Below are 264,871 nucleotides of genomic sequence, written 5' to 3'. Positions count from 1 at the left end.
TTCTTCTTTTTTTTTGGGGGGGGGGTCCAGTAGTGGAGCCTGAACTCTGGGCCTGGGCGCTGTCCCTCAGCTCTTCAGCTCAAGGCTAACTCTCTACCACTTGAGCCACAACACCACTTCTGCTTTTTTTTTTTCCTGCTTATGTGGTGCTGAGGAATTGAACTCAGAGCCTCAAGCATGCAAGGCAAGCTCTCTACCACTGAGCCACTTTCCCAGCCCTGTAACATTGCTTCTTAATGGGCTTAGAGAGCAAGAGAAGATGTAATAGCCTTTCAGAAACCATGGATATATCTTCTGGCCATGAGTACCCTTTACATTGCCTGACTAATGAAAGAAGTTATATAACACTTGGGGCTGTTGGAGTCCCTAATGAGTCAAATTAGTTTTCCTGAAAGGACCCCAGTGGCCCTCTCAATTGTATGCTGCCCAGCAGGGAGGCCTGGATCCAGGCCTTGTCTATTGGCACATGTAACTAGCTATATAGTTGTACAATAAGACTTCCTTCTCCATTCATGTGCCGACAGGCTTTACCTGCAGCCTTACAAGCATAGATAGGTCTGAGAATGTTGTTGTCATGGCACTGGGTGAAGCTTGTCAATCCTTTTGAGGTTGTAGGACCATGGAGTGTTTTAAATGGATGAAATGAGATGGGGGTAGTTTTGTGATTTCTTCATCTCAAAACACATTTTAAGCAGGGTGTTGGTGGCTCATAACTGTAATCCTAGTAACTCAGGATCTGAGAATCATGGCTGGAAACTAGCTGGGACAGGGAAGTCCATAAGACTTTTATGTCCAATTAATCACTAAAAGAGCCAGAAGTGGCTCAAGTGGTGGAGCACTAGCCTTGAACAAAAAAGCTCAGAAACTGTACCCAGGCCCTGAGTTCAAGCCCCCACCACCCCACACATTATATTTCAAAATAAATCTTAAAAGAGTAGTTACAGAGCACGGCTCTGGTGGTTCACGCTTGTAATCCTAGTCACTTAAGAAGGTGAGATCTGAGGATCACAGTTCAAAGCCAGCCCAGGCAGGAAAGTCTTTTTTTTTTTTTTTTGGTCTGGTCCTGGGGACTGAACTCTGGGCCTGGGCGCTGTCCCTCAGCTCTTCAGCTCAAGGCTAGCGCTCTACCACTTGAGCCATAGCTCCACTTCTGGCTTTTTTTTCTGCTTATGTGGTGCTGAGGAATTGAACCCAGGGCCTCATGCATGCAAGGCAAGCGCTCTACCACTGAGCCACCTTCCCAGCCCCCTGTGAGACTCTTATCTCCAACAAAGCACCAGAAAACTGGAAGTGGCCTGTGGCTCAAGTGGTAGAGTGCTCGCCTTGAACTGAAGAGCTCAGGGACAGTGCCCAGGCCCAGAGTTCAAGCCCCATGACTGACAAAAAAAAAAAAAAAAGAGTAAAGAGGGAGTAGGAACATGGCTTAGTGGTAGAGTGCTTGCCTAGCATGCGCTAAGCCCTAGTTTTGATTCCTCAGTACCACATAAATAGAAAAAGCCAGAAGTGGTGCTATGGTTCAAGTAATAGAGTGCTAGCCTTAAGCAAAAGAAGTTCAGGGACAGGGCTCAGGCCCTGAGTTCAAGCTCCAGGACAGGCCAAAAAAAAATTAGTTAAAGAAGCTTCCTGATTTAATTTCTAGGGATTCATATCTGTTTGGGGCTTTATTTTTCAATTAACTAAGCATGCTAAGCTTGTGTGCATTTGTTTTTGGGTTTTGTGAGGTTTTTAGGAATTGAAGGTAGATTTTGTGGTGGGGAACTGCTTTTCTCCCTTAGTAATTAAGGTCATCTGGTGGTAGTGTGTGGGAAACTACTGAACAATGCAGATCATCTATCCAGGTGTTTCCTTGGAATTTGGCCACTGGAGACATCCCTCTGTGGTGGAAATGAAGGCTAGCGTGGAGGTTAGTTGGTCTCCAATTTGCTGACTTCACAGCTTCTTCTATGCTAGTGGTTGGATTCTAAATGAGCTCTTGACTCTCTATTGAACTGGTATACCACTTAAAATAGTCATCACTGTTCACAGGTAACTGCTGTGCAGTGAAATGTACTGATCTGAACTGAGATGAGCATGCCATACAACATGGGCTGGGAGCCAGTGGCTCATGCCTATAATCCTTAGCTGCTCAGGAGGCTGAGATCTGAGGATCACAGTTTGAAGCCAGCCAGGGTAGAAAAGTCCATGAGACTCTCACTTCCAATAACTACTTAGAAAAAGCTGAACGTTGGGGCTGGGAATATGGCTTAGTGGTAGAGTGCTTGCCTAGCATGCATGAAGCTCTGGGTTTGATTCCTCAGTACCATATAAACAGAAAAAACAGAAGTGGTGCTCTGGCTCAAGTGGTAGAGTGCAGAACTCAAAAGATTTAGGATGAGATAAATGTTAAATATTCTACTCATAATTTTTAATACTGATTATATGAATACATACTTAAGATATTGGGTTAAATAAAATGTTACTGAAATAATGTCCTTGTTTATATGTACATCTATATGTATGTGAATATATACACAGGTATATATCTATATATTCATGTGTATATGTATATATACCTATGTATATACAGAGATATAGTTGCTGTTTTAGCACCAGGCCTTGTGATCTCACTCAGTTTTCTTGTTCAAGGCAGGCACTCTACCATGTAAGCAACACCTTCAGTTCTGCTTTTTGTTGGTTAATTTGAGAAGAAATCTTGTAGACCTTTCTGCCTGGAGTGGTTTTCTCAGCCATCTGGCTGAGGCATGGGCCACTGGTACTTGCCTCTCTATTTTTTTAAATGATGGCTTTTGAAAAATGTAAGTGACTTGTAGCTCCCATTAGGTTTTTTTTTGCACAGTGCTGCCCCAGAAAATAGTAGAAGAGTTAGGCTGAAAAAAATACATAACAGTGCCTACACTATCCAAACTAGGTAAGCAATCCTCACATTTCAGGAGGCTTTCTCTAGTTTCACAACATTTGAAATTAAGTTTGTTCTAAGTTGGCCCAGAAATGAAACCAACATATCCATTTTTGTCTAGTACATTCAATGCCAATTATACATGAGAGCCAAAGCCTGGAGATCAATTAAGTGGCAATTCAGAGATTCATAAATATATTGTTAATTAATTGCTAAGAATAGTAGTTATTTTGATAAGTAGTACTCAACTTAAATGGTCCTAGAAAAATTGTTTTGACTTATTCCTGAGAGATATGCCCAAGGCTTTGGTCTCCTTTGAGATAGAACTTTCCACTGAGTTCATCAGAGTTAGCAGTAGCTGGGGAAGAGGTTAGCGGATAACAGTCCCAGGGTCAGTGTGAGTAGGCCATAGAGTTCTTCTTCTTCTTCTTCTTCTTTTTTTTTTTGCCAGTCCTGGAGCTTGAACTCTGAGCCTGGGCACTGTCCTTGAGCCTCTCTGTGCTCAAGGCAAGCGTTCTACCACGTGAGCCACAGTGCCACTTCTGGCTTTTTCTGTTTATGTGGGATGAGGAATGGAACCCAGGGCTTCATGCATGCTAGGCAAGCACTCTACCACTGAGCCACTTTCCCAGCCTGGCCATAGAGTTTTTGACAGGTTCTTCACGTAGTACAGACTGTACAAACAGCCTGAGGCCCTTTCATCCTGGTTTGAAGTAAGGAGGGGACTTTTATTCAAGGAAAGTTGGTCACATGCTGTGATAATACTCTCCATATAAGTCAGCATCTGCCACAAATGCATCCTGAAAGATTGAGTGAGACCATGTCAATCACTGTGGAGTCAATAGACTTTGGCTGGCAATGAGGAGGCTTAGAAAAGTAAGGTCCAGAAACATGTCATAGAACTGGCTTTCTAATGCAAACACTCACCTCAGTAATGAGTCTCAGCCATGTTGTGGGGGCATCTGAAGGTCTGCCAGATATGGTTCTATGTCTTTGAGTAGTTTGATTAAGCAAAGCACTAGGAAGAGTACTTCCTGGAACTCTGGAGTATTTGCTATCTGCTGGGTTTTTTGTTGTTGTTGTTTGGGTTTTTTTTTTTTGCCAGCCCCTGGACTTGAACTTAGAACCTGGGCACTGTCCCTGAGCTGCTTTTCTCAAGACTAGCACTCTACCCCTTGAGCCACAGCAGCACTTGCAGCTTTTTCTGTGTATATGGTACTAAGGAATCTAACCCAGGGCTTCATACATGCTAGGCAAGCATTCTACCACTAAGCCACATTCCCAACCCTCTGCTATGATTTTGATGTTGAATATCCCCCCAAAGACCCATAGATTAAAGGCTTGGTCCCCAGAGTAGTACCACAACAAGATGGTGGAAACTTTAGCATGGGGTGGGGGGGCAGGGTGAGGGCCTTAGGTCATCGAGAGTGTGCCCTTGAAAGGGTTTGTAGGCCTACCACCAATAATTCACACCTATAATTCTAGCTACTCAGGAGACTGAGATATGAGGATCATAATTCTAAGCCAACTGGAATAGACAAATTCAGGACAGTCTTATCTCCAAGTAACTGGCAATAACTAAAACAGAAGTAGAGGTGTGGTTCAAGTGGTAGAGCACCAGCCTTGAGCAGAAAAAGCCAGGTAAAAATGGAAGCCCTGAATTCAAGCAGTGGTATTGGTACATATGTGTATGTGTGTGTGTACATGCACGCACACACACACACACACACACACACACACACACACACACACAGGAATTAGGGGACCCTGCCCATCATCTTTTTCCTCTCTGCTTCAGTTGGCTAGATGACTATTCACTCTGACTATACTTCTGCCAGTCTCCTTTACAAGTCTCACCTGAGGCCACACCAGCGTAGCATGCCTGATCTTGGACCTGGAACCTCCAAATCCATAAGCTTAATAAATCTCTTCTCCATAAAGGTTAGCTGTCCCAGATATTTCATTGTAGTAATAATTACCTTTGACCAAAATGGTAAGGCCTCTTTCCCAGTCACTGTCTGACTTATGCACATGGCTGATGGCTCTCGCCTCAGGTTCTTGGCTTTCCCTCAAATACTTTTGCCTTAAAACTGTTATACCAGATCTCCTTTATTTGTATTAAGAAGAAGAAGAAGAAAGGGCTGGGATGGTGTCTCAGTTACGAGTGCTTGCTTTGCATGCATGAGGCCCTGGGTTCGATTCTTCAGCATCATATAAGCAGAAAAAGCCAGAAGTGGCACTGTGGCTCAGGTGGTAGAGTGCTAACCTTGAGCTGAAGAGCTGAAGGACAGCACCCAGGCCCAGAGATCAGGCCCCACAACCAACCAAAAAAAAAAAAAAAAAAAGAGAAGAAAAAATTAACCCCACAGACATGACAGTTATCTTTAAGAAGTCCTCCTTGCAAAAATGATCATTGGTTGACATCTACAAATTTGGATTGGGGGAAAATTTCTCACTAGCCTGCAAGATAAAATAAAAATGGCTTGCTACACCTAAACTCTGTACTAAAAGTCTACTTTCCTCTGAGGACTCTAGAATTCTATGAGAGGTAGAGGGTGACGATGGTGTGACCAGTCTCCAGTAAAACCTCTGGTTGTTCTATAATGAGCTCTGGCAGACAACATTGCCCATGTGTTGCTGTGACTCCTTGCTGAGGAATTAAGTGTGCCCTGTAACTGAATTGAGAAAGCATAATTAAAATCTTACACTTGGTTTCCTCTGGACTGGGTCCCATGTGCCTTTTACATGTGCAACTTTCCTTTGTATCCTTCTGCTGTAATAAGTAATAGCATGAGTATGACCACATGCTGATGCTTGACTCCTCCCAGTGAATAACTAACCCAGAAAGTGGTCTTGGATATCTTCCAAGATAATGTTTAGGTAATAGAACCTACTGGAAAAAGAGTTAAATGTAGGAAGTTTGGTTTGATTAGCCTTCTCAAAAAGTACACAATTTGTTATTTCAGCATTTTGGAAATGGAGGCAGGGGGATCTCGAGTTTAAGGCTAGCCTGGATTACATAGTGAGACACATGAAAGGAAAGAAAGAAAGAAAAAAAGGAAGGGGAGGGGAGTTGTGGGGCTTTGGGCCTGGGTGCTGGCCCTGGGCTTTTTTTTTTTTTTTTTGTCGGTTGTGGGGCTTGAACTCTGGGCCTGGGCACTGTCCCTAAGCTCTTCAGTTCAAGGCAGCACTCTACCACTTGAGCCACAGCATCACTTCTGGGTTTTCTAGTGATTTATTGGAGCTAAAGAGTCTCACAGACTTTTCCTGCCCAGGCTGGCTTTGAACCGTGATCCTCAGATCTCAGCCTCCTGAGTAGCTAGGATTACAGCGTGAGCCAAGGGCACCTGGCTACCCTTAGCTTTTGTGCTCAAAGCTAACACTCTACTTTTTTTTTTTTTTTTTTGGTCAGTCATAGGGCTTGAACTCTGGGCTTGGGCGCTGTCCCTGAGCTCTTCAGTTCAAGGCTAGCACTTGAGCCACAGCACCACTTCCAGCATTTTCTGTGTATGTGGTACTGAGGAATTGAACTCAGGGCTTCATGCATGCTAGGCAAGCATTCTACCACTAGGCCACATTCCCAGACCTAACTCTACTATTCTGAGCCACAAAATAGTTTGGATATAAAAGTTTCATGGCCTTTCCTGCCTGGGCTGGCTTTGAACCATGATCCTCAGATCTCAGCCTCTTGAGTAGCTAGGTAGGATTACAGGTGTTACCCACTGGCACATAGCCCACGTTGCAGGAAATGCCCATCTCAGGTCAGATCACTGAGCATTACAAAATGTGCTTAGGACCTTTACAATAACAAAACAGGAACAATAATATTGGGATGAAAATGTGCTTAGGAAACCCAAAGCACTAAAGCTGACATCAATGTTATATTGAAAATTGGCAGAGGATCTAGACTTGTCAAAAGAGAAAGTTTATGTAAGGGTATACCCTAAAGAGATCAGTAGAGGAAGACCAAGGGTAATCTGAAGTGAAAGGGAGACATTTCTCTAAAAGATTCTTAGGCTAGGTTCTAGGAAAAGGAATGAAGATATAAGAGCTGGTCTTGTCTGGCACATTGGCTGACTATGCTAAAACCAAGAAGTTTATTGAAAAACAAAGAAAAGTCAAAAGTCTAGTATCAGCCAGCATAAGTATGAACTTCTTTCTCAAAGAATGTTTTTCTTGATAAAACTGGAGTTAACTTAGGGGCAAAAAGTTCACAAAAGAAGAGTGAAAAAAGAATGATGTGATTGAAAAGTATTTTCATTCTTCTACCCTAGAAAATGCAAGCTGTTTGTATATGAATGGGGTAGATTAGGTTTAGTATTGATTGATTGATTGATTGATTGATTGATTGTGTGTGTGTGTGTGTGTATGTGTCTCAAGTATTTTAGAAATAGTAAACAAAGACTTTCTGAGTCTTGTTAGTTTTATTGTCTCACAGGGTTTTGGGGTTTTTTTTGTTGTTGTTTGTTTTTGTTTTCTTTTTCTGGGTCATGGGGCTTGAACTCTGGGCCTGAACACTGTCCCTCAGCTCTTCAGCTTAAGGCAAGTGCTCTACTACTTGAGCCACAATTCCACTTCCAGTTTTCTGGTAGTTTATGGAGATAAGTGTCTCCAGACTTTCCTGCCTGGGTTGGCTTTGAACTGAGGAGCTAGGAATACAGGCATGTGCCACTAGCACCCGGCTTTTTTTATTTTACTTTATTTATTTGTTGGTTGTAGGCCTGAACTCTCGGCCTGGGCGCTATCCCTCAGCAATTCAACTTAAGGCTAGCGCTCTAGCACTTGAGCAACAGTGCCACTTCTGACTTTTTTGGCTTATGTGGTGCTGGGGAATTGAACCCAAGGCCTCATGCATTCAAGGCAAGCACTCTACCACTGAGCCACCTTCTCAGCCCCAGCCCTTGCTTTTTTTAAAAAAAGTCATCCTATAAGGTATTTATCAGCATGCCTGTGCTTTATTATTATTATTTTATTTGTCTATTATTTTGCGTCACTACCAGGACTTGAACTCAGGGCCTTATATTCTTACTTACTTTTCTTGTTCACAGCTGTTGCTTGATCTATACCTCTATCTATACTGCTTGATCTATACCTCTAGCCCAACTTTCTGCCAGTTAATACCTCCAGCCCAACTTTCTGCCAGTGAACTGGAGATGGAGTCTTGTAGATTTTTTTTTTTTTTTGTCCACTGTGGGGCTTGAACTCTGGGCCTGGGCACTGTTCCTGAGCTCTTCAGCTCAAGACTCTACCACTTGAGCTACAGCACCACTTCTGGTCAATTGGAGATAAGAGTATCATAGACTTTCCTGCCCAGGCTGGCTTTGAACTGCAATCCTCAGATCTCAGCCTCTTAAGTAGCTAGGATTACAAGCATGAGCTACCAATGCCCAGCTTTGAGTTCTACTTCTAATGCTAGTTACTAGCTATATGATTTTGGACAAGTTAATAACCTTGTTAGTCTCTAACTGTCTCATCCTAAAAGGCAAATAATTCCTTCATAGGGTTGCTAAAAATACAGCCAGGATTAATCCATGTAAATAATGTATATAGTCTGTGCCATGTAGTACATAATTGAAAAATGATAGTAATTATTATTATTGCTATAGGATATATGGTAAATTATCAATAGGCTATTGTAAAAAAAAAAACTTGAAGTCTATAATAGTATGCCGTGATTGAGGTAAACATAGAATAGTCTTGTAAAGTTTCCCTATGCAACTCACAAAAGAAAATTACCCAAAGGCAGCTCTAAGGGCCAGAAACATCAATGTAACCTTTTAAAGTTATTATATCTTAAGAATGTTATCAATCAAAAAAAGTCATTATTGCTGGGTGCTGGTGACTCGTATCTATAATGCTCTTCAGAAGGCTGATATCTGAGGATCACAGTTTGAAGCTAGCTGGAGCTTTCCTGTGAGACTCTTAACTCCAACTAAGCACCTTAAAAACCCAAAGGGGAGTTGTGGCTCACATGGTAGAACTCTAGCCTTGAACAAAAAATGCTCAAGGAGTTTCTGGGCCCTGAGTGCAAGCCTCAGGACTGGGAACACACACACACACACACACACACACACACACACACACACACACACACAAACACACACACACACACACACACACAATGTCATTATTTAACTGTAGTCCTAGGATAAAACTGTCTTATCTAGTGAAATAAAACTAAAACTTTGAGTTTTCTGAACTAGTTAAGGAAAATTGGAAGACCTATGGAAGCACTTAGGTCTAAGCTAATAGCTATCATCAGCCCCTAAAAGAAAACATACTTCTATCAAAAAAATATTCTCAGAACAAAGTCCTTCCCCAAAAGTCTACTAATACAGGGAAATATTTTCCCTCAAAGCAGATAAAAATATCCTTAAAGACAAGTAATACTCTCTCTGATCCAGACCCTGGGATAAGAAAAGTCGCAGAGCTGGATGCCAGTGGCTCATGCCTAAAATCCTAGCTACTCGGGAAGCTGAGTTCCCAACAATAGCTGTTTAAAGCCAGTCTGGAAAGAAAAGCCCATAAGACTATATCTCAAACAATAACAAGTAAAATGCCAGACTGGCGATGTCACTCAAGTGGAAGAGCCCCAGCTTCAAGCAAGAAAGCTGAGCAAGAACAGGAAGCCCTAAGTTCAAGCCCTAGTGCTGACATGAAAGAAAAGAAAGAAAGAAAGAAAGAAAGAAAGAAAGAAGAAAGGAAGAAAGAAGAAAGGAAGGAAGGAAAGAAAAAGAAAGAGACAGAAGAAAGAAAAGAGGACAGAAGAAAGAAAGAAAGAAAAGTGAGTGAGGAAGGGAGGGAAAGAATATCATAAAGGCAAATCTTCGTGATGCCCATTGTTCCAGCAAAAGAAAATGGTATCATGAACCTTGATCTATTGTTTCTACTTACAACACTATTTTTAACTTCAAGGGGGGTACATAGGAGATTGAGGCACTAATTTTTTATTTTTGTCGGTTGTCGGGCTTGAACTCTGGGCCTGGGCACTGTCCCTCAGCTCTTCAGCTCAAGGCAAGTGCTCTAACACTTGAGCCACAGTGCCACTTCCAGTTTTCCGATGGTTAATTGAAGATAAGAGTCTCAGGGACTTTCCTGCCTGGGCTGGCTTTGAACTGTGATCCTCAGATCTCAGCTCCTGATTCGTGAGTATTACAGACTTGAGCCACTAGTGCCTGGCTGAGGCACTGATTTTGAATGTTACCAGTCCTTAGGGGCATGGTAGTGACAGCACATTCACTATGTATTTGATTTGTCTGTTTCCCCTTTTGTTGATTTCATATTTGTGAAGCAACCTTCTAATTCTAATGAGAATCTGCCTACAAGGAAAGAATGAGTTAAGCAGAAGAACATTTGTAGCCTATCACTAAATGGTGTCAGTATGGCTTAGCTTCTCATGTTCTTTATTATAGGAGACAGAATGTTCTGATTATGCTCAGGGTGGATGGAGTATTGGCTTTTTATTTCTCCTACTATATTAATACATTTGCCTTCTGGTGACTAATTTGGTCTCTTGTGCTTTTTAGCCAACTTTTCCCAGTCTCTCAGGGCCTGATTACTGCTAGGCACTGAGAAAATAAAACTTCTAGACTGTAGAAGCATTGGTCTTCTCATGGACAATTTCACAAATGCTTTATTCTATTTTCAGGGGCATGCCTATCTACTTATGAGACATAAAGAATGACAATGATTTTATTAGTAAGGTCCAAGAAGAGCTACTGTAATAAAAAGATTCCAAGGCTGGGAAGGTGGTTCAGTGGTAGAGCGCTTGCCTTGCATGCATGAGGCCCTGGGTTTGATTCCTCAGCACCACATAAGCAAAAAGAAGAAAGCCAGAAGTGGCCCTGTGGCTCAAGTGGTAGAGCTCTAGCCTTGAGCTGAAGAGCTGAGGGACAGCGCCCAGGCTCAGAGTTCAGGCTCCCATGACGGTCCAAAAAAAAAAAAGCCGAAAGTGGTGCTGTGGCTCAAGTAGTAGAGCACTAGCCTTGAGCTGAAGAGCTGAGGGATAGTGCCCAGGCCCAGAGTTCAAGCCCCATGGCCAAAAAAATAAATAAATAAATAAGTTCCAAAAAACAGTGTCTTAAAGAATACAAGAGTTTCTTTCTCTGTTATAAATCTAAGAAAGATGGATGGCTCACAGCTGTATTCCTAGATACTAGGAAGCTGAGATCTGAGAATTATGGTTCAAAACCAGCCTGAGAAGAAAAGTCTATGAGACTCATCTCTCCAATTAACCAGCAAAAAGCCGCAAGTGGATGTGTAGCTCCAGTGGTAGAATGCCAACTCTGAGCAAAAAAGCTAATCAGGAGTGCTCTAACTTTCAACCCAGTACCTGCACAAAATAAATAAGTCTAAGAAAGGAAGCCCAGGGTTTACCTAGGGGCTTGGATCCATGAGAGTCAGGCCACAGGTTTGATTTAGAGCTCCAGGTCTCTTCCATCTCCTTAATTCATCCTCTCTTGTCTTCACCTACTTAATTGAAACTGGCTGACTGTTTTTTAGTCTGTGGGAATGGGAAGGATAATGTCTAGAGCAAGGCACTGTAGCTGCAAAAGTCACACACATTACCTGTATTCATAAGTTGCTGATCCAGACTTAATCATAATACACAGTGAGCTGTAAGGGAGACTAGAATATACTTATCAGATTTCCTGTGACCAAGAATAGATAAAGCACTTTGATCTCTGAATAACTAGTCCGGGCGTGTGAATGATCCCTGTGAAATATGTTGTAATATTGTTGTATAAAGGTAATAGTAAACCTGCCTGTCCTTCCTCTCTGAAGTAAACTGTATACTGAAATCTGTGTTAGTCATTTTCTTGCTTTAAAACTTGTATTTTAAATATAGGTATACATGTTTATAAGAAGAAATACTTTTTAGCTGGGACTGGAGGCTCACACCTACCTATTTGGGAGGCTGAGATTGAGAGGAGGTTTTCTTCCAGCCTGGAAAGAGAAGTCTGAGATTCGGTCTCCATGGACAAGCCGTACATGACAGTATACACCCATGCCTGTCATTCCAGCCTAAAATAGGTGAATTGCAAACCAGGCCTGTTCCTAGGCAAGACATGGGACTTTATTTTTAAATACCTGTTGCAAACAAGGGCCAGAAGCATGGCTCAGCAGTAGAACAAAAGAGAGACCCTGAGTTCAAATTCTCATTTCACCACAAGAGAGAGAGGTGAAGCATGGCTCAAGTGACAGAATGCCTTCTTAACAAGCCCCAGGCCCCAAGCTTAAACCCTGGTGTCATAAGAACAAACAACAGAAAGAAAGAATGGAATAACCCCCCCCCCCCACCTGTGAATGCCAGACCAATATATTTATTCTTTGTGAATATTTGACATTGCTTTTGAAAGTCATCCAAAAAACTGGGTATAGTGGCACATACCTGTAATCCTAGTGTTCGGGAGGCAAGGCTAGAGGATTGTGAGTTCATGGTCACTGGGATACAGAACAGAACTCTTATTTCCAGAGACAGAGAGACAGAGACAGAGACAGAGAAGAGACAGACAGACAGAGACAGTGACAGAATGTCATGTTATGGGAAATTTACAGCTGCTAAATTGACCTCAGTCCATGTGTCTAGCAAGAGATGAATTCAGGCAAGATGTAAACATAAGTAAAAGGTAATAGAAAAACTTATTCGAAAAGAAACATGCTGAGGATGAGACCACAGGGCATAGATATGCCATGGAAAGACAGCCCTTCAGCCTGTCTTCCCCTTCTGTGTCATCTTCCTTGTCACAAAGTGTGGCCTTGGGTTAAATAGGGAGAATTGGAGTCCTTGAGGACAACTTTCTGATCGACAGGTCTCTTTTTTGTTTTGTTGCACCTACTGCTCCATCCACATTCTTTCATCCTTCTTATTTCTTCATTCTTTTTTCTTGTTGTTGTTGGTTGTGGGGCTTGAACTCTGGTCCTGGGCACTATCCCTGAGCTCTTCAGCTCAAGGCTTGCACTCTACCATTTGAGCCACAGTGCCACTTCCAGTTTTCTGAGTGGTTTATTGGAGATAGGAGTCTTATGGACTTTCTTGCCTGGGCTGGCTTTGAACTGCAATCCTCAGATTTCAGCCTCCTGAGTAGCTAGGATTGTAGGCAGGAGCCACCTGTGTCAGGCTGTGTCCTCATTCTTTTGTATCACCTTGCCCTCATTTCATTGTCAGGCATATTTTGGCTGATAAGCTTATCCTACCATCTACAAGCTGTTTCAGCTAAAGTTCCTAATTCCTGCACTGTTTACTTTTCTGCTAACTCATACTACTACAATGGTCTATTCTGCTTGTTTATTTAGCTACTTGGAACAATTATATTGTGACTTCTCCTCATGAACATATATGAATATGTTCCTCTAAGATAAAACTTTTAGAGTGGAATTACAGAATTTGTGCAACTTTACTGTGTAGTATTAAATGGTTGTCATAAATATATAAATATAAATATAAATATATATATATATATATATATATATATATATATATAGTCAGTCCTGGGGCTTGAACTCAGGGTCTGGGCTCTGTCCCTGAGCTGCTTTTGCTCAAGGCTAGTACTCTACCACTTGAGCCACAGCGCCACTTCCGGCCTTTTCTGTGTATGTGGTACTGAGGAATTAAACCTGGGGCGTCATGCATGCTAGTCAAGCACTCTACCACTAAGCCACATTCCCAGCCCTGTCCAATATTTTATTGGTGCAATTTACACTCCTTCCAGTCGTGCAACCAAGTTTCCATTGCTTCATCTCTTCATTGTGTCAAGGACAAATGATAACAATTTGAACAATTTGATCTACTCACCTCCCCCCAGGACTTACATCTACACTTACATTGGCATATAAAGAGCAAGCAGCATCATCCCCATAGTCAGGTTGGCACATGTGTGCATCTGCATATGCAGATGTGCTCACCTGTACGTATCTGTTCCTGGACATACTTTTCATGCATCAACCTCAAGATATGCTTACTTTCCCTTTTATACATCCAGATATACACAAACATGTCCTACGTGGAGATGTGCAAGGTCTTACCTGGAGAGACAAATGTTGATACACACAACATACCACCCCCAAGCACTGGGGTGAAAATACACTTGCATACCTGTGATAGACATACATGTATTACACATGGCTGTGGTGCTGGGGGAGGAATGTAGGGGTGCACAGAGTACCTGAAGCAGGTAGAATGTAAGAATCCATGGAAATATCAAGGAGGAAAGTCCTTCTTCTACCTTACAGAGAAGAACCCCTACTACAGGCCTTTGGAAAAGGAGGTCTTTGAACAGCAGGAATGTCCTTTCTCAAACCCCTCTCTAAGGTGAATCAGCTGTGGCCGATGACCCTACAGAAAAATGCAATTGGAGCTAGGCTAAAGGAAGGCATGGGGGCAAAGGACAGACCAGGTCATTTGTAAAAGCCTTCTGTCTGTGTCTGCAGGGCATAGAAGCAGGCAAAACCTCCACTGGGGCTTCTATCCATCAATGTAATTCAATTGGCTCTGTGTTTGTGTGTGTGTGTGTGTGTGTGTGTGTGTGTGTGTGTGTGTGTGTTTGCGCGTGCCAGTAATGGGGCTTGAACTCAGGTCCTGGGCTCTGTCCCTGAGCCTCTTTGTGCTCAAGGCTAGCACTATACCACTTGAACCACAGCACCACTTTTGGCTTTTTCTGAGTAGTTTATTGGAAATAAGAGTCTCATGGGATCTTCAGATCTCAGTCTTCTGAATGGCTAGGATTACAGTGTTTTTTTTTGTGTGTGTGTGTGCGTGTGTGTGTGTGTGTGTGTGTGTGTGTGTGTGTGTGTGTGTGTGTGTGTATGTGTGTGTGTTTTTGGTCAGTCGTGGGGCCTGAACTCTGGGCTTGGGCACTGTCCCTCAGGCTCTCCAGCTCAAGGCTAGCACTCTACCACTTGAGCCCCAGCGCCACTTCTGCCTTTTTCTACTTATGTGGTGCTGAGGAATCGAACCCAGGGGCTCATGCATTTAAGGCTAGCACTCTACCACTGAGCTATCTTCCCAGCCCCAGATTTGTTTTTTAATTCTAGAAGTAGACAATACTTCATTATGTAAACCAGACTGTTTTTTTTTTATTGTGAGAATATCATACAGAGGATTTACAATTACATGAGCAAGATAGCAAGTACATTTCTTTTTTTTTGGTCCGATTGTGGGGCCTGAACTCTGGGCCTGAGCACTGTCCCTCAGCTCTTCAGCTCAAGGCTAGCGCTCTACCACTTGAGCCACAGCGCCACTTCTGGCTTTTTTCTTTTTGCTTATGTGTGCTGGGGAATCGAACCCAGGGCCTCAGGCATGCAAGGCAAGCGCTCTACCACTGAGCCAACTTCCCAGCCCGCAAGTACATTTCTTATCAAGCATTTTTGCCTCCTCATTGTTTCCCCTTCCCATCCCTTCCCATATTCCTCCCCTCCCCCACCAATTCTCTCCCCCCACCCCCCACCAAAGTTGTTAAGTTCGTTTTTCGACATAACAACTTGTACATCTCATTGTTGCAATGGGTCCACCTATATCCCTAGTTAAACAATTTATTTTTTTCCCTTCCCCTCCACAAATTATACCAACATCAAAAACAGTGAAAGTATGGGTTATACTGTGGGGGAGGGACATACAAAGCAACATAGAAATCATCTTATAAATATGATAGAAACAATTGCATGAAAAGAAAAAAAACAAAAAAAAATTGAATACTTATCTTGAGATTCATTCCCCTAACATCAACTTATCTGACCTTTTCTGCTTGACTCAGACATATACTAGTTATTGCAAATAAGGGAAACCATGGGACCTATGTTTCTTTGGGCCTGGCTTACTTCACTTAATATAATTTTTGCAAGTCCTTTCATTTCCTAACAAATGGGGCAATGTCATTCTTTCTGATGGAGGCATAGAACTCCATTGTGTATATATACCACATTTTCTTGATCCATTCATCTATTGAGGGGCATCTGGGTTGGTTCCATATCTTAGCTATGGTAAATAATGCTGCAATAAACATAGTCGTGCTGGTAGCTTTAGTGTGGTCTTGTTTGTTATCATTTGGGTAAATGCCCAAAAGTGGGATTGCTGGGTCATAGGGGAGCTCTATGTGGAGTCTTTTGAGGAAACTCCATACTGCTTTCCAAAGTGGTTGAACAAGTTTACACTCCCACCAACAATGCAGTGAGGTTCCCTTCTGTCCGCATCCCCTCCAGCATCTATTGTTATTAGAGTTCTTGATTATAGCCATTCTAACTGGGGTGAGGTGGTATCTCAATGTTGTTTTGATTTGCATTTCTTTTATGGCTAGGGAGGTTGTCTATTGGCCATCCTTTTTTCCTCTTCAGAGAAGTTTCTCTTTAAGTCTTTAGCCCACTTATTTATTAGGTAGTTGTTTCTTTGAAGATTTGTTTTTGGGGGATTTAATTTTTTAAGTTCCAGGCGTATTTTAGATATGAGACCCTTGTCGGTTGTATGGCTAGTGAAGATCTTCTCCCAATCTGTGGGCTTTCCATTGATCTTGCTAGCTATGTCCTTTGCCATGCAGAAGCTCTGCAGTTTCATGCAATCCCATTTGTCCAACCTTTCTTTGATTTGTTGTGTTTCTGGGTCTCTATTAAGAAAATTTTGGCCTGTGCCAAGGAGACTTAGGGTTTCTCCTATTCCATCCTGTAATGTAAAACAGACTGTTGTGATGAGCCCAGCAGAAAGTTGATTTTGCATACAGAAAAGGGCTTGAAAAATAAGTAGAAAAGAGGACCAGTCATTTCAGTTACTTCACTTGTCAGACTAGGACAGCTATTGGTAACTTGCTAGAACTGTGCCTGCTGCTCAAAGATGAAGCTAACACCTTTATAGGCAGTGAGGAGACACAAAGATAATCCATTATCCTAAAGCTGAGCCTATCACCAACTTTTCAGTAATGGGGAGAGTACATGCTTTTACATTCCTTAAACAAATAAAACTTTTTAAACCATTTGTGCTATGGCCTGAATGTGTTCTCCAAAGTTCAAGTGCTGAAAATTTTTTGCTTTTTCTTACAGTGCTAGAGATTAAACTTAGGACCTCATATGTGACAGGAGAGTTCTGTGCCTCTGACTTATACTTCTTTTTTGTGTGTTTTTTTTTGGGGGGGGGGTCCGGGCGTGGGGCCTGAACTCTGGGCCTGGGCGCTGTCCCTCAGCTCTTCAGCTCAAGGCTAGTGCTCTACCACTTGAGCCACAGAGCCACTTCTGTCTTTTTTCCTTTTGTTTATGTGGTGCTGAGGAATTGAACCCAGGGCCTCATGCATGCAAGGCAAGCACTCTACCATTGAGCCACCTTCCCAGCCCCTCTGACTTATACTTCTAATTCTGCTTGGAAACTTATTTCCAATGCAAGAGTGTTAGGAGAGCTGAGTACCAGTGGCTCACACCTATAATCTTAGCTATTCAGGAGGCTCAGTTGTGAGGATCATAGTATGAAGCAAACCTAGAGAGGAAAGGGCATAAGACTTTTATCTCCAAGTAAGCAGCAAAGAGCTGGCCATGTTTAAGTCATGAGGATAGCCTTTCTTTCTTTCTTTCTTTCTTTCTTTCTTTCTTTCTTTCTTTCTTTCTTTCTTTCTTTCTTTCTTTCTTTCTTCCTTTCTCTTTCTTTCTTTCTTTCTTTCTTTCTTTCTTTCTTTCTTTCTTTCTTTCTTTCTTTCTTTCTTTCTTTCTTTCTTTCTTTCTTTCTTTCTTTCTTTCTTTCTTTCTTGTTGTGGGGCTTGAACTCAGGTCCTAGGTGCTGTCCCTGTGCCTCTTTGTTTCAAGGCTAGCACTCTATCACTTTGAGCCACAGGGCCACATTTAGTTTTCTGGTAGTTAATTGGATATAAAAATCATACAAACTTTCTTGTCCAGACTAGCTTTGAACCGTGATCCTCAGATCTCAGTCTCCTCAGTAGCTAGGATCACAGGCATGAGCCACAGCACCTAGTGGTTTAACATTTGTAAACCATAGGTATCATATAAAAAGCCCAGAGTAAATGTTGTAATTATCATACTGTATTAGAAAGTAGATAGCATATTACTACAGAGTATACTATGCATATGGGAGGACATTTTTCATGAAGAAGAAAATGTTTTTTTGCCCAGTTTTGAGGATGGAAGTCTTCTTACTTCAGATGAGTTGAAGAGGCAGTAGCATTTTTAAGATGTTGACGTATCTCATCATATCCTGGCAAGTGTGGAAGTTTAAGTTTCTACTTGGCTTTGAGGGGTTGAAACCACAGCTTGAGGAGAGTTGAGTGGTGACCTGTCTTCCCCCCCTAACATGTTTTCTAGTTAGCTAGGGTGACCCTTCATTCTCACAAAGAAGCCTTTTATAAGGAACATTTTTGGTCCATATCTCAACATTTTTTGGGTGTGTGGCTTCTCCAAACAGTTTGGGATATATTAAGACTACATATAAACCTAGGGAACTTAATATATTTCTTTTTGGATCCTAAAGTAGTTAGCTGTGCGGCTTCTTTCCATCTTCTAGTTTTGTTTTTACTTATGATGGAGCTATTTATAACTCCATCTTTATGATAGCACAAAATTAATAAACATTCCGTAGAAACTATACTCCAAATTTTGAATCTGGATCTTTTCTTGGCCTCCTGATATATGATCTAAACCTCTTTCAAGATGCAGAGAGCTACTGTTCTGTAGGTGAGGAATATGAAATGCTTTTGACTCAACTTACAACTAATAGATTTGCTGGTATATGACCTCATTGCAATTGTACAGTATCTGTATAATGTCCAGAGCTTTTTGTTGTATTTAACAGAAGGAATAGAGGAAATATATCTGTTTCATCTTTCTAGAAGAAGTCAAGGGCTATCCTGTGCTTTAAGGCATAATTTCAAACAAAAATGCATGGCAAAGATGTAAGGTAAAACTGTAGCCCCATTCATCAGGAAAACAATTAAATGAAGAAAGTGAGCCATAGACAGTAACTGCCTTTGTGAGTTTATATATAATTACCTTCAAATAGGAAGAACTAATAGAAAAATTCATAATGCTTATAAAGAAAATTCTTTAAGTTGTGAACCAATATAGAGTTTATGGGAAGAGACAATAGTTTATATATTTCAAAGATTCAGAAAAATTAGGATTTGTCTACTGTTATGTTTGACATTACATGCCTCCCCCCACACCCCCTCCCAATTCAGGGAACTGGGCAGGAGCCACAGGCACAGCTTTTCCTGGTCACTTTCAACAAAAAAAGAACCAAATTTCAATACTATTCCCTTTTCAAAGCCATAAGAAAAAACAAAACAAAAAATAGAGACAATGACAAAAATCAACTAAGGAAAAAAAAAGCTAGGTCCCATAGTTCATACTTATTACTATTTGGGAGTAAATCTGAGGATTACCTTTCAAACTCTGGCTAGGCAAGAAAGTCTATGAATGAGACTCTTATCTCCAATTAACCAACAACACCAGAATGGAGCTGTGGCTTGAGTGATAGAGCAACAGTCTTGGGCAAAATATCTAAGACAGTGTCTTGGCCCTGAGTTTAAGCCCTCCTACCAGCACACAAATACATGTGTGCCTGTACTCACATGCTTGTGCGTGCGTGTGCACACACACACACACACACACTCAGGTTTAGCTCTGCTTTTCCTGAACTCCTTCCAACTTTTAAGAGGATGCTGTTCACAGGAGGTAGCCTCTGTATAAAAATAATACAAATGACAAAAGCAGTCTGAATATAAAATCTCAAGAGGACTGGGAGCTAGAGTGATTAATTGATATCTTGTAAACAGCTCTACTATGGAGGTTTGACATAGTTGGAAGGAAGACTATTTGAACAGTTAAATATAGAAACCTATTGGGCTGTGTTTACTTCTTGCGGTAGGTCTATCCAGTTAAAACCTGAAGAAAACGAGAAAAGAAAAACATGAAATGCTCCAGAAGCTAATTGAAAATCCTACTAGGAGCCAGGCCCTGGGTAGCTAACACTTGTAATCCTAGTTACTCAGGAGGCTATAATGTATGGATTGAGGTTCAAAGCCAGCCAACAAATGAAGGAAAATTTTCCTACTAGTTACAGATGGGTCCTGGCATCCTACCAGCTTCTGGAAATTCTTAGCATGCCTAGAACCAGGAGACAGTCTGCTTGAAGATTATCTAATACCTTTGCTTTCCCTATTGTGGCTTCTGATTCCATGAGAAACTAGAAGGAGTTAAAAGCAAAACAAAAGTCAAAGTCAAAGTCAGCCTTGATTCTGCTGCTTAGATTAAAAGGTTGGGTGACTACAACCCTTGGCAAATGAACACAAAGTACATTTGGAGTGGTGCGTGGGGTATAGACTCTGAGATTGGGTGGTGAGGGGAGCTTGAATTCAAGGCCTTAGGCTCTTTCCTTTAGCTTTTTTTGTTCAAAGCTGGTGTTCTACCAGTTGAGTCATGTCTCCACATCTGGCTTTTTGATTAATTGGAGGAAAGAGTCTCATGAACTTTCCTGCTAGTGCTGTCTTTGAATGGAAATCTTCAGACCTCAGCCTCTTGGGTAGCTAGGGTAAAAGGCATAAGCCACCCTCCCTCTGGGCTGACATTGAGGATCCTAATGCCCAAATACTTTACTCTCTTTTTTTCTTAGACTACTTCTCTTTGCAGGCTTGAAGCCTAACTTTGCTGTATTCAGGGATCCCAATCCTTTGATGGAGCTAGGAAGCCCTGAAACTTCCTTCAAGAAGTTCAAGTATATATTCTGGGCACACAAATTAGACTGAATAAGTGCGATTTCTCATAGATAGACATTCTTACAGTGTCCTGGATTTTAATTTACTTTGTTTTTCAGTTGCAAAATGGTTGCAGGCTGTAGAATTTGCAAACGTTAAAGAAGTATGTCTTTGAAATACAAAACACAAGTTCCTAGAAATTCTACTCTTCAATGAGAGTAATATTAACTATTTTTCCCCTACCGTTTTTTTTACAAATTTATTGAGAAACCGTTGGGTTAAAACAACAGTGAACCCAGTTACTACATATATGGTAGATTTCTGAAATTATTTTCCAACAAACGGGCTCTGCAAACAACCCAAACAGTAGGAGATCCACTTAGCACTTTAGTTGGAAATGTACATTTGGAAAGACGCGGAATTCTGCTCGCGCCTAAAAACTGCAGCAAGCTACTGCAGTAAGCTACTGCCAACGTTTGTCCTTGACTGCAAGGGAAGAGACACACATAGTTGCAATCCTCGAAGGGGCGGTGTCGGGGTGCTGGTGTGTGGACGACACCGCAGCCACCACCTTCCACACGCCCTCTGCCTTGAGTAAATGAGGAGACTCCCGCCCTCCGGTAGTAAACAGAGAGGCAGCTTGGAGGCGGGGCCTAGAGGGGCCCGGAGGATCTCGGAGTGTTGATTGGTCTATTTCTCTGTCTGTAAGGGTATTGACAGTCTCCGCTAGCAGGGCCGCAACTCTCGATTCGACGCCCCTCCCCTCGTGGGCGGGCGCCCGCCCGGAGCTGCGAGGGCGCGTGCGCGAGTGTTTCCCCCGCCACGGCAGTGGCCGCCCGCCCGCGCACAGTCGCAGTCTGCGGGCCAGCTGGGAGGCGGCGGAGGTAACCGAAGGGGGAGGTGGGGCAGCATGGCAGCCTCCTTGCGGCTCCGCGGGGCCGCCTCCGGCCTCCAGTACTGGGCCTGCCGGCGGCAGCAGCCGGCAGGCGCCAGGCTTGCAGCGGGTAAGGTCCTCGCGCCTCTTCCCGGCGTCCCTCCTCGGGCCGGCCCGCTCCTCGCGACCCGACGGCCCGGAGAGGGCTTTCCTCGGGAGGTCCCGCGGTGGGGTGGAGGGTTAGAACCCCACATTTCGACTGGTCTCAGAGGCCCCCACCCTGCCTCTGCAGTCGCGGGTCGTGGGGCTCAGTGTCCCGTCTCTCATCTGTACCCCATGCCAGATTTGCGAGTTCAACGTCCTTCTCCGTGGGGGAGCGCTCGGCTGGAGGAGCAGTGTTTGCGGCTTGCTTCTTTGGAGCGAGGGCCCCGAGGACATGGGGAGACCCAGCTCCCAGGGTGGACCCCGGCTTTCCCGGGGCTGCACCCTTGAGTGGGCATATGCCTTCGGACTCAGGGGCGGACTGGGGTCGAATCCCTCCGTCCGTGTGATAGGCACAGCCTCACACTCCTGCAAAGGCTTGTTACCCTTGACCCGCGAGGCGGGTTTACCCCCCCATTCCGTAACTGTGCTGCCCGAAAGTTGTCCCTTCTGTCAAATTATTAACCACGGCATTTTAAAAAAAAGGAAGACTGAATCTATTCCTCCTCCCTTCTTCTCTGACTCCCTCCAAACCATTAAGTTACCAGCTAACCAGGGATGTAGGGAAGAGGGCAGCTTGTAGAGGTAAGTGAAGATCCACAGAGAACCAATTCCAGGGTGTTCATTTTTCACGTGACACCCTTGAGGCCTCTTGAATAAGTGAACTAGGAGATAGCTGTCCAGGAAGGAGGTTTTGATTTTTCTTCAAATTCTACATTTTTTCTGACGTTTGGAAGTGATAAACTGCCTAGCAAGTCCAAGGCCTTGAGTTCAAACTCCAGTACTAGAGCGGGGGAGGGCAGACAGTGGGGCAAGAAAAAAAGAAAAGTTGATTGACTTGTTGGGACAGTGCCATTGTGTGTGGATAAAAGCTAGTTGTTTTTTTTTTTAACAAGGCACAGTTTGGCACAGTCATATTAAGGATTAGCCAAAAATTATTGGTATTTGGCTGGGGGGGGTGAAGCTCAAGAGTTTGCCTAACATGCTCCATTCTCTGAATTCATCCTCAGCAGTGAAGAGCAAAGACCCTCATAGTATTAACTTTTTCCTGATCTTTGCTTTTAAAAAGTATCCTGTTGAAAAGCCAAGAGCTTGTGACTCACAACCTGTAATCTTAGCTCAGGCTCAGGCTGAGATCTGAGCATTGTCGTTCAAAGCCAGCCTGGGCAGGAAAGACCCTGAGTTTCTTATCTCCAAGTAATCAGCAAAAAGCCAGAAGTGGAGCAGTGACCCAAGTAGTAGAATGCTAGACTTGAGCAGACAGAGGTCAGGAACAGCACCCAGGCCCTGAGTTCAAGCTCCAGGACTGGCACAAAAAAAAATGAAACAACAAATATATCCTATTGAGAAATTAAGTAATGAACAGATGGTTCCTAGTCTTTCCCCTCAGGAAAACATATTCATTCTTTTCATGCTCCAGAAAGACAGGCTCTATGTGGTGAAAAGATAAGTTTGGCAGGCAATCATAGTGACAAGGTTTGTTTATTTGATCTGCAAAAAATATTTCTTCCTTTGGAGATATAATAGCATTAGTCACTTTTCCATGTTACTGAAAGAACTATAGTTTCACATGAATGCACAGTTCTTTCAGATAGATTAGCTGAGGAAGATGTATTTGCTGTTTAGTGGTTTTGAAATGTGTTTTAATGATATGTAATGAATCCTCAATGTGCTTTTTATAAGTTATGAAAGTCTGTAGAATTTATGATGGAAGAAGTTGAGGCCTAAAACTCTAATATTTGTTTTTGATAGCTGGAAGGACCTAACTCAAAATGCTAGTTAGACCACTTTAGCATATGACCTTTTGCTTAAGGTTCTTTGGCCTAAAGGTATGTGAAAAGAGTTTTGAAAAATGTTAAATGGTTTTGTGATGATGTGTTTGTATTTGAACCCTGTGGAATTTTTCCCCCTCAGATTTTGGATTTTGAAGTCAGGGCTTTGCATTCTTGAGGCCTGCTGACAATCTGTTACTTAACATCTTTGCTAGTTATTTTCGGGATAGTCTCTTGGACTTTACTGCCCAGGCTGGCTTCAAACTACAATCCTCTGGATCTCAGCTTCCTGAATTGCTAGGATTATGTTTGTGAGCCACTGGCACCTGGCCTTGTAGAATTGTTTTAAACATTTCTATTAGTGTTGTTTTACCACTAAGTGTTAACTCTTTTGAATTTCAACTTAAAAAAAAAAATAGTTGTACAAAAGAGTTTCTGCTCAACAAGTCAGATTATAAGGAGAATTTATCTTGATCATGTCGCCCCTTTCAGCTTTCTCCTCCATCTTTCCCAAACCTATCCATATGCTCAGGTTACATAGTTCAACTTGAATTTCAACTCTTTAAAAAGACTAGAAAAATCGTCATGTAAATTTGGAGTCTAGGGACATTAAAAAATAGTTCAAGGGCTAGGAAGGTGGCTCAGTGGTAGAGCGCTTGCCTTGCATACATGAGGCTCTGGGTTCGATTCCTCAGCACCACATAAGCAGAAAAAAAAGGCCGGAAGTGGTGCTGTGGCTCAAGTGGTAGAGCACTCTCCTTGAGCTGAAGAGCTGAGGGACAGCGCCCAGGCCCAGAGTTCAGGCCCCACGACCGGACCTAAAAAAAAAAGAAACAAAAACCAAAAAATAGTTCAAATAGTAATATTAGCATTTTGAGTTCTGTGGGAGTCTTTGCCCCCTTAGTATGCTTAAGATGTCTATATAATGTGGACAGTAATATTATAAGGTTCCAATATAATTTATTATTTAAAAAAAGATGGGACCTGCCAGGCGCCCGTGGCTCATACCTATAATCCTAGCTACTCAGGAGGCTGAGATCTGAGGATTACAATTCAAAGCCAGCTTCGGCAGAAATGTCCCTGTGAGACTTTTACTTCCATTTAACCACTTAAAAACTGGAAGGAAAGGGGTGCTGTGGAGCACTAGCCTTGATCAAAAGAGCTCAGTGACAGACCCTGAGTTTAAGCCACAAGATGGACAGAGAGAGAGAGAGAGAGAGAAAGAGAGAGAGAGAGAGAGAGAGAGAGAGAGAGAGAGAGAGAAAGAGAGAGAGACCTGCTAGGCCCTGATGGTGGATCCCTAGCCCAGGAAGCCAGCCAAACAAGCATGGCCCCCTAGTTCAAACCCTGGTGTAGGCAATAAAACAAAACTAAACAAAAAAAACATAAACCTAAAGTAACTGGTCAGTAGTGCCACCTTAATTTTAATATATTTAATGCTTTGCAAAGGAAATAGAAAAAAAAGAGAACTATTAAACTATATACATAGTACTGTTACATTGGCCATTTAATAGAAGTAAATTTTGTATTTATTTATTTTTTTGTCAGTCATGAAGTCAGAATTCTAGGCCTGGGTGCTGTTCCTCAGCACTTCAGCTCAAGGCTAATGCTCTACCACTTGAGCCACAGCACCACTTCTGGCTTTTTCTGCTTATGTGGTGCTGAGGAATCAAATCAGGGCCTCATGCATGCAAGTCAAACACTCTACCACTGAGCAAACTTCCCAGCCCTGTATTTAATTTTAAAATGTAATTTAGTTTTAAAACTTTTGTTGTTTTTGTATATGTGTGTGTAACAGAACTGTGGCTTGAACTTAGGGCCTGAGTGTTGTCTCTTAGTTATTTCTTGAGATAAGAGTCTAATGGACTTTTCCTGCTTATGCTAGCTTTGAACTATGATTTTCAGATCTCAGCCTCCTGAGTAGCGAGGATTACAATCATGAGCCAAAGGTGCTGGGCTTAGACTATTTCTGTATAGAGGAAAAAAAAAAACCCTACATACAGCAACCCTCTAACCTTCTAGTAATTCATCAGCACTTACATGGAAAAATAATTATCAGGACAATTTAAAGTGACTGATCTGGGCGCCAGGCCTGTAATCCTAGTTATTCAGGAGACTGAGATCTGAGGGTCACGGTTCAAAGCCAGCCCCAGCAGGAAAGTCTGTGAGCCTCTTATCTCCAATAAACCACTCAGAAAACCTGAAGTGGCGCTGTTGCTCAAGAGGTAGAGCACTAACCTTGAGCTGAAGAGCTGAGGGACAGCGCCAGAGTTCAAGCCCCATACAACAAAAAGTGACTGACCACCTGACTATAGGTAGGATGAGAACATTAACTGATATTGTATATAGCAATGGGTATAATATTTTTTAATTGATTCTTTGTGTGTATGTGATCTCTCCCTTCAAAGCAGCATAATTCTAGCATAAATCAAATACATAATGACTTCTTCCCAAAATTTCATTAGCTTCCAGGGTAACACATGAAGCTCTGAAAAGCTGCATGTGGTCCTAGAACTAAAGTTTATTCTTTTTTTTTTGTTGGTTGTGGGGCTTGAACTCTGGGCCTGGGCACTGTCCCTCAGCTCTTCAGCTCAAGGCTAGTGCTCTACCACTTGAGCTACAGTGCCACTTCCGGTTTTCTGGTGGTTTTTTGGAGATGAGAGTTTCACAGACTTTCCTGCCCAGGCTGGCTTTGAACCTAGATCTTCAGATCTCAGCCTTCTGAGTAGCTAGGATTATAGGCGTGAGCCATCGGTGCCTGGCTAAAGTTTATCTTTAACTTGTGAAGTGATGTAGAAGGATACTTGTTTACTAAATTAGGAAATTTATTACTAAAATAGTTTGACTCAGCTTGAAAGGTCTTCCTAGAATAAGTCACCACCTTTACTAACTTTTAGCGTGAAAGTAGTGCTCATTATATAATATTTCATAAAGTAGGATCCAACATTGTAGGCACTATAGTTATCTCTTATTTAATATCCAGTTTCCCTCTTTTGCATTTCTGCTATTACATTCTAAAAATGCTAAATGAAAAGAAACTTTGGAAGAGATACCATGTTCATATAACTAAAAAATATTTGTTAGAATTATTCTGCTTTATTATTAGTTATTATTAATCCATCATTGCACCTAATTTTTTTATTGCAGGTATGTATGTAGTTATAGAAAAAAACTATATATATACATGTGTAGACCATATGTATAGAGTTTGGGGCCATCCACAATTTCAGACATTCACTAAGAATCTGGATTGTGGCCCCTCTTGCATAAGGGTAAATTACTGTAGGGTATAATCTTACACATAATGGAAAAAATGTGTTCAAAGACAGAGGGGTTTGTAAAACTTTTGAGTGTTTATTTATTTGTTTGTTAGTCTTGAGGCTTGTGAACTCAAGGGCTGGGCACAGTCCCTGAGCTTCTTTTGCTCAAGGCTAGTACTCTACCACTTGAACCACAGCACCACTTCCAGCTTTTTCTGTGGCACTGAGGAAATGAACTCAGGGAATCATGTGTTCTGGGCAGCCAGCACTTTACTACTGAGTTGCATTCTGACCCCAACAGTGTTTATTTTTGTGTAATGAGATTAACATTTTTCCATACAATTTTGTACTCTTCGATGCTTTCCAATTTTGTGTAATGAACATGTATTATTTTGATTAGGAAAAAAATTTGGGCATATAAAATAATCTGTTATGTATTTTGAAACCAAGATGTGGATAACTTGGCTCATGTTGAGTTTGAGAAAACATACCTGTAAACTTGCACCTATAGATATAGAAACTAATGCCAAAGTTTCAAGTTACTTTCTTTACCAATCAACCAGTATTGTCTTTGTATTATGTTGACTGATTCTTCTGCTCCCACCCTGCAGCCCTCCCATTTTGTCTGTGTTCCGACTGCTTTTTCTAAGCATTAATGTTAGAACTTACTTAAAGGAACAAGCATTTTTAGTGTTAAATTTTTCAGGGAAATGATTCCATGACTCTCCTTTGGATTTTTGCCATCTATGTGCAAATTCTTTTATTTTCTAGGCTCTCCTGCTGTTTTTATCTTCACTAAAAACTTGTGCCCTAAATGCTTCCATATCATTAATCTCTTTGGCTCTTTCTTTTAACCTACTAGGCAAAAGGACCATCTGGTGCATAGTATTTGTCACATGGTACTACTTCTTGTTAATAAAAGTAGTGTTACTGACTTACCATGTGCTAGGCATTATTAAATGTTTTGCATGCATGCATTATCTTAAGTAATCTTTACAGTAACCTTCTGAAGTCAGTCCTCTAGTTGATAAAGCTTAGTATCCAGAGAAGTAACTTGTTACTTTAAGGACAAACATCTAAGAAATAACCTCATCTAGAGCTCTTAAAATCAGGGACAATTTTAAACTTAATCATCCTCAGTAAATTACCTCTAGTTCTTTTGACATCAGTTCAGCTAGTTATACTATTACTTTTTCTCTAACTTTGCCACAAAAGATTAGGGAATATTGAAAACTTTATCATAATATTCATGTACTCATTTTTTTTGGGGGGTCTGGTCGTGGGGCCTGAACTCTGGGCCTGGGTGCTGTCCCTCAGCTCTTCAGCTCAAGACTAGCACTCTACCACTTGAGCCACAGCTCCACTTCCGGCTTCTTTTTCTTTTTGCTTATGTGGTGCTGAGGAATCGAACCCAGGGCCTCATGCATGCAAGGCAAGCACTCTACCACTGAGCCACCTTCCCAGCCTCAAGGTGTATGTCACTGCCTAGTTTGGAGTGATTTTTTTTTCTTTTTTTCATGTACTCATTTTTTAACTTCCTCAACTTCTACAACCTTCTAGAATCTTATTATAATTTCTATTTTCCCAAGATTTCATAAGAACTAATCTTCTGGTTGGTATAGCTCCCTCTGTGAACTTGCTGACTAACCATGCTGTTTATTCTTATCATTACACCGGTCTTTTGGTCACTCTTCTTTCATTTCCATAAAGTCCCTTCCAAGGGATTGTCTGTATCCAGAATCAAACTTATTTATAGTCAGGAGTTTCACTGATGCTTTAGATTCTAATATTTTTGTCAACCTGCTGCTCAAATTCTGAGTAATCTCTGATGTCTCTTCTCTGAACCTTTCCCCTGGCTACCCCTTAAATCACAGTTTACTGATTAGATACAATACTTTCATAGTCTTGTTCATTTCCCATTACATTTTCAGACTTCCCACATCTTCCAGTTTTTTTTTTTACTTAGTGATGGCAGCTCCTAACTTAGACAGTTGGCAGATATAGCATTACCCTGCATTGCTTAGACAGTTTGGAACCTGACCCTGAATGTAGGAGGAGAAGATATTGGAGTTTCAACTTTCAGTGTGTCATGGTTGTTGTAATACAGTTCACTTTTACTGGATCGACTTTATTGTTTTTTTTTTTTTTTTCCTAGTCCTGGGGCTTGAACTCAGGGCATGGGCTCTGTCCCTGAGCTTCTTTTGCTTAAGACTTGCACTCTACTACTTGAGCCACTTCTGCCTATTTCTGTTTATGTGGTACTGAGGAATCAAATCCAGGGCTTCACCCATGTTAGGCAAGCATTCTACCACTAAGCCACATTCCCAACCCCTGGATCCACTTTATATAACCATTTTTATTCTAATTGCTTCATAAATGGCTTATTTCATATGGTTACTTTTTCATCTGTATAACTTATTAAACACTCACTGTGCGCCAATTCATTTATTTCATTTTTTAATGAAAGTAGTTATAAAAATAACATGCCTGAGGTAAAAGTTCAAAGGGCTATAGAATAAGTAAGAATCTCCTCTTCAAATTTAGATCCATTACTTTTATCTTCCTGGATGTAAGTACTGTTTCTTATGTATCCATATAGCAAGTCAGAAGAATAAGTACAATATAATCTTTTTTTCACTCGATAATTTATCCTGGAGATCTTTCCTATGATTTTAGGTAACTATTACATTTAAACAATATTTGCATATTTCATTCTCCTGATTTAGTATGACTTATCAAGTAACCTATTATGCATATTTGATTATAACTTTAATGCCCTAGTATCATGTATTTCGTTATTTGGAGTTTTTCTGCTATGATAAACAGTGCTATAATAAACTCTATCATTGTGTTCTTCAGAGTTTGAGACCAGCAAAGTATAGCCTATAGTTGGGTACCTGTTTTTATAACTGAAACTACATTGGAACATGGCCACACACATTTGTTCATATATAGTCTAGGGCAGGATTAGTGGGATAGTTGTGACAGAGGCCTTTTTGCTTGAAAAGCTGGATTGCTTTCTTCCGTTCTTTCATTCTTTTGTTCTTGTCCTGGGGCTTCAACTCAGGGCCTGGGCACTGTCCTTGAGCTTCTTTTGCTCAATGCTAGCACTGTACCCCTTAAGCCACAGGGCCACTTCTGGCCTTTCTGTATATGTGATACTGAGGAATTGAACCCAGGGCTTCATGCATGCTAGCTAGGCAAGCAGTCTACCACTAAGCCACATTCCCAGCCCTAGTATAATTTTCTTTATTTGTTTATTGGGATTTATTGAGGTTGTTGGAAGAATACATGGGGTTTATAGTTTTCATGTTTAGAAAAAATTTGACCATAAGTTTTTTTATGTAATTATTTTTTCTGTCTTTATTACTCTCATTTCAGGACTCTAGTTACATAGTATTTGGCTAGCAGGAGCTGTCTCATAGCTTATCATGCTCTTTTCATTTCTAAATTTTCTTTGTTTTGAATAATTTCTTTGCCACTAAGATTATTGTTCTTTTCTTCAGTGTCTTTTTTTTTTTTTTTGGTTGGTCATGGGGCTTTAGCTCTTCAACTCAAACCAAGTACTCTACCACTTGAGCCACAGCTCCACTTCTGGTTTTCTGGTAGTGTATTGGAGATAAGAATCTCACAGACTTTCCTGCCCAGGCTGTTTTTGAACTGTGATCCTTAGAGCTCAGCCTCCTGAGTAGCTAGAATTATAGGCATGAGCCACTGTGCCTGGCCTTCAGTGTCTTTTATATTGTTAATCTTACAAGATATTTTTATTTTGCATGTAGAATTTATCTCAAGAAATTCATTTGGGCTAAAAATATCTTTAGTATCTCTTCTTTTGGAATGTTATGGACAACAGTTTTTAATACTTTTTACTTCTAAATCTAATTTCTGTGTAATTTCAGGGTTGGTTTCATTTTTTTTCTCTGACTTCTATATATACTCATTCCATTGGACTTCAGAGAGGTTCAACTTTTGGGCTTTATTCTCTTTTTTTCTCATTTGATTTTATGAGTGGCTATAAATTCAACTGTTACTTAAAAACAAATGGTTTCCTCTGATCATACAAAAGAGTATTTATCAAAAGAACTTTAGGAAATAAAACAAGTTTCTTTTTTTCTGTTTTTCTCTTCTTTTTATTCTTTTTGTCTGTTTTGATATCTTTGGGAGTGTAAGGGGGAAGCATAGAAATTTAGGGACTAAGGGTGAACAAATATAGCAATGGTACTTTCTGGACACTATGTTGAAAATGAACTGTACAACTCGTAGGGAGAAAAAAACAGAGAGAGTAAGAAGTAACAACAACAACAGATGATTTCTCCTCTTGACCTTGAAGACTTAGTCTTAATATTTCTTTTTTTTCTTTTTTTGTATAGGTGGTAGGGCTTGAACTGGTCCTGAGCGCTGTCCCTCAGCTCTTCAGCTCAAGGCTAGCTCTCTATCACTTGAGTCATAGTGTCACTTCCAGTTTTCCGGTGGTTCATTGGAGATAAGAATCTCATGAACTTTCCTGCCTGGGCTGGCTTTGAACTGTGATCCTCAGATCTCAGCCTCCTGAGTAGCTAGGGTTACAGGTGTGAGCCACCGGTGCTTGGCTTGTTCTTAATATTTCTAACAGTTTGTTGGACATTTTTCAGTTCATTATCAGTTTACCCTATTTAAAACTGAACCACGTCTCCTATTAATATTACTCTTGGTGCCACTTTTTATCTTTTCCTTATTTTAGCCCATAATCCAATCTATTTTTCATTCTTTCATGCTTTTAATTTTTCATACTTGTTTCTTCTATTTCTATCCTTTAACTTAACTTTGTTAAGGACTGTTTTGTCCATCCAAAGTTGATATATTGAAATCCTAACCTCCCATGTGATACAATTAGTAGATGAGACCTCTGAGAATTAGGTTATAGGGTAGAGCCCTCATGAGTAGAATCAATGTCCCTGTAAGAAGAGACATAAGAACATGTCTTCTCTCTTGAGGATGCAGTGAGAAAAGGGCTAACTGTATACTAGAAAGACTTGGAATCTGCTGACATATTGAATACCTTCATTTTGGATTTCTAGGCCTCCAGAATTAATGAGAAATAAATTATTGTTTAATTCATCTAGTCTATGGTATGTTTGTTTTAACAGCCTGGATTATGACCCGTAGTATGACTATCACTTTTATATTGATCTTCCTGCAGGCATCAGGCTCTTTCATCTATTTTAATCTATACACTATTGTGTTTCTAAAGCATATGTCTAATTTTGTTATTTCTTTGCCCAACCCTGCAGTATTTACCTTTTGCACGTAAAATACCATCAATTTGCTTAGTATGTTTTCTAGCCTTCCATATTGTGCTCATGTTATTTAGTCTAGTCTTAGCTGCTGTTTTGTCTGTTGTTTCTTTGGGTGTGTTGTTTGAAGAATGGAGGGACTGTGTGGTTACAAGTGAAAAATACAATCACATTAGTTGGATTTGAATATTGGTGCTATAATTTTAGAAAGTTTTCGTCAGTTTACTTAAAATTACAAATGTGTCAGGGTTTCCAACTGAAAGATGGACTTGATGACATATAACAATATTCCCTTTAAACTGTTTATTAGTGGGTGTTGTAATAAATACTATCACTGTTTCTTTTCTAGTTGCTTGAATATACTCATGTTTCATTTTCTCTGTAGAGTTCCTTTATTTATTTATTTATTGCCATTTGAAACTTTTTTTTTTGTCAGTCATAGGGCTTGAACTCTGGGCCTGGGTGCTGTTCCTGAGCTCTTTAGCTCAAGGCTAGCACTGTACCACTTGAGCCACAGCACCACTTCCAGTTTTCTGAGTGGTTTATTGGAGATAAGAGTCTCACAGCCTTTCCTGCCTGGGTTAGTTTGAACTACAATCCTCAGATCTCACCTTTCTGAATAGCTAGGATTACAGGTGTGAGCTGTCGGTTAGTATTTTTGTGTACTTTATGTCCTCTTAGATTTTAGAGGTTAAAGTGTGTGTCATTCATGCCTCTGGCATGGTTACATATAAATGATTGTTGCTTAATTCTTGCTAAGTATGTGAATGAATTATAGTTCTCCCTTGTCATACTTGTTACATGTCGAACCTAGAATAGTGCTTGTTAAATTAACTGCCTTTAAAATATAGTCTTCCTGGTTTCTTATGGATTTAGATTGTTAAATTATATCATTCCAGGGCTGGGAATGTGGCTTAGCGATAGAGTGCTTGCCTAGCATACATGAAGCCTTAGGTTTGATTCCTCAATACTACATAAACAGAAGTTGTGCTGTGGGTTCAAGTGGTAGAGTGCTAGCCTTGAGCAAAAGAAACTCAGGGACAGTGCCCAGGCCCTGTCTGGCAAAAAAAAAAAAATAAATAATATATATATATATATATATGTATATATATATATATATATATCTTTATTTTTCCAGTGTTAACGTAGTGGTCTGGCATAATCATGCTACATTTTCTTTCAGACTATTCTTGTTAATTTTCTAAAAAGCCTTAGAGTTTTCTAACCAGATGTACATCTCATTCTGTTTAATTTCAAAATAAAATTTCAATTAGGTGTTGTTTCTGACATGGAACCCCCGTGGGCCAGAAAGTTAAACCAAGTGTGTGTTAAACTTAACATGATATTATAATGTTGCACAAGAATGGCACTCATATTTAATGGTAGTGGAAGAGCCAGCCATGAAATTAAAAGGAATTAATAATGCTTCTAACCCAGTAAGACGCTCTTAAGCATTAGAGGTTTAAATAGCTTGATTTTATGAAATCTTATATTAAGATTAAGCTCCAGGAAGAATAGGGGTCAGTCATTTGAGAGGATCTGAAACTTAAAACAAGGGTGACTGATTTGTTATTACACTACACAATTTTTAAAAATTTTGTTTGTTAGTTTTACAGGGGGAGGTGATTTTCATTGTTTCATCTCTGGACATATTTACACTATATTTCAATCAATCTCTAACCCCTATATCCTAACCCTCAAAATAGCCTTTTCAGCATTATATAGTTTTAAAACTGGAATCCTAGAAAGAGAAAGGAAGAATATGCACCAAATGCAAGGGCAAGTAGAAGTATTTCTCTTTTTTTCAAGAGATTGTGAGCTTTTCAATGGCAGGTATCATATCTTGCTGTCTTTCTCTGAACTCTTATCAGTATTTCATGCATATTTGTATTTCATGAATATTTGTTGAGTGGTATTTGTTGAAGTTCTAAAATCTGAGAGATTGTATTTTATGTTACTTTCATGCTGTTGTAAAGCTTTCTTATTCACAAATCATTACTTGGTTGTGTTTTCTCAAGGTGATTTCATAAAGCCTTTTATGTAAGAAAAAAAGGATAAGTAAAATAAACTATATACAGTTTCAACTTTCTTCTTTCATTTCTACTTCTTTCCTTGCTAACTTCTCTTTTCTGAAGGTAAAAGATCAAGTTTTGAGACTATTGCCTTTGCCATTTAAAGCTTACCAGATCATTCTTTTTCCCACCCACAGGACTAACTGTGGTTGAAATACATTTTCCTGGGTTTAACATTTTATTTATTTATTTGGTGCTGGGGGTTGAACCCAGGGCCTTTCACATTCTAGGCACATTTTGAGCCACTAAACTATACCCCCAGACCAGGATTTCTTTTCATGCCATTGGAAGGGATGGTTTCTGTAATTCTGGGAGTAGGAAGGTAGAAAATTTTCACATTCTCGGGCCCTATTCAGGATAAAGGTCATTCATTCTTTTTGTATATATTATTAAAACAGATAACATAGGCAGGAAGACTCTAAATACTTAACATAATAGGTAACTCATAAGCATTTTATAAATGATAATTATTAAGTTTATTGTTAAAATTGAGAAAGGAACACTGTAGAGGTAGCAAGTAGGAGAGATTATTTAAAATTTTGTGAATATTTCCTGGAGAAATAATTTGAATTTAATATACTTGCACATTTTTATGTTTAAATGCAGTTGGCTATTAGTATAAAACTAGCCTTCAATATTTTAATAGGAAATATTAAATAATAGGTCCGTTAATATTAAAAGACTATTTACAATAAAAAATGTTATCTACACCTATTGAAAGTAATATATTGAAATCAGTGTGTTCTAGGTCAATGGCTTCCAAGACTCCAGTTGGATTCATTGGACTGGGCAACATGGGAAATCCAATGGCAAAAAATCTCATGAAACATGGCTATCCACTCATCGTTTATGATGTATTCCCTGAGGCATGCAAAGAATTTCAAGAGGCAGGTGAACAGGTATGGACTTTTCTTTAGATTTATTTTAGATTTTGATATTTAAAAATATGGGAGCTTCTTGGAAGTATACTTAGTGGAGTTGTGAACTTAATTCATTGTAAACTTAAAAAAAATTTGTGTTGCCATTAATTCAATATTGAGATGTACAACAAAGGAGTGCTTCCATTAGTTACCAGGAAGGGGTCTGCTTTTTAACAGGTTATCTGGAGTATTTCCCAAGTTTGAGCTGGGAACCTTACTTTGCTCCATTTGTTTGTTTGTTGTTTGTGCTGTTAAAGAGTTGGTTTGGTAGAAGTAGCCACCCATGTTAAGACACTGTTGTCTTGGAACAAGAGTAGGTTTAGAGATAGAAAGCTTAGCTTGATTCCCAGATCATGGTGTCTTAATTAAGGGAAGTTATTTTACGTCAGCTACGTTCTCATCTGTAATACATGAATGATGACAACTTATGTTATTAGATGGTGAAACTCAAATGAGAGAATATATGTGAATGACTTTGTAAATATTGTATAACAGCACTGTGTAAATACATATTAGTTATTAGTCATAAACCAAGAGACAATCTACAAACATAATGAGAAGTTTGAATTAGTGTGTTGCTTTTAGGTGATTATTTATGCTATAAGGATTTTGGGATTAGAATCATGTCTTATGGTAGCATCTGCTATTGTATTTGGATATGTTAAACTTTATGGTAACTCAAATGACAAGCTCAGTATTAGTATCTGAATTTTGAGTTTTGTTTTTCTTAGATATGAAGGAAAATTTTTTACAAGTTGTAGAATGACAATTAAGGGTGAAATATCCTAGAACTAGGAGAATACTAAAAACTTCCTGAGAAATACATAGTAATGTGAGAGAAAATAGAATTAAATATCCAACTTCTGGATAATGGACTTGAAAGTAAATACAATGAGAAACGCAATGCCTAGGTGAAAAGCAGATTTAGGTAACTTAGGGGTCTTTGGAAGGCCTCAGGATCCTGTATCTTCTTTCCTGCCATAGCTTGGATGCCATCTGTAAATGGCAGAAATGTTGTGTGATAATGTGAATATAATCTTGAAATGTGTGAGGGTATTTTGAAACTTTTATGACAATATAGTTTGTGGAAACTTAGACTTTATTCTCAGTGGTGCAGACCTAGAGTTGACCTGAAACAACTTAGGGACTTAGTTTTGCTGGAAAAAATAAATCACTTATTTTGCTAGAGAATTTGGGAAAGGTGATTTTTCTTTTTGTCATCCTCAGATACAGTAGAGCATTTTAAGTTTATAGGATGAGTCAATTGTTTATCCAAAAGCAGGTAACTGCTTTTGGATGCACATCTATTTTATGTCACTGTAAACTGGTACATATATACACACATATATGCAAGAGTAACAGTGTTAGTCTCTTTTTTTTTTGGGTCTGGTTGTGAGGCCTGTACTCTGGGCCTGGGTGCTGTCCCTCAGCTCTTCAGCTCAAGGCTAGCGCTCTACCACTTGAGCCACAACGCCACTTCCGGCTTTCTTTTTTTCCTGCTTATGTGGTGCTGAGGAATCGAACCCGGGGCCTCATGCATGCAAGGCAAGCGTTCTACCACTGAGCCACCTTCCCAGCCCGAAAAGTGTAATCTTGCTCAAGATGCATTGTACTTAAAAACTGATGTATGAACAATAACTCCTTTGTACAACTACTTAAAGATAATGAAATATAAGTAAAAATAGAATTTAACTAAAAAGTGAAATTGAATCATGTCTACTTGGACTTTAAGAGGAGCTTATGGCCTTTTAAATTGTTGTTAATGCTTTTACTCTTCTCTCCATGTCAGTAGCACTTTCATCTTACTTCTGGAATAGCTGAAATGACTGTTTTGCAAATCTTTTCTGATTTTCCTCAGATCTCTAGAACTTTCTGATCCTCTGCCTGTAGAACCTCATATACTCTCAACTTACCTTCCTCTTTTACCTTTGTTCGCCAACAAAATTCTTCTTCTGTATAAATTTTAGTAGGTCGAAGGGAGGCTACTTTATGAGAAAGTATAGTCATAGCCATGAGATACATACATTATGATGACTATATGATTTTATATGGACTTGGGAAGAAACTAGAACCCATAATACACTGCTGGTATGGTGTAGAATGTCACTTTTGAAGAGATTTGGAGTTTCTCAAGTAATTAAGTATAGAGATATGTCTAGCAATTGAACTCCTAGATATATACCCAAGAGAAGTAAAACATGTATCCACACAGCAAGTTCTGTATACCAGTATTATTCATAATAGCCAAAAGGTGGAAACAACTCAATTGTATGTTAGTGGATAAACAAAATGTATGCATACATTAGAATATTATTTATAATGAAAAAAATGAAGTGCTGATATTTGCTGCACCATAGATGAACTCTTAGAAAACAGGCTCAATGGAAGAAAATATGTTCTGGAGTTCCATTTCTGTAATAAGGAAATTTGCAGAGATGGAAGGCATATTAGCTGCTTCATGTGGAGGAGGAGGAGATGGAGGAAGGTATAGAGAAGTAATAGTTCATGGATATCTTTTGAAAAGGGTAAAAATTGGCCCTGGTGATAGTTGCACATACTTGTGACTGTCGTTAAAGCCATCAAATAATATATCTTAAGTGGACAAGTTGTATAATATACAAATTATAGCTTAGTGAAGCCGTTAGAAGTGGGAAACTGGACATGACCCCAGCAAAAAAGATCTTTCTTTGCTCTTACCAAGCTCCAAGACATATCACCATTTTCGACATAGGGTGTTTAAAGATGGGAGTAAGATAAAAATCTTGAGATGATATCCTTCCTAAGTCTAACATGAAATGTCCTTCCAAGAGACATGAAGGGAGAAGACACAGTCACAGAAAGGCCATTGAAAATGGAGGCGGACTATTTAAAGTTATTCTCCTGCAAATCAAGGAATGCCAGAAGCCACCAGTAGCTAAAAGAAGAAAGAAGAATTTTTTTAGAGCTTTTGGAAGAAGCATTGCCCTGCTAATAATGTGATTTCAGACTTTTGCTCTCCAGAACTGCACATGAGTATGTATTTTTAATTTTTCAGTGGCACTGGAGATTCCTGCTTGCGAGGCAGAAACTCTACAGACATTTGAGTCATGCCTGAAGCTCCTTTTTGCATTGGTCATTTTTGAGATAGGTTCGCTTTTTATACCCAAACAGGCCTGGATTGTGATCCTCCTACTGGTGCTTTACATGTTGCTGTGGATGACACGTGCATGTCATTGCACGCAGCCATTATGCTGTAGTTGAGATTACAAGCTGGAGTCACTACAGCTGGCTAAGTTTCTGTTGTTTTCAGCACTGTGTTTGTGGCAATTTGTTGCTACAACTGTGTGAAACACAGCAAGTACTGGGACTCTATAAAAGGTCTGGATTTGGAATCTGCCTTCACTATTTAGTATCTCTGCGATTTGGGGCAAGATTATTTTTTATTTTATTTCCTTTAATGTCTCCAAACCTTGGTTTCCTTTTGTGTGAAATTAGGATTAAAAAAAAAAATCCAACCATACCTTTTTCTTTTTTTTTGGTCATGGGGCCTGAACTCTGGGACTGGGCGCTGTCCCTCAGCTCTTCAGCTCAAGGCTAGTGCTCTACCACTTGTGCCACAGCACCACTTCCGGCTTTTTTCTTTTTGCTTATGTGGTGCTGAAGAATCAAACCCAGGGCCTCATGCATGCAGGGCAAGGACTCTACCACTGAGCCACCTTCCCAGCTCAACCATACCTTTTTCGTAGGGATGTTAAGAGGATTAAATGAGTTAATATATAGAGAATTTAGAGTAGTGTTTGGTACATAGCAAATACTGTATGTCAATGTTAGGTAGAAATTTATGTTTTTTTTGCACTGTTGTATTCAGCTATTACTTCTTTTTTGTTGTTTGTTTTGTTTTGTTTTTTGTTGGTCATGGGGCCTGAACTTTGGGCCTGGGCACTGACCCTCAACTTTTCATCTCAAGGCTAGTGCTCTACCACTTGAGCCACAGTGCCATTTTCGGCGTATGTGGTCCTGAAGAATTGAACCCAGGGCCTCATGCATGCAAGACAAGCCCTCTACCACCGAGCCACCTTCCCAGCCCAGCTGTTACTTCTTATGTATTACATTCTATTTAACAATTTTTTTTTCCTCCTGAAAGTTACCTTTTGTTGTAATGATTGCTGTAGCTAAGATTCCTGTAAACTACCTTAGCAAAATAGGGGACAGGACCTTCATTAAATCACTAATTCAACAGATATTTCTTGAGTACTTCCTGTGTGCCAGGCACTGGACAGTAGCCCATAACAAGAGTCATAGTTCTCATTATCTTGCCCATGTAATTGTAACCCCTCTGTATAGTATTTTCACAATAAAAAAAATAAAAATTATAGAACAAAGAGTCATAGTTCTTTGGGGACCAGTAGTGGGCATTAGATTATCAAAACACACAAATGTGTGATTCCAAATTTAATAAGGAAGAAAAGGTAAAAGATCATACTAGTTTTGGTCTTGGGGCTTGAACTCTGGGCCTGGGTGCTGTCCCTGAGCTATTCAGCTCAAGGTGAACACTCTGCCCCAGTGCCACTTCCGGTTTTCTGGTGGTTAATTGGAAATAAGAGTCTCACAGATTTTCTTGCCCGGGTTGGCTTTGAACTGTGATCCTCAGATCTCAACATCCTGAGTAGTTAGGATTACAGCCGTGAGCCACCCATGTCTGGCTTTTTTAAAAAAAAAATACAATATTTTAGTTGCAAGGCAGATTAGAGAGTTCTTTAGACATTTAGGTAGACAACTAGAGGATATACAGGGTTTACTCAGGTTAAGAATGAGGTCAAAGGGGAATTTCTTCAATTCCATTTGATGAAGGTTTTTGAGTTAGGTTGGCAGTTGAAGCTTGAGTGCCTGCCATAGGTCCCTAGCTTCCTTACTGCTGTAGTTAGACAAGTTGTTGGATATGACAAGGTGTTGGATGTGTCCCAGGTGGCAAGAACTAATATTACAAGGAAAGTTCTATTAAAACAGTCGTTTGGTGCTGGGAATGTAGCTTAGTGATAGAGTGCTTGCTTAGCATATATGAGTCCCTGGGTTCGGTTCCTCAGTACCACATAAATAGAAAAAGCTGGAAGTGGCACCGTGGTTCAAGTGGTAGAGTGCTAGCCTTGATTAAAAGGGACAGTACCCAGGCCCTGAGTTCAAGCCTCAGGACTGGCAAAAAAGAAATAAAATAGTCATTTGGCTGTAATAATATGGTCAGACAGTTTTCAAGGAAGAAAGCTAAATAATTCTCTAGTCATTTTGTTTCTGATGAGAACTATAGAAATACTGTATACTCTTTGCTCACCGTCTAGGAGAAATGATGTAGTCTGAAATGGAAGTTATGAAGACAAGGAACTTAGAGTTCTGGAACATAGACTAAATTAATAGTTTTTCCTTCTTCCTTGTGATCAGATTAGCCAATAGTGCAGACTTACTTTCCCTTCTTGTGTTGAGAAGCAACATCCAGTGGGAAATATTCTGTATGTGGTTCACACTAACGCAGGAAACCTAGAAGACAGAATCCTGTTTTCCTACCTTCTATGGCCTTCACATTGATTGTGTTAGTAGTGGTAATAAGAAGTGGATAGAAGAATGAGATGCCCATGAATAAAGATTAAGGTTGAAGGTGCTAAAAAGCAATGGGCCTAAGGGTAAGTATCTGGTCAGAATAAAAAATCTTTTCTTTTTTGGTGGTACTAGAGTTTGAACCCAGGGCCTTGTTTTTGGTAAGCAGGTACTCTACCTTTTGAGCCATGCCTCTACTCTGAAAACTCTGGTTGATAAATAATTTATATTGGCAGGTTAGGAAATGTTTGGATAGTAACAGTGTCATTTGAACAACTATGAATTCCTGGGAGTATGACTTTAAAATTACTACTAATCTGGATGAGTTAAATTCTGATATACTAAAATGTCAGTGTTACTGTTTTATGGCTACATTTAATCTTAAAAAGTCTTGATTGAAAGCAAAAATGAATTTCATTCTATTGCTATAAAGCAAAGACAAGGCTGGAAATGAGATAGAAAAAAAATGTCTAGCTGGGTGCTGGTGGCTCACGCCTATAATCCTAGCTGCTCAGGAGGCAGAGATCTGATCTCAGTTCAAAGCCAGCCCGGGCAGGAAAGTCTGTGAGACTCTTACTTCCAATAAACCACCAGAAATCCAGAAGTGGTGCTGTGGTTCATGTGGTAGAGCGCTAGCCTTGAGTTGAAGAGCTGAGGGACAGTGCCCAGGCCCAGAGTTCAAGCTCAATGACTGACCAAAAAAAAAAAAAATGTCTGTGCAAATCTTGAAACTTCTTGCCATTGCAAGAATGTTCTGAAGGGATTACAGTTTAAAAAGTTAGGAGTATCCATGAGTTGACATACATTTAGTGACAGGTATCTATCTCCCCTCGTTTGCCCTCCCATGTTACTATTTAAAGTTAATGGGATGAGGTTGAAGCCAAGGAAAACAAGTAGTTTTTTTTTTTTTTTTCCTCTCAAAGATTACAGAAAGATAGCATAGTTGACCTCTGAAGTTTCTGTGCTTTCAGGAGAAGATTTGCAGGGAACAAAAAGTTCCCAAATAGATATATCTAGCTCAAAGAATAATCAGCTGGCTCTCTAAGACCTTAAAGTAGTACATTTGACACTTTTATTTTGCTTTACATGACTATATTTAAACATTTTATTTTTGCCTTTAAATGCTTACTTATTCTGACAGAGCATTTATAATTCATCTAATTTGTTATTTCTGGCCATAAAAATTTTGACTTTATTAATATTCTTTTATTATATCCTTTCTATTGGATTCTTAGATTTGACCAACAGCTCATCATCTGAACTTTTAGTGTTTTTTTCCCTAAGAATGTAACTGATGATAATTATCAGGCCTTCATATATACTAGAAGTCAGGAATTGGTAAATTATGAACGTAGGGGTTTAAGAACACAAAATTTTTTTTTCAAATTTTTTATTGTGATTAAGCAGTTACATAATTCCCCAAATTTCACAGTATTGTGGGATAGTGATGCTTAGTTAAAGTCACAAACACATTCTAACTTTCATTGAGCAAATTGTCTATCATGGTCTTTAACATTTATGAGTTCTATGAGCTTTGCAATACAGTTATTTCTTCCATATTGGGTGATCTGTACATTTCTTTTGTTTTGCATAGCGTCAGCTGTTCCCTCTTGCCTACTCATTCCCTCCCTCCCATAGCTGCCATTGAGTTGCTTAGTTCATTTTGGTCGATGTCCAGGGCAGCTGATGGGTCCCACTGATGTATGTTTTTCCCTCTAGTTCTGTGTCGTTCTCCTGGTTTCCCTCTGGTGTACACATATATACTGTACATGTGATCAGCAGCATGGGGTTATTTAGTAGTGATTCAACCAGATGAGTGGAAGTCCTTTGTTTCTTAAGTCTTGTTAATTTTGTTGTATCACCTGACATTTTGGATTTAACATCCACTTATCAGGGAGACCATGTACCATTTGTCTCTTTGCTCTTGGCTTATCTCGCTCAACATGATTTCTTCTAGCTCTATCCATTTCCCTGCAAATGCCATTATTTTGCCCTTTCTAATGGCTGCATAATATTCCATTGTGTATACATACCACAATTTTTGGATCCATTCATCTATGGTGGGACATATGGGTTGTTTCCATATCCTGGCTATTGTGAACAGTGCTGCAATAAACATGGAGGTGCATGTGTCCTTGTATCCTGGTTCTTGTTGCTCAGGATAGATGCCTAGAAGTGGTATGACTGGGTCATAACGGAGGTCAATATTTAGCTTTCTGAGGACCCTCCAGACTACTTTCCAAAGTGGTTGTATAAGTGTACATTCTCACCAGCAGTGTAATAGGGTTCCTCTTTCTCTGCATGCCCTCCAGTATTTGTCGTTGACTGACTTGAGGATGTGGGCCATTCTGACTGAGGTAAGGTGGTATCTCAGGGTTGTCTTTATTTGCATTTCCTTCACCACCAGGCATGGCGAACATTTCCTCATGTGTTTCTTAGCCGTTTTTATCTCTTCTAACAAATTGGTTTGTTAGGTTTGGGAGGGATTAGTTTCTTGAGTGCACTCTATATACTGTATATTAACCCATTGTCTGATATATTACTGGTAAATATTTTTTCCCAGTTAGTTGGTTGTCTTTCTAGCTTGGTTGCTAGAAAGTTTAGCTGCGCAGAAACTTTTTATTTTAAGGTAGTCCCATTTGTCAAGTCTCTCTCTAATTTGTTGTGACCCTGGCACTCTGTTCAGGAAGTTCCTTCCTGTGCCTATTAGTTCAAGTGTCTCTCCTACTCTGTCCTGCAGTAGTTTCAGAGATTCAGGTTTGATGTTAAGGTCTTTAATTCATTTTGAGTTGATGTTGGTGCATGGTGATAGGCTGGGGTCCACTTTTAGTTTTCTGCATGTGGCTGCCCAGTTTTCCCAGCACCAGTAGTTGAAGAGGCTGTGTTTCTTCCACTGTATGTCTTTGGCTCCTTTGTCAAATATCAGCTGACTGTAGGCGTGTAGTTTTATTCTGGATCTTCTATTCTATTCCATTGGTCTTCAGGTCTGTTTTTGTGCCAGTACCATGCTGTCTTTGTTATTATGGTTCTGTAGTAGAGTTTGAAGTCCGGCATCGAGATCCCTCCCATGTTGTCTTTTTTGCCTAGAATTATTTTGGCTATTCTAGGTCTTCTGTTGTTCCATATGAATTTTTGGACTGTTTTCTGTATTTCAGAAATGTATATCATTGGGATTTTAATAGGAATTGCATTGAATTTGTATATTAATTTTGCTATTTTCACTATATTAAGTCTACCTATCCAAGAGCATGGAAGGTCTTTCCATTTCCTAGTGTCTTCTGTAATTTCTTTCTTTAAGTTTCTATAGTGTTCGTTAAATAGTTCTTTTACATCTTTGGTTAGATTAATTCCTAAATATTTTATTTTTGGGGGGGTTATTGTGAATGGAGTTGCTTCCTTTATTTCCCTTTCTGCTTGTACATTGTCAGTGTACAGAAAGGTGACTGATTTTTTTTTTTTTTTTTTTTTTGGGTCCGGTCGTGGGGCCTGAACTCTGGGCCTGGGCGCTGTCCCTCAGCTTTTCAGCTCAAGGCTAGCACTCTGCCACTTGAGCCACAGTGCCACTTCCGGCTTTTTTCTTTTTGCTTATGTGGTGCTGAGGAAACGAACCCAGGGCCTCATGCATTCAAGGCAAGCACTTTACCACTGAGCCACCTTCCCAGCCCAAGGTGACTGATTTTTGTGGGTTGATTTTGTATCCCGCTACTTTGCCGAAGTGATTTATAATTTCTAAGAGTTTGGAGATGGAGTTTTTGGGATCATGAAGGTATAGTTTAACTTATTCTTTCCCTATGTGGATCCCTTTAATGTCTTTTTCTTGCCTTATTGCCCTGGCTAAGGGTTCCAGGACTATATTGAAGAGGAGTGGAGACAGTGGGCATCTTTGCCTTATTCCTGATTTTAGGAGGATTGGTTGTAGTTTTTCCCCATTAAGTATGATATTGGCTATTGGTCTGTCGTATATGGCTTTTTATTGTTTTAAGGAATGTTCCTTCTATTCCTATTTTCTCCAGAGCTTTTAACATGAATGAATGTTGTATTTTATCAAAAGCCTTTTCTGCATCTGTGGAGATAATCATGTGATTCTTGACCTTGGCTCTGTTGATGTGTTGGATTACATTTATTGATTTACGTATATTAAACCATCCCTGCATCTCTGGGATGAAGCCTACCTGGTCGTAGTGTATGATTTTTTTTTAAATGTGTTTCTGGATTCTGTTAGCTACAATTTTTTTTAAGGATCTTTGTATCTGTGCTCATGAAGGAGATTGGTCTGTAGTTCTCTTTTTTGGCTAGGTCTTTGCCTGGTTTGGGTATGAGTGTGATATTGGCATTGTAGAATGAGTTTGGGATAGCTCCCTCCTCTGCTTCTCTGAAGAGCTTGAGGAGTACGAGTATTAGTTCCTCTTTAAAGGTCTTACAGAATTCTGTTGTGAATCCATCTGGTCCTGGGCTTTTCCTTGTTGGAATACTTGTGATTGCTTCTTGTATCTCGTTGTAAGATATTGGCTTATTTAATTGTTTTACTTCTTCTTTGCTCAGTTTGGGCAACTGTATTTCTCTAAAAATGCATCCATTTCTTCTAGGTTTTCTTTCTTTAGAGAGTATAAATTTTGAAAATAGTCCTTTATAGTTGTTTGGATATCTTGGGTACTTGTTGTGATTTTTTTTCTGTGGCATCCCTGATCTTGATAATTTGGGTTTCCTCTCTTCTTTTGCCAGTCCTGAGGCTTGAACTCAGGGCCTGGGCACTGTCCCTGAGCTGCTTTTGCTCAAAGCTAGCACTCTAACACTTGAGCCACAGCACTACTTCCATATTTTTCTAGTATATGGTACTGAGGAATTGAAACCAGGGCATCATGCATGCTAGGCAAGCACTTTACCACTAAGCCACATTCCCAGCCCAAGAACACAAGCTTTCAAATCAGATACTTGGGCCCAAATCCCAGCTCTGCCATATGCTAGCTGTTTGTCTTTAAGCAAATTACTTGATCTTTCTCTGCTTATTCCTCTCCTTTGCTCTGGCTTAGTTCTATAGAACCTGGCACATAGAAAGTACTATTTCTGCTGAGCACTGGTGGCCACACCTGAAATCCTAGCTACTCAGGAGGATGAGATCTAAGAATCATGGTTCCAAGCTAACCTTGGCAGGAAAGACTGTGAGACTCTTTTATCTCCAATAAACTACCCCTGAAAAGCCAGAAATAGATCTGTGGCTCAAGGGATAGAACAATAGCCTTGAGCAAAAGAAGCTCAAGAACAGCACCAGGTCTGAGATAAAGCCCCAAGACCAGCAAAAAAAGAACTATGTGCCCCACCACAGATGAATGGATCCAAAATTGTGGTATCTATACACAATGGAATATTATGCAGCCATTAGAAATGACAAAATAATGGCATTTGCAGGGAAATGGATGGAGCTAAAAGAAATTATGTTGAGCGAGGTAAGCCAAGAGCAAAGAGACAAACGGTACATGGTCTTCCTGATAAGTGGATGTTAAATCCAAAATGTTAGGTGATACGACAGAATTAACAAGACTTAAGAAACAAAGAACTTCCACTCATCCTGTTGAACCACTGCTAAATAACCCCATGCTGCTGATCACATGTATGGTATATATGTGTACACTGTTATATGTTATAGACTGTGATAGACAGTTTGCTCCAGGAAAGTTAGAATGAGCTTGTGACTTTAAATGAGCATCATTATTCCACAATACTGTGAAATTTGGGAAATTTTGTAATCACTTAATCACAAAAAAAAAAAAAAAAACACCAGAAAAAAAAAAGAACTATGTCTGCTGCTGCCACTATTATTACCATGGTGGTGATGGTTGTATCTGTACTATATTTCTCCACGCTTATTTTTCCCCAACACCACGCATAGAAGTACACTTTTGTCATGGCTGAGTTACCAAATCTATGTCCAAAGTGCTTGGGAAGAGAATTGTAGATCTTATTTTATTTATTTGTTTGTTCTTTTTTTAATCAGTCCTAGGGCTTGAACTCAAAGCCTAAGCACTGTCCCTGAGCTTCTTTTTGCTCAAGGCTAGCACTCTACTACCTGAACCACAGTGCCACTTCCAGCTTTTTCTGTTTACATGGTTCTGAGGAATTGAACCCAGGGCTTTGTGCATGCTAGGCAAACACTGTACTACTAAGCTACATTCTCAACCCTGTAGATGTTACTTTAGATGAAAGAACAGTGATCAAAGTTAAAAAACTAGGAGCTAAAGTGGTATGACAACAACCTTGCTTTAAGGATCTATTCTGTTTTTTTCCTCTCCATTCCATTTTTACTTTGTAGAAGAGACTTGTTTTTTTTGTAATGTAAGCCTTAGCATTAAGGCTTGTGGTTCATTTTCATTGCTTAAGATTTTCCTTGGAGATGCTCTGATCCATACCAAAAGTCTCGTACATATGCATAATTTCTGTGTTTGTTTTCTGGCTAATTTCTAGGCTCAATTAGATCCTCTTTTCTTATATTTTCTCCTTAAATGTTTGGAAACCATTTTGTTGTTCTTGGGTTGGCAGATTGTGAGATGTTTGGTTAAGTAAATCTTTTGTGACCAAATCTGCCATCTACTTAGCTCTTATTAAATGAGAACTTTAAAAGCTTCTTGCTGAGAGGACTTTATCATTACTGACCAAATGTTTCAAGATGTAGGCACAAACCATTTTTGTCAATTTTCAAATGTGTAATTTTGAAGGTGTGCATCTCCACTTTGAAAGTTTAAATAATGTAAGAGTGATAAAGTTTAACAAGGTTTTGTTCATGCCATTTCTTTGCAAGTTTCTGTTTCCAGTTTGCTTACTTTGAAACAGTGCTGAACATAGGTGATTTTTGTCTAGAAGAGACAGTAATTTTTCTCTAATATAAGTAACTTAGAAAAGTTGTCTCCTGATGAAGATGTAAAAACAAAGTATGGCACCTTCAGATTATGCTTGGCTCTTTTTGTTTATTCCTCCAGCAAAGCAGATTTTATCTACTGTATTCTTTACTGTACTTTATTCTTTCTATTACACATTTGTTGGCGATGCATGCTAGCATATGGATGAATTAAAAGTCCAGAGGAATTGACTCTTCTATGGGAACTGGTCTCCTATAATCAAAGTTGAGATAATAGAGAAGTAGAATCATTTTAATTTGTAGTAGTTCAAAATAAGATGAATGGCATCAGTAGATTTTTTTCTGGACAAATCCCATCAGTCAGGCTGGGGATTGTTGAGAGCTGCAAAGGTACTGAAGACCTGAATTTTGCAAGTCCTGTGAATTTGTCCATTTGTACTGTCTCATTGCAGGCTCTTCAGTTCCCATTAGCCCCTTTTCACAAGACTAGTCTCCTAAGATTTAAGGTTACTAAATATGAAAAATATTTGTAAGCTTCTTTTCTATTTTGATGATAAAGATAACCTATGTAACTTATACTTTTATACTTACACTATTTTTTGGGAAGCTGCAGCTAGAGAGATTTAGTGATTTGCACCAAATCGCACTTGACTTCTTGGCTGAGCTGTAACTAAGGCTGGATCTCTGTCTTCTCTAAATTAGTATTCCTTTCTTTGATTCATGCAGTCTTTCCTATTCACTCAATTAGCAAATGTAATAGAAAGGAATCTAATTAGTTTGGCTGCTAAAGGGTTTTGTGGATAGTGTCAGATTGGCAAGGAGGTTCCCCCCCCCCCTCAGCTTTTGAGTTGTGGCCAAATTTTGTCAGTTATTTCAGAGTTTTGAAGGCATCACATCAATTTGAATTTCTAACTGTCTAAGAAACATGCCTCTGTAGTGCAAATTAGAGACTTACTGTAGTGTACCAAATAGTCATTAGATATAGAGACATTGTGGTAAGGGTAGTGGTGCCATTCCGACTGTTACTATCAGTGTGTATTTTTTCCAGGCCTGTGAGCTTTTGACACTACTTTGCTTTATAATTGAGGAGTTAGCAGTACTCTGGCAAACCAAGCATCCTCAGAAGCAGATGCTAGGGATGCAGGGGGCTGATGACTACACCATGTACTTGGCAGTTGGATGACTTGGCACTGCCATTTCATAGGCATGAAAAGCTTGGAGTTGTGAGGTATGTAGCTGAGGTGAGGTGTGGTCTGCAAGCTAATTGTTGGTCCCTGTTAGGGGCCCTTTCCAGGAGTTATTTAAATGGAATTGACTTTCTTTCAATGAAAGAAACCCCCATTTCCTAAAAGGAAGCTTGAAATTGACTTTTAAACTTTAGAGATTACTGATATCCCTGGAAGATATAGAGATGGAGCTGCAGTAGAAAGAAAGGCCACTGAAAGGTACGCCATCATTTTGAATTTTATTTACTTTGTTAAAGTGGGAAATCAGCTCTTGAGATAGTTCAGGAATAGAGAATTAGTGTCTCTTCCCTACCTCCCTTTCCTCTCTGCCTTTGTCTCTCTCCTCTCTCTGTCCTTCTCTTCCTTTTCCCTCACTCCTATTCTCCTCTCCCTCCTCATGTTTCTTTTCTTCCATATATATGTATATATATATGTATGTATGTATGTAAAGATACTGTACAGAGGGTCTTCCTTTTTTTTTTTGGTTGGTTGTGGTTCTTGAACTCTGGGCCTGGGTGCTGTCCCTCAGCTCTTCAGCTTAAGGCTAACGCTCTACCACTTGAGACACAGCACTACTTGCAGTTTTCTTGTGGTTAATTGGAGATAATAGTTTCATGGACTTTCTTGTCTGGGCTGGCTTTGAAGCACGATCCTCAAATCTTAGCCTCCTGAGTAGCTAGGATTACAGGTGTGAAGCACCAGCACCTGGCTTTCCTTTTATTTATTTACTTATTTTTATTTTTTATTCTAGGTCTCATATGCAGCCCAGGCTGACAGCTGCCATATAGCCTAGGCTGGTGTCAAACTCCTCAGTGTTGTGATTACAGGCATGTACAAGTCTTGAGCTATGTGTCTCTTAAGTAAACTTGAGCTGTTGCCAGGAAATAGTAGACTTTTTGAATATTCGTGTTTATTTGTATAGAAAAAAATTCATGTAATATTTATTTGTAATTTGTTGGAAATATTTTGAATTTTTTAAATTATTTGTGGCAGATCTGTTTATATGTCATTATATATCAATATACATGTTCAGTGTACTTCAGTGTGGTTTCTAAAATGCTGTATTTTTAGACTGAAATTTGTTTTAGAAGCTAAGATGGTCTATAATGTTATTTCCTACTTTATTAATTCACAAAATGTTAAAATATTGGATTATGTGGATTTTTTTTTTCTTTTGGTCGGTCGTGGGGCCTGGGCACTGACACTCAGCTTGTCAGCTCAAGGCTAGCACTCTACCACTTGAGCCACAGTGCCACTTCTGGCCTTTTCTGCATATGTGGTGTTGAGGAGTCAAACCCAGGGCCTCATGCATGCAAGGCAAGCATTCTACCACTGAGCCACCTTCCCAGCCCCAATTATGTGGAATTTTAAAGAATGATTTGCAAAAATGCTTTACTCAGAATTTAATTCAGAAACTGATAATCTTTTATGGAAAATTGAAATGTAATTTTTTTGCTTATATTTAGATTATAAGTGTATTTGACTTTCCATTCTTCAAAACATGTATCAAACACATTAAAAAACGTGGACACTTCAACTACATGAAAACAAGGGATATTGCCATACCTAAAATGCTTATCTATCAAGTTTTTTAGTAGAAAATGTATCAGTTTCATGTACATCATGTATGTTGACATAAGTCAGTTTTTGGTTACATAAATTATTCTGGAGAGAGGTCTTCAATTATCTGCTTGATGGTTCTTTGTCCCTTATTTATTTATTTTGTCAGCTGTGGGGCTTGAGCTCAGGGCCTCTTAATGTTCAGGGCTAGAGCTCTACTGCTTGAGCCACAATGCCACTTGTGGTTTTTGAGTGGTTAATTGGAGATAAGAGTCTCACATGGACTTTACTGTCCCAGCTGGCTTTTTTTTTTTTTTTTTTTTGGTCAGTCGTGGAGTCTGAACTCTGGGCCTGGACGCTGTCCCTTAGCTCTTCAGCCCAAGGCTAGCTCTCTACCATTTGAACCACAGCGCCACTTCCAGATTTTTCTGCTTATGTAGTACTGAGGAATTGAACCCAGGGCCTCATGCATGTGAGGCAAGCACTCTATCACTGAGCCCCCCCCAACCCCCAAGCTGGCTTTGAACTGCAGTCCTCAGATCTCAGCCTCCTGAGTAGCTAGGATTACAGACATGAGCCACCAGCCCCTGACTGCCTTAACCCCGCTTTTTTTTGTTTTTCTTTCCTTCTCTCTTTTTTTTTTTTCAGGTAAGGGGTAGGTTTATTCATCATTCTGGCTAGCACCAGGCTACGTTGGCCCTCCACGCAGCTGGGAAAGGCCTGGAAAAGACCTAGGAAAGAGGTGGGAAAGAGCTGAGAAAGAGCTAGAAAAGAGCTAAAAAAGAGAAGAGAGAGGTGGGAAAGAGAGGTGGGAAAGAGAGAGACCTAGGAAAGAGAGCTAAGAGAGCTGGGAAAGAGCTGAGAAAGAAAGAGCTGAGAAAGAAAGTCTGGGCCTGGGCTAGGCCTTATCTAGGGTATGGACGGAGAAAGGTGTGGCCACATCAAATTCAGATGTGACCTCAGCGGATGCAGATGTGACCTCTTCCAGGGGTGCCAGTTGCCTAGGTAACGCAGGTACTGGGTGGAGACTTTGCTGCGAGGAGGGTGGAGTCTGCTGGTCATCCAGGAGCGGACCTTACATTCCAGCCTTTTAATAATCATGAAATAGGGCACAAATTCTCTCTGGCTACTTCCTGCTGACAAGGGGCATCGACATTAGGGGTGAAAGGTTGGAATTTGGTTCCTCCCAGGGAAGGTGGCGAGCAGCAGCTGTCCCTTGGTGGTGTGAGTCCTTAGATGAAGTCTGGAGAAGTCTCCTGAGGCATTGAGGGGCTGGAAAAAAATACTGGAGAGCAAATAAATGGCAAGAGGAAGAACTTGGGGCTGAAAAATGTTGGTAGAAATGTCCCTATCTGGTGACAAGGTAGAGGAGAATTCAGGTAACAAAGGCAAGAATGTAAATTCCTGTTCAGTTAATAAGTAGACAGGTATAGACATTGGATGGGCAGGCTTCTTCTACTGACCTCCCAGCTCTGGTTAATTTTGAAAGGGCAGGCACAAAGTAGCTGATGTGACATCATCTCCTCTTACTCCTCTCCATGTTCCCTTGTTCCTCAGACTGGCTGAGTCTAGGTGTTCATTGCTGGGATGGCTTGTCCCCGTTGGTATTTAAGGGGGTTTGAACTCAAGGCCTGGGCACAGTCCCTGAGCTCTTCTGCTCAAGGCTAGTGCTCTACCACTTTGAGTTACAGTACCACTTCCATTGTTTGGCTGGTTAGAGATAAGAGTCTTGAGCCATGCTTCCAGCCTGGCTCTTTGCAGGTTAGTTGGGAGATGGAGTCTTAGGGATTTTTCAGCCTGGGCTGGCTTTGAACTGCAATCTTTGCCACAAAAGCCCTTTATTATTTCCAATTAAAGCAACAAGGAGATCAAATAGAATAGAGCTTACCTGGTCCTTACCAAGAATTGACCAACAAATATTCTGCAATGACAAAACTTGTTAGATGTGATGAGAATTTTAGCACAGATAGGCCCAGTATTTTAGAACCACGTCTGGACAGAGACTGAGCAACAGAGAACCATAGAGAGTAGTTTCACTCACCAGAGTAGAGAAGTGGTGTGGACGTGGATGTGAAGGCCAGCAATGGTATGCATGTGCTATGTCCGCAGCAGACAGACCGGTTCGCAAAAGGCCATCAGAACTGTGGGTATTCCTCAGAGCAAAAAGGGAAAAGCAAACAAAAAAAGAAAAAAGAGGAAAAAAACCAGAGAGGAATCCCACCTATCCTGACTTTAAGCCCTTTATCCGAGTCACGGCACCATTGATGTTAGGTTTTTAAAAAGGTAGCCGAGTAAGAACCATACCATGCACGTGGTATTCAGGTAAGGAGTAGGTTTATTCATTGTTCTGGCTGGCACCAGGCCACGTTGGCCCTCCCTGCGGCTGGGAAAGGCCTGGGAAAGACCTGGGAAAGAGCTGAGAAAGAGCTAGAAAAGAGAAGAGAGAGCTGGGAAAGAGAGGGGTGGGAAAGTGAGAGCTGGGAAAGAGAGCTAAGAGAGCTGGGAAAGAGCTGAGAAGGAAAGAGCTGAGCTCTGCTCTGCTCTTCTCTTCTCTTCCTTCCATTCTTTCCTCTTTTTCTTTTTTTTTGGGGTGGTCCAGTCTTGGGGTCTGAACTCTGGGCCTGGGCGCTGTCCCTCAGCTCTTCAGCTCAAGGCTAGCGCTCTACTACTTGAGCCACAGCACCACTTCCGGCTTTTTTCTTATGTGGTGCTGAGGAATCGAATCCAGGGCCTCATGCATGCGAGGCAAGCACTCTACCACAGAGCCAACTTCCCAGCCCCTCTCTCTTTCTTTTTAATGAAGGAAAGGCATTAGAGAGACTTGTAAGTAGGATGGATTCCTTGAAGGAGAATTTGGATCTGAATGAACTCTTGGTCTTTTCTGATCTTTTTGGTTGCTAATAGTATGCAACCAAAGCATCAAGTTGTAATATAATAAATCTAGAGCTGAGAGAAGGAGGAGAGGGTCAGAGATTGTGTGTGTGTACCCATGTGTACACCAACACAACTTTATAGTATGCTTATGGTCATTTTAAAGCGGGTACATTGATGCTTGTATATGTGTTTCTCTTGTATATATAGTTTTATGTAGTTTACACATGAGTTCTAGTAACTCATACTTGCCAGTCTTCCTGGTGGTCAACTCAATCACGGCAGTATTTGTGTCCTGATCTTGATCTTTTCTTTTTCAAAACACATGATTTTTTTTTTTTTTTTGGTTGGTCATAGGTCTTGAACTCTGGGCCTCTGTGCTGTCCCTCAGCTCTTCAGCTCAAGGCTAGTGCTCTACCACTTGAGCCACAATGCCACTTCCGGTTTTCTGGTGGTTAATTGGAGATAAGAGTCTCCATAGGCCTTTTAACCCATGCTGGCTTTGAACCATGATCCTCAGATCTCAGCCTCCTGAGTAGCTAGGATTGCAAGTGTGAGACACCTGCGCCTGGCTTCAAAACACTACTATTTTTTGTTCAGAAATTTCTTTTGGGGGGACTGGGAAGGTGGCTCAGTGGTAGAGCGCTTGCCTTGCATGCCTGAGGCCCTGGGTTCAATTCCTCAGCACCACATAAGCAAAATGAAAAAAGCCGGAAGTGGCACTGTGGCTCAAGTGGTAGAGTGCTAGCCTTGAGTTGAAGAGCTGAGGGACAGCGCCCAGGCCCAGAGTTCAGACCCCATGACTGGACCCCAAAAACAAACAAACAAACAAAAAAACCCAAAAAAAAAACAAAAAAAAATTTCTTTTGGGATCTGGTGCCAGTGGTTTACACCTCTGATCTTAGTTACTTGGGAGGCTGAGTGTGAGGATTGCAGTTTGAAGCCAACTGGTTCATGAGACACTTATCTCCAGTTAGCTAGAAAAAAGCAGGAAGTAGAGCTGCGGTTCAAGTGGTAGAATAAAAAAGCCAAGGGCTAGCATTCTGGCCTTACGTTCAAGCCCCAATACAAAACAAAACAAAAAAAAGAAGAAAGTATTATTATTTTTTTAGCTCTGAAAATAGAGACTGGCAGATGGTGCGGATTAGTTTGAGAATTTGCTGAGTTTTATAATTGGATGGTTGTACTACATTATTATTGTTGTTGTTATTATTATCAGAGTATGTACAGTAGGCCTTTGGTATCTTCAGGTCTATGATTGTAAGGCGACTGCCCTTGAGGGAAAACCATGAATGGAGTTTAGTATGGTAATGTGGATACTTGTTAACTTTTCCTACAGCACTGCTCAACTTCCATTAATGGCATCTTTCAACACTTTATCACTTAAGTATAGCCACTTTTTTTGTATATATTTTTTATTGTAAAGATATTGTACAGAGGGGTTACAGTTACACGAGTAAATTAATGAGTACATTTCCTATCAAGCATTGTTACTTCCTCCTTTGTTTTTCCTCTACCATCCCTTCCTTCCCCACTGTTTGACTCCTCTCTTCCCCCCTACTCAAGTTGTAAAGTTCGTTTTCAACATAGTGTCTTGTACATCTCATTGTTACAATGGATCATCCTGTATCCTTATTTAAGCATTTTGTTATTTCCCTTCCCCTCCCCAAATTAGAAAAATGTATATATAAGATGCAGGGAACTGGAATAAAATATAGTGAAAACAGGTTATACCATGGGGGAAGAGCATACAAAAGAAACAAAAGAAAATCACATACATTAAAAACAACAGCAAGAAAGATAAAACTACTTTTGCCTTGCTTTATGGGCATCTTTGGTGCAGTTCAGAACAGAGAAAAACTCAGCAAATTACCTAGTGATTTAAGCACTACTGACTGCATAATGCATGTATAGAAATATAAAATTTCTGTTTTTGAAAAATCTTTATTGAACTGGGTGTTGGTGGCTCATGCCTGTAATCCTAGCCACGCAGGAAGCTGAGATCTGAGGATCATGTTTCAAAGCCAGCCCGGGCAGGAAAGTCTGTGAAACTCTTACCTACAATTAAGCACCAGAAAACTGGAAGTGGTGCTATCGCTCAAGTGGTAGAGGGTTAGCCTTGAGCTGAACAGCTCAAGGACACAATGTAGGCCCAGAGTTCAAGCCCCACGACCAACAAAAACAAAAAAAGAAAAGAAAAATCTTTCTTGTTTAAAATCTATTATGTTTTGACAGCACTTGGTTACATCTGCAAATAAGGCTGGACTATTTGGTTTTTGTGTCTATCCTATCAACTCCCTTCATACTTTAAAATTAACAGATTTGATTCCACATACACTGTTTTAATAAGTACAAAAAGTGGACATTTTATTTTAGTCAGTAAGCTGCTTCTTCTTTTTTTTTTTTTTTTTTTTTTTGGTTATTGTTGTTATTGTTGGTCATGGGGCTTGAACTCTGGGCCTGGGCACTGTCCCTTGGCTCTTCAACTCAACTCTTACCACTTGAGCCACAATGCCACTTCTGCTTTTTTGCTAGTTAATTGGAGATAAGAGTCTCATGGACTGGGGCTGGGAAGGTGGCTCAGTGGTAGAGTGCTCGCCTTGCATGCTTAAGGCCCTGGGTTAGATTCCTCAGCACCATATAAGCAGAAAAAAAAAAAAAGGCTGGAAGTGGCACTGTGGCTCAAGTGGTAGAGTGCTAGCCTTGAGCTGAAGAGCTGAGGGACAGCACCCAGGCCCAGAGTTCAGGCCCCATGACCGGACTAGTCTCATGGACTTTCCTGCCCAGGCCTTCTTTGAACTCTGATCCTCTTGTCTCAGCCTCTTGAGTAGCTAGGATTACAGGAGTGAGCCACTGGCGCTTGGTGCTATTTTCATTTTATCAATAGAAAACAAGAATTGGTTTTCATGTACATTGTTATAGATATGCTTACAAAGTACATCCAACTTATGCAGCAGAAACTGCTTACATTTTAATTTAAATAATCTGCCTTTGCACTTTTTTTTTTAAAGGTAGTATCTTCCCCAGGAGATGTAGCTGAAAAAGCTGACAGAATTATTACAATGCTGCCTACCAGTATTAATACAGTAGAAGTTTATTCTGGAACACATGGAATTCTCAAGTATGTATTTCTCAACTATGGATATTTTCTTGTCAGGAGTTTTACTTCTGTTAGAACTAATGAGAAATTACAATTACGTTTGTTAAGCCTTTCTATACTGTTTTGTTATTTCATAAAGTGAACAGTGTGGTTTTCTTTCTCATTATTAGGGTTTGTTTTTTTCACTGAAGTGAAGGATATGACTTTTGGGAATAGCTTTTCTTGTTTCTTTCCTTTAACTCTTTCATTAAAGTTAGCCTTTCCTTGGTAACATTTTTAAGAGACTTTTAAAGCTTATATTTTAAACTGTACAACTATTAAAAGCATAATTTTCATAGAAAAAGGGTTCTATGAAAAATAAAACCAAACATTGGAAGGAACACTACTGACATTTTATAGTATAATAAAAGGTTATTGTATATCCTTCTGGTTAGTACATCTGTAATAACTAAAGGGAAGTTGGACTTAAAATTAGCAGTAGCTCTTTAAATAAAATAAAATGTAGGTCAGAGTTTCCTAGCCAGTGCCTATCTTTCCTGGCTCTGTGAACCTTTTGGTTAATTGTTGCTTATTGCCAAAATCCTTGTGGTTATATTAGAAAGACAATGTTTGAATTCTCTTTTGTGGTTTTACTAGTTACTATTTCTAACTTGTTTTGTTGAATTTCAGCAAAGAGTGCCAAACCTTTAGGACCTTTAGACTCATACAATGTGAAAAGAAGGAGTTTAGTTTTATGAAACTGTAACACATGGCATTTGAGGTTTTTGGAAACTGAGTTGCTCTGGAAAACTAACAAAGTTAGAAGTGAAAGACACTTGGATATTAGGCAGAAAACTGATAAGATAAATGTTTAGATTTCAGAGATAGTTGAAAGACATTAATTTTATATGGAGCTTGCCAGGCCCACAGTGTGTGTGGTCCTGAGGTATCTTAGCTGACTCATTACCCAGCCTGTTCCAGTTATGGCCCTGCTTTACCTCTCAAGGAATAGTTATGAAAAGCTTATATGGAGACACACCCCTACATTTATTAATGTCTTTACTTTGGAGGATAGTGGACAGTAGATCAAGTTTGTGCAGTCCTTTGCAAGACTTTTCCTTTTTATTCCATGTAATTTGCTTCTTAGGGATGATTATTTTCTTCTGGGTCAGGATCATTTCCTCATACCTAATGCATATATATATATATGTAACTTTTAAGATAATCTCCCATTTCTTTAAAAATTTTAAGATCTTAAATATAGCAAAATAATAGAAGACTGATAAACTTAATTCTTATTTTTTAAGTTACATAAAATAAAATCTACATACTGAGGTGATCTCTAGTAGAGACCTACTGTGTTTCTTTTGTGGAATATGCTAGATCACTGTATTTTTTTGTTTCCTTTTATGTTCTAAATTTCAGTAGGTCAGATTTACAAGGTTGCAGTTTAACATGGACCCATCTAATGTCCAATGCTTCTTGATAAGAGTCACGCCTCCCATGATTTCTTTTATTCTGTTTATAATCACTGCATTTGAGCTAGAATAGTTAATATGTCTTAAACTTAGCTAATTTTGTGTTATATATTTTTCTATAGAAATATTTTACTTTTGGTAGTTCTTACCAATGACTTTTTTCTATATTTTCCTTTAATGTTTATATTTATTGAGTTCTAATTTTCCAGTCATGACTGTGTCCTCTAGGTTAGTATATCTGAAGTAAGAACTTAGGGAAATTTGATTTGAAGGTTAGCCATTGTTCTTTCAATAAGTTGTAACTTAGGTCAACATCACCCAGCTATTAAAAGCTTCCTTGTAGACAGCAAGGGAACTATGTAGGTATGTATTCTGCACTTATAAACAAGTATACTTTTGTATAAGAATCTCATTTAAATATTTGTGTAAAATACCACACATGAAAAGATTATATGCCTCTCTATCAATGTATGTTTTAATTCATTATGAAAAACAAAAAACCTGAAATTTCTCCATTCATTTCTGTTTTTCCTTTCTTACCTTCTTAATATTTTATTTTTTATAAAGTTTTACTTATTAAATGAAAGCATATGTTATCCTAAAGCAATCATTAGATTTTAACTTTCAGTTTTTATGCTTATTCTGCGTAGTGGGAATGATATGGATATATGCAATTTGCAGTGCAGCTTGTTAATGACAAATCATTTTTTTTGGGGGGGGGTCCGGTCGTGGGGTCTGAACTCTGGGCCTGGGCACTGCCCCTCAGTTCTTCAGCTCAAGGCTAGTGCTCTACCACTTGAGCCACAGCACCACTTCCGGCTTTTTTCTTTTTGCTTATGTGGTGCTGAGGAATCGAACCCAGGGCCTCAGGCATGCAAGGCAAGCGCTCTACCACTGAGCCACCTTCCCAGCCCTGACAAATCATTTTTTAAAGATTCAGTGAAACAAAATTTCAATCCTATCAAATTCAAATACCTTATTAAAGTTAATAGATGCTTTAAATTGCTGACATTTTAGCTTGTAACAATCTAGTTAGTGTGTACTTCACCTAAAACAAGAATGTATACTTTGTAGTATATTCGAATTACTTCTTTTGCTTTATTTGGAAGAGTTTGGTTTTCTTAGAACTATAGGTAAAGATAAAAATGAGATTATGAGCCAGTTCTAATTAATATTTTTAATATTATCCAATGACCTCTTTGATGTCTGAGACAACTTTTAGTTGATCCTGATTGTGTAGGGAGTTACATGAAATGTTCAGTTATAAACTATAAATATTTTCATTTATTTGCTTAGAAGAGTGAAGAAAGGCTCATTATTAATAGATTCCAGTACTATTGATCCTGCAGTTTCAAAAGAACTGGCAAAAGAAGTAGAGAAAATGGGAGCTGTTTTCATGGATGCCCCTGTTTCAGGAGGTAAGCGGTAGCTAAAATGTATGCATGCCTGTTCCTGTTTGTCAACAGTAGCATTCCTAAACTGTGGTTTTGGGTTACCTGAGGTATTTGCTATTAGAGGATTCCCAATCTTTCATTGAAAATAAAAACAAGACAAACTAGCATGATATTTAGTATTCTTAAGATGTTACAACTTTGAACAGTTGTGAATTTTTGGTCTATTTACTGTGATAGATTAATACCTAGATGTTTAGCTTTTAAGAATTGACTCGCAAAAAATAATTAGCTTCACTCTTTTTGTAACTGTTAAAGAAACTGAAGTAGTAAAAAAAAGAAAATAATATTTCACAAGGAAAACAGTATAACCAGATGGTATTACAGATGAGTGTAACCAAACTTCAAGATCATCTAGATTTCATGTAATTTTTTCCAGACAATAGATAAGGAAATATGTTCCAACTCATTCTACAAGACCCATGTAACTTAAGTCAGATAGCAATAATTGGAGAGGAATTACATGTGTATCTTTTCAGTCATAAATACACATGAAGAAACTTAAAAAAAAAAAAGCATTAACAAACCAAACCCAGCCATGAATGAGACACCAAGCAGTTTAGCTAACTTTGCTTATACTATATGTGCAGTTATCTCTTTCTGTCTTTTTTTTTCTTTGATGCTGATACTTAGGGCCTTATTCTCACCTGGCTTTTTTGCTTATTGCTGGTACCCTACCACTTGAGCCACCCCACTAGTATGGTATTTTGCTGGTTAGAGTCTCTCAGACTTTTCTACTTGGGTTGGCTTTGAACCTTGATCCTCAGATCTCAGCCTCTTTAGTACCTCGGATGACAGATATGAGGCAACAGCACCTGGCTGTCTCAAAGATGTCTTAATATTGGAAAACTTGTGAATGTAATCTTAGCACATATCATACCTACCTATACCTCCAATCATATGATTGGAGAAAGTAAGGCAATTCACTTTGAAAACTAAGGTCATTCTAAACACCTGTGTATATTGTGGACTGTGAAAAAAATATATGTGTGTGCTCTAGGCAAGATACATGCTAGAGAAGACCCCGAGCTTTCAGTTCTGGATGATCTTTACTCAGTTCAAGTCTGGATAAGTGATGGGGAGGTTTTCTAGCACAGAACCAGCACAGAACCAATCTGCAGAAACTGGGGAACGTAGGTTTTAGTTTGTTATTGTTTCAGTTTTTTTTAAACTCCTACAATTCAAAGAAATTTTTCAAAACACTAGCTAAACAAATGATAAAGAATTGGTTGACTACCCGTGACAACTGGCATCTGCAAAAAATAGTTTAGGAATGTCACTAACTAATGACTTCAACTGATAGCAGAACAAAAATAGCAATCCCTGGGGAAGAAAAAGCACTTGATTTCCAGAGTTACATCAAGAGAACAAAACAAAGTGAGAGAAATCATCACTGGAAAACAAATACATCATATGATTGGCTTTTGTAAGAGGAGGAGACTCATAATTCTAAAAACTTACATCAAATAATATCATACGTGTATTTGGGAATTACTGTGTAATCAAAATTACAAATTTAGTCTATGTGTATGTAGGTATTATGTACGTATTTAAAGCAGTAGACACTTACTAGAGATGTTATTACCATTATATAAAATGATGTGGTCTTACTGTTGAAGTTTTAAAATTTAAAAACATTTCAAAACCAATACGTGAAAGTTATATTTGTAGGGAACCATCTGATGTTTGGAGATATATACATATGTGTATATGTGTATATATATATGTGTATATATATTGAAGTAATATACACACACACATATATCTATCTATCTATCTATCTATCTATCTATCTATATATTGTAGTAATGTAATATCCAAATCAGAGTGAACATAGCTCCTCAAATATTTGTCATTGCTTCCAGGTAAAAATTCAGAATCTTTTAGCTTTTCTTTTTTTTTTTTTTCTTTTGGTCCAGTCGTGGGGCCTGAACTCTGGGCCTGGGCACTGTCCCTCAGCTCTTCAGTTCAAGGCTAGCACTCTACCACTTGAGCCACAGTGCCACTTCTGGGTTTTTTCTTTTTGCTTATGTGGTGCTGAGGAATCGAACCCAGGGCCTCAGGCATGCAAGGCAAACGCTGTACCACTGAGCCAACTTCCCAGCCCTCTTTTAGCTTTTCTGAACTATAGAAGACACTATGGTTTTCTGCAGTCATGGTAATGGGCAATAGAACACCTGAATTTTCCAATCTATATACTAACTTTATACTTGTTGAGCAACCTTTTCCCTTTTTACTTCCTCCTTACTTTCCCAGGCTTTGCTAGCCACTTTACTATTTTCAACTTCTATGAGACAGATAATCTTTTTTGAATTCTGTATGTGGATAAGATCATGCAACATTTGTCTTTCCGTGCCCATATTATTTCATTTAACTTTATTCCTTGTCATGAATGACAGGGTTTAATTCTTTTTATGCCTGAATGGTATTGCATTGTGTATACACTACATTTTCTTTATCCATTTATCAGTGAGTGGACACTTAGGTTGTTTCCATTTGTTGGCTGTTGTGAATAGTACTGCAATAAATACGGGAGTACAGATATCTCTTCAGCAGTATGATTTCACTTGCTATGCATTTATATCCAGGAGTGGGACTGCTGAATCTTATGGTCATCTTATTTAAAAAAATTTCAAGAGCCTTTAATCTGTTTTCTATAATGACTGTACTAAATCACGTTATCACCAGTGGTGGGTAAGGTTCCCTTTTCTCTACCCTTACCAGCACTTTGGATAACTATGGGGAGGTAATAATGTGGTTGTAATTTGTATTTTCTTGATAATTAGTGATGTTCAGCATTTAATAAGGTCTACTGTCTATTTTTAAGCTAGACTATTATTTTAAAACTGTGAATTATATAGTATGCAAATCTTTTCTCCTATTCTGTGGGTTCTCTTCCCTGGTGTTTCCTTTGCTTTGTGGTCTAGCAGTGTTCTTTTTATCTCAAGAGTGCAGCCTGTTTATTTATTTATTTATTTTTATTTTTTTGTCAGTCATGGGGCCTAAACTCTGGGCCTAGGCGCTGTCCTTCAGCTCTTCAGCTCTAGGCTAGTGCTCTACCACTTGAGCCACAGCGCTACTTCCGTTTTTTTTTTTTTTTTGCTTATGTGGTGCTTGAGAAATCTAACTCAGGGCCTCATGCATGCAAGGCAAGCGCTCTACCCCTGAGCCACTTTCCCAGCCCCTCCCTGGGCCTTTTTTGCTCAAGGTGAGTACCAATTTGAGTTAAAACTCCACTTCTGGTTTTCTGGTGGTTAATTAGAGATAAGAGTCTCACAGACTTTCCTGCCTGGGCCAGCTTCAAATGGCAGTCCTTAGGTTTGAGCCTCCTGAGTAGCTAAGATTATAGGTGTGAGCCACTAGTGCCTGGTGGCTGTTTTTATATTTTTAATGTGTTAAGTTAAAAACAGTTCCTAGCTGGGTGCCTATAATCATAGTTACTGGGCAGGCTGAGATCCGAGGATAGATTATGGTTGGAAGCCAGTCCTGGCAGAAAAGTCCATGAGACTCTTATCTCCAATTACCACCAAGTGGAGCTGTGGCTCAAGTGGTAGAGCCCTAGCTTTGGGCATAAAAGCTCAGGGACAGCTCCAGGCACTGAGTTCAGATCAGGGATCAGCATACTTGTGCTTCCCTGTCTTGCTTGGGGTAACAATTACTGCCAGTGCAGCCAGCCACTTCTTTGTTGGACCATGATTCCCTTAGTCTCTATTTCCTAACTAGCTACGATTAGAGGCAACACTGCACCCAGCCAACAACTTTACTTTTTCAGTTGAACACGGTTTTCTATACATTAAATGAACTGGTTAAAAATCATACAAATAAGGCTGGGAAGGTGGTTCAGTGGTAGAGTACTTGCCTTACATGCATGAGGCCCTGGGTTTGATTCCTTAGCACCAAATAAGCAGAAAAAGCTGGAAGTGGCACTGTGGTTCAAGTGGTAGAGCACTAGGCTTAAGCTAAATAGCTGAGGGATAGTACCCAGGCCCAGAGTTCAGGCCCCCATAACCGACCAAAAAAAAAAAAAAAAAAAATATATATATATATATATATATATATATAGTGGTGTGTGTGTGTGTGTGTGTGTGTGCATGCTCACGTGCATGCATGCTGGTCCTGGGGCTTGAACTTGGGGCCAGGTGCTGTCCTTGAGATGTTTTTGCTCAAGTCTAGCACTGTACCACTTGAGCCATACTTCCATTTCTGGCTTATCTTTCTTCCCTCCCACCCCCCCCCCCCCCCCCAGTTATTAATGGAAGAGCCTTTCCTACCCAAGCTGGCTTTGAGCTATGATCCTCCTTAGTAGCTAGGATTACAGGCATGAGCTATCTGTACCCAGTTAAAAATCATGTATTTTATACAATGAGGTAAAATAAAATAAGAGGGATATGGAAAATAAGAGATTAGATACCCAATGTTGTAATTTTATAGAAGTTCTGTATTCAGTAGTCTTAAGATATAGAATCTTTGGGATCCTTTAAAAATTAAAATTTAAAAATTTTAAAAATTTAAAATTTTCCTCCTTTCTACCCCTTTTCCCCAAGCCATTTTTATTCCTTACGTATTTTTATAAAATACATTTAAATGGGATGTACTGGCACATGCTTATAATCTCAGTGCTTGAAAAGCTGAGGCAGGAGGATTGAGAATATGAGCCTGGGCTATAGAGTGAGACCGTGTCTCAAAATAAAACAAAAATAAATAAATGTAAAAGGAAACTAGACAAAGTCCCACTTGACTGGTTATATATATATTTAATATATATAATCTTTCTATAGTATATATATACAACCATTCAAATATAATACAATATAATCAAAAGATTATTAAAAGAAACTGAGACAATATATATTTAATATATATAATCTTTCTATAGTATATCTATATCTATATACAACCATTCAAATATAATACAATATAATAATCAAAAGATTATTAAAAAAACAGAGACTACATAGTATACTTTTCCATGGTTAGCATTTTAAAGACACATGTTTTTAGCTTAAATAAATATTAAATGGTATAAATTTTTAAGAAGTTTCCTCAATTCAGTATTTTTCTCTATTTCCTGTTAAGTGTTATTCTGGGAGTAACATAAAAACAATTACTAATATATCATTCATTATACCAGCTCCTGTGATAACAGGTTGAAAGTTTTTCCCAGGTTCCATTTTGATATTCATTAGATCTAACATAATGGCTTCTATAGACATATCCTTATTAGAAATAGTGCACCTCCAGAAATGCTGAGTAACTTATTTCAAGATCTAACTGTTGGGTAGTGGTAGAGTAGAGGAGTAATATGATGTTTTTTATTAGGCTAAAAAGTCCTAATTTATTTCAAGATTAAATATTGTTAAACAGAAGAATGCTTTTTAAATAGTAAATTTATTTCTTTACCTTATTAAAATAGCTAATGCTGATGTGGCACAGTGTATAGTAATGACCTCTCATGACTCATCTCCTTGTATCTATTCCATGAACTCCTTGCATTGACACCAGGTCTGGCCATCTGACTTGCTTTTGCTAGTGGTATGTTAGCAAATATTAGGCAAGGAGAGAATCTGAAAGCATTTTGTACAAGCGAAGTATGCTTTCTTTTGCTGCTAGTAACTTTTTTATCACCAGAAAAGCCAGGGCTGGTCTACTATACTAAACTACCATCTAAGCAAGTGGTGTCTTCTTTTTTTTTTTTGTCAGTTGTGGGACTTGAACTCTGGGTCTGGGCGCGGTCCCTCAGCTCTTCAGCTCAAGGCAAGCACTCTACCACTTGAGCTACAGCACCACTTCCGGTTTTTTGGTGGTTTATTGGAGATAAGAGTCTCACAGACTTTCCTGCCCGGGCTGGCTTTGAACTGAGATCCTCAGATCTTAGCTTCCTGAGTAGCTAGGATTACAGGTGTGAGCAATCAGCACCTGGCTGGATTGGTCATTTCTTTACTACACAAATATTCTTTATTTGTGGAAACAGGGTGTGTGTGTGTTTGTGTGTGTATGTTTATGTGTATGTGTGTGTGACTATGGCCTTGATCTGTATGTAGGATTTGGTTCCCATGAAGGTCTTTAAACTAAGAAGAAAAAGAATCGGTTAGTCAAATAGTTTTTATCACCTTTAGTTTTATTTTAATTGTTGTTACACTTCTGTTAATGAAAAATTAAAAGAAGTTCCCTTAGGTATTTGAGAAACTGTGAAACTTAGAAAAAGAAGTCAAATCAAAGTCTACTTTTCTTTATGAAATATTTGCCCTTAAAGTTATGATATTTATGTAATTTTTGCATGATTCTGTACTGTTTTCTTCCTTTTTCCTTTTCTTTTCTTCCCTGTTGGGTTGATAGTTCCTTGATCACAGGGGACATCTCATTCCTCATTTCATACAATAAATACTCACTGAGTACTTTATGTTTTTTTTTTTTTTTTTTGAGTCCGGTCGTGGGGCCTGAACTCTGGGCCTGGGCGCTGTCCCTCAGCTCTTCAGCTCAAGGCTAGCGTTCTACCACTTGAGCCACAGCGCCACTTCTGGCTTTTTTCTTTTTGCTCATGTGGTGCTGAGGAATCGAACCCAGGGCCTCCGGCATGCAAGGCAAGGGCTCTACCACTGAGCCACCTTCCCAGCCCCTCTTTGCATTCTTAATATTGGTAGGATATTACTGCATTATTATTAGTAGTAGTAGTTAATTGGAGAAGACAAGAGTCTCATGGACTTTCTTGCCGAGGCTGGTTTTGAACCGTGAGCCTCCGCCTCCTGAGTGGTTAGGATTACAGCATGAGCCAATGATTTGCAGCTTTACTGAGTACTTTCTATATGCTGTAGGTATTTGGGTTAGGGCTTTGCTGCTTCGAGCTTATGTTTAGTAGGAATAGAGAAGACAAGCAAAATTAACTTTAGTAACTAGTAGCTTTATTCAGAGCAAAAAGAAAAAGACAGAGTAATAGTAAGAAGAAAGAGACTAATCACTAAGTCCATTTCTATATAGGTTAGATGGATTCTCTTTCTGGAGAAGTGACATTTAAACAGAGATGTATAAGTAGAGGTCCAGAGGATTAGTGTATATGGAGAAAGCAGGTCTGTACTGGCTCCGAGGCATGAATAAACTGGTATGTTTGTGGAACTTTGATCACTGGATCACCAGGATTTAGGTGGTAGTTTCATTTGGAGTTTGTTAATTAACCTTTATAAACTCTTCATATGTTTCAAGCCAACCTTCGTTTAATACTTTGTAACTATAAAAGTAAAACTAAGTAGGCTCTATGCAAGTTAATCTATGACATTGGACTCTGTAAATGTGATATTCAAATCTATTTTATGCAAATCACATCTTCATGAAATCTCAAATGTTGTTTAATCATTCTACTTTGGATACATCGATTTGTGTATGGTGAGGGGATCTGCTACTCCAGAGTTGGTTCCAGTTTAATGAGCTCTTTTCTATACCCAATGGAAGACATAAAGCAAATTTAAAAGTATTGTTTGTTCCTATGACCAAATACTGTTCTTTTGCTCCAAGGGCATCATTATGGCACTTAACTGTGCTTAAATAATGGCAGATAAACTCACTGATTATCTAATATGTCTGTAGATTTTCACTGAGAAATTGAAGTAACTAAAGTGGCACTTGTAGTTAGATCATCTTTCCATGCTAGCAAGCCTGATTGATTTACTAAATTGTATTGTGCCAGTTAGAAATTAATATTAAATATTTAAACTGCGCATACGTGTTTGTAAAACAGCTTGCTACCCAGGAAACCAGACTCTGTTATTTGGCTGGATTATATTTTAGTAATTTGATGTATTCTGAGACTGTTGAGTAGTAAGCAAAACCTATTTCTGTAGAATGTTAGACTTGCTTGCTAAATTTCAATGAAAGTTTCATATAGATTCCATTATTGTTTTAAAAATTAACTGTGTAGTCTTGGCTTTTACTGCTCATTGAATTAGATATATACTGTTTTTCCACTAGATCTGTATCTAATTTGTAGTAAAAGGACCACAAAAACAAAAATTATTTCTATTTTGGCAACTAACACTATTACAGTTAAGAGTCTGTTGACATTTCAATTAAAATGTTTTCTTAGGGAAGCTTATAACTTGGCAGTTTACCTGGTTTCGGCCTGAAGCATTGCTATTTCTGTCTATAAGTAAATTCTTTTATCAAATTTCATTGAGCTGAATTTGCCTTTGTTTATAATGTATTGAAGAGGAAAAACTATCACAGTAATTCTGTGTGTGTGTGAGCCCGTGCGCACGCCAGTAATAGAGCTTGAGCTCAGGGCCTGGGTGGTGACATTTAGTTTTTTCCCTAAAGGCTGGTGTTCTACCATTTGAACCATAGCTCTATTTCTAGTTTATTGAAGACTAGATCTCATAGACTTTCTTGCCTGTGCTGGCTTTGAATCAAGTGTTATAAATATGCTCTTCAAGAACCACTGGAGTCACAAGGATAGACATAAAAATAAAGAATTGTCTTAGCAAAGCAAAATTTACTTCTGTAGAAGAATGTACCATCAGCCAAAAATCTGGTAAGCAAGCACACAGAGTAGGAAGGCTGCTACCCTATTTATCCCTAACAGCAGGCCATACCCCTTTGCTCAGATTATTTGAGCTCACATTCACAATCTGTTTGTGATTGACTAGTTTGAATAGGGTAAGATATATTCATACAAGGTGACAATTAAAAGACTGAATAAAATTAATAGTTGATAAGTAATCTAAAACCTACCCATGCCCTGTATTTCTTGTACAATCTAAGGTGTATCTTCTGAGGTATGTCTTAATTCCATTTTGGAAAAATCAGTTCAGACAAAACCCTACATTGTAAAAATCCTTCTTTATCCCCAAGCAATTACTCTTTTTCCTTCCTCTATTTGCTGATATTATCTTTGCAGAATAATCAAGAGCCAAGCCACTGGGCTAAAGGAAGAACTTTTAAGAGCTGTACCTTGATAGAACCTTAAGCTAGTGTTTTTTTTTGTTTTTGTCAGTCTGGGGACCTGAACTCTGGGCCTGGGGGCTGTCCCTGAGCTCTTCAGCTCAAGGCTAGTACTCTACCACTTGAACCACAGCACCACTTCTGGCTTTTTCTGCATATGTGGTGCCGAGGAATTGAGCCCAAGCCCTCATGCATGCAAGGCAAGCACTGTACATGGAGCCACCTTCCCAGCCCTTAGAGTAGTTTTTCTTACACATGATCCTAAGAACTTAGACTCCTGAATAGGTAGGATTACAAGCATAAGCCACTAGCACCTGGCAGTAGTTTTTTGTTTTTTTTTTTAATTTTATGTTTTTACAAGCTGTTTGATTACATATGTTGTAGGTGATGTTCATTCTTACCTCAGTAATATTTGCTATTAAACCTTAGTGCCTGTGGTTAATAACACTATGTTCTATACTTAAAATATTGTTAAGTGAGCCAAACACAGGATTGTATATCTATAAAATGAATAATTGAAGGCTGAGGCAGGAGTATCTGCAGTTTGAGACCAGTCTGTGGTAAATAGTTTCAAAACACAAAACAAAAAATTATTAAGAGGGTGATCATGTATTCATGGTTTTTGTTTCAAAATATAAGCAAAGCTATAAGATGAAGAAACTATTAAAGATGATGAATATTTATTATATTGAATGTGGTAGTCACTTCATGGCAATACATATTTTCAAACCCATCCAACTTTGTATATTAAATATGTTTGGGTTTTGCTATATAAATTCAATTGTTGTTAAAAATGTTATTTTGGGGCTGGGAAGGTAGCTCAGGGATAGAGTGCTTGCCTTGCATGCATAAGGCCCTGGGTATGATTCTTCAGCACCACATAAGCAGAAAAAGCCGGAAGTGGTGCTATGGCTCAAGTGGTAGAGCGCTAACCTTGAGCTGAAGAGCTGAGGGACAGCGCCCAGGCCCAGAGTTCAGGCCCCACAACTGAACAAAAAAATAATAATAATTTAAAAATAGCATTTTGAAATAAATTGGTAAAATAATTTCTTTTCCTAAGTCTTGTGCTTCCAAGTTTCTGCTATTGTTTTTAAGTTACTTTTATTGTTGTTGGTTTTTTTGCGGGGGGGTCTGGTCATGGGGGCTGAACTCTAGGCCTGGGTGCTGTCCCTCAGCTCTTCAGCTCAAGGCTAGCGCTCTATCACTTGAGCCACAGCACCACTTCTGGCTTTTTTCTTTTTGCTTAGGTGGTGCTGAGGAATTGAACCCAGGGCCTCATGCATGCAAGGCAAGCGCTCTACCACTAGCTACCTTCCCAGCCCCTTAAGTTACTTTTAATTGCCCCTTAAGTTACTTTTAATTGACAACTTATTTTAAAATATAAAAATACTTTGACTTCCTTTTTGTTATCCTTAACATTCAACATTTACTTTTTTTTTTTTTTTTAATGCTTTTGGGGTTTGACTCAGAGCCTTAAAGTTGCTAGACTGGTGCTCTAGGCTTGAGCTATGCCTACAGTCTTGTTTTTTGTTTGTTTGTTTGCTGCTATTTTGAAGATGGAGTCTAGTCAACTTTTCTTTCCAGGCTGGTCTCAAACAAACCATGATCCTTCAGGCTTTATTCTCCTGAGTAACAATGGTTATAGGCATGAGCCACTGGCTCCCAGCTTTAGTACTGACTTTTTTTTTGTACTTGAGTTTGAATTAAGGGCCTTTGCTCTACTGCTGAGCCATGCCTACAGCCTTGCCTTTTTGCTGGTTATTTTGGAAGCGGACCCTAGTGAGCTTTTCTTCCTGGGCTGGTCTGGAATCTGGATACTCCAGATCTCAGCCAAAGTAATTAGGATTACGGGCATGAGCCACAACATTTGTAGCATTAACTTTTGCATAAGAGCTCTGAGTAATTCTATCTTCAAAACTATTAAATATGAAGTAGTAAAATTCATCTGGGTCTGATTTGGTATTATTTAAACCTTTAGAAATTCAAATAATTCAAATAATTTAAATTTGTTTACTTATATGACTTGTAATTCATTAAAGGCTAGGTATGGTGGTGCATGCTTGTAATTCTAGCTAATAGCTAATAGCTAGATTAGGAAGGTAGAGACTGGAAGGATTGCAATTTAAGACCACCCTAAGCAAAAAGTTGGTGAAAACCCATCTCAATCATAAACTGTGCATTGTGGCCTTTATCTGTGATTTCAGCTATGTGGAAAGGTGTAGGTAGGAGGACAGCTATTCTAAATTGTCTTCAGTAAAAGCAAGAGACCCTATTGAAAAAAATATCTAGGGCAAAAAAAGGGCTGGTGGTGTGGCTTAAGTGGTATACTAAGTTTAAACACTGGTACCACAAAAACAAAATGAAACAAAAAATGTTACAAAAAATTGGGTTAACTGTGTTAGCAATTTACAGTTTTCTATAATTTTACTTAATACCCTATATCCATTAAGTATCTTTATAGTGTCTGAAGGTTAGTTTTTCCTCAGATTTCTTTTTTTTTTTTTTTTGCCAGTCATGGGGTTTGAACTCGGCCTGGGTGCTGTCCCTGAGCTCTTCAGCTCAATGCTAGCACTCTACCACTTGAGCCACAGCACCACTTCTGGTTTCCTGAGTGTTTTATTGGAGATATGAGTCTCACGGACTTTCCTGCCTGGGCTGGCTATGAAGCTCGATCCTCAGATCTCAGCCTCTTGAATAGTTACATGCATGAGCCACCGGCACCCAGCTTCTTTTAGATTTCTACAGTGTGCATAGGTACTTTAGAAAGGGCTTAGATGAAATGAGTCTAAAGAAGAGGTTCCCAATAAAAAAAATACTATTATACTCTGAAGTGCTATTTCTTATTACAAGACTGGAGTCCCTATGAAGTTGTTAATAATTTCTTAACATTAAAGAAGATTAGTGACCCACTAATCTAGATGGCATAGTTGAAGTTGCTCTAGTTATTTGTTTCCTAAGAAAATGATAGAATGAGTTAGCGAAGATATAAATAAGCATTTAACTCAGTGTTTTCATTATTATTAAACACTTGTTCTTGTTATTAATCTTATTTGTGTGTGTGTTTGTGTGTGTGCATGTGAGTGTGCCCTGCAACTATGGGTTTGCAATTCCTTTATTTCCAAGTCTAAAGACTGAATTTTAAATGTATTGTAATTTTTAGTCAAGTGCTCACTGAAAAGGTAGTTTTTGCCAGGCTGCCCTGTGGTGGAGAGACACTGGTCTCTTCACATGGCTATGCTGGAAAGACAGGAGTCCTGCCTGGAGTAATCCCAGGGAATTTTTAGTGTCTCTTAATAGCCATTCAGGATGCAAGTCAGACCAGACACAACTGGGTCTGCTCACACAGTATAGAGCTGCCTAGCCATGTTTATATAAGGGTGAAATAGATTCAGCAAATAAATCTGAAGCTATTCCTTATATATAATGTACTTTCCCTTTTAACATTACAATTCCTAAATAGGGCAGAATTAGTTTCATTATACCTTTTCTTCATTATGTCTCTTTTACAATTTAACATAGGATCACTGGGTAGGATTGGCATAAGACTAGAGGAAGGATGGGATTGAGAATTTGACAAGGACTTTGTTACCATGGTTAATCCCAAACCCTTATCAGACTTGTAATTTTCTGGTGTCTGATTTTCTTCAGGAAAGTTAGCAAGCAGCTAAACAGTATATGAAGTTTAACTTTTAGCCAGTTTCTATATTTTCTGTACACCCTGTTTGTTTTGTATTCCTTAGAGTGGGTGTTCTGTTGTTTGTTTGTTTTTTTAAATAGGTTTTACTCTATATCCCAGGTTAGCCTTGAATTTGAGATCTTCCTGCTTCAGTGTCTCAAGTGCTGGGATTACAGGTTTACACATTTTTGCTAATTGTCTTTTAATTTACATGCAAATTTCATCACAGTTATCTTTCCTTCTGGGCCTAGGTTAGGGTGGCACATGCTTATCTTCCAACTCCTGCTTGAAGGGTTTTAATTTAACCCACCCATAGATAGAGATTGTTTTGTATTTAGCTCAGGTTACTTGCAGTATATGAGAGATAAGGATTTCTTTTTTTTCTTAGAAAAATATGAAGAACTTTAAGCAGTACTGACATTTTAAAAAATAATTATAAGCTGTTAGTTGAAGTCATTATCCATTGTAACCTCTAATAGTGCATTGTTCTTAGGGAGTTTTAAAAAATAAAACAGTATAAGGGCAGGTATACAAGTAATGTTATCATTAATTAATTTCATTGCTTCTAATTCTTCTGTGTGAGAGTAATAAATGTTTTTAAGTGGCCAACATTTTAATGTTACTATGTCCATACATTAAAAAGAGTAGAAAAATAAACTTGGCAGACACTGAAATAGTTAATTGGCTTTTCCAGCCAAGTTAATTTTGTAAAACTTTCTGAAAATTAAGAAATGGGAGGAAAAGAATTTTTTTTGCAGTAATGGCATATTTTATCAACCCTTTACCTTAGGGTATAAATTTTTTCTTGCCAGCATTCTTTCATTAGATAAGCATCTGGAGGAAAAGGATAGTTTATTTGCTGTAATTGTTAAATATCTGCAGACGTTCACATAGTTAAAAGAATTATTTGATAAAAAATGCTGGGATGATATGAAGTTTTAGTTTTAAAAAAAGTAATAGTTTTGAGAACTACTACGTAATTCTGATTTGGAGACCTGTAATTTTTAATAGCAAACTGCAAAACAACATTTAGAAATGTGGGATGATAGCTTGTGGTCTTCAATTGGGCTGAACTTTTATATTCTTCCTAATGTGCATATAAACTCAACAAGTTTTTATTTACATCTTTAACCTTGCACTCTATTTTGTTAGAAAATAGACCATTACCACTGGCCATGTTGAAGTTAATAGAAAGAGTCTACATGGGATACAGAAAATTACCTTGAAAGATAGTGTGAGCAGGGGCCTGAGCATGCGCATAGTGATAGATGACTGTCCTTTTCCATTTTAACTGCTAGTTTGTGCTGAAAACTGTAAAGTTAAACTTTTTGGAATTGTTACTACCCCAAGTGGGAATATAAAATATATTGAACAAAATTTACTTAGCCTGTTAAAAAGTCAACATAAAACTGTAGTTAATTAGTTTATATTATTAGATCACTTCTAGTAGAGACTCAAACTAGTACTAAGTTAAGAGGAGCTGCATCAGGTGAGCTGACTGCTTGCTACCCATATGGGGCTTTAAGATAATGATGAGTTTAAATTTCCTCTTAGAGCTAAGTGAGAATAAAACTGAAGGCAATAAATACTCTTCGCCAAAGCCATTAAATGAAAAAGCTGGGAATACTCCAGCTCTTGACTTAAATTGTTTGTTTATCAGCTGGCGCCTAGTCTGGAGTCAAGAGCTGGAGATTTGTATCTGTGACAGAACTTTGAAACTCTTGCAAGACACTTTCATTTCAACTTAAGGTAACTTGAGTTTATAGCTTTGGCTTTAAAGATTACTAATGATTTACTCATTTCCTTACCATTTAACCAGAGTGGACTTTTTCCCAGGAAGGGATCTGTGTTTATTTAGGGCCTTTGTCTGCGGAGGGATTAAAAGGCAGCCCACCAGCATTGTGAACTTGATGGTAATAAAAGGTCACCAAAACACACCATAAAAACATTCTTACCATGGAATTAATTATACAGTGTAATTTTACAAAGCAACTCAGTTACTCCATCCATAACATGCACCTCCTTTTAAACATTTTTTTAAAATTAAAGTTTTGGTACAATTTTGGTTTATGAAAAAATATTTTTATGGTATGTATACACTGAGAAAAATGTCATGTGTATGTATATGTGCAGCTGATTACTTAAAAATCCTAAAAATTTAAACGTAATGTATTATGAAATGAAGAACATGTTTAGGGGAAGAATAGAATAGTCAAAAGGGATGGTTTGGCGTTTCACAGAATGGCTGTTTCTAAAAGCTCATGCCTTGTTGAGAGATTATCTGTGCCACCAGGTGGCATTGTATCCAAACCTGCTTGTGATAAAAGGAGTTTGAAATTCATTTTTTTTGTTTGATACAACATAATACTTTTTCTAAGGTTTTACTTTTGAAGTGGGCTTAAAAATACAGCTGTTACCAATGCTGTCTCCACAGAATTGAAAAGATTTGAGATTTATGCAGATAGTTGCTTTTAGCTTGTTGATGTCAAAATTAAACTTTTGAAGAGATTGCTTTTTTTAAAAAAAAATGAATTTAGAATATTTTGCTTTTTGCTTGTTTAAAAGTAGAAAGAGAATCCTGCACTTGAACAATACTTGTAAATGATTCAAAACTCCCAGTGCTGCAAATTATAGCTCACCCCCTCCTCCTTGTTTAAAAAAAAAAAAAGTGTTAGCAAGTTTCACTGTATGGGAATTTTAAAAAGAGGGAGAGACTTTGATAGGTGCAAGTTGGTCCTTTTCACAAGCCTAACTATGAGATTCATTAGGCAGTTCATGTTCATGTCTTAAAAGCTGTTTTTGAGAAAGTAACTTCTTGAGTTTCCTGTACTGGTTTTCAGGGAGTTTTTATAGTCTTTCAGATCAGCTTATTTTTAAAAAAGTGATAATGTAAAAGCAAAAAAAGGTCTCATTATAAATTTTATAAATGTGAGATATTTTTCATTAAAATGCGGATTCGTGTTCTATTTTTATGAGCCCATAAATATAAGTTAATAAACTGTAGCAAAACAATTAAATTATTTAATATAGCTATCCAGGTGTTACAGTATGTTGTTCAAATAAATAAGGTTCACTGTACATTCTGTTGATTTTTATTTTTTTAATGTGTGTTTACCATGCAGAGAGATGTTTAATGCTTGGCTTTGATCATTTATCAAAAAGCTTTATGAAATGTTACTCATTGTAAATTCTTGCCTCTTCTCTGAGCTGTCTTAATGTGCACAGTCTATTTAAGAAATGTATATGTTTTCAAAGTAAATATTTGACCTCCCACCTTGATTTTCTTATTTGAAAGCAAAACTCTTTTCTCCCTTATATTTTGAATAACTTGATTAGAATATGTGTTGTACTGAAACTAAATACACACAGTCTATTATTCAGTATTATAAGAGGGACCTTTTTGTTTAAATATATGATTTTACGCTTGAAGGTATTGTCGACAAAGGTACTCATGATATTTGATCTTTAATATTTTACTTTTAAACTTGATACAATAGTAAGCTTCTCAGCTTTGTTGTATACTAATATTTCTACGTACTTAACATCAAAAAGCTGTAGTGGTTTCTTTTTATAGATTATGCCTGTATCCTGGAATTGCCTCCCGCTGTCGAAGAATTGCTTCTTGGCTTGTTGTATTAGAATTTCCTCCCCAGGGTTTTTGTTAACTGTATAGCCAACATTTAAAAAAGAATCAACTTGATACAGTCAATGAATTGCATTAGCAAAAATTATATTTATTATTCTTAACATGAGTAAGCTGCTTGGTCTAGAATCAGTTTTATATAGTAAGAGTAAACATACATTAATCTGATGTAATAGTATACATATATGTAATTGCCTACAGTGTTTTTTTCGTTATTTCTGTTAATGTTATTTCTGATGTTAAATGACTACATTTTGGTAAAATTCCTGAAATCCATTTTTATTTTTTCATTAAAAAAATAATTGTCATTAGGGGGAAAAATCCTTACTCATTAGAGTATGTGCTATTTAGTAATGAAGCATTTAGATTGTGGCTGCTCTCATTGCAGTTGGAAATAGTATTGCTGTGAGTGAGTGTTGCCATGGGAACTTCCACATAGATATAAAAGGCAAGACTGTCTTAAGTGGAAGAAGGGGGGGGAGGGATATACTAAAATACCACTGGCCTAAATGATCTATTGTGAGTATGTTAGTGGGTTGATGGGTACCGGTGGGGGTGGTTACCTAAGATGAGAAGAGGAAAAGTAATACAAAAAATAAATGAGAGGAATTAAAACCCTTTCCTCATACTTTTGGAGTTTCAGAGGTGGCAGTATTTTAAATTTTGAAATAAATGTGATTCTTAATTATTTTATCATTTAGCACTTTTTAGGGAATCTTTACACATTTTATTTTAAAAAATACATCTGTGGGCTTTGATTTATTTACTTGATTTTAAATGAAAATATTAACTTGGTGAAATTTGTTGGTTCAGGAACTAGGATTTTTGGCTTTGAAATAGCTTTATAAATTTTATTTAACATGTTATAGTTAATTATTTTTAAGTATCTGAAATTTAAGATAAACTAAATTGACTAGAAGATAATGTGGCCTTCAAATAAACATGGCATTGAACCTTTATAAAATTTTTAATATTAGCTTTTTACAATTAAATATTTTAGGTACTTTTCTATATTTACACAAGGAAGCAATGACTTACCATACCTGCTTATGTAGTGTATTTTTTTTTAAATAAGGAATGAAACAGTACAACCACACATTAGATCCTTTTATTCTTTAGGAGTACAAATGACTAAGTCTAATTGCTGTAAAGATGATTAGAGATCAACCAACTTAACTGTACTCAGAATAACACTTCTTTAAAAATGTTACCAAAATTTTTTTGCTTAACTTGAATTAGCATGGTAAAAAGCAACATCACTGAAGTTATAATACCCGGATTCTGGTTATCAAATACTTCTTATACCAGAGAAAAGACATTAACATGACAATAGATGTTTAAACTTACCTTTACAGTTAATCTAGGGCAAAAGTAAGCCACCAAAGTAATAAAACACCTAGGAATTTTGAAATTAAAGAGTAGCATTAAGAGAGGCAAGGAGGTGTGCTCTGGAGAAGAATTAATAAGACAAACACTGCTTCAGGGCCTGGCTGTATCTGATGTAAATTAACCAGCTGTGGGAAGAGCATTGTTTTTTATTCCACATAAACAATGCTGGATATATCTTGAAATTGGATTGGCATGCAGAAATTTAGTTATCAGTTGATTTTTTTTTGGCATAAAAGACATAATTATGATTGAGAATAAAGAGTGAGAAAGTATGTTTCCAAGTAAAATTGGCCAAGTGAAACCTTTAAATATTATGAAATAATTCAAAATTGTTAGAGTATGCTTAGTTGTTAGTAATCATTTTTAAAAAGTACTTTGGCTTTTAAATGTAAAATGCAAAGCAACAGTGATACCCACTTTTAAATGTCCTTTTGGCATAGTATGTGCTTACGTTTACATAGGATTTTGATGATTAAGGAAAATTCTATTTCTTGGAGAAAAACTAACGAAAGAGATAAAATGTCAAATTTATTCAAGTAGTTAAGAGAATGAAACCAAGTATTGTTTACTTTCAGTTTTACTTGCTGTTGCCTCCATTCTTGCTGGGGGAAAACCTTGCAGTCTCCTAAAACAAAAAATGTACAGAGTGTTATCAACAAGTATATTCAGGATACCTTTATTTGAGTCCTTAAAATATTTTATAATACAAAGCTTTCTAGACTCAGGCAGTTCTTGTATTGATTAAGCTATCTTAGGCTGTCATACTGAGTAGTTTGTGTATGTTAAAACATTAAGCGTTCCAGATATCCTTGTGAAATACAGTGAGGAAGGCAAAGCGTGCTTTGGAAGCGATGAGATGAGTGTGTACAGTCACTGTAAGAATTTGCCTGATTTTTGCAAAAATAAAACATATTAGGTTAATAAGGTAGAACTAGTGCTTTCTAGATTTTCTTTTGGTTGCTAGAATAAAGGAAAGGCTTTGTGTTGTTTTATTTGAAAACAAATTGGACTTTTTCATTTCTCATTGATACTACCATTTCATGACATTTCCTCACCCATAATGCCCCCATCAAAGCTGGAAAGGATTATTAGCCAACTAAAAATTTCTAGTTAGGTCATTTAAAAGTAACTTTAATTTTGGCTTGAAGTGCTTCAATATAATTAGCTAAAGGAATGAGAAGGGCAAGACATTTTGTGGAACAAAAAGTATAAACCAGTAATTTTAATCTCCTACAATGCTTTTTTTGGTAGGTATTTTAGGAGTATTAAAAGGAACTAGAGCATCATCTTATTTTGCTATTTAGTCAGATTGTGAGTTCACATGTTTACTGCTTTAATGTTCACTTTTAAAGGTTTGGGGTTTTTTTTTGTTGGTGTTGGTAGTGGGGCCTGAACTCTGGGCCCGGGGAACTCTCCCTCACCTCTTCAGCTCAAGGCTAGCACTCTACCATTTGAGCCACGGTGCTACTTTGGCTTTTTTTCTGCTTATGTGGTGCTGAGGAATCGAACCCAAGGCAAGCACTCTACCACTGAGCTACCTTCCCAGCCCCACGTTTAAAGTTTTATTTTTCAAGTTACTAAGTTAAACTTACAACTTTTGTGTGTGTGTGTGTGTGTGTGTGTGTGTGTGTGTGTGTGTGTGTGTGTGTCAGTTGTGGGGCCTGAACTCTGGGCCTAGGCACTGTCCCTCAGCTCTTCAGCTCAAGGCTAGCGCTCTATCACTTGAGCCACAGCACCACTTCCGGCTTTTTCTGTTTATGTGGTACTGAGGAATTGAACCCAGGGCTTCATGCATTCAAAGCAAGCACTCTACCACTAAGCCACCTTCCCAGTCCAACTTAGAAGTTTTTTGAATATGAAAATTTTCAGTATGAGAATTTCAGTGGGGCTGGGAAGGTGGCTCAGTGGTAGAGAGCTTGCCTTGCATGCGTGAGGCCCTGGGTTCGATTCCTCAGCACCACATAAGCAAAAAGAAAAAAGCCAGAAGTGGTGCTGTGGCTCAAGTGGTAGAGTGCTAGCCTTGAGCTGAAGAGCTGAGGGACAGCGCCCAGGCCCAGAGTTCAGGCCCCACAACCGGACCCCCCACCCCCCCAAAAAAAAAAAAAAAAAAGAATTTCAGTTGATTGATCAGTGGTATACTTTTAAAATATTTGCAGTATTTAACATTAAGACTTATGTCTAGTATATAAAACTTATTACTCCATGAGAATAATAAAGCATATTATTAAGTTCTAATTTGACACCATAACTATCATTTTGTTTTCCTGAAAGAATTGTAATAAATTTTTTTGACAATTTTTATTTTATCATCAGTATCTTCAAAGTATATAATCTTTCAGTATTTTAGAAGAAATCTATCTCAACAGCTTTTAAGAGTGGACCTCAACTGGGCACTCGTGGCTCACACCTGTCATCCTAGCTACTCAGAATCCAGAGATTTCCAGATCATGATTCAAAGCCAGCCCGGGCAGAAAAGTCCCTGTGAGACTCTTATCTCCAATTAAGCACTCAAAAACTGGAAATGGCACTGTGGCTCAAAGTGGTGGAGTGCTAGCCTTGGGCAAAAGAGCTCAGGGACAGTGCCCAGGCCCTGGTTTCAAGCCCCACAAACAACATCAAAAGAGTAGACCTTTAAGAATGTTTGGAGTGTGTGTATGTTTTGTAGTTTTGTCCTGAAGAAAATGTAATGACAGATAATTTCTATACTAAATTTAGTTTGTGTTAAAACCAATCAAACCTTAAATGTAAAAGCAGGTTTCATTGAATTTTCTCTGAATTTTGGGAAGATCAGGTGTTCTAGAAGTGAATAATACTTGTGCATATTTGGAAAACAAATTGAACTCCACTCCATTCCTATTTTTCATATTCTAAAATAGTGTTGTTTCATGACTCACAGATTTCTAGCTCCAGTTCCCATGTCGTTGGAAATATATACTTGTTGGAAATAATATATACAGCTTTTTTTTCATTTCAGTTTGTCTTCCTTCCTCCAAAGATTCCCTGCTTGCTTGCTTCCTTCCTTCCTTTCTTCCTTGTTTTGTTTGTTTGCTTTATGCCATTGCTGGGCCTTGAATTTAGGGCCTGAATGATGTTCCTTAGCTTTCTCACCCAAGAATAGTACTCTACCACTTTAGCCACCTTTCCACTTCTGGCCTTTTGGTGAATGGCCTTTTGGAGATGACTCTCTTGGATTTGTCTGCCTAGGCTGTCTTCAAACTGAGATCCTTAGATCTCAGTCTCCTAGTAGTCTTGGCCACCTGCACCTGACTCACACCAATTTTCAATAATACTTATTTACATAGATTGCTGTCAAAGGAAAGAATAGGTAGAGAATATTAGGAAGAAATTCCTGGAGAAAAGATCTTATGACTTATCCCTTACTAGGATATTATCCCTAGGATAAAATTCCAAGGGAATGATGATTATTGTTAGCAACAAAGTTACCCACTGGTAGTCATGAGAACTGGAATTCAGACAAATCTTATTTATGTGTAGTTTTGTTCACTCTTTTCCTGTTGGTGGGTGGATTGGAAAGGGATCCTTCCTTGTTCATCAGATTATGGCAGAACCCAGGTCAAGTTTAGTTTTTCCCACCTTCAGCGATGTTATCTTTTCTAATGAAAATGACATATGTTAGATTCTTCATTAAGGAAAAAAATACTTGATTTTTCTATGCATCACTTCTAAGTATTTTGTTTTGTATATAGTTATTGCAAATTTAAAAGGGTGAATTGTGATGTTTCAGGAAGTATAATAATGAGGTCATAAGAGTGTTTTCATGAAGGAGAGATACTGGAAAACTGTAGAGGATATTGGAGGAAAGTAAGAAACATAAAATTAGAATACTGTTTCTGCTGTTTAAGGGAGAGATTTGTGCACATTCTTAATTATATGTGGATGAGAAATTTTAAAATAAATAGGATAAGCCAGTGACAGTGCCTCACACCTGTAATCCTAGCTACTTTGGAGGCTGACATCTGAGGATCATGGTTCGAAGCTAGCCTAGGCAGGAAAGCCCATGATACTCTTATTTCCATTTAACCATAAAAAGTTGGAAGTGGAGCTGTGGCTCAAGGGGTAGAGCTCTTGAGCACAAAATCTCAGGAACAGCGCTCAGGCTCAGAGTTCAAGTTCCAGGATTCGCAAAACAAAAGAACAACAGCAAAAAATGAATAGGATAAAAACTACTGGGAACAATCATTTTGATACTGGAACTGAGCACCCTTGAGCATTTTTGAAATACAAGATAGTTACTTTAATCTATAGTGTCTGTCAAGTTGGATGTAAGGATGACAATTTGCATCTGGGAAATGAAATGTCTGTGGTTGGTTGCATGCCATAACAATTTGCTATTTCCCATTGGATAGATGTCTGTTTATGTGGAGATACATCTTCACGGGCTCTCCTCTCCTACCCCATCAAAACGCAGGGTTGAAGAGCCTAAGCTATAAGATGTTGTCTATCATCATTTTCTCCACTTTCTGAATTTCTTTTTCATTGGCAATAAAAATGAAGGTCATGTACCTTCCTTTTTTTATGTCTTGAGTTTTAAATGTTCTCAAATTTTTATATTGTTTTATCACAGTGCGTACAATTATAAAGGACCAACAAACATTTACTTGTAATTTTCCATGCAAATCTTTTTTTGGGAGAAAAAGAGACTTTTTCTTATAAAAGAGCTAATGTATGGAGGGCCTGCTATGTAATCTTAAAATATTTTAATTCTTGTCAATTTAAAAGCTAACAAAAATTTTAAGTATAAAGATTAAAAATAAACTTTACAATAGAAAATTTAATTGTGTTCACTGTTCTGTTTTCTAATGAAATTTCTTAAATCAGTTTTCTGTACTTAAAACTTTCTTCAAGTTAGACCCAAAGAAGGCATTTTATAAACTTTTGGTTTGGACCCATGACAACTGTGGTGGACTGTTGTTGGTAATAGATACCTTGTATGTGAACCCATACATGTTTTTGATACATACAGTAATTTCTTTCTGAAAGGCTTGTCAATTATTCCTTCTCTGTAATGACCTAAAGTGGATGGGTGAGGTCAGCTGCATGTCCTTTTAAGGTGTTGTGCTTTAAACCTTTAATAGAGATGGTTATGTTTTTACATCTATTTTGAGTTGTAACCATTTTGTTTTGGTTATGCTGGGGGGCATGTTTTTTGCTTTTCTGTGTTCCCTAAGTACGTAATTATTGGAGTGAAATGGTGATTAGGCTTCTGTGGGAAAGAAGTCCTTGTTTCCTGTCTTTGTTGGTATATATAGGTTGCTAATCTCCTAAGAGTCTTGGGATGTAGATCTGTACATCACAACCAGGAGTGGGTAGTTTTTATGGTGAGGAAGAGGGAAAAAGATAGTATTGAAGCAATTCCTGTCTAGGTCTGCAAAGTGCAGATTGCATTTCTCTTTCAGTGGTGTTAGGTTTATGGCCCTTTTTTGGGAAAGTGCTATTAAGTGTTTGGAGACCTTTATCTTTCTCTGTTTTGTTGTAGCAGATGGAGTTGTCCTCTGGTGGTTTTGCTAGCTATGATAAATGTACTAAAAACTGTGCTTGGTGGAAGTTTGATCTGTGGTACTGTTCCTTTCAATTTCCTGAAAATGTAATTGCAGTAGAATTATTGAACAAATGAGCCCATGAGCAGATCACAGGAATACTGTATGCTTCTTATTTATGCTTATAATTCTTTTCTTCCTTTTAAAAAGAGGCTTTAAGCATGAAAACCAAAGATGAGGAATAGTTTTGTCTGAAATATTATCAGTGATAGAAATAGTCTAATCATTTTCTTCAGAGTTTCCAGGAAGAAATATCTAGATAATAAGTGGTTTTCTTTATTTTATAAAAGAAGAATGAAAGGAGAGAAGCTATATAATTCTTGGGTTACAGAAAGACTAACTCAGGACAAAAATTTTATTTCAGCTTGCAAATTTTCCATTCATAACATAGCTATTCTGAGTGAATATTTCTTGTTTTCTAAGGGTATTTCCCTGTTAGACTATGCTTTTGTTAGTTTTATTCTGAATAATTTGATTAATAGGATTTTATAGTTAACTGCAGTTCTGGTAGCTTTTATACAATTTGTAGTTTGTCTACATTGATGTTAATAGATGTAAGCTACTACTTAGCTACAGATTGCAAAATATTTCTGATGGATTGAATTTTTGCAAATTACAACTTTGACATTCCAGTGATTCCCACTTGTATCTCCTTACCTTAATACAAGTAATCAAAACTTGATGGTTGCTATTGAATCTAAATCCACCTCTTGAAGCTTCTTTATAATTTATATCCTAGCTTTCCTGTATTATATGTTCAATTGTTAGGAACAAGTTAAGGAAGGATAGTAGCTTCTATAGTCTTAAACATATAATCAAATTAGTAGGTGTCTGGAGTCTTATTCAAGGCTTTAACTGAAGAGTGGCTTTGGCAGTCTTTGCTACTATTTCCCATAGTGCTGTTGCTCTGTACCTCTTGGAAGATTATTGACTCCCAGCATCATGTTTCTCTTTTTTACTATAGTTTTTAGAAGGCCCAGAGCTGCTGCTTTATTATTGTGTGTATCTCTCTGTGTGCCAGTCCTGGGGCTTGAACTCAGGGCCTGGCACTGTCTGAGCTTTTTATTTATTTTTTATATAAGGTTAGTGCTCTATCACTTGAGCCAAGCTCACTTCTGACTTTTTTTTGTGGTTAATTAGAGTTAAGAGTCTCATGCCTGCCCCAGCTGGCTTCAGATCACGAACTTCAGATCCTGGTCTCCTGAGTAGCTAGGATTATAGCATGAGTCCACCAGCACTGGGCTTCAGCTATGCATTTTTGGGACCTAGAAATACTTGTCATTTTTTCTGGACTTTTCCTTTTTTTAATACATTTTTTATTGTAAATATAATATACAGAGGGGTTATAGTTACATGAGTAAGGTAATAAGTACATTTCCTATTGAGCATTTTTTTCCTTTTTTAAATTTAATTTTTCTACTTCACTTGTATTTTTAAGTTAAAAATTTTAAAGCAAATTTAGGTTAATTTTGTGTGTGTGTGCTTGCTATCTACTAAGCCATGGGAATATGATATAATCTCTACTTAGAATCCATGTGGTTTTGCCATTTTTAGAATGTAACTCAAAACTTACCTCTGTATACTGGTTTTTGTTTTTGTTTTTGTTTTGGTGGTTGTGGGGCTTGAACTCTGGGTCTGGGTGCTGTCCCTCAGCTCTTCAGCTCAAGGCAAGCATTCTACCACTTGAGCCACAGCACCACTTCCGGTTTTCTGGTGGTTTATTGGACATAAGAGTCTCATGGACTTTTCTTCTGAGGCTGGTTTTGAACAGCACTCCTCAGATCTCAGCCTCCTGAATAGCTAGGATTATAGGTGAGCCACCAGCACCCAGCCTCGGTATACTTTTATTCTTGTCATTTTTTTCATTTTCTTGCCTTAGTTTTCCCTCTCTTTTTATTTTATTTATGTTTTTTTTTTGGGGGGGGGGGGTCCGGTTGTGGGGCCTGAACTCTGGGCCTGGGCGCTGTCCCTCAGCTCTTCAGCTCAAGGCTAGCACTCTACCACTTGAGCCACAGCACCACTTCTGGCTTTTTTCTTTTTGCTTATGTGGTGCTGAGGAATCGAACCCAGGGCCTCATGCATGCAAGGTGAGTGTTCCACCACTGAGCTACCTTCCCAGCCCTACTTCTCTTTTTAAATTGAAATGAAGACTATACCTCCCATTTCTTAAAGCTTTTGCTTAATTGAAGATTGAGTTGTTATTTAAGAAATTATTTTTTGCAAATATATATGATCTGCACATTTTAAAAAAGTATATTTTTATTGTTCAGAGAAATTACAATTTCATAATTCAGGTAATGCTTGAACTCAGGATCTGGGCACTGTCCCTGAGCTTTTCTGCTCAAGGCTTGCACTCTACCGTTTTGAGACACAATATCACTTGATGGTTAATTGGAGATAAGTTTCACAGACTTTCCTGCCTGGGCTAGCTTTGCACTGAGATCCTCAGATCTCAGCCTCCTGAGTAGCTAAGATTACAGATGTGAGCCATCAGTGCCCAGCTGATTTTTTTTTTTTAATTTGGTGGCCCTGGGGTTAAGTTAGGGCCTTGCTATGCAGACATTGTATCATGTAAACCATGTTCTTAACCCTTTCCCCTTTATTTTTTCAGATAGCATCTTGTGCCTCCCCCTACACTTCCAGGGGGAGTGGGAGAGACAACCAGAGATCTTCCCACTAATGCTTCCCACATAGCTTGATTACTGAGATGTGTGTGTGTGTGTGTGTGTGGGTGTGTGTGTGTGTGTGTATACACACACACCATTATACCTGGCTTGTTGGTTGAGATGAAGTCTTAGTAACTTTTTTGCATGGGCTAATAACTTGTGGCTCAAGACAGTCTTGGGCCACGATTCTCTCTGTCTCCACCTCCATAGTTGCTGGGATTACAGAAGTAAGACTTGACAAGAAATAAAGTTCTCAGTAAATGATACAGTCTCAGTTAGGACTTTGTTGCTTTGTTTTATCCTCTGAAAGGATAGTCTTCTTACATTTTGTTTTGTTTTATTTTGTTTCTAGAATATCTGAGAAATTTCCAGACTACTTTTGCTTGGCTATTGTTCCAAAGACACAAGAGAGTAATTTTACCATATTCCTCCAAAGACATTCTATTAATATTTTAATTGGGATTACATTGGAAAATTAGTATATTTAGAAAACCAAGTCCATTAAAGAGTAAGAAATAGGCTCAGCTGGACTCTTCAGACCCTTTAAGACATGCTACTCATTTTGTTCTTAATGTTAAGAGTAGTGAGAGATCTTTGAGTGAAAAGCTGGGAGACTCTCAGGAGGCTGTATTACAGTTATCCTGACATACAGGGATGGAAGTTTGAGCTGTATTTGTGGATGAGGTAAAGAAAAGTGGTTATATGAGGTTTTGTTTGCTTTCCTGAAAGTACTTTGATTCTGGTATTACAGGAACTTGTCCTATAAAATTCATCAGAAATAACTCATTGGCTAAATGCAGCAAAGTAGAAATGCTGCTTGTTAGATTAAAAAGTATCCAAATTGGTTTCAATACAGTATTTTATTATTTTTATTCTGACCTCCATTTCTTCTCATCTTTCTTCTCTTTGTTTTTGTCTTGAAAGTCAGTTTCTTCTTGCTAGTTTTCTGTTCTATTCTTAAATATCCTTTTATTTCCAGCAAACATTGTTTCTGTTATTTTTAAAACGAGGCTGAACAACCTTATAAAGAGAAGAGGTTCATTTTGACTTATGATTCTAGAGGTCCAACTGGAAGGGCTGTATGTAGTGATGACCTTCGTGCTTGTATCCTGAGGAGGTTTGGGCTGTTGTTACAAGGCAAGATACAGGAAGACACATGTGTGACTTTCTTCTGTTCTCTTTCCTTCTTTTTATAAAAGTACATGATGGCTATAACCTTATCTTGTTCTAACACCTCTCAGAGGCCACACTTTTAACTAACATAATTGGATTAAGTTTCCACCTTTTTAATACCTCATATTGGAGATTAAATGTCAAAATGTGAATCCTTGAAAGACATACACAAATCGTATCCAGATCAAGTACCTCCAGTGTAACATGCACTCTGGTGAGTGTCATAATCTTAGGTAAGTCAGATGCCTTTTTTACCTAGATTAATGAAGTTAATTGTCATGGTGTGTTTCATGTGTGTGTGTGTGTGTGTGTGTGTTAACATCGGTCTTTTGTTGTGTATATATGTATATGCTTGAAGATTGTAAAACTAAGTAAAGAAAGTGCATACATAGTAGACTGGAGCAATCTTAACTTGCTCCTTCACTAAATTTCTCATTTACTATCAAGGAGAGACCTGGAATTTTCTAGATAATAATTTTGATTGTACTCATTAATTAATTTTATATAGTACCTCTGTTTAGAAAAGCTGAAAGCTAAGCTAAAAATTAAAAAAATTAAGACTTAAATGAGACTTTCATTATGAAAGTATGAGCTTGGTCTTTTAAAAAAAAGAAAAATTAAGATTATTCTCTTGCATTTCCTGAGCTATTTCTTCTTGCCATTAACCACTTTGCTATTTTTTGAGGGAATATTTGGAAATTGAAATTAACAGTCTTATTGAAAGGCTGGAAGTGCAATCCTTTTTTTTCTTTTTTTTTAAGGTCTGAGGCTGGGACTCAAACTCAGTACCTGATGCTTTGGTTCATTGACTAGTATTCTATCAAGTGAGCCACAGTTCCAACCTCTGGAAGTGCAATCTTAACCATACCTGATTGTATCTTAAAAGTAATTGCTCTTCTAATTGCTAATATTATGGCTAGATTTTAAGAAAGAGGTGTTTCTGGCTTACAAAATTCAGTGAGGGGTTGGTAGACTGCTTGCCTTGCATGCATGAGGCCCTGGATTCGATTCCTCAGCACTACATAAGTAGAAAAAGCTGGAAGTGGCACTGTGGCTCAAGTGGTAGAACGCTAGCCTTGAGCTGAATTGGTGAGAGACAGTGCCCAGGCCAGAATTCAGGCCCCAAGACTGACACCCCCCCCCTCCCCCGGTCAAAAAAAATTCAGTGAGGTCCTTCTCTGGAGCTGTGAAAGAATTAAGACATCCTTGAATATTACACAAAGTAAAGGCAGAGATGTAGATAGAGGCAAAACTCTAGTATCAGATGGGTGGTAGTTAAGTAATAGCAGATGTTCCTTTTAAAATCTGCAAACCAGAAGTCTATGAAGTACAGTGCTTGTTTTTTGCTGACTTAGTTCTGAATGGAAAACCTTTATGTTCTTGACTGTTTTTGAAAGAATTGAAAAGAAACTATTAAGATGAACTGGAAATTAAGAGACTGCTATTTTTGTTTTGTGAAGTGGATTTTACCTAGGCAGTAAATTCTGATTAAAGAATAACCAGCACATTATTTAATTTATAGTAAAGAAGTGAATTGTATTCAGTGAAAAGATCACTTATATTAAGAACCTAGCGTCAATCTGATTTCCCTTGTTTCTATAATCTGCTGTTACTTCAGACAGTTACTTAATTCTCTAAGCTTCAACTTTTTAAAGTGTAAATAAAAAAGAGCCTGGAAGAACTTAGGCTGAATGAAGTAAGTCAAGGCTGAGAGGCAGAAGGTACATGTTTTCTCTCATATGTGGAAGCTAGCTCTAAAATATAAATCTATATGAAAACAAATACAGGGCTATATGCATACACACACACACACACACACACAAAAGAACACACACACACGCACGCGCGTGCGCGTGCGCACACACACACACACACAAAAGAATGGTATATCCAGGCATGGATTCTTATTCTGTGGTAGCTGAACTGTGTCTTGTCTGAGGTGGGCAAGGTTTCAGGGGAGATTTATGAATGGAGAGATGAAGAGTGAGCAAATACAGACATAATAATGTACACATGTAAAAATAGAACTAGGTTATTTGAGGGATAGGTAGGGTTGGAATAGATGAGGGGATGGTGGAAGGGTGATACTGATCAAGATGCATTGTTCTCAGATTGACATGTTGGATTGAAACTCCTTTGTACAACTATATAAAGATTCGTTAAAAAAGAGTGATAGGAATGGCTGGTGGCTGGGAGCTCATGCTTGGAATCTCAACTACTTAGGATGCTGAGGTCTAAGGATTGAGGTTTGAAGCCAGCCTGGGCAGGAAAGTCTGTGAGACTCTTATCTCTAATTAACCATCATAAAGCTGAAAGTGGACAAAGTGCTAGCCTTGAACAAAAAATCTCTGGGACAGGGCCCAAGCCCTGTGTTCAAGCACCAGGTTTAAAAAAACGAAGGACAGGAATGTTAGTATTAAGTCTGTTGGAGGCTTAAATAATCTGTAAGATGAAAACGCTTAATCGTTTGTAAAAGTATACAAATTGACCCCGAAGAGAATATATTATTCCTTTCCATATTACCATTTTTAGGGTCAGTAGCTTTTGGAAAAATCAAATGAAATTTTTAGCCTTTTTCGTTTCCTCATCAAAACTTTTAACTCCAAGGTTGACTTTAACCTGAATCTACAGGTAATATACTAGAAAATTACTAATTTTACTGTACTTACTTGGGAATATCATAATGTTCAACTATAGTCAGAGTTTTTGCCTATAGTTTATAAAATAAGACTTTAGAACTTGAGAAAAAGCATAGGATTTGGATCAGAATACAAGCTTAGGTTGCTTCTTAATTGTAACTTGGCAATTGTAACTTTGCAATTAGGGTAGTTTTGATTCATCCTTTTGTTCAGTTGTTAATTATTCATATTTTTGTTAAACCAGAGTTGGAATTATTATTAAAAGGGAAAATAAAGTTCCTGTTTAGTTAATTTTGAGATTGTAGCAGAGTTGCTTAAAGATAAATCACAATTACTGATTTCCCTCTTTGTGTGTAAAGACTTGAAAAAAGTGTTATTCATCATGGAAATTATGAGTAGAAACAAGGAATGCTGATAAAAATCAGTTAATTGGATAAAAATATAGCTGTTCAAGCCAGGCACCATTGGCTTATGCCTGTAATCCTAGCTACTTAGGAGGTTGAGATCTGAGGATTGCAGTTCGAAGCCAGTCTAGGCAGGAAAGTCTGTGAGACTCTTATCTCCAATTAAGTCACAGAAAAAGCTGGAAGTGGTGTTGTGGCTCAAGTGGTAGAGTGTAAGCCTGAAGCAAAAAGAGCTCAGAGACTGTACAGAGGCCTCAGGACTGGTTTAAAAAAAAAAAAAAAATATATATATATATATATGCACACACATATGTATATGTATACACATATATACACACATATCTATCTATCTATCTGTTCAACATTCCTATTTATATTACCTGAGATTGTCGTTTCCACATAACATTATATCATGTCATTATGGTGGGTTAACCACTTTTTCCTATAATGGGAATAGTTCTTCCTTATATAACTAAAGTAGTTATCCTTTTCATGCTTCAGTGAAATAACTTGCTTTCAATTTCAGTTTTATAATTTTTCTGTTTCAAAGCTAAAAGGTATTTTTGATTTCTAAACGTTTAAAAATAGGCACTCAAAAGGCATTTGTTAATTAGTTTGTTTTAGAGGTTTAAGACCAAACACATAGGCACTCTGCTTTTTTCCCATTTGATCTAGAACATGAGAAAGATATTAACAATATAACCTCTGTTTTGTTTATTTTTTTTGGTTGGTTGTGGGGCCTGAACTCGGCCTGGGCACTGTCTCTGAGCATTTCACCTCAAGGCTAGCACTCTACCACTTGAGTCACAGCGCCACTTCCAGGTTTTTCTGCTTATGTGGTGCTGAGGAATTGAACCCCAGGGCCTCATGCATGCAAGGCAAGCACTCTTACACTGAGCCACCTTCCCATCCCCCAGTAAAACCTCTTATAATTAGCAAATTTTAATAATTTCCTGTGTTTTGTTTTTTGTTTTTGTTTTGTTGTTCCTGGGGCTTAAGCTCACGGCCTGGTCACGGTCCCTGAGCCTCTCTGTGCTCAAGGGTAGTGCTCTACTACTTGAGCCAGAGAGCCACTTCCGACTTTTTCTGTTTATGTGGTACTGAGGAATCGAACCCAGGGCTTCATGCGTGCTAGGCAAGCATTCTACCACTACCACATTTCTTTGTTGTGGTGGGTTTTTTTGTTTTTTGGGTTTTTTTTTTGATCGGTCATGGGGCTTGAACTCTGGGCCTGGGCTCTCTCCCTCAGCTCTTTAGCTCAAGGCTGGCTCTCTACTATTTGATCCACAGTGCCTCTTCTGGTTTTCTGGTGTTTTATTGGAGAAAAGAGTCTCATGGACTTTCCTGTCTGATCTGGCTTTGAACTGCGATCCTCAGATCTCAGACTTCTGAGTAGTTAGGGTTACAGGTATGAGCCACTGATGCCCATCTCTAATTGAATAATTTCTAGAAAGAAAATTATAGAATTAGAAATTAGTAAAATTTTTTCACAGATAACAACATGATTTCAGATACATTTAAAAATACTCTGCTGGCATCAAAATTTCTTGCCCTGTGTTTACTCAGGCTCTCTGTGTTCAAAGTTGGAAAATACAGCAAAATAAGCAATAAACAAAGAAACAACAAACAAAGACTCTCTTGTCCACAGATTATAAAACCTGAAATATGTTTAAATTTGACTTATACTTGGCTAACAATCTTCATTCCTCCAGTTTTACAATCAACAATGAATTGTTATTTTTCGTATTAAAGATCTTGAGCATTCCTATACAAGCAGCATTCCTTGAGGACTGGGATCTAAATATTAGAGTTTCTCATAGTACCTATTTTAGTGAAATTTCTATTTGTATTTATATCATTTCATGATTGATAAGCTAACATTTATTGAGACACTTCCCTTCCTAACTGCTATATTCAATTCATGGAAACCACCAGTTTGAAGATGTATCCACTAATGCATTCATCTTTTTCTCCTACCCTCTCAGTTGATTTACAAGTCTATATTTACAATGATATTTCTTGGGTGAGAATCTTTAAATTACAGCTTGACTATGGTGGAACCTCTAAGTTGTCTTTTGAATGAATTAGAAATAGTTAAGTGTCTTTTAATGTTTATTCCTAATTAGTCTTCAAATCACTGGTTGGTTAAAGGGAGTTATTGAAAGAGAAAGAAACATAATTGGCTAGGGGACAAAAGGCAATGTGGGGAAAGGGTGCAGATGAATGGCTCATAGTTGAAGAGAACGTATAGCAGAAGAGAGAAATTTAGATAAGGCAACAAACTGTCAGCATGAAAAGTACTTGATGAAATTTCCTATCATTTCTTTCCTTTTTATATAAAACTGAGTATTTAGTAAAAGTAGTATCATAGTATTTTTTCCTAGTAATTTTTTCCCAATATAACTTGTTATACCATATTTTTTTCAGTGAGATTTAAGTTTCAAATTTCTGATTGTAAAACCATTTTTGCCAATTGTAGGAAATCTGCATTTAACACTGCTTCATGTCTGATTGGAAGGTTTTCTTTTGTAATTAATTTTCCTCTGAGCCCTTTGTGGAGAACAGGAGCCCACTGCAGAGAGGTTAGAATACCATGGACTTTAGATGTTCAGCTTTAATGTTACAAGGAGATAGCAAAGCAAGAGTAAATGAGGTACTTTTAGGTTAGCAAAAAATGTGAACTGACTGTCAGTGTGAGATCGGTTCTAGGAGCAGTTAGCCAGCAGTAATGGGGCACACTTGAGTAATTGAATTTGCATAACAAGGCTTGCTGAAAAGATCTGACAGGCATAGAGATTTGTCTAGCTGCAGAGCTCCAGATGGACATGACCACGCAGCAGCTGGGTGGCACGTTGCTCAGCATGGACAGCACCGCCCAGACAGGCAGCTGGACCCTGGCGACTGCAGGGCTGTGGCAGGCCAGCTGGTGGCTTCTGACAGCCAGTGGTCCTGTTAGCGAGCCTCTTCATAATGGCCTGTCAGGGTACTGGACCTGCAGGGACTGGCAGGAAAATGTCACAAGTCACCAATGAGGGTTGTTAAGCTGATGAAATCTATTGGGGTGGTCACTGTAGCCACAAAACTAACACCTCCCAGTGCGAGTCCCCTCCTTTTCAGAGAAGATATCCTCCTTATTCCCTCCACCCTCTAGTTGCTCTAGACTACAGTCATTCTAAGTTTTTGTAGTACTCTCAAAATGGTGAAGCCAAGTTGCCAGCCTTCCTGGAACCCCATCAGGACCATAAGTTGGGAGGGAAATGAATATTCCTTTTAATGTTTTCCCCATCTTTGCATATTTGTAGCAAGGGCATGTTAGTTTATTTTTTAATTAGTGATAATTTAATAATTTATCTTGCATGTTTTGTTTATAGGAGAAAACAATTATGTTTAAAGAATAAACTGCACAGCTAGTAACCTGTTTTGTTCAGGTCATCTCCTTCTTCCCTATGTCCAGGTGGTCTGCATTTATGTGGAGGAATTAAACACCCATCTTCTCAGACTAGACTAAGCATGGAAGAATGCCAGCCTAAGGCTATTAATGGATTTTACATCTGTGATCCAAAATTGAGAATTTTGCCATCTCACAACATTTCTTCTCTTTAAAAAAATAAGAGGAAAGTTGCTTATATGCATTTTTTTCCTTAAAGTGAAAGATTTGCTGTTATAAGCCTTAAACTTGGTTTTAGTTATTCCAAATGCTAGGAAAATTAACAAAATTAATACACTTCTGATGAGTACCACTGATATTTGCTGTTTCTTTTTGGATTGTCTTATTAATGCTTTCTTAAATTTTCAGTTTTTTTCTAATGTTAGTCCCTATATCATCCTAGTGAGTCAAACAGGGTAGATCTCACCATTTTAGATTATTTTTTTTTTTTTGTCGGTCGTGGGGCTTGAACTCTGGGCCTGGGCGCTGTCCCTCAGCTCTTCAGCTCAAGGCGAGCGCTCTACCACTTGAGCTACAGCGCCACTTCCAGTTTTCTGGTGGTTTATTGGAGATAGGAGTCTCAGGGTCTTTCTTGCCCAGGCTGGCTTTGAACCGCAATCCTCAGATCTCAGCCTCCTGAGTAGCTAGGATTACAGGCGTGAGCCACCAGTGCCTGGCTACCATTTTAGATTTTTAATTTAATTAAATGGAGGACAGGAAGCCAATAGACAGTGTTGTCTGCTAATTATGGGGCAGCTGGACTTGGTGGCAGTAATGATGGTCCAGAGAGGTACATTTTTGAGGGGGAAGACAGCATTAAACTTTACACTGATTTCAGTTTACCATGATCAGAAAGCACTATCTATATAAAAATAATTTCTCAACAATTGCACAGCATTACTGCTATTTTGCCATAAATAAGAAATTAAAGCTAGGGTTTAATGAAGGAGTGAACAGGTTGTCTTAGAAAGTAATTTGTTCTCTGTAACTATACTACTTCAGGTACATGGACAAGTGCACCATTTAGAAGAAGTGTTAAAATGGGGAGTCAAGAACCTAACAAGCCTTTAGACTACATAGTGTATTATCAGGACATGGAAGAAACAGATGGCAGACTCAAATAGTGGTATAAAATATAGTTAAATGAACTGGGCGCTTGTGGCTAATGCCTGTAATCCTCGCTTCTCAGGAGGCTGAGTTCTGAGGATCTTGATTTGAAGCCAGCCTGGGTAGGAAAATTCATGAGACTCTTTATCTCCAAAAATTAACCACAAAAGCTGGTATCGGTGCTGTGGCTCAAGTGGTAGAGTGCTAGCCTTGAGCAAAAGAAGCTCAAGGACAATGCCCAGGCACTAAGTTCAGGCCCCAGAACCAGCACCAAAAATAAAATTAAAACATGCAGCTAAATAAATAGATTTTTTTTTTTTTTTGCAATTGACTTTTGATGGTCAAGAGAAACTAACCAAAGCTAGTGGTACATCTGGGACTAGGACCAATGACAAATGATTATGACTCTAAAGTGAAGGTATAAAAGACATAAGTCATACTTGCCTTGCAAAGCTTTCCCTGGCCATTTTTGCTTGAGTTATTCTTTTAGATAGATCTCTCACTTTTTGCCCAGGGCAAGTCTTATACCTCCATCCTCCCACCTATACCTTCTATATAGCTGCGATTGCAGATGTGGGGCACAATGTCTCACTTTTTCTTTGAGATACAGTCAGTTTTTAACCCCAGCTGCCTGGAAACCTCACTGCTCCTATTTCTACTTCCCAAGTAGTTAGGGTTAGAGGCATGAGTCACTGTACTAAACCAAGAGTTGCCATTTTTAACCTTTGAATTTGCAAAGGTATAGAGTCTTTTCTTATCAAAGGTAGGCAATTGTGTAGTTTTTTGTTTGTTTGTTTTGTTGGTTGTGGGGTTTGAACTCTGGGCCTGGCCACTGTCCCTCAGCTCTTAAGCTCAAGGCTTGCGCTCTACACTTGACCACAGCGCCACTTCCAGCTTTTTCTTCTTATGTGGTGCTGAGGAATTGAACACAGGGCCTCATGCATGCAAGGCAAGTACTCTACCACTGAGCCACTTTCCCAGCCCAAGGAATTGTGTAATTTTAAAGACAGCTTTAGGGATATAAATTGTTTCAACCAACTTAGAAAACCATTTGGAAGTATGAGTTGAAACTTTTTTAAAATATGTAATTATGTGGTGTATATACTCTTTAAGAATTAAGAATGTGTATAAGGAGTTCTAAGAATGTACTTTTAGCATTGTTAAGAACAGTGGTATGTTTGTACGTGTATGTGTGCATGTGTGTGTACATGTACTGGCACTCAAACCTAGAGCCCCACTAATTCTAAAGCAAGCTATATATGCCTGGCCTAAGGTTGGATTTTGTTTTGTTTTGATTTTAATGGTACAGGGTCTCACTAACTTTTTGCATAGACTGGCCTGAACCATGATCCTTCTGTGTCTTCTTATTGAGTAGCTGGAATTACAAGTGTGAGCCAACTACACCTGGCCCAAAACATTGGTTCCTTGTATGCTATATATAGACTTCCAGGATGACTATAAAGTCAATTTTCCCCCCTAATCATACAGTGATAAGAATGGTGGGTATAACTATTGGCCTCAGCATGAATCAGGATGGCTACATTGTTTTCCACACATATGGGCTTTCACTTAAGAATAGCCTTAATGAAGCAATAAAAATTACTTGTTTTATTAAGGCTTGATTTGAGCACATCTTATTTGATGAAATGGAAAGTATACATGAAGCTCTTTTGCTATGGTTTGTACTGTGGTTGTTGACAAAGTACTTATGTGAGTTTGCTGCTAATTTTTTTTTTTTTGTGGAATCCATTTTTATTTGAAAGAATGACAAGATATTTTTTAGAAAAAAAAGTGGGCCTTTTACTTCAAAGAGAAATGTTTGGTAGTATCTGTTGCCAACAATAAAACTATCTTTTAAGTAAAAACTAGACTTTTGGAACATTAAGTGTATGAGCTTGACAGCTTCCTAATACTTAAAGATGTTTATGACTACATTGGTAGTGCTAAACAATATGAGTTTCTCATATGGTGTATTGGTAATTCAGGAAGATCTGCTGTATAACTCACTGACTTAATACTTTCCTGATGACTGTTACATGATGTTACAAAATTATATCTGCATACAAGATACTATCAAACTACTAAATAGACAGAGATTTATTGTAACATATAAATGTTGTTGGTAGCAGTTTTAGATTCCAATTTGCAGCTAGTCTTTTATTTATTTTTTATAGTAGTAGGATAATTCAGGGTCTTGCCCTCACCAGGCAGACATTTTACCACTTGAGCCATGCAGCTAGATTTTATGTAACTATTTGGCAGAGATTGTGTACTATCAAATATATATATATATATATATATATATAAATATATAATTATCTGTCAGGGTTATTAAAATATTGATGTATATTATCTGTATTCCTTATTTAGTAACTCAATCTAACAAGATATATGTTTTTGCATGTAATCTATTAGGAACATTCAGTTACCTTCCATTAATCCAGAACTAAAGAAATTTGCAACTGTAAAATAGTGTTACTCTTATTAAATTGTTCATTTTTTATTTTAGTAACACTCTTTTTTCTTTCTTTTTTTTTTGGTCCAGTGGTGGGGCCTGAACTCTAGGCCTGGGTGCTGTCCCTGAGCTCTTCAGCTCAAGGCTAGCACTCTACCACTTGAGCTACAGCGCCACTTCCAGCTTTTTTCTTTTTGCTTATGTGGTGCTGAGGAATCGAACCCAGGGCTTCATGCATGCAAGGCACGTGCTCTACCACTGAGCCACCTTCCCAGCCCCCCTTTTTTCTTTATGAGGAAAAGATGTTTGTATATAATGGGCTGACTATTGGCATTTTAAGTGAATTAAGAAATAAATAATGCAAACATTTCTCAGTTTTAAATTCTAACGCTGTGAAGACTAATCTGGTATAATTCACATTAAAGGTTTTGTGGTTTTTGATGATAGGTAATGATGATATCCCCAAACCAAAAATTTTAAAAATGATTGCTTTAAAATAATGATTTAGAAATAAGCCAAATGTCCAAAAAGAGAGAAATGATTAAATTACATGTTCTGAATCAAAGTGACGAAGACAAAAACTTAAGATGAGAAGTTGTACTGTATTTTTGTGACACGTAAAAGGCTAAAGCCTATAATCCTAGCTACTTGGGAAGTAGAGATTAGGGGATCAGGATTTAAGGCTAGCATAGGCCATCTCATATAATGAATGGGGTATGGTGGTATGCATTTTTTATCCCAGCTTTGAGGGAAGCACAGTAGCTGGTTGCAATGGGCATACCTGTTGACAAATAGAAGGAAGCACAAATAGGAGGCTTGCAGTTCAAGCTGATAATGGCATCACTAAAGTAAGACCCTACCTTGAAAATAACAAGTGCAAAAAAAGGGTTTGGCTTGGCTTAACTCTGAAGCTCCGAACTTAATCCTCAATACCACCTAAATAAATCAGTAAGTCAATAAATGAATGACTATCAAAACAGTATAAAATTCTAACTATATAATGTTAAAATTCTAATGTATGATATGCTTGTTTTGATATCCTATAATACTATGGTGTTAAGCAATTTTCTTTGGCAAACAAAGGTAGTAAAGTTTTTTTTTTTGGTCAGTCATGGAGTTTCAACTCAGGTCTCTACCACTTTGAGCCACAACTCCACTTCTGTTTTTTGGTGGAAATAAGAGTCTAACGGACTTTGCTGCCTGAGCTGGCTTTGAACAGTGATCCTCAGATCTCGGCCTCCTAAGTAGCTAGGATTACAGTGCCTGGCTCTTCAAAAGGTTTTCAGAGCATTAGATTGCATCTTGAGTGTTTCCTCCTGGCTGTTGTTGAAGACATTTTGTGACATTAGCCAGTTTATTCAATATGAAATTTTTTTCCTCCTTGTTTTTTGTGACAGTCTTTGGGGTTGAACTCAGGGCCTGGGCATTGTCCCTGAGTTTTTTTTGCACAAAGCTAGTGCTCTTCCAACTTGAGCCATAGCTCCTCTTCTGGCTTTTGAGGGGTTAATTGGAGATAATTTCTGCCCCAACTGATTTTGCACTATAATCCTCAGCTATAGGATTATAGTTGTGAGCCACCAGTACCCAGCTTTTTCTCCCCCCTCTCTTTTTTTTTGGACTAGGGATTGAACCCAGGATAAGTGCTTTCTAGTGAGCTACATCCCAGCCCTTCTTCCTTTTTTTTTTTTTAAAAAAAAAAAAATAGGACAATGACTACTTTTCAGGCTTGTTGAAAAGATTAAATGAAATAATACACCAGCTAGTAATAGCTGTTCCAATATATTTACTCCCTTCAAACATCTCTTTTTTGGGGTTGGGAAGGTGGCTCAGTGGTAGAGCACTTGCCTTGCATGTATGAGGCCCTGGGTTCGATTCCTCAGCACCACATAAGCAAAAAAAGAAAATAAAAGCCAGAGGTGGCGCTGTGGCTCAAGTGATAAAGCGCTAGCCTTGAGCCGAAGAGCTGAGGGACAGCGCCCAGGCCCAGAGCTCAAGCCTCATGACTGGACCCAACATCTCTTTTAGCTCTAAAATTCAGTGTGATAGTATGTATCTGATATTCAGTGGCTAATAAAGCGTTCCTTGAAGTAAAAAAGCTGGTGTCTTGAAAACAACAAATATATATCTTGTGACTTCTATCTTAGTTCTTTGAAAAACAGTTTTATGGAATCCTTGTAATATAGAAAGTAGATGTATCATCTGTGTGCTTTTTGTAAATATAAGTAAACAAAACTAATATTTAATGAACTGCATTTCCATAAGTCCTAGATCAGGGGCTTAAACAAAATTGTATTGTACGTGACAGACATTATTTCATTTAGGCCTCCACTACTCTGAGCTATGCACTGTTATCCCCATTTCATAGAGATAGAAATGGTCTCATAAAGAACAAACTTGTCCTAGTCATTTGTGGATGTGAAGCAGATTTAAACCCTAAGGTTTAAACTCTAAGGTTTGTGCATTTGACTCACTTAATATGCAGTGAAGAGAAATGAAAAACCACATGATAAATATAAGAAAAGCTAAGGTCAGCCCCTCACTTTAGGAGACTGAATGGATTGCGAGGTGGTTTACATACTTCAAGGTCTATCGACCCCCAAGATTTATTACTCTGTGTTCAAATAAATTAAAATTATGTGTACAAGATTAAAATAATGTGTAGTAAATATTTAAAATTCTAATTAAAAGACTAAAATAATGTGTACCAAATTAAAATAATATATACTAAGACCTTACTTATAAGCATTCAGTAATTGGAAAGGGTTATTATAATTCTGACACTAAGCCAGCAGTTATACTCCTGTTTACAAACTATCTCCCATTGATCCACATCCCTTGAAATTCTGTGGAGCCATGTGAATTTCCCTTCCTCCCTCGCTCCCTCCCTTCCCTTCCTTCCTTTCCCCCTTCTCTCTTTCTTGTTTTTTTCACAGTACTGAGGTTTGAACTCAAGGCCTTGTACTTGCCAGACAGGTATTGTTCTACTTGAGCCATACTGCAGCCATATTATTTCTGCAGTGAAATATACAGATATTTGCATTAAACTAGGTAAAGAAAAATGATAAATAGTCTCATATAAGTTTTGGCAGTTTTGTTGCCATATGAGTGAATTTTAAAATCTGTTACTTTATAAAGCTTACTGTATAATCATATAATCATGCTCTAGGAAAGGATTATAGATTTGATGAAGCAAACAGTATTGTTTCAAGTCATGGACAATAAAGAAATGATGAGTGTCTGCAAAAGGACCTTTGAAGTCCTCAGTTAAAGCAGTAGGTTTTTTGGTACTGATTCTCATAATAATTATATCTTAGAAGATACTATCTCTTGAATACGTTTCATTTTAAACGAAGTCGGAGGCTAATATCAAGTAGCATATTTCTTCTATTTCTTTTTCTGTCTACTGGGGTTTGAACTCAGCATCTTGCTTGCTCAGCTAGTATACTACCACTTGACCACACTTTCAATCCTGTTTTTTATTGGTTATTTTGGAGATGGAGCCTATCCAGGGTAGCTTTGAACTACCATCCTCTGGATCTTAACCTCCTAGATAGGATTACAGATTGAGGCACTAGCATCCAGCTTTGTTTATTCTTTATCACAGAAACCAAATCCATTTGAATTGTCTTCTCTTTCCAGATTCCTTTGTTGTTGTTGTTGTTCTTGCTGCTGCTGCTGTTGCTGCTGCTGCTGCTGCTCGTTGGGCTTGAACTCTGGGCCTGGGTGCTGTCCCTCAGCTCTTCAGCTCAAGGCTGGCACTCTACCACTTGAGCCACAACACTACTTCTGGTTTTCTGGTGGTTTACTGGAGATGAATCTTTTCTGCCCCGGAATGGCTTTGAACCCTGATCCTTAGATCTCAGCCTTCTGAGTAGCTAGGATTATAGGCATGAGCCACTGGCACCTGACTTTCCAGATTCCTTTTTGTAATAGAATTCCCTTTCCTTTGGGTGAGACAAAGAATATCATTTCATGTATGGTCTAATATGTACTGAAATATCTACATGAACTAAATACTCCTGAGCTGTGAAAGAGACTAAATTATAGGTCGTGTTTGGACACTGCTGAACAAAAGTAATCAAGAAAAACTATAAATATGTAATGTGATAGATATATTAATTAGCTTAATTTACTTATTGTATAGTAGGTACATATTTAAAAGTATGTTACATACATAACTATATAACATTTTTAGTTGTTAATTAAATGTTAAAAGTTAGGGGGAAAGTAAATCTACCTCTGCACAAAAAAATGCAATCATGTAATTTTAAAGAAAGTGAATTTTAAATGTTAAATGTTATGATGATAAGCAATGGCAGTGCCTGTTATAGCTAACCCTAAGCAGAATAATGAAACAGCCAATCTTATCCGTGTCCTCTTGTGTGATCCCTTTCTTCCCTAGGCTTCATTATTATGTATTCTCAATTCCCTTGTTGTTCTTTCCCTTTATTAAATTGGATCCTATCCTTGGTCAGATCACAACATCTATATTTAAGTAGCTAACCATTGTTGTGTAAATAAATGACCATATTGTCCTGGTTTCATTTTTTAAATCAAGGGTCACTATTCTTAAGTGGGCTGCCCTTAAGGAATGCTTACTACTTCTCCTTCATTTCCTTAGTCCATTAACTCATTCCATAATGAATAATTGTTTTACACATTTTCTTCTGAGTACAGACCTCTAATAACCTTCCCCAGTATCAGCTGATGACCTCTCTTCATTCACAAAGAAAACAGACACAGGTATGAAAGAAATTCCATATCCTATAGCCTCCCAGTTAAATCAGCATCAGTAGGAGTTTGTCCTAGTATGCAGTTGGAATTGATGCTGTTCTTCTAAAATAGTAATCTCCACTACAGTTAGAATCTTTTGATTTTGCTGATTGCTGTATTCTCAGTGCTCTCAGTTCCTAATTTTTAGAAGGCAAGCTGACCTAATGAGTATTTTTCTAGAAAGAAAAGACATGTTATATTGTAACTTTACAATATAAGCTTTGAAGAGCACAAAACATGGCTAGTAAATAGTGTTCCCTGTGTCTTATGATCATATGAAAAACGAATCTGTTTATCTAACACTATTGGCTTGTACAGCTCTCTATCTGTATATGGCATTAGAAAAATTTTCCTAGAAAAATTTGTGCAGATAACAATCCTAATTATCTGGACAAATTTTCATTACCAATAGCTGATTCAAATTTTTAAGTGACTAAGCTTTTATTTTCAAATGATTTCATTGGTAGAGTGGATTTGTGCCAATCTAACTTCTGTTCTTTTTACTCATTCCTCCTGCTTAGAAGACCTGGATTCAGTTGTCTGCTTTTCTCACATTTTCTCATCTTATCAAACTGGGCATGATGATTCTTGTTTTGAGAAATGCCTATTATGGTCATGCTGTATTTGGTTGCATGTTTTTAATTAAAACCAGAAGAAGGCCAATAGGGTGGTATATGCCTATAGTCCTAGCAGTTAGAAGTTTAGGCTGGATCATTATTAGTTTGAAGGAGTCTGGAAGTGAGATCCTGTCTTGAAAAGCAAAATAAACAGCAAACATAGGGGAAACGTTTGTTTGTTAGATATCTGTTTTCATGAACAATCAAGAAAAACAATCACATATATTTAAATTTGGTAATGTATGTTCCCACAAATTCTTTTTTTTTAATTTATTTTTTATTGTGAAAATACTATACAGAGGGGTTACAATTACATGGGCTGAGTACATTTCTTATCGAGCATTGTAGCCTCCTCCTTTGTTTCCCCTTCTCATCCCATCCTCCCCCGCCCCCCACCAAAGTTGTAAAGTTCCTTTTCAACATAACGACTTGGACGTCTCATTGTTGCAATGGGTCCACCTGTATCCCTATTTAAACGATTTGTTTTTTCCTTTCCCCTCCATAAATTATAACAACACCAAATACAGTAAGAGCAGGGGTTATACTGTGGGGGAAGGACATACAAAGCAACAAAGAAATAATCTTATAAATCCCACAAATTCTTAATTTGTAGAAATTTGGTTATTCAGCTAGACTCAGGTAGCTCATGCCTGTAATCTTAACTACTCAAGAAACTGGATCTAGGGATCAAAGTTGAAAGCTAGTCCCTGTGACTCTTATCTCTAGTTAATCACCAAAAAGCAGGAAGTGGAGCTGTGGCTCAAATAGTAGAACTAGCTTTGGCAAATAAAGGTCAGAGATAGCACCCATGCTCTGAATTCAGTCCTTAGGACCAGCACAAAAAAGAAAAGAAAAGAAGAGAAATTTGATCATTCAGACATTTGTTTGTACTTTAAAAAAATGTATGAATGAAGAATATATGCAGTGCAGTTTTAGTATGGGAGTAAGCATTATGGATTTTCATGAACCACATCTCATTAGTATAAAATAAGTCTGGGGGCTGGGAAAGTGGCTCAGTGGTAGAGTGCTTGCCTTGCATGCATGAGGCCCTAGGTTCGATTCCTCAGCACCACATAAGCAAAAAGAAAAAAGCTGGAAGTGGCGCTGTGGCTCAAGTGGTAGAGCGCTAGCTTTGAGCTGAAGAGCTGAAGAACAGTGCCCAGGCCCAGAGTTCAGGCCCCATGACCGGACCAAAAATAAATAAATAAATAAATAAATAAGTAAAATAAAACAAGTCTGCTTTTCTTACTAATGTCAGTCAGATTTTATTATAATAAAAAAATATAAGCTGCTTTCATGATAGTTGATTTTTTTGTCAGAACATCTTATAGTGAAACTCAGCTAGGTTATTTCTACATATGTACTGCTTTGTACATGTAGAAACAAATATAGTTACTGTGATCAGTCTTTCACTGAGTAAGCAATTATCATGGTAAATTCAGATCTACAGACAAAGGATATATGCAAATCGGATTGTTAAAGTGAAAATGTATACCAACTCTGCAAGGTAGGAATATAAGTTAATGAATAATTCTGTTTGTAGATATTTGACCCAGAATCTTCAAATGAGGGTATATTTCACTACTGGAGCATTTGCCTAGAGTGCAAAAGGTCCTGGGTTCAATCCCTAGCCCTGCAAAAACAAAAAATACACAAAACAAAATAATTCTTCTTTTCTTCTACCAAATTCTTTCTGCAGAGAATGACTTTCTACTTTGTAAGCATGGTGACGGATAACTGTTATCTCAACAGTCTGGAGGCTGAGGCAGAAGGATCCAGAGTTTGAGGCCAGCCTGTCTTTAGAAGACAGAAGAGAAGAGGGGGTAGGGGAGTGGGAAAGAGAGGAGGAGGTAAAAGGGAGTAGAAGATCAGGAGAAAAGATGGAAGGGAGGAAGGAATGAGAAGGAGAAGGGAAGGGAAAGGAAGGGAACAGTTCAACACAGATTTTCCAAGGAACCATCTTAATTTTTATAAATCAATAAAGCTATTTCTATTGATCTTAAGGTCAGAATTTTTCTTCCCATTTTAACTTTCTTAAAGATGCAGGAAAGTGGGGCTAGGAAGGTGGCTCAGTGGTAGAGCGCTTGCCTTGCATGCATGAGGTTCTGGGTTCGATTCCTCAGCACCACATAAGCAAAAAGAAAAAAGTAGAAATGGCGCTGTGGCTCAAGTGGTAGAGCACTAGCCTTGAGCTGAAGAGCTAAGGGACAGCGCCCAGGCCTAGAGTTCAGGCCCCACGACCGGACCCAAAAAACAAACAAACAAAGATGCAGGAAAATTTGTGAACAATCTAAATAATGAAATATAGAGATTATTTCTGTACTCTTGTGATTTTTTTTTTTTTTTTTTTTTTTTTGTCGGTCGTGGGGCTTGTACTCTGGGCCTGGGTGTTGTCCCTGAGCTCTTCAGCTCAAGGCTAGTGTTATACCACTTGAGCCTCAGTGCCACTTCCAGTTTTCTGGTGGTTAATTGTAGATAAGAATCTCATGGAGGGGGCTGGGAAGATGGCTCAGTGGTAGAGCGCTTGCCTTGCATGCCTGAGGCCCTGGGTTCGATTCCTCAGCACCACATAAGCAAAAAGCCAGAAGTGGTGCTATGGCTCAAGTGGTAGAGCACTAGCCTTGAGCTGAAGAGCTGAGGGACAGTGCCCAGGCCCAGAGTTCAAGCCCCATGACTGGACCCCCCCCCCAAAAAAAAATAAAAGAGTCTCATAGACTTTCCTGCCTGGGCTGGCTTTGAACTGTGGTCTTCAGATCTCAGCCTCCTGATTAGCTAGGATTACAGGCTTGAGCCACCAGCACCTGGCTCTGTTGATTATTTTTAATTTCAGTTTTTATGCTCTTTGCCTCTTTGTCTCCACACACACACATGCTTTTGCTTTTAAGCAGAACCATTTATCCTCTGAACCATAGAGTTTCTAAGAGGGATACTCATGTATCTCCAAGACTACTATCATAACATTTATCCAGTGTCATCTAATAATGTATAGCCAATACTCAATTTTCCTTAATTGTCTCACCCTCCAAATAATTGGACTTCATTTTCTTTGATCCAATATTTACCTAAAAGCCTAGACATATTACATTTGGTTGTCATATTTCTTTCATTTTTAATGTAGCACAGGTCTTTTGCCGTCAAAAAGGAAAAAAAACATGCTTATGGCATTTTTAGAGTCTAGACCAGTTGTCTTATGGACTATTCCTCATTTTTCATTTGTCTGGTTGTTTCCTTATTGTTAGGGTCAAGTTAAATCTTTTTGACACCTGTATTGAGCCTGTTTAAATTAAAAAAAATAAATCTGCTGGGTGTAGTGGCTCATGCCTATAATCCTAGCTACTCAAGAGGCTGAGATCTTAAGTTTGCCATTTAGCTGTAGAAACTATTAATTATTCACATGCTTTTCAAAGCGTTATACTTCACATATAAAGTCTTATTCTTTAAAGAAGCTGAACTTAAACTTGCTTTTTACAGATATTAGAAACCTAGGTTGTTATAGTAAAAAGATTCATTTTTGTTTTAACTGAAAATTGGCTGCCCAATTTGTGCTTTAGAGCTTCATTGAAACACGGTAAGATATGCTTTTCTAGGACCTTTCAGGAATCTTAAAATGACAGTATTAAACGATTTCTTCTGAAAATACGGGCTTTCAAATTCACATCCCATCCAAAAGACCTCATTGTGTAAAACAAAAGCTAGCTGAGTTGCAAGAAGATCCATTCCAATTGTATTGTGAAATGAAATCTTTAATGCTAGCACTCTCTTATACTTGTGGTCATTGAAAAAAAGGAAAATTCCAAAATCTATATTTGTTGTATCTTTCTGTTCTAGTCTGGTTGTTTTTGAAACTTAGATATAGGAGTTTAATGTTGAACTTTATAACCAAAATGACATCTTAGTATAATGCTAAATTACAGTGCTAAGGAAGGAAATATTTAAATGATATGTGGACTTCTGTAGTCATGCATTTTCCAAAAAAAAAAAAAAGGTTTCTCAGGTTTCTCATAGCTGTAACAACTGTTTATGTTTAATGTTATCTCTCTTTTTAGAATGCTATTAACTCTCACTTAGCAAAATTAGCATATTGAACTCTCTAAAATACTGCTTTTATTTAATTAAGTAATATAGTTTATATATCTCCATACTAAAAACAGTAGACGTTAATAACAGTATTCTACTGTGAGGAATAGGTGGTTTTATGTGTGTGTGGTTTTTTTTTTTTTTTTTTGAGGTCAGCAGTGTTTAGATTAATCAGGTTGACATTTCTTGCTGGTGGGTCATGAACTGTTGATAATAGCATTAAATGGTGATTCAGTTGTTATAGAAGGTACAACTCATTATCCAGCTACTATATTAAATCATCATGGAAAACAACTGGCATCCACACTTGTATTGTATAGCACTGCTACAGGGGTAGGGGGGAGGAAGTTATATGTTTCTTTTGTTTACATCTTACATTTGAGACTTAGTTACATTCTCAAAGAATGTTGAAACTTTGCCATTTTTTGGGAGAACTCTAACCAATACCTTGGCTTGTTTGTTGTTAGAGGGTGAAATATATAATCCTTTTAGTAACATATGCCATGTCTTTTCATCATGTTATTAGCCTTCCTCTGGTCGTGTTTAATAAGGGTATACCAGGGTTACATGTAAGGAAAGCAAGTATGGTTAGGGATTTGTAAATGGGGTTTAATTTTTAACACAAATTATTACTATGGGCATATGGATTTTTTTAAAATATGTATTTATTTTAAAAGAGATAATGGAAAAAGATGGGAGAGCTGGAAAGTCCGTATGTATAATGAAGTAGTTTTTTTAAAGAGGTCTTACCAACCTCTTTAAGAAGAATATAAGATATATATAATAAATGTGTAATATAATTATAGAATTATAATAATTATAACATTATACAGTATTGAATTATAATTAGAATTATATATATATATCATATATGCATACCAGAGATTAAACTAGGGTCTCATGCAAATCCATATTCTCTACCACTGTTCTACTTCATGACTCCCTCAGCCAGCTAGGGTTTTTTTTTAACAGTTACTGGTAAAATGAATTTGCAGTAGTTCAAAAATTACTGGTCTCTCTGAACCAGAAATTACTGTTATCTTTGAATTTAAAATGTGTTTTTGAATACTTTGTGTGTATAGGCAGGAAACAGATAGTCACATTACAATTGGCTTAGTTTTGATCAGATAGTAAAGAATTAGTGAAGTCGGTTGCCATGTAGTAATAAACTAAACACCTAGACTAGAGGGAGGCGCTCAATTCTAATTTGTTAATGAATGTGTGATATTTAGGCAGAAGCTAGAGAGCTTTTTAGCACTTTATATTGTCACACAAATTGTATTTTCAGGAGGCAAAAAAAAAAGGAATATTTATTTTTGGGTAGCTAGGTTCTTTGGTCTTATATTGTCTCTTTGAGAAATAATGTAGCATTAGAAAATTATGGGCCACTAGAGGTCACTGTTTAGTAATCAACTTTTAATGAACCAGAACAGTCAGGAAAGCCAATAAATTACTATGTGGATTTTTCTAATTATGAATTCATATTTAATCATTCAATGACAACATAACTGTGGAAATGGTTCTATGTACTTTGCATATATGGTTATGCTAATATAGAATTATATTTCTCAGATGTTGCTCTTCCATCATTAGAGTAGTATATTACCAAAGGCTTTGTTATCTTATATTAATGACTAATTATGAGATGTAATTAACTATGTGGCCACCTCTACCCCTTTCATAGGCCAGGAATACTTTTAAAATAGTTTCATTGTAAATAAAGTTACATATTAGTGAATATAGATGGTTGATAATTTCTTTTCCCCTTAAGTCCTATGGTCTTTACTTTCTTTTGTTCTTCTCTGTTCTCTGTCTTACCTGATTGCTTTCCTTTCTTCTTGAGATGTTTTTGTACTTTAACTTAAATCAGTCTCTTTATATAGTCAGTGACTGATTTTTTTCCCCCCAGGCTTTCCAGCATTGATTCATTGAGTAGGAGAATATAATATGACTTTTACTGCATATGTTAAAGGAATCCTGGGCAACTTGGGCTGAGCTAGGCAGCAGAGGGAACATGGTCAAGATGGTCAGCTTGTAAGCAAGTGTGCTGCTGCTGTTGCTGAGAACAGATGGCTCTCTTCAGCCTAGAATCTGTTCAGGAAAAGGCAGATTTCCCTACTCATGTGCTTTGGGGGAAAAAAAAGTTTCCTTCTTTAAAAGCTAGGCCACTTGCCCAAGAGGCCTCCTAATCACAGGGGAAAAAAACTGAACGTATGCATGTGTGTTTCCTTTTCTGAAGATAGTCTTGTACATTCTTGCTTAGAAAGCAGACACATCAGCACATTGCTGCACAGAGTTCCTCTACTACCACCCCTGCTGTTTGCTTTAGGGCTACTCTGCTGTTAGATGTGATACTTTAATGTTCTGAGATTTGCTTCAGTCTGCCCAAGGTATGTGTCTTATACATCTGTCACAGATGTATACCAAATCCACTCCAGTCTTCTCAGCCTGTCATCTCAGGCCTTCTAGCCTGGACCCAACTCTTTCCTATTTGTGTTTCCACATGCCTTAACTGGACTAGTATTTCTTAAATTACGCCTTATTGATCAATTCCTTAGTTCCCTTTATGCTTTTTTAAAATTAATTTTTAAATCCTTTTTAAATTGTTTTACCCATAAGACTTGCCTAACATAGATGTCTCTTCAGATAGAGGTTACCCTTCCTTTGAAACCACCATGACATGTAGGGCATATGCCATCCCACCTCCTGTGTACTGTGTTTTGCTCTCAGTGTAGGAAAATCGATTGTAAACTCATTGAGTTCAGAGGTTTTTGAAAAACAAAAGTGCCAAAATTGTCAATATGAAACCTAATTGGCAAATTGTCTGGTTAGATAGTTTTATTCGGGGGAAATATAGATAATTCTATAATGTGAAGGTTTGTATATTTGGGAAGTTTGTAAGATATATTCCATGGGGACTTTTCCTATTAAAATAGATCCTTGTTCAATAAGATGAGTTCTATCTTATCACTTGAGAATAGTAGAAAACTTACTCTCCTTGATTATACGTGCTTACTCAAATAACTGGAAATACAAATATTCTCTATTGAATCTCCTGAGAGAAATATATAGTTTATGTTTTTGAAATGGTGTACCTAATATTTGTATACCTTTAAGGCACTTGATACTTTAGTTAAAATGTTTTGCTTATGTCTCAAATTTCTCCTATTTTGATGAAAATTTTAAAAATGTAGAGGATTGTGGATTTTGAACTCAAAGTTTATTTTTCAGATCTTTTCAAATATTCCCATTATTAAAAAAATGAGACATATATAATCAATTCCCTCTTCTCATCAGTATTTTTGTATGTACGTTATTATGATAGAAACGAATTGAAGGTTTCTTTTTGTTTTGTTTTTGTTTGTTTGTTTGTTTGTTTTTGTCAGTCATGGGCCTGAACTTTGGGACTGGACGTTGTCCCTCAGCTCTTCAGCTCAAGGCTAGCACTCTACCACTTGAGCCACAGTGCCACTTCCGGCATTTTCTGCTTGTGTGGTGCTGAGGAATTGAACCCAGGGTCTCATGCAACCAAGGCGAGCACTCTACCACTGAGCCACCTTCCCTTTTTTTATTGCTTATCAGTCACACAGGTAGTTATCTGTTTGAAGTTTGAGACATTTTTTTCTTTAGAAACAATATTTTTTGAAACAATATTTTTTATATTAAGTGATTATATATTTTCTGTCTGCTATTTGAACTCATAGAGGGGATGTGCCTCATATAGATATTTTCATTCCATTTCTCAATTTATTCATTCATTTAGTCTTTCCTTCACTTGGGAAATCATATTTTTAGATCTTTGTTTTTGACTTCATATACTCAATCTATGAATCCCTACATCATAATCTTTTTATTTTTTTTTAATGTTGGTCTTGAGGCTGGAACATAGGGCTTAGGCACTATTCCTGCACTTTTTCAAAACTAGTGTTCTACCCCTTTGAGCCACAGTTCTATGTCCCATAAGATTCTTATGTTTTGTGTAAAATGATTTTTGAGACCTAGTGAGGAATATCAGCCAGAAAGCTAGTTTGTCTAATACTTTGAGAAAATTTGCCTACTGTTTCTTTCTTCTTTTCCTTTTACATGCCTTACTCTAAATGCCTTACTTGTAGAGATCTACCTATACTTTCTAATGTCACCTGCATCACTCTGTAATTTTCTTAATTCTAGATTTCTTTTACAAACATTGTCTACCTTTCAGATACACACACACACACACACACACACACACACACACACACACACACATATTTATTTATTTATATTTATTTATTTATTTATTTGGTCAGTTGTGGGACCTGGTGCTGTCCCTGATCTCTTTTTGCTCAGGACTAGCACTCTGCCACTTTGAGCCACAGCACCACTTCCCATTTCCTGGTGGTTAATTAGAGATATGAATTTCACAGACTTTCTAACCTGGACTGGCTTTCAGCCATTATCTTCAGATCTCAGCCTCCTGAGTAGTTAGGATTACAGGTGTGAGCCACCAGCATCTGGCCAGACCTATAGTTCTATCTGTTGGCCTCTCAAGCCAAACTTATTGTTTTATTTTTAAACATTTGTTGTTTTTATTTTTGGTTGGTCATGGAGCTTGAACTCTGGGCCTGGGTACGGTCCCTTAGGTGATGAGCCACAGCAGTGCTTCCCGGTTTTCTGCTTATTGGAGATGAGAGTCTTATGGACTTTCCTGCCCAGGCTGGCTTCAAACTGTGATCCTCAGATCTCAGCCTCCTTAGTAGCTAAGATTAGAGACATGAGCCACTGGTGCCCGGCTAAACTTATTTTATTGTAAACTTTATGTACAGAGTGGTTACAGTGCTGTGTCACTGAGCTATATCCCTCTGCATTTGCTCTAAGGCAAATGCTGACTTTGGGAGCCAAGGGCTTTGGGAATTAATATTAAAGGGTAAAATATTTAATAGAATAATGGCAACTAATTCAGGCATTGTGATAATACAAAGTGAAAAATTAACTCCTTACTCCCTCCTTCCATGAAAAGGTCACAGTACCCCAAAAAAGTCATACCCTCAAAAGAAAAAGGTCATCTAGGGATGCCCACTGGCTCAAGAGCCTTACTAGGAAATTAGCTTTCACTATTTTCTTTGTTTTGTCTGCTTTTTAAATTTTATTTTATTGTAAAGATGCTGTACAGAGGGGTTACAGTTACATGAGTAAGGTAATGAGTACATTTCTTGTTGAGCATTGTTACCCCCTCCTTTGTGTTTTTCCTACTATTCCTTCCTTCCTGCACCTCCCGCAATCCCCCCTCAAGTTGTAAAGTTCATTTCCAAAATAGTGTCTTGTGAATATCATTTTTGCAATGAGCCATCTGGTGAGTTTTCACTGTTTTCTAGTGAAGATCTAGAAAATAATAGAAATGCATGATCACATTTAGAAAAATTATTGAAATTTAAACATTAATAGATAAATTAAATGGCATTTGGGAGTTGAAGAGCTAATTAGTGGGAAGACACTTAAGAGATAATCCCATATGCAATACAGAAACAATTACTGATGGAAAACGGGAACGAAAGAATAAAAGTCAAGAATATATGACTAGAAAGAAAAAGTTGCACATGCATCTAATTGGAATTTCAGATGAAATGGGGAGGAGTGGTCAACATGATGTTTGAAAATTTTTTTTTAGAATTGAAGCAAATCCACAGAAACAAACAATGTCTGCCAAGTAGGTATTAAAAATAAAATCTCAGGCTGGGAATGTGGCTTAGTGGTAGAGCACTTGCCTAGCATGAATGAAGCCCTGGGTTCGATTCCTCTGTACCACATAAACAGAAAAAGCTGGAAGTAGTACTGTGGTTCAAGTAGTAGATTACTAACCTTGAGCAAAAGAAGCTCAGGGACAGTGCTCAGACTCTGAGTTCAAGCCCCAGGACTGGCCAAAAAAAAAAGAAAAAGAAAAGAAATCTCACTAAGCTTATGGTAGTCAAAGTACAAGGTATCACCTGGAAGCTGGTACCTCATACTTGTAATTGTAGATATTCAGGAGGCTGAGATCTGAGGATCGTGGTTCAAAGCCAGCCTGGGAAGGAAAAGTCTGTGAGACTCTTATTTCCAATTGACGAGCAAAAAATGCTTTTTTAGAGCTTGGTGCTCGTGGCACACTCCTATAATCATAGCTACTCAGAAGGCTGAGATCTGAGGATCATGGTTCAAAGCCAGCCCAGGTAAGAAAGTCAGTGAGATTCTTATCTCCAGTTAACTATCAGAAAACTGGAAGAGGAGCAATGTCTCAAAATAGTAGAGTGCTAGCCTTGAGCAAACAAAACTCAGGGACAGCGCCCCCACCATGAGTTCAAGCCCTACTACTGACAAGGAAGGAATGGAGGGAGGGAGAAAGGAAGGGAGGGAAAAAGAAAGAAAATCTTTATTGGAAGATCGTGTAAGATATTTATATCCTGTAAATATGCATATAAGGTTTGTGTAATATGTGATATTTTGTGTCAATAATAGATTTCATAAGAAAAATTGAAAGCACAGGGAGAGAATGAGAGAGAAGATAACAGTATTGTCAGAATACTAACAGGTAACCATCAACTAAGAATTTACTTCCAACAAAACTTAAAGAATAATATCTAGTTATAGTTAAGATGGAATAAATAGTCACTTCCCATTCTCTCCTACTGAATGTGACTAAAACTCTTCAGTAGAATATATGGAGTGACTGTTGCAAACTCTGAAAGTAAATAGCAGGTAGACTGGAGATGAACAACAGAACTTGAAGTACAGAAGCTGTGGCAGTGAATATCCCGAGTTCCTTCACACTCAATACTATCATGTATATCAAGCAGAGTCCTATCTGGGACTCTACACAGGTACTAGCAAAAAGATTTCCAAGAGAAGAAAATTTTCTAGTCCAAGAGCAGAAAGAGTGTGTCTGCCTGTCTTGTCTTTCTTTTTCCCCATAGCCTTGCCACAAGAGCCTTCCTCCCATTTTTTTTTTTCAGATTTAGAACTTTTTATTGTAAATGGGTTACAGTTGCATACATTAGGTAATGAGTACATTCACTTTTGAACAGTGTTCCTCCCTCCCTCACTCTCTCCCTGTTTTTCCCTTCCAGCTTCCCTCCTCTCCAAGTTGTATAGTTCATTTCCAAATAGTCTCTAGCGGGTTTCACTGCTGATTTTTTTTTTTTTTTTTGGTCTGGTCATGGGGCCTGAACTCTGGGCCTGGGCGCTGTCCCTCAGCTCTTCAGCTCAAGCCCAGCGCTCTACTACTGGAGCCACAGCGCCACTTCTGGCTTTTTTCTTTTTGCTTATGTGGTGCTGAGGAATGGAACCCAGAGCCTCATGCATGCAAAGCAAGTGCACTACCACTGAGCCACCTTCCCAGCCCTCACTGCTGAATTTGTTAAAGCTGCAGTTTTCTGTTTGCTGTGGTACCTGAGCAGCCAATACTTAAAATCTGAGAGAGGAATTCTCTTGCATCAGAGAAACTACAGTCCAAACAATGAGTATAATCTTACTATATTTTTCCTGATTTTCTTACAATGTGGCTTCAGGGATTAGAGATAGATTAGAGGCAGGATACTAGATTAGAGAGGGGAAACAGTTCACAGATAAGAGACACTATCAAAAAATGTTGTGTAGGAACTTCTAGGTCCACCCTTGAGCCATACAACATGAAATTGATCCTAAACAGTATGCCAAGGCTTATAAGATTAGTTATGAAATCGTCTTCCAAATATCAGAGTGCCTCCTGGCTGAAGCATATATAGACAGATTCAAATAGCATCAGAGTTTTAAAAACTGAACTTGTAGTTGTAACTATTCCCCCATGAAAACAAGTTGAAATATTTAGCCTGACAATTGTTTGGGTTTGTCTGGCAAAACAAATACAAACACCAAGACAGGTTCTTTTTCAGAGTCTGAGTAAGACTCAGTTTTATAATGTCTTATATTCCAAATGTCCATGACACTATAAGAAATTACTTGACACAGAATGAGGAAAGTCTGATCAATTTTCAGGGGAAAAGACAATGAACATGTCAACCCTAATATTACCCAGATGTTTCATATCAGACAATGGCTTTAAAATAGCCATTATAACCATTCTCTGAAAAGTAAGATAGAAAGTCTTAGTGCTAGGAAATAAAACCTTTAGAAAAAAATGAAATGAAATCTTACAACTGAAAAATACAGTTATCAGAAATTTGAATGAAACCATTGTATTGTATTCAAAGCAAAGGAACTGGTAAATCTGAAGAGAGAAATTACATAAGCATAAATTTTGTTCAGTTTGAACAACACAGAGAAAAATGTTTAAAAAGCTAGATATAGAACTGCACACCTATAAATCCACTCCTCAGGAGGTTGAAGCAGGAGTCTCAAGAGTTTGAGGCTAGCCGGACACCAGTGGCTCACACCTATAATCCTAGCTACTCAGGAGGCTGAGATTTGAGGATTACGGTTCAAAGCCAGCCTGGGCAGGAACCTCCTTGAGACTCTTATCTCCAATATACCACCAGAAAATCAGAAGTGGTGGTGTGGCTCAAGTGCTAGAGAGCTTGGCTTGAGCTGAAGAGCTGAGGGACAGCGACCAGACCCAGAGTTCAAGCCCCAGGACCAAAAAAAAAAAAAAAAGAGTTTGAGGCCGGCCTACGCATAGACACTGTCTCAAATGACACACACACACACACACACACACACACACACACACACACACACACACAAATGAGATGAAATGAAAAACAAATAGAGCTCAAGATCACGTGAGACTGTCAAATCTAACATTTGTGCCACTCAAGTTCCAGAAGGGGAATGTTTGAAAAAAAAAAAGTAATGAGAGTTTCCTAAATTTTGTAAAAAGACAAAATTTCAGATTCAAGAACTTTAGTGATCCTAAGACACTATGTTGAAAGTGAACTTCAGAACTTCCGGGGTGGGGGGAAAATGAGGGTACAGAGGGAGGTAAGGAATAAGTAGTAGGAAAGAAACAAAGGAGAGGGTAACAACGTTTGACAAGAAGCGTACTCATTACCTTACTCATGTGACTGTAACCACTCAAAAAAAGAAATTTAGTGAATCCCAAACAGGAATTGATTTCCAGATTATCATAATCAATTGATTGAAAATCAATTTTTTAAAAAAGTCTAAGAGGTAAATTATTATCAGATTTATTTTTCTACAAAAAGAGGACCAGGGCTGGGAAGGTGGCTCAGTGGTAGAGTCCTTGCCTTGCATGCATGAGGCCCTGGGTTTGATTCTTCAGCACAATATAAGCAGAAAAAGCCAGAAGTGGCGCCGTGGCTCAAGTGGTAGAGGGCTAAGCTTAAGCTGAAGAGCTGAGGGACAGTGCCCAGGCCCAGAGTTCAGGCCCACAACCGACAACCCCCCCCCCCCCCCAAAAAAAAAAACCAACAGTAAAAATAAAAAGAGGACCAATGGTTTGTTGTTTATACAAAATCTAGTTAAAATTCAATATAGGTAAATTAAGAAATGTTAAAGGCGTTATTATGTGAATACTCATGAAAACAGAGAGCAAAGGAGCTTCACCAGTAGTGCAGTACATCGTTATCACAAGGCTGTGGGTTTAATCCCCAGCACTTAGAGAAAATTTGTTATGTAATTTTCAAATAGTATAAACTCCATATATATCTATACACACATACATATATATATATATATATATACACCTATGCATGTGTGTACACACATGTGTACTGTAGTTTGAATGTGTCCCCTTTAAAATTTAGATTTGAAACATAGGGGCCAATGTGTTGGTATTAAGTATTAGGGGGGTGCTTTTCAGGGAGTGATTGGGTTATGAGGGATTCTCATCTGTGGTTGGAATTAAGTGACCTTACAAAAGAAAAATTAATCCCTCCTGCTCTTCTGCCTTCTGCCATATTTCTCCCCTCTGGTGGGGATGCAGCATCTGGAGGGGAGAGGATGCAGAGTGCAACCTTCATCACACAACTGACCCCACCAGCATCTTGATCTTGGACTTACCAGCTTTCAGAGCTGTAAAAAATAGATTTCTGTCCTTTATAAATTCCCTAGTCTGTTATTCTGTTAGAGCAGCACAAAATGAACTAAAATGGTAAGTAAATATATAATATAGCTTAATGTTCAGAGCTTTTAGGATATATTTAAGGAATTAAATTAAAAAATAGCAAAACCAAGCACAGAGAAAACAGAGACAAGGGAGAAGAAAAACAAAAACAAAAGGCAAAATAACAAAAAATACTCCTGTTTCCATTCCTTGGAGTTCATTTCAATAAACATCATTTTATATGATCATAAAAAAAAAAAAAAAATAGCAAAACCGGGCTGGGAAGTTGGCTCAGTGGTAGAGTGCTTGCCTTGCATGCCTGAGGCTCTGGGTTCGATTCCTCAGCACCACATAAGCAAAAAGAAAAAAAGCCAGAAGTGGCGCTGTGGCTCAAGTGGTAGAGCGCTAGCCTTGAGCTGAAGAGCTGAGGGACAGCGCTCAGGCCCAGAGTTCAGGCCCCACGACCGGACCCAAAAAAAATAAAAAAATAAAAAATAGCAAAACCTATGAGGAAGATGATAAAACAGTGTAGGTAAAGTAGAATCTGAATGAATGATGTAGTACATGCTTATCACAAACAAGGCCCTGGGTTCAATCCCCAACACTTAGCTATTTGAGAAAGTACATAAAGATGCCCAGTATCACCTAGGCATGGTCGTGCATGTCTGTAATCTCATTCACTAGGATGAGGCAGTGGGATTGAGAGTTTGAGACCATCCTGGGCTTCATAACAGTCAACAAAGTTTTCCAAAAAGAATGTTTTATTAACTTAAATGCAAAATTATATTTTTTCTTTAAAAAAATCTTAAGCTCCCTGGAACAATAATTCAGTGTTCAAAAGGTTATATTTAATAAGACTAGGAGAACTGTAAAATGACAATGATTAAAATATTGTGGTGATGGTTGCTAAAGTGTAGGTGATATATTGGGGAAAGAGTTGAATCTCCAAACCAACCCAAGTACAGATAGGCACTTAGTCTCTGAGTAAGGCAGTCTGATCAGTGAGGAAATGGTAAATTAAGGAAATGTGTTAGTGCCATTGATAGTTCATATGGGGTAGGCAAATTATTCCTACTATCTATAAAAATAAATAGCAGATTAAAGAACTAGGTGTTAAAAACTAAAAAGACCAGTGAAAATACAGAATATTTTCATTGTATTAGCATAGATAAAACCTTCTTAATCAAGACAGAATAAAAAATATAAAGAAAAAATTAACAAGTCCAGTTATTTTATTTTGCTGGTCTTGAGACTTGAACCCAGGGTCTGGGCATTGTCCCTGAGCTCTTTTGTTCAAGGCTAGCACTCTACCACTTGAGCTACAGCACCACTTCTGGCTTTTTCTGAGTAGTTTATTGGAGCTAAAGAGTCTCACAGAGGGGCTGGGAAAGTGGCTCAGTGGTAGATCGCTTGCCTTGCATGCCTGAGGCCCTGGGTTCAATTCCTCAGCAACACATAAGCAAAAAGAAAAAAGCCGGAAGTGGCGCTGTGGCTCAAGTGGTAGACCGCTAGCCTTGAGCCGAAGAGCTGAGGGACAGCACCCAGGCCCAGAGTTCAGGCCCCACAACTGGACAAAAAAAAAAAAAAAAAGAGTCTCACAGACTGCTGTCTGAGCTGACTTTGAACTGCAATCCTTAAGTCAGATCTCAGCCTCCTAAGTAGCTAGGATTACAGGCTTGAACCACTGGTACCCAGCTTAAGTCCAATAATTTTAAAAGCCACACACATTTGAATGACAAGATATAAAGTTAAATGATAGATAAGCTTGGCAAACTGGGCACTAATATCTCACACCTATAATCCTAGCTACTCAGGAGGCTGAGATCTGAGGATCACAGTTGTAGTCTGCATGTACAGATGAGTCCATAGGACTCCAAGCTCCAGTTAACAAACATCACAAAAACAACAACAACAACAAAAAACTGAAGTGGAGCTGTGGCTAAAGTGTAAACCACTAACCTTGTACAAAAAAGCTAGGGACAGTGCCCAGGCCCTCTGTTTAAACCCAGGTCAGGCACAAAACAACAACAACAAAATCCAACTTGAAAACGGACAAGAAAAAGACCAAAATGTCAAGAGAAAAATAGGAGATGCACATGTGAAGAAATACAGTAAGCCTTGTGTAAAGGTGGTCAACTTCTCCAGATGACAGAGGATGAATTGTGTGTCTGTCATTGCTTAGTTCATCTTATAGTCTTTTTTCAAGTGAGAAAGTTAAGCCTTAGGATTAGTAACATCGATAGACATTTTTTCCCTTCAAATATTGCATCCTATGGAAATAGTAGAGTTTTTTCCATTAAATTAAAACTTTCATATTTTCCAATTCATAACTATTTTTAATGCAAACTTCATTTTTAAATTTTTTTAAAGGAGTTAATTTAGTACAGCCCCTTAAGAAAAAGTAGAGCCAGGCACCAATGGCTCATACTTATAGTCCTACTTGGTTTGTTTGTTTTGTTTGTAGTTGGTGGTGGTGGTTGTGGGGCTGGAACTCAGGGCCTGGGAACCTTCCCTGAGCCTCTTTGTGCTTAAGGTTAGAATTCTGCCACTTGAGCCACAGCACCACTTCCATGTAGTCCTACTTGGAAAGCTGTGAGTTGTTTGAGGCCAAGATAGGCAGAAAAGTTTGCAATAACTCTTCTCAAACCAATAAATGGGTACAGTGACATGCTATATGGGAGGATGGTTCCAGGCCAGCTCAGGCAGGAAAGTCTGTGGAGAATCCATCTCCATGAAAAGGAATAACTGGACATACTGGCACACCCATGATCCCATCAATGACGGGGAACTGAAAGTAGGCAGTATCAAGGGTCAAGTGTATGCCTGGTGGGAAGCAAGACCCCCTATTCTGAAAATAGCCAGTGAAAAACAGTGTTGAAGGCATGACATCAGCCTAGCATGTTTGAGCCCCTGAGTTCAAACACCAGTATCACCCCTACCTCCACCCCCAAAAATAAATGTAGTTGAAGCCAGGCAGGGTAGCTTAAGCCTACCATCCTAGTTAGTAGGAAAGCTGAGATCATGAGGACCACAGTTTGAAGTCAGACCATATAAAAAGTTCTCGACCCCAAGCAACCAATAAAAAAGCTGTATGTGGTAGTGCAAGCCTGAGTCCCAGCTATGTGAGTGTATTCCAGGCCATCTCAGGCATAAAAACAAGACCCTGCTCAAATAGTAAAAGGAGGTAGGAAAATGGATCAAGTGGTAGTTAGCCTGCCTAGTAAGCACAAGGCCAGTGCAGGTAAGAAAAAATTTTCTTTAAGAAATGCAGCTTATTACCTTCAACATCAAACTCTCCAACAAATTTAACTTTCAAGATACAAATTCATGTATGTTTATTTTACATTTTACTTTGGCAAAAGCATAAATTGTATCTCTAGATTCTTACAGGATCCTTTTGTTACTTATCTGAACTTCATGGCATAGTATTCAATTGGCTTTCAGTTGATTCAGTATATTTTTTCCTTTCTTAAACATAATAGGGAGTCTGTCAACAACCTGTTCATTATTGTATAATGTATTGTTTCCTTTATCATTTCTTTTGTATTTTTTGTCATGAGTGGTAGAATTACTGCTTGATAGATACGTGTGTATTCATATAGACATGTATTTTTAGCTAAAAAGGGTCTTTCATGTCATCAAGATTTATTCTTTTTAATCCTAGGATTAGCCTTTTGACCTTCTATTTTACCTTTTAAAGTACTATAATGGCTTTCCGATGTTACTGTGACCAGATCTCATTAGCATTTTATAAAAATATCGTGCAGATTTCTGTGACTCTCCAGCTTGCTTTCTATAAAAAAATATTTTAATGTGATTCATTATTTCTCTGCAGTTTTCTACGTTATTTCTCTCCTATCTCTTTTTCTGGTGGTTTCTTACAATCCATTTATTTAGTGGTTATTAAGCAAAGAGCTCAGGTTCAGGGAAAGCAAAAAGGTAAGCAACTGTAACAGAACTTGCTGAGATCCATAACAGGAATATAGAATATAAGATGTAGCAGACCAGAAAAGAGAAGGCTGCCTAGATAGGTATGTGGAGGCAAGAAACATGAAAATTTATCTTTTCTGTACAATGAAAAGACGAAGGCAACTAGAGTATCAAGTGGTAGGTATTAGAAGCCATAAAATGAGTGTAGAAAGGTGTGCCAAAACAAGACATTGAAGAACTTTGCATGCCTTACTAAGGAATTTCTATAGATAAGGAGAGAATTAAAATGGTTAAGATTGGATTGGTGAGAATTAGGTGCAAGGGAATAATATACAGAGGAAGTTGTTGTAATATTTTAGGTAAAAGATGAACAGAGCAAAACCAGGGCAATACTGTGGGAATTGGGAGAAAATAAAATGCAGAGATTTATCAAGATGATAAATTTGTGTTTCTATATATGTGCTCTTAAGTACCTGAAAGTAATAGAATATAGTAACATCATATGAGAAAACAAGTAACAGTATGCTCCAAGATGAGATACATTTCTCCATGATCCAAAAATAGAAAATTCAGCAGCACTAACACCACCGGGCAGCTGAGGTCTGGATCCAGAACTGGGCAGTAGTGGCTAGGAGTTCTATTTCTGGATAAAAAGGAGGGAAAAGTGCTCCATATAAGTAATGGAGTACTGGGTCTCAGCCGCAAAGCCTAAAGACAGACCGGAAAATCTTCTGCTGACTGTTGCCTTGGGCTAGTTTTTTAGCAAGCTTTGAACCTTAGACATAGATAGACACAACTATAATGGTAAGACCAGGCATGGAGCTAAGTTATCTGCTGACTCCTTCATGAATTTACAGTATCCACAGAGCTGGGGCTCCAACTCACAAGTATAAGAAATAACCAACTAGACATTCTGAAGGCCCCAAAGAAACAACTATAATCACATAGAGGGAGAGCTAAGCCCAGAGGGATAGGGACTAGGAATTAAACAAAAAGCACACCATTCAAAATGAGCCTTAAAACCAAAATTCTAAGTTCATCAAAGAAGGTGAGCTGCCTATATCTTGTATATACATTTTTCTAATCTGGGGAGGGGAAGGGGAATAACAAAACGCTGAAACAAGTACACAGGATGACCCATTGCAACAATTATATCTACAGGACAGTATATTGGAAAGAACTTTACAACTTCTGGCAGGGATGAGTGGGGGCAGTGGGGGAGGGAAGGGATAGTGGGACAATAACCAGGGAGGGGGTAACAATGATGGACAAGTAATGTACTCATTGCCTTACTCATGTAACTGCAACCCCTCTGTACAGCATCTTTACAATAAAAAAAAAATTTTTAAAAAGGTGAGCTGGATGCCAGTGGCTTCATGTCTGTAACCCTACCTGCTCAGGTGCTGTTTGCTTTATTTGTCTTGCTTTTGTCTATTTTATTCCTCACTGTTCCTTCTCTTAGTTATTAACCTTTTCCCCCCTTCCTCAGTTATGATAAATATGGGGAAGTGTTTTATTTTTCTTCTCTAGGAAGCTTGGAACATGTGTGGAATATAACAGTAATTAGATTACTAAAAATTTGCCTATTCGCTTATTTTTTACTTTATTATTATTAATGTGGGATGAAAAGAATATGAAATTTATAGAAAAAGTACCAATCCCTATCACAGATGTCCCAAATTATAAACTCCTAAAGAAAATAAAATAGAAGCATATTAAGGTTGCAGGCAATTTCATGAGAGGTTTCTTATTTAGCATTTAAAAATTACTTTCCACCTAAAAGATCAGTTAGTTACAAGGTAGAGTATTGTATTTGTTTTTGTGGTGCTAGGCTTTAGGCCATTGAGTTATATATACCTCCTGTCTCCAAGGTAGTGTTTTAAAAATCATATTCCCCAAAGGTATCACATTAATTCTCCTTGGGCTCTAAATATTTGGCTTTCAGGAGCTTAGTTTCATTGCAGTACAGTGTTGGGTATCATCTTGGTATGGACAAATGCTTTATAAAATGATTTTCAAAACAAAAGCAAACTATTTCATTCATTGACATACCCACCCTTGAAGCCCCTGCTAAGCATTTCAGTTTGAGCTGTGGTACCCTGGTTCTTCCCAAGCTAGCCTAGCTCCATGCAGAACATTCTGTTGCTCTTTCAGCATAAGCAGGGCTATTGTGAAATTTATCTGAATTCAAACAAGGCTAATTAAAAGAGCTTCTGACAGTTGTTGTGATCTGACTTTGACTGCAGCTTGATGGTCATTATGGGTAAATAATGAACCAGGTCTGCAAATGTAGCAGCTGCCAACTTGGGATAGAAGAACGGCTATTGCTTCCAATTTAAGGATCTATCGACCGCTTCTGTTCTCCCTGCAGATCTTCTGTAGAAAACAAATGTTTTCTGCTGCTATGTATTGTGGTTTCAGCTATTTCAGATATAGCCTATAATTTCCTTCTTTAATATTTAACTCAGGACATTATTAGCTTTCAGAGTTAACAACTTTTCTATTTTGAAGAAGTTCAGCTTTGTCCTATGTATGCATGCTATATCCAGTTAACCAAATGTAGTTATTTATATGCATTTAATTTTTTATTGTGCAGGAAATAGCTAGTTTAGAGCAGCAAAGTATAATTGTGAAGAAGTTTCAAAATCCTATGCAGATAATATTTTTACAAAAAGAGATGGATAGATTTCCATTGCTTTTGTTTTCTTAAAGATAGATATCTCCTGCCAAACCTCAGTTTGGTGTTGTGTTCTCCTCATCAATGACTTTGAAATATTTTTGACACAATGTTCTATTTATTCGTAAAAATATTGTCATTCCATCATGGGCATTTCACCCCATCGTGAGCTTTTCCTTGTCCTGTTAGTAAATCAAAACAGGTGCATTAAAGGTAATAGAGGTAGGAAATTTCATTCATAGGTTAATGTACTTCCCTGAAGATTTTTGCACTTATAAAATATAGTTTCTGAACTTAAAAAGTCATATTCTTGGATTTAATACGAGTACTTAACATATTTCCAGCATTTACTCAGCTGCCATGGACACTGTATTGTGTAAGTGCAAGGATAGAGTGGTGCTTTGTGCAGGATGCCGCAGAGCTCCCGAGATCTTGCTGGGAGGAAATGATCCCAAACATGCTGAAAGAGAAGTCTTACTTTGAAAAATAATGATGAAAAATTACTTATTTCTCCATGTGTTTGTGTCTGGGTTTATTTCAGGAAAAACTAACCAAACTTTGTTTATCTGACTTCAGAATAGTTCTGTGAATGATACTGCTTTTCTGTTTCCAGCTTGGATAATGCCAGAAGTAGTGTTAACAAGGGGTTATGTTATGCTGGCTTATGTTAAACCAGATCACCCCTAACATGTGCAGAGCCATTCATCTGTGTCACCAAAACCCAAGAGAACATCTGACATGGACTCTGCAACAGAAACAGTGATCACTTACAAATCAAACATGGCACGCTCTAAACTGATTGTGCACGGCAATCTTTTCTAGAAAGGACAACTAATTGAACATGATAAAGTGTAAAGTTAATTAACACCCTTAAATTTGTTGATTACTTTCACGGGATTATATTGTTCGTTGAGTAGCAGCTTTCTGTCCCAGCTGTCGCCTTTTTCAGCAGAATGTCGCTGGTAAACAATAGAGACACCATAACAAGTCGTAAATGGTCCCTGTGACAGCAGCCCCTTGTGAGGCTGCATCTGTAGAAAATGATTAGAACAATTGCATTTTAAAGACGGCTCACATTGCAGCCCCAGTCCCATTGGTCCTCTTCTTGATCTCTTTTGATGGCAGACTGGTTAAAACATTTAAGTTCTTTGGAGTAAATGATGTGATTTACTATGTTTTGCTATATATCAATGGAAGTGCTTTGGCAACAAGGTTTTACAGTAATAAAGGCGAATATAATTTGTGATTTAGCTTTCCATTTCTTCCCTCCCTGCATTTGAAGGCCTCTTTCCAATAGGATAGAGTGAAAATGGTCTCATTTGTGATTTAAAAGTGGTTATTTTAGGTTATCAGCACTTTTGTAATCCTGAGGCAAAAATCCCAAATTTCAGCTCTTTACTATTGTTAGGTGAAAGACTTTAGACACATGTAGACCAGGTAGATTTACTTCATGCTATATTCAAACTTTAGTAACATTTCTGTGATAACTATGTAGAATACCTTTATGATACAAATTGTATCAACTCCACATGAAGATCTGAGTGTTTTCATTGCCATTTCTGGGTGGGGAAACCAGGACTGAGAGGTTTCTGACTTATCCAAGTGATGTGACTTGAGTTGTGTTTCACTTTGGATCACTTGATTTAAATAATGTTTTTCATTTTTTAACCCTTCATAATAATGTTCTCATACGTGTGCACTTATGCTTATGCTTATTTGTTCAACAACAAGTGAAAATGCTAGTACCTCGTATGAAGGATTTACCCCATGCTACTCCAAAATTGAGCTTTGACTTTTATATATAATTGGAATATATTTATCATCTATAATGGTGATATTTTGGAATATGTATGTATTGTAAATGACTAGATAGAACTAATTAACATGTTTCTTAGCCACATTCTTATTTTGGTGGGGGTGTGAAAACACTATTATCTACTCTCAGTAAGTTTTGTTGCTGTTGTTGGTCATGGGGCTTGAAGTCTTGGCCTGAACACTGTCCCTCAGCTCTTCAGCTCAAGGCTAGTGATGTACTACTTGAACCACAGCACCACTTCTGGTTTTCTGATGGTTAATCAGAGATAAGAATTACATGGGCTTTCTTGCCCGGGCTGGCATTGAACCATAATCCTCAGATCTCAGCCTCCTAAGTAGCTAGGATTACAGGCATGAGCCACTGGTGCCCAGCTTACTCTCAGTAATTTTAAAGAATATAATACATTATTATTAGAAAGTTGAGCTTTCTTGTTAAACTAGAAAACATTAAGTCTTTATTATCTTAATTAGTATTCTTGGTAATTTTATTCATGGCTGACCTACTCTGCTTAATTTCTAAGAAAAAAAAAGTTGGGGCTGGGAAGATGGCTCAGTGGTAGAGCACTTGCCTTGCATGCCAGAGGCCCTGGGTTCAATTCCTCAGCACCACATAAGCAAAAAGAAAAAAGCCGGAAGTGGCCCTGTGGCTCAAGTGGTAGAGTGCTAGCCTTGAGCTGAAGAGCACAGGGACAGCGCCCAGGCTCAGAGTTCAGGTCCCACGACCGGACCAAAAGAAAAAATAAGAAAAAAAAAGTTTAGAGGGGCGGGGTGGAGGGTGGGGAGATAGGAAGGGATGGGAAGGGGAAACAAAGGAGGAGGCAACTATACTTGATAAGAAATGTACTCATTATCTTTCCCATGTAATTGTAACCCCTCTGTACAGTATTTTCACAATAAAAATAAATAAATATATTAATACCATCATAAAGAAAAAAAAGTTTAACATTCGTGAGATACATGTATACAGTAGATACTAACATTCAAACAGCTTATGGTTGTAAGGATCTTAACAAGACACATAAAAAATCATGGATTTAATTAAGTGCTTTATTAGAAGTATCATGCAAAGTTGTAAGAGAAAGGGGGTCGTGCTCATGAAATGTTACTCAGAGTTGGAGTAGAATAAAGATAAGAAAGATAAGCAGGAGTTAACCAGGCAAAGAAAGAAGTGAAGAGGATTCCATATGAAGGAATAGCCCAGGAAAGGTATAAATGTATATAAACAACCATTTTACATTTTACATTCAGGTTTTATAATACATAGCAAGGAAACTGTTGGAGAATAGGGGCGATACATAAGGAAACTGGAGAAATAATTCGGATTTATTAACAAGAAAAATAAAGATTAAAAAATTCAAAATGAGCTGGGCACTGGTGGCTCTTGTCTATAATCCTAGCTACTCAGAAGGGTGAGATCTGAGGATTGTGGTTCAAAGCCAATGCAGGCAGGAAAGTCCCCAAGAATCTTATCTCCATTTAACCACCAAAAAGCTAGAAGTGGAGCTGGGACTCAAGAGGTTGCCTTGAGTACAAAAGCTCAGGAACAGTGCCCAGGCCCTGAGTTCAACCTCAAGACCAGCACAAATAAGATAAAACAGAATAGGAGGTATGACTTAACCGAAGAGAAGAGATAGTTCATTGCTTCTTACAACTCAACAGAAGGGAAGATGCAGTGAGTTTTGTGGTTCTTTTTCTGAAATGTAAACATATAAGTTTATTGAAAGTAATTTTTATTTACTAGGGAAAATAGATAGGGTTCTGACTTTATAAGGAATGTTTAGTCATAGTGAATAATGCTTTCAACTGATGGTTATAATGTCCATGTAATGCCCAATCCAACACTTAAGCCCGTATTATGTTTTTTCATCATTTAAGTATGTGAAGCCAGGTACCCGTAGTTCACACTTATAGTCTTAGCTCCTCAGGAGGCTGAGATCTGTTTGAAGCCAGCTGGGGAGCAAAGACTGTGAGACCCTTATGTCCAGCTAACCACCAAAAAGTCACAAGTGGAGCTGTGGCTCAAGTACTAGAGTGCTAACCACTTGATCAAAGTTCAAAAACAGTATCCAGGTCCTTAGTCCAAGCCCCAGAACTAACACACACAAAATGTGTGTGTGTGTGTGTGTACATTGTTGTGAACTGTAGTAATAGTACTATATGTACACAGTATATGAGGTCTCTTGAAATAGTTCGTCCTTTTCCTGGTTCTGTTTTCTAATTGATTTGTTGTGATAAGGAAACTAAGATCTCTGTGAAGAGAAGTAGGGCATTAAGAGAACAAGCAGAACTCAATGTCCATATAATAAATCATACGAGATAACTTGCTCAGCTCATGTTTGTTTAAACTGCCCTAAACCAGATTTGCAAGTAGATTCAGATTACTGAAGTTTTCACAAGCCTACCTACATTTGACCTGAAGACTATTATTCTATGATAACTGTTTCTTGTTTCCTTTTTTCACTCTTTCTAAGAAATGTATTTCAATGACCAAGATTGAAAAATGGGGGGGAAAAAAGGAACTGGATTTTGTGGACACTCATGCCTGTAGCCCCAGATATTCTGGAGGTAGAAATTACAAGGGTTGAGGTTTATGGTCAGCCAAGGCAAAAAGTTAGCAAGATTTTATCACAACTAACAAGACAGGTGTAGTGGGCACACCTATTGTCTTAGTTACTCTATAACAGGTGGCCATAGGTAGGAGGATTATGATCTGAGGTTATCCCAGGGAAAAAATGTAAGATCCTGCTTGAAAAATGAAAAAAAAAAAAAAACACAAAAAAGGGCTGAGGGCAAAGTCAAATTGTAGAGGCCCTGTGTTCAAACTCCAATACTACCCCACCATTAAAAAAATGGTGGTAATTTCCCTTATTCATTGGATACTTGGTAATAATGCTAGCTTTTGGCATTTATCCTTATATATCTCCTTTCCCTAATTATAACTTAAGTTTTCCGAGGGCAAAGACAATGTTTTATATCTACTCCAACTTTATATACATATATATATATAGAATAATCATATTTCAAATGTTTTCCTGATATATCAGAAAACAGCTGTTTATCCATTCAATCTTTGCATATAGCACAAAGCCCTAACAAAGACACTGTTAAATACAGTGAATAGACAACATTTTTCTTCTTTTTGAACCTATATGTGACTATATTTATGTTTCTCTTGTAGAATACATCTAACTCTGTCTTTTTTACACATAAGTCCTTGACTCTTTCTCCATTGTCCCTACCCTACCACTACCACCATTATAAACACTAGATTTCATTCTCTTTGGGGGCAAGAACTATTTCTTCTTTCCCAGTGTGTGTGTGTCAACTATAATAAATCTCTTTTTTAATTTTTTTAACAGAGGAGTAACAGAGGGGTTATAGTTACGTAAGCCAGGTAAAGAGTACATTTCCTTTTTTAAGTTAATTTACTTTATTGTTACTATAAAGGTGATGTATACATTACATGAGTCAGGTAATGAGTACATGTCCTTTCATACTGTGTCCTCTCTCTCCTTACTCTTTCCCAGTCTCTTTCTCCCATGTCTGACCATGAGTTGTATAGTTTACTTTCTTTTTTTTTTTTTTTTCTTTTACCAGTTCTAGGGCTTGAACTTGGCTTGGGCAGTGTCCCTGAGCTTCTTTTGCTCAAGGCTAGCACTCTACCACTTGGGTCACAGTACCACTTCTGGCCTTTTCTGCTTCATGCAAGCTAGGCAAACATTCTTCCACTAAGCTGCATTCCCAGCCTGTGTAGTTCACTTTCATCAGTGTCCAGTGAACTCCACTGCTGTATTTTTTTCACCCTTTTCTCCTCAGGTTCTGTTACCGGCCCTCTATCAAAGATGTACACTTGAATATACCATACATAAAGAAAAGAAGACAGAATCATCAAAAATGAAAATGAAAAATCTCTTGTTTTCATATCTTGGAGTTAATTTATATACATATATACATATATGCATTTTTTATGTCGGTCTTGGGGATTGAACTCTGGGCCTGGGCTCTGTCCTTCAGCTTTTCAGCTCAAGGCCGGCGTTCTACTACTTGAGCCACAGAACCACCTTCAGTTTTCTGTTGGTTTATTGGAGATAAGAGTCTCACAGACTTGCTTGCCTGGGCTGGCTTTGAACTGCAATCCTCAAATCTCAGCCTTCTGAGTAGCTAGGATTACAGGTGTGAGCCACCGGCACCCAGCTTTATATGCATTATTTTATATAAACATAAAGAGGCACTTAGGCATTGTGCCTTTGTGTTTCTCTCCTAAAGAGTATCTTTTCTGCATATAAGAAAGAATATGTGCCATGTGTCTCTCTGAGCTTGGCTTACCTCACTTAACATGATTTATTCTAGTTCTATCCATTTCTCTGCAAATGACATTATTTTATTCTTTCTGATGTGAAATTCTTTCTGTGTAAAATTCTATTGTGTGTAGGTACTACATTTTTTGGATCCACTCATCTATTGTGCATCTGGGCTGTTTCATATCTTAGCTATTGCCATTAGTGCAGCAACAATAGTGATGTACAGATGTCTTTATCATATCCTGGCTCATGATGTTCAGGTTAGATGCCCAGGAGTGGTATGCCTGGGTCATAGGGAAGATCTATATTTAGTTTTTTGAGGAACCCCCAGTATAATAAATCTCTTTAAAAAGAGAAAGACTAAGTTAGAGACTTGGGATTGAATGCTTCCAGATAGTGTTGTCAAACTTGACCACAGCCTATTTTTTGTGTGTGTGCTGGTACCCAGGCTTGAGCACAGAACCCTGTGTTCTTGCTTGGCTTGCTTGCTCACAGTTGGCACTCCATCATTTGAGCCATGCCTCTACTCCAGTATTTTGTCAGTTAATTTGAGATTGAGTCTGTCAGAATTTTCTGCCTAGGCTGGCTTTGAACCAGCTCAGTTATCTATTATTGTAAAAGCAAGGAAGTCAGCTGAATAGGATTGGCATTGTCCTTTTTGGTTGTACAAATGAGCATGGTCTTTTTCTGATTCTAGGATAAAAAGTGTGAGTTAAAGCACTAAAGGCAGCTGCAAGTGTTTAGGCTTGTTAAATTTAATGCAGTTACAAAGGAAAATTACTTTCCTTTTTCTAATTTATGTATATATATATATGTTATTTGGACAAGCATAGAACATACTTTGATTTTGTGTGTTACTAGTTGATAATTGTTCGAATATGGATGTGTGTGAATCTGAAAATCCCAAATGATAGAATTTCTTTTTTAAAAAAAAATTAAAAATTTTTCTTTACTACATAAAGTTACAGTCATGGATCAGGTTACATGTAGTTTATTTAATCTTCACAGAAGTCTCAGAATAGTTATACCAAATGATAGAATTTCAAAAGCATGAAAGTAATTCAGTGGTAATGTTGTCTAACAACCTTTCTTCAGAGATGGGAAAAGTTGGAGCAAGTCCTATTTAATGACTTGCTACAGTGATAAAAATGCCTTGTAATTCTTGGCTTCTTGTTCATATTGTTATGAGAGCTGTTGTCACTTAGTGATATAGCCATTTATTTCTTCAATCTTCCTTCCTTATAGCCTCCTGTCTTACTCCATTTTGCACTGCTATAACAGAAGGCCTGAGTTTATAACTTAGGAAGAATTCATTTTTTTTTTCAATTTATTTTGTGCCACTACTGGGGCTTAAACTCAGGGCCTTTCACTCTTGCTTAACTTTTTCCTCACTCAGGTCTGATACCACTTGAGCCATACCTCCACTCCTGGCTTTTTGCTGGTTAATTGGAGGTAGGAGTCTCATGAATTTGTTTGCCTGGGGTTGGCTTTGAACTGGAATCACTAAATCTTGGCCTCCTGAATAACTTGAAGCTAGTGAACCACCAGTGCCCAACTAAGAATTTATTTTTAAATGATTTTAGAAGTTGGAAAGTCCAAGATGGAGGAGCCTCAGCCAGCAAGGAAGGACCTTCTTGCCTTATCTCATAATGGGAGATCAAAAAGAGAATTAGAAAGGGGAAGAGGAATGGAGAGTTGCTAGGAGAGTGCTTGTAAAGGAGAAAACTTGCCCTTCTGTTAGGAATCCACTGCTCAGACAGTGGCATCAGTCCATTTATGATGATAGAGCCTTCATATTTTAATCACCTCCCATCAGGCTCCACCATTCAGTACGTAATCTTGAGGGTGAAGTTTCCAGCACTTATTTTTTAGAAGACACATTCAAATGATAGCACCTCCTCCTTCCCTCTTGGTTTAAACAGTCAGCCTACTAAGCATCTCTTATGCACCAGACTGTGTGAATATGGGGTTAACGAGCCAGCTGACACTGCCTTCATGAACAAATGTTCATATGAAGAACGCAAAGCAGAATCAAAATAAGAGGTATTGAGAGAAACAAGGGGTATTAGACATTAGAAATAAAATTAAAGACAGGTGCTGGTGGCTCACGCCTATAATCCTAGTTACTCAGGAGACTGAGATCTGAGGATCACTGTTCAAAGCTAGCCTAGGAAGGAAGTCATGAGACTCTTATTTCCAATTAAACACCAGAAAACTGGAAGTGGCGCTGTGGCTCAAGTTGTAGAGCACCAGCCTTGAGCTGAAGAGCTGAGGGACAGTGCCCAGGCCCAGAGTTCAAGCCCCACAACTGACAATAAATAAATAAAAATTAAAGCAAGAAAAGAATATGGGTAATGATTAAGTCCTATTTTTTAAGAGTTTTGATGCTTGCGAGGCTTAAATGTACAGCTGTTCTTCCTCACTACTTGAAGTACAGGTGTACACTGCCACGCCCAGCTCAGTAAAGTGCTGTTCTGAATTGTTAGATGGAGTATGTGGGAAGGCCTACTGAAGAGGTGAATTTTCCACAGGGACCTAAGTTAGTGCAAGGTGAAAGTAAGTCATGAGTAGCTGGGAAAGAGCATACCCAGTGCAGGGTTTGAATATGGAAATTATGCTTTACCTGTGTGGGGAACTGGTGTCTGGGAAGCAGTGAATGGCAGAAGGAATAATATGAAATGAGATAGGAAAGGAAACCAACCCTATGTCAAGGTGCCTTTTAGAACTTTCTTATACAGACACTGATGGGAAGGCTTCGGAAGGTTTAGAGTTGAGGAGAAGCATCACTAGATTTGTGTTTAAAGAGGCTGCTGCACAGCTGGACACTGGTGTCCCACACCTATGATCCTAGCTACTCAGGAGGCTGAGATCTGAGGATCATGGTTCAAAGCCAGCTCAGGCAGGAAAGTCTGTGAGACTCTTATCTCCAATTAACCACCAAAAAACCAGAAGTGGGGCTGTGGCTCAAGTGGTAGAGTGCTCACCTTAAGCTGAAGAGCTGAGGGACAGTGCCCAGGCCCAGAGTTCAAGCCCCATGACCAACCAAAAAAAAAAAAAAAAAAAGAGGCTGCTGCATGGGAAATAAACAATGGAGGCAGGAGCAAAAGGGAGACTAAGTAAGGAGGCTGTCAAAGTCATTCACCTCAGCAGCTTGGAGGTGACAATGGCTCTGATCAGAATGGTAATGATGGACAAGGAGAAAAGTGGTCAGATCACAGGTGGATAGCTTCTTAGCCACAATGGCCCATGGGTTTAGCCTTCAGCATACTGCTAACCACAGTGCTTGATACTGAGTAGTTACACTGTTGTGCTGAATGACAACCAAATGCAGATGTCCCTTAAAAGATTTTGCAAAAGTTCGCTACAGTGATGTAATTTTAACATCACTCTTTGTGGATTTCTATATAATATTATTTCTTCACCTTGTTTGTATTGCTGATAGGTTCAGCCAGCTTGTTTGTATTGCTGATAGGTTCAGCCAGCTTGTTTGTATTGCTGATCGGTTCAGCCCAAACCAGTTAATAGTTGGCAAGCAAGACTAAAATTAACTTAGGATTCAATGGCTTAGATAACCAAATGGGAAAACACCCAGTTCTCTAACCCAGGTTATTGAACATATTTAAATGGCATTTTATTTTACTATGTTTGCTCACATTTTCAGTTTCACTGTAAAGAGGTTAGTAATTCTTTTCCCATTTCATATGCTGAGACTAGAAGATAAATAATTTGTAATTACACAGACAGCAAGTAGCACTCTGAAAAACCTCATTTTACTTCCATGGATTCTTTACTCCTTTTCTTATTCACTTGTATTCTAGACACACATCTATTGAATATCATATACTGTACCAGATAATGGGGATGTTGACATAAACAAGACCCTAATGCTGACCTTGTAGGAGGAATCAGATGACAAAAATCTAAGATTCTGCCAGTGATAAATGCTTATAATAGAGTTAAATACAACATTTATATTAAAACATTAGCTAAAATACAAGTCGAATCTGCCTTATCTGAAGTACTTAGGGCCGGAGTTTTGGATTTTGGGAGTTTGCATTGTACATAATGAAGTATTTTGGGTTGAGACCCAAGTCTAAACACAAATTCATTTGTTTTTAAGTGCACCGCATACACATAATCTAGAGGTCACTTGAAACAAAACTTTCAGTATGCCTTCATTTTGACCACATAGTCACATGAAATCAGTTGTGGAATTTGTTTTACTATGGTATGATACTCAAAAAGTTTTGAATTTGGGTATATTCCAGATTTTTGGATTACAAATACCCTGAAAATAGATCTTCTAGTATTTTAGCAGCTATGTGAGTGTACATTTCATGTGTTCTTATTTGGAGTATGATTTAAGTTAAAATGGCATGATGAGGTAGTACATTTATTATTTGTTATGACTAGTCGTAAAAATCTGTATAATCTCTTCTAACATCCATATGATATCTTTTGAAGATGTCCATAAGATGTCTTACCAGCTCTTGAATTCCAGTTTTCTATTTTTCCCCTATGTTCAAAATAGCTATATTTCATTAATGATAACTAGTATTTTAGCTCTGTTTTTGCATTGAGGCTAGGCTTGATAGTGTTAAAGGAATATGTATGAAAAGATAGCTTTTGATTCCAAGAAATTCCAGAAGTGTAGAATTACCCAATTTAGTTAGACCTTTATACTGAGATACAAGATACAATAAAGTTGGAAATAATTGAAAGGCCACTTTGAGAGGAGGAAAGAATGAATCTGCCATGAATTTCTGAATTAAATGATAATTACTCTTTCTTGCCAAGTATTGGTGGCTCAGACCTGTAATCATAGATACTTGGGAGACAGAGTCAGGAGGATCACAGTTCAAAGCTAGCCTTGGTATAAATGTGACTGTCCTCCTAGCTACATAGGGAGTATAGGTAGGCAGACCACTGTCCAGGCCAGGCCAGGCTAGGCATATATATATATACTCAAAAGGCAAAAAGAGCTAGGCGTGTGGCTCAAGTGTCAGAGTGCCTGCCTAGCAAGAACAGGCCCTGAGTTCAGCCTCCCAGTATTGCTTAAGAAGACTTAAGCAAGTCTTCTCTTGCTTAAGTAACTTATTTCTTCTCTCTGAAATATGTGTTTGAACAAGTGAGAAAGTGTACCTGTCAAAAGATTAACCAGCTGAGAACCATTGTCAGCATTAATTTTCCTTTAATAAATGACTCTCTAAAGCTGTTTAGTAGTCTGTAATCTGGGTACAAGGCTATTGACCTATGATGGATAATGCTGGATTTGTTTGTAAGCTTTGGCTTATATTGTCCACTTAATTTCTCTAGGTCAGATCAACAAAACTAGGAGAAAGGGTAGTTATATGGTCTGAATAAAAATAGCTAACGTGATTGAGCAAAGTAATTATAAAACTGTAATTGTTCACTATTTTTGGTGAAGAAAATTAGAAACTAGCAAAATGACAATCACTTAAATGTCAATAGTATGGGATGTTCAAATGACATAGATTGGCCAATTGAAAGGATATTTTATAATTGGATTTTTAATATACTCTGTTGGCAACTGTGTGAAGATATTGTGAAATAATGTAATTTAACCATATGTGTGAGCACTTCAGGCTCTCATAACATGTGGGCACTCACTCTTCCAAGACTGTTTGGCTGACGTGTGCTGACTTCTTTTACTTTTAGTAACTGGTTAAAAATAGTATGAACCATAAAAGAAAAGCTACTTGATTTGGCAATAACAAATTATTCACAATTTGAATGAAATAGGGCACTCTTTGCCTGAGTTTTATTTAATGTATAAAAACTGTATTTCATTGAATAAATCAGATTCAAAAGCAGGTCATTACTTGTAGCTATCTGTTCTGTAATTGTATAATTGCAGTTTCTAGTTGTCCTGTAAAATAAGCTATAAAAGTGAACATTGTACTAATATATCTTACCCACATGCCTTCCTGTTGTTGAATAATAAAATCTAACTTGATAATTATGAATTAGGCTTTCTCTAAATAATAAAAACTGTAATAATATTCTTGATTTTATTTTATAGTTAATAAAATTTTAGATGAATGAGATTCTTCTTCCCCTTTTAAGATAAGCCTAAGCCAATTTTTCTGTGCTAAATTATGAGTTGTTTTTCCAATCATTCACCAGTGAACATGTATTAAAGCTTTTGTTAAAAGCTATAAAGAAGTCAGCAAACCAGTGTAAAAGTTATTTCTTCTTCCAGCTCATATTACTAGGGGTGAATTGCCTGCAAAGATAGAGAGTAGGAAGGAAAAGAAAAATATGAGAATGTGCACATGAGAATAATCAGTCTAAATAAGAACAGTTTTTTTTTCCTTTACAGTCTTACCACCTGACATGGCTCTTTGTTTCTGGACTATAGTTCTCCCTCTCATGTGATAAGATTGGGAGAAGGATCAAGGGATCCCAGTGATCTCAAATCAAATTCATCAGCAGACCCTCTCACCCTGCTCCTGTGAGGGTCTAAGCCCTCAGAATCCTTTTTCTTATATATTTTTTTTATTACTGAGTAGGTTCTGAAGGAAACAGTAGGTGACATAGGGTAAAATGCACATTTCAAATCCCCATATTCTGTGCCATGGTTGTGCCAAAAGTTTTAATATATATTGAGAATGAGAGTAAGACTAAGTCTGTATGTGGTCTTTTGGTTTGTAATTAGCTTGCATGATACTTTATTATTGAAACATTTATATGGCTATTTTAGAGTATCTTTCACATGCTTACCATAGGTACATTTTAGAGACAAGGTGTTTTCATTTTGTTTTTGTATTTTTTTTGTTTTAAAAAATTTACTGAAGCATTTAAGAAATGTATCATTTTGATTCTCTTTCTCCTCAAATGATGCAGGTGTAGGAGCTGCCCGGTCTGGGAATCTCACATTTATGGTGGGAGGAGTCGAAGAGGAATTTGCTGCTGCCCAACAACTGCTGGGGTGCATGGGCTCCAATGTGGTATATTGTGGAGCTGTTGGGACTGGACAGGTAAGATTGTCACCTGACCTTGACTTGATATAAAATTAGCTGATGCTCCATTCTCTTTCCTGATCATATTCTTACTCCTCTTTTTTCTGTTTAAGTCAATGGAGTCTTTGTGTAAATTTTCTTAAATTGGAATAAGATGGTTTTCCATCATTTTGAGTGGGCTTAAGAAGATGTCAGCTAATGTACTTATTTTATTAAAGATATCAAAAATCTCATTATTAGAATCTTGATATATCATTCCAGTGACTATTGAAATCATCCTTAAAACACTTCCATATGAAGTGCTCATGTTATCTGAGTGAGTTATCCTCCATCTACTTTAAGGTGGAAATAACCTATGCAGTTTTTAATCTTTTCCTTGAAAAGCAGGTAGTTTTCACCGAGAAATATGAAGTGATTGACCATACTGTATTCTGAAATCAAACTTCTAATATGAACCTAATTCATTCAGTTCTTTCTTTTAGTGCTTTTATCCTAGTTACTAGAACTCCTTTTTGTCTTACTCAAGACTGTTTTGTTATCTTAGATATATTTGTTGAGAGATTCTTAAAGCTCTTTTGAGTTTTGCTTCAGTGACTCCCATTACTAATCATCTTTTCCACATTAGCTGGCCCAATCTTTTTTTTTTTAATCTCATACTTAGTTTACTACTCAGGGGATCTAATGAATCTCTAGATGCTAAATTTATCACTTTGTCCCACCCTGTCTAAAAGCAAGTCCATCAGAGTTGCTTATACCATCATGTTATATCCCTATTCTGAACCAGATAGGTCTCTGTTTTACTATGTCAAATTTTAACTCCCTACTTACTGCACAAGACATAGTCCTAACTGTCAAATTTGCAGCATTCTTTTAAGCCAATGCATATGAATAATTGTTTCCACTAATCCTAGGAATAGTCTCTGCTCTTGATATATTTAATTCCTCTTACATTTACCTTTTGCCCACTTTCTACCTTTTTCTTTTTGCCTGTTCAAATCATGTCTTAGGCTGGTCACCAGTGGCTTGTTTACACCTATAATCCTAGCTACTCTGGGAAGGTAAGAACTGAGAATCAAAGTTCAAAGGCAGCCCAGGAAGGAAAATCTGTTGAGATTCTTTCTTGTCGGTTGTGGGGCTTGAACTCTGGGCCTGGGTGCTGTCCCTCAGTTCTTCAGCTCAAGGCAAGCATTCTACCACTTGAGCCACAGCGCCACTTCTGGTTTTCTGGTGGTTGATTGGAGATAAGAGTCTCACGGACTTTCCTGCCCAGGCTGACTTTGACCCATCATCTCAGATCTCAGCCTCCTGGATAGCTAGGATTACAGGTGTGAGCCACCAGCGCCCAGCCCCTGTTGAGATTCTTATTGCCAGTTAACCATGAAAGAAGCTAAAGTGGAGCTGGCACAAGTGGCAGAGCGCTAGCCTTGAGCAAAAAGAGCTCAGGAAAAGTGCTCTGGCCCTAAATTCAAGCCTTAGAATGGCACACACATGCACGCGTGCGTGCGCACACACACACACACACACACCCCATATCTTGTCCTGGGAGATGATTTCCAGTTCTCTCTCTCTCTCACACACACACACACACACACACACACACACACACACACACACACACACACACACACACACACACACACACACACACACACACACACACACACACACACACACACCATATCTTGTCCTGGGAGATGATTTCCAGTTCTCTCACACGCACGCACGCACACACACACACACACACACACACACACCATATCTTGTCCTGGGAGATGATTTCCAGTTATCTCTTCCATACTCCTGTGTTTAGTTTTCTTGTTTCTCTGAACTCCTTCTTTTTCTACCATACATGTTACCATGTGATTGTTTTTGTTTATTCATTTGTTGCCTTTCATGTAACATATTATTTCTATTTCCCAAGTCAGATGTAAGTCCCATCCCTTGACACATGGATCAGCACTCCCTGTACTTCTGAGCCCATAGTAGAAGCAAGTTATAACTTGAAAATAAGGATATTGAGTATATATTCAATTCATTTCCAGGCTGCAAAGATCTGCAACAACATGCTATTAGCTATTAGTATGATTGGAACCTCTGAAGCTATGAATCTTGGAATCAGGTTTGTTGAGTAGTTCATTTTCATGAACTAACAATTTTTATTGGCTTTCCTATTTGATTTTCTGTTGTAAAAAAAAATTAATAATGTTTGTGAGAGAGAAATGAGTTGGTCCAGGGGCATTTTGAAAGTACTTCATTATTGAACTTCAATAGACTTTGCTTATTGGATGAGCAATAGGATCTTGGAGAGCATGAATATTCTTTGCCATAACCATAAAATGTACTTCAGTGAGCATTTGAAGTTATATTATCCTTTTTATTTGGAAGCTCATTTCTTCTAGTAGGTTGATAATGCTAAAAACTCTGAAATTTAAATATACTTTGGCAGTGTCTGACAAATCTGTATGAAAGTTTTTTTTTTTGCTTTGTTTTTTTGTTTTGTCAGTCATGGGGCTTGAACTTGGCCTGAGCACTGTCCCTCAGCTCTTCAGCTCAAGGCTAGTGCTCTACCACTTGAGCCACAGCGCCACTTCCTATGAAACAGTTTTAATGTTAGTGAACTGAAGTGTTATGCTACCATGTGACTATTTTCTGTCCCTATTTTAAATATAATCCTTCAAAGCTCTACCCAAAAGGTTTGTTGTTAGTTTGTTAGCATCAACTTACTTACATTCCTAAAGATCTGACTCATGCCTAACTCAGATTTTAGTATGCCTGTGGTCTGGTTAACTTTATTTTAGGATATATCTTTAAGATAAATGTTATTCATTCTTAGCCTAAAGTCAATCAAGAGTTAAGGTTTTTTCCTACAAATGATCATCCCTGATAATGTTTAAGGTAAATATCTTAATTTTAGCCTTTTGGGTTAAGAATGTTATATATGATTAATTGATTAATTTTTAAGTGTTTTATATTTTATGAATATAATAAATATACATTTCTTATTTTAGAAAATCCTTAATGAGCAAGATGTGTTCAGATATTTTCTTCACATTCCCCAAACTGCTTCATCAAATATATTACAAAGCACAATAGTGGTTCCTATCATAGCTTTTGATAAAAGCAATACAAAGAGCCAGGGTGCTTGAGATATTTTAAAAACATGGTAATGGAGACACATTTCCCCTTAATTACCATATCAAGATGCTGTTGCTTTATTGAATTGCCCTCGTCTCAGATGTTAAACTATCTTGACCTATTAAGTTGTCATGTTGTAATTGAGATAAAAGAGAAATTTGCTTTGCATCAGCGCTAATTGGTTTATCAATATCCTGTACCATTTACATTTTAAAATTGAATGTCTATAAGATGGTAAGCCATATTTGTACAAATCCTTAATAAAACTGGTAGTATATGTGTGAGCCCTTCCAAGCAGTATGTTTGTATGGTGGCCAGTATTAGGCCACCTATTAGGTCAGTTGTCATAGTTGAAAAACTTGCTACTGATAACTTGTTTTATGTCCGTTCTATAGATTAATTTCAGAGAAGAGGAAAACATAAATTACATATAAAATTAATTGGTGTTGACAGCAGGATTAGTATACACATGCATTTTGAAATCTTCTGCTAATTTTTGCCTTTAAATAAATATATCATAAAAAGCCAAAAGCTTAGATGTATCCGGGTTATACTATGATAACATTTCCCTGTTACCAGTTTATTTTTCTTTATATGCCAGTACTGGGGCTTGAATTGAAGACCTCACTTTCTTTTTTTCTTTTTAGTCAGTGGTGGGGCTTGAACTCTAGACCTGGGTGCTGTCCCTGAGCTCTTCAGCCTAAGGCTAGTGCTCTACCACTTGAGTCACAGCGCCACTTCTGATTTTCTGTTGGTTACTTAGAGATAAGAGTCTCATGGACTTCCTGCCCGGGCTGGCTTTGAACCACAGTCCTCAGCTCTCAGCCTCCTGAGTAGCTAGGATTATAGGTGTGAGCCACAAGCGCCCGCCCAGCTAGGCCACACTCTTGATTAGCCTTTTCACTTAGAGCTAGTGCTCTACTATTTGCACCTTGCCTGTCTCCAGTTCTGTTTTTTGCTGGTTAGTTACAGGTAAGAGTATTGTGGATTTGTCTGCGTGGGCTGGCTCTGAGCTTCAGTTATAAGACCTCAGCCTTCTGAGTAGCTAGGATTATAGGTGGAAACTACTGGTGCCCAGTGTCAGTTTATTCTCTACTCCGGAACTTGAGCAACACTGTATCAAGATGTTCCTTATGACAGTGATGAATCTTCTGGCATTCTTTGAATAATTTTCCTGTCAAAACTCTGACTAGTTAATCATTTGCTCTTCTAAAATGAAGCTTTGTTGAGTCTAAGAGCTTATGGAAGTTTTCCTCCAAACAGCAGCTAATAAAGAATAGTAACAGTATTCATTTGAAATATATGTATATCTTATATATAATGTAATGAAAAACATTGGCTTCTTACAGTGGGCTTGTCTTCAAGGAGAAAATGAAAGTAATATAATTCCAAATAGAGACAATTAAGAACAGAAGAATAAAGTTTTACTTATTTTTGGCCTTGAGCCACTGTGATAAAAATATTTGAAATTATGAAACTTGTAAATAAATGTTTAATTTTTCTAAAACTAAATATGTATTGGTATTGGCTGATCTATATGATATATATGTACATAAATTTTGAACAGAGGCAGAAATTTACTTAACAGTTAAAATTACGAGAGTTTCAGAATATGCTAATAAATGACTTATTTTCATAACATTAAGATTTTTATCACTATCTTACAGGGATTCTTAGTAGTTTGAAAGCCCTAAAAATGAGTGTTTCTGCTATTGTCTTTTCTCCATGGTTTACAGACATGGTTTAAAATGACAGGATTGCTCTCTAATAGAGTATAGAGTACCCACAATTTATTGAGCTGTGCAAGGTGAAAAAGAAAATTGGCATCAGCAAGCATAAATTTCCAAGTAGTAAATTCCCACAAAGTAGTAAAGCATCAAAGTGGTTCAGCCACATTTATATTCTCTTCACTCTGAAGTGAAATTTTTTAGCATATTAATGTCAACATTTACAATTGAGTTACATATTCCTGTGAGATGATAATTTCTGATTAATATCTTTCTCATAAGTCAGTGTTTTTTCCTGAACACTGTTTCTTTCTCTCTCTCTTTTAATAGAAGAATAAAACCTTACAATTTAAAATTCTTATTGACCCCACTGAGTCTTTATGGATGTTAGTGAAATTTTAAAATGTTGTAAAAAAAATAAAGAGTAAAAAATATTGGTATACATATATTTTGAGGTTCCTTTTTTATTAGACCTTTCTACTTTCTAATTGAGTTCCTAGTTAGAGCTCCAAAATAGTTTTATAGCCTTGACAATGCCCTAGTTGCATTACAGAGCTTTTTGTTCCTATGTGACACAGAGAAACAACATTGTTAATGTGAGTTTTGTTTTGCTCTACTGAGAATTGATTTTTTTTAAACATTGATGATATAACAAGCTATTTCCATTATCAACAAGGTCCTAGGCCCCTCCAGTAGCCACCACATTGTTGTTTTTTCCAGCAAGTGAAACCTAACATGTTGAACTTCTGTTGAAGAGTTGAAAGCTATTCGTGATAAAAAAATTTCCCACAAGCAAAATTTTAATTTTTTGGTTACTGCACCTAGAAGTTGACTTTTCTTTCATATGATGAAAGACTTCTTATATACCCTCAAATTAGAGGGTAAATGACAATGAGGCTGTTACAAAATGTTGACCAGATTTTTAAATAAATGATAAAATTCCATCATATTGGTTGCTTGACTATGATCTCTCACTGCACATAGGACACAGTGAAACTTAAGCTAGTCTAAGTCTGGGTATCTGTCTAGTTAAGCAATCCAACTGTGGACAGATTCTGTGTTTTCTCATTTAAAAAATAATGTGTATGTAATCCCATCTACTCAGGAAGCAGAGCTGAGAGGATTGCAGTTTGAGACCAGCTAGGAAGAAAAAGGAATTAGTGATTCCTCCAGTCTCAACCAGCAACTCTGGCACAGTGGTTCAGCTCTATAGTCCCAGCTATATGAGAGGCAGCCATAGAAGGATGGTGGTCCAAGACTGGTACCAGGCAAACACATGAGACTGTTTGAAAAGTAACTAAAGCAAAAAAGGACTGGCGATGTGGTTCAAGTGATAGAGTACTTGCTAGGTATTAAATCCCAGTACCACAATCAGTCAATCAAACCAACAAATAGTAAAAGCTGGTAAGAAGGCCTTAGATTGTAGTGAAGGCTGAGTTAATCTACGTAAATCTCTAAAAACTGTTTCTGGCACATAATAAGAGCTCTGTACATGGTAGTTATTAATATCTGTGGCGAGATAGTGTTTGAATTTACTAGACACACACACACACACACACACATTTGTTTATTGCCTTTCTAATGCCTAGAAACTAAGCTCCATGAAGGAGAATGGCTGTGTGTCCTCATGGCTGAATCTTAGGAACTGGCAGATGATAGGTGTTCCATGAAGGCCTGAATGAGTAGTGAGTGCTTGGTAGGGTAGAACATGGCACTTCTGCCTTAGTCACATGTTATCTGGGTGTGTATGTTAACTCACCCACTCCTGGTGGCAGTCACAGTCCCCTCTAACTTCTTGTTGTGCACTTGGCTCCTGTACAGTATTTGCATATTGCAGGTCTGTGTAAGCATTGGTGAATAAGTGAATGAGTCAATAAAATCAACTGAGCTTTCTATGCTCATCTTCAGATATGTTTCTAAGATGCAAACATCTGTTTTGTGGGGTTTTTTTTGTTGTTGTTCTTACATAAAACTAAACAAGTAGATACTTACAAAAGACTGTAAAGCAAACGAACATTTTTGATCCTTAGAACTTTGGTTTTATTGTGAAGGCAAAAGGTTTTCATTCTTTTTAATTTTTAATAGTTTGTATATTATTTTTACCTCCCCCAAAAGTTCTTTTTAACATTCATGTGTTTTAGAGGTGAGCAGATTTGACACAGTGACGTTTATTTGAGTTGAATTATATATGCAGTCAGAACAATGAACTAATTCTCTGTTTATTTCAGAGAACATTCCAGCAATTGTAAAGCCACATGCATGCACACACGCACTCTCGAACCACATCCAGTGGCAAGTTATTATGGGGACTGACAGACTGTCATCCTTTTGATGACTTGAGCTGTATATCTCCTGAACAGCAATGGGGCTCTTATGCAGAAAGTATCATATGTTCCCAGCCAATTTACAGGGAAACAGCAATAACATTTTATCATGGTTGAGAGCCCAGTAGCTGCTTCCTATTAAACTTGCCCTTTCAGATACCTGTCTTGGATTAATTTGTTGATTTCAAATGGAAACTCAGTCTTCTCCAGTGAAGCATGACGTTCTAGGGTAGACTCTCTGAATGACAATTACTGTGTATTCTAGCTGGTTTCAGACCATTACAAGCCGTGGGCACAGAGGAAGACAGAAGACTTCAGTAACTGATTTTAATATCATGTCTAATTCTAACTGTCAGTTATGAATGTGCCAAGGAAAGAATCCTCAGAAAGATAAAATGCAAAACACTTCTCACTTGCTCTTTTTAATGATACACTTTGCTGCAGGTTGGGGGGCAGGGAGGAAAAGCACGAGGGAGTAGCAGTTTCTTGAAGGGAATCTACAGGACGACAGAAAGGAGCATCAGGTTTGAAAAGTGAGCAAGCAACTGCCACCTGATGTTTTTTGTATCCCTCCAGATGCTTTGAAATACGAATGTGTTCACTAAAACAAGTCTAGGTATAACCTGCTAGATTATTAAGAGGGGACTAGCTACTGCTTTAATGATGTTGAATCATTTTAAGAGAATATCTGAATTAGGAAACCCCTAAAATAATATTTCAAATGGACAGGAAAAGCAATGTTTTAAGGTCTTTGAAATATTCTCTTTATGGAGCACATTAAACAAATTTATGTTCTTGAACAATTGTGCTTAGAGAATATACTTGCAAATACAATAAACTAATTATTAATTTGTTATTTTATTCTTTGCACTTATTTCTGGAGCACATTGGCTGTCTTTTCCTGAGACAATATGTCACAGAAAATTCTGACTGCTTGATTTTATGTAAATAGGAAGAAAGCATCCATGACAAACTACACATGCAATAGATTTGGATCTTTATAAAAGAATGAATGTGACTGCTGGCCATCTCTCTGGCAATATGCAGCTGAAGTAACTATATGGTGCTCATTTAGATGGGATCTGCTTTATCTGTTGTAATCTTTAGTAAGAATACATGATTGTAGCATGATTCACATAATTGCCACTGGTGAATTCAGACACACAGTATGCCACACAGCATTCTGTGAACCACTGCTACCCCTTGAGGACTAATTATGTATCAGTTGTATTACATGGTAAGTCCATCCATATCCTGGCTGTTAGCTCTTACCCCTACGTTAGCATCAGAAAAATCTTTTACTGGGCTTAATGCTCAGATCTTGAAATGTATATATTTCACTCACACAAAGTAAGCAACATTTTAAGTGTGTAAAAATGTAGTTTGTTTGCTGTTAACACAAGTATATCTTTTCAATCTCTTATTATTTTCTAGAAGAGGTTTGTTTTAAGACAAAACAAAATTTTTATGACAGCTGTTTTATAATAGCCCTTTGCATGAAAGAAACCAATAAACTTACGGATATAAAGTTTTATTTGAAACTTCATTGAGTGATACTTAATAAAACTATGCTTCCCAAACTATTGAGATCATTACAATCAAAACAATAGAACATTTTGAGGCTTTTTTCCCTCTAAGGTCCATATTAAACAGTCGTTTATGCCATCAGCCCAGTGATAGAACAAATGATGTTTCCGCTTGGGCAAGCTTTGTTTCATCAGGATCAGTAACCTTATCAGCAGTTGACCCAGAACTATAATGTATGTCTCTGAATAGATAGCATATGTCACATGGACAGACTTGCTTTATAAGCAAGGTTGTCTAATGAAGATTTTATAAATAAGGAAAAGTTTGCAGCAAGAAATGTCTTCTTCTATAATGGCAATTTTTCTTCAACACATTTCTTTGCTCATGGCTCATCTCTTGCATGTGTTCTTATAAAAGACAAAGGAGTAAACATATGTATAAATGCATCCATACACACCCACACACGCATCGTTTACCCGTCAGTACTTCTGAAATATAACATATGTATGTAAAGAATGTAAAATTGAGATTATCTTATTGCTTTAAAGTTCATAAGTGACACATAAAACTAGTAATGTCCAAAAGACTAGAAAACCCATGAGTATGACAAACCAACAGTCATATATTATTGCTTCTTAATAGTTGGGATAGGGCAGAAGTGTTTCTCTTAATACACAGTGTCTTGGCTCAGAAATGATCTTGTTGAATTGTTACCTTTTACTATCTTGTAATTCAAATTAGGATTCTTATACTGCTTTAATTTTAGAAGACATAATAGATGGTGAAGACAGAGCCTCCTCATATGCAAATAAATCATGCATGCCGTGTACATTTTGACATGTAACATTTCTTTTCTTTGACCTTTGACAGGTTAGGGCTTGACCCAAAACTATTGGCTAAAATCCTAAACATGAGTTCTGGACGGTGTTGGTCAAGCGACACTTATAATCCCGTCCCTGGGGTGATGGATGGAGTTCCCTCAGCTAATAACTATCAGGGTGGATTTGGAACAACCCTCATGGCTAAGGTATGGAAATGGTAAATGTAAAGACTAACCAAGAAGAGGAAAAATGCATCGTGACCTAATTTTTTTTTTCTCTCCTTGCATCTCACTTTCTCTTTCCTAACCCCAACTTAATAAAGCAGTCCTTATGTCTATGTTAGAAGGCAACTTAATAAAGCAGTTCTTATGTCTATGTTAGAAGGCACAATTACTGGAATAGTGACTTTCCCTTTCTTACTAGAGCGAACAAAAACTTAGCATAGGTAAAACTTATTATCTTGTTTATTTTATTATTTTATTCCTTGGCTTTTGGATTAAAAGAATTTGTGCACTTTGTGTCAGTGGCTCACACTTGTAATCCTAGCTACTCAGGAGGCTGAGATCTAAGGGTCATGGTTCAATACCAGCCTGTGCAGGAAAGTCCATGAAACTCTTATCTCCAATTAATCACAGAAAAAGCCAGAAACGGCACTGACTCAAGTGATAAGAATGCTAACCTTGAGCAAAAGAAGCTCAATGACTATGCCTGGGTCCAAAGTTCAAGCCCCAGGGCTCAAGTTTGTTTATGGTATGAGCTGTAAAATTTTACTTTTCATCATAAATTTATATTAATTTACTAACTTTACCAATGCCTTAGTGTAAGAGCAGTAAGAATTAACAGATTGTTAATGCATGGCATTATATATGCACATCACAAGAGAAAGGGATCTTTGCATTATTTCTGAGTACATCTTTCCTGCTTTAAGAGTATATATGATTTATGTGTAAATTGTCATTTGAAAAGCAAGTTGATGGCTTACTTTCATTTGTGATATCAATTGTAGGATATTCTCTTAGACTAGTAAATTTTGAGATTTCTGCATAGAGCTCCTCCCTGCCCCCAGTTGATTTTTTTTTTTGGGGGGGGGGCAGTTGTGGGGCCTGAACTCTGGGCCTGGACGCTGTCCCTCAGCTCTTCAGCTCAAGGCTAGCTCTCTACCACTTGAGCCACAGCGCCATTTCCGGCTTTTTTCTTTTTGCTTATGTGGTGCTGAGGAATCGAACCCAGGGCCTCATGCATGCAAGGCAAGCGCTCTACCACTGAGCCACCTTCCCAGCCCTGATTTTTTTTTTGATTACAAAGTAATAATACATTACTTGGATAGCCTAGTTGGCTCACTTTACCTCATTCTTCATGGCATACTTCCATTCTCATTTTGAATATACCTTGGATTCACCCAGTTACCTTTTCCACTTAAAGCACTACCTGGGCTGCACCTCGTTTACATAGGCCACAAGCCTCCTTAGCTAGGCACCTTGCCTTTTGTTCTCATCTTCTCCAGTGCATCTTTCCACACTGGAACAGGAATAGACTTTCAAATATGTAACAATCTGATTATGTCACTTTTCGTATTGAATTCCTTCCTTTCAGTTACCAGCAGATTGAAGTCTGTCTCCATAGTTTGTCTAACTTGCTCTGGATTATTTGGTCTTTGCTTCTTTCCCCAAACCCACTTTAGTTTTTCCACTCTTCTCTTTCTACTTCAGTCATATTGAACTCATTTCTGCCTCTTGTTCTCTCACTCACAAACCTTCCCATTGGCTATTGCCTCTGCCAGGATCATTCTTTCTTGCCTGCTACCTCTCTGTTGCCCGTACTTTTACCCAGATAACACCTACTCATCTTTCAGATCTGTGGTCAGCCACCTCTTCCTCTGGAAAGCTTCACCTAGCACCCAGGGCTGTGCCTCCCTGGCTCCCCTGATGGTACTGTTTTTATCAGAGTCCATAAATGACTGCCCTGTGTCTTTCTTCCTCAGTTAACAGTTTGTGCAGGCTGAGGTGATCATGCTCATCATTGAATCCCAGCTTCTGGCTCATTGTCAGCATACTTCAAATATTTATTGGAAGGTGTAATATTTGAAACTCTTTACTGTTTTGACATTTTATTTTCCTTCATGATTTTTTTTAAATTTAGAGCAGTTTTACAGACTTAACACCAATTAGAAAAGTCATTCCCCTGTGTAATAACACAACTTCTGTAATTGTGGAGACACATAGCGATCAAGGTTTTGCCAGGCACAGTGGCTCTTACCTGTAATCTTGGCTAGGATTGGGGTTTGAGGCCAGCCTGAGATTTCATCTCAACAAATCAAAAGCTAGGCATAGTGCCTCACAACCATCATTCCCACTATGAGGGGAACATAAATAGGAAGATTTCCATCAGGCCAGCCTGACCAGAAATGTGAAACCCTGTATGAAAAGTAACTATAGCAGGTGCCTGTGATCCTTGTTACTCAGGAGGCTGAGATCTGAGGATCCCGGTTCAAAGCCAGCCAGGGTGGGAAAGTCCATGACACTCTTATCTCCAATAAACCACTCAGAAAACCAGAAGTGGTGCTGTGGCTCAAGTGGTAGAGCACCAGCTTTGAGCTGAAGAACTGAGGGACAGTGCCCAAGTCCAGAGTTCAAGCCCCACAACCGACAAAAAAAATTGAATAAAGCGAAAAGGGCTGGTGCGTGTCTCTCATGCTAGAGTGCCTGGCTAGCAAGCATTGATACACTAAGTACAAACCCTAGGACTGAAAAAAAAAAAAGAAGAAGAAGAAATTAAAGTTTGTTTAGAGCAGTTTTGCAGCTGTATGAAAGCACTGGTAAAATATGTAAAGGCTAAGGGACCAGCTCAGTCAGTGGTAGATTTCTTGTCTAGCATGCATGAAATCCTGGTTTTGATCACCAGCATCAAAAGAAAAAAAGAAAGGGAAATATGTGAGTATGTATATGTTCAAAGGTGTATATGTTCATGCATATGAACTTAATGCATGTAAGAATTTTTTTGTCACACTCTCAAAATTGACAAAGTACTTCCTAAAGTATTATAAGTGCTGTTCCAAAGTAAGGCTTTACCACTAGTCTCAATGTGTTCCTCCTGCCCTTGCTTGATTTAGGATCTGGGATTGGCACAAGACTCTGCAACCAGCACAAAGACCCCCATCTTTCTGGGCAGTGTGGCCCATCAGATCTACAGGATGATGTGTGCAAAGGGCTACTCAAAGAAAGACTTCTCAGCGGTGTTCCAGTTTCTTCGGGAGGAGGAGAGCCTCTGAGTGAGCCTTTTGGCCTTGGACACTGATGGGAACCAAAACTGTCTTGGAGCTTCCTTCTAGCTCATTCCACAAGCAAATGAGTTTAATCAAAGGTCATCTGTCAGCTTTCGATTGTCTACGTTACAGTAATCACTATGATTTTTAACTGCTTCTTCTTTTCATCTGTTTAGCAAACATACTATCTAAATTTTTTTTCCCTGCAAGTCACTGATAGTTTCTGCTACCTAGCTGAATTGACCTTTTTAAAAAGTTTGATCCCTGAGCATCTTCAATTAAATTGTTGGATACTTCAATCAGGAGTGGAGTCACTTTGCAAATAGAACCAAACATTTTGTCAACAGGATGAAACCCATGCTAAAGGAAAGAAATTGATGTACTGAGAGGAATTAAAGAAAGTATTGTGAATTTCTATGTGTATCCTTGGGACGTTTGTCCTGTTAACCAAGTGATATGCTTGCCTTCCTCAGGCTACTGATTTATTTTCCAGGTTGGCAATAAAGCAAAAGAGCTATTAGCACATGTTTGTATAATTTGGACTGCATCACAGTATCTTAGCGCTTCCCTCTTGTTACCACTTCAGGTGTTTCCACAGACATGTTTCTATATTTTTTGCTTCCTTGTACATTATTAATACCTATTTTTGACTTCAAAAGAATAACATCTTTAGGCTGTTTCAGAGCCAATGATGATACTTCCTTTAGATAATTATTACATTATTCTAAATATAACCTACCTTATTTTGAATTCAAATAAATTTCTATGCTGATAATATTTTCTTAGAGTTTTTGTTGCTATATATGTGATATGTATGGTGTGTGTGTGTGTGTGTGTGTGTGTGTGTGTGTGTGTGTGTGTGTGTATCAAAGCAGTATTATAGACTAATTGGGAAAGGATGGAGAGAAAGAGGCAGGTGGGAGATCAAAGGAACAGTTCAGAGTTGACCAGTGGCAAGCTGACATCCTGCTACCTTGCTTAAATGTGTAGTGGACATTTGAATTTTTCTAGGTCGTAGAAATTATGGAATTAAGCCTACATTCAGTATAGCATGCCTCAATATGAAGCATCGTTGCCACTCTTCCACCTCCAGCCCAGGAAACATGCCAAGTAATGTCTAGGCCTAGACAATCAAACTGGCAAAAATATTATTTATTACTTTTATCATTTTTCTGATGATAAAAAAAATTCCAGGCTATTATAAGTACTAGGGATACAGTATAAGCCAGGCAGAGCTTTTGCTCTTAAAGAATATAAACTCTGGTGTGCTATGTGTAAGCAAGAAATTAATGTATATGTCTGGTAATAATAAGGACCTACAAGAGCAATAAAGCAGAATAATGAGCAAGGGTGATTGTTGGGAGATAAGAGGTCTCTCATATAGTAATATTGGAGCAGAGAAGGAAGTCAGAGCAAGCCGTGCAAGTCTGAGGAAGGAGCTCCCCAGACATAGGGCATGAGGGACAGGTTCTGAGTAGGACAGTGCTGGGGGTGAGGAGTGACAGGAAGTGAAGGGAGCCTGAACATGGGGCCTTGAAGGCTATGGCAAGCCACTGGATTTTATTCTAGGTGAAACAAACAGTATATAATTAGCTTTTGCTAAGTAACAACCCACCCCAAGTTACTGTTCAAGTTGGCTGTTTTATTCCCCTGGAGCTAAATGTCTCATCTGGCACAGCTTCAGTAGTTAGGGGCTTGTCTCCTTGGTCTCTCATCCTCTGGGATACTAGCCCATCCATTTATGACTAGTGTTCTATCACTTGAGTCATACCTCCACTCTGGCTTTTTGCTGGTTAATTGGAGATAAGAGTCTCCTGGACATTCCTGCCTGTGCTGTCTTCAAACCTCAATCCTCAGATCTCAGCCTCTTGAGTAGCTAGGATTATGAATGTGAGCCACTGATATTTGGCTGTAATTGTTTTTTTTCAGTTTTTGTTTTTTGTTTTTTTGGTGGGGCTGGGCACTGCCCTTGAGCTGCTTTTACTTAAGGCTAATGCTATATCACTTGAGCCACAGTTCCACTCTGACTTTTTTGGTAGTTTATTGGAAATAAGAGCATTATGGACTTTCCTTCTTGGGTTGACTTTGAACTATGATTCTTAGATCTTAGCCTCCTGAGCAGCTAGAATTACCTGGGTGAGCCACCGGGCTTGATGTTTTAGTCTTTTAAATGGCTTTATTGAGGGATAATTTACTCTCAATAAAATTTTCTCCTTTTACACAATTAAGTGGCTTTTAGTAAATTGAGAGTTCTACAACCACTGCTACAATGTAGTATTAGAATGTTTGCATCACCCTCCTAAAACCCCTGGGGTCCATTTGCAGTCACTCACATTCCCCTCACCCACCCCAACCAGACATCAATAGCTAATCTTTCTGTCTCTAGATGCACCATTGCTTCTTGGCTACCAGGCTGTTCTTCCTCGATTCATCCTTCAAGGTGCTTCAAGAGGTCTTTATCTGAGATGGAGTTCCCGTCCAACTTTCCTGCTTGAAATTTCTTTAGCCAATAGGAAACTGTTAAACACAGTGCTCAGGTTCCTTTGTGCTCTGGCTTTTGTTCTCTTCCACAGGCACTGAGGGAAAATAGTGCCCACAGTATTTTCTGTTTCCCGAGTCTTCTGTGTTCCCATACCCCGGTGCCTTAGCACATGCCATGTTCTTCACCTGAGGTGCACTTTCCCTGCCCTCCTGACAGCCTGATCAGGTAAAGCCTTCCTCAGCAACTTCAGGCTATCATTTCCCCTGCTTTTGTAGCTGCATGTTGAATTCTCTCGTTATAGGACTTACCTGTTATATGCTCTTCTAGACTAAGATGCCTTCTATGGGGGCACAGAATGTGTGATATCAGCTTTGAGTACCTGTATTGAGTTTAACGCCTGACATGAAGAGCTCAGTGTTTGAACATTTGAATGAGCAGAAGTTACAGCAGTACATTTATCTTAGGTGAACTAACTGCATAAACTTTTTTTCCCTTAAATATTATTGCCAAGTTCACTTTACTTTGCAGTTCGTTACAAATAGCTTTCTGTTGCTCAAAAAGTCTTTCATAGCTGTGCACTGGTAGCTCCTGCCTGTAATCATAGTTACTCAGACCACTGAGAATCAAGGATTTTTTGGTTTAGGGTTTTTATTTCTTTTATTGGTTGTAGGGCTTGAACTCAGGGCCTGGATGCTATCCCTGTGCTTTTTTGCTCAAGGATAGTGCTCTACCACCTGAGTCACAGCTCCAATTTCAGCTTTTTTGGTGGCGAGAGACAAGAGTCTCACAAACCAGCCCAGGCTGGCTTCGAACTGAGAACCTTAGATCTCAGCATCCTGAGTAACTAGGATTACAGGTATGAGCCACCAGCACCTTGTGGATCAAGGTTTGAAAGCAGTCAGGGCAGGAAAAATCCATAAAACTTGTAACTCTAATTAACCACCAAGGAAATAGAGGTGTAGCTCAAGTGGTAGAGTGCCAGCCTTGAACAAAAAAGCCAAGTTTTTGATGTTGGTATAATTTGTGGAGGGGAAGGGAAAAAACCAAATCATTTAACTAGGGATACAGGTGGACCCATTGCAACAATGAGATGAACAAGTTGTTATGTCGAAAAACGAACTTAACAACTTTGGTTGGGGGGGGAGGATCAGGTGGGGGAAGGGGAGGGTGGGAAGGGATGGGAAGGGGAAACAAAGGAGGAGGCAACAATACTTGATAAGAAATGTACTCATTATCTTGCCCATGTAATTGTAACCCCTCTGTACAGTATTCTCACAATTTAAAAAAAAAAAAAAAGACCTCTGATGAAAAAAAAAAAGCAAAAAGGCCAAGTAAAAGCATGAAGCCTTCAGTTCAAGCTCTGGCACTGTCACACACACACACACACACACACACACACACACACACACACACACACACACACACACACACACACACACACACACACACACACACACACACACACACACACACACACACACAGCTCAGAATGTAGTTCTTTTCCAAAGTTTTTTGTTTGTTTGTTTGTTTTGGCTTGAACTTTGGGCCTGCGTGCTGTCCTCAGTTCTTCAGCTCAAGGCTAGCACTCTCACACTTGAGCCACAGCGCCACTTCTGGTTTTCTGAGTGGTTAATTGGAAATAAGAGTCTCATGGACTTTCCTGCCCTGGCTGGCTTTGAATCGTGATCCTCAGATCTCAGCTTCCTGTGTAGCTAGGATTACACGCATGAGCCACCCCAGCACCCGGCTACAACCCGGCTACAAAGTTGTTTTAGTCAAAAGTTTAGCTTACCCTGTTAAAATGAATTAAATGTTCTGGAGGATAGATGAACTAGGAAATAGGAGGGGCCTGTCCAAGGAGGCAACGATGCGGGGGAGGGGAGCGGTGGCCGGAGAATGGGTTAAGTGGTAGGCCATTTGCCTAGCAAACTTTAGATTGAGGAGAAGGAGGAAGAGGAGGATTGATAGGAAGGAAGGTATGTGGGCAATGTGCATTATTTTTGGTAGTAAGCTTAATCCAGCCCATACTTTTACTACCTTGCATACAGATGAAATCTATACTCATTCCCCTAGTGGAGCACAGCAGTTCCAAATGTAATCCTTGAAGACATGCTATGTAGACCTTGAGGTTTAAGGTGAATCTCAACACCAAGTTTGACTTAACTTGAGGGGTGGAGAGGCTTTTTGTTATCTGCCACTACTATGATATAACTCCATTGCAGCAGAGTCTAAATTTAAGTGAACACTAAGTAGACTAGCTTTCCTACTTGCTTTTCTCATTGCACAGATTTTGATTTCTGCTTGTTTTCTAAGCCATCAGAAATGCATATGCTCAATTCTCATTGTATGTGGAAAAAGGCGAATCTGAGCAGAGAATGAGGCCACTTGAACCATGTGCATAAATTCTACCCCGGCTGCTGTCAGAAGGCTGCTACTCAGGAAAACAGCCAGTTACTACCAGCCTCAGCTGCAGTAACTGCACCCTTGAGCATTCTCAAATGGCCAGCCAATAGGGAGTCATCTGCCCGAGTGGGGTTTTTAGCCATCTTTCAGTTCAATTGAAGAAGGAGCTTAAGGACATCATAGGGATTTGTAAAGTTCCATGCAAGGTGTCAGGCCCATAAACCAGCATGTCTTATACCATGCACACGTGGAATCTTCTCTCGGCAGTAGATTGAAGATGACCTTTTACTATTTAATTGTATTCACCATTTAATAATTCAAAACTACAGAAAAGGATGAAGTCTTTTTCATTCAAAGTAGAATTCGACTCTTTTAGAAAGTTAACAGGAAAATACAGCAAAGAAGTACTTAGTAACCAGACTGCAGTGCTTTTGAATGCCTTATTTTTAAGAATTATCCTAGGGCTGAGGGACCTGAGACCTGAGTTCTAGTCCTGGATCAGTGCTGAGCTGTGCAGTAATGTGGATCTTTTCCTTCTTTTCACAATTAGCATCTTGCTCTGATCTCAAGGTTTATCTTAGCTCTGAAATTCTAATTCTCCTTAGTTAAGGGCTTAAGAAAACATGAGGCATGTTTTTCTGACAGTTTTTGGACTTGGTCTTGTTAGGTATTATTTATTGCTCATATGGCCATCTCATTTATTAAGGTATTTTTATAGCCCAGAATAGATTCAGAGATCAATACATTCTTATTAATGATAGTCCGTCATGCCTGGTAAAGTTAGATGGCAAGAGAGCTCATCTAGCATGAGCCACTTGAATAAACCTGACACAAGCTTAGCTACAAGCTGCATTTTGGCAGGCCTTGCTGTAAAATAATGACATTGGCAGAAGGGGAGCTTCTGGAAACCTTCCTCACAGCCAGACTCATAAAATCAAAGGGCAGGTTTGGGGTGTGTTTCTCCGCCTTGGCTGTATATGCAAATCCTATGACTTTTTGAGTGTAGCATTTTATCTTCAAAAGGACAAAATTTGGCATTTTCCATAGTCATTAAAAATGATAAATGCTTAAAATGCTTTAGTTTGGATTATTGGAGGTTTGAACAAATATTGTTTCAATACTAAGCAATATTTCAAAAGTAGGAAACTTAAGACTGAAGTTGCCAAATCAGAAAATTAAAAAATATTTCACTATTTTCCCTTATATCATATGAAATTGGGCATAATTATTGTATATATTCCTTGTATAAAATGAATGGTTTGGGTTTTTTGGAAGTGAAATACTCCTCCTGACTTCATTAAGAGATAGCCTTATGCCCTGAAAGAGTTAATTTGCTTCCAGATACAGCTTTTCAGCCTGATGAGCAGAATTCACTGCTCTTTTAGATTTGTTGTATGCCTCTTGAATTTCATTTTTATTTATGGATAAAATTTGAAGAATTATTTGGTACTTTTATCTAAGTCCCCTTCCAGAAATGTCTTCTTACATTCTCATCTCAAAGATCTCAAGATCGAAATGTAGCTTTTATCCTCTCTCTCTCTCTCTGTCTCCCCCACCCCTTAATGACCTTAACCCTGACCCTATGTCTGCTCTCTATAAGTGCCCAACATGATTCATTCTCCTTGCTTGGTTTAGTTTAGTTCCTTTAATGAGCTAAGATGACCATGGAGACCTGATAGCTTATTTGTGCTAATGTAAGTATGCTCTACTAGTTGTCTTAACTCATTTATTTTGCTTTTATTTTTGCCTAGCAATGACCCTTTGTCTTAGAGCTAAAACATCCATATTTTAGACCAAGAGGTGCAAACAGTTTGGGTAAATAAGAGAGGCAGGAGACAATCTGATCCACTAAGATGAAAAATAAAGGAACTTGCCAGGTAAGAAGAGTCTGCGTATATTCTGCATAGCTGTAGTGTTAGAGATACAATATAAATGTTCACCAACATGTTTTAGTTTGCAGTTACAGCCTAATGCATTTCTGCTCAGACCATTTTCCTCTTGGGAGTTCTAAGACTCATCCTAGCTCCAGTAATTTTTTTTTCTTCTGTTTGTGATGTTGTGGGTAAATGTCTTCATTTCTCCAGCTTCTGGAACATAATTTTTGATCCTGTTTGTATGTGTAGGAATGCTTTTCTAGTTTGGTTTGGACTTAATGTGCATAGTATCTGGAGCTTAAGTTTTTTCTTCAAAGTTGCAATGACATAACTGGCCCATCAAGGACACTTAGAAAGTGATCAGCAGAAAGAAACTCTTAAAGAGAAGATTTATGATAGGTTTCAGTCCCCTGTTGTCCCCCTTGCCACTCTGAGCCCAATTCATTTTGGATTGGTAGATGTCTGTCCATGGATCTGACAAATGTGTTTTGATCCTTGTGAATTTATGCTCGCTTCAGGGTCAAAAAAGAAAAAAAAAACAACCCAACTACTGAAAATGGGTGACTTTGATGGCTTAGTCCCTGATTATGGCCTCTTTTGGCCATCCCATTTGATTTCTAGCTGGATCATCTAAGGACATTAAAAGCTGTCCCTTCTGAGGCTAGGTGTTCCCTGCATGGCACTGTACTCACACGCGGTTTAGTATGGCTTCTTTTATAGGTCACTGACACCCTGAAGCTCATCTACTTGGGCCACCACAAATCTTAAAAGATGCAATTTTCTTGGCAGCTTCATCCTCCTTAGATTTAGATGGCTTGGAGGGTGAGAGCAAAAGACGGGGTTCTAATCTCAGTATAGGACCGGGAAGAGGTGGGGACAGCACCTATGTTCTCACACAAGAAAACCACTGCTTCAGGACTGTGAAGAAATGGACAGTGAGTGCCGGTAGACATGCAATAGACTTTGTCTTTTAAAACCATCTGCTTGTTCTGTTTGGAAATATGTGCCCTCATCTATAGTACAGCTTTATGTAATTAATCCTTATTAGAAGAAACAAAATTAAAACTTCAAGATGGGTGCCAGTGGCATACGCCTGTAATCCTAGCTACCCAGGAGACTAAGATCAGAGGATCGTGGTTCATAGTCAGCCCAGGGAGGAAAGTCCATGAAACTAAACTACCAAAAAATTCAAAAGGGAGCTGTGCCTTAATTGGTAGAGTACTAGCCTTCAGCACAAGAAACTCAGGAACAGTGCCCAGGCCCTGTGTTCAAGCCCCAGGACCCACACAAAACAAAAACAAACAAAAAAACCTTTCAAGAAAATTCTTCTCTGACAGGTAAAGAGTTGTCAAATCACCAGCTCTTCAGAGTTGGGGAATCTTTTCTGGTGTTAGCTCTATTATGCCAGATGGTTTCCTTTTTTAAAAAATTTATAAATGAATTCTGCATGGTCAGGTATTGTCATCCTTGCAGAGAATTTTCTTTGCCTAATGTCTTATCTGATGAGCCATTCTGTGTATTATATGCTGCATAATCTCCACAAATGTATACTGTGGCCTATAAAACTGCCATACTGTTTTCAGAAACTAGTAATTCACAAAGTAAACCTGAGACAGTGCTGTTAATAAACACAAATTGCAAACAAGAAGGTAGTAAGTGGAAATAATGCACTCATTTAGGAGTAATAAAGCCTTTGATCTTACTTTGAAGGAAAGAGTCTATGTTTAAACTACCCATTCAGGGACAGCCAGATGCCCATAAAGAGCAGTGCTTTGCTTTGATAGAAAATCACTGAGGCCTGTCTAGCAGGTCTGGTTTGTAAACAGATTAGTTAAGGGCTCATCAGGATTGATTTGCATAGGATTCAAGGAACCCCACTTTCTTTTTCTTTTTCTTTTCTTTTCTTTCTTTCTTTCTTTTTTTTACCTTAATGAGCAAAGCTGATTCCAGGATGGAAACAACACAATTCTCTTTTTTTGTTAGATAATGTTAGATAATGACTTTGTGGGAAAGGGAAAGAATATTTATATAAAACAAACCCTTGTTGTCCTTAGCTTATGAGAAAATGATGACCTAAAACTTGGTTTGCTCTTACTAAATATTGAAGGAAACAGGTTATCTGTGCAACTTCAGGTTACAAACAGTGCAAACTTCAGGTTACTCTCCTGTTTGAGAATGAAAGGAAGATGAGTCTCAATTATAACAGAGAAAGTAAGGTGAAGTGTAGAGCAGACCACAAACACTTATCCACATGTTTATCCTTGGAGCCAAGTTGTATTCTAGGCCAGGGTCCTGCTAAGCTAAAAGCAGACAAAGTTTGTGTCCTTACAACCTACCTGCTTGAGCCTACTAGAGTTTGAATGGTAAAGAAAGAAATTTGGCTAATTCAAGCATAAATCTCTACCAGGTAGCAGCAATTTGCTTGAGAGATGGCCAATCAGTATTTCCAGAGGCAACAGTGAGACAATGTTTTATTGTTTTAGTTTAAGAACAACTGGCAATCCTCTCCCTATCTGTAACTAGAAAAATCTCTCCTTAATTTTTGGGGGGAAGAAAGAGTGAAAGGAAGCCAGGCATATTTGGCTCATGCCTGTAATTCTTGCTACTCAGAGGCTGAGATGTAAGGATCATGGTTTGAGGCCAGCCTGGAGGAAGAAACATCTGTGAGACCCTTATCTCCAATAAACCACTCTGAAAAAGCTAGAAGTGGCACTGTGGCTCAAGTGGTAGAGCGCTAGCCTTGAGCAAAAGAAGCTCAGGAATAGGGCCCAGGCTCAGAGTTCAAGCTCCAGGACTGGCAAAAACAAAAGCAACCAAGGTAAAAAAAATGTTTATTCTTACCACTAACTATATAACAAATGGAGAAGCTCTGGCGAGAGACAGGGTAACTTTGTGTGTGTGTGGGGGGGGGCAATTTCTGCACAAAATGAAGTGATGTAGGAGGAGGTGGACACTGGTCTGGCAAAAGTACAGAGAAAGCTGGGTGCTGCTGGCTCGTGCCTAGCTACAGGAGACTGAGATCTGAGGATCATAGTTCTAATTCAACCCTGGCAGAAAGTCTGTGAGACTCTTTATCTCCAGTTACCCACATAGAGATGTAGCTCAGCCCATAGCACTAGCCTTAAGCACAAAAACTCAGGGACAGCACCCAGAACTTGAGTTCAAACCCCACAACTGACAAAAAAGAAAAAAAGCAGAAAAATTGCAGTAAAGTGCTGTGGACAGTGCTGTGCTGCATGGTCTGTCAGCTTCTCATGGCAGCATCCTTTTGATTAGAGATATTAGTATTGCAAATCGTGGTGCCACTAACTTGCTCAGTTAGGAACTTGGATTTAAATAACATTTGGCTTTTGTGTCCTGCCCTATCAAGGCCAAGGGCCTCAGCTTGCCCTGCTTTCTAGACATTGAGACCCAATCAGCACATTCCTATAAATGTCACCTTGGATACTTTCCACTCCAGAGAAAATGACACAATTCTGGGAAGTGTTAGAAGACAGGCTGGGGACACTCTCACAGTGACTCAAACAAAACCTCAGATCCTGTCCAGGTAATCCAGATGGATGGGGGTATAAAAAGAGGCCATGCCCTCTGCCACTGCAGATGGATTCCATTAGGTGAAAGGGGAAGAAGAGGTTGCTTGTCTGTGAAAACAGAAGGCTAAGGAGAGTCCTCTAGTAAAATCTACTTGAGACGGAGTAACTGCCTGTCCCATCTCTAGGAAAAGGGTCACAGGAATTCTCTATCAGGCAAGAGAACATAGATGAGGCCTTTGGGGCCTGGCAGTCCCTGTGCTGGCACCTGCTTCCAACCCTCCTATTTCCTGATGGGGAGATCATCTCCAGCTTGCCTTTCCCAAAAGTGCCTCCACTGCCTATGGGCCTAGCTTGTCTCTTACAGGCAGGGCCCCTTCCCTGCTCTCCGAATGGGCACTCCAACCTACCTATCTTCTCAAAAGCCCTTTAGGCAATGTAGTAGCCCCTACATCTTTGCCCCAGGAAGGCCTCTGACAGAGCTGATGTCTAAATGTGAGCTCCTTAAAGTCAGCGACCATAGGTGGCTTTTTGTTGTTGTTGTTGTTTGTTTGAGGTTTTTTCACAAACACCTAGTACAGTGCCTGATACATAGTTGCAGACTCACCAGATACTGCATTTTTTGTGCGTGAGTGAATGAATGAACAAATAAATGTGACCCCCATTTGCTTATATAAACACTCCCAATTTTCTTGTATATAAGCATCCCTGATTTTACTGGTAATTCTCTTGACACTCTTCCTTGGGCTCACCAGGAACAGAGCCAATGACAAAGCTCCCATAAGTTCTGCTTCCTGTGGTTCTGGAGAGGAAAGGTTTGGAAGAGAAAGATACAATAGTGTAGCAGCTTTGCCCATACTTAGGAAGTCAAGTCTCAAAATTTGGAAGCTGTCATTCTGTTACAATAGGCCTTTAAAGTTAAGGGTCCACAGCCAATTCCAGAGCATCAGGGAAAGGCCCTCGAAACATCCAGTTATAAACACCCACTGGCACAACCTGACCTGCTGTAGATGCTCAATAAATGCTCCTGCTGTCAGTGATTGCAGCTGAATATCGGCATACTGTCAGGTAGACTCTCTTCCTGGAGTCACAGCCTTTTATCCTGAAATGCTCTGCACTATGCCCAGATTACACAGAGAATAGAACACAGCAGAGAATCAGGTGTTGCTCTGTCTTGTTTTCCTGGGTTCAATTCTAAATCCTCCTTTTTTTTTTTTGTGGTATGTGTCGATCATGGAGCTTGAACTCTGGGTCTGGGTGCTGTCCCTCAGCTCTTCAGCTCAAGACTAGCGCACTGTCACTTGAGCCACAGCACCACTTCTGGTTTTCTGGTGGTTAATTGGAGATAAGAGTCTCACAGACTTTCCTGCCTGGGCTGGCTTTGAACTGTGATCCTTGGATCTCTGCCTCCGGAGTAGCCAGGATTATAGGCATGATCCACTGGCTCCCTGCTAAACCCTCCTATTTGTTCCAAACTTGTCATGAGGCCTTTGAAAATAATACATAGACTCATCCATTGCTGCCCCTGCTTGCTTCTTGCATTCTTTATGTGGAAACATTGAGTAAGTATTAAAAGTCAGGCCAGCCAGGTGCTGTTGGTTCATGCCTGTAATCCTAACTACTCAGGAGGCTAAGATCTGAGCATCACAGTTTGAAGCCAGCCTGGGCAGTAAAGTCCTTGAGACTCTTATCTCCAATTAACTAGAAGAGCCTGTGGCTCAGGTGACTGAGTGCCAGCTTTCAGCTTGATGAAGCTAAGGAAAGCACCTGAATTTGATGGCCAGCATCAAAATAAATAAATAGATAAGTAAAGTTGAACCATGAAAGGGTCAGACCTGAGTTTAATACTAGTTCTACACTATTTCCTAGTGCCTCCGGTGCTGACTCATTGTCTCTCAATGTTAGTTTTCTCATCTTAAAATAGGGGTGAAAACAGAAGGTAGCATCTGCCATATAGTGAGTGCTTACTAAAACCAATGGTGGTGATACGAGCTGATAATAATCAAATCAGGCAATGAAAAGCAGACCTGATAAACACAAGACTTCAGGCAGGCATCTTCTACTAAAGATTTCTGGTCAGTTAGCAAAAGGGTCCTTGATTGAATCTGCTTTTAGGACATTACAGGGAATAGGAAAGCCTGACCTCACTTCCTACATCTGCTAACTGTTTTCTAATGTCTGCAGTGACTCAGATCCTTTCCCAAGCTTAATCTTTCAACATGAACTTTATTAGGCCCAGAAGCAGCTGGTGACCATTTTTGGCTTTGCAGGTGACAGTAAGGTGGGAAAAGCCACCATAGGATTCTGGGAACCCTGCAATGTTCCCTTCATCTGTTGGTTCATAAGTGTGGGCATGAAATGGTTAATGAATATTACCCATCCATGGCTTTCCTAGTTACTAGATTGGGAACATAAATGATTAGATATTAGCAACTAAACATGGCCCCAGAAGAATAGAACCACAGAAAGTAAAATAGAGCCAAGAGGCTCTAAAAGAGGGAAAGGGGAAGGAGAGATGATCAGAGAGAAAACTTCCATCATCTTGGGAAGGTATCTTGGAGACAAAGAAAGAATAGGGGCTTTGAAATATCACACTTCTATTTAAATGCTAGCATTGTGTGTAAACAGCACTTTATCTTTTGGGAGGATGGGAGGAAGAGTCTCTTGTAGCTCTTGCTGCCTCAATTCACAATCCTCCAACCTCAGCCTCCTGAATGGTAGCATTCCTAGGCATGTACCATCACACCAGATTTGAAACTTGGTTTCCTTATCTGTAAAATGGAAGAGAGCTGTTGGAAATGAGATGAGAGAAAATATATAGAGCATCTGATCTACAGGAGATACTGGTGAAAAGTAAGCTCCATTTTCAAGTATTATGTCTGATCATCTCCTTAAGAACCCTGAGTGTTGTGTGATGTGTGTCAATTTCAGAGTCAGAAAACACAATCAATGTAATGTCTCTAAAAGTATTTTATGATCCGGGAATGTGGCTTAATGGTAAAGAGCTTGCCTAGCAAGCATGAAGCCCTAGGTTCAATTTCTCAGTACAGTATACACAGAAAAAGCCAGAAGTGCTGTGGCCCAAGTGGTAGAATGCTAGCATTAAGCAAGACAAGCTCAGTGACAGTGCCCAGGCCCTGAGTTCAAGCCCCTGAATTGGCAAAATCAAAAGAACAAATAAAAAAGTATTTTATGTCCCAGATACCAATGGTCTGGCAATTGGTATAATTTTTATTGTCTTTTAGTTGTGTTTTATGACATTGTAAGTTTATTTTTTAAGATACCTTTCAGATTCCATTTCTCTCTCTCTATTGTATGTGTGTATATGTGTGTGAGTGAGAGAGAGAGAGAAAGAAAGAGAGAGAGAGGAAGAAGGAGAAGGAGAGAGAGAGGGAGAAGGAGAGGGAGAGGGAGAGTGACTTCTGGGGCGTCAACTCAGGGCCTAGGTGCAGCCCCTGACTTGTTTTTGTTCAAGACTAGTGCTCTACTACTTGAGCCACATCTCCACTTCTGGCTTTTTTGGTGGTTAATTGGAGATAAAGAGTCTCATGGACTTTCCTGCCCAGGCTAGCTTCAAACCACCATCCTCTGATCTCAGCATCCTGAATAGCTAGGATTGCAGGCATAAGCCACGGGCACCTAGCTTAGATTCTGTTCTTGATTGATCAAGAAGTTGGTTGAGGACTGGGATATGTGTGGCTAAAGTGGTAGAGTACCTGCCTTTGAAAGCAAAGACAAAAAAGAAAAAAGAAGTAGAAGAGGTGGAAGTTGATTGACAGTGAAGAAGTACATGAGCAAGTATTTAGAAAAATTATTACAAAGGTAAAGGCAGGATAGTTGTGAGTTTGAGACCAGCCTGAGCTATATAGCAAGACTGGAGATGGAATTCAGTGGTAGATTGCTTGCTTAGCATGTACAAGACCCTAGGTCCAAAACCCAAGCACTGCCAAAAAGGAAACAGATTATATAAAATATGGTACTTCACCCTCTAAGAAACACATGCATAATACCAGAGTGAGATGTATTCACATCTTTTGCCTAACTCACACATGACTTTGAAGTCTACTCAAAGGACAGCTAACAAGGCTGGTCAACTTAAGGATGACATAGCAGGATGTGATAAAGCCTGGGTCTACCAGTGCCCCACAAAGATAATTACAAAGATAGAAGAAGAAGAAGAAGTTGCCCTGTAAGCTTAGGTCTTCCAGGTTTCATTTTCTTCTGTCCCAAGTAGCTGCTAAAGTAATTTACAGTTAGGAAAGCTACAGTTACCTATGCCTTACCTGCAACAGTAAAATACATGGTGGGAACTCTCATTTATCATCAGTAGTGAATGCTAGCAAATTATACTGTACTAAAAGAGCCATTGCCCGAGGTTTAACCCAAAAGAGACCACTGAGGCAAAAAGTATTTATTAATTTTTTTCACTGAAAATGACTAGTGATTAGTCTACTAGATGTTTTAGAGCTTACATTTTTATATTATACTGTTTTGTGTGTATATATGCTGGTATTGTTTTAACGCAGGGCCTGGGTACTGCGTTACTTTTACTTAAGGCTGGCACGCTAACACTTTCTGGCTTTTTTGGTCGTTAAGTCAGGCTGGCTTTGAACCATGTTTCTCAGATCTCAGCCACCGAGTAGCTAGGTTCACACGTGTGAGGTACCAAAACCTGGCTATGCATTTTTTTTTTGTTGTCGGTTATGGGGCTTGAACTCTGGGCCTGGATACTGTCCCTGAGCTCTTTAGCTCAAGGCTAGCACTCTACCACTTGAGCCACAGTGCCACTTCCAGTTTTTCTGGTGGTTAATTGGAGATCACAGACTTTCTTGCCCAGGCTGGGTTCAAACCGTGATCCTGAGATCTCAGCCTCCTGAGTAGCTAGGATTACAGGCATGAGCCACCAGTGCCCAGCTTACATTTTTTTTTAATATTACACTTTTGATTTCTTTAAATCGGATCCAAGGTTGACTTTGGGATTTGTAGAGTTATGTGTCTTTTGTTTTCTCTTCATCTCCCATCTCATAGTTACCTCTGTCCCACAGGGGCTTCCTCTGTGTTTAAAGAGAATATATAGCTTGATCTATCTTTGGAGCCACAACAGAAAACCTATGCTAGGGAAATGATGTTAACATCTGCACCAAGTCACTCAGTCAGGAGTCAGCCTTCTCATTTTAATAACAAAATATGCACCAAACATTTCAACAGCGTTTGTCAGCAGCAATGGGAAGGAGCATGTTTGGAAACTACACATTAGGAAGTGAATTGCTGAGCTTAAAATACATGCCAGATTCAATCATATTATCAGCTAGTAAAATATAATAGTTTCTTTTTTCCTCACTCAAGGTTGGAACTCTGTTGCTTGAGCCACACTTCCACTAACTCCAGTAGTTTCTTGATAGAGGCACAGAAATGATTCAAGACCAATAGGATAAAAAAAAAAAGTCCTCTCGGGGCTGGGACTGTGGCTTAGTGGTAGAGTGCTTACCTAGCATGCATGAAGCCCTGGGTTAGATTCCTCAGTACCACATAAACAGGAAAAGCTGGAAATGGTGCTATGGCTCAAGTGGTAAAGTGCTTGCCTTGAGCACAGAGAGGCTCAAGGACAGTGCCCCGGCCCTGAGTTCAAGCTCCAGGACCGGCAAAAAATTAAAAAATAAAAAATAAAAAACCCTCTCTAGGTAAATTTATTAGTAACAGATAAGAATTCTGCTCTTAAAATCAAACAGAAGGGCACTGGTGGTTCATGCCTATAATTCTAGCTACTGGCTACTCAGGAGGCTGAGATTTGAGGATTATGTTCAAAGCTATGTGCTGTGAGAGTCTTATCTCCAATTAACCAACAAAAAATCAGAAATGGAACTGTGGCTCAAGTGGTAGAATGCTAGCCTTGAACACAAAAGGTCAGAGACAGCACCCAGGCTCTGAGTTCAAGCCCCAGTACACACACACACACACACACACACACACACACACACACACACACACATGCACATGCACACGCACATGCATTCATACATGATTGCCTTAAGATATTATAGGCCCTCAAATTTCAGGGAACCTTCAGTCTGAGCACTGACATCTATTCTCTTTCTAAATGTCCAAGAAAGGAAAAGAGCAAGGAGTTAGCACTTACTTTTCCTCTTGACTACCTGTCTTTTGAGCAGGTTGTATACTTTGGTTTTTTGGGGTGTAGCTTTTTGTTCTGTCCAGTTGAGCCACAGGGATTTTTCTGTGCTACTCATTCAATTGCTCCTGTGGAATGAGGGTAATTAGACTGGCATCAGCTGGGAGCATGACAGAAGTGTAAGAAGCTCAGCCTACACCTGCCCGCCTAGAATTTTCCCTGTTCCCTATGGAGCTCAGATCTGAGCCAAGCTGATAGCTAAATACTTGGTGCTGCTAGGAGATACCAGTGTTGGTTCTTGGCAGGTTTTTGCTTTGAAGGACTGTCTTAGGAGATGGAGTCCTAAATCAAGATGCTATGTAGCCCTAAGGGATTGGATCTGCTCCATTTTCCTCCCTCCCCTGACTACCTCCCTTGAGTTTCTAATGCCTCACTCATAGCTGTCTTTCCCAGGGTCCATCATGGCTTCCTTCCACCTCTTTCTTCCTTGTAACCTCCTTTTAGCTTCAGCTCATGTTGATGCTTCATTTCTCAAAACAAAGTCTCAAGAACTACAGTCTGATTGACTTTAATCCATGTTTTACTCCTGTCTATCCTACTGGCTAGCTTAGAACTAGATTCTTAGATCTACTGGGGGATACATGCAAACGATCAAGATGAAAACTCCCCTCAGAGAGGAGGCTGAGGACCTGTATGAGATCAGCTTCTCTCTTACCAGCCTTAAACCAGCTCATCACATCTTGAAGGTACTGCAGCACAAAGCTTGAAATGCTCTTACCTGTTTCCTAAAGTAAGGGTTACTTTGAGCCCCCCAAAATAGAAAGGTTTCTCTATTCAGTTGATGCAGGAAAGAAGGAGAGAGAAAGGTCCATTGAATACTGACTTTTCTTCTTCTTTTTTTTTTTGGAGACAGAGTTTTAACTGTGTAGCTTAGTCTGGCCTTGAACTCATGACCCTCCTCCCTTAGCCTCCTGAGTGCTTGGATTATAGACATGTACTATACCACGGACAACCTTTGAATATTTGTCTTTAGTATTATTTTGTCAATACTGTGGTTTGCTCAGGCCTTTCACTTGCTCAGTTGGAGTTCTACCACTTGATTCATGTTCTAGTCGAACTCTTTGCTAGTCTTTTTTTGCGGGGTGGTATGTGTATGTTTTTTTTTGTGTGTGTGTCAGTTCTAGAATTTGAACTCAGGGCCTGGGCATTGTCCTTGAACTCTTTTGATCAAGGCTAGTGCTCTACCACTTGAACCACATCTCCACTTCTGGCTTTTTTAATGGTTAATATAAGAGTCTCACAGACTTTCCTGCTGGGCTGCCTTCGATCCTCAGATGCCAGCCTCCTAAGTAGCTAGGATTACAGACATGAGCCACTGATAACCAGGCTTTGCTTGTTATTTTAGAGTCACACAGACTTTTTTATTTGGGCTGGCTTTGTCAAACTTTAGTCCTCCAAAATCTCAGCCTCAGGACCTTTGAATATTGATTGTAAAGATAGGCTACAGATCAGTTAATTTTAGAGACTTACAATAAGACACAAAATTACATATGTGGGAGCCTGGGGAGAGAAAGTCTAATTGGCTGAAATATTTTAGTTACTTTTTGACACTCTACTATTTGGGCCATATCTCCAGTTCAGCTTTTTGCCTGTTAATTGGTAATAAAGTCTCAAGGACTTTTCTGCCCATGCTGGCTTCAAAGCATACTCCTTGGGATCTCAACTTCCTGAGCAGCTGAGATTACAGGGCCTAACATGGGTTACTCTTTAAAAGACAGAGCACCCCTTGTATCCCTCACAGATTCTTATAGCATAGTTGAATTTATGATGACTGAAAGAAATTATTTGAGAAAAAATTTGTGTGTAAGCATTATTAGTGAAGAAGGGTGCCAGTGACTCACACCTGCAGTTCTAGCTACTCAAGAGGCTGAGCGCTGAGGATGACAGTTTGAAGCCTGTCTAAGCAGAAAAGACCATGAGACTATTAGCTCCAATTAACCACCAAAACTCTGGAAATACAACTGTGGCTAAAGTGGTAGGGCACTAGCCTTGAGCAAAAAAACTAAAAGACTGAGCCCAAGTGCTGGACCAAAAATGACCACCAACCATAATATAAAACATATTTGTTGCTGGTGGCTCACTGCAATCCTAGCTACTCAAGTAGCTGAGATCAGAGGATCGTGGTCCAAAGCCAGCCCAGGCAAGAAAGTCCATGAGACTCTTATTTCCAATTAACCACCAAAACACTGGAAGTGGAGCTGTACTTCAAAGTGGTAGAGTGCTAGCCTTGAGCAGAAAGCTCAGGGACAGTGCCCAGGTGCTGAGTTTAAGCCCCATGACCAATAAAAACAAAAACTTGTTAGTGACTATTTGGAATCATTTAAGATCTCCAGGGATTCAGCTCAGGATAGGGATCAGCCATTTGGGAACCAAAACTAAGCCCTATGACAAGATACAAATACAACTCACTCCATTGCTGTGAGGATGCCTGTGGTGGTTTGTGCAGTGTCTCCCTTCTGCTCATTTCCCTGCATCCACTGTGTCACTCTGTCCTACCCCACAGAGATTGTGAGGGAAGCAGGAAGAAGCATGTACTCTCCAGCCTGGGGCCTTCACTCATACTCTGTACCGTGGCTGCCATATCTCCCGTCTCCCACAATTCCTTACCTGTACCACCCCTCCTGTGGCTCTGTAGAGCTTCCATCCCCAGAGACAATGGCCCAGGTGCTCCTACTGCTTGCTGCCTTGGCTGCCTCCAGCCTCTGATCTCTATCTGCAGGAGCCTCCTTCACCAAGCCCAACCCATAGCCTCATCTTCTTCATGATATCTGACTCCCACACACCATTCCTCTTTATTCTCCTCCACCATGCCTTTCCGGGGTGGGGGTGGGGAAGGAACAGCCGATGACCACTCACTGTAGAGTGACCTTTGGAAATCTCAACCCCCAAGTGTGGCATGGAAGAAGATCAGAAGGGCCTAGCAAGGCATGGAGAGCCTGGTCTCAGATTGCCCTCAGGATTTCCTGCCTGTGGCTTATATGGTGTTGAACAAGTCACTTGTCTCTTTCAGCCTCTGCTTCACTATCTGTTTCAATATCTGTAAAATCAGTAAACAGGGGCTTGTTGTGAGGCTCAGCTGAGGTTCCTCATGACCTCAGAAGCACCCCTCCCTGAGTCTTTGTACTGGTGATTATAGTAAGTGCTCAGTAAAGGGCAAGCCCCTGGGCCACTTCTGGACAAGGATGCTGGGAAGCCCCAGGCTTAGCCTACTGTATTAAACTCCTTTGGCCACCAAAGCTTTTATAAGAGCTGCTAACAGACAAGAAAATCACTGGCTTTGAGTTTCCCTCCCTCCTCTAACGGGTCCCCTTCTAGAGTAGGTGCTAATGAGCAGCAACATGGCCAAAAGGTGGGCAGCTGGGAGAGGTGGGGGGAGAAGCGGGAGAGGTGGGGGGAGAAGCAGGGGAGGAGCTAGGCGGGCCCTTGGCTAGGTGATCAGCTGTGGAAAAGCAGGAGCCTAACTCGAGTCTAGCACCCAGCACTAGCCCTCGTTGGGACCAAGAGAAGGTCTGTGCCGGGTCCAAAGGGCAAAGGCCATACTGACTCCCCACATCTTTGGGGTCATATAACCAAGCATCTACCTCCACCCTGGTGTTGTAACAGCTGCTCTTCCTCTGGACAAATTTCTATTTTTACTGATCACCTCCTTGACAGAAATGTTAAGCCACAGAATGTTCCTGGCAAGTGACAACCTAACAGAGTCATGCATAAGCGGTGGATGGACTCTAGTGACCCATTCTAGGCCAGTAGCCAGAGTAGGCAGACAGGCAGGCAAAGGAGGGGGTGCTGCACTCTACTTAGGGGGAAAGGCAGAAACAGACCTCCTCTCACATGGGTTTTGCCTTCTCATTCTTGGTGTCTGCTGGGGGGGCTCCAGGGTAGGATGAGGCCTTGAGGAACACTCCCCCATAGAGACTAGCCACCCCCACCCCCCACGCACTGGTACTAGGACTTGAACTCCTCATCTGAATATTCATAACTCCATGCATTTTCAAATAATTAGATCACTCAGGCTGGTCTGTTAAAAAGTGAATGCATTTTGAAGTGATAGTCTTCCATAGTTGGCCCATACATCTTTACTCTGTTGTGGTTCCATTGACATTGGTCAGAAGTTGTCAGTGTGGAGGAGTGGAAACATACTACTTTAAAGAAGCAGAAGAGGGCAGAAGCTTTGGAAAAGGCAGAACCTTAGATGGACTGTAGCTGCCATGCTAGCACAGAAAGAGTCCTGTGGCATACATGCTGCTAGCCTAAAAGCAGAGCCTTTTAATATCACACTTTTTCTTCTTAAAAAAGTATCATTGTATTGATTTGTCAGGATATTTTTAACTCAAAATTTTATTATTTTTTATCCTGAAGCAGTTATACAAAGCAATTTTGATTCAACATGTCAGCATGTCAGCGTTGTTATTGTTTTGCTTTCTTTGTGTGTATGTGTGCCTGTATTGGGGCTTGAACCTCACAGACTTTTCTGTTCTGGCTGGCTTTGAACCATGATCCTCAGATCTCAGCCACCTAAGCAGCTAAGATTTTAAGAGTGAGCCACTGGTGCCTGGCAACAAGTCCTTTTTTTTTGGTCAGGGGGCTTGAACTCTGGGCCTGGGTGCTGTCCCTCAGCTCTTCAGCTCAAGGCTAGCGCTCTACCACTTGAGTCACTCCGCCAACATGTCATTTTAATTTTAAAATTTTAAGAAAAAAATAAATCTTAATATTTGCCCAAGGGCCATGGCTTATTTTTTTTTTTTTAACAAAAACTAATAGGGAAAGTTTGGTCATAATCTTTCAGGTGGGACAAAGTGAGCACTTAAGAAAGATGTTAACCATCTAAGTGGGGAAAAGAAGAAGAAGAAGAAGAAAAAAAAGAGGCTAACACAAAATTTCAAGTGTGAGTGTACCATTCTTTCACAGGATTCTTTAACTGTGAGGTGTTTCTGGATCCTCTGGTTTTGTGCTTAGAACATACAGGTTCCACTGAAGGAGTGAATCACCTGAACAATGAGGTCGGAACCCCTGACGACTGGGCTTCTGGGATGTGAACATGAATTCAAGCTGTGAAATGGAATTTATTTCTTTGAAAAGCCAGAGCAAGATGCTGCAAAGCAATGGTTTGGGTGTGCATCAGTGTCATCTAGAAGGCTTACGAAACAAGTTGCTGGCTTCTATTAGATTATAAACTACTTAGTGGTGAGAATGATTTCTCTGACATCTTTCTTCCTTGACGTTCTTAGCATGAGTTCCTGTAAGTAATAAGTGCTTAATGAGTATATAATCAATGAAGGAATGAATGGGTACTATAGTCTAACTTTTTTTTTTTTTTTGTCAGTTGTGGGGCTTGAACTCTGGGTCTGGGCCAGAGGTCAGCTCAAGGCAAGCACTCTACCACTTGAGCCACAGCAGCACTTCCGGTTTTCTGAGTAGTTTATTGGAGATAAGAGTCTCATGGACTTTCCTGCCTGGGCTGGCTTTGAACTGCGATCCTCAGATCTCAGCTTCCTGAGTAGCTAGGATTACAGGCGTGAGCCACTGACGCCCGGCTAGTCTGAATATTTATGTTCCCCCAATTATATTAGTACCTAATTTCCGATGTGATAGTGGTGAACAGGATGTTGCCCTGGATTTACCTCTACAGCACGTGGAGTCTCATATGTTTCAGAAAGAGAGAAGGTCCAAGATAGGGCTAAACCAGAGGCTTCCATGTCACACAGTTCTGGTTCTCTGAAAGTTCTATTGCAGTCATGAGTCAATCAGGTGTTGAAATGTCACTAACTCACATAGGCATTATAGAGCACAGAAAATCCATTGCCTAGTCTAGTGCTTTTTTGAAAAGCTAAAGCTCAGGATTGGGTGCTAGTGGTTCATGCCTGTAATCCTAACTTCTCTGGAGGCTGAGATCTGAGGAACATGGCTCAAAACCCACCTGAGCAGGAAAGCCTGTGAGGCTCTTTATCTCTAATTAACCACACACACACACACACACACACACACACACAAAGCCAGAAGTGGAGCTGTGGCTCAAGTGATAGAGCATTAGCTTTGTCACTCAGAGCATTGACTCTATCAACTCAGGAACTTACCCAAGCTCTGAGTTCAAGTTCCAGAACCAGCACGTTCCTCCCCCCACACACACACACCGCCCCCACCAGAGGAACAAAACCTCCCTGGAACCTCTGCAGTCCTAAGAGCTCTAGTTGGGGGATGCACAGTTACAAAATGCCACTCCCCAAAATCAGCTCAAACAGGAAAATAATACTTGTGATTGACTTGACCTTTGAAAAAGGAAACATTAGATCCTCTTCCTGGTAGCTGAGAAATTCAGTGCTAACAACAAAATCACATGTGTCACTGACAAAAAGGAGGACCAGTAGTTTCAACTCTCACCGATGCCAGGGAGGAGAAGGCAAAAGCAGATTCAATTATGTGTCTTCGTTATTCACATTAAATATTAATAGCTTCATTAAAATATTAAGTGCTTAATAAATATTGATATTAATTATTAATAACTGTGGGGATTTGGTGTGTGGTAGAACTGCAGGCCATATATTTGCTTCTCCACAGCCCTGATGTATTAGAATTAGTAAAGCAGACCTGACCGAATTTGGGCTTTTATTCCTTTGTGGGCTGCACTCAGATGTCAGGGACCTGATTTGCCAAGCAATACTATGGATCCCTTTCTGATGAGCAAAGTGGATGAACCACAGAAGAAAAAATATTTGAACTAAAACTATCCCAGGCACAACTCATTCTCTGCAGTCAGGGCTGATAATGCTTTTGAGAATCAGGAATGGAGAGCAACCAATAATTATAAGAAGTAGGTAGTAACAAATTACGGAATAACATGGAGTAGAAAGTGTTATAGGAGCCCTTTAAAAGCTGAATTTCAAGCTGTGGTTTATGCCTATAATCCTAGCTACTTAGGAGGTTGAGATCTGAGGAACATGGCTGGAAGCCAGCCTGAGCAGAAAAGTCTATGAGACTCTAAACTATACTGAAAAAGCTGAAAGTGGTGCTGTGGCTCAAGTGGTAGAGCACTAGCGTTGAGTAAAAAGAAGCTCAGGGATAGCAGCCAAGCCTTGAGTTCAAGCCCCAAGATCAGCAAAAAGAAAAAAAGTCCTGAATTTCAGAATAGGTCACACATTTCTACTTTCAGTAGCAGTGGACTAGGAAATCTAAACCACTTACTTGGTGAGGATAATTAGAAAAAAATGGGGCAAAATAGCTTGGAAAAAATGGAAAATTCTTCCTGAATGCATTAGAGTTAATAAATCAGAAAAGAATTGACTTAAGAGTTGGGAGAAGATCGAATCACCAAGCAGTAGAAACCTGGTGTATTTAGGAGCATTTTTGCCAGCTTTAGAAGAAATGGATGAAGCTGGACATCATGGCATTCTTCTGTAATCCCAGCACTGGCAGGAGGAGAGAGAGTTGAAAGCCAGACCGGGCTATATAATCTGAGACTCTGTCAACAAGAAAGGGAAGCAGGAGACAGAGGAGAAGGAGGAGGATGAGAAATAATTTTGAAAGATAGTTTCTTATGAACAATACCTAGAGATGAAATTTTTATTCTTGATTTGTGAAAATTTAATGCTATATTGTACTTTGAAGAAAACTTGGTAGAAATAGACATTGAAGGCTAAGGCTTCCCAAAGTGAGTAAAACCCAGCCTCAAACTTTCTCATTCCTGGATTTGGAATAAGGGGATCCTACATTGGTAATGTCCCTAGCTGTTTAGAAGCAAAGATTAATCTTTTCTGGGAGATCTTAATCTTTAATTACTCAATTAATTGCCATCTTCAGAACCAATTTGGGAGCCTCGAACAAATAAATTTTTCCAGATACCCACTAATAAAACCAACAAAATAAATTTCCAAATAGCCATGAATAAAAATCAAAAGAAGTAACAGAGCCACAGGCAGACTTTAAAATGACTATGTTTAAAGCTGGGAACTGATGGTGTGGGCCTATAATCCTTGCTACTCAGGAGGCTGAGATCAGAAGATGATGTTTCAAATCCAGCCAGGGCAGGAAAGGCTGTGAGACTTTTATCTCCAATTATCGCCAATTAAAAAAAAAAAAAGTAAAATTGTGGCTCGATTGGTAAAGTACCAGCCTTGAGCAAAAAAGCTAAGGGACAGTACTCAGGTCCTGAGTTCAAGATCCAGGACCAGCATGGAAAAAAATGTTCAATATGCTCCAAGGTACAAAAGACAACTTGAAAGTTTTTACCCTTTCGTATTTTTTATTAGTATTAGTTGTTCAAGGGGCTACCTCCAAGGTTTTTGGTAGAGAAAAATCAAATGGAATTCATAGAATTGAAAATGTTCAGCTACTAAAATTAAGAACTCATTAAGTGGGTTTCATTGAAGATTAGATACAGTTGAATAGAAAATTAATGAACTGCAAAATAGGTTATGGAAACATACTTGGAACTATCTTTTGGATGGTGGAAAAGACAGAGGAGAGACTTGGAGTCCATGGAGACATGGACTTTAATTACACAATGTGTAATTGAAGAGATACTAGGTGAGAACGTTTATTATCTTTAGTTGTACAAAGCAGTTGCTATTTAACAAAGCAGTTTATGAATACAATGCATCTTGATCAATGTTAGTGCTTTTAACATTTTTTTTTTTTTTTTTTTTTGTCGGTCGTGGGGCTTGAACTCTGGGCCTGGGCGCTGTCCCTCAGCTCTTCAGCTCAAGGCGAGCGCTCTACCACTTGAGCTACAGTGCCACTTCCGGTTTTCTGGTGGTTTATTGGAGATAGGAGTCTCACGGTCTCTCCTGCCCGGGCTGGCTTTGAACCGCGATCCTCAGATCTCAGCCTCCTGAGTAGCTAGGATTACAGGCGTGAGCCACCAGCGCCCGGCTTGCTTTTAACATTCTTATCCATCCCTCCCCTACCTAACCCTTTCCCTTGCTCTTCTTAATTTTGTAGGATATACATTGAATTCATAAATTGATGCAAGGCATTGAGCTACATATTCAAGAGGCACTACAGACTCCAGCCAGAACTGATGAAAGAAAAGCCAGACTTAGTACATCAGAGTAAAACTATTTAAAGCATCTCCACAGTTCGCAGAAAATCACTACCCCCTTAGAATCTTATACTCAATAGAAATTCCTTTTAGAATTTAAATGTAAAATATGGCTGGGAATGTGGCTTAGTGGTAGAGTGCTTGCCTAGCATGCATGAAGCCCTGGGTATGATTCCCCAGTACCACATAAACAGAAAAAGTCAGAAGTGGTGCTTTGAACCAAGTGGTAGAGTGCTAGCTTCTGCACTGCCCAGGCCCTGAGTTCAAGCTCCAGGACTGGGAAAAGAAAGAAAGAAAGAAAGAAAGAAAGAAAGAAAGAAAGAAAGAAAGAAAGAAAGAAAGAAAGAAAGAAAGAAAGAAAGAAAGAAAGAAAGAAAGAAAGGAAGGAAGGAAGGAAGGAAGGAAAGAAGGGAGGGAGGGAAGAAGAGAGGGAAGGAAGGAAGGAAGGAAGGGAAGAAGAGAGGGAAGGAAGGAAGGAAGGAAGGGAAGAAGAGAGGGAAGGAAGGAAGGAAGGAGAGAGAGAAAGAAAGAAAAGGAAGAAAGAAAGAAAAGAAAGAGCAGAATAAACACATTTTTAGCCAAAGGGAATGAATTTGTCACCAACAGACTTGCAATAAAAGGGAATACTAAAGTGTTCTTCCCATAGAAGGAAAGTGATTAATTATAAAAACTGAGATATAGAAAGGAGTTAACAGACTGGAAAGTAAAAGTATGTACAAAAATAGATAAATATCAAGTATGATCATTCTTTGTGAATTTATAATGTCTATTGAATTAAAGTGGATAATAACAATATCACGTAGGGTCATAGGAGAAGGAGAAATTAAATTAGTGTCACATCATATTATGATAGGATAGGTGAAAGTACAATATAACAGACTTTCATAAATCAAGAATGCGAACTTCCTCTCTGTGATGATGGTTATGGAAATAGTAAAGGAGTGCACAGCACTTGTTCTCATACTCATGTGTTCAAGATGCAACACACATCCCTCAAAAATGCTCACTGTGCCCTAAGCAGATAGAGACATTTTAATTTTTTTCCATCCAACATACTTAAAAGGGATCATTTGGCATCAAAAGAGCTCTGTCATCTAGTTTTATGACTTGCTTTTTCCTTTTATAGTTCTTCTGAAGTAGAGATAGAGGATTAAAAGTAAAATTTGCCATTAATTTGCAGTCTTTTTTTAAACTTAACAAGGTAATCTGAATATTGTTTCATCTTTCTCTGCTATCAAATAGTATTCTATAATATTTTAATGGCTGTAGAATAGCCCATTGTATAGCCACTTTATAATTTATTTAGCCATTTTCTTATTGTTGGACCTTTGGATTGTTTCCAATTTTTAGAAGTAATAAAAACTCCTAATGAGTTTGAATGAGGGGCCAGTAGGAGGGAGTGGATGAATGAAAAAGGAAATGGGAAGAACACAGTCAGAATACTTAATGCACCCATGTGAGAGCAGTGGGAAATGTGAAATGAATTGGGGTGTGAGGGGCAAATAACTGGCCAAGCACTGGACATATACTTAGGAGAGGAGTCCAAATATGCGACTTCTCTGAACAACTGAAGTACTGTTTATCAAATAAATACCAGGAAATGGAAACATATTTTTGGAGGGGGGGGCAAGAGGGCACAGGAATGCCCTTGTATGGTATTCAATATACACTAAGAAACAAACCATGTAACTTGTGGGTAGGGATGGGAGGGGGGAAAGGAAGAGAACGAAGGAAGGGGTGACATTGTCTAAAAGCATTTGTGCTTATGACCTGACTTAAGGAATCGTAGACCCTTTATACAACCACTTAACAACAATTTTAAAAAAGAAACACTGGATACATAAATATACATGCTAAATTATAACATGCTCCCCTACACAGCTATTTAGAAAATAAAAGAATAACAACAACAAACCAAAACTCCTAAAGCACATTCACGTGGACATGTTTATTTCCTATGGATCTATTCCTAGAGTTATCATTGGTGGATCAAAGGGCCCACAAAAACATTACAGTTTTGGATTCATCCAAATTGTCCTCTGTTAAGACTCTTATCTAGGGGCTGGGAAGGTGGCTCAGTGGTAGAGCGCTTGCCTTGCATGTTCGAGGCCCTGGGTTTGATTCCTCAGCACCACATAAGCAAAAAAGAAAAAAGCCGGAAGTGGCACTGTGGCTCAAGTGGTAGAGCGCTAGCCTTGAGCTAAAGAGCTGAGGGACAGCGCCCAGGCCCAGAGTTCAGGCCCCACGACCGGACCCAAAAACAAAAAACAAAAACAAAACAAAACAAAAAAAAGACTCTTATCTAGTTGCTTTTCAATTGACCAGATTCACAGCACTAGTGATATCTAACACTGTGTGTTTATTGTCTCTGTGTGTGACAGCTCGAAGCCATCTGTGTTGCTGTGGTTATACCTAGAGCATGAGGATTATATTCAAAGGAATTCACAGAAAGAACAATCTGATAGGCTGATCTCTGTTGGGGAAAGCTTCCTGCAGAGGCTGGGCTGGAGGAAGCCCTTGAAAGTGGTTAGTTCAACCGATCCAGAAATGGAAGGAACAGCTGGTATGAAGCAGATACCTGCCCACCTGCTCATAGGTGTGTGCCCCAAATAGCTGAATGGGAAAAGGTAGCAGGTGCAGAGCTGTGCCAGGCTGTCTAGGGGGCTGACTGGGGACCAGACATCCAACACACACTGGACAGGATCAAAAGGGTACCAGCAGCCAGAGTGGGCTCTGATGGAAGGTAAAGTCTTGATGAAAGGGATGTGGTTATATTCTAACTGCTTCCCCACCTCCCCCATTCCCCAGAAATGAGAAGAAACTGGGTCTTTCCTGCTTTTTGTAATATCAGGAGAAAAGAACAGCCCTGCCTACCAATTTGCTTGATAGTCTTATAAGGATAATAAAACTTTCCTCCTCCCTCAGCAGAATGGAATTAGACTCACCTTGTTAACAGTTTGTACTGCTACCAATTAAAGAGGGGCGGGAGAGGGAGCTGCCAAAGTGTTTCCCCCTTCCAGCTGCTTCCTTAAACCCAGCTAGTTTTCATTCCCCAGGGACCTAAACTAAATCAACCCACCAAATATTGAAAAGAAAAACAAACTGTTAATTAGAGGGATGGCAACCCGTGCGTTTCCTGTGTGTAGGAAAGGAAGGGAGCAGCGTGGATGGCGGAGGGGAGTCCTTCAAAGGTGAGGAAGAAAGAAATTGAGGGCACCTTTCTTTCTCTCCAGAGATTTCAAAACAAAGATTTGCAAAGATTGCTGGCATACTGGGAACAGTGCTGGTGTCTTCTCAAATCAGGAGAGGAGGAAGGCAAGCACCTCCTGCTGGCAGAAGCCTGAGCAGAGCTGTGTTCAAGGACAGCTCCTGTGTACCACTAGTCTGCTGTGGCACCGCTGCCCCTCAGTGGGGCAGATCACCTGGGACCATAACTGTGCTCCAGGGGAAGAGGGAGGAAAAACTGTTTCTAGGGAACAGTGGAAGACAGAGACCCTTTCTCTCCCCTGGGCCAAGGCATTGTCCTTGTCAAATATTGACCCCATTCCCTCTATGCAGCATTGCTTGGATTGTGGGAACAGGTTGATGTCTTAAAAATCAGGACATTGATCTGGGCGGTGGTGGCTCATGCCTCTAATCCTGGCTACTCAAGATGATGAGATCTGAAGATCATGGTTCTAAGCCAACCCCCCCCCCCTCCTCCCCCCAGGAAAGTTCATGAGACTCTTAAATCCAATGAATTACCAGAAAATTGAAAGTGGTGTTGTGGCTCAGAGTGAAAAAGAACGGTGCCTAGGCCCTGAATTCAAGCCCCATAACCAACTTTCCTCCTTCAAAAACAACTTACAGCATTGGGAATTTTGGCTTTTGGATATAGTATTGGTAGAATCACCAAGAGATCTATAGATCTGCCTCATTCTTGGTGCCATAATCTTACCAGTCCCCATTGGTGTTTTTGATCCTTTTCTTTTGAAATTATAAACAGCCAGGTGTTGATGGCTCACACATCTGTAAGCCTAGCCACTCTAGAATTTGCGATTCACAGTTTGAAGCCAACTCTTTGAGACTCCATCTCCAACTAGCCAGAAAAAGTGTGGCTGGAAGTGTGGCTCAATTGGTGGAACATCAGCTCTGAGCAAAAAAGCCAAACAAGGGTGTAAGGCCTTAGTATTGGCACATACACATACACATATGAAATTAAGACACACTGCTCTCTCTCACCCAGCAATTCTTCTACTAGGTTTAAAAAAATTTAGACTTTATTTTTAGTGCTGCCTTAGATTTATAGCAAAATTGAGCAAAAAGTACAGAATTCCTATACACTCCTGCCCCATGCATGCAGATCTGGATCTCCTTGCTAACAGCCCCACCAGGGTGGTACTTGTTGCAATTAATAAGCCTGCCCTCACACTTCATTGCCACCCAGAACACATAGGTTATATTGGAGAGCACTCACTGTAAATTGTGTGGGTTTGGACAAATGTGGAATAACATGCATTCACCATTACAATGTTGCCAGGGTGAATTTAATGCCTCGACACCTCTGTGCTTTGCCTTTCTTCCCTCCCCACCTCCCACTCTCACTACCTACCCATCCTTATACAATCTCCCTAAAAATGTTTATCTTTTCCAGAATATCACATACTTACAAGGATACAATAGGTAGGAAATCTTCTATTTGACGATTGCATTTAAGTTATCTCCATGTCTAGTTTTGTTTTGATAGCACTTTTCTTTTCTATTGAGCTTACCTACTAAATAACACCTTGGTTGTTTCCAAGTTTAAGCAATTATGAGTGAAACTTCTAAAAGTATCTGTGTGCAATTCATTTTTGGGAAGATACCATGGCATACAATTGCTAGATTGTATGGTAAGAGTATGTTTAATAGATTGGTGTGGTAGTGTAAGTCTGTAATCCCAGCACTTTGGAGGTTGAGGTAGAGGAATTAATAGACCAAGGTAGCCTGGGTTACATATGAAACCCTGTCTCAAATAAGCTAAAAAAGTGTCCTTAGTTTCGGAGAAGCTGTCAAACTATCTTGTAAAGTGGCTGTGCCATGCTACAGTCCTACAATTAATGAACATGCATTCCTGTTGCTTCATGTCCTTGCCAGCATTTGGTGTTGTCAGTCTTCTGGGTTTTGGACATTTTAATAGGTATATAGTGACATCTCCTTGCTGTTTTCTCTGATGATGTTTAGTATCGTCTCTTCCTGTGCTTAGTTGATGCCTGCATATCTTGTGTAGTAAAGTATTTTCTTAAGGCCTTTGACCCACTTTTTAATCACATTCATTTTCTTTTATATATATATATATATATAAAAGAAATTTTATATATATATATATATATATATATAATTTCTTTTTTTAATTGTGAAAATACCATACAGAGGGGTTACAATTACATGGGCAAGATAACGAGTACATTTCTTATCAAGCATTGTTGCCTCCTCTTTGTTTCCCCTTCCCAAACTCCCCCTCTCCTCACATTCATTTTCTTAGTATTGAATTTTCTGCACTCATTGGATAACAATCCAAATATGCCTTTTTCAATATTTTCTCTCTATGTCTGTTCATTCTCTTAACAGTGTCTCTTACAGAGCAGAAACATAATTTTAATGAAGTCCATTAAAATGCTTTCTTTTTTTGTTGGTCATGGGGCTTGAACTCTAGGCTGAAAGCTGTCCCTCAGCTCTTCAGCTCAAGGCAAATGCTCTACCACTTAGACCACAGCAGCACTTCTGCTTTTCTGGTGGTTTGTTGGAGATAAGAGTTTCATGGTCTTTCCTGGCCAGACTGGCTTTGAATAACGATCCTCAGATCTCAGCTTCCTGAGTAGCTAGGATTATAGGCATGAGCCACCGGCTCTGGGCTAAAATTCTTTCTTGATGAATCAAGTTCCTGAGTTGTATCTAAAAAGTCATTATCATACCCAGGGCATAGATAGGTTTTCTCCTGTTACTTATTAGGAGTTTTATAGCTTATTTTTAAGATAGCTGTGCCCTGAATACAGGTAAGTATGTTGTACCCAAAGAAGTATGCGAAAAGATATTCTCTGCAGTTTATAGTTTGTTTCTTTCTGTGTTATGCCAGTATTGAAGCTTGAACTCAGGACCTCATGCTCTCCCTCAGTTTGGGACTCAAGGGTGGCATTCTACCACTTGAGCCACACCTCCTACCCTGATTTTTGCTGGTTAATTGGAGATGGAATGTCAAAGACTTTTGCATCTGGATTGACTTCAAACAGCAATCATCAGATCTCAGCCTCTTAAGTAGCTAGGACTATAGGCTCTCAGCAGTTTTAACTGGCAAGGATTTTGTCCACAGAGCTAAAAGGCACATTATTAAATTAGCATTTGAAAGTATGGGTTTTTTGTTTGTTTGTATTTGCCCGGGGCTTGAACTCAGGGCCTAAGCTCTGTCCCTAAGCTTTTCTGCTCAAGGATAGTATTGTTCTACTTGAGCCACAGCTCCACTCTCAGCTTTTAGGTTGTTAATTGGAGATAAGAGTCTCAGGAACTTTGCTCTTCAGGCTGGCTCTGAACCATGATTGTCAGGTCATAGCATTTTGCATAGGTAAGATTAGAGGTGTGAGCCACTGGTGCTAGTTGAAAGTATATTTTAAACAACTTTAAATTGTACTGAAGAAGTCCAGCGCTTTCACGTGTATCATGTAAATATGCTTATTTGCTACCTGTAACAACATAGTCACAATGTAAGTGTTACTCTTCCTCTGAAACCCTGTGAGTTGGTATCCTGATCCCTCATCTCTTAGTCAAGGAACTGCAGGTGCAAAGAAGTTTAAACAGCTCACCTGAGGTCATAGATTATATGCAGTCAGGATTGAACTTAAATTATGTTTGTAGAGCCTCAGTCCTAACTCCATGCTGTCTGCCTACATGATGGACAGGATACACATGATGGACACAGAAACATGAACTGCTGTGTATCCACAGTAGATATTCATCAGAGCTTCAGCTTACACTGACAGAAGTCAGCCTCACTGATTCAAAAGAGAGACAAGACATATCAGCTTTACTCTTTCTAACTGCAGAGTTATGATTACTGTCATTGGATCAGGCCAGCCTAGTCCAGGAATCTGCAGGTCCTAGGCACTTTTATATGAGACTTATACTCAGTTTCACCCATCCTCTTCATCTCTTTCTGTGCCCCCTGAGGCTGTTTTACCAGCTTTCTGCCCACTGGCTCGGGGTTAATTTGACCAGCAGGAGACACTGGCAGGAGACTAGATGTCAGGAAAGGGTCAAGCCATTTCATCTACTGTTTCCCTCCCTGCTGGGCTTTGGTCTACAATGTCTAAGTCTGGACATTTGCTTCTTGTTTTAAGTTACTACATCTCAGATACTGCTTATGTAAGTTGCTCTGAGAACAGCATTTCCAAAAGGAAACTTCTCTACTGTGCTCTGCAAAATTCTAGCTCTGTCTACAAAAGACAGGTCTGTCTCTTGAGTGAATGAGTGCATCCTTTCTGGGAGAGCTAAAGTTTTACTAAAGAAGCTGACAAGAAAGAGGCTGGTTCAAGATTATACCTTTTCCCCAGCAATCCCACTCTGGGGTATTTATCCTACAGATTACAAACTAGAATACAGTAAAGCCACCAGCACAACCATGTTCACTGTGGCACTATTCACTATAGCCAAGGTATGGAATCAGCCCACATGCCCATCAAGGGACAAATGGTTAAAAAATATGGCATATATCCACAATGAAATTTTTCTTTTTCTTTTTTTTTTGGGGGGGGAGAGGGTGTCCGCTCGTGGTGCCTGAACTCTGGGCCTGGGCGCTGTCCCTCAGCTCTTCAGCTCAAGGCTAGCGCTCTACCACTTGAGCCACAGCACCACTTCCGGCTTTTTTCTTATGTGGTGCTGAGGAATCGAACCCAGGGCCTCATGCATGCAAGGGAAGCACTCTACTGCTGAGCCACCCTCCCAGCCCTGAAATTTTTCTTATTCATTAGAAAGAAATAATAATATGTCATTTTCAGGGAAACGGATAGACCTAGAACAAACCATAAGTGAGATAAGTCAAGCTCTGAGAGACAGATGGTTTATGATTTCTCTCATATGTGGAAACAATATCAAAATATAACTGAGCATGATAACCTATACAGGACTTTAGACCTTCACACATAATCTGACTAAAGAGGATACACTTAGGGGAAGAACCCAAAGGCATAACTCCTCTAAACATTTTAAATAGAACCCAAAGGCATAACTCCTCTAAACATTTTAAATACTGCTTATCAAAATGAATTCCAGGAAATGGGAACATAGGGGATCTTGTTAGTGTTTGTTTTTTCTTTTTTTGTAATTTTAGGGGAAAAGAGAAAGGGAACACAGAATCAGAGGGAGGAAGGGTGAGCAAATGCAGTCTTGTTAGTTAGTAGAAACTATGTGGAAAATGAACTATGAAACTTGTGAGCAGGGATGGGAGAGGAAAACTGGGGGAAAGTGAAGGAACTAGTGATATTGTCCAAAAAAGAAATGTACTCATTACCCAACTTATAAAATGGTTGCCCTTCTCTACAACATCTTAATATTAACAATGAAATTATGTTTTTTAAAGTATATCTTTTCCTATACTCCCAACCTTCTTGTAATCTTGTGTCCCCTTCCTTATCTTCACTTTGTATAGACACACAACAATTCTGTGCATAACTGTTACATGGCTCCCTGGTAGAAATTTCTCTCCTTTAACCACTTCATCTGAGATTGCCTTTGTTTGTTTGTGTGTGTGTGTGTGTGTGTGTGTGTGTGTGTGTGTACATGTGTGCACGCTAGAACTGGGGCTTGAACTCATGGCCACAAAATCTCCCTTGGCTTTTTCAGGCAAGGCTTGAGTAACACCTTCACTTTTGGCTTTTTTTGTTGGTTAGTTGGAGATTAGAATCTCATGGAGCTGGATGTTGGTGGTTCATGCTGTACTCCAAACTACTCAGGAGGCTGAGATCTGAGAATCACAGTTCAAAGCCAGCTTGGGCAGAGAAGTCTGAGAGATTCTTATCCTCAATTAATCAGCAAAAACCCACAAGTAGAGCTATAGCTCAAGTTATAGAATGTCACCCTTGAGCAAAAACGTTAAAGGTGAGTGCCCAGGCCTTGAGTTCAAGCCTCAGTACCAGCACAAACAAATACAACAATAAAACAAACAACACAAAAATAATTGCAACAAAAATAGTTGCATAGACTTTTCTGCTTTGAACTATGATCCTCAAATCTCAGCCTCCTGAGTAGCTAAGATTGCAAGTATGAGCTACCAGCTCCTGGCTCAAACTACCTCAAAGATGGATGTAATAATAGCTCCCATCCCCCATACTCTTCTACAATGTGATCTTGAGACTTCTCCTATTGAGAGAAGTCCTATCCACGCATCCGCCTTCCTTGGGTTGGGTTTAAGGAGTTCTGATTGCTTCTACCAATGATGTGCAGTGAGGTGACCTGGAGAATTAGGTCAGGAACGGTCATGCAATCCGATCTGACTTTGAAACTCTCACTCTGCACAAGGTCCCTCTTTGGAGCTCTTCTTCTCAGAATTGAGTGGCCAGGCTGTGAGATGCCCATATGGGAAGGATGCGGCAGGGCCCTGGCCCCAATTGAACCAGTCTACTCTGTATCCCACCCCAGGCATCAGACTAGGTACAAAACTCTTGAAGCTTCTAATTCCAAAACCTCTAGCCCCTTGCAGTCCAGATTGTCCCAGTTTAGGCCCCAGACATGCTTGACCCAGACAACAATCTCTGCTGGACCCTTGGACTCCCAACAGTACAAATGAGATGGTCATTGTTTTGCACCACTGTGAATTTTTCTATATCATAGCATCTTGTTCTTTCCTCTATAGCACTTACCATCATGTGCAATTATACATGTGTTTATTATTTAATGATTAATACCCTAAGCAGACTTATAAACTCCACAAGAGCTGCACATCTTTGCATCCTACACCCAGGTTCAGGGCCTTGCTCATCATAGGCACTCCATAAATGTCAGCTGAATTCATGGGTAGCCAATGTGGCTTTCTTCATAGGCAGACAATGTTTTTATTCTGTTGTCACTGTGTCCTGTATACACTGTGGTCCTTGTTGTTGTGTCTGGACCATAGTGTAGGTTTTTAGAACACTGCATGGCTCCTGATCCTGACTACCCAGTAGAAACACCTGGGAAGCTTGTAGAACTTACTGAAGGATTTGCTTTCAAATCAATCAAATTCACATCTATAAGGACTGAAGCCCACGTGTGGTAGAGAAACACTGTCCTCTAGGATTTCTATGCCCAGTACCGTCTGACACCATGATGCGTTTCTGCTGTTGTCTCATGGTAGAGTTTTAACCTTATGCTCTTGGTTTCAGTTACCTTTTGGCAGACACTTCAAACTTTGCTACTAATAACCAGCTGGTAAGCTTTAGAAAACCAATCAAACTTAATTACATAAGTAATGTTTCCACAGAGTATATTAAAGGACAATGTTAGCCTCTCCATAGTCTAGAACAGTGGTCCCCAATCCAACTCAAATAAACATAAAATCTAAATTAATAGAGTATGTGTGTGCTTCAAGGCAAGTCCTCCAACTTCTCCTTTCTAAAAGTATTCTCACATTTGGATCCTTCCTTTGAAGAAGCACTCAAGCCACCACTAAACACTTCCTTCCATTTTTCCAGCTCTTAGAATATTCCATAGGTCACATTTCAAGTAACAACTACATACTTATCCACTGAATCTTCTGTTCATCCATCTATTCATTTGTCTATCCATACATTTGCCCATCCATCCACTTAAATGCTGCGTGCCATGCGACAGACTTTTTTACATGCCTGCAACCATATTACTCTTCAGATGGCACACCAAACAGCATAAAGTTTAGTCCCATGCCTAATTATCTAATGTAGTCAAACAAACAACCACATTTCCAATAATGAAGTGTTATTATGATCTTCACTTACGGAAAAGATCAGTATAGAACAGTGAGGATAATGGTTAGCCATTGATAGGAGAAATAAAGGTGGGATTAATAGGACCTTAAAAAGTGGGCATCTACTGGGTAGAAGACAAAGGAACAAGTAACAGATATGTGAGAAAAGTAGAGCTTAATAAAATTAGGAGAGCTGGGCATGGCAGCTCTCATCTGTAATCTTAGCCACTCAGGAGGTTGAGATCTGAAGATCAATGTTCAAAATCAGCCTAGGTAGAAAAGTCTGTAATAATGTTATTTTAATTAACCAGCAAAAACCCAAAGGTGGAGGTATGGCTCAAGTGGTAGAGCACCAACTTTGAGCAGAAAAAAAAATGCCAAGCAAGAGCAGGAAATCCTGAATTCCAACCCCAGGGCCAGCACACAAAAGAAATATGTAAATTAATAATTAGGATAAGCCCAACATTCCTGGATACACTCAAATCAGGCAGTATATGAGGGTTTTGGGGAGGAAGTTGGTTTTAGTCTGGTTGTTTTCTAGAGATCAAGCCAAGGTCCTCATGGATGCTAGACATGCACATTACCACTGAGCTACACCCTCATCCCTGGGTGGTATTTTTAACTCTTCATTCTAAGCATGGCCTTGGGTCACAGAGGGCCCTCTCCTTATTTCCTAAATACAGTAACATTTGTTAGTCACATTTATGCACAACCAATTTCATTTTCATAAATGTTATTGATTCCACATGTTCTTTATTGCCACTGATTTTATATGCCTTCTCACTATTCAGGTTTATTATTTTGCTTTGTACGTATTGTGGTAATTGAATTGCTTACATTAATGGCACAATAAGGTTCTGTACACTTTGCGATGGGATGCTGCTGACTTAGCACACTTTGTCTCACTGAGTTGTTCTTATTAATTCTTCCACTGCCAACGAAGCTGCTTCTCTTGGGAATTGCCTGGGAGGTAGAAGTCCTTATCACTATCTCACTTTGCTATTACAAGCAGGCTGCAGAATTTTGAGTTGGCATCACTTTCCAGTAGATACAAATCAAGGATTATTTTAATGATCTATTGATGCATGATGAACTCTCCCAAAACACAATGGCTTCAAATAACAGTCATGTATGGCATCTATAATCCTATGGGTTGACTGCACTCATCTGGATGGCTCATCTGCTCTGTGTGGTGCTAGCTGGGGCTGAAGTCACCTAGACACCCCATTGGGCTGGAATGTATAAGCTGGCTCACCAACATGGCTGGCAGCTGGTGCTGACAATCATCTCAGCCAAGCTGAGGGTGAGAATGGAGAACCTTAATTCTCCTCCATGTGACCTGTCATACCTGGTATCTGGATTCCAGGACAAGCCTTCCCAGTGCATGAACTTGGAACCTGCAAATCTCTAAGAAGTTACACAGTGTCACTGCTGCTATATTTTATTAGATGAGACAAGTCACAGACAAGCCTGGATTCAAGTGAAAGGATAGGTTCTACTGCTCCATGAGATGAGGCCATTAGGGACATTTTCCTCGGTAGAGATTGATCCTGTTCTGAGGAGACCTTGTGCCACAGAACACACTTTCTGACATTGCCCACTTGTTTCACACATGGATTAACATACTGCATTTTTTAGAAAATCACCTCAAACTCCCCCTCCTTTAAATCTCCTATTCCTGTAGGGAAGAATTAACTTTAAGGACTGAGCTGCTTGCTCACCGCTATTGGTGATTATTGGTAAATATAAGAGGCTCAAATTATATTTCTGTTTTGTTAGCATTACATGTGTGGCTGAACAACATTATGTCTATTGTAGATTCTGGAGTACTTTTTTTTTCTGGTTGTGGAGCTTGAACTCTGGGCCTGGGCACTGTCCCTGAGCTCTTCAGCTCAAGGCTAGCGCTCTACCACTTTAGCCGCAGTGCCACTAGGTCCATTGTAGATTCTTCCTCCTCCTCTATTCCTCCTCCTCCTTCTTTTTCATCTTTTTTTCTTTTCCCTTTCCGTTCCTTCTTTTCTTTTCTCTTCATTTCTTTCTTTCTCCATTTTGTACCAGTATTGGAGCTTAAACTCAAGGCTTCAATCTTGCTCTTTTGCTGAAGGCTAATGCTCTACTACTTGAACCACACCTCTTCTTCCAGTTTTTTGTTGGTTAATTACAGGTAAAAGTCTTGAAAATTTGTCTTCCTGGGCTGGTTTTGAACCACGAGTCTCGGATTTCACCTCCTCAGTAGCTAGGATTATAGGATGAGCCACTGGCGCCCAGCTAGAGTCTAATTATTTTTTAAGAGCTCTACTCAAAGCAGAAGGACATATTTAAATAGTTTCTTTTGAGAAGCTGGGCACAGTAGCTGTAATCTTAGCTGAGTTCAAAAAAGTCCAGTCCTATCCCCTGCCCCAAAGGATATAACAATAACAAGTGTGGATGACAAAAAATCAGAACACTCATGTTTCTCATGGAAATGTAAAATGGTGCAGTCACTTTAGAAAAGTTGGCAGATTCTCAAAATGTTAGGCATGGTAGGAAAGAAAGAAAAAAAAGCAGAAAAATGCATAGCACGGCATTATTAATAATAGAAAAAAATAGAAGCAACCCAAATGTCCATCATGTGATAAATAAATGTACTTTATTTTGCCATAAAAAATGAGGTACTGATTTGCTACATGTGATGAACCTTGAAAAAGAAAGAAGCCAATCTCAGGAAGCTAACTCTTGTATAAGTTTGTTAATATGAAATGTTCAGCAAAAGTAAACTCATAAGGACAAAATTTAGTACAGTGATTTTTTTTTCTTCTTTTTTTGCCAGTCCTGGGGCTTGAACTCAGGGTCTGGGCACTGCCCCTGAGCCTCTTTTGCTCAAGGCTAGCACTCTACCACTTGAGCCACAGCACCACTACCAGCTTTTTCTGTTTATATGGTACTGAGGAATCAAACCGAGGGTTTCATGCATATTAGGCAAGCACTCTACTACTAAGCCATATTCCCAGCCCTAGTACAGTGATTTCTGAGGAGATTGATTCTGCCTCTGTCCCTCATTGTCCCTTCTCTTGAGTCTCTGTCTCTTCCCCTCCCCCACCCCCTTTCCCCTCTGTGTGTATAATACTCATGTCCATTTAGCCAGCAAAAATTGGAAGTGGAGCTGTGGCTCAAGTGGTAGAGCTCTAGCCTTGAGTGGAAAAAAAAACAAAACACAAAGAGACAGCTTCCAGGCCCTGAGTTCAAGCCCTAGTACCAACACACACACACACACACACACACACACACACACACACACACACACACACACACACACACACACAGGAGGGAAGAGAGAGAGACAGAGACAGAGAGACAGAAAGAGACAGACAGAGAGCAAGAGAGAGCACCAGATCTTTTATTTTGTGGTATTGAGCAGTAAGGCAGGTACATTGATATTTTTTTACCTGTGGTTTCCTGTAGGAGCAGTAGCCACATCTCTGGGACTTGCTAAAGGAGCCAGTCATTGTTCAATGCTACAAGGCCACCATAGAAGCACAGAGGTGCTGTCTGGCTTCACCGGCTGTGGTGGCCTCATTTCCCCAGACTGATTTGTTACACACAAGTTGGAAGTCTGTTTGACAGTTGAAGTCAGACCATTCTGATTTTTACGTAACCATAGTTAAACATTGTCTTGACAGGTTTCTTCTAATTTGAGAAAGGCAATAGTTTTATGGGATGGTAAACTGTTCCCTTGCAGCCATGATTCCTATTGTTCCTGTTGCATTTTTTCTTCTAATTGGCAGATTGATGGGCTCCCAAGAATTTGCTTAAAACCTATTTGCAGAGGAAAAAGACCACAGAGGGGCATGCTCTTTCTCTGGAAAGTCTCTTTCTAATCGAATGGATAAAGAGACTATTTTTACCCATAACTTACAAATTATTTCTGGCACATTAATAGACCTTTTGCCTATTTAAATTTAATTTGTATAAAGGTAGTGAATGTGCTCATTTTAAATGTCAAATACTGCCACACAACTTATAAAGAAAAACAACAATCCACCTTATCCTGTACCCAAATCCCTGCTTCCCAAAGCAAAACTCCATCCTGATTTTTAGATGTTCCTCCTGTAATTTACTTGCTCACTTCTAAGTAACAACATCATAGTGCTACCTCTTTACATTCCACTGCCAGACATTATCTACTTACTTCCATGAAAGATCTCAGGCTCTTCACCACTCTAGCCACCCCAGCTCCCCCTGGCCCTTCCCCCCCCCTCCGCCCCAGCATCCTTAGAATTCTTCCCCCTCTTTCCCATGTAAAATCCTTTGGGTTTTGTTTGTTGTTAATCTTGCCTTTTCCCTTTCTTTAAAAACAAACTTTTTTTTTTATGTGTGTGCTAGTACTGGGGCTTAAACTCAGATCCCAATTCAAGTTAGCTTTTTTGCCTCACAGCCTTAAAACACACACACACACACACACACACACACACACACACATTTTATTGTTATTGTAAAGATGATGTACAGAGGGGTTACAGTTATCTATGTCAGGTAATGATACATTTCTTTTTGAACAGTGTGATGGGGACCGGAGGGAAAAACTGGGAGAGAGCTGACTTTGAATTGTGATCTCAGCCTCCCCAGTAGCTAGGATTAGAGGTATGAGCTACCATCTCTTGGCTTTAATTTTTTTAAAAGAAGACTTGATATATTTGATATATATATACATATATATATATAGTTTTGTCTTTTTTTATTTCATTTGTACTTTGATATCAGTATTTTTCTAATTTTTGTTACTATTTGAACTTTACTTTGGAAAAACTTTCCTTAATATAACTTTGAGTACATTTTAATCTGTTTATCTTTATATTACAATTAGCATAAATAAATTGTACAAAGGGACTTCATTGTGATATTTATATACATGTACTTTAAATCATATTCATATCCTCATCACCTTCTTCTTTCTCGTTCAAAACCATTCTTCTAGTCAGTGCCAGTGACTTACGGCTGTAATCCTAGCTACTCATGAGGCTGAAATCTGAAGATTGTGCCTCAAAGCCAGACTGGGCAGAAAAGTCTGTGAGACTCTTATCTCCAATTAACTACCAAAAAGCTGGAAGTGGAGCCATGACTCAAGTGGTAAAGCACTAGCCTTGAGCAAAAAAGCTCAAGGACAGTACTCAGATCCCAAGTTCCAGTGCCAGAACTGCATGCATGCACAAAGTAAAAGAGAAAAAAGTATCCTGTTCTATTATTTTTAATATATTTTTATTGTAAAAGATACTGTACAGAGGGGTTACAGTTGCATGAGTAAAGTAAGGAGTACATTTCCTATCGAGCATTGTTACCCCCTCCTTTTTTTTCCCCCTATCATCCCTCCCCTCCCTACCTCCCCAACTCCTCCCTCTTCCCCCAAGTTGTAAAGTTTGTTTTCAAGGTAGTGTCTTGTACATGTCATTGTTACAATGGATCAACCTGTATCCTTGTTTCAGCATTTTGTTATTTTCCTTCCCCTCCCCAAATTAGAAAGAATATGTATACAAGATGGAGGACACTTGAATCAAATACAGTGAAAACAGGGGTTAAACATTGGGGAAGAACATACAAAAGAAACAAAAAAATCACAAAGTACATTAAAAACAACAGCAACATTCTTGTGTCCCTATCTTGGGGTTCATTTTGCTTAACATCATCTTATATGGTAGTATGTACATAGCTTTTTACCTTTCTGCTTGTCTGGTATGATTATCCTAGATGTATACTAGTTATTGCAAATAAGGGAAACCAACATGTTTTGAGGGTCTAATGCTGTGCATATTAATGAAAACACATAATAATTGTTTTTTTTTGAGTTGGCTATCTTAACATCATGATCTCCAGCTCCATTTATTTTCCTATAAACAATGATTTCGTTCTTCTTTATTGTTGAATAATACTCCATTATATATATGTACCATGTTTTCTTTATTCAGTCACAGGTTTTGGGGCACCTAATAGGTTGTTCTCTGCCTTCTTGGTTGATTAGCCAGTTGATGGTTTGATATTCCACTGAGATTTGTTTATCTGGTGTAAGATTTTGTTAAGACTGTTAAGTGTAGGATTAGAGTTTAGTCATGGTGAGACACTGCTATGTTAACACTAGTCTATCAGTTGAAAAAAAAATTGAGGTTGTTAGGAATGAAGGGATGGAGAAGAATAGTTTTTCAGAGAGATTATGGGTAAAAGAAGTTTAATGTTAAAGAGGAGTTAAGTGAAGAAGAAATGGAAGATAAGGAATGATTGCAAAGGAGACAGGTAATGGAGAGAGACCTGTCATCTACACCACTGACAAAAACCAAGTTGACAGTCAATGCATCAGATCCCCAAACACTCATTTTGATCAAGAAAATGTGGTATATATACGCAGTAGAATTCTACTCATCCATCAGAAAGAATGCTATTGTACCATTCATAAGGAAATGAAAAGACATGGAAAAAATTGTATTCAGTGAAGTAAGCCAGATCCAAAGAAACACAGGTTGCATGGTTTCTCTCGTTTATAATAGCTAAAATGTGCCTATAAATCTACAGGTAAACAAACACACTGGATGGTTTTAAAAAATATACTGGGACATGATAAACTATACAGGTCTCCAGACATTCTCTCAGTGAAGGAGGATATTTTTAGGAGAGATAGTATTTAGATAAATACTATTTCATATGATCAGATGCACATAGGTATTGCACCTTTGTGCATCTGATCATATGAAATAGTATTTATCTAAATGAAGTCCAGAAAATGGAAACAAGAGGTCTTTTTGTTTGTTGTTGTTTTTGTTAACTTTTACTTTTGTCTTGTTTGTCCTTTTATCTGTCTTTGGGAGGGTAAGGGGAGGCACAGAAATGAAGGGACAAAAGGTGAACAAATGCAGTCGTGGTATTCACTAAACACTGTGTTGAAAATGAATTATACCACTTATGGGTGGGCATGGAAGGGAAAAACTGGGAGAGAGAGAGAGGGAATGGGTGACCTTGTTCTAAAAGAAATGTACAGGGGAAACCAATGCAACAGCTATGCTCACAAGACAATATGTTGGAAATGATTTGTTCAACTTGAGGGGAGGGTTGGGGGAAGGGAAAATGGGGGAAAAATGAGGCAGGGGATAACAAGTTTAAGAAATGTCCTCACTACCTTACTTATGTAACTGTAACCCCTATGTACATCACCTTGACAAAATTTTTAAAAAATTAAAAAGAAATGAACTCCTTTTCTAACTTATATAACCACAACTCTTTACAATAACAACAAAAAAATCATCTTTTAAAAAAGAGAGATCTTAACAACTTGACTCAGGAAGACTTGCAAATCCAAAATCTACAAGGTGGATTGGCAAGCTAGAGACCTAGAGAAGAGTTTACATGGCTGTTTGAGTCTGCTATTGTTTGGTAAATCCTCCACCCTGTGTGCCTAAATTTCAAAAGAAAAACATCTCTGAGACTCTTTTTTTTTCCTCCTAGCTTCTAATATTACTCTGTGCGAACCCATAATGCCTTGCTGTATATTTCTTTTTTCCTTTTTGCTTATGTGGTGCTGAGGAATCGAACCCAGGGCCTCATGCATGCAAGGCAAGCGCTCTACCACTGAGCCACCTTCCCAGCCCCTTGCTGTATATTTCTAAGCCATTCTAGACACAGCACCTGGCTCTACCTCAACTACTGCCTATCTATATGTCTCCTCGAAAACTGTGACACTTCAGATCCAGCCCTACACCATTCTGAGACCAAACTTATTTCCCACAAAATATAACGTCTGTCTCAGGCTTGAATCTCAGGAGCTTCCTCTCTGCAGTTCTTACCTTTCATCCAAGCAGCTGTCGACAGCCAGTTCATGCTTTCTCAGAATCTGGCTCCTTGCTCCTCCACATTTACTATTCTGTCAATGGATCTGCTCAGGAACTGCAATGAGATTCAGTGCAGTACTACAGTCACTGGGATTTTTGTTTGATTGGGTTTTTTGGTTGTAGGATTTGAACTCAAGACCTGGGTACTGTCCCTGATCTCTTTTGTTCAAGGCTAGTGCTCTACCACTTTGAGCCACAGCTCCATTTCTGGCTTTTGAGTGGTAAATTAGAGATAAGAGTCTCACAGGAACTTTTCTGCCAGGGCTGACTTCCAAAGGAGATCCTCAGATCTCAGCCTCCTGAGTAGCTAGGATTACAGGCATGAGCCACTGGTGCGTGGCCACAGTCACTGTGGCCAAGAAACTGTGAGCCAGAAACATATGTGGCACCTTGAATTAGAGCTGTGTCTGAGCATCATCCTATTTCCACTGTTGCAGTTTAAGCTCCCCGAGAAGCAGGATTATTGATGGGTGCTCTGGATCATCACTGGAGGAAGGGAGGAAAGGAAGCAGAACTGGTGGAGGGAGACATGCAAATGGGATGTGGTCTCCAGGGCTACTGCAAGTGATGCTAACTTGGGTTCTGAAGCAGTTTTTTCCAGAATTGTTCCCCATTGGAATATCATCATCAACACCCTCTTTACACCTCCATAAGCACCTAAGGGATGCAGGCACCCAGGAGAGGAGGTAACTTTTGCTGAAGCAGCTCCCTGGGGGTGAAGTAATTCCTAAAGGCTTTCGGCTGGTAGTGGTTCCCACAGTGAAGAGCTGGCCCCTTCATTGCAATGAGACCAGCATCCCAGATATGTGAGCTGTAGTGTCGTCCTGGGTTTCTCAGTAGTTGGCTGACTGAGTAAAGAGTTAAGGAAGACTGAGGTGATCACTCTTCAGTTTATTATGTACTTACCACTCAGGCTGTGTTGGATATTAGATATAAAATGACACAATCACAGGCCCTGCCTGAAGGTAATCTTGCAAGTTGGTAAGGGCATCAAAAAAGTAAGTAAATACTATAAAATAATGAGAATTATAAAACAAATTTATGGAGTAAAATGCATTTTCAAAGCAGTGTTGGGACATGATAAAGTGCTAATTAAAAATAGAACACATACTGTTTAAACAGATTTATTTAAGCATCCATTTTCCAGAACATCTTTGTTAAATCAGAGCTTGGAAATTTTAATTTTTAAGTGTTCTAAGCTAGTGTGTGTGTGTGTGTGTGTGTGTGTGTGTGTGTGTGTGTGTGTGTGTGTGTGGGGGTTGGTTGGTTGGTTCTGGGACTGAACTCAGGGATTAGGCACAGCCCCTGAGCTTTTTTGGTCAAGGCTAGAACTCTACCACTGCAGCTACAGTTCCACTTTCCAGCTTTTTGATGGTTAATTGGAGCTAAGAGACTCACAGGCTTTCCCGCCTAAGCTGGCTTTGAACCTTGATCCTCAGATTTCAGCCTCCTGAGCAGGTAGGATTATAGATATAAACTACCAGTGCCCCAGAAGCACCTGGCTTTTATGCCTTCTTTAAAGTTACCAGTTCCCTAGAATCTCTGAATACATGAGACTTTTTTTTCAGTCAATATTTATCCTTGTCTTCTTTCTGTAGCTTTTGGGGAAGTTCCAGAGTATATAAAAATGTAAAATATATGCATGGACTAAATATTGGAAAGAAATTTATCAACATATTGATCATGCCTAGCAACCCAAGTTCATTATGTACATTTTAAGACTTTACAAGATCCAACACCCCTTTATGATGAAAGCCCTGGAGAAATTAGGAATCCATGGAACATTCCTCAATATAATAAAAGCTGTATATGACAAACCCACAGCTAGTATTATAGTTCATGGTAAAAAGTTAAAAACCATTTCCTCTAAAATCAGGAATGAGGGAAGGATGTCCACTCTGGAATTCCTCGCCAGAGAAATGAGGCAAGAGACAAGCATAAAGGGGATCTAAATAGGGAAAGAAGTAAAACTCCCCTGCTTTGCAGATGACATGATTCTGTATTTAAAGAACCCCATAGACTCCTCTCCCAAATTACTTGAGCTGATCCAAAACTTTGGCAAAGTAGCAAGGTATAAAATTAACCCACAAAACCCAGTAGTTTTCCTATATGCCAGCAATAAGAAAACCGAGGCTGTCTGAGAAGGTGGCTCATTGGTAGAGCGCTTGCTTTGCATGCCTGAGGCCTTGGGTTCGATTCCTCAGCAACCCACAAGCAAAAAGAAAAAAGCTGGAAGTGGCACTGTGGCTCAAGTGGTAGAGTGCTAGCCTTGAGCTGAAGAGCTGAGGGACAGCGCCCAGGCCCAGAGTTCAGGCCCCACGACCAGATCAAAAAAAAAAAAAAAGTAATAACACTAGTGGTGCTGTGGCTCAAGAGGTAGCGCACTCTCCTTGAGCTAAAGAGTGCAGGGACAGCACCCAGGCCCAGAGTTCAAGCCCCACGACCGACCAAAAAAAAAAAAAAAGAAGACTGAGGCTGAAATCAGTAAAACAACTCCTTTTGTAATAGCCTCAGGAAAAAAAAAAATACTTAGGAATTAAGCAAAGAGGTGAAAGACCTCTATGATGAAAACTTTAAAAACCTGAAAAAGGAAATTAAAGCAGATTTAAGGAAATGGAAAAGCCTCCCATGCTTCTGGATTGGGAGGATTAACATTGTGAAAATGGCAGTAGCTCAAAGCAATCTACAAATTCAATACAATACCTAATTCATCAATATCCCAACAATATTCTTTAATGAACTAGAAAAAGCAATCCAAAATCATATGGAATAATAGAAGAGCCCAAATCCCCAAACCATCCTTAGTGGAAAAAACAATGCTGGAGGAATATCAATACCAAACTTCAAACTCTATTATAAAGCTGTAATTATAAAAACAATTGGTTCTGGCATATGAACAGGCTTGAGGACAAATGGAATAGAATTGAAGATGCAGAAATGATTCCACAGACCTATGGCTACCTAATCTTTGATAAGAGAGCCAAAATTACCAGATAGAAGAAAGACAGCCTCCTCAACAAATGGTGCTGGCAGAATTGGCTATTCACATGTAGACAACTCAAGTTAGATTTTTATATATCACCCTGCACCAGAATCAACTCCAAATGGATCGAAGACCTTGAGGTAAGAGCAGATACCCTGAAAATATTACAGGAAGGGATAAGGGATGCACTAGGGCTTCTAGGCACGGGTCAAAACTTCCTAAATAAAGATCCAGAAAGGCTAGGTAAATGGGTTTGCATTAAATTTCAGAGCTTCTGCATGGCAAAGAACATAGCTAGCAAGATAAATAGAAAGCCCACCGATTGGGAGAAGATCTTCATTATCTATACAACAGACAGGGGTCTCATATAAAAAATATGCCTAGAGCTCAAAAATTAAACTCCCCAATAACAAATCCTCAAAGAAACAACCACCCCAATAATAAGTTGGCTAAAGAATTAAAAAGAGACTTCTTTGGAGAGGAAATAGTCAATAGACACATGAAGACATGTTCAACATCTCTGGCCATAAAAGAAATGGGAATCAAAACAACATTGAGATTTCACCTCACCCCAGTTAGAATGGCCATTATCAAGAAAACTAATAATAGTAGATGCTGGGGGAGATGTGGCCAAAAAAGAATGCTACTACACTGTTGGGGGGCGTGTAAACTGGTTTAACCACTCTGGAAAGCAGTATGGAGTTTCCTCAAAAGACTACATAGAATTCTTCTGTGATCCATCAATCCCATTCCTGGGCATTTACCCAAATGATCACAAACAAGGTCACACTAAAGCTACCAGCACAACTTTGTTTATTGCAGCATTATTTACTATATCTAAGATTTGGAACCACCCTAGATACTCCTCAGTAGATGAATGGATCAAGAAAATATGATATACATACACAACAGAATTCTATGCTTCCATGAGAAAGAATGACATTGCCCCATTTTTAAGGAAAAGGAAAGACTGGGGAAAATTATATTAAGTGAACTGAGGCAGACTCAAAGAAACATGGTTCCATGGTTTCCCTCATTTGTAATAATTACTATATGTCTAGGATAGTCCTAGCAGAGAATCACAATAGCTCAATAGCTGTGTACATATGAACATACAAAATGATGCTAATCGAAATGAACTCCAAGACATGGAAAGAAAAGATTCTTTTCAATGTACTGTGTGAAGTTATTTCTTTTTTCTTTCTTTTTTTCCCCCTTTGGTTTATCTCCTGTTGTCAGTGTTTTGATTTTGGTACTCTATGTTTTGTATATGTGTTTATCTGATTTAGGGAAGGGAAGGGGAATAACAAAACGGTAAAACAAAGGACAAGGGGTGAACCAATGCAACAGCGATACTCACAAGACAGTATGTTGGAAATGAATTCTACATCTTGGGGAGAAGGAGAGCAGGAGGGAGAGAAAGTAAGAGAAAACGAGGGAGGGGGTAGCAATGTTCAACAAGGAATGTACTCATTACCTTAATTACGTCACTGTAATCCCTCTGTACATCACCCTGACAATAAAACAAAATAAAAATGTTAACAAGATACCTGCATAAAAAGAATATTATTTGGATTTAGATTTGGCTATTCATGTACTGTCAGTTGGCTTGTCCCTGCCTTATGTGTTATAAATTAATACATGTATTGCCATTTGTCCCTCTATAATGACAAGTTGGGTACAAACAGTTCTACATGTAGTTATAGGATTTTTAATGAAAATGACTGTTATTAATTAGTGGTTTTAAAATAAAGAAACAAATATTCAGCTAAAAAAAAAACCAACAACAAAAAACGTGTTAATGAATAAGTGGTGGTGTGTAGATAAAAATTTTGATAAAAAGTTTCTTGCTTGAGAAGTTGTCTGGCCTTGACAAGATGATGACTAGGCTCAGGCAGAGAAAGTAGTCTGTTCAATATGAGAGAAATGATATGCACACACACACACACACACACACACACACTCACACCGCAAGACTCCAGAATCTACATGAACAAAAAGAAGAGAAGAAATAGCTCTCTTTGTGCACTTTAAAAGATTTGCAGGTAGTCCTTATCCAAAGATCTGAACTCTCCACAGGTCATTAACAATGCTAACTGGCAGCAGCCTGGGAATCCATTAAAAACACATGTCCATGGCAGGCTGCTAAAGGAAAGAGCTGTGCTGAGCACATAACCTGTCATTCCAGAGGCGTCCCTCCATTGGTCACACGTGTCCGCTGGGAGAGGCTGGCCATGCAGAGAAGCCCTTGGTTTCTGCTGAAACCCAGGCTACCATGGATAGCACCTGCTCCGTTCCTGTCCCTGCCTTATTTTCCCTGTGTGAGTGAAGGCCAGTAGAGCTGTGGGCTGCTGATTTTTTCCCCTGACCCTTTCTTCCCCCAAGCACCCAGCACTGTATGGCTGCTTAGGTGAACTCATCATCTCCATCCTCACGGATGCCTCTACCTCTTCCACATGTTTCCATTCTACCAACCTGGATGGTCTCTGAAGCAGAGAAGAGGGAGTTTGCCCGCTCAAAACTTGAATAGACTGGGCAGTGGTGGCTCATGGCTGTAATCCTGACCACTCGGGAGGCTGTGATCTGAGGGTCAAGATTCAAAGCTATCCTAAGGCAGGTGAGTCTGTAAGACTCTTATCTCCAATAAACTTCCAAGAACCCAGAAATGGATCTGTGGTAGAGCACTAGCCTTATGCAGAAAAGCGCAGAGATGGTGCCTAGGCCTTGAGTTTAAGCTCCAGGACTGGCACACACACACACACACACACACACACACACACACACACAAATCCAGAAGTGGAGGTGTGCCTCAAGTGGTAGAATGCCAGCCTTGAGTGAAATAGCTAAGTGACAACACCCGGGCTCTTAGTTCAAGCCCTAGTACTAGCAAACAAACAACCAATGAAATATTGAATGATCCTCAACTATCTGTGGCATAGTCTACACTTGCCTATTATTTTTTTCATATATATTTTTATTGTAAAAATACTGTACAGAAGGGTTACAGTTACACGAGTTGGGTAATGAGTACATTTCCTATCAAGCATTGTTACCTCCTCCTTTGTTTTTCCCCTACCATCCCTTCCCTCCCCCCTCCCTAACTCCTCCCTCCTCCTCTCCCAAAATTGTAAAGTTCGTTTTTAACATGGCGTCTTATACATCTCATTGTTACCATGTGTCAACCTGTATCCTTATTTAAGTATTTTGTTATATCCCTTCCCCTCCCAAAATTATAAAAATGTATATACAAGATGCAGGACACTGGAATCAAATAGAGTGAAAACAGGGGTTATACTGTGGGGGAAGAACATACAAAAGAAACAAAAGAATTCGCCCATTATTTTTACATTCATATCTCCCATGTTTGGGGCCATGGTCTCACCTAATCTTATTCTGCACACTCATCTCTGCAGTGTAGAATAAAGAATTCTAATATTTCTCTCGAAGTCTGTTTTAACAATTCAATCCTATAGACTCCTTCCTCTGCCTGAGTTTTTGTCTTCACCTCCAAAAGGAGACACAGGGGAAAACAAATCTCACTTTGGAAAGTCTGGAACATCTCTCTAGATTTACAAAGAGAGGCCTGAGATCCCATAATGATAGACCAACAGACTATGCACAAGAAAGCCAGAGATTAGTCAGGTACTGGTGGCTCATGCTCAGGGGGCTGAGAGCTGAGGATCATGGTTTGAAGCTAGCCCAGGCAGAAAAATTCATGAGATTCTTATCTTCAATAAACTACTCAGCAAAAGCTGGATGTGACCCTGCGTCTCAAGAGATAGAGCACTAGCCTTGAGCAAATAAAAGCTCAGGGACAGTACCCAAGTCCTGAGTTCAAGCCCCAGGACCAGCATAAAAATAAAAAATCTAGAGATTTTCTGGACTTCTTGGGACTTACACATTGAACATAGCAAGCAGCCCCATCTCAGTGGACGTGAGAAGGAAACCTCCTTTCCCCTTCTCAGATGCTGAGTTGGAACTTCAGCCTCAACATTGCTTCATACCACTGAAGCTATGTGTTAAAAATCATAAATCCACCATGTGTGAGCGCTTCGCTTTGAGAGAGAAAGGTAGAAAAGGCTGCTGTTGACTTCCAGAACTGCTGGGCAGAGGCCTGCATGGGGCTGCCTGTACCAAAGTCTGTTGTTTCTCAAAAGCTCTGCTAAGAATTGATTACCTATCTTCTTCTAGTCAGAAAGATTCAGTGCCTGGTAAGGGTGCCAGCTCTCTGGAAGAAAGGGAAGTGGCAACTGACAAAATACAGAGGCATCTCTTGTAATTCAGGCCCAGCTGGTCTTCATGAGGATTGCAGGTGTCAGCTGAGGGACCATCAGGATACAGACAGGTTTAAACTGGAGAGAGGACAGATGTGTGTGTGTGTGTGTGTGTGTGTGTGTGTGTGTGGTATGATTGCTACAGGGTCTTGAACACAGGGCCTCATACTTTCATTTGTTTGTTTGTTTTTTTTCTGCTCAAAGCTGATGCTCCACTACTTTAGCTACACCTCCATTTTGGGTTTTTTGTTGGTTAGTTGGAGATGAGAGTTTAATGGATTTTTCTGCCAAGATTGGCTTTGAACTATGATCCTTAGATCTCAGCCTCGAGTGCTAGGATTTTAAGCATAAGCCACTGGCGTCCAGCTTCTAATGTTGTTTAAATGTGAAATAACAAGACTTAGAGATGGCTCATCCCTTGTAAACTTGCCAGTTTTGAAAAGAATTGCAATCCTCTTCTTCCTTTTCTTGCCTAAGGGGCTTGTCCCAGGAGGACAGAAGCTGCATTCCCCTCGCTGTGAGCCTCCGTTGTTGCAAATTAACGTACTCTTGTCATCAAAACAGCCCTGGTGCACCTCTCACCTCTGCCAAATATAGTTACCTCATCCCATTACAGGCACTGCCAAGAGACAGTGGAGTTTTAAACCAGATCTTAGAAATTCTGGGCAATTAGCCACTCTCTTATAGAAAAAAAAAAGCCAGAGCAGGGCTGTAGTAAAACAAAACCTTGTTGTGACAGCTGTTGTTTCAAATAATATTCGCTTTATGCTCCTGAATGTCACCAATCTCCAGGCAGGCTGCAGTGAAGGAGAAGAGGTGGTGAACAGGAGGAAAAAGGGGAAGCTCACCAGGTGATGGAGAACGAGCAGATTCTCCGCTGAGAGTGGGTTCAGGGTTATGAGCTGAAGACTGTCTTCACTTCTAAACCGAGCTAGGAATATGTAACCCTAAAGAGTTAGCTTCCAGGTTTGTTCGAAGCACATTAAATGCATGATGTCTTGAAAGATGAAGTCGTTACATCAATACAAAAGAAGTTACATCAATACAAAAATCTGTTGAACCGGTGGCTCCTGCCTGTAATCCTAACTATCCTGGAGGCTGAGATCTGAGGATTGTAGTTCAAAGCCAGCCCAGGCAGGAAAGTCCTTGAGACTCTTATCTCCAGTTAACCACCCAAAAAGCTAGAAGTTGAGCCGTAGCTCAAGTGATAGAGCACCAGGTTTGAGTAAAAAAGCTTAAGGACAGTGTTCCTACCCTGAGTTCAAGCCCCAGTATTGGGGCACACACGCACACACGCACGCATGCACACACACACACACACACACACACACACACACACACACACACATTCTGTTGAGCTGAACACATAATTTTTTTCCCCTACCGGATGTTTGTTACCCTGGCTAGATTTTTCAGTGTAGCAATTCAGTTGCTGTGTGAAAGAGATTAGTGGTCTAGAACAAACATTTCTTGGACCTCTTAAGAGAGTTGCATCTGGAAAGAATTTCCTTCCCAAACACTTGGCTCTAAAAAGTCTGCTTGAGAGAGAAAATGAATTCACTCTAAGTACATCAGCATGACTTGGTTTAGTAAATTCTCCACAGATTCGCTCAGAAAATGACTTTATCTTTAACTACTTATGTTGAACAGTTCTACAGTGTAACTGCCTATTGACTTGGCTTCTGGTTTACACACAAAAAGAATTGGCAAATAAGTCCTTCATGGCTCAAAGCTCATGGGGTGTGAGCTTATGGGTCCTAGGTTAGTCTGCGATCTGTCCAGATGGCTCTGGGATGGTCTCCTTGGAAGATACCATAAGCTGCCTCCAGGCTAGTCACAATCTTCCAGGCACTTCATTTTAGAAACAGTATTTTACCCAGAGCAGCAATGCATCCTGCTCAGAATTCTCCAACTCCTCCAACTCTCTTTGCTACTTCAACCTCTAACTTGACAAATATATTCTTTAGATTCATGATATGAAACTTCATTTTACTTAAAAAGTATAACATAAGAAATAGGATTTTCGTGTGTGTGTGTGTGTGTGTGTGTGTGTGTGTGTGTGTGTGTGTGTGTGTGAGTACTGAGCCTTGAACTCAGGGCCAGGGTGCTGTCCTTGAGCTTTTTTTTGCTCAAAGCTGGTGATCTACCACTTGAGCCACAACCCCATTTTCATCTTTTTGGTGGGTAACTGGACATAAGAGTCTCATAGACTTCTCTGCCTGGGCTGGCTTCAAACTGCAATCCTCGGCTCTCAGTCTCCTGAGTAGCTAGTGAGCCATTGGCATCCAGCAGAAATAGTAGTTTTAACTGTGATTCCAATGAGATGAACCAGATGAAATCATTCTTTGCCTAGTTCTTCTTGTCTACTTATTTAGGAGTCATTCTAGAACTAGGCTTCATGAAAGTGTGGCATTAGGAGCCTTGATGCTAAAGCAAGATCTGTCAGAAGAGTGAATCAGGCTTAAATTGGGACATAATTAACTTAGAAAAATCTTTTAAATTTTATGAGATATTCGTTAATCTTCAATGAATCTTTTTAAAAAATGAACAACTGGCTGGGTGCTTTGCTCATGGCTGTAGTCTCAGCTATTCAAGAGGTAGAGATTGGGAGGATCAAGGTACTAAGCCAACCTGGGCAAGAGCTTTGCAGGACTGAATTTTAACCAATAAAACTGGGCATTGTTGGGCCTGGGTATCATACCAGCTACATGGGAAGTGTAAATTGGAGAGTTGTGCCCAGGCAAAAAAATGAAAGACCTTATTGGGAAATAACTGAAAAAGAAAATGTGTCAAGGGTGTGGTAGAGTACCTGTCTAACAAGTAGAAGATTCCATGGTCAAGATTGAGGCAGAGGAGGAGAGGAGGTGGAGGAGGAAGACAGAGGAGGAGAACGAGGAAGAGGAGGAGGAAAGGAAGCCACCAAGTGTGAAGACTTTTAGTCTTTTAATTTCTCTTTATACTGCCATTCTGTAATCAGAAGAGAAAGATATTTTGAAGAACCATAAGTGTTTTAAAAGTTAAAAAATCTAATAAATATAATTACCATAGAGAACACCAAGTAATACATAAAACAATATGACTATGAAAATAGCTGGGCAACATCTCGAATCTAAAATCCTAGCTATCCAGGAGACTGAGATCCTATGTACTATGGTTTTAGGCAGCCCGGGTAGAAAGTTCACTAGACTCCATGTCCAAAATAACTAACGAAAATTAGGGGTGGACATGTGGCTCAAGTGATAGAATGCAAGGAGAGCAAGCATGACATCCTGAGTTCAAACTCCTGTACCAGAAAATAAATGAACAATAATAACCTGAAAATAAATATCAGTCTAAACATATTTATCAAATACGCATTGGATTGTCAGTTGCAGTTTGCTTCTAACATGTGTATTCTAAGTAATTCAAACACTTAACATCCAAGCAGTTAGTAATTTACTCTGTAAAATTCTCACTGATCTAGGAACTTGTCTCCTTATGAAGGGCAAGAAAAGCTCATTCTCTTCAAAACTGGATTCTGCTTGCAGAAATGACCTAAATCTTGTTGTTGCAAACCACAAGGATTGAGCAAGTCCAAATAACTCCCAGCTAATGCTAGTATGACATTTGGTTAGGGAAGATATCCCAAGAGAAATGTAAACTATTTGAAAACATCCTGTTACTGAAACTTGAATATTAAAAAAAATGACAAATGGACTAGAAGCCACAACTTAATTCTCAGCACGCATGAGCTTGGCTCTCGTGAACACATTTCCAGTAATACTATTTTTCATGTTCTCTTATATGGATATCATCTGTTCCATATGAGGAAAGATCAACTGACATTTATTACTCACTAAAGAACAGGTTGGAGGCAATCATCCCCTTCTCTCCTGGCCTGGGGTCAAGCTGGGTGAGTCACAAAGTCCTAGAACATTGGGGAGTGAGCATCAGCCAATCTCCCTCCCAGGCTCACCCCTGGGGACCAATTGCAACCATCTGCTTCTGAGTGATTCCTCTGCCCCCCCCTCCCCAAACTAAAGATTAAAATGGCTGAGTAGAAGGACTGCAGGAAAACAGAGCAAAATGAGCAGATCTGAAACCATGCTTGGAATTCATCATCCCCTAAACAGCTTCCAGCTCACGTGGCTGCCATCTTAGAAGGTTTGAGTCAAGGGTGGAGGGAGTGTAGGCTGAGGTTTGTTTGTCTTGAGTTGGATCCATGGATCCTGGATCCAGAAGCCTCAGGCACTGTGTAGCTGTTACAGCTAACATCCTTTCACTTACAGTACAGCTCCATTTGGGAGAATTTGCGCAAGGGCCTTTTGGTCTGGGTGGTTTATTTATTAGCCGATATATTCTTTCAAGATCGTTTTAAGGCACTGGAAGTATAATGGGGAACCTGTGACGTATTAAGACCTAGCTATTGTCTTGGAAAAAATAGAATGATTAAGCAAACATTTAAGCATGCAGTGGGTGATCCATGTGTAGGGAGACTTTTTTTTATGTTTTCATATGTAGGGAGAGGCGATCAAGATGAGGAATTCATAACTAGAAAGTGACAAGAGGAGAGGATATTAGTGTTTACACCATTTAAAAGCCACAAGCACCTCTGACAATGAGCTCTTGTTACAAACCACAAGAGACAACCAACTTTTGCCTTATAAAATGTAAAATGATAGGATGTCTACACAAGAAAAATACTAGATACTAAGTCTTAAATGTTCTTGTACTGGAAGATGAAAACTATGAAGTTCTTTCTCCTTTTCCTGTTTTTTTTTTTTTTAATAAACAAAATCAAGAAAGTGAGAAATTGTGAGGAAAAATGATTTGGGACCCAGGCCCCTCCCAGATAGAGGGCAAGCAGCTGCCTCAAAGTGAAGATAGTAAGTATACTGGGGCAGGGGCTGTCTGAGTGTCTGCACCTGGCTGCTGTAATCTCCTCCTCCACAGCACTGGACTAGCTACAGAGCAATCTCTATGGGAATGGGATAGGATGGAATGGGATGAAATAGAATGGAATGAAATGGAATGGGTCATTGGACAGGACAGGATGGGATGGTACTGAATGGAATGCATTGTTATTAACTCAGTTTTTTTTTTTTGCTGGCCTTGTTCTCTAAGTCATATTTTCTGAGAATTATTGTTTAGATAAGTGTCTTCATACATGGGATTATTTGTGTGTATTGGGACAAAATAAAGAAAGTCAGACAAAATGGCATGGGTACCATGATCTCACTAGCCCCTAGCTGTTCAGTGAGGAACAAGACATAGCTTAAGCTCCTCCCACTCTTCCCACAGTGATCTTTCTGCTTCTGCTACCTCTCAATGCAAACTCCTTTGCAACATCGTGCTTTGCATTTATTCCATTGCTATTAAAATAAAATACTGGCATGTGCAACAAAATGGAAATCTTAAATAACTTGATTAAATAAACTATGAGATACCCCTATTACAGATTTCTATCAAGAATATAATTATTTGCATCGATAATGTCACCCAATGAGCATTTATTAATGTAGATGGTAAAGAAAAAATGTTAGCATGATGTAGTAAATGCATATATACATGCACACACATGTGCAAACATGTAAACTCCTCTAGAATGTCTGGAAGGAGATTCACAAACATGATTATGAATTGAGGGATTTTATGTATGTATGTATGTATGCATGCATGCATGTATGTATGTCAGTTGTGGGGCTTGAACTCTGGGCCTGGGCACTATCGCTCAGCTCTTCAGCTCAAGGCTAGCGCTCTACCTCTTGAGCCACAGTACCACTTCCGATTTTCTGAGTGGTTTATTGAAGATGAGTCTCATGAACTTTCCTGCCCAGGCTGGCTTTGAACTGCGATCCTCAGATCTCAGCCTCCTAAGTAACTAGGATTATAGGCGTGAGCCACTGGCACCCGGCTTGGATTTTATTTTTATTTTCAGGTTAATATGTTTTCTAATATTTTATTGATCAATGTAAGTTTCTTGGGTTATAAAAATAGGAAAGTTAAGCCAGGCGTCAGTGGCTCATGCATGCACTCCTAGCTACTCAGGAGGTTGAGGTCTGAGGATCTCTGAAGCCAGCTCAGACAGGAAAGTGCATTAGACTCTTATCTCCTGTTAACCACCAAAAAGCCAGAAATGGTGCTGTGGCTCAAAGTAGTAGAATGCTAGCCTTGAGCACAAAAATTCAAGCCCCAGGACCAGTTTAAAAAGGGGGGAGGTCTTTAACTGAGCATCACTATCCCACAATACTGTGAAATTTGGGAAATTATGTAACCACTTAATCACAATAAAAAATTTGAAAAAAAAAGGATGGGGAGATATCAAGGACTGAGCCTCAAATCACCCTCACTGTTCCTCACTGTAATTGAACTTTTCTCTGGAGAAGGTTCTGTGCTCGTCAAGGGTCTGTGTTCATCATTCTTCCACTCATGGCTGCCAAGGCTCCTCTCTGACTTCTCAGTGGGACTGTGGCTTTCCATTTCCAGAAATCACTCCCTAATTTGCACTAGCTCCAGCTCTGCTCAGAGCTTCCTCAATGTTGCCTCTCCCTCAATTCTGTGCCAGCTCCAATTAGATCCTTCCAATTCCTCCCTGTGTCATAGATCTGGCAAGCTTCAAGTGCTACTGTCAGATTCTCATGGGGCTAGGTATGGCTTAGGCTCTGTGGTGAAATGCCCTTGCATGAAGATCCAAAGGCAGAGCCATGCAGATGCCTCTTCCTGCAGTGATGCTGCCCAGCATATGAGCATGGATACATCAGTCTCTGCAGCAGCTGGACTCAACCACTTCATGGCTGTGGCAACAGCTAGCTCAGTGGCAACTCAGTTTCTGGCAGCTTCCTGACCTCTGAATCACTGTGGTGGGACTTTGCAGCCAATCATTAGCCTGGACGCCTCCTGACCTATTTCTCCAGTCCTTCTAATGGTTTTGTAGACATTCACTGCCCTGTGGTGCATCATTCTCTGCTTGATGTGCCTAGAGTGTTCCCCCCGCCCCACTTACTCTTCTTGCACAGAACCCTGGGAGATATATCATATGCACCCAATATCTAAGGCCTGACTCAGGGCCCATCATTTAAAAAAAAATAAACCTCATAGAAGTTCCTGTGAATCTAATCAATGATGACCTCACCTCACTAGTGGTAACAGGCTAGGAAGACCACTGTTGCAGGGCCGGAGAACAAGGAAAGGCCTAGGCTTTTATTTCTTTTCTTTTCCTTCTATTATCTATTCTTCTCCTCTCCTTCCCTTTCCTCTCTTTTTCCTATTTCTTCTCTCTCTCTCTCTTTCTCTTCCCCCCTCTCTTTCCTCTCTCTCTCTCTCTTTCTCTTTTTATAGTGGCAATGGGCTCCTGGGTGTCATCTCTTAGCACTTTTTTTTGCTAAAGGCTAACATTTGAGTCACACCTCCACTTCTGGCTGTTTGGTGATTAGAGTTAAGAGTCTCACAAACTTTCCTGCCCAGGCTAGTTTCGAACTACCATTCCCAAATCTCAACCTTCTGAGTAGCTAGAGTTACAGATGTGAGCCACCAAAACCCAGATTTTATTCTTTTTTTGGGGGGGGGGCCTGAACTCTGGGCCTGGGCGCTGTCCCTCAGCTCTTCAGCTCAAGGCTAGAGCTCTACCACTTGAGCCACAGCACCACTTCCAGCTTTTTTCTTTTTTGCTTATGTGGTGCTGAGGAATCGAACCCAGGGCCTCATGCACACAAGGCAAGCACTCTACCACTGAGCCACCTTCCCAGCCGCTGATTTTATTCTTTTCTATCTGGGATTTTATGCTTGAGTATCCTTGAATAGTGTTCCAAAGATGCAAGTGCACTGTACCCTCAACGAACTTCTCTTAGGACAGGAATCTTCTTACATAGAATCTACTATTAGAGATTCATGAGGATGTAAGTAAAAGGAAAAGTCTAGGAGTCATCCATGAGGCACAGGGCTAGCACATTTCACTGAGAGTCCTTTCCAGGCCCACCCTTCCTGGCTCGGGTAGGCCTGGCCCACTTCAGTGAGATGGTGTCACTGTCTCTGCTTCAGTGTCCCCTCCATTCTGGCTTCCACCCCACCCCACCCCTACAATTTTCAAATGTCTGTTCATCCAAAGTGAAATTCTGAACTTTCTGCAACTGCGTTGGTGACCTCTGTTATTTTGTAAAAAGGTTCTTCTAACAAAATGTTTCTGTGAGCCAGGTGCCAGTATTCATGTCTGCAATCCTAGCCACTCAGGAGGCTGAGATCTGAGGATCACAGTTCAAAATCAGCTGGGGCAGAAAACTCAGTGAGAGTCTTATCTCGGGCAAACAAGCAAAAAACTGAAAGTGGGAGTGTGGTTCAAGTGGTAGATCACCTGTGTAAAAAGCCAAGTAAGAATGAGAGGCCCTGAGTTTGAGCTGCAGTACTAGCACACACACAATAAATAAATAAGAAGTTTACTCTGCTCTGTCTCATCCGAGTAAGGCTTTACAAGGAACAGTAAAAGAGAAATTCAAGTAGAAACATTATTTTTTATCCATCAAGTTGAGTACTTGATCTGACATATAAGCAAAATAGATCATTACATATTCAATATAATTCTTCATAAATATTTTTTCTAAATCTGGACTCAAATTACTTATTACACCTATAAAAGTGGTAATTACCTCCCAATCTTCAAAGATAGTATTTTAAAGGAAGAATAATAATCATAATAATGATTCATGTTAACACAACTCTCATCAAAAGCTTTCCAGTAATTTTTTTTCCTTTTGACAGTACCAGAGTTTGAACTCAGAGCCTCATGCATACCAGGTGCTATAGCATTTGAACCACATTTCTAGCCCTTTTGGGCTTTAGTTGCTCTTCAGGTAGAGTCTCATGTTATTGTGCAGGTTGGCCTTGAACTGTGATTCTCCAACTTACATCTTCTATAGAGCTGGGATGACAGCCATGTATCATCATATTGGGCTTATTCATTGAGCTGGGAGTCTCACTAACATTTTTTACTAAACTGGCACAGAACCTTAATTTCCCCAATCTCTACTCCTTAGTAGCTGGGATTATAGGCAAGTACTGTTGCAGTATAATAACTTTTATGAATCCATGAAGGGATGGCAAAGGCATTTCTGACGACCATTGTCTTTGGAGTGAAGTACAGAAGTCTCTTAGAGACATAGATGATGTCAGGTGATCATGATGTTGAGACACACTGAAAAATCTGCTCTCCAAGGAAACATAAAGGAGCATAAAAACCTCTCTGGGCACTATTTCACAGGATATGGGAGAATTTTGTCACATATCATTCATTTATTCAAAGCATGAAGTCAATGGTGTGCATTAGAGTACTCTATCTTCACCCTGCCCTCTACTTGCCAGAGCTCTTGGTTGGTACCAGCCCAGAGGGAGGATTGATTCCTTCCGAGGAGATATCTCATGCAAATTTGCATTTGGGTTTGAAATTTAGGTGGCAGACTCACACCAAATAACTGAGACAATGGGTACCCAGAGAATTGGGAGAATATAGAAAAATATAGCATTATATTTTAATTGAATATAATTGCGTTATTAATCAACATTTGCATACTACTTGGTAAAGCACTTATCTAATTCATGGCTACATTTGCAATTTAATTCACCCAGAATATTTCTATAAAGCATTTATATAGCACCTATTGGTTTATGATGCTAATATAGTAGATTCATGTGTCTGTTCAGGCTTAAATGAAAGAAGTTGAAAGCCAAGTCCATTATATTACCTTCTTTATATAGAACCTTTCATCGTGAAAGATTCCAAATTGCTTTACAAAGTACAGTGAGACCCTTTTACAATGAATCCCTGAAGGGACGCCTGTGGCATTTCATTGTCTGAGCCTTAAGTTCAGAATTAGGGGACTGATGGCAAGGGACAAATCTGAAAATCTTCCAGACCTTGGGAACTCGGATGGTGCTATTTGCCAAGGTGTCTACAGTCTACACAAAAGAGAATGTTCAACTCTGCTATTGACCTACTATTGATGAGGTTTTCATTCTTGCAATACAAAGAGAAACAGAAACAAAGAACATATTGAATAAAGCAAAGGAAAACCCACCTGAATGCAGTAAGTGGGAAGCAAAGCATCTCTAGGAAGCCTTCTGTCAAATGTTTGATCATGAACACATTTTCTCAGAAACTCAATTTTCCTTCTTTTAAAAATTTGTTCAGTTGTATCATTCAGAAAAGTATGCACACTGCAATGTGACAACTCAATGGATTTTTGTTAAGAAACTTGTTTTCAAGGAAGGTAATCCATGTATAGTTACCAGGATCCCGGAGGTCTCCATATGCACCAGCTTAGTCATGGCCCAATGCTTTACAAAGAGGACTGTATTGAACTCTATGCAAATAAAATTACACAGTATATACTCTTCTTTATTAGCTTTACCAGGATTTGAAATCAGGACCTTATGCCTGTTTGGCAGCTGCTCTACCACTGAGCTATATACTCCTATCTCTTTTGATGAGTTCATTTCTCAACTTTATGTCTGTAAGTTTATCCACATACTTGTATGTTGTATCGCTACATTGACTGACTACTATTGGGTATCCATTGTATGAATGTGCTATAATTTTTCTAACTAATTCTAATTCTAAAACCAAAGATAATTTAAAAAAACCTACAAATCAGAATATTTTGAACATGAATATGAAAGTCCTTGGCAAGATATTAGCAATACAGAAAAATGAGTATACTCTATGCTCTAGTGCAATTTATCCTGAGAATCCCAAGATACCTTAACATTCAAAAATCAATTAGGATAATTACAACATGCATAGAATAAGGACAAAGGTCACATGATCATCTGAAAATATATGGAAAAATCATTTGATTTGATTAGGATAATGTACAACATGCATAGAATAAGGACAAAAGTCATATGACCATAACAATAGATACGGAGAAAAATCTTTTGACAAAATTCAAAACACCTCCATTGATAAAACACTCAACAAACTAGGCAAAGAGATAGCTTCCACAATCTGATTTTAAAAAAAATCTATGAAAAATTCCCAGCTAATTTCAAAACTATTGATAAAAATGAGACTGAATGTTTCTCCCTTAGAATCAAGACCAAGAAAAAGACATCTTCTCTTGTTATTTCTCTTTTTCTTTGTATTAAAAATTCTACCCAGGGAAATTTGACAGAAAATAAAATTTAAAAATATGCATACTGGAGATAAAGAAGTAAAGCTACCTTTATTTGCAGATTACATGATCTCATGTATAGGAAGTCCCAAGAAATCTACTTAAGAAACAGAAATAATAAATGACTTCAGCAAGGTTGCAGAATACAAGATCAATACACAAAAATCAATTATAGCAATAAACAAACAAAAATAATATTAAGGAAACAATTCTATTTATTATAAAGGCAAAAAAATAATAAAATAGTAGTAGATTTAACAAAATAGGTCTAAAGCTTATACTCTGAAAATGATAAAAACACTCAGGAAGAAATTAAAGAAGAGCTAAATAAAAGGAAAGACATTCTATGTTGATGGTTTGGAAGATATAATAGTATAAAGAAGGCGACATTCCCTTGAATGAGCTGTAGATTCAACACAATCTCTCAATCCCAGCTGACTTCCTTGCAGAAATTGATAAACTGATTCTCAGAATAGCTAAAACAATCTTGAGCTTCAAGAGCAAAGTTGGAGAACTCATTTCAATTTCAAAGCTTACTATAAAGTTATAACAAGAGAACAGAAGACTGTCTCAAGGACAGATATATAGATCTGTGAATAGAATCAAGAAACCAGAAATGGGCCTTTGTGTCTATTGCCAGTTGAGTTTTGACAAGCATGCCAAAACGATTTCATAGGGAAAAGAATGGTCCCTTAAACATGTGGTGCCAGGACAACTGGAGATCCACTTGGAAAAGTCAGGTTGAACCCACAGCTCACAGCATGTATAAAAATCAAGTCAAAGTAGGTCAAAGAACTAAATATAAAAGCAAAAAGAAGCTGGGCACTGGTGGCTCACATCTGTATCCCAGGTGCTCAGTAGGCTAAGATTTGAAGATCACGATTCAAACCCAGCCCAGGAAGGAAAGTCTGTGAAACTCTTATCTCTAATAACGACTCAGAAAACCAGAAGTGGTGCTGTGGCTCAAGTGGTAGAGTGCTAGCCTTGAGCTGAAGAGCTGAGGGACAGCGCTCAGGCCCAGAGTTCAGGCCCCACAACTGGAAAAAAAAAAAAGCAAAAAGATTATTAAAAGAAAATATATGGAAAAATCTTTATGACCTTGGTATTAGGATACAGGGTTTTATTTTTGTTTGTTTGTTTTTGGTCTCACACTGCTAGCAGAAGTCACAACTCCTGACCTTTTTGCACTGGTCATTTTGAGATAGGTTCTTGCTTTTTGACCTGCCCCTGCCTGAACTGCTATCCTCCTATTTTATGCCTCCCATTGTAGCTGAGATGACAAACATGTGCCACTGTGCTCACCTTCTGTTGAGAAGGAGTCTCATATAATTTTGCCTGCACAGAATCTGGAACCATGATTCTCCTGATGTTAGCCTCTTATGAGATGATGAGTATTGTACCGTTGTGCCCAACTATTTTTAAAAAGTGGGTAATTCCCATAAACTTTTTGCCTGGCCTTTTAGTACAATCTTTCCAGTTTCAATTTCTCAAGCAGCTAGCATTCTAGGCATGGGCCAACATGCCCAGCTCAGGTTTCTTTTTTGTTTGTATGCCAGTCCTGAGGCTTGAGTTCGGGGCCAGGTGCCATCCCTGAGCTTTTCTGCTCAAGGTTAGTGCTTTACCACTTGAGCCACAAGTCTATTTCCAGCTTTTTTGTGTGTGGTTAATTGGAGATAATTGTCTCATGGACTTCCCTTCCTGGGACGGCTTTGAACCATAATACTCAGCCTCCTGAGTAGCTAGGATTACAGGCAAGAGGCTCTGGTCCCCTGTTTCTTATATCTGACATAAAATCACAACTGACAAAAGGGAAAGGAGATAACCCAGCATCATCAAAACAAAAACCTTTGCACTCGGGTGCCAGTGGCTCATGCTTGTAATCCTAGCTACTCAGGAGCTTGAGATCTGAGGATCACGATTCAAAGCCAGCTTGGGCAAGAAAATCCATGAGACTCTTATCTCCCCCAAAACCACTAGAAAACCATAAGTGGTGCTGTGGTTCAAGCAGTAGCACACTCGCCTTGAGCTGAAGAGCACAGGGACAGTACCCAAGCCCAGAGTTCAAGCCCCACAACCAAAAAAAAACTATACTTCAGATGAGCCTCCTCCCTTTCCCACCTTCAGGAGTCTGATGGGCTCAAGCATGTTATTCATATTCCACTCCTCTGACCAGCCGCTGCTGGGACCTCAGCTGGTCTAATTAGAGTAAATCTCAAGAGCTTGGCTTGGCATGCTCTCATGTATTGTATGAGAATCATGAGGTAAGTGATACACATTGCAACAAGAATCTGCTCTAAAGAGCACTCAAGGAAGCACTGTTAGCTGCAGCCAAAGCTACATCCCACAGTGGAAAGAAAATGAGTCAAGAGAATGAGGTTGAGCTTCTACATCATAGAATCCTGAAGCTCTCCCCTTTGGTTGTCTAGGACTAGGAAATATTTGTATTTGTATGTATTCCATTGCTGTAACAAAATACTTGAGGCTGGGCACTTACTATCAGAAAAGTAGTTTATTTGGGTCACAGTTTAGGATGATAACACCAGACTCTGGTGGTCCTCCTGGTGATGATGGTGATTGTGCATTTGGAAGAGACTGCATGGTAAGTCAAGCAGCCAGGGAGAGATTTGGGGGTCTGTCTTGCTTGTTTATGGTACTTCACTCTCTTGAAAGCAAATAGCTTACTGGAAAAGACCAGCATCAGCCCTTTCCAAGGGCAAGACTCCCAATGACTTTGCTTTCAACCCAATTCTCCAAGAGTCTACTCTGTCCCCATATTGTTATACTGAAGACCAGCTTTCCCAGACATAAACTCTTGGGGGGAAAAATCTCAAACCAGATCTAAAGCTTAGTAGTACTCTGTTCATTGTGGCCCAAGTCTTACCTGGGAACCTAATAGAAAGCAATTCCTTGAAAGTAAAAGAAGGAAGGAAGGAAAGAAAGAGAGAAAGAAACAAAGAAAGAAAGAAGGAAAGAAAGTATCTCATCTTCCACTATAGATTTACTGAGTCTTAATCTGCATTTGAATAACATCTCCAGCTAATAAATATGCATTTCAAAGTTTAAGAAGCACCACCTAATATGCTGTAATCCCAACGATATGAGTTTTCTTCAACTCTACTTAACAAGTCCTAATTCTCCCAGCTCCCTCTGGTGACTCTAGGCTTCTCTGATTCAATGCTCCTGACGTTTTTTTTTTTCCTTTCAGTTTGACTACAATGAAATTTCCCCCCGCTGTCTCCTTTCTGCCTACCATTGTCCATTTAGACAACCATCTGGAGATGTCTCGTTTTCTCTGCTGACCTCTTAATCTATTTCTTAAACAGCCTAAAGATATGTAAGTTGGACGAATTCCAAATGGGTTTTTAGAGCAGCAAGAGGGAGTTTTATACTGACTGGCAAAAGACAACTTTACTATTTGTTTATGGCAAGGGTCAGAAGGTTAGCTCTCAGCGCACCAACCTACCTCTCTGCAAGTGGTTTCCTACTTAGGCCACCCAGAGATGCAGAGTTTCTGAAATATTTGGGAGGTGGAGATTCATTGGTTAGCTTTATTGTTGTGTCTGACTTTAGAGGAAATGGCCACTCTGCATCCCTGGCTCAAACTGGTGACTGGACAGTCCAGTCCTATCCAATGTACTAGGGAGCCAGAACATTGTTCTGTTTTTCTTTTGTTGTTGTTGTTGTTTATTGTGCCGGTCCTGGGGCTTGAACTCTTCCTAAGTTTTTTTGCTCAAGGCTAACTCTCTACCACTTGAGCCACAGCTCCATTTTCAGCTTTTCGGTGGTTAACTGGAGATAAAGTGTCATGGACTTTCCTGCCTGGGCTGGCTTCAAATATGATCCTCAGATCTCAGCCTCTTCTTGAGTAGCTAGGATTACAGATGTGAGCCACCAGTGCCCAGCTGCTCCAGCTTTCAATGCAATCTCCCCTAATCTCCCTCCTTCCAAATGATTCAGTTAATAGAATGCTTTCATCAGAAGGGCAAGATAGCACACATAAATGTGAAGGGATAGCTCGGTGCTGGTGGCTCACACCTGTAATCCTAGCTACTCAGGAGGCTGAGATCTGAGGGCCATGGTTCAAAGCAGGCCTGGGCAGGAAAGTCCAGGAGACTCTTATCTCTAATTAGCCACCAGACAAATGGAAATGGGGCTGTAGTTCAAGAGATAGAGCACTAGCTTTGAGCAAAAGAGCTCAGGGACAGCACCCAGGCCCTGAGATCAAGCTCCACAACCAAAAGAAAAAATGGTGAAGGGATGGCACCTGAGGTCTTGCCTAGATCAGAAGAGCCCAGGGCAAAACCTATATTCCTTATGCAGCTCGGGACTCTGATCTTGTCGTGAATTGGCCATTGTTAGAAGTGGTCCTGTGGGGTTTGACATAGGCCCCTAGAAAAGTTTGGCTGATGGCAATAAACTTATCCTATTCATGAAATCAAATTTTTAAATTAAAAAATCTAGAATAGAGCCTTGTGCTAGTGCCTGCAATCTTAGCTACCTAAGAGGATGAGATCTGAGGATCATGGTTGAAAGCCAGCCTGGGCAGAAAAGTCCGTGAAACCTTTATCTCCAATTAACCACCAGAAAATCAAAAGTAGAACTGCGGCTCAAGGTGGTAGAGCACTACCCTTAAGCAGAAAAGCTCAGACAAAGTGCACGGGCCTTGAGTTCAAACCCCATAATGGACAAAAAACAAATCTAGATTAGAGCAGGGTGGTTGTGACTCAGGCCTGTAATCCTAGCTACTCAGGAGGCTGAGATTTATGGATCAAGATTCAAAGCCAGCCTAGGCAGGAAAGTCCATGAGTCATTATCTCTACTCAAGTGGCTCAAGTGGTAGAGAGCTAGCATTGGGGGAAAAAGTAACCCTCCCCCCCATCTAGCTTAGAAATGTAATATTCTTGGCTTGAAAGGATTTTGTTGCTTTATTAAAAGTACTTTATAACACTTACCAAACAAAATTTACAGATGGTTACTTCCCCAATTCTAAGCTAGGGAATCAATTAAATTGTGTTTATTTCAACCCTGTATTTGTGTAATAGAACCTGCAAGCAGACCAGCCAGTGTATTGCTAGGGTTGTGGGGGAGGGAAGGCCCTGTTCACCAAGGCTATAAGAACACTGATAATGAAGCAGACTTCATTTCCCTTTGCAATTACAACTGTAACATAACTTCCCCAAACTCAAATTATTATTGAGTACTAGATAAGACAATTCTCAGTCCTACCGCAGTGAGTGACAGTCTCATTTTGGCTTAATTGTGTCACAGTCAATTTCTTTTTTTGTTGCCAATGTGGTTATGCTGATGGGAGTGTGGCAGTCCTGTGTTGGCCTGGCTAGCAATCACCTGGTGCTGTTATCTGCTGAGACAGCCTAGGCTGGTGGTGTTCCTAAGAGCACCACTGTTCTGTGAATGGTCACAAAATACACCACATCCCATCGCCTGCTCCACCTGCCATCCATTGTAAGTAGCAAAGACTCCATCTATGGTCCCCCTTACACTGTTATAAACAGATTGAAGGATTTTCTTTCACTGCAAACTGACCATTAAATTTAATCAATTTTAGCATATGACATAGCTAGAAAAAATGGTTGGCCTTCACATATACTATAAAATGCTGTCAATTATCCTCCCACATTTTCTTTCTCTCTTTAAAAAAAAAAGGCTATTACTGCAAAGACTAATGAGTATAGGCTAAGGGAGAGCAGCTGTTTAATTTTTGTTTTAATTTTAATATTCTGATCATACTGCTACTTTAAAATATCAGACTCAGAGCCGGGCACTGGTGGCTCATACCTGTAATCCTAACTACTCAGGAGCCTGGGATCTGAGGATCATGGTTCAAAGAATCATGGGCAGGAAAGTCCATGAGATTCTTATCTCCAATAAACTACTCACAAAAGCCAGAAGTGGCACTGTGGCTCAAGTAGTAAAGCACTAACCTTCAGCAAAAGAAGTTCAAGGACAGAGTCCAGGCCCAGTGTTCAAGACTCAGGACTGGCAAAAACAAACAATATATCAATATATTAGACTCAACCAGATATAGAGCTATTTAAGTAAAACCATGTATGTATTTATTATTTAAGTAAAATCTAATCTCCAGTGTTGAGGTGTTCCTTGGATCCCAGCTGTATATTAGGTGATAGGGCAAGGGCCTCAGCCAGGCTTAGTGTCCTCATCTCTTTTACTATGCCCTGCCCTCATATGGGGTTGGGAGAATCAGAAAAGACATATATGAAGAATGCATAGGGCAGTGCCTGATGTGTCATAAACGCTTTCATTGTGTCTGCTACTAATGTTATTGTATGTTTTCCACTTATTAAAAATTCATAGGACTGGAGGGTGCCTTAAGTGGTAGAGTGCCAGCTGTGATTTAAAACAAAACAAAACAAAACTCTTGCCAAGTTCAGTGTCTCATGTTTGTAATCCTAGCTGCTCACAAAATATAGGTAGGAAGATTGTGGTCTGAGGTTTTACCTCAGGCAAAAACTTGAGGCCCTATCTAAAAACTAACTAAAACAAACAAGGAGTAGACGTGTAAATCAAGTGCTAGGCCCTGGATTCAATCCCCAGTACCACAAGCAACAACAACAACAACAAAAAACCACCTAACTAAACAAAACAAAAAAGCTACTTTTAAAACTGGGCACTGGAGGCTCATGCCTGTAAGCCTAACTACTCAGGAGAGTAAGATCTGAGGATCATGGTTCCAAGCCCGCCTGAGCAAGAAAGTCTGACACACTCTTATGTCCAATTAACCAGCAAAAAGCTAAGAAGAGAGCTGTGGCTCAAGTGGTAGAATTCCAGTCTTGAGTAAATTCAGGCCCTGAATTCATCCCAGTACCTGCACAAAATTAAACACACACACACACAACAAATTAAACAAAATCACAATTCTGTGAAATAGTACGATCATAGCTAGTCATATCACTCTCTGGATGGTTCTCTGGAAATACCACTAGGAAGCTCATTTTTGTTGTTGGATCTATTGGCCTATAAGACTATAAGCTCCTTATGGGCAGGGACCACCCAGTTGGCACCCATAGATGCTGTTTTGTTGGATCTAAATAGACAGTTTATTTCCTTTCCCTCCAGTCCCTGGTATACAGTACTTAGTCTGATTCAAGAGAAATTTACAACCAAGAATTTCTCCTGTGCATCCCATGTTCTATGAGTGCTGTCTAACCGCTGCAGGCAGTGATTCGCTGTCACTGAGACTGAGATTTAATTATGCAGAATCTGACAGATCATTTGAAGCTTGTTAGTTGCTGAAGAAGCACATTTGTGATGTGAAAGGAAAAGAACGCTTCTGCATTTTGTCAAGTTTTGCATCCTAGCTGGAGTTTTAACTAAAAAACTGTTAGAAGCCAGGCACCTTGTAACCCTGGATACTCAGGAGGCTGAGATCTGAGGATCAAAGTTTGAAGCCAGCCTACACAGAAAAGTCCATGATACTCTTATCTCCAATTAACCAGCAAAAGAAGCTCCAAGTGGAGCTGTGAATCAAATAATGCAATGTTTGCATTATTTGAGTGCAAAAGCTAAGGCACAGCGTCTAGGCTGAGCTCAAGCCCTGGTATCAGCAAATAAATAAATAAATAAATCTGAAAAAGAACTCAACTCTTAGACATTTACCCTGTTGATGTGGGAACTGTCTCAGTCAGGTATGACAGCAAGACAGGCCTGGTGCCTCAGGGGAGACATGCCCAGCTGCCTTAACAGTTTTAGATGCATAAATGACCCATTTCCATCAGCATTAAACTACCTACCACCTCATTTCTCCCTCACCTCAACAGAGTGTTGAGTGGTGCTGACTTGCCCTCAGATCACCCATGCCACTGGCACGCATCCTGGGCCAGAAGACCTCCGAGGATGATATGGCCAGAGCTGTTTACATATGGTAAGGGAATCAGAGACTATATGGTGTGAGTTTTTTGTGGACAGAGCCATCTTCCCAGTTGCCATACTACAATCAGATGCAGCAGAATGCTTTGTTCACCAAGTGTTTCAGGTCTGCAGCCTCTGCCTGGTATGAAGCTTGTTAGAAATGCAGAATCTTAGGGCTAGATATGGTGGTGCATGCCTGTAATATCAGCTAGGAGGGTAGGAGAGAGATGGGAAGGTTTTAGTTCAGTGTCAGACCTGGAGTAGGAGGTAGGGAGTTACTGAGACCCTTGATCTTAAAGAACAAGATAGGATTGGTGGTTCTCCTCATAAGCGGGTCTGTACAGTTTGTGCTTGTACCTCCTGTGGCACATACACTTGGTGGGAGCTCAGTTGCGTTGAATTGAAAGGTTTCTATGCAATGGCACATTTCTAGGACAATATTAGGGTTTTGGGAGAAGACAGATTGGCTGGACTATGGGAGAAAGGCTGGTGTTCACTGAATGCCTGCAGTATGTCAAACATTGTGGTAGGCATTACAAGGTCCAGAGTAGGATGCCTATTCTGCTGAAAGCATCACCAAAGAGCAACCAGAATTTCTCTTTGAACACAGTGTCAATCAGATCTTTCCGTTAGTAGATACCACAAATTCAACTACTGTTTTCTAAAAATAAGATATCCATGTATTATTATTATTATTATTATTAGTGCTGGTATTGGGGCTTGAACTCAGGGCCATAATGCTGTCCCATAGCTTTTTTTGCTCTACACTTGAACCATGGCTCCATTTCCAGCTTTTTACTTACCTCTTACTTGAAGATAAGGGTTTCTTGATTTGTCTACTGGGGCTACTTCAAACATCAATCTTCAAATCTCAGTCTCTGGAGTAGCTAAGATTACAAGTGTGAGCCACAGTTATTTTCTCTTTAGTTGTTCTTCCTTTCCTTCTCTCTTTCTGCCCATATGAATGAATTTTTGGCCATTTTCCTATTGGCAGCAATGCCACATCTCAGTTGTATGAAAGTCTAAATCAGGACTTTATATAATGGCTCTTTACACTCTTAATGCTTCTCAGTTTTATAGTTCTGTTTAAAATTCTTCCTGCTCCCATTTTGTATTCTGTAGAATGTTTGCAGGTGACATTTTTAGTTGGACTGATTTAGAGTGTTTTTTTTTTTTGTAACTGCTGCATCATCACAAAGATTATCACTATGACTCGAGACATTTTCTTGAAGATGTCCTTTCCTCTTCTTCCTTTTTCCTTCCATATCTTGGGATCCTGAAATCTGACACTGGAGTTGCACATGTACATATTTTTTGTTGAAAGTGTATCTGTTTTTAATCATTCACCAAGCTTTTTGGATTATCTACTCTGTGCTGAGTACTGTGAATATAATAAGGAAAGTATGAGCTTTACAAAACAAGAAGGTGGGCTGAGAAGGTGGCTCAGTGGTAGAGCGCTTGCCTTGCATGCATGAGGCCCTAGGTTTGATTCCTCAGCACCACATAAGCAGAAAAAAAAAAAGCTGAAAGTGTTGCTATGGCTCAAGTGGTAGCATGCTAGCCTTGAGCTGAAGAGCTGAGGAATATAGTGCCCAGGCCCAGAGTTCAGGCCCCATGACCGACCCCCCCCCCCAAAAAAAAAATAAGGTAAGCTGGGTCTGATGGTAGATGCTTGTAATCCCAGCACTTGAGAGAGTCTGAGGCAGTAGGATCTCAAGTTCAAACAATAGCCTGAGTTCCATGTTCAAGATCAGCCTGGAATATTGAATGAGTCCAATAACAAATTCATAAAGAAACAAGGCAAGAACTAGTAAAAACTGACTTTGATGTCTTTAGTTTTAAGAGCAGAGGGCCACTGAAGTTGAGGTATTTATGGAACACATTTTTAGAGCAATGTATCATGATTTAATTACTGTCCCTTTTAGTGGTATATTATATGGCCATTAAATTAAAAATATCAAATGCTAAAAATTAATGTCTTACCACATGCGACTATAATCCTGATATGTAAGTTTCATATGTTAAAAATATGGACAGAATAAATTCATTTAACTACAGCTCTCCCCTCGTCCTTGGACTTTTTCTCTCCTTCCTTCCTTCCTTCCTTCCTTTCTTCCTTCCTTCCTTCCTTCTGTCTTTCCTTCCATCCTTCCTCTCTCTTTCTCTCTCTCTCTTTCTCTCCTTCCTCTTCTTCATCTTGCTTATTTCTTTTGTGCTTGTACCCAAGTTTGAACTCAGGGTCTCTCTCTTGCTCAGTTTTTTTGTTCATGGCTGGCACTTTACCACTTGAACCACATCTTCAATCTGGCCTTTTGTGGTTAATTGGAGATAGAGTCTCTTAGACTTTTCTATTGTAGCTGGCTTTGGACCTCAATCCGCAAATTTCAGCCTCTTGAGAAGCTAGGATTACAGGTCTAAGACACCAGCTCTCAGAAATAACTATAACATTTTTATGTAGGTTATATTTATCAATATTTTATACATTGTATCTTAAAATTTTTAAAAATCATGTATTAACTCACAAATAATAGTCATAAATCTATTTTGCTTCAAACATAAACATTAAAAGATTACTCAGTTTCTACAACAAAGAATTAATGAGAAGTATGGTATTAATTAATTTTCATTTTTGCAAATCTCTGGTAACTGAATAAATAAGACAGCTCAATTTCTTGATCTTCCTCTACATTTAATTGGTTATAATATGTTGTGTTGGTTGAAGTATATAAAGAAAACCCTGTCTTAAACAGATATGAGTAACTTTTAAGATAATTGTAGATATATATTCTTGATACTACACCAAAACATGAGAACACTTTAAAAAATATTAGTTGCGGGCTGGGAAGGTGGCTCAGTGGTAGAGTGCTTGTCTTTCATGCATGAGGCCCTGGGTTCGATTCCTCAACATCACATAAGCAGAAGAAGCCGAAGTGGCACTGTGGCTTAAGTAGTAGGGTGCTAGCCTTGAGCTGAAGAGCTGAGGGACAGCGCCCAGGCCCAGAGTTCAGGCCCCATGACTGAAATATATACATATATATGTATATATATATATATTAGTTGCAATGTGAAATCTAAAACCATTATTAATAACTTTTTATACTCAGTTACATTAAAATTTATAGGCATCTTTATCACTTTCAATAGATCATATATGGACCTATTTTGAAACTTCACATATTGGTCATTTGGAAAACATTATATTCAACATTTGATTAGACTGTAGTAATTTCCTTTCTCATCCATCACACAAGTTCTCTTCTTCAAGACACCTGTCACACTTTCCCATCAAGAGGAACTTTATGCATGCTCAAAGAGTTCACTTGAGGACAAAGGGAAATGGCAAACTTCTGCAAACCAGGAAGACAGTCCTAACCAGAAACCAATCCTGCTGATGCCTTGATTTGAACTTGCAGCCCCAAGAACTAGCAGAAAATACATTTCTATTATTTAACCTCCAGTCTGTGGTTTTCTGTAATGGCAGCCTCACTAAAGGGACCGTTAAACAGAAGATGTGCGAACAGTCCTACTCACTCACCATGGGCCCACGCTAAATTACTTTAGAAGAGAGTAAAAGAATCTCTTTACCAATTGGCTGGATTAGCTGTATCTTTTAGGATACTTATTTATTTTGCCAGTACTAGGGCTTGAACTCAGGGCCTGGGTTCTGTCTCTTAGCTTTTTCACTTGAGGCTGGCACTCTACTACTTGAGCTATAGTTCCACTTCCAACCTTTTGTTGGTTAATTAGAGATAAGAGTCTCATAGACTTATTTGTCTGGGCTGGCTTCAAACCGAAATCCTTAGCTCTCAGCCTTCTAAGCATCTAGGATTACGAGCATGAGCCAATGGCAACCAACTCATTTAGGAACTATTTATTCACAAGGAACGTGAATGTAAGATTTCCTTAAATTGAAAGAAAGGCAATCAAAAGTGTCTTGAACTGAAAGAATGAGAAGTCTTGGGGTAGGGTATCAGAGACTCGGAACCCATTTTCAGGCTTTGGAAGCAGACTTTAAGTTGTCTAGCAGAAAATGAGAGTATCTCTCTTCTAACCAAAGAATTGTTTCCCAGAGCTCTATACCCCATTCCCTCAGATTTCATTTGCCAGAACAAGGTCACCTGGCTAAGTCAATACTTATGGTCAGCAAGAGGACCGAAAGCACTGAGCAAGCCCAGCTCCTCTGGTAAGTGCTTACAAGGAAGAATAAAGGCTGTTGTTAGAACTGGTCATCGGTGGCTTACAATTGTCATTCTAGCTGTTCAGGGGGCTGAGGTCTGATGATCCTGGTTTGAAGCTAGTGGGAACAGGAAAATCTGTGAGACTCATCTCCATTTAACTACCACAAAGCAATAAGTGAAAGTGTGGCTCAAGTGGTAGAGTACCAGCCTTGAGCACAAAAGCTAAGGGAAGGTATCCAGGCCATGAGTTCAAGCCCCAGTAACTGCAAAAATAAAAAAGTTGTGCACCATCCTCTGAGCCCTGGTGTGCATTTATATTCATCTTATAATAGGCTTCCAATTGTGTTAAAATAAAGTTTGCATTCTTGGCCCTTCCAGATGTTTGAGGCATGACTCAGGCATTTTCCAGGCACATGGCCAACTTTGAGTCCAGTTGACCTTGCCCCTTGTACAGCTGCTAGAAGAAAGAGGCAGTAGTCTCCTGTCCACTTCTACCTTGGGCACGAAATTACAAATCTTACCATGCATCCTGTAAGTGAGGCTCTGCAAGTTCCACCCAGCCCTCTCAAATCTACCATTTCTGTGTGCTTCTGAGACCATGAAAGCCTTTTAACTGCCAGAAGCTCAGTCCAGAGGCTCTTTCAGGAACTCTGGAGAGCGTTCTGCCTGGAATTAACCCAGCACTTTTTCAGCCAGTGACTGACAGGATTTGGTCTCTAAACACCCCAGTTCACTTGCCCCTCTAGTGGACTAATTAGGAGGCCATATCCTGCCCCAGTCCCAGATTCCTCTCAGGCGGACTCTGTGCCCTTCCTTGGCTGCCTTCCAGTCTGCTTCTACCCTACTGGTGTCCCCTGTTCCCCTCAAATAATTTAATTTGAATCTTTGCCTCTGGGGCAACTTGGGGTGGGGGTATGTGGGTTGGGAAGGACTCAAACTGAAATACAAACTATTCTGGATTTAAAGCCCTACACAGGAAAAACCACGATGGGAGGAAGTGGGGCCAATCCTGGCCTGGGGGTGACTAGATCTCATCAATGTTCAAGTCTCAACTAGTCTTGCGCTGTGTGTATGTGTGTGCGTGTGTCTGCTAGTATTGGGGCTTGAACTTAGGGCCTAGCTTTTGCCACTCAAGGCTGGCACTTTATCACAGCTCCACTTCCAGTTGTTTGGAAATGTCTCATGGACTTTCTTGCCTGGACTGGCTTCAAACTGCAATCTTCAGATCTCAGTCTCCTGAAGCTAAGATTACATGCATGAGCCACTAGCATCTGGCTTCCGATTTGCACTTTTTGTGAAAGATCCGTTAAGAGAACTGTCTCTTAAGACAGTCTCATGAACCAATCTTCCCTGCAGGAAGTCTGGAATCTATTTGGGAGTGATGGTAGTTGTAATCCCTAGAAATAAATAAAATGATAGCCAGCTATCATGATGGTAGGTCATGCCTATAATCTGTGAGACTCTTATCTCCAATTAACTATCAAAAAACACCAGAAGCACTAGCCTTGAGAAAAAATCCGCAGAGACAGTGCCCAGGTCCTGAGTTCAAGCACTAGAAGTATCACAAAAAAGTGTTTTTAAGTATTTTTTAAATAAAACGACACATATGAGGGCAAATAAATAGATCATGAGCTGAATAAGCATGAAAACCGGAAGAGAAGCAATCAAACTTGGGAGTGGCCCACAACATTGTGAAGAACATGGACTCTGACTAGTGACTGACCTGTAAAAGGATTCCAGAGTGTTCTGCTTGCTTTTGACTAATTAAGTGGAAGAAAAAAAAACCCCTAAAGTCAATAATAGAATGTTGTAAATGCAGAAGGAAGAAAATCTTTTAAACCTTTTTATATGAGTTTGGTCCTATTTTCTATTTTTACCCTTGATTTTCTGTGTCTTAGCATACTCAGCTCTTATTGTTAGGTCTTTTCTTTTCTTTTCTTTTTTTTATAGTTTTGCCCCTGTATATCCTCACTTTCTGAAATATTTTGTAATATATTTACTTCTTTTTACCACTCCTTCCCACCTCTCTCCCTCCACCTTTACCTTCTTTCTTCTTTTTTTAAGATTGATTTTCTTCCCAACAGTGATAGGTTAAGTCAACATCATTTTCCTTGTTGGAGAAAAGCAAAGCTAGAGAGACCAGCAAGGTCATTGGCTCACATCTTACAGGAAGCTACCGTGAACCCTTTCCTGCCCCTGCTTGTGGGCAGGGCACCTCTGGGCCAGCACCTCTGGGCCAGATGCAAACAGGTAATGCAAGGCCACAGAAATTCTTTAAAAAGAACTATACTAACAATATGGATCATTACGATATCTCATGTAAGTAGCACAAATTATGATGCCCAGTCAATTTATTCCTTGAATTTGCCTCCCTTCTGTCGATTCCATCCTTAGGTCAAACTCTACCTCCTTTCAGAAGTTCTCCGCCACCATGTCAGTCTACTAGGATTTCTCTCTCCTCTGCATCCCAGGACTTTGGAACCTCATATGACATTGGGTAACTTGTATGCTCTCTGGCACACACACACAAAAGTACAACTCATTTAATAAGTAGATGACGCCAGATACCTGTGGTTTATGGCTATAATCCTAGTTACTCAGGAGACTGAGATCTGAGGATCATAGTTCATAGTCAGCCCAGATTGAAAAGTCCATGAGAATCCAATCTTCAATTAATTAGTATAAAGTAGAAATAGAGCTGTGGCTCAAGTGGTAGAACACCACAGCCTTGAGCCAAAAAGCTAAGGAACAGCAGCCAGGCCTTCAGTTAAAGTTTCAGTATCAGCACGTTTCCTCCCCCCGCCCCCGCCACACACACACACAAGTGGGTGAAAATTTGGACCAGTCTGTTATGTGTTTCAGTTTGGGTAATGAGATATAGGGGGGGGGAGGGGGCTTCCAGGCACTGAATGCTAAGGAGTATTCATTCCATGGAGCACCAGCAGGAAGTTCTATTACTGTAGGTACAAAGGAGATGCAGGCCAGCAGAAGGCTGCACCCCTGGGCGCAGTGGCCTTCTACATGCTACACAGGCATGTTTGAAGAGCCCAGGGTATTAAACAGATGCAAACCTTTTTATATTTGGTTCTTAGGTTCACTTTGGCAACTAATGGTTCATTCCTCCACAAGTGTTTGTTGAGCAGCCATCATATCCCAGCCCTTACACCAGGCACTGGTTATAGATGGGGGGCACTGAACACATCTACTGTCCTAGTACCAGTGGTCCAGGCATTCTTCAGTTTCTGGTTTGTGGCTGATGCTTTGCTTTCCACAGCTGTTCTGTAGGCTAGCAGTCGTCATAGAGGGATTAATGTCGATGGGGATGCTCTGTCTGAACTCCATTCATTCCTCCTGCATTGTTGGTAGACACTGTGGCATAGTGAAGAAAAGAAAACCATGCCTACATTTTGGTCCTCATTTTTCCTATCTGTATATATGACTGAGTATATTACAGAGTTAACAAAAGTTTGTACTTCCCACTTAGATCCTGTATGGTCTTGGTGGTGGTGGTGGTGGTGGTGTTATCCCAGTACTGGGGCTTGAACTTGTTGCTTCACACTCTTGCTTATTTATTATTTTGCTAAAGGTTGAAGTTCTACCACTTGAACCACAGCTCTACCTCCAGTGTTTTACTGATTAATTGGAGATAAGAATCTCACAAACTTTTTTCCCTGGCTGATTTTGAATTTGATCCTCACATCACAGCCTCCTGAATAGGTAGGATTACCATTGTGAGCCATAGCAACTAGCTTCCTCCTCTTCCTCTTTTTCCTCCTCCTCCTCCTCCTTCTTCTTCCTCCTTCTTCTTCTTCCTCCTCCTCCTCTTCCTCTTCCTCTTCCTCTTCCTCTTCCTCTTCCTCTTCCTCTTCTTCTTCCTCTTCTTCTTCCTCTTCTTCTTCTTCTTCTTCTTCTTCTTCTTCTTCTTCTTCTTCTTCTTCTTCTTCTTCTTCTTCTTCTTCTTCTTCTTCTTCTTCTTCTTCTTCTTCTTCTTCTTCCTCTTCTTCTTCTCATTGGAATTTGGACTTAGCACCTACTACTTGAGCCACACACCAACAGCAATGTTTGCTTTAATTATTTTCCAGACAAGGAGTTTTGCTTGTCTTGAGATTTTGCCCAAAGCTGTCCTCGGAACTTTTCTCTCCTACTTTCATCTCTTGCAGTACATAATTGGGACCACTGGCATATGTACCAATGTCCAGCAAGTTGACTCAAATGGGATTTCTGTGTGTGTGTGTGTGTGTGTGTGTGTGTGTGTGTGCATGCACACCTGTGTGCTGGTACTGGGGCTCAAACTCAGGGTCTGGGCACTGACTCTTAGCTTTTGCCACTCAAAGTTGGTGCTCTACCACTTGAGCCACAGCTCTACTTCCAGTCTTTTGGTGGTTAATTGAGACAAGAATCTCACAGACTTTCCTGCCTGGGCTGGCTCTGAACAGTGATTGTCAGATCTCATCCTTTAGAGCAGATGGGATTACAGGTATGAGCCAGTTTCTCTTTCTGCTGAGCTGGCCTGGCCTTGAATGCTAATCCTCCTGACCTTCACCTCTCAAGTATCTGGGATGACAAGCAGGAGGCACTACACCAAGCCCATTATCCTGTACAGTTTTTATTCAATAGTTTCTTAGTGAATTCTTGCTGCATCTCCCTTGGGGGCCTTGCACACAGAGTAAGATCAAGAAATCACTACACTCTGTGCTTCTCCCCACTGAACGCTTCATTATAACCCAACAGGAAAGAAGTTTAAACTAAACAAATGCTCACTTTCCTTTTCTTCCCTCACTCATCAGTCTCTGTCATCTTGATAGAGAAAATATGGCTGTTAATAGCCTGCAGTGGAACAAACATTTGCATAACTGTTACCTCAGAGCCCATAACTCTGCACTAATTGGCTGATGGTGCTTAAAATGATTAAGTGATTGTAATTTATATGATTAACCAATTAAACCATTCTCCAGTGATTGGCTCTGGGTAGGCCAGAGAAGTGTGCTTGTCTCTCAGCATGAAGGCCAACACTATCTAATGGAGGATGTTTTTTCAAGTGCAGCGTTGTTTCTCTGACCAGAGGATAAAATGGCTTATAGTGGAAAGATTAATTTTATCATGTTCAATGAATAGCTATTAAAAACTCAGTGTCTGACATTTAAAAAAATGGAGGCAGAGAAATAGTTCTTTAAGTATACCATGAAGCTCTATGTGGAGTTTTTTGAGGAACCTCCATACTACTTTCCAAAGTGGTTGAACAAGTTTACACTCCCACCAACAATGCAGTAGGGTTCCCTTTTGGCCACATCCCCTCCAGCATCTGTTGTTATTAGAGTTCTTGATTATAGTCATTCTAACTGGGGTGAGGTGGTATCTCAATGCTGTTTTGATTTGCATTTCTTTTATGGCTAGGAAGGTTGAGCATTTCTTCATGTGTCTACTGGCATCCTTCTTTCCTCTTCAGAGAAGTTTCTCTGTAACTCTTTAGTCCACTTATTTATTAGGCAGTTGTTTCATTGAGGGTTTGTTGTTGGGGGATTTAATTTTTTGAGTTCCAGGTATATTTTAGATATGAGACCCTTTTCCGTTGTATGGCTAGTGAAGATCTTCTCCCAATCCGTGGGCTTTCTATTGATCTTGTTAGCTATGTCCTTTGCCATGCAGAAGCTCTGCAACTTCATGCAATCCCATTTGTCCAGCCTTTCTTTGATTTGTTGTGTTTCTGGGTCTCTTTTAAGAAAATTTCGGCCTGTGCCAAGGAGACTTAGGGTTTCTCCTATTCCATCTTGTAATGTTTTCAGGGTGTTTGCTTTGACTCAAAGGTCTTTGATCCATTTGGAGTTGATTCTGGTGCAGGGTAATATATAAGGATCTAGCTTTAGTTTTCTACAAGTGATTTTGTCAGCACCCAGCAATCCCACTTTTAGGCATTTACCTGAATGATCATAAACAAGACCATACTAAGGCCACCAGCACAACTATGTTTATTGCAGCATTATTTACCATAGCTAAGATATGGAACCAAGCCAGATCCCCTCAGTAGATGAATGAATCAAAAAATGTGGTATATATACACAATGGAATTCTATGCCTCCATCAGAAAGAATGGCATTGCCCCATTTGTTAGGAAATGGAAAGACTTAGAAAAAATTATATTAAGTGAAGTAAGCCAGGCCCAAAGAAACATAGGCCGCATGGTTTCCCTTATTTGCAATAACTAGTATATATTTGAAACAAGCAGAAGCGGTCAGATAAGATGATGTTAGGTGAAATGAACCCCAAGATAAGGACACAAGTGGTTTTTTTTTCTTGCTATTGTTTCTAACATATTTATAAAATGATTTTTTGTTGTATAACCCCTGTTTTCACTGTATTTGATGTTGGTATAATTTGGGGAAGGGAAGGGAAAAAAACAAATTGTTTAAATAGGGATACAGGTAGACCCATTGCAACAATGAGATGTACAAAATGCTATGTTGAAAAAACGAACTTTACAACTTTGGGGGGTGGGAGTGTAGTGTGGAGATGGGAGGGCAGGGATGGTACGGGAAAAACAAAGGAGGAGGCAACAATGCTTGATAAGAAATGTACTCATTTACTTTGCTCATGTAATTGTAACCCCTCTGTATGGTATTTTCACAATTAAAAAAAACTTATTAAAAAAAAACAAACAGAATAACATGAAGAAGCCGGATGCTGGTGGCTCACACCCATAATCCTAGTTACTCAAGAGGCTGAGATGTGAGGATCGAGGTTCAAAAACAGCCCAGGCAGGAAATTCCCTGTGAAACTCTTGTGAGACTACCAGAAAACTGGAAGCAGTGCTGTGGCTTAAGTGGTAGAATGCTTGCCTTGAGCTGAAGACCCAGAGTTCATTCCCCACAACCAACAACAACAACAAAAGAATAACATGAAGACAGCTGGGCACCAGTGGCTCATGCCTGTAATCCTAGACATTCAGGAGACTAATATGTGAGAATTGCATTTCAAAACCAGCCCAAACAGAAAAGTCCAAGACTCTTATCTCCAATTCATCACTAAAAAGCCAGAAATAGAGCTGTGGCTCAAATGGTAGAGAACCAGCCTTGAGCAAAAAAGCTAAGAGACAACTTTCAGACCCTGAGTTCAAATCCCTGTATATACACACACACACACACACACACACACACACACACACACACAGAGATAAAGTGGAACTGTTAGCATTATGCCCACCTTCGGCCCTCAGCTCCACCCATACCTGAGCTCCTCCCTGCCCTGGAGTCCCTGCCCTACAGCTGGCCACTCCTTCTCTCCACCCAGACCCACCTGAGCACCCACCTACCTCATTTCTGCCCCCGGAGACCCTCCTGCTACCTGCATAGGGACAGAAGCCATGTGCTCCCTCTCCTGGGAAAATATGGCTCCTCTAACAAAGCTTATAATAATCTTTCTCCTGTGCCTGCCTGCCTCTGCGTGGTCCCCCAGAACGTATGTGAAGAATCCTTTCAGGAACCAGGGTTGTTATTTGAAAATAACATTTCACTAACATGAAGAGATAAGGGTCTCAAGAACTTTCTTGTCTCATGGACTTTCTTGCCCAAATTGGCTTCAAACCTTGGTGCTCAGATCTTAGCCTCCTGAACAGCTGGGATTACAGGTGTGGGTCACCCGCTTCCAGCCTTGGTTATTATTCCATGGGCAATAAACTCCAAAGACATCCCTGGTGTTCAGTATGCTGCCTTGGTACAAAATAGGTGTTCAAAAATATGGATGGGTAATAAGGTAATCACAGTGAACACAGTGTGCTGTCCGTATGCCCACCTAGCATTGTTCTAAATGTTTCACCTCTATCACCACTGAGTCTTTACAAGGACTCCACTAAAGGTACTGATAACTTCTGTATTTTGAGGTTTGGGAACTAAGGTACTAAGTTAATTGTCCAAGTTCCTACAGGAGAGGTGCATGTAATTGGCCATGGCATTATGGCACCTTTGTAACAAACAAGTGGGAAGGGATTTAGGCATTTCTCACCATCCAAAATAAAGTGGCATTTCCAAAGGAAGGAAGGAAGGAAGGAAGAAAGAAGGGAAGGGGAAGGAAGAAAGGAAGAAGGAAAAAGAGAAATCCATGGTTCTTTCCATTTGTTGGGGGGAAAAACTGGCTTAATCTGCCTAGTGACACACTTCAGGGACATGGCAAATTTGGTGACTTCAATAAGGAAGGAAAAACTGGAATTCTCAGAACCAACCGAAACCGAATGTGTCCTTTGTTAATCTGTTAGGTAAACTGAAGTTCAAGGAGATTCAGACACTGGGAGATCTGAAGAGTCTAGCTGGTGACTAAACTGTTGGCTAGTCCATTTTCAAGTGAAAGACAGACAAGGAATTGGCCTTCCTTTTCTGGGAGCTGCAACCAAAGGCAACAATTTGTGAGAGTCTTTCCATTGGCTTCTTAAGGTTATTAAGTGTCAGCATCATAAAGATAGTGAATGTTTTATTTCCATTTAAAGAACAACATGCAGTCATGCCATGGATACTACCAAGGCTGAGAGGTGTTATATTGACTGCAATTAACATGGGTGTAATGTGAGCTGGAATTTTCCTACATGGATCCTGACACTTTATCAGGTCACCAGCCATAAGCTCTATCCACTTACATTTTCCAACTCCCATATCCTCTTTCCCTTATCCTTTTTTCCTGACCCAGGATTTATCATTTCCTTTCTGCCTGTCTTCCTTCCCATCCTCTCTCCCCTCTCACTTCTTGAATATGAATGGTTAATAATCCTACTTTAGTTTACTGGAATGACTATAGTCATTCAAAAGTGATGTGTTTACTCATGTTATAGAAGTTTAAAATTTTGTGGGAAGCTGGTGGCTCATTCCTAGAATCCTAGCTACTCAAGAGGCTAAGACCTGAACATCAGAGTTCAAAGCCAACCTGGGCAGGAGAGTCCATGAGACTCTTAAGCAGCAAAAGGCTGGAAGTGGAACTGTGGCTCAAGTGGTAGGAAACCAGCTTTGAACATAAAAGCTAAAGGACATCGTTCTAGGTCCTGAGTTCAAGCCCCAGTCTGCACAAAAAAAAAATTCTAAATTATATTTTTATTATCTTTAAGTAAGTGTTCAGAAGAGATCACAATTTAAGGTGTCATGGTGGCTCATGCCTGTAATCCTAGCTACTCAGGAGGCTGAGATCTGAGGATTGCAGTTTGAAGCCAGCTGAGACAGGAAAGTCCATGACTCTTATCTCCAATAAGCTACTCAAAAAAGCCAGAAGTGGCACTGTGGCTCAAGTGGTAGAGTGCTAGCCTTGAGCAAAAGAAGCTCAGGGACAGAGTCCAGATCCTGAGTTCAAGCCTCAGGCCTGGCAAAACAAAAACAAAAACAAAGATGTCAATTTATGAGTACAATGCATCTTGATCTATGTTACCCTTTCTATCATTCTCCCTCATCCCTTTCAATAGCATGCACCCTCTCCTTTTCCCAGTTTCATTGGATATGCATTGAATATGCATTCCTGCCTCTTCCTCTCTTCACTTCTCTACCCCCCTCTCCTTTGCTTCCTCCATCCCACTTCGCAAGAACCTTCTGGTATTCATTTTGTTAAATAGTTAGTTGTTCTAAGGAATTACACCATTTGAATTCCCCCCTGTATATACACCACACTTCAGTTGATGCATTTATGTACATGTGCATATGATTCTGTATATTTTTACTTGTATAATTTGTAAATTCTATTTAACTTACACATGTGAGCGAAAATATGTATCCTTTGTCTCTTTGGGCCTGACTTATTTCACTTAACATACTTTTTTCCAGGTCAATCCATTTCTTTCTTACGAAAGTAAGTTTTACTGTGGGTTTGATGTTGCAATTGAAAATTTATGTACTTTCGTATAGGTTCTTTCTGCTATACTTGTAAGTTTTTCATATTCTTTTAAAATTATCTTTAAATAGTTATACAGAAGGATTTCAATTCAACATGTGTTTTTGAATACAATGCACCTGAATAAGATGCTTGTGACTTTATATGTTTATTGTTATTATTATTTTGTGTCATATTAGGGTTTGAACTCAGGGCTTCATGCTTGCTAGGCAGTACTCTACCACTTGAGCCTCATCTCTAAACCATAACACTTTTTTAGGTTTTTGGATTTTTTTCTTACTCAAAATATATTCATAAGAGAAATTTTACAAAATACAAATAGACAAAGAAAATAATCATTTTTGCATATTTCTCAATCTTTCTCTTTTGCCTTGAAATCTTCCTCTATGAACAAAAAAGAAGAAAAAGAAAAACGTTTCTAAAGTTTGAGAGGTGGTGTTCCATATACATGTGTATGTAAAAGAATGCCTAACTTAGAGAAAGCTGTTGTGATTCATTGAGTTTGAAGAAATTTATCAAAATATCTAGTATGTCCAATTATGGCTGGGTATCCATAGTCCTAAATGCACCTTTTCCAAAGTTTCAGGGAGCTATTTTCTAACCATTGAGGAGAGAGAGAGAGAGAGAGAGAGAGAGAGAGAGAGAGAGAGAGAGAGAGAGAGACACTGAAGCAATTGGTTTGATTTGGCAGGTTCGTGCTATTCAGTTCATCTCTAAATCTTTACAAATCCAAGAATTTCCCTGAAGTCATCTTTCACTCTGAACTGGCCCATGGCTTTCTGCACAGGAAAGAATCTTGCTTTGGTTCAACATCAGCTCCTTTGAAACCAAGCATTGAAAGGGGGCAGAGTCCATCATTGATTTTCTGACAGGTTATAAAATATTAAAAGATGGGAAAGTTTTAAAACTAATTTTTAGGTATCTGTCTGAAGCCACATCCAGTTGGCCTGCAGAATCAATGAAACAACATTAGATAGAAATGCTGAACTCATGCTCTCCTGGTTAATCTATATTTCAAAGATGAGACTGAGCTCTTAAATGACCTGCATGCAGACTGAGCTGATCCCCAGTTTAAACCTCCCATTTGGAAACTTGTTGGCAAAGCTTAACTATTTCAAGGAGATGAAAGTCAGCATGCATCTCTGCAATATAGGCTAGGGAGGTAGGTGACACTCAGATAAGCGATAGAAGACAGATTGGCAAGTGGGGACCCTTGGGGTCTTTGTTGATTTAGTGGCAACTTTTTGGAATGGTTTTTGGCTTTTTTTAAAAATTGTCAGTCGTGGGGCTTGAACTCTGGGCCTGGGCACTGTCTGAGCTCTTCAGCTCCAGCCTAGTGCTGTACCACTTGAGCCACAGCACCACTTTCAATTTTCTGAGTGCTTTATTGGAGATAAGAGTTTCACAGACGTTCCTGCCTGGGCTGGCTTTGAACTGTGACTCTCAGATCTCAGCCTCCTAAGTAGTAGCTAGGATTACAGGTGTGAGCCACCAACACCCGGCTGGTTTTTGCCTTTTTATTCATACATTTTGCTTTTCAGGGAGTCCTGGGAGATAGCCATTATGATATCTGAATCATCTCAAAGGGTCAATGTCAATCCCTTGGGGCTGCCATAATTAAAATCATAAATTGCTGATGTATCAATAGTAGAAATTAATTTTTTATGGGCTTAGAGATGAAGCATTCAAGATCAAGACAGATTTTGAATCTAGTAAGGACCTGCTTCCTGGCTTATAAGCAACCTCTTCTTGCTATGTCCTCACATAGAAGCAGGGGAGAACTCCGGCCTCTTCACCTTTACAAGAACCCCATTTATGAGGCTCCATCTCATGACCAAATCACCACCTCAAAGCCACATCTCCAAAGGCCATCACATTGAGGGTTAGGATTCAACATAGGAATTTTGTAGGCACACAAACCTTCAGTCCATATGACATCCCATCTGAGAAGCACAGGAATTCAGGAAGTAGAAGACATGAATCAGGCAGAGATGACCCCTTAGGCTCCTGTCCTGTCTTCACCATGGCCTTTCCTTCCTTCCTTCCTTCCTTCCTTCCTTCCTTCCTTCCTTCCTTCCTTCCTTCCTTCCTTCCTTCCTTCCTTCTCTTTTTCTTTCTCTCTCCTTCTTCTCCCTCCCTCATTTCTTTCTCCCTCTCTCTCCTTCCCCCTTTTTCTCTTTCTTCCTTTCTTCTTTCCTTCCTTCCTTCTTTCCTTTTCTCTTTCTTTCTTTCTCTTTCTCTTTCTTTCTCTCTTTCTCTCTCTCTCTCTTTCTTTCTTTCTTTCTTTCCTTTCCTTCTGTCTTTTTCTTTCTCTCTTTCTTTCTTTCCTTTCCTTCTTTCTTTCTTTTTCTTTCTCTCTTTCTTTCCTTATTTCTTTTTCTTTCTCTCTCTTTCTTTCTCTCTTTCTTTCTTTCTCTTTCTTTCTTTCTTTCTCTCTCTTTCTTTCTTTCTTTTTCTTTCTTCCTTTGTGTGCTGATCTTGGGGCTTTAACTCAAAGCCTGCATGCTGTTTCTTATCTTTTTCGCTCAAGGCTAGCACTCTACCACTTGATCTGTAGCTCTACTTCCAGATTTTTGGGTGGTTAATTGGACTTTCACAGTTGTTCCTGGCTTCAAAATGAAATCTTTAGATCTTAGCCTCCTGAGTGGGCAGGATTACAGGTGTGAGACACCAGTGCATGACTCACTGTGGTCTCACTCGTGCCTTCCTCAAAGGACATCAAAGTAAAAAGTAATATTCTGGCCAGAAGTAAATCTGAACAAGAAATCATCTATTTCCAAAAACTGACTTCTTCTTCCTTCTGAGGCTGGGCCTCCCTGAGCTCCTTGTACCCAGCAGAAGTTTTAACTCTCCCAAGGTTCTCCTGAAGCTTAGCCTTGAAGTTTCAAAATCACGGGCTTTCCCAAGCTTTAGACCATCTCTTGTCTACCACTTTGTGACTCCTTCCTTTCGTTCATGTGTCCTGGTATTTTTCCCCCCCATATTGTAATCCTGGTATTTCCAAGAAGTGCTTACTTAGGTCTTCACTCAAGTATTTCTTCTAAGAGAGATTACTTTGGCTGTCATATTTGATGCATTCTTGCTTATGTGTGTTTCCACAGCCATGCTTATAGTTCATCCTCGTGTATGCTGTAGTCTCTCCCTCTTAGAGCATAATCCTTATTGAGATGAAGGTTTTTGTTCTGACACGTCCTCAGTACCGGTGACAGAGCCTGGCACAAAGCAGATGCTCAAGAAATGTTTGTCCAATGACTGAGTCGTGAATGAAATAAACCGCAGGTCCCAAGTAGCTAGAGAGAGTTACAACGGTATGCTGTGTAAAATTTGCATTTTCCCCTGACTGGCAGACGGCGAATGTTCTGTAAGCAAGCAGTATTTTGTATTGCCAAGAGCAGTCTTTTCCTTGACAGGAAGCAAGTCAGAGTGGCCTGCTCGGCTGCACATTATTACAGATGTGAAGGCTAGCTTGCCCGCTGATTTGGCTGGCTCTCTCCACTTTCTTCCAGCCCCCTCCACTGGGAAGGTGGGCTGTCAATCCGGGCCTTTTCTTCTATGAGTCCAGAAGGCCCGGTCAGAGCTGCTAGGCTCATAATCAAATTTTAATGACTGTCTGCTTCCCTTCCTAGATGTTTATAGTCCTCTGCACTCTGATTAGGTTTTTGGTCCCATAAGATAGTTAAAAGCCTACAATTTGCGCTGGGTGTTTTATTTTTCTGAGTTAAGTGAGTGGGTAAATGTTCCTTTGATCTTCCCATGGTAGATGAGGGCTGTTTGTGTTTTTAAGGGCTTACCAATTATGTGAACTAGATGCAGGCTGAGTTTGAGGCTGGCCTTCTGGGTGGTTCTACAGTCCCTCAGAGGTTTTATTCTCTCTCCTCTTGTTTCCCCTACACCCCAGGTGCTGAATGGACAGAGGAAATATTAGCAGCAAGAAGCTCTGAGAAGAAAGAATGACTCAGGGTCAGATTTCCCAGCTAGTATGCCAGGAGGGGAGGTATTTCTCTCTGGAGGCTCCCCCTGCTTCTGTTGGAGGGGGAGGAACTAGGAGGAGCTCCTAGCTGAAATTCATTTTGGAAAGGCTGATGGGGAAGAGAGTATCTCCATCATTCGCTGGGCTGTACTTGCTTTGGATCCAGTGGCTTCTGTCATTGCACTTAGTCTAGCAATTAGGTGGGCATAAGAATGAGGAAGTGTGAGGCTGAGACTAAGGGAGGGGCTGCAGAAATCCCACCCAGGGCCTCCAGGTCTCCCCATGTATGTGATCATTGAAACATAAATGCTATCCTGGCTGCTGACTTCCTTATGGCACAAATACGTTATCCTGTAGTCCTCACAAGTTCAGTGGTACACAATAGAAGTTCATAATTTTCATTAAGCTTATTGCAAGAGTACTCATCATTGCTGTCTGTATCAATTATCAGTAATAGTAATTTTTTCTGATTATGGTGGTAAGTGATGACAGTCTATGCTGACAATAAATGATAACACATGTAGCTTGAACTGATACTTCATTGGACATCAAGAAGTTGGAGGTTGGGCTAGGTAAAGAACTATTTATCTGTGCAAAAAGCTAGGTCTATCCGATATTTGTTTTTGCTTCCCAAGTGCATATTGTTTGCAAAATTCGTTCTTTAGCGGATGACAGCCATCGACTTGAAAATACATTTAGAAAGCAGTGACAGGCTTAGTTCAGGGCTGTCTGGCATCCCAGACATTTCTCCAACCTGTCCTGAGTGTGGACTCACCGAGTCTTTCCTGGAAATGAACATGGGAAATGAAATTGTTTCCATTATGAAGATGGCTCGAGGCTGTTTCATATTGCTAAGCCGAAGCCAAAGGAATGGGCTCAAAGTGGACAGCTCCACTGCCTTTACCATTGGGCTTTTCTGGCAGCTGATGTAATGCAAAGTCCCAGCATTTATATAAGACTCCTCCAAACAGCACTACTCCGGTGCTTGTTACTCTTGTTACTGCATTTCTCTGGCTTCAAGCACTCCCTAGTCTCAGCCATTTGTGCTACAAATAATTTTAATTGAGCCAAGAACTCCCTGACATTTTAGAAATTACCTTCTATTTATAAGACTTTAAGAAGAAATCTTCCTTGCAGACCTGACCTCTTGTGATTTGGCCTCCCTCCCACCTACTCTGACTGTACATTTAGTTTTTTCGTTTGTTTGTTTGTTTTAATAATTTTCATTGAACTAAATTACTTTGATTCCTAATTTAATATTGTGGTAACAAATAAAAAGCCAACTTGACATGCTCATAAAATTCCACACCAGCTATGAGATAACCAGCTCTTCTAGCTCACACTCTCTAGTTCACATCTGTTCATTGGAAGTCTGCTCTGCTGAGGTTGATAAGTGAATCTGGGGACAATTACTCACCAACCACCTTTGGGAGAAAGTCCAAAATCCATCCTTTGGGGGCCCTGGCAGCTTCCTACATAGTGAATATTCAAAGTTTTGTTACTGCTTTCTAATCTAGCCTTGGTGTGTTGAATGAAACTTCACTTTGACATGAATAATGAAACTCTGTATATTTGTATAATGCTTTCACATTTACTGACTCTGATCTTTAAAACAACATATTCATGCGATTGGTGAATATTTATAGCTGGCCTACTATATGCCAGGCCATATTCTAGGTGCTTTGGATGTATCAGTGAGAAAAACAATCAGCAGGTGCCAATGGCTCCCACCTGTAATCCTATCTACTCAGGAGGCTGAGATCTGAGGATCGCAGTTCCAAGCCAGCCCTGGCAGGAAAGTCTGTGAAACTTATCTCTAATTAGCCACTAAAAACCCAGAAGTAGAGGTGCAGCTAAAGTGGTATATCTCTAGCCTTAAGCAAAAAAAGCCAAGCAAGAGCACAAGGCCTTGTTCAAACCCTAATACTGGTACCAAAAAGACAGAAGAAAGAAAAACAGAAAGACAGGCAGAAAGGAAAAAGAAAGAAAGAAAGAAAAAGAAAGAAAGAGAGAGAAAGAAAGAGAAAGAAAAAGGAAGGAAGGAAAGAAAGAAAGAGAAAGAAAGGAAAGGAAAGGAAGGAAAGGAAGGAAAGGAAGGAAGGAAGGAAGAAAGAAAGAAAGGAAGAAAAGAAAAGAAAAGAAAGGAAAGGAAGGAAGAAAAGAATAGAGCAAGGGCACCAGTCCTCTGGATATTCATACAACTTTCTGACAGTAAGGTGAAGCCTAATGAAGTGGAGGAGGAGGAGGAGAAGGTGGAGGAAGAGGAAGAGGAGGAGGAGGAAGAAAGGAGGAGGAAAGGAAGAACACTGGCTTCCGGGCAGGAGGGACACACATTAGCTGCTTAGCTGCTTAGGTAGGCCAAGGTTTGCTTCAAGCAGACCTTTCCATTGCTGTGTGTCTTTCTGAAAATAAATAACACTAGTGTTGTGTTGGAGCCCCATGACTCTGTGTGTGTGTGTGTGTGTGTGTGTGTGTGTGTGTGTGTGTGTGTGTGAGACAGCACTGTAGCTTGAACTCAGGTCTTAGGTGTTATCCCTTCACTTTTTCACTCAAGGTTGGCACTCAACCAGTTGAGCCACCGCTCCACTTCTGGCTTTTGGGTAGTGAATTAGAAATAAGAACCTGATGGACTTTTCTGCCCAAGCTGTGTTTGAACCATGTTCCTTAATCTCAGCCTCCTAAGTAGCTAGGATTACAGGTATGAACCACTGATGCCCAATTCTAGATTCTTACCAGATATGATTCGCCAATTTCCTATCTTTCTGTATTTTTACTTCCTCAATAATGTTCTTTGATGCTCAAACAGTTCTTAATTTTGGTAAACTCCAACTTAACCAATTTTTTTCTCTTGTTACTTTGTTTGTGTTCTATGACTCATTAACAGCAGTGTTAGCAGTAGTAGCAATAGAAGTAATAACAGTAAATGTGCAAAGATTAAATATTATAATAGTATAAACCTAGTCCTTAAATGTTGGGCAATAGAAGATTAGGAAGAAATATAAGAGGAATGTAAAAAGCTCATATTGTTAATCATTGACTAGACTTCTGCCCTCATTTGCTGACTTTCTTGTTCTTGTCAATCATAGCTGACAATCCTTATGATAACAGTGACCAATTACCTCACTAGTCATATTTTCAACAACAGAAAAGGTTTCCAAAGTACTTTATTCAACTTTTTACAAAAATATAATTCCTTTCAATGTCAGAAAAGATTCTTTGCTGCTATTGACAGTAAAAATGACTTATTTGCTAATTTTCAGACAGATAGATGAAACTTCTAGTAATTTAAAGATATGAAAAAATGTAAAGGGGCAAAAATATAGAGCACAGGAAAAATACTGTCCAAATTGTAACAACTTGAAAAACAATTTTCCCCATATAGTGATTTCCATTGCACAATTGTCTTTCTAGAATTCTTTTGGTCTGGCTTGTGTGTGTGTGTGTGTGTGTGTGTGTGTGTGTGTGTATGTGCGCGCGCGCACACACACACACACACACACACACACACACACACATACACACACATGTGCATGCTAGTCCTAGGACTTGAATTTAAGGCTTAGGTATTGTCCTTGACCTTCTTTTACTCAAGGCTAGTGTTCTATCACTTAAACCACAGCTCTACTTATGGCTTTTTGCTGGTTAATTGGAGATAAGAGTCTCAAGGACTTTCCTGTCTAAGCTGGCTTCAAACCATGATCCTCATATCTCAGCCTCCTCACTAGCTTGAGCATGGGGTTTTTAAGCTGTTTTCTCAGCAATTTTGGTTTGTATCAAGGTCTAGGCCTATGTTTGTTTTAAGCAGTTCTGAAGGGGAGGCACTACTATGATAGTTGCATGTGGAGCAAACTGTGACCAGTGGCTATGTTTGGAGGGACAGTACAGAACTGCTTTGTGATATCTTTGGTGAACATGGAGTATCATCAAATTACAAACATGGGTACATCCATAAAAACACTAAAATGAGAAACGAGTTGTTCAAGAAAACATTTATTTGTGTAGATGAATTTTTTATCACCTCAAAACATGTCACCAACTCAAGAACCCTCACATTGCTTACAGGTCTCCCTCCATGGCTTCCACTCACTTTCCTTGTAACTCATTGACTTGACAAAACACCATCCCTGTGGGAATTGTAGCACTAGCTGACCAATCTGAAAGCCATTGTCCATTAGACAACAAATTTCACAAGAGCCAAGGGCTTTTTGTGTTTCATTGGTTCATTCATGAATAAATGTTTTCTGAGTACCAAGTACTGTCCTATGGACAGAAATAAGGTACATAACAACAGGTATAAAAATCTCTGTCCTCCATTAACTTATAGTTAATGTTGTATACAGCTACATACAGTTTAGTTGTATACTCTTAACAAAAACTTGTTGAGTAAATGAATTTGTTAATGAACTCTATTAAGTACTTATAGTCTGACTCAGAGATCATGCTAAGCATTGAACCTCTAAGCAGCAAGCCAGACTCAGTTCATGTCCTGATAAGGGAAAGATGAACCAAGCAAGTCAATGCATACATTGGATGGTTAGTTGTATAGAGCTGCCCATTGGCACACATTTCTCTTCCTGTATATAGAAATGTAGCTTCACACATAGGAAAGTCCTCAAGCCTGCTTTTAGTTGCCTGCTGCTTTCGTTCCTTGGATTTATCATGGCAAATGAATCACAAAATTCCATTGACATCATGGGTGGTACTGGGTCAAACTTTCCCATTCCTTTGCCTAACTCTCTCACAAAGCTTGTCTAAGATGTCAGGCAATATATTAATTTTCCATTGCTGTCACAACAAATCACTCCAAATTTGGTGACTTACAGATGCCAGTTTATTCTCTTACAGCTCTGGAGGTCAGAAGTGCAATGTAGGTCTGGTGGAGCTAAAAATCAAGGTGTGAGTGGCACTTGGTTCCTTCCAGAAGATTTAAGAGAGCATGTCTTTGCTTTCCTTCAACTTTGAAAAACTGCTCACATTGTTTGTTATGTGGTCAGTCCTCCATTTTCAGCATCTCCTCTTCTGATTTAAGGACCCTGTGATTACACTGGACTTACCTGGATAACCCAGGATAATCTTCGCATCTGAAGGTCAGCTGATAGCAACCATAATTCCATCTGTAAACTTAACTTCCTTTGCTATGTACCCTAACATAGTCACAGGGTCCTGAGATTAGATTTCCCATCTCTTGGGGTGAGAACATTCTTCTGCCTACTACAGACAGGTAGAAAGGAAACGTAACAAATTCAGTCACATTCCTATATTTTAAATTTTTCTCTATCTCTTAGTTTTTTCCTCTTTGCACCCATACTTGGGCTTGAACTCAGGGCCTGGGCTTGTCTCTTAGCTTTTTTGCTTAAGGCTCTACCACTTGAGCCATATTTCCACTTCTGGCTTTTTACTGATTAATTGGAGATAAGAGTCTCTCAGCTTTCTCTCTGTAAGCTGGTTTCAAACTGCAATCTTTTTTTTTTTTTTGGTCGGTTGTGGGGCTTGAACTCTGGGCTTAGGCGCTGTCCTTGCGAGATAAGAGTCTCATGGACTTTCCTGCCCAGGCTGGCTCTGAACCTCGATCCTCAGATCTCACTCTCCTGAGTATCTAGGATTACAGTTGTCAGCCACTGGTACCTGGCCACATTCCCAACTTTTAGCAAAATATTGAGCCTTCTAGGAAATACTGACTGGTTTATTCATGGTGGTGGTAAACAGAACAGAGAACGCCATGCCCCGAGACATGGCAAAACAGAGCATGCTTTTATTTGATGAATCCCTTCCCCCTTCTAGCAGCTGTGTGGAGCAGTAAGCTCAGTAACTTCCCACAAGCCAGTGCAAAATAGTTTTGTAAAAAGGCCTTAATCACTTAGTGTAGGAATTCTTTTTCCTCTCATAACTTCTTAAGTGCAGCAAAGATTCCTTCTAACAGCAATCTCATATATCTTAATACTCTTTCCTTTCACACAGCAATTTATGGAGTACTTTCTCATTCTGTCATTTGACTTTCATGAAACTGCTGGGGGAGGGGCAGTACAATCACCCCCATTTAGCAGTTAGGAATCTGAACTTCATTGAGGACCATGTTAACTATCCAAGATTATCAAGCCAAGACTTGGATGCTGTCTTCTGACACAATGCTTATACTCTCTTCACACCAGAATTTTCTCCCCAAGTTATTTCCCTTGATTCAAGCTGTAGGAGCCCCTGGACAAGTTCCATCCTTACCACGAAATCATTACCATCTTTATACCTATAATGCTATCATCACCATCACCACCACCACCACCATCATCATCATCATCATCATCATCATCATCACCTCCTCTATGAATATCCTCTATGTTATTTTTTTGCTGAATTGAAAGTCTGGCCATTCCTTCTATGAATGTCCAATCAAATCAAGAGTCAAGGTGTTGTTTCCGGGCACCGGTAGCTCACGCCTATAATTCTAGTTACTCAGGAGACTGAGATCTGAAACCAGCCTGGGTTTAAGCTCTCCAGGCCCTGAGTTCAAGCCTCAGTAATGTCTATCTCATTCTCCTCCAAGAGAAAAAAAAGGAGTCAAGGTGTTAAGGCAAAGGAAGATGATTGTTAGATAAGCTGGCTCAAGAAGAAGATCTATGTCCAAAGCCTTTCTTGCTGGGGAGCCAGGGAGTGAATGGAAGTGGCTTATGGAAATGGTCCATGGATGCTCTTGGACCAGCGGGCATCTTCAAAGCAAGGGAACTGATGAACAAGCACATCCTGTCCTGTTCACTTAGGTATAAGGAGGTTTTCCCTTTCTGAAACTTTCCCAAACTAAGATGATTATGTATTTGAGCTATTCCTGCTACCAACTACTACAAATTACACATTGGACAGGCAAGAGGTAAGAGCTGCTGGTCTTCATACTGAGTTGCCTATTTATAAATACTCTGTCTCTGCTATGAGCCACAAATTCCCAGGTAATGAACCTAAAGCATCCTCCTCAGCTACAAACCCCAACAGTGAACAAAAACATCCCTAATACTTGCTTTCAGTTTATCTGTGGAAATCTTCAGATGTCAATAATCACCTTGGACTCTGGTCCTGGGAGAAAGCCATGACAGTGGTACAGCTTCACTTTCTGATCCTAGCTATTAACATGCCAGGAAATCAGCCACAGTGACCTATGTCACTGTGAGTAATCCTTCACCTGTTCTCCCGAATGACAACCAGATGGCTAAGGAAAATCAGTGGGATCTCAAGATCACTACTGCCCCAGCATTACCATGCACCCCTGACATGCCTCTTCATATCTATATTACAAAAACAAAACATCCCAAAACTCAGGGACTTAAAACAACAACCATTTTATATACTTACCATTCTGAAATCCCAGCTATGTATGGGTTAGGAGGTCTGTAGGCTCACATGACAGTAAAATTGTTGAAAATGCTCTCAACATTATTATAAGAACAGTTATTGCTGATGATTGTTCTTGCAGTGCTGAGGATTGAACTAAGGGTTTCATATTTGCTAGGTAAATTTGCTGCCACTTAACTAAGCACTGCTGGCTCAGGCTTGTAATCCTAGGTACTCAGGAAGCTGAGATCTGAGGATCATGATTTGAAACCAAACAAGTCAAGTCCATGAGACTCTTATCTCCAATTTACCATCAAAAGCCACAAATGAAGGTGTGGCTCAAGTGATATAGCACTAGCTGTGAGCAAAAAAAAGCTGAGGGATGTAGGGGGAGGGGAGGGAAAGTAGGAGAAAAATGAGGGAAGGGGTAACAAGTTTGACAGAAATGTACTTATTACCCTACCTATGTAACTGTAAGCCCTCTGTACATCACCTTAACAATAAAAAAAAAGCTAAAGGATGCACCCAGTCTCTGGGTTTAGTCCCAATATCAAAACACACACACACACACAGTGCCCCTGAACTACACCCACAACTCATGAAAATAGTTTAGCCTTACATCCCATCTGAAAATGCTCATCCCCTTCAAGGGGAACATACTTAGGCTTGTTTTTGTGTGGACTTCTTTTGTTGTTGATGGTGGTGGTCATAGGCCTTGAACTCAGGGCATGGGCACTGTTCCTGAGTTGTTTTTTTTTTTTTTTTTTTTTTTTTTTTTGCTCAAGGATAGTACTCTACCATTTCGAGCCACAGTGCCACTTCCAGTTTTCTGATGGTTAATTGGAAATAGAGTCTCATGGAACTTCCTGCTTGAGCTGTCTTCAAACTGCAATCCTCAAATCTTGGCTTCCTGGATAGCAAGGGTTATAGGCATGTGCCACTGGTGCCTGGCTGTGGAACACACTTTGATAACCACTGTCCTACCTGTTTCTGGCTCTCCATTTTCAAACTGGCTTGTCTGAGAGCACACTCACTAGTCATAGGGAAAATTTAAAGTCCCAAAGGTACTAGGGAACTTTTATATATGTCAAGTGACAATCAAGAGTAAGCTAGCGGCCAGCCCATTGTGGGGGCTGTAAATTCATTTTCCAGTCTCTGGAGCTATTTATTCTTTTCCCGGTGCTTCAACTTGTAGACTCCAGCAAGATGCTATGTCCAAAGCAGAGGTCCTATAATGTTTTGTTTTGTTTCCACTTTCTTTATCAGAATTTAAAAATTTCACCATGCAGCTGGAGCTTTGCTCCACAGTTTCTCTTCCATGACACGTACCATATTTTCAAAATGTTTTTCAGAAGCATCACCCTTCCATTTATTAAAGGGAGGAGGGACTGATTCATGCAGCTCTTATTAAAACCCACGGCAGTCACACTGCTTTGAAAATTTAGTGGTTAGCTAATATAAAAGTCATAAAAAGGTTTGGGGTTCTGGGGACTTCTATAAACATTGAATTTTAGGTTCCCTGAGATGCAATTTCTGAGCAATTTCTTTGATCTCTGGCTGCCCTGGTAAATCATTTATTGGGGGAGCCTTTTTAAACAGGATCCTCTCAACTCTCCCACAAGATATATAAAATAAGGTTCTCTGCCCACAGCCACCAACTCCCTGCACTTACTGTATCCGCTGATTATAAACTGATGGAGATGTTAGGAGTTTTTTTTTTTTTTTTTATCAGTTCCTTTTATTCTCAGAAATTTGCCGAAAAGACCACGATAATGTGCCACATTGATGCAAACTACATTAGCCCCAGTTTTCAGAATGGGATGTGCTATATCAAAACCATTTCAGTAGCATTTGGGTTTGCAAAAGACTAACTAGTAAAGTTTCAAGTTTTACTAAGTCAACTTCCCAGACAGCTGGGTCAGCCATTTTCTTAGTATATCTTTTCTCTTTTCCTCCCTCTGTTTCCCTGACATGCTCATTGGAAGGGTACTTGTACTATTCTGTCTACCATGACTTTTAGGAACTGGAGATAGAGGGAGGAGTCATCAGATGTCTATAGCTGCCACTTTGTCTGCCTGTTTCTCTTGCTGCCTCTCAGGCATGTGTACACACACACACACACACACACACACACACACACACACTTGCATACACTTCATATGTATGCTTGTCTTCAGAGAATTCAAAAGTAGCTTCACTGAACTTAAAAGGTTTGGGAACTTCTGGCTTATAAAATGTAAGAGCCACATCACTTACCAAGTGACTAACAATGTGGAAAGGAAGGTTTGTTGGGAAGAAGTCCCAGAGGTTTAGAACAGCATGTTGTCAAGTCTCTACTACTACTGTTATATTTATGACAAAAAGTTCCAGCTCTGTGATTAAGAAAAGTGTTGACAAAGCTGCCCTGAATTACTCTCATGACTAATTTAAGTAACAATATATATCTTGAGATTAGGGAAGAAAATCTATCCCAAACTTGTAAATCTTGAAGTAAAAACCCTTCCTAAGAAAGACAAGTCATAAAGAAAGGATGGACAAATTTAATTATATAAAAAATTTTAGGTTATAATCTTAGCTACTTCAGAGGCTGAGGTCAGACCATTGTAGTTCACAGCCAAATGAGACACAAATGTCCAAGAGACCCCATTTCCAATATGACAGCAAAAAGTCATACTGGAGACATGGATCAAGTGGTATAGCATTGAATGCTGTGTGAGCTCAAGGCCCTGAGTTTAATCCCTAGTACCAGCATACAACTATAAAAAAGGCCAGAGCTAGGAATATAGCTCAGTGGTAGAATACTTATAGCATGCTCAAGTCTGTGGGTTGGATCTCCAGCACCACTAATTTAATTAATTAATTAATTTCTGCACAAAAAGCTATGTATACTAACTTGGAAGGCAAAAGACTAACTCAGGAAAATGTTTGCCACAAAAAAAAGAAAGAGCTAGTTTCTCTAAAATTTAAAAAATTCTTGGCAAGGGTGGGAGGGGAATGTAGTGGGGGCTGGGGGGGAATGAAGTTGTGGAGATGGGAGGGAAGGGATGGTAGGGGAAAAACAAAGGAGGAGGCAACAATGCTTGATAAGAAATGTACTCATTACTTTGCTCATGTGATTGTAACCCCTCTGTACAGTATTTTCACAATAAAAAACTTATTTAAAAAATTCTTACTAGGGCTGGGAAGGTGGCTCAGTGGTAGAGAGCTTGCCTTGCATGCATGAGGCCCCCTGAGTTCGATTCCTCAGCACCACATAAGTAAAAAGAAAAAAGGCGGAAGTGGTGCTGTGGCTCAAGTGGTAGAGCTCTAGCCTTGAGCTGAAGAGCTAAGGGACAGCGCCCAGGCCCAGAGTTCAGGCCCCACGACCGGACCCCCCCACCCAAAAAAAATCTTACTAAACAATGGGGTAGGAAAATAGACAAGGCAGTTAATCCAACAGTGAATAGAAAATAGATACAATGGTAAATAAACACAGATTTAAAAATAAATACAAACTGAAGTACTTATGGAATACTGCTATTTGCTGAATGTTTGAGTTACCAAAATTCCTAAGTTGAATCCCTAACCCCTGAGGGTATTTGGACATTGAACTTTGGGGTTACATGAAGTCAAAGATGGGACCCCATGATGGGATTAGTGCCCTTAGAAGAAGAAACAGAGCAGAGAGAATGTGTCCCCCTCCCCATCCATCCTGCTCATACCTCGAAAGCATATCTGGAGGAGGGAGTTCCTGAAAACCAGGCTATGGATCTTCACTAAGGGCCTGACCATGCTGGCAACCTCATCTTGCCTTCAGGCTCTAGAATCAGGAAAAAATACATTTCTGTTGTTTAAACCATGTGGTCTATGGCATTTTTATGGCAGCCGTAGCAGACTATACATTTTCATCTCTTAGACTCTAAACTATTTAAAGTGTTTAATGACAACCAATGTTGACAACTGTGAGATGAGATAAATGTCTTCCCACTCACTGATGACCGTCATTTCAGTAATCCACATGGCAATGTGTAATAGTGTCTAGAATATAATATATAGAATATAAAATATAAATATAGAATATATATGAAATATTTAAAAATTACCAGGCAGTGGTGACTCATGCCTGTAATGCTAGCTACTCAGGAGGCTGAGATCTGAGGATTGTGGTTCAAAGCCAGCCCAGGCAGGAAAGTCCATAGGACTCATCTCCAATTAACTATCAAAAAAGCCAAGTAGAGCTATGGTGTACTCTCTCTCTCTCTCTCTCTCTCTCTCTCTTCCTCCCTCCTTCCCCCCTCCCTCCCTCTCTCTCTCTCATAATTTTTTATAGTTGTTTGATTCATGGTTCCTACCTCCAAGAATTTATACTATGCATATATATATATATATATACATATATATATATATCCAACAATATATGCATAGGATGATTAGTAACAGTTATGTAACAGACCAGAAACTGAAAAAAATCTACGCCAGTAAGAAACTAAGAATTAGTTTGCCCTTCATGGGCTCCTCTCCAGCCTTTATATAAAAAAAATGCTTGCTAAATTGAAAGGGTGAATATAAAGTTGCTTTCTGTGTGATTAAGTTGATCTGTTTATTTGATTTTTTTTTTTTTTTTTTGCAATAAGCCAGTGCTGGTAGCTCACACCTGTGATCCTAGCTACTCAGGAGGCTGAGATCTGAGGATTGAGGTTTGAAGACAGCCTGGGCAGAAAAGACAATGAGACTCAATCTCCGATTAACCACTGCCCACAACAACAACAAAAGCTAAAAGAACAGTTCAGTTGTGATTTTTTAAGTAGTAGAGAGCCAGCCTTGCAGAAAAAAAAAGCCAATTGAGAGCACAAGGTCCTGAGTTCAAGCTGCATTACTGGTACAAAAGAAGAAGAGGAAAGAAAACAGGAGGAGGAGGAGGAGGACCAGGGGGAGGAAGAAGGGGAAGAGAAGGAGAGGGGGAGGAGGAGGGGGAGGAGGAGGAGAAGAAAGATAGAGATAGAGATAGATATAGAGATAGAGGAGAAGAAAAAAGGCAGCTCCTCCACTTATAGACTGCCACTTCAGGCAGTCACTTGACTTCTGGTGCCTTGATTTCCCAGTCTGGGAAATGGAACTGATAGTGGTGACATTTTTTATTTATTTATTTATTTTATTGTGAACATACTGTACAGAGGGGTTACAATTACATGGGCAAGATAATGAGTACATTTCTTACCAAGCATTGCAGCCTCCTCCTTTGTTTACCCTTCACATCCCTTCCCAGCCTCTTCCCCGCCCCCCAAAGAAATATACTTTTTTTTGGGGGGGGGGTCCAGTTGTGGGGCCTGAACTCTGGGCCTGGGCGCTGTCCCTCAGCTCTTCACCTCAAGGCTAGCGCTCTAAGTGGTGACATTTTTTAATAGGATTTTTCTGTTTCTGTACTAAGATAATACAAGGAAAGTAGTTGAAACAATGCATATAAGATTGTAGTTATGGTAGCCTTCATCTTTACCACTGTTATTCTTTTCTTTTCCTTCATTGTGCTGGTACTGGGGCTGGAACTCAGAGAGGGCCTCTCAACTCTTGTTTAGTTTAGCTTTCACTCATGGTTGCTTCTCTACCACTTGAGCCAGATCTCCATTTCCAGCCTCCTAAGAACCTTCAGATTTGTTTACCTGGATGGCTTCTATCCTTGATCCTTAGATCTCAGCCTCCCAAGTAACTAGGTGTTACAAGCATAAGCCTCCAGCATCCCACTGACCACTATTCTATATCAGATATTGTTATAAGATGAATACTGTACCTCCTCCAGGTTATATGTTGAAGTCCTAATCTCCAGTTCCTCAGACTATATTTCAAATACAGGTTTTTTTTATGAAATAATTTAATTTAGATGAGAACATTGGGGCCTTAATCCAATATGCCTGACATCATTATAAGAAGAAGTTTGAAAGCCAGATGCTGGTGGCTCACACCTGTAATCCTAGCTACTCAGGAAGCTGAGATTTGAAAATCACTGTTTATAGACAGAAAAGTCTATGGGATGCTTATCTCCAATAAACTACTCAGAAAAAGCCAGAAGTGGTATTGTGGCCCAAGTAGTAGAGCACTGGCCATGAGCACAAAGAAAGCCAGGAACAGCTCCCCAAGCCCCGAGTTTAAGCCCCAGGACCAGCACACACACAAAAAAAAGTTTGGTTAAAGATGCACACAGGGGCTGGGAAGGTGGCTCAGTGGTAGAGTGCTTGCCTTGCATGCATGAGGCTCTGGGTTCAATTCTTCAGCACCACATAAGCAGAAAAAAGCCGGAAGTGGTGCCATGGCTCAAGTGGTAGAGTGCTAGCCTTGAGCTGAAGAGCTGAGGGACAGCACCCAAACTCAGAGTTCAGGCCCCATACTGGCCAATAAATAAATAAATAAAAGTCTCAAGCTGAGTGCTGGTAGCTCGTACCTATAATTGTAGCTCCTCCAGACACCGAGATCTGAGGATTATAATTCAGTTAGCCCAAACAGGAATCTCTGTGAGATTCTGACCACCAAAATCTGGAAGTAGAGCTGTGGCTCAAGTGGTAGAATGTCAGCTTTAAGTGAATAAGAGCTGAGAGACAGCACCTGAGTTCAAACCCCATTACTGGTAGAAAAAAAAATCTCACTCTTCTAGAAAAATACCAAGTGACAAGGCTGAGTTGGAAGCTGAGAACACAATGAGAAAAATGAATGTGATCTGGGGAATGTGGTAGAGACAGAAAGAAGATAGATAGTAGACCCATATTTTGCATGTGTGGAAGGAGTCTACAAGACTGACTTGTGGCTGAGATGCAGGGTAGGAGCAGGTTAGTATTGCAAGGGATTAAATAGGTGCTAGGGCCGGGTGTCAGTGGCTCAGGCCTGTAATCCTAGCTACTCAGGAGGCTGAGATCTGAGGATTATGGTTCAAAACCAGCATGGACAGGAAAATCCATGAGATTCTTGCTTCCAATTAACCACCAAAAAGCTGGAAGTGAAACTGTGGCCCCAGCTTTGGGGAAAACACACACATACACACACACACACACACACACACACACACACACACACTCAGTGACAGTGTCAAGGCCCTTAGTTCAAGCCCCCAAGACCAACATGCGTGTAACACGCATGCACACATACATGTAGCAGGTAGATGTTTTCAGTGTTGTTGCCATTTGCTGACTGGAATAGATATCAAGGGATTGGGAAGTGGGAAGTTGTTAGGGGTAGAATTCAGAAGTATAAGACTTTGACTGAGGTACCACATCTGGGTGATTCTACACCCAGCTGAGAGAGTCAGGGAACACGTTTCTGTAGAAGTTAGAGATTAGGAGAGATGGAGAGTAGGAATGGCATTGTGAATCAGCCGTGAGAATGGGCGAAGCTCAGAGCAAGGTGCCAAAGCAGAAAGCCTGGCTGGGATGAAGCCTTCATCCCAATGTAAGAGAATGAGAGTGAACTGAGAAAGAGTGATGGGAAGTGCCCATTACGAGAGTGCACAGGAAATGAGAGGTAATAACCACCCCCAGCTGCATTATTCACATGTGTGCATGGTAATAAGTGTATCTGAGAATGAATGGTGTATATAGTTATAGACTCCAATGCTTCCAGAGCTCTAAGCCCTTTTTAAAATTACATTTTACACATCAGTAAACTTGTAATTCAGGAACTGCTTTCTTAGGGTTATTTATATCCCTAGGTTGCAGAAGGATTTGTCAGGAAATAATATGAATGTTATTTATCTGACTGCTCAGCTTTATTGACTGCTACATTTCACATCCTTCAGTTCTTTTTGGCAGAGGAGTAAATAACACTGCTATTAACCTCTAACACTGGTATAAAAATAGACAGTTATTAAGGGGTAAATATTACTTTGACGATTATTGCCCCAGTCTGCTTTCTCTAGGAGAGGTAATAAATAAGGTCTCTTGTGGGGTCCACCAACTTCCCAATTTTGTTGAGGAAGCTGGCAGTTCTTGTAGTTGTGGCTATGACTGGGAGCCATCTGGAGTCCATAGAAAAGGTTCTGTGAAGTATTGTATATTTGGGGAGGAAATCAAGGCAGCATGGAGGCCCTGCTGTGGCAGGTCAGAAGGGAATTACAGAGGGCTGGGAACTCTGCAAGGATTGAGACTGCTTGGGAGAGGTGAGCTGGAGAAACCTGCAGTGTGAATGTCACCTGCGCGTGGAATCCATCTCTGGCCATAGAAGCTCAGAGTTGGACAATGATCATCCTTCAGAAATGAACAGTGCTCTTAATGTGCAGAGAGAGTCTTGGATTGGAAGTCAAGACCATTAAACTTAAGTCTGACCTTTCTTTGGGTTAAGATTATGGCACTTATTTGCCCTTCCATTTTCTTGGGCCATGCCTCTACTTCCCCTAGAATGCTGTTAATTACCCAGTTAGGCCTGTTCCTCGAATCCACCAGGTCTGTGGGGACAATGTTGATGAATGAATGATGTTGCCCAGAGTGACTCTCTTGTTATTGTTCGGAAAGTCCCAGCAAAGGGGACTTTTGAATATGCAGGGGAAGACCTGCATACTCAAGCTGGCTCCTTGCTGTAACCAGAACAAAGGTCTTGGTAGCCCTGAGCCTCCCAACTCTGCCAGGGCTGCTTGCTCAGGGGCCATCTTGGCTCACTTTGTTTCCCCTCCAGGGTTCAATGCTCTTGGCTCCAAAGATGATTTGGGGCCTTGATGCAGTACTTTGATCACAAATATAAAAACATGTTTTTATTTTCCCTCCTTGTAAAGCAGTTAACCAAGATCTTGTGATTAAGTGTAGTTGGAATGTTTCCTGCAGATGAGAGGCTTCGGACAGTAGACTAACTTCTGAAACATTGAATGCATTATAGGGTGGAACCTATTCTTTGCTGAAAGGTTTTTTTTTGTTGTTTGTTGTTGTTGTTGTTGTTATTGTTTGTTTTTTAAAGTATTTTTAGAAATAAGTTCTTTATTGTGAAAATACTGTTCAGAGGGGTTACAGTTGCATGAGCAAGGTAATTATCAAGCATTGTTGCCTCCTCCTTTGTATTATAAGTAGAAAAGTCCAGTATTAAGTGGAAGTGGTGACTGGTCTTGAGGCATATCTCTGCTTTTCTACATGGAAACTGCTAACACTGAATGTGATATTGCCCACTTTGTCTCCGTGGAGAATCTTCACAGAATGTGAACACAATAATGTGGCATCTGCATTCTATTTAGAAAGCAAGAGTCATACTTACAAAACAGCAGAGACATATACATATACAAAAAGTTACTCTAACATGTAATAGGTACATCTGGTATAGACGTCAGCAGAGTGATTTGGAAACCTGACCTCATTTAAAATTCCCTGGAATTTACTATTTTATACTATAGTAAGTTGCTAGACACTGGCAGTAATTTCTTGAAAGACAGTTAAAACCATTATGAGAATCATGCCAACTGTCTATTGGCTCACAAATAACAGCAACAATAATTGTGCATTTTGGCCAACGAAAGATAACTGTGTACTTGAAAGTAACATACCATGGCCAGGTGCCAGTGGCTCATGCCTGTAATCCTGGCTAATCAGGAAGCTGAGATCTGACGACTGTGGTTCAAAGCCAACTCAGGCAGGAAAGTCCGTGAGACTCTTACTCCAATTACCCACCAGAAAACTGGAAGTGGTACTGTGGCTCAAGTGGTAGAGCACTCACCTTGAGCTAAATAGCTCAGGGAAAGAGCTCAGGCCCAGAGTTCAAGCCCTATGACCAACCAAAAAAAAAGTAGTATAACATGTAAATACATCTTATTTTTGCATCTAGCCCACACATGTGATAGAGAAAAAAAACAGACATTGGAAAAATGATGGGAAGAGCACATGGAGAGATTGGTACAGTGGAAAGGGAAGGGCTTCCTATTCACTGAGCTCTCCTGAAGAGGAATTCCATTTCCACCTCACATCCTCCCCCTACACTGCCCAGTCACATCAGGCCTGCTGGAGGGACACTCAGAAGGCATCTCAGAAGGCCCTTGGCCCCTGCACTAACACAATGTCAGGGAGTTGAGCCCTCCCTGCCTCGCTGCCTCTACTGGTCTGGAGGCTGTGGCTCCATGCCTCCTTACCAAGAACTCCTCCAGAGAAAGTCTCTCCAGACTCAACATGCTCCTTCTCCTCTCAGGCCTTCTGATAATCAGTTAATATTTTACTATCGTATGAGCATAAGACATACTGTTACTTTAGGAATCCTTTATTGTAAAGCACCTGTTATGTATTTATTCTTTGGCCTATTGGGGATTGAACCCAAGACCTTATACATGTGAGTGCTCCACCACTGAGTGACATTTCCAGCTTAAAAATAATAATAATTCTTTTGAGCCAGATTCTTGCTAAATTATCTAGGCTGGCCTTGAACTTGCAATTCTACTGCCTCAGCTTCCCATATAGCTTGTTTTGCATCCATCTTTGACATGGTTACAAGACACCTCAGATGTCTCTTCCATGACCTTGTCATGTGACTGAGCACGCAATTCTAATATTTGAATTTCAAACTCAACTAGAATTCGTTCTTCTCTCTGTATGTCTCCAGCTGTCTGTTAGTCTCTTCTTTATTCATTCTGCCAGGGGTTGAGTTCAATGGTCTGTTTATTTCCTTCCCAGTAGACTTGCTGTTTCCTGAGGAATGAAACAGTGTATAATCATCTCAATGTCATATCCAAACAAGGTGCTCAATAAATGTTTGCTGGGTGCATGAGAGAAATACGTGGCATCTTGGGTCCCACCACTGTCAGGTGAAGAAGGCACCATTGCTCTAGTACAGAATGGTCAGGTATCAGACAAACAACTCTCCCCAAGATCCCACCTACTTCTACCTTCTTCTTAACAAATACCTCCTACTTTTTGCCCGAGGGCACACACTCCACTCTTTGTAGTTCTACTTCTGGTGTTGTTTGGCTCCCACTCAGGTCCCAAGGTATTCCTGAATTCTACATATACTGTCACCTTATTTCTCAGATGAAAAGAATAGACAGAATTTCAAAAAAAATTGGCAGAAAAGAGTAGACATCCCACTAACCATTTAATCTTTCTTCATACATCTCTAAAGCAAGCACACATACAGGAAGCACCCGAATAAACCAAAATAAACACGCACATGTTAAACAGTATTTGTGGCTGCAAAAAATAAATTATATGGCCCAAATTTCATCTGACTTGACTAGGGAGAATGTGGTTATCAGTAAATAGGGAGTCATTATAAGGCAACATTGTGATTATGATCAAAATGATTTATTTTATGCAAATTTAACTTAGAGGTAAAGTTAGTTCTTGAATGTCATCAATAAATTTTATGGGAAAAGGAAAATTGGAAAGCGAACAGAAAAAGAGGGAGGGAATAGAGTTAGGAAGGAAGGAAGGACGGAAGAATTTAAATGGAAGATAAAGGAATTTGCTATTACTTTCAAGAAAGCCTTTTTTGCAGAGTAAAATTTGCCCAGTGAATTGCAAGGAAAAAAATTAGAAACTACTCTGAGGCTGAAAACTGTACATGAAATGATGAGCTGATTTCTCTAAATAGTGGTTATAAAATATAACCCAATGATGTTGTTTCCCACAGAGAATATGTTTTTATTGGGTTGTGGAAGGGAGGATAGGAGAGCAGGGTCATCCTAACCCTCTGGCTTAACTGATGGAATTTCAAAACCAGAAAAAAATACAATTTTGCAATAGGAGAAAATGGGAACTCTGAAGATGGTATTTTCCTTTAATGTCTTAACCTATCATTGATCTGTTGATGGTTTTTAATTATAAAAGTTATTAACTGCTGATAACAAATAGTTAATAACTGCTTTCCGTTCAAAATAGCACACTTTTCTCTACATCAAGTCTTTCTCTCTTTTTCTTTCTTTCTTTCTTCCTTCCTTCCTTTCTTCATTTTTTAAAAATTGATTTAACCCTCACACTAAACAAGGCTGAGTTCTCATGTGTCTTTGTGTGTGTGTGTGTGTGTGTGTGTTGGTATAGGGGCTTGAACTCATGGCCTGGGTGTTGTCCCTTAGCTCTTTCCACTCAAGGCTGGTGCTCTACCACTTGAGCCATACTTCTACTTGCAGCTATTTGCTAGTTAATTGGAGATAAGAGTATCACTGATTTTCTTGCCCAAGCTGGCTTTGAACTGTGGCCCTCAGATCTCAGCCTCCTCAGTAGCAAGGATCATGGGCATGAGCCATGCTTCCCATGTATATCCATCCTCTTCATCATCAGAGGTGTTGGAGACTCAGGCTCTTCAAAAAAGCCTGGACATTCATGAATGAAAGTTATTGTCAAAGAAAAATCTATGGAACCATATACTAGTTGCATTTCTGTGCGGCAAGAATCCTTTATGAAGATGGCGTGTAGGACCACAATAAGTCAAAGGACATAGCTGATGCCCCTTTACCTCTGCTATGGGAGAGATTGAGTTGATCTTCCCCATCCCCCTTATGACACGCTTCAAGTCCATTCTAAACAACAGGCCTTGTCAAACGTGATGCCATAACGTTTTCTTTCAGCCTCTGTGTCTTCCTGTATCAACCCTACATTACTGTCTCCTTCCTCCTCAGCCTTGAACCATCTCTTTGTGTTCTGCCTCGTTAGGCCGCTTTTAGCTTTTCAAGGGATCTACTCTCCCCTGTCTCAGGCCTCTCCTTCTGAAGCTCCTTCTGTGGAGAATGTCCCACTGTTTGACTGGCTGACTCTTATTTCTTTACCTCTACATTTACATGTAACTGTGTCAAGGGAACTTTTGTTCTCATAACCCCTAAATTAGGGCAGATGCTGTTTTTGTGCCTATATAAAGTGTCCTCCAAAAGGTTCATATGTTGATGGCTTGGTCCTCAGCTGATCTAATCACTGAGAAGAGATTGCATTATGAAATGCTATCTTCATCAATAGGTTAATCCATTGATACATTATATTGAGTGGGTGAGGCCTAGTTAGAGGAAGGTCAAAAGAAGTCTAACTTTGAAGGTTATTCCTTACCCTGACCCCTTCTTGCCAGGCTGCCATGAGGTGAGCAGCCTCCTCTACTAGGAGCTCTGGTCATCAGATTGTTTTGTCTCACTTCAATCCCAAAGCAATGCAGCCAGACAACCATAGAATGAAACCTTTGAAAGCTTGAGCTATAAGAAGTCTTTCCTCCTTTAAACTGTATGTCTCAGTTATTTGTCGCAGTAATGAAAAAACTGACTAGCCCAAATGACCTAGTTCTATCCATATGAATCACCCTAAACTTCTTTCTCTGCATTTATGTACTTCAAATTAATGGAGTCGTAGATGAACTCATTGCAATGGTTTATTTCATGTATATTTTGCTCACCAGATAATAAGCTTCATGAGGCAGAGCCTGTATATCTCTTGTTCAACACTGTAAACCTACAATAGCCCTGGCTACATAGTAGGAGCTCAGTAAATACTTGTTTTGTTGTTGCTGAATAACCGAGTGAAGTGGTATTTAATCTTAGTGTTAACCATCAGCAAAAGTCTCCCCCACACAGGGAAGAGGTTCCTGTCTCTGGGTGTTGAGAATGTTATCTATTAGGCCCTGATATCATATGCTTAGGAAGAAAAAAAAACACCAATTATAAAAAAATGTTTTAAAGTTGGGTGCTGGTGGCTCACACCTGCAATCCTAGCCATACAAGAGGCTGAGATCTGAGTATTACGGTTCAAAGCCAGCCTGGGCAGGAAAGTCTGTGAGACTCTGATCTCCAATTAATCCTCAAAAAGCTAGAAGTATTTGGTATATACACTATGTGGAAATCGAACTATGTAACTGCTGGGCAGGAATGGGAAGAGGAAATGAGGAAAGCGAAGAAAGGGGTAACATTGTCCAAAAGAAGGAATTTAATCATTATCTGACTTATCAAATTGTAACTCTTCTGTACAACACGTTAATAAAAACAATAAAATTATATATTTTTAAAAGGCAGTAGCAGTGGACCTGTGGCTACAGTGGTAGAGTGCTAGCTTTGAGCAAAAAGCTCAAGGACAGCACCCAGGCCCTGAGTTCAAGCCCCAGGACCAACACTACACACACACACACACACACACACACACACACACACACACACACACACACACACACGCATACATAGCACAAAGGATATAGGGAGCTTTAGAAAGCATCTTGAAAAAAAACAATAGTTTTCTGGAGGAAATTATGAAGAAGGGTTGGAGTGGAAAATTTCTAAGTGCAAAATGTCTGTGTCTTGGAGGAGCTGAGTTCTCAGTAGCCCCAGGATGGGATCAGGTAAAGGAATGGGTAAGACAGGAACTCTGATCGGTGATCAGGGTGGGCCTTGTATGTCATCACAGCAAGTCTATCCATCCAGGTTAGCCCAGACAAAGCCTAGAGCCATATTTGCATAATGGAGGAGAAGTGGAATTTTCTCATTCCAGAAATGAAGAGACTCTCTTAGGAGATGAGACAGGAGAAAATGTGAATCATTATGATAACCTGACTTTAAAAAAAGAAATAGAGAAAGAAGAAAGAAGCAAGAAAGCAAGCAAGCAAACAAGGAAGCAAGCAGGAAGGAAGGAAGGAAGGAAACAAGGAAGGAAGGAAGGAAGGAAGGAAACAAGGAAGGAAGGAAGGAAGGAAGGAAAGAAGGAAGGAAGGGAGGGAGGGAGGGAGGGAAGGAGGGAGGGAGGGAGGGAGGGAGGACGGAAGGAAAGGAGGGAGGGAGGGAGGGAGGGAGGAAGGAAAGAAAGAAAGAGAGAGAAAGAAAGAGAAGAGAAGAGAAAGAAAAAGAAAGAAGAAAGAAAGAAAGCGTGCGAGGGAGAGAGAGAGACAGAGAGAGAGAGAGAGGGAGGAAGGAAGAAAGAAAATGAATATTGTAATTTATACTGATTTACTTCACTAAAAGGGCAGTGGTGGCATAAATGTTAAGAGGCCATTTGTTTTTCCATATCACAAAATGTGAGCACTAAATTTGCAATCTGAATGCTTTATCGTACTTTAAAAATTCTGAATTCTTTAGGCTGTTCTTTTCTGCTCTAAAACAGCTATTTTACAGGCTCACATTAGAATATTTTATAACTCTTTTATCCCTCCTGAACATCTGTGAACTAGAAAGAATGTAGTATATTACAGAAACAATCCATTTAAAGAAAAACAATTAAAATGAAAACTACTTCCATTTCTGTGGCATAAAAAACTCTAATTCTCTCCCCTTTGCAATTTTATTACTACCCTGACATGATATAGTCACAGCTTCACTTACACACAATGTTAATTTCACTCATATTCTACTTAATCTTCAAAACATTGCAGAATAACATTTTTCTTTAGTAATTTATCATTTACTATGATAAGGCAATGTGTTTAGAAGATGTTAGAATTTTTTTTAAGTTTGCATTTATCTCAGTCCTGAAATGTGCTCTGAATACTATTAAAATATATCATTTATACACTTTCACATTTAACTATATTAACTATACCTTAACTAGACATTTATTAAGAGCAGCATATTTATTTCCTATTCACGACTTTTGAAATCTGTGGAGTCAGCTCTATGGAAATGAGCAAGTTTTGCCAGCCTTACACTGTGTAATAGGTTAAACTGAGCAGAAAGCCCCTGGCTCCATTGTAGTGGGGTACACAATTGCAAATCTTTTCTGAGCTTCCCTATGCAAGACTTAGCATTCTATTATTGACCGGGATGTTCTCAGCTCTAGACAAATTCATGAAAGTTCTCAATCATTCATTCATCATATAGAGATTAAAAGATAAACACATCTTACCCCAAGATCCTTCTTCCTTTGAGGTTAATAATGAAAGCATAAATTCCTGTTAATTTTACTTTTGCTTAAATCAACATATAGACATAGATTAACAAACTAAGGCTAATAATAATAAGATTATTATTAAAATTATGGTCCCTGCCTGCTCTTCTTTACTTTCAATCCTGTTTCCAAAGGCCACAATTTTCAATCATGTCTTTCTGTTTTTTTACCCCATAACTGTATTTTTAAAAAATTTTATTGTTATTGTAAAGTGATGAACAGAGGGGTTACAGTTATGTAAGTCAGGTAATGAGTACCTTTCTTTTGAACAGTGCCACCTCTTCCCTCATTTTCTTCCAGTTTTTTCTTCCCAATCCCCCTGACAAGTTGTATTAACATAGTGTCCAGTGAGTATCGCTGCTGCATTTGTTCACCCTTTGTCCCACTATTTTTGTGCTTCTCTCCCCAAACAGATAATTTAGATACAAGACAAAGGGTACAGAAAACAAAAACATTAACAAAGGAGAAAAAATAATATCAAAAGTCTCTTGCTTCCATTTCTTAGAGTCCATTTTGATAAACATCATTTTATGCACAAAAGTATTGAGCCTTTTTGATCTTCTCCTAAGAATATACTCCTTTGGTTTCACTGTGTGAATGTCTAGAGTCCATAATTCTAAATAATATGTTTTTACTATTTTGCAGTTTTAGATAATATTTATTGACTCCTAACCATGGAAAATATTGGTTACATTTTTATGTTATCCTCACATACCAAACATACACATATACAAATATAGATATGTTACACTGTTATATATTATGTATAATGAGTATAATGAACCTATTAAACTAACACACAAGCACACATACATCTCTATATGTTACACTGAAACAATGATGCCCTAATGGGCATGTAAGAACTTGCTAAGGAACAAATTAGAGTGGGTAATGGAAGCAATAAACAATATGGAGGAACTAGTAGGCAACAGAGATGGAAAAATATCTACAAGGAAAACTAGCAGCAATCAGAAGGAGCAAAAGAAGAAAGAAGGAATGAACAGGAGAAGCTCCTGAGCTACTTACTTCCACAAGAACTCCTGAACATTGAAGTCATCGTTTTATTGTTTTTTAGTTTTAGAGAGAAAACTAAGATGCTGAAAATAATTAAATATGAATCAGAGAAGTTAAGAAGATCTTGGTTAATCACCGAACTCCCATACATATGTCAAAACACACAAAGAAGTGGAGACCAAGTTAAGTTGGCCAAGATTAGCCCCATACTCTTTCCTAGCTCTTTGCAGCTGTCTTGTAGAAGGTTGGTTTTCATTCGCTGACCGTATGCCTAACCATGTTGCACAGTCTAGCACACCGTACTGATCAAGAGTACATGTGCTGAGGGAGGGAGAGAGAAATGGCAGCTCTTTGCTTCTGCCTGTGGTTATTCCTAATTAGCCTGTCTTATGGAAAACTTCCCTATCCCCTCTAATTTATTGTTTTAGTATGCAGTGTAATATCAGAATGAATGTCTACAGTGTGACACCTGGGAATTGAAGGAAAGGTCTCATAAACAGAGGGCCCTCCAAGACACCAAGAGTTAGAAGGATTTGTTTCTGTATTTGCAGGAACCAGGCACCTCCCTTATTCCCCACACAGATGGTCCCCAGAGTAGCAAAGTGCCCCTTGTGAGAGCGGCTCATACATAGAGCTGAGCAGCACCTCATTAGCCTGAAGTTTATTGCCTTACTTATTGATGATACCACTTCTTCTGTTAACTGGAAATCCATGTTTCTAAGAACTAAGGCGTTATTATATATGCTTAATATAGAGTTTTGAGAGCTGACACAGTTTTTAATTGAGTACAAATGAAGATATAGTATTAGTTAGTGCTCTGTTTGTGATTTGGTCCAGACTTCCATGCCTCTTTGACGACTTAGTAATGTCTAGTGGTCAAGGAAAAATGTACTCATGTACACACCAAGCAGCAGATTCCTGCCCATAATCCTACTGAAGTATTACACCAGCCTTCTAAAATAGTATTACACTTAGTTGACATCTAAAAGAACGAAGGCTTGGAATATTAAGTATGTTTCCCAAGGGCTTGGACGTTCAGCTGCAAACCAACATTCTCTCTGACTCTAGCACCCTCTCATTTATTTCTACTAGAGAGAAATCAGTCAGATTGAAAAAATAATCAGGGCCAAGCAGGTGGCTTTAGGATCAGAAGAAAGCCTTACTGATTCACTATAGAGGCTGGTCCTTGGCAAGATCTGTACTGAGCCTTTCTTGGAAGTCTCTCTGTCCACATCTATCACTATGCAATCCATACAGTGGTGTTTTAACAGACAGAGCCCTTACCTGTAATAATTTTCTTTGAATTCATATGCTCTAAGAAATGCCAATAAACTCAGTTGAGGTAATTTCTCACCCATAGCACACATATTTGTGCCGAAGGACTCTAGATCTTATGAACACCAGAAGAACACCCCGGCAACTGCACAGAGCAGCCATTGCATGCAAAATGGACGTTTGGAAAAGAAAACATTTGACCCTTTCATTGATTGAACTTTCCTGCAAAGTGCCCTTCAGGGACATAGAGCTGGTTGCCAGGAAACAGAAATGCTTTTCTGGAATCAATTCTTGCCATTCTAAGTGACTCTGAGTATGTCACTTATTAGAATCTTGGTCCCTAACTTACAGTGTGTAGGTGGGTAAAGTGGGGGTATTCTCCCTCTTTGGCTTCCTCAATCAAGGTCAAAATATTCAGAATGTATCTACAAAGTGTTATAGACATGTAAAGTGATGATTCTTCTAAATTGCACATTTTAATGAAGCTGTTTTCAAATATCATGCCATTTAAAATGTACTGAGTGATAGCAATAGGATTTCCAAAAAGAAAATATTGTCCGTGTTGGTTCTGTGAAAATGTGAGCTCACCCTTGTTAGATTGCAAATTGGGTGTGATGAATTTTGAGGGATCCTGGAGTTTTGGAACAAGCTTGAATAAAGCGATCCAAGTCCTGGCCCAGCACCTGTCACTACTAGCTCTGTGACGGAGAGTCAATGGGGTCTGTTCCTCTACTTGCAAAGTGGGAACAAGAAGGGGTACGAGCTCTAATTCTTTAATAATATGAGTTCTTCCAAACCCAACAGAACAGACCCTTGGCTGCAAGGATTTTATAGGCCAGCAAGGGAAACAAAGAACAAATGAGTAAGCCAATATATAAATAGCTGTTTACACATTGCAATAAGTACCACGAAGAACTGATGTAACTGTAGTATTAGTGTGGAAAAGGGTAACATTCAAGGGTAAGAAGGTGTGGAAGGAGAGAAGTCTGATTAATTTGCTTCATTTTCACAGCAAGGTTTTGAAACACATTGATTGAAGCTGACAAATTAAGAAGATGCATCAGTATTTTATTAAAAGTTATTGGTGCCAGGTACTTGTGTCTCATGCCTGCAATCCTGGCTACTCCGGAGGCTGAGATATGATCTGAAAATCATGAGTCCAAGCCTCCTTGAGCAGGAAAAGTCTGTGGGACTCTTCAGTTAGCCACTAAAAAGCCAGGAGTGGAGCTGTGGCTCAAGTGGTAGAGTGCCAAATTTGAGTGTAAAAGCTAAAGGGAGGGAGTGTAGTTGTGGAGGTGGAGGGGAGGGATGGTAGAGAAAAAACAAAGGAGGAGGCAACAATGCTTGATAGGCAATGTACTCATTACCTTGCTCATGTAACTGTAACCCCTCTATACAGTATTTTTACAATAAAAAACTTATTTTAAAAAAAAGCTAAAGGACAATGCCTAATCCCTGAGTTCAAGCCACAGTACCAAGACACACACACACAAATTTACTGATGATCTAATTAGAATAACAAACACCAGAAGGCTAATCTTAAAAATTAGAAGGTAGCAGCAATCCCACTTTTGGGCATTTACCCAAATGTTTACAAACAAGACCACACTAAAGCTACCAGCACAACTATGTTTATTGCAGCATTATTTACCATAGCTAAGATATGGAACCAACCCAGATGCCCCTCAGTAGATGAATGGATCAAGAAAATGGGGTATATATACACAATGGAATTCTATGCCTCCATCAGAAAGAATGACATTGCCCCATTTGTTAGGAAATGGAAAGGCTTGGAAAAAATTATACTAAGTGAAGTAAGCCAAGCCCAAAGAAACATAGGTCCCATGGTTTCCCTTATTTGCAATATCTGGTATATGTATGAGTCAAGCAGAAAAGGTCAGATAATGTGATGTTAGGAAAATGAACCCTTAGATATGTATTTAAATGTTTTTTTCTTTCATGCATGTGTTTCTAACTCATAAGATTATTTCTTTGTTGCTTTGTATGTCCCTCCTCCACAGTATAACCCCTGCTTTCACTATATTTGATGTCGGTATAATTTGTGGAGGAGATGGGGAAAAATAAGTCATTTAAGGATATAGGTGGACCTGTTGCAACAATGAGAACTACAAGTTGTCATGTCGAAAACGAACTTTACAACTTTGGGGGGGGTGGGGGGGGGGGAGGCTGGGAAGGGATGTGAAGAGTAAACAAAGGAGGAGGCTGCAATGCTTGGTAAGAAATGTACTCATTATCCTGCCCACGTAATTGTAACCCCTTTGTACAGTATGTTCACAAAAAAATAAAAAAAAATAAAAAAAATAATTAGAAGGTAGGAGGTTTGAGAGGTGGGAAAGTAGGAGAATAATGAGGGAAGGGGTAACAAGTTTAACAAGAAATGTACTTATTGGGGCTGGGAAGTTGGCTCAGTGGTAGAGTGCTTGCCTTGCATGCCTGAGGCTCTGGGTTTGATTCCTCAGCACCACATAAGCAAAAAGAAAAAAGCCAGAAGTGGTGCTGTGGCTCAAGTGGTAGAGCGCTAGCCTTGAGCTGAAGAGCTGAGGGACAGCGCCCAGGCCCAGAGTTCAGGCCCCACGACCTGACCCCCAAAAAAAATTAAAAAAAAAAAAAGAAATGTACTTATTGCCTGACTTATGTAACTGTAACCCCTCCGTATATCACCTTGACAATAAAAAAGAAAAATGAAGGTAAGTACATTCGAGCAGCATAGAACATAGGAGAAAACCTAAGCTATGTAACAAAAGATTACAAAAGAAAAATAAAATATGTCACAAAATGATGATTAACAGTAATTAGCAAATGTAAATGAGAAAACTCTCCTTTTTAAAAGACCAAGACCAAAATTGGATAAAAA

At 39.4% G+C, this 264,871-nt stretch overlaps 1 protein-coding gene across 1 annotated transcript; it reads left to right on the top strand.

Moving 5' to 3' along the window:
* The first annotated feature begins 21,396 nt into the window (after positions 1–21,396).
* Positions 21,397–148,846, top strand: Hibadh (3-hydroxyisobutyrate dehydrogenase). Its single transcript, XM_042684993.1, has 8 exons — positions 21,397–21,575; positions 34,762–34,922; positions 56,027–56,136; positions 58,869–58,990; positions 135,158–135,291; positions 137,316–137,392; positions 144,857–145,013; positions 147,917–148,846. Exons 1-8 carry the CDS (start codon positions 21,482–21,484, stop codon positions 148,073–148,075), a joined length of 1,014 nt encoding a protein of 337 aa, XP_042540927.1. The 5' UTR covers positions 21,397–21,481; the 3' UTR covers positions 148,076–148,846.
* Positions 148,847–264,871: the final 116,025 nt, after the last annotated feature.

This window comes from Dipodomys spectabilis, unplaced genomic scaffold (assembly GCF_019054845.1).
Source record: "Dipodomys spectabilis isolate Male_0828 unplaced genomic scaffold, ASM1905484v1 ptg000092l, whole genome shotgun sequence".
NCBI lineage: Eukaryota > Metazoa > Chordata > Mammalia > Rodentia > Heteromyidae > Dipodomys > Dipodomys spectabilis.
This window is presented reverse-complemented; position numbering and strand designations above follow the sequence as displayed.

Coding starts and splice junctions, on each gene's coding strand:
- Hibadh (XM_042684993.1), top strand. CDS start 21,482: ATGGCAGCCTCCTTGCGGCTCCGCGGGGCCGCCTCCGGCCTCCAGTAC. Junction 34,923..56,026: donor TTCAAGAGGCAGGTGAACAG/GTATGGACTTTT, acceptor TTTTTTTTAAAG/GTAGTATCTTCCCCAGGAGA. Junction 56,137..58,868: donor GGAACACATGGAATTCTCAA/GTATGTATTTCT, acceptor TTATTTGCTTAG/AAGAGTGAAGAAAGGCTCAT.